At 38.2% G+C, this 288358-nt stretch overlaps 7 protein-coding genes across 19 annotated transcripts in view; 4 read left to right on the forward strand and 3 right to left on the reverse strand.

The window, feature by feature from the left end:
* The first annotated feature begins 3490 nt into the window (after positions 1 to 3490).
* ARGFX (arginine-fifty homeobox) lies at positions 3491 to 7504 on the forward strand. The gene is given in 6 exon segments (XM_070508530.1): positions 3491 to 3976; positions 5869 to 5942; positions 5944 to 6016; positions 6800 to 6934; positions 6936 to 6993; positions 6996 to 7504. Coding segments are annotated over 6 exon segments (1089 nt in total). The 5' UTR covers positions 3491 to 3613; the 3' UTR covers positions 7382 to 7504.
* A 4115-nt stretch (positions 7505 to 11619) lies between these two features.
* FBXO40 (F-box protein 40) lies at positions 11620 to 30661 on the forward strand. The gene is made up of 5 exons (XM_014829538.3): positions 11620 to 11900; positions 12011 to 12121; positions 22018 to 22050; positions 22940 to 24853; positions 27316 to 30661. Exons 3-5 carry the CDS (start codon positions 22048 to 22050, stop codon positions 27529 to 27531), a joined length of 2133 nt encoding a protein of 710 aa, XP_014685024.1. The 5' UTR covers positions 11620 to 11900; positions 12011 to 12121; positions 22018 to 22047; the 3' UTR covers positions 27532 to 30661.
* Positions 30662 to 31726: 1065 nt separating this feature from the next.
* On the reverse strand, positions 31727 to 55584 carry HCLS1 (hematopoietic cell-specific Lyn substrate 1). The gene is made up of 14 exons (XM_014829540.3): positions 55397 to 55584; positions 52849 to 52932; positions 52203 to 52276; positions 45695 to 45824; positions 43963 to 44073; positions 42117 to 42171; positions 36236 to 36346; positions 35537 to 35592; positions 34851 to 34920; positions 34021 to 34232; positions 33498 to 33602; positions 32735 to 32987; positions 32521 to 32589; positions 31727 to 32321 (listed from the first exon to the last, which is right to left on the reverse strand). The coding sequence occupies exons 2-14, from the start codon at positions 52930 to 52932 to the stop codon at positions 32185 to 32187; spliced, it is 1467 nt and encodes a 488-aa protein (XP_014685026.3). The 5' UTR covers positions 55397 to 55584; the 3' UTR covers positions 31727 to 32184.
* A 2108-nt stretch (positions 55585 to 57692) lies between these two features.
* GOLGB1 (golgin B1) lies at positions 57693 to 135948 on the reverse strand. Of its 8 annotated transcripts, XR_011503176.1 has the most exons (23): positions 135724 to 135948; positions 117563 to 117657; positions 116989 to 117141; positions 116650 to 116802; positions 114201 to 114329; positions 109725 to 109850; positions 107470 to 107592; positions 106237 to 106350; positions 104344 to 104746; positions 103190 to 103305; positions 92367 to 92481; positions 88983 to 89056; positions 81760 to 86957; positions 78727 to 80638; positions 72968 to 73014; positions 71785 to 71963; positions 65570 to 65735; positions 65231 to 65368; positions 62774 to 62917; positions 61929 to 62026; positions 61294 to 61422; positions 59358 to 59463; positions 57693 to 59088 (listed from the first exon to the last, which is right to left on the reverse strand). XR_011503176.1 is itself a non-coding variant. In XM_070508945.1 (22 exons), exons 2-22 carry the CDS (start codon positions 117653 to 117655, stop codon positions 58954 to 58956), a joined length of 9804 nt encoding a protein of 3267 aa, XP_070365046.1. In that variant the 5' UTR covers positions 117656 to 117657; positions 135724 to 135948; the 3' UTR covers positions 57693 to 58953. The 8 variants fall into 8 exon arrangements, 6 of the variants coding, with proteins under 6 accessions (XP_070365046.1, XP_070365047.1, XP_014685020.3 ...); XM_070508945.1 differs by lacking the exon at positions 72968 to 73014; XM_070508946.1 differs by lacking the exon at positions 72968 to 73014 and having other exon boundaries at positions 117535 to 117657; positions 135724 to 135856.
* Positions 135949 to 156142: 20194 nt separating this feature from the next.
* On the reverse strand, positions 156143 to 201173 carry IQCB1 (IQ motif containing B1). 4 transcript variants are annotated; one of them, XM_044771502.2, is made up of 16 exons: positions 201047 to 201168; positions 200485 to 200566; positions 197343 to 197404; positions 195820 to 195931; positions 195423 to 195585; positions 193243 to 193372; positions 189934 to 190027; positions 185988 to 186087; positions 177239 to 177417; positions 176077 to 176186; positions 175368 to 175477; positions 169237 to 169379; positions 167455 to 167603; positions 159866 to 159997; positions 157955 to 158111; positions 156143 to 157088 (listed from the first exon to the last, which is right to left on the reverse strand). In XM_044771502.2, the coding sequence occupies exons 4-16, from the start codon at positions 195917 to 195919 to the stop codon at positions 156859 to 156861; spliced, it is 1797 nt and encodes a 598-aa protein (XP_044627437.1). In that variant the 5' UTR covers positions 195920 to 195931; positions 197343 to 197404; positions 200485 to 200566; positions 201047 to 201168; the 3' UTR covers positions 156143 to 156858. The 4 variants fall into 4 exon arrangements, with proteins under 4 accessions (XP_044627437.1, XP_044627439.1, XP_044627436.1 ...); XM_044771504.2 differs by having other exon boundaries at positions 201099 to 201160; XM_044771501.2 differs by lacking the exon at positions 197343 to 197404 and having other exon boundaries at positions 201099 to 201173.
* A 68-nt stretch (positions 201174 to 201241) lies between these two features.
* On the forward strand, positions 201242 to 243176 carry EAF2 (ELL associated factor 2). Of its 2 annotated transcripts, XM_014829529.3 has the most exons (6): positions 201246 to 201472; positions 208297 to 208391; positions 214974 to 215110; positions 217096 to 217241; positions 233973 to 234233; positions 242471 to 243170. In XM_014829529.3, exons 1-6 carry the CDS (start codon positions 201364 to 201366, stop codon positions 242515 to 242517), a joined length of 795 nt encoding a protein of 264 aa, XP_014685015.1. In that variant the 5' UTR covers positions 201246 to 201363; the 3' UTR covers positions 242518 to 243170. The 2 variants fall into 2 exon arrangements, with proteins under 2 accessions (XP_044627440.1, XP_014685015.1); XM_044771505.2 differs by lacking the exon at positions 214974 to 215110 and having other exon boundaries at positions 201242 to 201472; positions 242471 to 243176.
* Positions 243177 to 252948: 9772 nt separating this feature from the next.
* SLC15A2 (solute carrier family 15 member 2) overlaps positions 252949 to 288358 on the forward strand; it is a 35625-nt gene continuing 215 nt past the window's right edge. Inside the window, exons 1-24 of one of the 2 annotated variants that reach the window (XM_014829590.3) lie at positions 252949 to 253015; positions 253227 to 253336; positions 254706 to 254893; positions 256739 to 256826; positions 257428 to 257569; positions 265459 to 265551; positions 266662 to 266761; positions 268579 to 268669; positions 268941 to 269018; positions 271668 to 271750; positions 272178 to 272264; positions 272437 to 272526; positions 272618 to 272662; positions 273704 to 273736; positions 274458 to 274546; positions 275685 to 275766; positions 276351 to 276485; positions 277436 to 277600; positions 277758 to 277816; positions 279354 to 279464; positions 280141 to 280237; positions 285586 to 285732; positions 286338 to 286442; positions 286730 to 288358. The exon at positions 286730 to 288358 is cut by the window's right edge and continues 215 nt beyond it. In XM_014829590.3, the coding sequence (XP_014685076.2) occupies positions 253294 to 253336; positions 254706 to 254893; positions 256739 to 256826; positions 257428 to 257569; positions 265459 to 265551; positions 266662 to 266761; positions 268579 to 268669; positions 268941 to 269018; positions 271668 to 271750; positions 272178 to 272264; positions 272437 to 272526; positions 272618 to 272662; positions 273704 to 273736; positions 274458 to 274546; positions 275685 to 275766; positions 276351 to 276485; positions 277436 to 277600; positions 277758 to 277816; positions 279354 to 279464; positions 280141 to 280237; positions 285586 to 285732; positions 286338 to 286442; positions 286730 to 286906 (2328 nt within the window). In that variant the 5' untranslated portion in view covers positions 252949 to 253015; positions 253227 to 253293 and the 3' untranslated portion in view covers positions 286907 to 288358. Of the gene's footprint in view, positions 253016 to 253226; positions 253337 to 254705; positions 254894 to 256738; positions 256827 to 257427; positions 257570 to 265458; positions 265552 to 266661; positions 266762 to 268578; positions 268670 to 268940; positions 269019 to 271667; positions 271751 to 272177; positions 272265 to 272436; positions 272527 to 272617; positions 272663 to 273703; positions 273737 to 274457; positions 274547 to 275684; positions 275767 to 276350; positions 276486 to 277435; positions 277601 to 277757; positions 277817 to 279353; positions 279465 to 280140; positions 280238 to 285585; positions 285733 to 286337; positions 286443 to 286729 lie in introns of those variants that run through there. The other variant, XM_070508950.1, reaches the window with a different exon arrangement.

The following is a 288358-nucleotide window of genomic DNA, read 5'->3' on the forward strand; positions in this document are numbered from 1 at the left end:
ATGTCATTGTTTTACATTATAGTAACTTTGTCTGGCTTAATAGTCAACGGAATTCTCTTCTGCTTTTACATGTATCTTTTGTGATATATTGTTTTTGTTGAAAGTGGCCTCATGCAGATTATGTTGAAATCTGGCCTTATGCAGATACGGTGTTAGAAAAGAAAAAAGTATTCTAATAGCCTTTGTGATAATTGTGGATATTCTCTGAAACTACAAAACAACCTCAACAAGCAGTAATTTCTTAAAGATTAACTGCTATGTGAAATTTGAAATTATATCAGTGAACTTTTCATAATGTGTCACATTAAAACCCATTCTGAGTGGATCTTTTACCCATGCGTGGTTTTGTAACATCATACACTGGTCATTTGCAAAATATTGGTTTACTGAGTTATGAAGCTCTTCTAACTGTATTCCACTGTACGTTCATGATAGAAAGAGAGTTAAAAACTATAATAACATCTTAATAGTATTATGAAAACAACTTGACCTCAGGAAACTCCTGAAAAGATTTCAGGGATATCCAAGGCCTCCAGAGCACTCTTTGAGAACTTACCCTATGTCATCCAAACTTTCAGAGTAATTGCCGCTCTTTGTCTCTCTCTCTCTTTTGCCCCACCATTTCTGACCCATTCTCCCTTCCTCTCTCCTCTCTCTCATAAACTCTTTTCTAATCTATATTCTCCTCCCACTGACACATCAACTCCTCATAGCCAATTGTTTCCAAAGGTGAAATAAAGGAACAGTAACTGGAGCAAATAAATGAGTGGGTAAATAAAATTGCTTTTAGAAGGAAAAGAACATGGTGCTAAGAAAGAGATAAGAGAACATGGAACATGGTGAAGTGGGGAAGAGAAGGATAACTTCTGCAAGTTAGTGCTGTTTAAACTGAGAAAAGACAGGCGAGTAGGTGTTGACTAGGTGTTAAGTGGGAGATAAATAGGGGGGATGAGCACATGCAAACACCGAGAAACAGGAGGCTCATGATTTGTTCAAAGAATTGAAGGAAGTCTAGTGTGGCCAGAGCACAGAGAGCCAAGAAGAAGAGGGGAGAGCTCAACAGGTGCCTACATTTCCGTGGCCTAGACAAGAATACAAATAGAGGCCCACTGCCATATATCTTAAGTATTTAAAAGTTGTAAATCAAGCTAGCAAACTCTTAAGTAAAATATGTTCTACCTGCCCATCTTGACAAATATATCTTCCTAGAAGTTGAAATTCAAATTTCAAATTCATAGGTTTTTGAAGTTCCACAGCAGAATGCAGCAATGGAGGGAGAGCTAGCCCCAGCCCTTCCACCCTCATTCTCACTCCTGTCTGCCTCCATAAGGTCAAGGCTCTGTTGACATCCCTTGACCAACAGTCACCCCTTGGGCCAGGGTGGGTGCACACTGACAGTATGTTCTCCCCTCAGGAGGATGAATTCAGGGAAGAGTCTATGCAGGCTTGGGGCCATTTGGCAAAAAATCCTGTGTTCTCTGGTACAGGGAGTATGATTTAGAGGTGGGCAAATAGTTCAGGTGGTCATGACACTTTTGTCCTGCAGACTCCATGCCCAGAGGGGAGTGGCACATACAGAGAGAGCTGAGAGAGGCCCTTTTAAGGTCTTGTTACTCAAAGTCTTATTTGCAGATCAGTAATATCAGCATCACCTGGGAGCTTGTTAGAACTGCAGGATCTCAAGCCTTACCCCAGACCCACTGAATCAGAATATGCATTTTAACGAGATCCCTAGGTGATTGTATACCAATTAAAGTTTAAGAGGTGCAGAACTCCGTGAAGGGACTTAAGACAAGGGCTGCTTTTGCCAAGGTCTAAGGGCAGCACTGCCTGTTCCTATAAGGCTCCCTAGGCCAGGGTCCGTGAGAATGTGGGATTTATCCCACCTGCACTGGAGAGTCATGGAAGGGTTCTCAGCAGTACAGTTACATGGTCTGAATTACTTTTCTAAATAACAAGAGTCTCCATCCCTTGAGAGTTACATTGCAACAGGCTTTGTGATTTACTGTTAGTTACCAATAGGCTCTTAGTGAATCCTCACTATAGCCTTGTAAAGTAGAAATTATAATTATTTTGCAGCAGGAATAACAGGCTTATAGAGGTCAAGTCACTTTTTCTTTAAATTCACAGAGGTACTATTTGAGTGACCTGGGATTCAAACCCAGTGGCCTTGAGTACTTTGCATTCACAGAAATGAATGAGCTCATCACTCTCCACACACAACGCCCCCACCAATCTATTCCACAGACCTACCAATGCAGCTCTCTGGTGCCCAGATGAACAGAGGCACCCCTGGGACTCCCCAGACCCACTCTCATATCCACATGAGTGATTATAGCATTGACACGATACAACAAGACCAAGTTGATCACAGTGAGTATAACGACCGTCTGCCTGCCCTCTAGTCTGACCCCCATCTCTGGGGCACCCACAGCCGTCCTCAAAGGAGGGACAGTTACAACATTCAAATGAATCCCAAGTGCCTTTGGCTTAGACTGAATCCCATTTCCCAGGATGAATTAACTGGCAACACAAAAAATAGGGTGCGTTAGTCTGGGTCCTCTAAGAAGAAAATGTCAAGATAGGATTAAACCTGCAAGGATTTTATTAAGGGAAATGCCTGAGAGAGAAAATGCAGAGGGAGTCAGAGGAGGCTGGGAGAGCTATCAGACCATGACACAAATCTGACCCCTAGTGAAGAAGAGAAGGTCGAGCAGAAGTATCCTAGACCACCCACCATCCAGTCTAAGCTGGGCAATGCTGTTGGTGAAATCTGAATAAGCTTTATGGATTGTACCAATGTCATTTTCCTGGCTTTGATAGGGTACTACAGTTATGCAAGATGTTGCCACTGGGGGAGGCGGGGTGAAGGGTGAACAGGACCTCCCTATACATTTTTTTTTTGTAACTTCCTGTGAATCTGTAATTATTTCAAAAGAAAAAGAAAAAACACACCCACTAGATGATGTGATAATTTTTATTTTTAATATTCATATATATTTCAAATAACTTAAGAGAAAATTAGTCTATTATATTTAACCAGACATTTACTATTCCTGTGGCTCTTCTTTCATTTCCAAAGTTCCAGTTTTCCATCTTATATCATTTCCCTTCAGTCTGAAAAACTTCCTTTAACGTTTCTATAGAACATGATTACTGGCCATGGATTCTCATAGTTTCCCTTCATCTGAGAATGTCATCATTTCACCTTCACTTTTGAAGGATATTTTCTCAGGATATAGAATTCTGAATTAACAGTCTTTTCCCAACACTTTAAAGATTTTGTTCCACTGTCTTCCTTAGTTTCTGATGAGAAATCTAGGGTCACTTGATCTAGTCTAATTGTCTAATTTATCCATCTTTTCATGTATAGACTGTTTCAACAATCTCATAAAGAAATACCTCCTACTCTGAGTCACAAAGATATTTACATGCAATCTCTTTTAATATTCCCAAAATTTCATTTTTGCCTAAGATATCTGGAATGTTTTCCTACGGTACAAAGTGTGAAGCGTTTTTCAGCTGAGGTAGAGGCTCCAGAGGTTAACTTCATTTGCCTGAGGTCCTTAGAGCAAGACCATGCCCCTTGAAAAGATTGCTTTCCAGTGAATGAATGACTCCATCAGTTTCCCCTTTTCTCATAGGCTTTCCATCTCAGATTTCAGAATCCCTGATGAATGGAATGGCCCCAGATAATCCCCAGCCAGACCTTTTTATCAACTTGGATGATTCCAGCATGAACTTGATACCACAGGATCCAGCTGATCCCAGTAAGTATAACTCTCCTTTGCCCTCCCTACTCCACTGTTGCCCTCTTCTCATGGGCCCTATAATTATATTTTGCATTTGTTTTAAATCAGCTATTGATTGTTCTATCTTCTTTTCAAAAATCTATTCAAAACATGTTCCCATTATAAAAGGGGAAGTTATAAATTTCATATCAAGGTCAAGTGACTTTGGCCCATGCTTGACAAAATTATTATAGATAAGCTGAGGACAGAAGATATGGGGCAAGTGAGAACATTTTTCTAGGAGAAAAGGACTGAAGCATAGGGAGATAGAAATATAGAAAACCTCTTTTCCAAGGTAGGATATGATTCTGACGCCAATTTCGATGTTCGGGTTTTTTCCCCACACCAAGCAGTTCTCCAACACCAGCTGGGTGTCCTACAATTCAGCTCAATTCTGACACTACCTACCTGGAGATAGCATCAGATTCCACAGCTTAAGGGCTCAATCCCACAAGACTGCCCCCGCTTCAGATGCCAATGGCAAGTCTAGGTTGTCACCTGTGCTTCTGATTGACTGGCTATAAATCAGAGGTTCCCATGACCCCCTCTTCGGGTTTAATTAATTTGCTAGAGTGGCTCACAGAACTCAGGAAACCAGTTTGCTCACTAGATTACCAGTTTATTACCAAGGATATTAAAAGATATGAATCAACAGCCAGATGAAGAGATACGAAGGGTGAGGTACCGAACAAAGGAGCTTCTGTCTGTGAGAAGTGTGGTGCCAAGCATGGTGCCACGGGGGTGTGTTCTGGTTCACCAACCTGGAAGCTCCCTGAACCCCCTCATTCTGGGTTTTTATGGAGACATCATTACACAGGCACGATTGATTAAATCATTGCCCATTGATGATTGACTCAACTGCTCCAGCCCCACTTCCCTCCCAGGAAATCCGACGATGGGACTGAAAGTTCCAACCTTCTAATCAGGGTTGGTTCCTCTGGCAACCAGTCCCCCATCTTTAGGGGATTTCCAAAAGTCACTTGGTTAACATAAACCCAGCTGTGGTGGAAAGGGGCTCGTTAGGAATAACAAGACACCTATTTCACCTTTATGGCTCTGAAGCGATTTCAGGAACTAAGGACAAGAAACCAAATATTATAACAAAAGATGCTCCCATTGCTCTTATCACTTAAGAAATTCCAAGGGCATGGGGAGCTGTGAGCCCAGAGCCATGGATGAAGACCAAAATATACATTTATTATAAATCACAATACCACGCGGAAATATTGTGGTCCAATATGTGGGTAAATGGGGAAAAGACCCTTCCTCCTTTTATTGAAATGAGCATATAACAGGAAAATTGACACAGCATTGCCTTGAATTCTATAACTTACCTATATTTTTGTGTTGTTATTAGTCTTTTCAGGTCTGCAGTTCTTCTTTAGCAAATTTTAGTAATTGTATTTTCTTGGAAATTTTCGTATTTCTCTACATTGCCATTTTTTTAAATGTTCTATAAATTTTCAAGTCATCTCCACATATTTAGTTACGCCTCATTTCTTATGAACGTTTTCCCAGAGGAGTGAACAGAGCTTCAGAAAGTCTGGAAAAGGAAAAACCCATTTGCCAGACAAGATAGACCAGGTTCCTGAATAAATAAGTGAAGAGAGGAAACCCATTTTGAAGAGTGTGCTCTATTCAGGTTCAGGAATATGGGGTTTCTTCCCATTTTCTAAAAGAAACAAAGTGTGAAAAAGAAGAGCAAAGCTACTGTCCACTGTCCTGAGGTGAGGTAGGGTAGGTAGGCTGAGCACCAGAGAAAAGGGTTTGCACTGAGGGTCAGTGCAGGGCAAACTGAAACTCAGGGGAGCTAGTTTCCAGAGTGAAGAGATTGAGTACGGAGAAAAGTGAAGAGGTAACATTTCTGAGCAGGGACAAACTAAATCTCAGAAAACAGAGGACAGAGCACTGTTACATAGGGCTTAGCCTCCCAGAGTCAAGACCTAGGATCTTGTTGTTCCTGGATTCCGAACCTGGTTGGAGAAAAGTCAAAGAAGATTCACAGCTGTGGTGTTTTGGGGTGTTTGGGTAGAGGGTAGTGTTAGTGTAACCACCTCCCCACTATCTCTGCTCTACAGCAACATGGAAGAAGCATCAAGAATGCACCTCATTCACTCACAGACAGCATGAAGAGTTGGAGGCTCTGTTTAGCCACCATGTTTCCAGATAAAAATCTCCAGAAGGAATTCGCTTTGAAACTCAACCTACCGGGGTCTACAGTAAATGTCCATCTAATCCCCTGAGAGAAGTGCTTGGTATGCCATCCAAACCACATTCTACTATTCAGCCTGGAAATTCCCTCCATAACACAATAATAACATTTCATTTATTGAGTACTCACTGTGTGCTAGTACTGAACTGGGCATATATTGGCCTCACTATCATCTAGTTTAAAAGATGTGGAAAACTGAGGTTCAGGGGCAAAGTGACTGGGTCACAGAGATAACAACTAGTATAACTGGAATTAGAATTCTAGAGGTCTTGTACTATAGAGCCCAAATAGAGGAAGGACTGTCATCCAGACAGACTCCTTGTTTAGGGTCCTCTCAAGGAAAACCCTGCAGTCTGTTATTCACAGCACTACCAACAGACAAATAACTCTCCCCAACCTCTGAGTCTGCTAAGGCCCCAAATGTTTTGTTGGAGTATTCTCCCCTGTAGCGGGCTTCTAAAATAATCTTGAAAAGCCTTCACTTCAAATTCCCGACCTTTCCCTAGATCCTGGAACTAGCTTCTCTTTAGAATTCCGGACCCTTTCTCTGAATCCCCAGCACAACCTCTGAAACATCCCCCTTTCTTTCCTTGTTCCTTCTCTGTGGTCCCAGTGCCAATCCCTCACTGTCCCTCCTACTAACTCCATTCGTGCCTATCTCTGCGCTCTCAAAACTCAGTGTCATGGTGACTTAAAGAGGGCATGAGGGTTATAATCTGGCTTTTTTCACCCGGCAGAAGCCTCAAACTCCTTATCCATTAACAAACCATAATCTCCCCTCCTCCTCTACTCCCAGACTTGGTTCAGGAACCAGCAATTCAAACTGAGGAAGCAGCAGCAGCAACAACAGCAATCACTAAAGCAACAAAACCAGATCCTTCCAGCCAAGACGGTGCCCAACTCACCCACAGCATCAAGCAGTCCTTGTTCTTTTTTTTCCTGCAGTTTCCGATTTCTATAGCTCCCTTCCACCTCAGCCCTTAGGCCCTTCCCTTGGCCCTGGGACTCGATCATTACTGAGAGTCCCACAAGAGATGTCCAAATGCAGGATCTTCAGTTGGAGAGACTAGTGGCCTCAGTTCCTGCCTTGTACTCTGATGCCTATGACATAGCCCAAATCATGAAACTATATAGTTTTCCTGATGAAGATGAGATATCCAGCTCTTCTTTTCAGTATCTGTATTGGTATCTCTTGCCCACAAGGCCCCAGCTGGAAGAACAGAGTTCCTCTCTTAGCATCTTTGCTGGTCTAGGAGTAGGTCTATCCCCTGGGCAAACCTGGTCCAGTATGACAAGCCAGCGTTTTGCAATCAACAGTCTAAGAGGGGTTCTAGAATTCCAGAACCCTTCCAGTATGGTGGACTTTGGAGTTCTTTGATTAAAATACTAATAAATACCAGATTGTATAGAAAAAGGATCTTCTTGCCTCTTGTATATGCCTCTTTTCTTTCCTTTATCTGCTTCTTAACCTGAATATCTGGGTTGGTGTCACTTTGATTTCCATGGAAATGTAAAAACTAAAGTTTTTTCCAAGTATAACTCAGTACTACACAATCAGGCCCACAACTATCCCTGGGGAGAGGGCTTCTTAGTCCTTTAGTGGCCAATGAGACTCCAAAATCCCATCTTCCCAAAAATATCTTAGATTTTTTTAAAGTGTCAAAAGCCTTTAAGGGTCATTCAGTTTTAATGTGAGAAGGCTATAAACTTACATTTTATTTCCAATCTTTAGGTCCGTGGCTTTCTAAAGGGTATTTTCAGTCAAAATGCAAGGGGAAATCTCTATCACCATTAGTTTTAATACAGTATGAGTCCATATGTAGTAAGAAATACAAAAACTGGCATAGGAAGAGATGAAACAGATTTTTAAAGATGAGATGATCACCTAGGAAAACTGACAAAATCATTAGTCAAACATTAGAATGACAGTTTAGCAAATTTTCCAGCTATATGTTAACCCACAAAATTAACAGCATTTCTCAAAACCGATATTAAACACATAAAATAAGTACCTCCCAATGAAAAATATAAAGTTTTTGGAATTAACTAAGAAAATTAAGACCTCTGTAGGGGAAACTTCAAAACTTGAATAAAGGACATAGGAAATACTTTGAATAAAAGGCATTTGAGGCCACAAAATAATGAATTTAAAAGGATTGAAATTATATAAAGTTTGTTCTCCAAACACAATGGAACAAAATTAGAAATCAATAGCAGAAGAAAATTCAGGAAATTTGTGAAATTTACAAATATACAGACACGCCTAAATAACAATAACAAATGGAAATACAAATAACAAAAAGAAATCTCAAGGAAAATTAGGAAATAGAGGTGAATGACAACAAAAACACAACATGCGAAAACTTATTGGATGAAGTTAAATCAGTGCTTCAAGGAAAATTTATAGCTGCAAAAGTCTGTGTTTAAAAAATAAGACCTCAAATCCATAACTTTTTTTTTTCACTAAGGAAGATTCACCCTAAGCTAACATCTGTGCCAATCTTTCTCTATTTTGTATGTGGGTTGCCACCACTGCATGGCCACCAATGAGTGGTATATGTCCGCACCTGGGAACCAAACCTGGGCCACGAAAGAAGAGAGTGCTGAACTTAACCACTAGGCCATGGGGACAGCTGCTCAAAAACCTTTTTTTAAACAGGAAGGAAGCTGGCATAGTTATATTAATATCTGTCAAATTAAACTTTAAGGCAAAACACTTTGTTGGAAGTAAAAGTATACTAGATAAGGACAAAAGGAACAATTAAACCTGAAAGATGTAATTCTGAGTTTGTATACATTTAACAACATATTCCCAAAAGGTACAAAGTAAAAATTGACAAAATTCTTGGGGAAACTTAACAAATACATAATCATAATGGAAGATTTTAATACAATACTCAATAACTGATAGGTCAAATGGATAAAAATTTGTTACAGGTAGAGAAGATCTTAACTACACAGTCAATGAGTTTGATCCAGTGGAAGTATACAGATTTCTGCATCCAGCTGGTAGAGAATACACATTCTTTTCAAGCACATAATGACCACGTAGCAAATCTTAACAAACTCTGAATCAACAACACACAAACAGCATTCTTTGAGCATACGGCAATTTAATTAGAAGAAACTCCAACCTCTCCATTTAGAAATTAAAAAGTACATTTCTAAGTCATTAACCAATCATGGAAGAAATGATAATGTGAATAATCTGGTATTGTATCTTACATAATAACAACTGGTTCAGGATTTACTGGGGGACACTAACAGAGACAGTAGCAGTAGCAGGTTTGCAGGTCCCTGTTACTCATCACATGCTGGGTCATCACAGAGGGATCTTGTAGGGCAAGACTGCAGACCTAGAAAGTGACATTGGGCCTCAGGCTGTGAGGATTTTTTGTTTACTGGGGTTTTTTTTCACTTTTGATTTTTTAATAGCCTTTCTTTTTTAGAGAAGTTTCAGGTTCACAGCAAAATTAGAAAGTACAAGCGATTTCCTGTATACCCTTTGTTTTCACATACACACAGCTTCCCCCACTGTTAACAACTCACACCAGAGTGGTACATTTGTTACAACTGATGAACCTACATTGATACATCATTGTTACCTAAAGTCAGTAGTTTACATTAGGGTTCACTATCGGTGTTGTACATTATATGGATTTTGACAAATGTATAATGACATGTAGCCACTATTATAGTATCATACAGAACAGTTTCACAGCCCTAAAACCCCTTTGAGCTCCAGCTATTCACTCCTCCCTCTCCCCTACCTCCCAGCAACCACTGACACTTTTACTGTCTCCATAGTTCTTCCTTCAAATCAATAACTTTTCACCTTATGAAAGATAAAATAATGAGAAACAAAATAAAAGAGGAACATTAAAAAGGACATAAAGAAACATGTAGTACATATCTGGACTACACGTAAATGTTCTATCGCGTGCCCAGGCCTTATATTTCACCAAATCATCTAAGCCAGATTCTGTGCCAAATACCAAAATTCTGTCCACATCGTGTTGTCCACTATCAAATAGAAAAAATGTTCACCATTGTCAAGAAACATACTCATCAGAAATCACGTAACCATTTCTCTTTTGGGGAGCTGGGGGAATAGGAGGAGAAGCTTGATTCTTCTTTTGCCTCCAACTTCTAATATTGCATGATAAATTTGGGAAAGATGACATTGGAGAACAAGCTGTTGTATCTAAATTAACTAAAGAATCCATAATTAATGCTCTCAAAGACAGTTGTGAAGGACTAGCCACCTCTTTTATATTTGCCATAGCTTGGTAAACTTTTGGTTTTGAGGGGTGGGAGGGATGACTGTGCACACCGAAGAATTTGCAAACTGATAGGTTACCATTTTCTAGTACAGTACGCAGTCTCTCATTTCACACTTCCAGTAAGTTTTGTCACCATACTTCCTACCTGAAACCAAACTGTCAACCAGTTATTTTATCTTTTATGGCAAAATTGCCTTACATCCTATTACAGCTATGAGTCACTTGATGGGGATACATTCTGAGAAATGTGTCATTAGGTGATTTCGTTGTTGTGCGAACATCGTACAGTGTACTTACACAAACCTAGATGGTATAGCCTACTACACACCTAGGCTATATGGAACTAATTTTACGTGACCACCGTCGTATATGCAGTCCGTCATTGACTGAAACGTCATGCAGTGCATGACTGTAGTTATGTGGCAAAAATCCCTGTGGCAAAGATATCTATGGCAAAGATGCTTAAGGCGAAAATACTGGACATAGGCATGATCTTATATATAGAAAATCCTAAGGAATTCATAAGAAAATTATTAGAACTAATAAACAAGTTCAGCAAAGTTCCAGGATACAAGATCACTATACAAAATTTTTACAATTTTCAACTGCTAATTCCTCACCCCAAATACATTTACCTACATGGACATATATGCATGGAAGAATCCAGGGGAAAAAGGAATTCAGTGTCTGTTAATTACAGCAGAATTTAGCACATCTGTTGTTAGCCCGTACATTCAGATAACTGCATTCTTGAGTAGTTGTTATGTGCTAGACATCATACAGGTGCTTTATCTAGATTACTACATTAATGTGTTAACATATTAACACATGGTCACACCCAAAATTGTCATCTCCATTTCACGATTGGGAAAATTGAGATAGACAGTGGTTAAGGAACCTGGTCAGAGCCATATACCTAGAAATTAGCAAAGCCAGGATTATGTATTTTCTCTCCTCAGAAGCTAGCTGAATGGATTTCTTTGAAGAAGATAAAAAAGAGCACCAGACTGAGAGTTAGAATAACTGAGTCTTTCCTCTGGCTCTTCCACTAGCAAGCTGTGTGACCTTGGACAAACGATTTAACTTCTCGAAACCACTGTCCCCTCATCTGTAAAAAGAGGAAACTGCACTAAGGGATAGCTAAGCCTCCCACCACACCTAATTCTCTCACACCCCTAATTCTATGCCTGATTTCTGAATTCCAAACTCCCCCTTTCCCAACCACCAGGGAAAGAAGAGGGCCAGGAGAGGACAGCCACTTACGTGACAGGACAAGAAATAGGAGATTCAGAAACAGGACCTCACGTCACTTGCACAAGCTGCTGCTTCAGCCAGTGATGAGTTTAGGTGAAAAGCATGGTTATAATTAGAGCAGCAGCCTGTCCTGAATGCTCCACCGGCCACCGTGAGCACAGCTGGATCTGCCGACTACACGCACAGAAGTCTGAGAGGCTGCTCTGGCCTTGAAAATGGTCCCTCTGAAAGGGATTTTCCTCCTTCCTCAAGGGAAAGAAAACCCATTGATATAAAACCCTACTTCCCTTCTGGCTTCCCCTGCTAGATGCCACTCCAGCAGAGACCAAGTGTTGATAAATGCAGGAGAAAGAAAAGATGGTAAGCTGAGCCCGGTCACATTGCCTCTTGTGATATAGTTTTATTTTTAACTTCGAAACACTTGAACTATTTCTGTTGAAGTTTTCTCTCCTTTCCCTGCCTCTCAACAGAACTCTGTCTTCTGCTGCTGCTGAATGAACCCCCAGCCACCTTCTGCGATCTGCTTGCTCACAATCAAGGGACACAGGTGCAGCAGATGCTGACTCAGCCGTGCCATTAAGGTAAGCTTTTCAAACACGAGCAGGTGCACCAGGGGAACATTTGGAGTGGTGAACACGGAGACAGGCTGAGCTGCACTTCACCTTTTTGCTCTGAGCAAGACAAGAGGGTTGTCAAGCAAATTAAGTTATACGTGGAGGGAAAAGATTGGCGCTTTTATAGCCATATGTAATCTCCTGTTTTGAACCAAACATCTTAGAGCAAGAAGAGACTACCTGCTTTCTAACTTAGGTTCTTTCTTCAACAATCAACCAGACTGGTTGTATGACATCTCTAAAGTTGCACGGTGGTGATGGCAGATCAGGGTGCAGGGGGAGGAGATGGTGAGGAAATAGGCAGAAGACCCAGAATCCAGGATTTCTATTTTCTAAAGTCTGAATGCTGTGATCTTTTCACCAGTCAGCATTTGCAATGTTAATTGCAAGTCATTCTCAGGTACCTTAAATTCCATCCCCTGTGTCACACTACCGGTAAATGTGGCACAACCATACTTACCACATACACTATTTAAACTCTGCTGCAGAGTTTAAAACCTTTTTTCTCTAAAAATATCCCCTAAATATGGTTCTCTCTTCCTCGGTTCTCTTCAATCCAAAATACATCTGTGGAATAGAAGTGAAAGTATTTTACAAGTTGAAAAACTTATACAGGCTTTTGCATGCAAATCAAAAATTATTACAAACTTGAAACTTGTACATCCAGAGGGACAAAGTAAGATGATTAAAGATACTTGAGGTATCAAAAGCTTTAAAATATAGGTAGATCATTTCTAGATTTTGGAATAAATGCATAGTGTTGCATGCACAAAAAAATTGGCAGAGATAAGGGAACTGTTTATTTTCTTGTTTTCCTCTGGGCCTCGCTTTAGTGTTATATAGTTCAAAGTTCAGCTAAGGACATCCTGGGAAGTGGCCTATGCAGCAAAAGAGATTCTGTACACTCTGAACTTTGCAGTGTACAGACTAATGCCACCAATGCCAAGTAAAAGGAGATCTACCCAGACACCCTAAGTCCTGGTTCCTTCCTGCCTGCCTCTGTAACCTCCAGACACATCCCATAACTCTACTATAGGTGTCTGGGTTATAATCATGCCTGTTTGCTGGGCACAGTCAAATGCACTGTGTATAATTGCCTAACTTCATTTAGTTTTGTCAGGGTCTCCATGGCACCAAGGTCTTCACGGTGTGTGCTGGGGTGCGGTCCTAGCAAGACTGGGGTGTGTTGGCCTAGGAGTGACCAAGCAGGCAGGCTGACTCACAGCTACCCCTAGATAATTCGGCCAGTTGGCACTTTCTTGCCCAATACAAAACAGTAATTTAAAACACTGATACTAATAATATAATTACGATATGAGCATTAACTAGCTAATTAAATGACTAGAAAGTTTAAAAGTAGAGAGATTTCTAGCATAAGTGGAGAATCGCACATGGCGAGGTTGAAGAGCTTTGGCGAAGGATGGTTATGTTTTTAGGGTATAGTGAAAGTGCGGAAATCATAGCCCGGAAGCCCAGGATTATGGAAGCAGATGTGGGAACTATCCTCAGCCAACAGGTGGTTTTAAAATCTCAAGAGGCAAAGGAACTACTTTAATATTTAACTTTATACATTTTCTTTCCCTGGAATTAAACATCTCCATAGCAGGGAAACAGGTTAGCAATGTATAATTAAGGTAACTAATTAATTGGTTGGTTAATAAGTTAAGAATTAAAGACTGTCTCTGATCTTTAACTTTTGACCTTGTCACTTCCCCTGAGGTTAAAGCTCAGGAATAAATAATTATTGCCGGGGCTAGCCGCAGGAGGAGGTAAAATAGTTAGTGGCTGACATCATGTGAGGGGTACTGGGAAGGCCCCTTGCCTAAAAATATCGCCCTGACCTCACCCCTGTTTGCCTGCTACCTTTAAAATGATAGTAAAGAATGTTAAAGCTATTGTCTGTTAATCCCATTCTCTTTCGCTTGAGTCAGTGATTTAAATATACCTGCTATCTGCCTTCTCATGACCTCGCTGGCCAGCAACACTTAGTCATCACCTCTCTTCTCTTTTGCCCTCGGTACCATTTAAGCTGCCGAATGCCCTTGGCCACCACCACACAGGTAGCTCTGTGTGGCCCTGTGGTTTCTGCAGAGTCTCTCCACAAAACATCAAGGTCAAGTAGAAAAAAAGAAAAGCATATGATGAGAGCCAGAGACTCTTTTTCCATTCAGCTAAGGCTACATTAACCTAAAAAAATGGAAAACATTTATTTTTCTTCCTTAAATAAAAAACCTAATTAGCATACATCTGACATCATTACACTTTTCTCCTAAATCTGTTTCAAGTTGCTCTCACAGCTCTTTCAAAATGCTGCCTTCTTTAGGGTTCTATTCAGTTTCATTCAATTCAATCCTATTCAATAAATGTTGAATGAGTGCTGTGAGCGGTGTTGGCTGTACCCACTCTCTCAGTCCCTTAGAGGGGCATCCCCGCTCTTCCTTGGTATTCAAGTCAGAGCTCCTTTCCCCTCCTGAACACACTCCACTGGTCACAGCACCTCTACTCCATCCACACTCTTCATCAGACTCTCTCTCACCACTCACACATCACAGCAACGTCCCTCAGGTGGTACAGACTCCGGCAGCCAGCTGCCAAAGCGAAGCTGAGCCTCAGTGGACACCTTCCTTTTTTCTTAATGAACAGAATAATATATGTAAACAATACGTGGGCCTAGGAAACAAAGACGCCCTTAGGTTGCCTTTGTGGTGTCTAAGAGCTCCTCCAGGCTTGGTGAAGTACTATTTGAATTCCTAAGAGTTAAGGAATAAATACTTTGTGGTGATTACAAGGGGCCAAAAAGGGGAGAAATTAGGGAAATTCACATTCTTAAAGGAGTGAGGTAAGGTTTTTTTTTTAATGGGCTTTGAAGATGATTAAGCTGGTAGTGGTATATAAGATACATTGGAGGGGCTGGCCCAGTGGCGCAGCAGTTAAGTTCGCAAGTTCCGCTTTGGCGGCCCGGGGTTCACTGGTTCAGATCCCGGGTGTGGACATGGCACTGCTTGGCAAGCCATGCTGTGGTAGGCGTCCCATATATAAAGTAGCGGAAGAAGGGCACGGATGTTAGCTCAGGGCCAGTCTTCCTCAGCAAAAAAAGAGAAGAAGAAGAAGAAGAGGATTGGCAGTAGATGTTAGTTAAGAGCTAATCTTCCTCAAAAAAAAAAAAAAAGATACATTGGAATGAGGAAGAACTGAAAATTGAAAGGCCAGCCAAGGGCTGTGGGAATGATGCAATAGGAAGAAATAAAAGCCTGGACAAGGGAGGTGACCATGAGAATGACCTTCCTGATAAAGGAAGGCTAACAATTGAGTGACTCATGTATTAGACACTTTCTCTACTTTATCTCATTTGATTCTCACACAATCCTGTGGGTTATTAGGAGCTCCATTTTATGGATGAATAAATTAGCTTTAGGGAGATTAAATAATTTGCCAAGAATTACTTAGCTAATACATGAGAGTGCTCATTAATTTACTTAATATTGAGGGTGTCAGGTAAGGCCTCTTTGTGGAAGTTAACACGTAAGCTGAAATTTTAATGGCAAGAAGGAGTCCATGATGCAGATGAGGAGCAAGGGGAGAATTTTGGTGAGAAGAGAAAGTACAAAGGCCCTACACAGGAATAAGCAGCAAGCCTGGAGCTAAGTGCTCAAGGGAGTGAGACGAGACAAAAGGGGCAAGGAGGGGACACTCATGCAGGGGCTTCTGGGCCAAGATAAGGACATCAGAGTTTATTCCTGTGATGGGAGTCCACTGGAGATTTTAAGCAGGGGAGTAACGACCTAATGTTAAAAGCTGTTAAAATCGCTCTTTCTGCTTGTGAATATGGGTTATGGGGCACAAGATGGGAGAAGTGAGGCTGCTACAAAGCTACGGCACCAGACCAGACGAGAGATGATGGTGCCTGGACCTGGCGGTGGTGGCAGAGATGGAAAGAGGTGGATAGCATTGCCTGCCGCCCTTTCAGACCTTCTCCAAGGCTTCCTACCTAACTGGGCAGTAGTTCCTTTGTGATTGAGAGTACACAATATCAAGCTTCTTCTAGCTCAGTGGTTCTCAAACTTGAGCTTACAACAGAATCGGCGGGCTTCAGGAGGTCTGATTCAGCAAGTCTGATTAGGTAGGGCCCGATAATTTACATTTCTAACCAGTTCCCATGGAATGCCAATGTTGTTGGTCTGGGTACCACGCGGTGACGACTACTGTTCTAGCTGACTTGCCTTTGCTTATTAACTTACTGCTATCTGAGCGGGCCACACAGCGCCACAAACCTACATCAGATAAAGTTTCTGCTCTCTTGCCAGGTTCTGAACTCTCCCCTCTTTCTTTAAAGAAATATCCATTCCTCAAACGCATGCACCTAGTCTTTCCATCTACTCATATTCCATTTAAACTGCCTCCAGTACATCCAATAAAAAAAAATCAGTAAGGTCTTTGAACTGTTTAATTCTAAATTATATGATTTTGACTGCTGTCTCCTCTAGACAGGGAAACTTTAAAATTCATATTTCGAGGAAATTATTTTGGCCATAGACTTGGATGAGGTTCTTTTCTTTTTTTCCTCCCCAAAACCCCAGTACGTAGCTGTAAATTCTAGTTGTAGGTCCTTCTAGTTCTTCTATGTGAGCCACTGCAACAGTGTGACTACTGACAGATGAGTGGTGTGATTCTGTGCTTGGGAACCAAACCCAGGGCACCAAAATGGAGCGTGCTAAACTTTAACCACTAGGCCATCAGGGCTGGCTCTGAGGTTCACTTTTAAGAGGATGGAATGTATTGCCTTTTCAGACAGGAAACAAGAATTTAGAGGTGAACACAGGAGCATAGAAACTGGAGGAGGAAATGACAGTTAGATAACCATACTCTGTTTCGGGCATAGAATTGCCAGTTTTTTCACAATGAAGAGTTTATATAATCTACATGCTTTGATTTAGTCTGTTTCACTTTAAATCTCAAAATTCATATTGCAGTGCAGATTTTTAACCCTAAAAAGCTTCCCTTTTTACATTTGTATTCCCTGAAATGCAAAGCCATGGGACCTAGGTATTCTTCTTGTTTCTACTCTTCAGATGGGGCATAGTATGGAATGTGGTCAAGAGGAGGACAAAAAAAAAAAAATCATCATAGAGATGGAAGTGCTTCCTAATGAAGAGCATCTGGCTCCTCTACAACCCAGAAAGATTATACATATAGACACCTTTCTGTGCCCCATCTGGGGGAAGAGAGGCTCTCCCCTGATAGACTCAAGCCATGGGCCTGCATTCTCCCCAAATCTTGGGGATAGACCACATATGTCTCTGTGGGTCTCTGAGGAACCAGTGTGATAGAGCAAAGAGTACAGAATTTGAAGCCAGACAAACTTAGGTCTCTTTGTGCCTCAATATCCTTACCTGCAAGCTGGAAACAGTAATATCCACCTCACATGGTTATTGGGAAAATTAAAGGACATATAATGTAAAACACCTTAGGCTCTAATATCTTATTTTCCTTCCTCTGTGACATCCAAAATACAGAGAAACCATTCAACCCAGGAAAGTCAGACAAACCCCATGGAGAATAAGGATCCAGTCACTCATTGCACTGGAACAGAAATTAGGAGAACAGGGCATCTTATGTCACAAGACAACCAATGATATATCTAATTTGATTAACTTGGAAACACCACTTGGCTCCAACCTAAGGTGATCAATCACCTGTTCAAGTTTGCCTGTGACTAAGAGGTTTCCTGTGACCTTGGACTTGCAGTGCGAAAACCAGGAGAGTCTCAGACGGACCAGGATGATCAGTCACCCTGCTTACCCAGCAATAATTAGACTATCAAGAATTTTGGATTGTCCTTTATCTCATTGGGAACAATTTCCCCCAGATACACAACAAAAGGTTCAGATGTGATTTTTTTATGCCCTTAGGCTGTATTTGTCTTTCTCCTTCCCTCTACAGTCAAACTTCTCCAAAGTGTGGTCCTCACTCACTGTGTCTTTCTGCTCAGCACATGTCCTTTCTCAAAGTCACTCACCTGGTGTAGCTCCAGAGCCTGGCAGAAGATCTTTAAATAGCAGTATGAAAAAAACAACAACAGCATCTTTTTTGCCTGCATGAATTGTTTTCCTTTTCTCCTAAAGGGATATTTTCAAATAACTTCAAAGAGATGTTGAGCAATAAGGCTCCACCACAAATGTTTCCAGCTTCAATAACACTGTTGCTAAGAACCACACTTTCTAACGCTGAAGGGTAAGAAATGATCGGGCTTAAAGTTCGTCACCACTCTCCCTCCAGCAATACACATCCCTGCTACTGGGGCAGAGGTCTCACTACACACGTCTTTTATGAATAGAAAGCAGATGGTCACATTCTCCCAGCCAGGGCACAGGCCCTTCCAATGTTGGAGTGCGTGCTTAATAGCTTTCCCCTGCCCTCCAAGCAAACACCACATTTTGAATGGCCAAGGGTCCCACTGCACAGCTAAAATGCCACATTTGCTCTGGCAAGAGCTCTTTGGGGAACTGCCATGAGCAGTGGCCTCGTCTTCATTGTTCTTAACCTCACAGCAGCATTTGAGGCTATCGCTCACCCTTTCCTTTACATCTGGGCAACATAGTTCTGACTCTCTTAGCTTTCTGGTCTCTCCTTCTCTGGCTCTACTTCTTCCTAATGTCCCCAAAGTGATAATTCTCAGCTATGTACTTCACGGCTCAAATTTCTATTCTGTGTTCTCATCTCCCCAGTTATGGCTCCTCTCTCACTTTTAAGTGGCTAATTCCCAAGTCTGCATCTCTGTATTCTAACCCCTCGTCTTCCCATCCACATGATCTGTCACCACCTCAAGCAACTTGTTTTACACTTGTTGGACCCATCTTTCCTCCCAAAACAGTTCCCCCATCAGATCTCTATTTTTCTCAGAATTATACCCAATATTCTTTCTTCTTGGTTCAAATTCTTGGCATCTCCTTTGACTCTGCTTTTTCCCCCATCTCCAGCAAGAATCAAAAATGTTAACTTATTGCCCTTGTAATGTCTTCTATCTTTCTCATCTTGCCTATTTTTACTGTCATCAGTCTTAACTATTCAAGCCTCCATCACGTTCTCTACATAGCAGTTTCTAAGTCTAGGTCCTCCCATTCCATCCCTCCACCACTACTAGTTAACACCCCAATTACAATGTTAAATCTTTCCTTATTGAGTACTAAATAATTCCAGATGCTTGAGCCTAATACTTAAGAATTTCCAAAATAAATCCACAATGGATGTTTTTCCCCCAGGAGTGATCTGGAATATGGCAGGAGCCTACCTGAATGTTGATTTGTATGTTCAAAGATCCAGTAGGTGGACTCTTACATCCAAAAGATGCGCTCCTTGCCCAATCCTATTCTGTTCCCTTTCAGTCCAACCCTCAGAGCCTTTCCATTCTGCTCAGCGCCCTCTCTGGCTTTAACACCTTGACTTATCTTCTACTGGGTCCTGAACCTGTTGATGCTCTGGCTTGCAGCTTCTCATCTATCTCCTGATTCAGGCAGACTATTAGGGGTATAGGGCACTCTGGTATGATCCCTCTTTCAACTCTAGTCTCAGTGCATAAGAATCTGATGGGGAATGTGTTAACAGTGTAAATTCCAGGACACACCCCTCACTCAGGTTTGGGGTGCAGCCAGTGTCCATCCATAGCAGTGTCGTTCAATAGAACTTTCCATGAAGTTGGAAATGTTCTATTCTGTTGTCTAATAGAGTAACTAACAACCATATGTGGCTACTGAGCACTTGAAATGTAGCTGGTATGACTGAGGAACTGAATTATTAACTTTATTTCATTTTGATTAATTGAGCCACATGTGGCCAGTGGCTACCATACAGAACAGTGCACAGCTATAGATTTAACAAGCATCACAACTGCTTCTAATGAACTGTAGTGTTTAAGAACCACTTTAACAAGCAGCCAGGTGACCCTTATGCTCACTTCTTGGCACATAGCAGGTAATCAACAAATATTTGTTGAATGAATGGATGAACAAATGAATACATAAATGAACAACAATTTCTTTGAGATTTAAGGCTCTCTCTTCTGAAAAAGAAAAGTTGAGGGGGCTTTTCCATATTAAAAGAGGCTAAAAAGACTTACCAACCAAATGTAATAAACTGACCTTAAAGGGATCCTCATTCAAAAACTAAAAATAAAATAAAATAAAAGTATAGAAGACATTTTGGGGACAATTGGGGAAATTTGAATATAAACAGCATGTTACATAATATTAGAAAATTATTTTTAGTTTTCTGAGGTGAGAGAATGTTACTGCAGTTACAAAGGAAAATGTCCTTATTCTTAGGAAATAGATGCTAAATTACTTATGGATGAAGTGTCATGATATCAGCAACTTATTTTCAAGTAGCTTGGCCAAAAATGTGTGCGTGTGTGTGTATTGAGAAAGAAAGAGAGAGAGAGAAAGCAAAAGTGGCAAAATGTTAATTGTCAAATCTTGGTAAAGTATATTTGGGTGTTCCATTACATATAGGAACACCTTCACCTTTCCTGTATATTTGAAATTTTTTAAAAGTTGGAGGAAAATTCACCCACAATGAATTGGCAAATCCTAAAGAAAAATAAAATAAAATTTAAAAAGACTGCATCTTCTGACTTTCAGATGCTAACCCCACCTGCACGCCACCCCACCCCATTCCAGAATAACAGTGCTGAAATTATGCTACAAGTTCTCTAGACCAGGTATTGCAAACAGGGAACTACAGAGCCTATCTAGCCTGCACACACATTTTCCTTGGCCCAAATAGAGGTTTTTCAAAAAAATTAAATTAGTTGCCAACATTTAAAATTCCAAGGATTTTTATCTTGATATATTATGTAATAAAATATTTTGCATTACAATGAAATATAAAACACCTGTTTGATAAGAACAACCATGTATAGATCACTTCCTACAAGACAAGTACTGTTCTTAGAGTTTCAGGTATGTTTAACTCATTTCCTCCTCACAACAGCACGATGAGACAAGGACTGCTACCAGCCTCCCTGTACAGATGGGGAAACTCATGGACAAAGAGGTTAAGGAACTTTCCCCAAGTCTCACAGCTACTGACTCGTAGTTCCAGGGTTGAATCCCATGCAGTCTGCCTTCTAACCACTGCACTGTACTACCACTCACAAAAATATGCATCCCCAGTTTCTCTGAAAAACCAGAAGATCTGGCAACACGTTCCCACATGGGACCAATAGATCAGAGCTGAGGAGCTGTATTCCCCTGAAGGCAGGGCATCTCCTCTTCTGCTTGCCCGAGTCCCCACTCAGCCTGCTTCTGGGGCCTCTGGGGTTGAGCCCTGCTTTAGCCACGGCACAGCTGAATACACCAGGGTGAATGACACGTGATAGATATTTCCCAGACACCTGTCCACTGCCCCAGACCAAGCTAGATATAAGGCTGACCTCTAAGTAGAGATGAAACCCCAGTGGGAGAGAAGGCCAGAAGGGTAATTTGGCCCAGATTGGAGGGAGGTTTGGAATGTCAGGATAATTGTTGGTGGACAATGGAGAAAAGCTACAGGAAGCATAAATTACACATCCCATGGCTGGTAAGATGCCCCATCTGAAGCCAGTGTGGTCAGTGAAAAGAACATGGGCTAGCGTGGCCTGGCTTGGAATCTGATTCCATCACTTAGCAGCTGTATAACCTTGGACAAGTCATTTAACTTCAGCTTCCATCTCCTTGGCTATAAAACGGAGGCAATGGCATTTACCTCCAGGGTGGTGGAAGGAATTAAGTGAGAGAGCATGTGAAGTCTCTTCGGTCCCTGCTAATTGAGATAACCAAAATTCTTTTCTTACTAATCATTGATGTACATACTTTCCTATTTTTCCCTAGAATTACAAAGCACGAAGAAACTGGGAAGCTATGGTAAGTACCAGAGGCTTACTGGATCTTCACCTTTCAGAGTTCCGGTTCTGGCTTCATTTAGCCTATAGCCCAAGCAGCTGGCAGACTTGTCCTTATGGTTTGATGGTATTTATTGGCTTTTTGCCAAACCAGAGATGCTAGGGAAGAACCTAGAAGAAATTGACACGGAGAAGGGGGAAAGCAGAGAGCTGAGAAAGATTTGTAAGGAAAGGTTTTTAGTAAAACTTCAAAAATGAAAAAGCAAAAAATGCAGCAATAATCTAAATGGCTAACAATTCCTTCAATCAGCAAATATTGTTGAGTACCCACAGTGGTCCAGGACCTGTGACAGGTGCTGGGGCTGCAGATGTGAACACAACCAGACATGGCCCCCGTCCTCCTAGCACACCCCTTGGTGGTAGTTGGTTAAATGAACGACAGCACACTCATTCTGGAATGTTACACTGCCATTATGAAGCAAGTTTGCAAAGAATAACTAATGATACAGTCCAGTCTCACGTAATAATAGCAAGTTAAAAAGCAGGCTGCAAAATTGTATGCATAGGATTAACTATGTAATATAAATCACCCATAATCCACAACTCAAAAACAACAATTATCAACACTGTAGTCCATTACATTCAACTTTTTTTTCTATTCTAACCATGTCTACTACATACATAGAATAAAACTATTGAAAAATAAAGAAAAGAGTTGATGTTATTTCTGGATTGTGGGACTATGAGTGATTTTTGCTTTCTTCACTATGATTTTCTGTATTTTCCAAGGTTCCTATAATAAGCATGTACAGACAGGAAATAAGTCAGTTAAAACATGGTCACAGACATACATAAAGCTTCTCTTCCAGCAGTCATTTGTTTTCTCTTTGCCCCTCCTCTGGTGTCTCCAGGGCAGGACACGCAGGCCTCCACCAGGGCAGCACAGGCATTGTGAGAGATGCTTCAACCGTCACTGCCATGTTCCTGTGGAGCCCAATGTCTCCTGCCTGGTGATAAACTGCCACCTGTCCTGTGGCGCTACCTTCCACATGTGCAAAGAGGCAGAACATGAGCTTCTCTGTCCCTTAGAGCAGGTTCCGTGTCTCAACTCTGAATATGGCTGCCCCCTTTCCATGTCCCGCCACAAGCTGGCCAAGCACCTGCAAGTGTGCCCCGCCAGTGTGGTCTGCTGCTCCATGGAGTGGAACCGCTGGCCAAACGTGGACTCTGAAACAACCCTTCATGAGAACATCATGAAAGAGACCCCCAGTGAGGAGTGTTTAGACACAGCCCTGGCCCTCCAGGACCAGAAGGTCCTTTTCAGATCTCTGAAAATGGTAGAACTTTTCCCAGAAACCAGAGAGCCCACTGAGGAGGAACCTATTATGAATGGTGAAGCCAGTTGGGAGGAAATGGGAGGAGCAGTGGGTGGAGCAGATGCCAGGTTGGTATCAAACGACTCTCTGTCAGCAACTAACGGAGAGATGGTAGAGCTGAGTCAAGAAGAACGAGAGGTGTTAGCCAAAACCAAAGAAGGGATGGACCTGGCCAAGTTTGACAAGTGGGAAAATATGTTCAGCAAAGAGCATGCAGCTTCTGCTTTAACAGACTCATCAACGAGCTGTGAGAGCAAGAGCAGGAAAGGCCCAGGGAAAGAACAGATTTCCAATGGCAATAACATGGTAAAAGAAGATACTGCCAATGAGAAAGAACCGCAGGAAAACCAGAAGCAGCAGGACTCTCATGGAGCCATGGAAACGACAGGGCTTGCCCCTTGGCAGGATGGTGTTCTGGAAAGACTGAAAACGGCAGTGGATGCAAAGGACTATAATATGTATCTGGTGCACAATGGGAGGATGCTTATTCACTTTGGTCAGATGGCTGCTTGTACACCTAAGGAAAGAGACTTTGTTTATGGCAATCTGGAAGCTCAGGAAGTGAAGACTGTTTACACCTTCAAAGTTCCTGTGAGCTACTGTGGGAAGCGGGCTCGCCTTGGAGACGCCATGTTGAGTTGTAGGCCAGGTGAACACAAGGCAGTAGATACTTCAGATTTGGGGATCACTGTGGAGGACCTGCCCAAATCAGATCTCATCAAGACCACCCTCCTGTGTGCTTTGGAAAGAGAACTCAAAGGTCATGTCATCTCTGAATCCAGGAGCATTGACGGGCTGTTTATGGATTTTGCTACACAGACATACAATTTTGAGCCGGAACAGTTTTCCTCTGGGACGGTGCTGGCTGACCTCCTAACCACTGCCGAACCGGGTGGGCTCCATGTGGAGCTCCACAGTGAGTCTGTGACCAGGAGGCACAACAAGAGCAGCTCTGCCTTCACTTTCACTTGCAACAAATTCTTCAGGAGGGATGAATTCCCCCTACACTTCAAGAACGTCCACACAGACATTCAGTCATGTCTCAACGGCTGGTTCCAGCATCGATGCCCCCTCGCCTACTTGGGATGTACATTTATTCAAAACCATTTCCGTCCCCCAGGGCAAAAGGCAAAAGTCATCTATAGTCAGGAGCTTAAGACCTTTGCCATCAAGCCGGAGGTTGCTTCAGAGCTCAGTGAGGGAAGGAAGAACAACCACCTCTCAAGCCATGGAGGAAAAAACCAGAATTCTCTAACCAGCCTGCCCCTGGAGGTTTTGCAGTACATTGCTGGGTTCTTGGACAGCATCAGCCTGTCCCAGCTCTCCCAGGTGTCTGTGCTGATGAGGAATATCTGTGCCACTTTGTTACAAGAGAGGGGGATGGTCCTCCTGCAGTGGAAGAAGAAAAGATATTCCCATGGAGGCACCTCCTGGAAAGTCCACAGAGAGGCAAGTAAACACTCATTCATTCAACAAATATTTATTAAGAGCCTCGTACGTGCCAAGCACTGTTCTAGGCACTAAGATTGTACTAGGCTACTGGGAATAAGACATAGTCCCTGAACTCAAGGAGATTAGTCTAGTAGGGGAGATAGACCCATAAACTATACATGACAATACAGATAGCAGTGCCTGTTTATCCATATGTATGTGTGCTGGATATCTTCTGTTTGCTCACATGATCCATTCTCCAACCTTCTCTACTGTGATCTGTCCCCCAGGAGGCTGAGTTCTACAGATGGCCTTAACCAGCTCCCTTGCCCTCCAGCTTCCAGTTGGGCTAATCTAATGGGAGTGTCAGTGGGAGATGGGAGGGAGGGAGAAGGGTGAGGTTGACATATCTATTCTTCTGGCTTCCTCCCTGCATCATTCTCCCTCCGTGACACTTTGCACTGGCTTTTCTCTCCGCTGAAGGTGGCTCTATCAGTATTCACACAATTACTCATTCTGTATTCCAATGACCTCCGTTCTTCTTCACTTTCAGGCCCAGGGCAGTAATATTCTAGATTGTTGCTAGCCCAGGTGCTATACTACATCTTGTGTCTTTCCTACACCCTCCCCGCACATTTACATATCATTCCTTTTTAAAATTCTCTTCAAATTACCCAGTTTAAGGGTGCCATCTGTTTCCTGCCTGGATTCTGATTGACATAGTATGCCAATAAATTCTCCTCAGTCCCATGTCAACTAATTTTTTTAAAATGGGTTTTGTCTTTATTAAAGGCATTTTGAAATTCTAAAATAATTTGATCCACTGATTTCCCCTAGTTCAAAGCCTATTTAATTTTTCAAATGACTCTGCTGTATAAATCAAAGAATCTTTCCCTTTGGAAAAACCTTATTCCTTTTCCTTAGTCAGGTTATGGTTGTTTATCTATATTATAACTTCTATCAGCTTGTACCACACAGAAGTGAGACTCCTAATTCATCGTGTCCAAGGTGCTCTTAGCATCCAGTCTCATGGTAAATTTGTGGGTAATATAAACCACAAATTTATGATGGCCATTTAGGTCAATAATTCCATAATCTCACTGTTGACTTTTTTCCCAATATGTGGGTATATGTAAACTGGCGTTGGGAAGTTAGAGTTGTTCGCATCTATTTTTATTGGTTATGTCTAAAACATCTTGTGTATTTTCCATTATTTATTCCCTGAGCAGTCTCCTCAACAAAGAATTATGAGACTCTCCCTCATGTATCCATGCCTGCATCCACGTGTTAAATAGACACTGACTGCCGGCTAACCACTTGTTGGGGATAAACATGAGTGAAACCAAGACCGTGCCCTGGGAAACTGCATAGTCTGGAACAGCTTCATATCTTCCGCTGTAAAATCAGATGCAAATAATTTAATTTTCATACTAGAAATTCCATTATTTTTTGGCTCACTTTGGTCCCCAATTCAGTGATTGGTGACCACTCTTAACTATCATTTGGGACAAACTAATTTCCTTGCAGAAAGGAAGAAAGAGAATTTTGTTGGAGTTGAAGGATGCTCGTATTAAAATGGCTTTTTAAAGTAAAAAGGGAAATAGTTCCAAGATCTCAGGAAATACTTTTCTTACATAAGAACAATGACAGGAAACTAAGGGTGAAGTGGTCAAGTTGAAAAGGTATCAGATTATGCCCACCCTTGTAGCCAAATTTTAAAACTAGTGACTTTGCCACCATATCCTAGGCGGAAAGGCCAGAGGGAATTTGAGTAACAGACTCCTAGAGTTTTCCTGAGGTTTCTGTTCTAGTAAGACTCTTATTAGTTAGAATGATTCTAGTTTCAAGCAATAGAAAACCAACTTAAAATGGCATAAACAAAAAAGGTAATTTATTGACCCATATAACTAGAAAGTTCAAAGTAATGGCTACAGGTAAGGCTTGATCTAGAAGCTCAAAATGCCCCCAAATTACCTTTTTCTTTCTATTTCTTATCTCTACTTCTTCACTAGTGGTTCCATTCTTTCTCCCTTGGTGGTCCCTGATGGCTGCCTGCAACTCCTAAGGCAGCAACTTCCCAGTTCAAGTACAGAGGGAAAAAGAGAATCTGCTTCTTGACATCTCAAACAAAATTTCGGGAGTAGAGTCTCATTGCCACTAATTGTCCTGATTTGAACGATGTGTCTATTCTAGAACTAATCACTATTGCTGGGGATAGGAGATGAGTGTGTGTCAATACGCAGATGGTGTTAGTCATGCCCACACAACTACCTGGCTGGCTGGGAAGATTACCAATTGGAAGGGGGAACTAGGAAATGGATGCTTCAGAAGGAACTAACAAATGTCCACAGCAGCCACAAAATTCTCTCTGGAAGCAAAGAACAGAAAAACAGAAAGGCCTTTCCTTATACTATTCAAATAAAGCTAGCCTGAGGGTATTGCCCCAATGTTGACGTCTGAGCTTCTATCTTTCCTAACAGATCTGGCAGTTCAGCAGCCTGTTCTCCAAAATCAAGAGCTGGGAGTTTAATGAAGTTGCTTCCATGTCTGAGCACCTGAAGGCCTGTCCTTTCAACATTGTAGAGCACAAGACTGACCCGATTCTTTTGACCAGCATGTGTCAGCCCCGCGAGCAGGCCCGAGAGAGCTTAGTCACCACCTTTAGAGCCAGAGCACGAGGCAGACACGCCTACTAAAGATTCAGATGCCGCCGTTCTTGGTTCCCCCTCAGAGTTTCTAACACTAGGACGGAGTGTGATTTTGGGAACTTTCCTCTATAAACTGCATATGTGCTTACCTGGGTGTATTGCAACACGCAATGTCCTTCAAAACCTGAGCAGTTGCACAAGGGCTAAGAATTTCCTAAGCCGTGGCTTGTACAATTGCTATAGTGCCTTATTGATAACTTTTTTTTTTCTAAAATAAATCAGTTTGAGGAGAAGATAAATAACTTGAGGCTATTTGGAAGATGAGCCCAAGTGCTTAGGAGAAGAGAGAGCAGTGAAATCCCATAACCAGCACAGGCCTGTGCTTTTGTGGAGAGCTTTTCAGTTTACAGCACTTTCAAATTTATGGGGCAGGAAATGCAGGGATGGGGACTGAGGTGCCTCCCAGGGCACCCAGCATGAAGGGCACACAGTTTGAAGGTTGTGGAGCGGGGGTTTTCTTGACAGTCAAGTCCAGGGCTTCCTTTAGTCGCCCCACTGCCTCTAAAATAGTCCAGACACAGCCCGAAAGAATAGAGATCTTGGCTGCGCACAGCAGCCTTGAGGATACCACAGGCCAAAGGATGAGAGGCAGAAATGAGGACACAGAGTTTCTTGTGTAGAATCTTGGCAACGCATAGAAGGACGGCCTTGAAAAATGAAGAAGAGTCCGAAGGAGGCCCTATATTTTTGGAGAAAATTAGGACAAAAATCCACAAGCCTACTTTTAAGCATTTAATAATGACTTAAGAGTCCAGGTCCTTTTCTTCTGAAAATTATATTCTTGGTCTGGGTTAGGGAGAGCATAGGCATATCCCAGCACCACCCTAGGCTATCTGAAATGACCACAAGACACTAACACCAACTCAGTGTTATGCCAGAACCACAGGGTAGCCCAAGGAGGCCACACATTTAGCAAAGTTCAGACAAGGCCCACTGTAGTTCCTGTGGCACGAGTCGCCATGTCCTGGAGACCACTTGAGTACCCCGTGGGGGATCTTGGGAAGACAGACATACTAACGTAGTGGCTCCCTGTAATTGCTCCTGCTTATTCCTGGTCACTACTCCAGTCTATCGAAAATGGGTGATACTGCTTTTTGGTAACAAACAGTGAATACTCATGAGAACAAAAGTAAAATAACAATATACAATAGGAAATAGCATCCCCTAAAGCAGGGTTTCTGGGAACTAATGACATTTTGAGCTGGATAATTCCTTGTCGTAAGGGCCTGTCCTGTGTGTTATAGGATATTTAGCAGCATCCTTGGCCTCTATCCAATAGATACCAGTAGCACCCCTACTGCTGTAGCAACCAAAAATGTCTCCAGACATTGCTAACTACCCACTGGGAGCAAAATCGCTCCCAGTTGAGAAGCACTGCTCTAAAGGATGACATACCAGTGGCAGAAAGTTAGGATCAGCTTTTTAGTACAGCAAAATCTTATCTCGCGGGGTTATCTACAATGGTTACGATTTCATGCAGCTCTTCTTTATTTACTAAATAGATTTTAGACACATGGTGATTTTAAGTTGGGAACCAGATGGAGCTGATTTGTTTGATGTGGCTTCATGTCCTTGGGTCATGTGCAAAAGTACATCCTTTCAGCTCTCTCCAAGTGTAGCTGGAGCCAGGAAAGTTGAGCTATTTATCTTGTGTTTATCTCTCTCTCTCGCCTTAAGTGGTGCCATTTTCCCGGCAGTCCTAGCTGTCCTCAGGCAGGTGAGAAAGAAGAGAAAAGGAAGACAGCATTGTGGGGAAGCAGAGAACAAAGACCTTAGCCCACAAAAAAGTCTAGTCAATCTGGATGCTTGTTATTGCCTGGGTCTCTCTGAACATGGTCCAGAGCTGGTGTAGATGGAGTAGACGACACCTCTGAGAAGAGTCAAGAAGGCATTAGAGCAAGTCACAGAGTAGAAATTTGCTCATCTTTTCATTATTATGTGCCGCTTGGTACTATTTGGTAATGTGACTCTATTTTTCCTAATCCTTACTTTTTGGTTTATATTTTACATTTGTATATAAGGCACCATTTTCTAAAAATATAACGAGTGTGAGCTAAGATTTTATTCAGTGAAGATGAGTAACTGGAAACAACCAAACACTGAAGTTGGGGAAGAGGAAGAGTTCGCCAGGTGTCAGTTTCATGTGTTTTGAATCTAATCCCTCCTGTATGGAGAAAGAAAACCCCTAAAGTCCACTCTGGGTTTCTTATTTTACTAGAAAAAGAGAGAAAGGGGAGCTGTAGACCAAGGGAGATGAGAATCAAGGGCTACTGTTAGATGGATGAGAAGAACAGAGAAAGGCAGAGCACAGACGGCTTTTCCTTCACAGTCTGGGCAGCCCAGGCTCGGGAGAGCAGTCAGGAGAGTGCTGCAACGCTCAGTGGGCTGCACACGTCCAGTCACACTTGCCTTTCCCAGTGGCTGCCTTCAGAGCAATATTGAATTGATCAACATCCTCAAACGTGTTTGATAAGATATCGAATTATATATGTTGCGGTAAACCAGAATACTACAGATGTCCACTGGTCTTCCCACAAGCACATTTCATGGTGAAAGGGCAGTGGGAGCAAAGGGAAGCCTTTTAGAGAGACTGTGGATTAGACAGAAGAGGATTTGATTAGTGAGATGAGGCTGTATTGGGCAGTATGAGCAGCAAGCATTATCTGACAGAGGCAAGACAGCTAGAAATGGCTTCAGATTAAGAAGCAGCTGAGGGGAATGAAAAAGGACCGTGTACTCAGGAATAGGAGCCTGGATGGGGAGATGTCTCTGAGCAGAGCTCTTGATGAGTATCAGCACCAGGAAAGCCAGTCTAGAGAAGAGATCAGCTGAATACAGAGGGTGAGGTCTGTGGAACCGAGGCAGAAAGGACCTTGCTACCTTAATAGCATAGGGATCTGGAAAGGAAGTTTCTGTCTTATAATGAAGGGAAAAGTGATAATCAACGTGGGACTTGGAGATGTACTAGGGAAATCATGTAAAAGTCTGATCTATGTGTGATGTCAAATCAAACTGAAGTGAAGAATGAGATTGTGTATATCTACGGTCACTTACCTCTGTATACTGGAAATCCCAATGTATCTATAAGTGGAAATAAAAGCCGCTTTGCACTCTGGAAGGCTAACTGAGTGACTCTTGTAAGTTAGCTCTAAAGACAGATTTGTGATTCACTGGCATAGAAGTCATTGTGAAAACAAAGGAGGGTATATCTTAAAGAAAAGCCAGGGAACAAGCCTGAGGAATGCAGTGGTCTAGGCAGGTGGGCAGCTCACCATTTTATGAAGTCCTAGAGCAACTATGGATCTCACTTGATCCCACTGTCTTCTCCATCATTGAAAGCTAGACCCAACTTCAGACACAGGTTACAGTACAGACTTCTATGTCCTATGAACCAAAGATCCCTTACACCAAATCTCTGACTTTTGTTTAGATTTTATTTGATTTTTCCTAGAATCTCCTATCTCAGACCTTGCTGAGCCCAAAGGGCTGGGGCTGGAATAAACTCACCACGCCCTGGCCTCTCATTCTCCTTCATCTCCATGCTTTACCTGGTGATTCTCTTTTTACCCATCAGTGGTTGTTCAAATATCCTCTCCTCTTTTCCTATCAGCTTTGGCCCTGGATAACACAGAAGTTTCATGAGCTTCCTCTATCTACCCTCTTTGTTGGCCATCAATTTCAGTCATCCAGTTACAAGGAAGCCTGGACTTTCCCTAGTAGAGGCCACTCTTTCTGACTCTAAATCCTCTTAACATCTGATTGGAGCCTCTTAGCTTTAGTCTTTTTTTTGTTGGCCAAATCTCCCTTTTCTTCCCTCCTATCCCCTAATTTGTGCTTCTTCCTCAAAAATCATCATGTCCTAAAAGAGTGTAGTCATTACTCCCAGGCAGAAAGTGGTTGGCCTCTCACAACTGCAGAAGCCAGTAGAAGTTGAACTGCTTCAATGTAGACACTTCCTGGGCCCCTGTTGCCCCACCTTACTGCCATTCCCCAGGACAATCTGTTTTGGACTGGGTTTAAGTACAGTCTAAGGAAAAGGCTCAGCCCTTGACATCCAGGGTGAAGGGCAATGGATAGTGGTAGGAGGGAGACTTTTGGATACGCCTGAAAGAGGGAAGGAGAATTGGAGCCATGAGATTCAGAGTCATTGAGGGCTGTGTAAAAAGTACTGTTTACCTCAACGTAGAGGTGAACCACAGTCTCACTTTATTTCAAATTTAGCACTGAGCAGAGAGAAGATTCAGAGATATCTCTGCAGAGACGGAAATGGGCAAACAGCACAACTAAGAAAACCAGGCAATCTAGACGTACCTTTCCAGGTAAACAAACTGGGAAGCTCAGAGCTCACAAAACAGAGGAAGGCAGAGCTTGGGGTGTTGAGGGGTGCATTCATGGGGAAGGATGCAGGAACAAAAGATAAACATCCACGAGCTCATCCAGGGTAGGGAGGACACGGAGGGGAAGGAGATCCCCTTCCTCATGCTGTCTCTGCCCCGAGCTCTAATGGACAGGGAGAGGGAAGTCTGTCTAGAATCTCAGGCAATTCATGACATCCTATTAGACACTTGCAGCAGGAATGGGGATGTGGTGGAGGCAGAGCCACTTTGGACATGGGAAGTCACAGTGCAGAAGACACGGACATTACTGGAGGAGCTTGACATAATTTGCAGGGAAGAGTCCAAAGTGTCCGTGGCAACGTCCCCGCCACCAGCCTTCATCCACCATCTCAATGTCAGTGATGATGTCATCTGGATCAAAGGAGATCTCATCACTTCCCTCTGGAGGAAATGGACAGTGTATTAGGATGGTCAGCTAGGAATCCCTCCAACCCTGTGCCCACTCTAAACCTCAGGGAGGGAAATAGGCCTTTTCTTCTTGATGCCAAGCCCAGGACCTTCCCTGACCCCAAGAATTCATCCTCCTCTCATGTATCAAGGGCCTCCAGGCACCAGACTTCTCAGGCCCCTCCCAACCTACCTCCTTGGTAATCATACAGGGCTACAGCTGAGATCCCAGCCCCAGCCCCTGCTGGGCCGCCTGATGATCCTGCAATATGAGAAATATAAACATGATCTCACCAACATGGAACAGGAAAACCCAGGTTCTTCCGGGTAATGAGGGGATTGTTCTTCCTCCTACCCTCCCCTAGACCTGACCAAATTCGGGAGCTGCTTCTCCCCCCACCACTCACCAGCCAGAGTGGAGGGAAAAGAGGGATCCTCAGGCTCAAGCACATCCTCATAGTCGCCCTCATCCTGCTCATATCTGTCCATCTCTCCAACATCCTCGTAGTCATTCTCAGTCTCGGGCTCAGGTTCAGGCTCGGGCTCAGGCTTGGGCTCGTGCTTGGGGTCGGGCTCAGGCTCTAGTTCATATACTGGCTCTTCCTCTACCTGCAGGCCTTCCAGAGTCCTGGGGGGCAGAGCTGGGGGCTCCTCATTGTCCTGAGAAGAGACAGCATGGAGCAGAGAGACTTTCACTCACCAGGAGCTACCTCTCCCAATGGAGGACTGCTAAGACCCCACCCATCACCATCCTACCACTTCTACCCTCCATCCTTGCCTCCATCTAACAGCCTCTCCTAGGGAACACAGTTGTTCCATCCATCTTCATTCTTCAGCCTCCTCCCATCCCTACTCACTCAAAATACCTACCAAGAGATGATAGAAGAATGTAAAAGTTATGAGGAGAGGGAAGTAGAAAGCAAGTCAGACTCCTTGGAAGACCAGGAAAACACTGAAGCAAAAACACATTGCTGGAAGTATATACCACAGTTAGGATGACCAACTGATCTAGTCTGCCCAGGACTGAGCGGTTTCCCAAATACAAGACTTTCAGTGCAAACACCAGAACAGTCCCAGACAAACCAGGATGGTTGATTACCCTGTATAGCCCCCCTTCCTAGGACATGAGGATATAGAGAAGGGGCAGAAAATCTTTGGGGCTCTGCTTACCTCTGGGGGATTCTGCCTAGAGGGCAGGGCGGGCACTGGGTGTTCCCTACTGGTTCTCACAGGCTCAGGCTCTGACGGTGGACAACTCCCCGCTGGGGGCCAGGCCTGTGGAGAATGAAGCATCTTTCCAGTAGGCAGGCAAACCTCCACCTTCTCTCTTACTCTGGCCTGGAACACTCCCTCCTATCTTTGCCAACCCAAATCAATCATCCCTCAAGATGGGCTCCAACCTCAAGTGATGGTTCCTTCTTCTTGCTCCAGCATTAGTGACTGACTGCATTGGCTGGTGACCTCTCTTCTGTTATACTATGTAAACATTGGGGGTTTTCCCTATAACATTCTGGTATATGTGAGACCCATTTACATAGCCAGGCTGAAATCTTCCTGAAGACAGGGACAGCAGTTATAGACTTTGCCTAACACAGGGAAGACCTGTGTCTCATTTTCAACCAATGATTTGGACCCCATGTTCCTGTCTAGGCAAGATGTCCTGGATGTGGATCCCAGAGGGCTAAGCACTCACCTCTGAGGAGATTTTCTTGGGCAATGGGGCTGGCACCACTGGCTCTTCCACAGTGGCGGCCGGCTGCTGAGCCTCATGGCTCATCTTTACCAGGGCCTTTCTTTCCTGTTGCTGCCTGGCCATCTGCTGTGCCTTCTCTTCTTCCTCCCGCTTCCTCTTCTCCTCAGCCATGGACTCAAATTTTGCCTTCAGTCCACGGGCACCGCTAGAAGCTACAGACACAGGCAAGAAGAATTAGGGCTGTCTTGGGTGGTGGTGGGGGTGGGGAGGTGATGCTTGAAGGAAGAAGAAGAATCAGTTAAATATCCAGGAAGAAAGCAAATGCAGAGAGACTCATGGGAGGGAAGGTAAAGAGGTATTGATAGAGAAACAAGGGGATTATAGGAGGATGGCGTAGCCCTCAATCCTAGACTTCCATATAGCCAGGCCATGCGATCTCAGACTCTTGTCCTTTCTAAATGATAAGCCTTGGTCCTCTAACCTGCATCTCTCCCTGTTCACATTCCTTAAATCTGTATGCCCTCTGGACTACCACCCACATCTACCCCTCATCCCAAGCTCCTATCCGTATGTATTCTCCCCAAATGGCTTTTCCTCCCTGCCTCCCTGTGTTCTTTGCTCACAGTTCCTTCCTCAATGTCACTCTTTCTTTCTATCCGCTTAACCCAGTTTTTCTGGGAGAAAGAATCTGGGAATATGAGGGTAGGGATCAAGTCTACCTCAGCTAATCTAGGTAGTTGAAGGCATGGAGGAGGTAGTCTAGGAAGAAGAAAGAGTGAGAAAGAAGAGACGGTTGAGGAGCACAGAGAGAGGGAATGGTCAAGACTCACCAGCCTCTATGGGTGTCGTCTTCTTATAAGCTGTGGTTGGGGCCTCCATTTCATTGAAGCCAACAGCACTCTGCAGGTAGAACAGTATGTATAGTGTGGGGGAGGGAAAGGGAATGGGAATGACCCAGAAGGCAGTATTGGGGATTGGGGCTACTGTAGGAGGTATCCTTATCCATCTGACGCTCAATAGCTGAACAGGGTATTCCAATACTGTCGGTTTGCAGCAGAGAGGGGTAAAGAAGTTCTAAACTGGTGAGCTCAGCTCCTCTTTTTGAAAGCTCAGTGCACCTAGAATCTCACATCTCTAAGTCCAGTTGCCTGGAACGCAGTAGGGCCCCTGGTCAACGCATAAAGAGGAACTGGTGTAGGGGAGGACAGTAAATGGAGTGGAGAGAGATTATGGATTGGGTTAATCAATGCCAAGCAATCAATGAAATTTCAAACATCACCTTTCCCTGGAATTTATCTGTCTCTCTGTCTCTTTCTGCCTCCTTACACTCTCCTTAGTTAAAGCTCAGGCTTTAGAAGACATGCCCATTAGATGCTGAGGGCAGTCAGTGAGGAGTGCAGCCCAGGGCACCTAGTTTTTCCCATTGTTTTTCCGGCTTGGCCTCTCATTCTTCTCTCTGTACTTCAGATGCAGTTTAGGGAACTCTTCTTAAGACATTGGTGTTCTGGAGCTTTACCTTATCTACTCGGTCCTTCTGGATTCCATATTGACCACCAAAGCCCTTGGCATAATCTGCAGGATGAAAAAGTCTGAGAGTCATAAGAGGAGTTAAAATGCTGGAAATATGTGGGAGGAGGGAGCAGTAGGGAGAAAGATGGAAGACTGAAATGTGGAAAACAGAGATTAATGAGGAAGTGTGCCTCAGAGGACACAGAGGCATGGATGGGAAGAGATGGAAAAGGATGGGGAGAAAAACAGTTGGGAGAGAATGGAAAGGAGAGAGATGGGAAGAAGGAAACACAAAAAGAGAGAAGTGACAGAAAAGGGGAAAATATAAAGAAAGAACAGGAAAAATAAGGAGAGCCCTCCAGCCATCTCCTATGTGTCTCAGGGAAGAAGGAGGTCTCTCTGTCCTTTGTGGAGCAGAGGTGGCTCTAAGACTCATAGCCAAATCACCCTCTTGCCATCACCTAGACTGTCTTCACCCCTTTCTCAATGATCGCTTCTCTTTGGCCTCCTTCCTCTGTCTTACTCCTAATCTTGCTGTTTCCTCTCCGCCCTTCTTGGTTTCCCCCATACACACCCACATACATACACTTACTCTTAACCCCCCACCTCCACTGTACCTCTGGGTCCTCTGTGTCAGCTTCCAGAAAGGAAGGCAGGAGGGCTGTATGCTATTCTGTGACCGCCCTCCTCCCCAACTCCAGCTTACCTCTCTGAGACTCGTGCTTCTCTGTCTCTCCCTTGTAGTCATATCCCATAGCTGCCTTGTCTCGTTTATCCTTCTCGATCCCATAACGGCCACCAAAACCATGCGAGTAATCTATGGTGGAAGGAGCAGTCATGAGTGCCCACTCTCAGCCCACAGGGAAGTGCTGTGGGAGAGAGAAGTCAGGAGGAATGGGTGCAGGGTGATAGGGGCCTGGAAAGAGAGCAAGGATCAAATATAGGTGAATTAAAGAGAAAGGGTGTTCTAAGCCATCTTTTGCATGCTTTAATTCAATCTTGCTCATTCTTTCCTCTTTTCCTTTCCTCTCTTACTTTCATCCCAAGATGAGAAGATCATTTCAGGAGGAAAGTATAGAGAGTATAGGGACAGACTTCCAGGAAAAAAAGGGCAAATATACATGAAATGTTTGCCTTTCCCTACTCCTATGTAAACACAGAAATCTCAGCTAAAATATCACAATTGCTTTTTTCTTTTTAATACTGAAGCTCAAAAGAAAAGAAGAAAAAAATTCCTGGCTCCCAAAACAAATAGATGGATCAAAGCAGTAGATATGAGGGTAATCATGAGCTGACGCCACAGAAAACCCAAGGGTGTGTGAAATCCCCAAAGTCGGTGCCTAGGGATTAGGGTCTAGGGTCTGGGGTTCTAATTTCTTTCTTTCTTTTTTTTTTTTTTCCTAAAGATTGGCACCTGAGCTAACAACTGTTGCCAATCTTCTTTTTTCTTTCTTTTTTTCTTTCTTTTTGCTTTTTCTCCCCAAATCCCCCCAGTACATAGTTGTATATTTTAGTTGTGGGTCCTCCTAGTTGTGGCACGTGGGACGCCGCCTCAACGTGGGCTGATGCGCAGTGCCATGTCCACGCCCGGGATCCAAACCAGTGAAACCCTGGACCGCTGTAGTGGAGCACGGGAACTTAACCACGTGGCCACGGGGCCGGCCCCTGGGGCTCTAATTTCTGTGCAAGAACATGGGACTGGGGAGCAGGAAATGAGGCTCTGCCCGTCCTATAAAAGAGCTCTAGGGGGGCTGGCCCCGTGGCCGAGTGGTTAAGTTCCCGCGCTCCGCTGCAGGCGGCCCAGTGTTTCGTTGGTTCGGATCCTGGGCGCGGACGTGACACTGCTCATCAAGCCACGCTGAGGCGGCGTCCCACATGCCACAACTAGAAGGACCCACAACGAAGAATATACAACTATGTACCGGGGGGGCTTTGGGGAGAAAAAGGAAAAAATAAAATCTTTAAAAAAAAAAAAAAAAAAAGAGCTCTAGAAAAATTCACTTGTAGTTTGTTCAATATTTGGTAGGGGAAAAATTTACCTACAAGATTTGGAAACCCCAGGCCTACACCCAAGTGCAGGGAATACAAACATCCAATTTTATACTTCTAATATTATACAGGAATTCTAAACTGAGAAATTTATTTAATACTGATCTAGGAAAATATATCCACAGAAGAAGTAAACATCAGAAAGATGGCAAGAATATGAGACAAAGTATACCTCAAGACAAAATGCACTGTAAGAGACAAGAGAGACATAACACAGTGATAAGAAAACAATTCTTTCACCAGGAACATGTATGCTGGTATAAACCTATTAACAGAATCAACATTCATGAAGCAAAAACTGACAGAAGCAGAAACAGAAATAGATAAATTCATGATCACAGTTGAAAATATCAACATCCTTCTCTCATTAATTGATAGAAAATTTAGACAAAAGAATCTAAAATTATAGATGGCCTGAACAATAGTATCAACTAAGACACCTAATTGACACTTACAGAACATTACACTTAAACACTGCAGAATACACATTTTTTTTTCATGCACATAGGACTTTCACCAAGATAGACCATATGCTGATCCATATAATAAGTTTCAATACATTTCGAAAGATTGAAATAGTCTGTGATCACAATAGAATTAAATTAGAAGTTAATGAAAATAAAATTATCTAGAAAATGTCCCCAATACTTGGAAAATAAATAACATACTTCTAAATAACCCATGGGTCAAAGAAGAAATCATAAGGGAAATAGAAAATATTTTAAACTGAATAAAACTTAAAACACACATGACATTGTGGACTGCAGCAAATGCAGTGTTTAGAGGGAAATATACAGGTTTTAGTGCCTACACAGGTGATAAAGGATTGCAATCAAATTTAAGTTTCTACATTTAGTAGCTAAAAAAGAACAAACCAAATTCACATTAAAATGAAAGGAAAAAATAATAAAGAGCAGAAATCAACAAAATTTAAAAAACAAGTGAACAGAGAAAACGAACAAAGTCAAAAGTTAGTTCTTTGAAAATAATAATAAAATTGATAAACTTCTAGCAAGAATAATCAATTAAAAAGAGAAAGAAACACAAATTAACAATATCAGAAATGAAAGTGAATATATCAGTACAGATCTTACAAAGGTTAAAAAGAAAATAAGGGCACGTATAAATAAATTTACGCTAATAAATTTGACAACATAGAATGAAAAAATTCCTTGAAAACACAACATATCACAACCGACTTAAGAAAAAAAATGAAAGATTGAATAGACCTATATCTATTTAAGAAACTGAATTCATAATGGAAAAAAAAAAAGAAAGAAAAAATGGTTCATTACTATTAAGAGTCCTAACTCAGCCAGACACAAAGGCAAAATTTCTCTGCATGGGAGACTTACTCAACCCAGGGCACATGAAACTCCCGTAAAACAAACATCCATCTCCCCCACTGAAAGACGTTCACAAACAAAAATTACAACCATAAAAGAAAGAAATAACCGTGAGGGAAAGCAGATTAATCAAACAGAAGAATTAGCATCTCCAAACTGCAAATAATATAATAATATGAAAGACGCTATAAAATAAATATTTTCAAAATAATTAAAGAGCATAAAGAAGGGGGAAAAAACATAATGAAAGCAACAAGACATCATGAAAAAAGAATGCGCAGACTTGCAACAGAACCAAAGGCAACTTCCAGATATGAAAATATCTGAAAGAAAGTTCAAGATTTAACGGACCACTTAAACAATAATTAAATACAGCTGAAGGGAGAATAGCAAACTTAATATAGAGCCAAGTGAGTTACCCAGAATGCAGCACCGGGAGATGAAGAGAATGAAATAGAGAAGAGAAATTAAGAGACATCGAGAAAATAACTTCTCAAAATTTGGGGGAATACTGTGAAAGCAGTGCTTAAGAGGAGATTTATAGCATTGAATGCATATGCTAGAAAAGAAGAAAAAAAGAAATCAATCAAATCAAAAGTAAGAATCAATAGTCTAAATTTCCAACTCAGGAAACCAGAAAAAGAAGAACAAATTAAATCCAAAGTAAGCAGAAGAAAAGAAATAAGAATTAGAGCAAAACTCAATGAAATTGAAAACAGGAAATCAACAGAGAAAATTAATGAGAAAAAGCTGGTTCTTTGAAAAGATCAATAAAATTGACAAGCCTCTAGCGAGGCTAACTAAGGAAAAAAGAGGGAAAACACAAATTACTAATATCATAAATGAAAGATAGGACATTGCTACAGATCTCATGAAAGTTAAAAGGATAATAAAAGAATACTATGAACAACTCTATGGCCACAAATTTGATAACCTAGACGAAATGGATTAATTCCTTAAAGGAAACAATCTGCCGAAACTCATACAAGAAGAAATAGATGATCTGAATAGGCCTATATCTGCTAAAGAAATTGAATCAATAATTCATAATCTTCCAAAACAGAAAGCACCAGGCCCAGATGGATTCACTGGAGAATTCTACCAAACACTTAAAGAAGAAGTTATATCAATTCTCTACAATCTCTTTCAGGATAAAAGCAGAGGGAATATTTCCTAACTCATTCTGTGAGGCCAGCACTGCTCTAACACCAAAACCAGATGAAGACATTACCCGAAAAGAAAACTACAGACCAATATCTCTCATAAACATAGATTTAAAAATCCTCAACAAAATATTAGAAAATTGAATCCAACAATGTATAAAAACAATTAAAGACCATGACCAAGTAGGATTTAGCCAAAGTATGCAAAGCTGGTTCAACATTTGAAAATCAACTAATGTAATCCATCACATCAACAGTCTAAAAAAGAAAAATCACATGATCACATCAATAGATGCAGAAAAAGCATTTGAAAAAACCTAACACCTATTCATGACAAAAACTCTCAGTAAACTAGGAATGGAAGGAAATTTTTCCCAACTTGATAAAGACTAGCTACAAAAACCCAACAGCTAACATCATACTTAACGGTGAGAAACTTGAAGCTTTCCCATAAGATCAGGTAAGGACTGGTACATCCAGACAGTGCAACATTATTCAGCACTAGAAAGAAATGAGCTATCAAGCTATGAAAAGACGTGGAGGAACATTAAATGCATATTACTAAGTGAAAGAAGCCAAACTGAAAAGCCTAAAACTATATGATTCCAACTATATGACATTCTGGAAAAAGCAAAACTATGGAAACAGTGAAAAGGTCAGTGGTTCCCAGAGAGGGCGGGGAGTGAAGGATGGATGAATAGGCAGACACAGAGGATTTTTAGGGCAATGAAAATACTTTGTATGATATTATAATGATGGATATATGTCACTATACATTTGTCCAAACCCATAGAATGTACAACACCAGGAGTCAACCCTAAGGTAAACTATGGACTTTGAGTGATTATGATGTGTCAATGTAGGTTCATCTTCGGTAAAACATGCACCATTCTGGTGAGAGATGTTGATCATAGGAAAGGCTATGCATGTGTACGGGTATGAGTGAATAGGAAATCTCTCTACCTCCCTCTCAATTTTGTTGTAAACCTAAAATCGCTCTAAAAAAATGTCTTAGAAAAAACATTGAGAAGAGAATGAAAAGTTTTAATATACATCTGAGTTCCAGAAGAAAGAATAAAAGAGAAGAGAGGAGAATACTATCCAGAGAAAATGCCTAACTTCCCATAATGAAAGTCATTTCTCAAGTTGAAGAGGAGCGATAAATCTCATGTAGGATAATAAAAATAGATCCAGCACCCAGACATATCCTGATGATATTTCAGAATATCAGTGACAAAAAGAAAACCTTTGACAATAAAACAAAACAAAGACAAGACGTATCACCTACAAAGCAATGATGATTAGACTGACACCAGAGAGACGCCAGAGATGATGAAGTAAGATCTTCAAAGTGATGAAGGGAAAATAACAATGAAGAATGAAGCAAAATAAAGACACTTTTCTGACAAAACCTGGGAATTCTTTCCTAGAGTCTCACTGAAAGAATTATCAAAGGATATACTTTAGCAAGAAGGAAATAGGAGAAACAAAGAGGAAACAATAAAATACAGTAAACAATGATGAGCTAAGAAGTTGGTAAACATGTCGGTCACTTTAAATAAGCATTCACTAAGTAATAATAATGACTAATTTTTGTGGAGTTTAAAAACACATGGAACCAATATACTGGATAACAACAACTGTCCATTTGGTACAAAGAATGTAGAATGCAGAAGGAATGCAATTAAACTATTCTACATTTCCTGTATTATTCAGGAAGAGATAGTGATTAACTTTAAATTTAACTCGAAGATGTATGTTAAAATTTAGGAATAACTTCCTAAAATAAAGGAGTAGAATACCTTTTTTTCAATCCACGAGAGGGAAAAGGGGACTAAAGAAAACGATCAGTCTCACAGAAAGCAATGAAAGAGGAAGAGAGAAGCAAGTACACACTTGAATTTAAAGATAAAATAGTGGGGAACTGGGTCATGGAACAAAAGGGAGTTGATGACAGTTGTTGGGAGGTGAAGTCTGAGCAGAACAGCAGGGCAGTCAGGTTGCTAAGGATGCAGGGCAGGGTCCTTGCCTTTCTGAGATGTGTGTTTCTCCACTTCTCCTTTGTAATCAAAGCCAACCGCTGACTACAGAGAAAAGGAGAGAGAACTGGTTAGAGTCAGAGCTGACAGTTTTTCCCCTCCCTCACTTACCTTTACTCCTAGCTCAGCCCAGAGGCTAGTTTATAGGGGCTCAGGGCTGAGTATGGGGTTTAATGTAGAAACAGACCGTAGCCTGACAGGCTGGTGTAGACGCAGTGTGCTACACAGCAACAAACACGAGCTCTGGACACAGATAGCTCTAGATTCAAACCTAACCCCACCTTCCCTATTTAGAGTTGTTTAACTTTAGGTATGTCCTTTGATATTACTGAGCCTCGGTCTCTTCAAATATGAAATGAAAATAGGTATACCTGCCTTATTAACTTCAACTATAAAATGGGAGAAACGATACTCTTTATTTGGGATATTGTGAGAACTAAACATGGCAAGGTATAGAAAGTGTCTGCATTGGGTCACTCAGTAAACAAGTGCTTTTCTTCTTAACTCTCGTGAAGCTAAAATGAGATAATAGCTAGAATAGTGCCTCGTAAACTATAAAGTACTATGTACATGTAAGAGATATTACCCTATTCCTAATTGATTATACTGCGCCTCTTCTCTTTCCCTATGCAAAAGTGGAAACCCAGATGTTGATTTTGGTGGGAGGGGAGGCAACCAGGGGAGTCTGGATCCTAGCTTCCCTGGGACTGGATATATTGGCCTAAGATAGGCCAATTCCTATCTTCCCCATCTGGCTCAGTAACTATGAGTCTCTCTAAGCAAGTCTAGATTTTGCTTCTTAAGAGCTATTCACATGTATTGTTTCTTGATTTTCATGGTACACTGATTGTTTAGGTGATTTAGTTTGTGACTCTTGAGGCAGAAGATGAAAGAAAGAACAATGAAAGATTAGGCAAAGGCAGGAGGGGGGCCAAGATGAAAAGGAAAGTCCATCCTGATTAGAAAAGAACATGACATGCTCCATATTCATTACTGTCTTTAAAAATGACCTTCTGAGTCTTTCCTTTCCCTTACAATACGTTTTGAACTTTTCCGGTTTTTCCCCCTACACTGCAAGTAACATTCTAACACTTAACTTTAAGGATTCGGGACCACCTAATTAACAACTGCAGGTAAAAAAAAAAATCTCAGCTAGTTGTGCAGGAGCTGTCCTCTCTATGTGCAGCTGCAGAGGAAGTGATAAAACGTGAGATCAAAGAATCTGATCTACTAAGATGTGAAAATGAGAACATCAACGAGTTATCAATCATCCTCTCCTGACCACTCTCTCATCAGTAATCATACTGTCCTTTTTTTTCCTCTTTAAAACTACTTTTTTGTACAAAGAAGTCTTTAAAACACCTGGACTTCAAGGATTTGATGCTAAGTCCTGTGAAAAGTAACTTTCACCTTCTAAAAACATTGCAATCCCAAATAGTTGTTTTACTTGATTATTTGCTGCATCGTAATAATATTTAAGCCGATATCTATGCATTCTTAAAAGGCATAAATATTTATAAGGTTTGGATGTTTGATCAAAAGAGGAGCTTTGGAATTTCCCTCTTCCCATGTGTACAGGTATAATAAAAACCAATAGAGTTTGAGAGTCTTTGTCTCATTTAAAGCAACGCCTCTTAGCTCAGCATATGGCCTCCAGCAATGGCACGAAGGAACTTGCTGAGGGTGGTCATGGGAGCTATCCTGCTCGTGATGGACCCTCCTGGAGTTCACTGGCCTGTCTTTCCACAGGAAAAGCATAGACCTTCATTGAAGGGTGAGTGTTGTTAAGCCCACATGATTTGAGTTGGGTGGTGTGAGGAGAGAGTTGTCACTTACCTTGTCTGCCCTGTCCTTCTCAACTCCAAATTTGCCCCCAAAGCCTCTGGCAGCATCAGTCTGAGAAGAGTGCTTCTCCACCTCCGCAACATACTCATGGCCCACAGCACTCTGAGAAAAATCAACGGTGGATTGAGTGACAAGATAAAAGTGACCATGAAAAGAAAAATGACGTAGAGATGGGATGGGATATAAGAATACAAGAAATTCCATTCTGGGTCAGACTCATAGCCTCTGACAGTGGTGCCAAGGAATATGTGATGGGAGAGCAAGGTGACTTTTTTTGAGCCTTGCACATCCTGATTCTTCTACAACACTATCAAGAACCCTTCATTCAGGAAACTCCCCTTGAATGGCCGGGAACCAGAAAGATAGAGACTGGACAGAGCAGTGTTAATACAGAAACAAAAGGAGAGCTAAAACAAAGGCTTTGTGCACTAGAAGAGAAATGAGAGTATTTATTGGGAAGAGACCAAAGGGGACTGACTGGAGGCACCAGCCAGGATCGCATATTTCACTAAAACAGCCAGGTGCTTTGTTCTGGATCTTTGCTCCTGTATGAGCATCAAAGTTCAGAAGGGCCACCTGAGCCCTGATGTTTAAAAGTGACTGACTCTTTATGCCAAAGGAGTTGGTAGACAATACTGTGAGTAGTCCAAGATGGCACGTAGCTTAAATCTTTCCTGTTCTATCTACTGTTGTATCTTCTATTTGGTTTTGAATGGGATGTCTCTTCTAACATTTAGATTTGGATGCTTTAATAATCTTGGAATTGAGTAATATATCAAACCAAATAACGATACCTTGCAGAGTCTCAGCGGAGAAGAAATCAGAAAGCTTCTCCTTCCTCCTTTATTTCCAATCCCATGCTGGGATAAACAACATCAGTACAGAGACTGGCGTGAAGCACTGCCCTATGTGAGCTCCTGGGAACTCATTTTGTAGTAATTTTGGGTCTGTGTGGGTCAACTTTGCTTGTTGAATTTAAGAATGAATGACTGCTTATCTATTTTACTTTTTTCCTAGGAATTTTGTGGGAGAATACAAAGCCTCCACAGCACTTTACACAATGACAAAACAAAACACTTCTTGAGGGCAAACTAAAGGCTTTCATTGGATTATTTTTTTCTCCTTGGAGATAAAATCTTTCTTCTTATAGAAATATATCTCTATCTTTGAGGTTAGGGAAGTCAACAAAAAATATGATTCAATATACCAGCCTTCTTTTATCATACTTTTAGAGTATCTAATGGATAAAGGAAAAATAATATTCATGTTTGAGGACATCTAATGGATAAATTCACATCGATATTTCTCACATCTGTGTGCACATAATGTAAGTAATGTATAATATATATACAAAAAGAATACCAAAATCACAGTATAGAAAATAATAAGAGAAGTTGCAACATAAACAAAAAACAAAAACATTTAAAGCAGTAAATGATTTTAAAGCACATTTTTCCTTTCTCAGCTTCTGCTCTTGTCTCTACAGTCTAGGACTTAGCTGGGCCTACAATAAACCAGCCCTTCTAAATTCTTGGCTCCCATTTTCTGCCATCTATGTTTCATGTGTTGAGATCAGGAAAAAAAATGATACAAATAGTATGTGGACATTCTATTTTAAAGGCCAAATAAATATTGTACTTTTGAACAAATTTTAAACCATAAAACCAACAGATGAATCAATCTATCTTTTTTTTTTTAAGCAAATATCTCCCTTTCAACTCACCTTGTCCATTCGGTCTCTTTCCACTCCAAATCGACCTCCGTAGCCATGGGATGCTTTGGGCCCTGATTCCATCTCCTTCTTCTTGAGAATATCATGCTCTTCTGACACTTTGTTCCTCAGCTGGTGGATGCTGGAAGTAACCGCATGACAGAGACCCATCTAGCACAGAGAAGTCAACGAACACTCCTTCCCAGGAAAACAGAAATCTTGAGATGTGTTCTGTTTATTTTTAGGAATAACCTGAGTCCCCAAGGGATGACAATGCTGAGTCTGGGAGTAAGATATGTGTGGCCTGTTATACATGGCCTGATTTAAACTCTCCATAAGCCAATAGTATTTCCTCTAGTCCATTATTTTGCTCACTAAATAGCCTTCTAATATTTAGTCCCACTTTTCATATTCCTCAATATTAGAGGAAAGTGACACCTATGTTCTAGTAACTGGGAAGTTATTTTCCTCTCTGAATGGATTTGCTTTCTAGAAATTACATGTTCTATCTCAAGAAGTACAAAAATATTCATATACCCTTTTACTCATACATTCTAGTCCTGGGAGTCTACCCCAAGGAAAGAATTCAAAATATGGCAAAGCTTAAGGTCTAATGATACTCACTGAAACATTGTATATCATAACGAGAACCAAGAAACAATTAATATGGCCAATAACTTGAGAATAGTTAAGTAAATTGCAATAATATCTCTCAATGACATCCTAGGAAGTCATTAAAAATGATGGTTATGAAAAACGTAGCATTAGGGAATTTATCTATACATTATTTCAAATTTTCTTGTCAAAAATGAATGCCCTTCACCCCCACCCCCAAATATGATAATTCCTGAGAGAACTAACAACTAATAAAAACTAACTAATAAAATTCACTTTTATTACTACTTGTTAGAACACTTTAAGGCTCAAATAACTTGATTTGGGGCACCCCTATCCCTAAGAGAACGTAACACTAAAAGGAGGCGTTCTCTTTTTTCCTTCACTTTCATCTTTACCGTGAGGGTAGAGAGCACCTTTGCACATCTCTTTGGCCTGAGCATATGAAGTGATAGCTTAGTACCAGCACCAATAAGTGACAATCAGAACAGATACTTGGACACAGATAAGGAGCCCTGGGGATTCTTATAAACATTTGGGCAAGAGAACCCCAAACAAAATATTTGACTTCTTGCAGCAAGAAATGAAGGTTGAGGGAATTGAGATAGCGATGTTCCTGAGACTCCAGTAGCTCGAGAAACCAGATCCATCGGTTACAGGTAGAATGACCATCTCAACGTGGCAATGGTCCTCTTGCATGGAAGAATAGATCCACCTCGTGGCCTTGTAGTGTAAATCCACCAAAGGTCTTTTTAAAAAGCCTTCTCAGCTTTAGTTACAGTTAATTTTAGAAAGCTGGCCTTGAACCAGATGAAATTAAGCTAAGTGCTGGAAGAACCCTCTGTTCTGTGCATGCTCTAAACCCTCTGGCAGCAGCGAAGGAGAGAGCCTACGTTGCTAGTTCAACACCACCAACACTTTAGTACAGTCTGTGTCAAAAAAGCTTTTGGTTCCAAAAACAAGTAAGTAACTGATATTTCCCAACGAAAGTATTCAGATGAAGAATGAAGAAAATGGGTCTAAACATTACTTTCAAATGGGAAAAATCTGCGAAGTTTTAATGAGTCTGATGATTGCTTCATGGGTCATAACTATCTTATAGGTGAAATAAGTTTATACATATATATTTTTGGGGGGGGTGGGGAGGACTTTGACAATTGTTATTTATTTTTTTATTGAGGTAACTGGTTTATAACATTATATAAATTTCAGATGTACATCATTATATTTTGATTTCTGTGTAGACTACATCTTGTTATTATCCAAAGACTAATTACCATCCATCATGGTACACATGTGCCCTGTCACATCTTTTGCCCTCCTCCCTCCTCTCTTGAAACAAGTTTTTAAAAGGGATTAGAAAGTGAGATTCAGGAATATCCACCTAATGGATGACAGCAAGGCTAGGCAGAGGATCATGCCAATAAATAATATACTTTGAATGAAAATGTTGGGGCCAAGAAGACCAACTTCTTATTAAATCATTTAGAATATAGCTGAAGCCATTCTAAATACATCTTAGTATATCATCTCTTCACTCAATAAACATTAATTAAACTTTTGGGTGTGAGGTACTGTTAGGTTCTGAGGACACAAAGATGATTAACATATGGAGATAGTGGTCAGGTGGAAGAGACAGGAAGGAAAACAAAAATTACAATTCAATGTGCTAAGTGGCATACCTAAGAAACTTCTGACACATTAACTCTTGGATACCTATATTAAATTTTAAAAAATCCTGGAATTGATAAAGCAATGCAGTTTATGGGAACCAAGCGAAATCCAGGACCTCAAAGATGAGCTAAAAGAAGGAACAGATCTTTTCATTTTTATTACAAAAATAAAAGCACAAAGGTGAGTAACTCAGACCATAAGATTTTATTCACAAACAACATGATCATAAGTGTATAAAATCCTAAAGAGTCTACAAAAAAAGCACTACTAGAACTACTAAGAACTATTCAAATTTGGCAAGGTCACAGGACACAAGGTCACTATCAAAATTAATTTTATTTCTACACACTAGCCATGAACATTTGGAAACTGAAAGTTAAAAATAAATACTACTTACCATCACATGAAATATCTTAGCCTAAATTTAATAAAATATGTGCAAGACCTGAACACTTAAAAACATTTCTGAAGAAATTAAAGAAGACCTAAATAAATGGGGAGAGATTCCATGTTCATGGATTGGAAACCTCAAGATCATTAAGGTGTCAGTTCTCTCCAAAATGATCTATAGATTCAATACAATTCCAATCAAAATGCCAACAGACATTTTTGTAGGTAGGGGTCAAGGTAGACATATAGATCAATAAAATAGTCTAGAAATAGATCCAAATGTATATGGTCAAAGATGTCAAGTAAGTCAATGGGGAAAAAAATATTCTTTTAATGGTGTTGCGTAATGAAATACCCATATAAGAAAAAAGCTAATTTGAAATAGATCATAGACTTTAATATAAAAGCTAAAACTATAAATCCTTTAGAACAAAACATAGGAGAAAGTCTTCACAATTTTGAGGTAGCTAAAAATTTCTCAGACACATAATGCACTAACCATATGAAAATTTCGATAAATTAGACTTCATAAGAATTATTATCTTCTGATCTTCAAAAAATGCCATTAATAAAGTAAAAAGATGAGTTACACTCTGGAAGGAAATATTTGTAAAACACATAGCTCACAAAAGACTTGTATCCAGAGTATATAAAGAACTCTTCAAACTCAATAAGAATACAAACAATCCACTTTAAAAGTGAGAAAAAGATTTGGACACTCCAAAGTGAAGATATATGAAGCTACATGAATGACACATGAAAAGATGCTCAATAAAGTTAGTCATGAGAAAAATCACACACATCCACAAGAGTGGTTAAAATTAAAAATACTAACAGTACCAAATGTAGACAATGATGTGGAAAAATTGAAACCCATACATTATTGGTAGGAATGAAAAATGGTAAATTCCTTTAAGAAAACAGTTTGGCAGCTTCTTAGAAAGTTAAGCACACTATTATTATATGACTTGGCAATTCTACTTGTAGGTATTTCCCAAGAGAAATAAAAATATATGTCAACAAAGATTTGGACGCAAATGTTCATGATAGCTTTATTTGTAATAGCCCCAAATTGTCAACAACCCAAATGTCCATCAACAGAGTAATGGATAAACCAAACTGTGGTATATCCATACAAAGGGATACTAGTTGACAATAAAAAGGAACAAAAGACTGATACACACAAGACCACGGGCAGATCGCAAAAACATTATGCTGAGCAAAAGAAGACAGATAGATGCAAAAGAATTCTATATTACTCCATTTACATGAAATTCTAGGACAAGCAAAACTAATCTATAGTGACTAGAAGCAGATCAGTGTTTACATCCAGCCAGGGGTGGGGATGGGGTATATGGCCTGTAAAGAGGCATGAGAGCATGAGTGGGCAAGAGTGGTGAGAAGAAGATGCAGGAAAGGACAGCAGCCCTTGGAAACCAGGCAGTTCCTAGGAAACACTAGGCTGCTTGCAGCTGCCTGGGCCAGGACTCCTCCATACAATAGAGGAGGGAGAAGTAGGATCATTTTTTTTACCAAATTACCAAACCACTCCCCAAACTAAATTTATTTTAGGCAGACCTAAAAAAGAAAGATCACAGCGTGGGGGTAGACAGTGAGATTAGTGAGAACCACAATCACTTCCTTTTCCTGCTTTGAGTCACGTGAGCTCTGCAGCTACTGTTCTCTTCTCTAACTTCCCCCTCCTTCCTAAGGACCTCAGCGATTCCCATCTGACCTTAAAGATTGTCTTAGCCCACACTAGCCAGAGAGAATCTCAGAACATTAGAGACTAACTACCGGGAAGTCCTCCAGAGGTCTTTTGGATCCTGATGGGAAAACTGAGAATCGGAGATGAAAAGTGACTTGCCCAAGATCACCTGCCTAGTTACTAGCAAAGACCAGGCTTTTACACCTCGGTAGCTTGGGTAAAAGGGAGGGAGTGGGGTTTTGTGTAAATGTCCCCACCATTTATTCTCTCAGATGTAGATCCAGTTAGGCTAATAAGGAAACATCCAGGTCATCACATTTTACGACTCCAGGGGCACCAGTCAGAGTAATGTACGTAGTGGATTGTGCAACACAGCAGTCCCCGTAACACCACGTAGGAAGAAGGAAGGTTGTCATCTGTTTACATGTTTGTTAGGTTTTTAGGAAGAAAATCTGATTAATCTATGTTAACAAGAAAGAGAAATCACATTATTGAGCTGCTAAGAGGTGCTTAAGCGCTGCACTAGACATTGATATGTGCTGGCCCGTTGAGTTCTAACCATACATCTGCAGGGCAGCTATCATTATCCCCATTTGATAAATAAATAAGCTGGGATTCAGAAAGGTTATATGTCTGAATTCACATTGCTAGTAATGACAGAGCTGTGAATTGAATCTAAATCTATCTGATATCCATACTCAAGCTCTGTCCATAAGATCATGGCAGGGATTTAGGAGTCTTCCTTAAAATGTTCTGCTCTTAGGATGCGTGAGACAGGCACTGGGAGAGGAAAGGTACAAGGAGAGTTTGCATCCTCATCTTAACAGTTCTCAGGACACTAGGGCTGAGTGGCCTTTACTCAGAAAAGGAAAAGGGGTCTTAATTTTTTTGAAACCTACAGAGGAATGTCAAGAAGCTTCCTGTATGACATGTTCCATTTTTTCATCTCTCCAACTGCTTCCAGAATTGCTTGGTTTGTTTAAGAATAATATTCATTACAGTTACTTAAGATAACTATTTATGTCTAATTAAATAACAAGGCATAGTACTGATTATTTTCAAATTATATAAATACACGCCAAGTTTTCATAGTGTGTTGTTTGTGCAATGTGGTCATCCACCGACACTTTTTAAATCCAGGGGGAAAAGAGGTAAACACACTGTTGTTAGAGTGTGGGGGGAAAAAGTTAAAATGGAGATTAAAATTGTATTAATTTTGCCAATTTGTGTGTAGTTGTTGCTTTTTGCTTTTTAATTTTTGCTCTTGTTATACTGTTTGTTGTGTCTACCTTGCTACTAAGATTTGACATTCTGATACTCTCCAAAGCAGATAGCCCTGGTTAGAATAATCCATGGAAAAGAAGAGGGGATCCTTCAATCTGAATACACACTATGTCCCACAGAAACTCCGGGTATGTCTGTGAGTTCCTTTTCTCTTATGCTATCAGTTTTTTGTTTGTTTTGCTTTTTTTCCAGTAGAACATTGGGTTATAATCTTTAAGACCCTTGAACACCATTACCAAAATAGTTTTAATCAACGGGATTTCCAAGTGTCACATTTCTTCATTAATATTCATGTCTTCTAAGTTCTGTCAAGTAGCCAAATATACATTTTTATTTTAAAAGTCCTTCAGGCCAGGTGTGGAATCTGATATTGTCCTCTTTTTGCAATATTTATTCTGAGTTCTTTACCTTGACGTTTTACTGAATCCTCCTTGGCCCATCTGAAGTCACCCTATACTCTAGACACACATCTACACTTGTATGGATAGACAGACAGACAGACAGACAGACAGACAGACAGACAGACAGATAGAGTGATACAACCTCAGCATCTGATCCACTTCCTCTCTGAATCCCTTATAATAGTCCCACTTGGGGAAATACCATAGTCGTTAGAAATAAAAGAGAGATAATAGGGTTGAGGGAATAAGTGGAGAGACAAGAAATAGAAATACACAGTGACACACATAGGGACACACAGCAACAGACTCAAGAAAAAAACCACAAAGACACATAGACATGAACTACCTTTTCTTTTTCCCTTCCTCCATCACCTTCCCCTGAGTCTCCGAGTTTTCTTTGGGCTCTTCCCATACCCCGTTCCTGCTCCCCAGTCCTTTTGGCACTTACTTGATATGTTCTGCGCGTCCAGAGCCCTCGATGGTCTTGGCTCCCCACCGCTGTTCCTTCTCAGAGATGTCATTCTGCAAGAGACAGCATTCAGCAATAAGGATGGCAAGAGATGTGCCTCACTGAGAGGCCATACAGCTGACACATATGTCCTCCGTGTCCCCTGCCTCTGCTGCCTCCTCATTCAGGGTTTTCACTTAGACTCCTCTCTATGTTTATCCCACTCTGACCCCCATGTTAAAATTGAACTGGTGAGCTCTGAAACCTCCCTTCCTTCTCCACATCCCTCACAACTTCTGCTTCAGGTCTCCTACAACTTCTCAATCTTCCCAAATTACACACATCCAGCCCAAATCCTGGCTTATAGGCCAAAGGAGACCCAGATTAATGTGCTCCTCACCTCAGCATAGCCTGTCATTGCCCGTCAATCACAATGTCAAACTCCTCTATGCTTGTCTCCTTCCATCCTCAATATCAGCTGTCGTGCAAGCTCCACTCATCATAGATAACTGTCCTACCAGTCAGTCCCACCGTGAAGGCTATCTCAGTCTGTCCTTCCTAAGTCCCCTCAAAGCTTACAGAGTGGCCCATATGCCTCCCCCTCTCCTGCCCTTCGTTGTCCAAGCAAAGCTATTTCCAAACTCACCACAAAGTCAGGGTCTGTGTCCCAGTCATCACCCTGGGTCTCCACGGAAACAGACACATCATGCCCTACTACAGACTTCCACATCTGAGGGTGACAAAAGATGGGAGTAATTTGGGGAAAAAATCAAGAGGACGGAAAACAAGCATGCTGAAGTCGATGATATAGCAGCTCAATGTTTCTTGCCATTTTTTCTTGGAAGAAAATAGAAGCTGAAGCAAAGCAGATGGAAGTTTTAGGAAAGCACTTCTGCTCAGTTAGAGGAGAGGAGGATGGGAGTTTATTTAAGACAAGCTGGCATGGCCCAGACACATCTGAGTCTGGAGAGAAGTCTTCATGGTTGTAGGTAACACCAAGTAACCTCAGTGTCAAAACTCCTGGGATCATTAGCTTGTGTCCAGTGGCCAGCCAGGCAGTGGCTTGAAGCGGTAGTCAATGAGGGGAGCTAGAACATCCCTAGAATTATAGTGCCATTTCACGCTACATATGACTCCTTATATAACTGTCGACATATAAATTGGCCCAGCTCCTGATAAAATGAATGTCTACAGTCCTCTGTACAACCTGCTTAACTCTGTTGAGAATTTTTTCAACCCCAGTGCGAGTGCTATCCTGCCTTTGCTCTGACATCGGCCACTGCACAGCTGCATGACGTCAGTAGGGGCAGTCAGCTGAAACTCTTATACTGAACTACACATGCGGAAGCATTATTTGCTGAGAATAAGTCATTTATTCTTCAATTTTTATTTCAATTATATTTCTAAAGAAGATAGCTGGTTAAAAAATAGCACGTAACAAATCTCTTATTTTGAACATTGAAAGTTATTAGATTTTTATTAACTAAGGAAATGATAAATATTTAGAGAACACTAGTTTGAGGGGGGTACCAAATTATTATTCTACTGAGGCATCCCCCGTGTTTCCGTTGGCCTTGCCAATCGTGTACAAGGAGGAGCTGCGCAGTTGCTCTGCATCTGTGGACTCCTGGATCTTGGTGCGAAGAGGAAACAACGGCCAATGTTCACCAGCTCTGGTGGCCACTGAGCCTTCTTGACCCTGGTACCACTTAGTAGCTGGCAACCCCCCTGCCCATCCTTCCCTGGTCAGACTCCTCACCACAGTGGTGTCTTTCCCCAGGCTCTTCATGGTCTCTTTAAGGAGTCCCTCTTACAACCATTGGCAGGACTCTCCAGTCTCTCCACCCAGACCCTCAGACTCTCTGTTTTCCTTTCCGCTTGAAAATTCCATCATTCTCCATGCTCTTTGAAAAACCCCTTGGAAATCAGCCCAAGGGAAATTTGGGGGTAGATTGATTAAAGAGATGCAAAGAGGACACTGGAGAAGCATTGACTGAGTCAGCTGCCCTGTGGGATGAGTCAGTGCCGGGAGCTGCCCTGCCTTCCCCACTGGCACAACAGTGACGAATGAGGGGTCAGGTAGACGAGACCTATGGTCTTGGCTCCTGGGCTGCTCTGCAACAAAGGGATTTCACACAGAAAACTGGAAAGGAGAAGTTTCTGAAATATTCATGACAATAAGGAAGCAAGGAGGACTGATAGTCCTGTCTTTCCCCTCCGTTCCTCTGAGGCCTCAGCATGACTCTCATAAACCTCCCATCCTCATGTATTTTTGAAACAAGAGGAAGAGTTTCTGACATGGAGACAATCTAGTATCTGGGAGCTACTGGCCAGAAATAGGGAAGCTGAGAGATGCTATCCAGAGCTGGGAGAGCGGAGAGTAACCTGGTGAGGCCTGGTGCCCAGGATTGGAGGCTCAATGAAGGGCCTCATCACGAGGCTGCCTTATAACATCAGTCAAGTACATGACCTTGGAGACAGATCACTCCAGCTCTGTTACTAAGCTCCTGTGGGAACATGAGTAAGGGAATCTTACAGAATGTATACTTATTTGCCAGGTACCAGGCTAGGCAATTCACAAATATTAACTTAAATAATTGAACATCTCTGATAGTTAGTTTTCCCCAATGGAAAATAAATGAAGAGGTTAACCTAGCTAATCCATCAAGTCCCCTCCATTTCTGACATTCTGGGATTCTGCGATCCTACAATCACAGAAACTAGCCCTGGTTGAATCATCACGCCTTCCTTTGGCCTCCATCAGCACTCAGTTCTCAGCACTGGTGTACATATGCAACCACTTCCTGATCTGTTACAATGTCTCCTACGTAGTTTTGTCTCTTTGCTAGACCATATGTTCTCTAGGGGCAGAGACTTTGTCTTCATCTCCAGTGGTCCTCCTCTCAACTCGATGCCTAGAAGCCACAGGACTTAGAGAGGGTTGTAGATTGTTAGCAGAAACCAGGGGTCCTAGATGGCAGCTGAATCATGTTCCCTGGGCTCAAGCCCACTCGTTTCCACCCCTAGATGATCACTATCTACAACCACTCACACCCAGGCCTTCTGGCCATGAAGGGTTAAAAGCCTAGGAACAGTGTCTTTACCTCGCAGCAGGGACCAAGAGCCAGGTAGGACCCTCTTACTTCAACACCTGTCCTGTGCAACCCGACTTTCCCCTCCCTTAGAGTACCCACCTCTAACAGTGCGAGTGTTTGCTCCAAGCTCCCAGCTCCTCGCGTCGATACTCGGCTCCCTCTCTGGCTGCTGCCTCTTTAGAGCAAGAAACTCTGAGCTACTGCTTCGGTTCCGTATTCAGGTTTTCTGTCATTTCCTGCCACCCTGTCCTCACAGCTACTTCCTGAAGTTTGAGTCAGTTCCTTCTGCTTAGGCACTTAAATAAAAAAGGATTAAATGCTTCTGTGCCTCTTCTTTTGCAAGGCTTTGAGAGTCGCTGGTAAGTCATCAAAAAACTCTTACTCTTGAGTTTATAATCTGGTCAGGGAAGCAAAATATGCAACCAGGGAACACACAAAAGAATGCTGTAGGACAGCATTTGTGTCCTAAATAGGTGGGCAGTTGCATCTGTTATAGTCAAAGAATTTAGAGAATTTGGTATGGTCCGAAGTAATCAAAAAAGGCTTAAAGGGAAAAACGATTTTTTTTTTTTTTTTGAGGAAGATTAGCCCTGAGCTAACATCTGCTGCCAATCCTCCTCTTTTTGCTGAGGAAGACTGGCCCTGAGCTAACATCTGTGCCCATCTTCCTCTACTTTCTATGTGGGACTCCTACCACAGCATGGCTTGCCAAGCGGTGCCATGTCCGCACCTGGGATCCAAACTAGTGAACCCTGGGCTGCCAAAGCAGAACACGCACACTTAACCACTGCGCCACCGGGCCGACCCCAAGGGAAAAATGATTTTTATGTGGACTTGGAAAGTTAAGATTTAAAAAGAAACTCATTTCTACATTACCCACAGCACTTAAAACAGAGGTTTGTATATAGGAGATGTTCAAATAAACCTTGATCAATTGAATGACGGAAGGGAATAACTCACAAAGGGAAACGCAAGACACAGAAGGAGAAAGGTTCAGAGATTATTCACGGGACAGTGAGGAGTCTGAGCTAACTGGTAGAAAGATCTGGTTCCAGACAGAAGGAAGAAGTCGGAACAAACCAGGTGGTACCAGATAATGGGAGGTCTTTGTGGTATTCTGTATCACTGTTCATCACGATTTGCTGCCCCTCCCTTCCCGCTTGAAGTCACACTTGCTCAGGGGACTTTGTTTTGCCCAGTGAAACGCAAGAAGTGAAATACATCACCTTCTGGCGGAGACTTTAAGGCCAGCATGAGCTTTGCCATGTTCTCTCGCACATTGCCCACCAAGGCAACCTGCAATTCTCCAGAGTGGCTACTCTGGCAGCCCAAGAAGGTCCCCAGCACAATGTCCCCAGTGACTACAACACATGTAATCCTTTGTTGTTTTAGCTACTGAGAATTTGGGGGTGTTTGCTACTGTGTCTGATTTCTCTACCTTGATTGACAGGGAGTTCTAACTTGATTTGCTCAGTCGTGAGCCCCTCCACGCTTTCAAGCTGAGACTGGATGAATTGGTCCAAGATACATAAGGGATTTCTGCATTAAAGGAATAGTAACACTTTAGTCACTTCCAAATCTAAGGATTCTACCCATGGCGGCAGTTTTATTCATTGAGCTCTCCTACTTCATGACCTCTTTATTATGACAGCACCAGAATTATTTTAAGGAAGAGTAAATTTGTAGAAGGGGAAAAACATCTTTTAGATCATTTCAAATTCTAAGTCAGTGTCAAAAATAGGAATGATCAGATCTGATATTGTGACACACCATCCAGGGACAGTTCTTCAGAGAAACCACATAATTTAATCAGCGATGACAAGAAACCCCATCTCTCCTCAGCAAATGTCCAAGTTTATTCCTGATGAGAGGCAGTGAGGCAGAGCACATAGAAATAGCATCCGCTTTGAAGCCCGATAGACTTGGTCCAACTCACTTATTATACCTTGAGAAAGTGAGTTAGCTTTTCCCAAGCAGCGACTTAACATAAAATCCTAACAACGCCCATCCTGCCTATACTCTGTTAGATTCCCTCCCCCGACTCCCACTCACAGGGATCCCTAGGGGCCTAATATTTTCGAGTTCTCGCAGGCCCAAACAAAAACCTGCATGAATCTCATGCCCGAAGGCCCAGCTTGTTTGGTTCAGTATTAGGACGGAATTTCCTCATTCCACTTCATCATCCTGGGGTCCAGTGGCTAAAGTCAGAAGGACGCATGCAGCCATTACTGACATTGGCCAGTGAGAGGAGGCCTGAACACACAGAGCTTTCTACCCGCATATCCAATCCTGGCTACCCTATCCCTATCTGCCTTCCTCCCCTTCAGCATGTAAACACATGTATGTAAGCACCCGTGTATACATACATTCACACACACGCACACACCACCACAACTTTTCATTCTGAAAATAATTTTATTATTTTACAGTTGTTCAGGAAAGTTCCTGGGTTGCTGTGACCAACATTTGGTCACCACAGAAAAAAGGATTAGAGCAGATCAGTCAGTCCATCAGTTCTCTCTCTTCTTTGGGTGGTGAGAGCAGGCAGGGAACACATCATGTGCATAATGAGAAAACAACCAGCCGTAAGGGATCAGGGGGAGAGGAGGCAGGGAATAAGCACAAATGGAATTCAATCCTGACTGTCATTCTCAGGCCTACATTTAAACGTTTTGTCTCCTCTATATTCTCCCTCCATTTTCCTCAGCTCTCTGTTAACACAGAGGGCAGATGACTTTGGGACTGAGAAACTGGAGTAACTGTCACCAACAGTAAAGTAGCTTCACGAAACTTCAAGAGGCTAGGAGTGGTCATTAGACTAGTCAGATATTCCCAGCCGGGAGTCAAGGCCTCACCTAGGACTGGCTCCTAGTGTACTGTCTTAGGGCCCGCATTCGAGGCATATCCAGTAACAAAGGAATGACAAGAGCCTGAATCACGCTGTGCTGTCCACAGCCAGGTATTCCTGCCTTTCAATGAAACGAAAGGCATGGGCACCTCACTCCCTTTGTATGCGTGTGATCAAGGGCATGAGCAATGGGATCCTATCCTTACAGTCCAGGACCAAGCCTCACTCCAGCTATGTGTGAATAGCCACGGGAGATGCTATCCTCCCCTGGGGTCCAACAGCTGAAACCCCTGGGGAGTTCTTCAGCTCCCACTCTATTCTGCAGGAGACCTAATCAGAGACTATGAGATAACATTCCCCAGAACTTTGTTTATGGCAGGTCCACCTTCCCTCTGAAGGAGGAAATATAAGGAAAACAAAGCAAAGAACTATCAATGAAAATGATACTGTACTTCAGATTATGAGGTTTATTGGAATCATCTTCCTGGCTGAAAGACATTCCTCAGCATCTTTCACAGGACCACGAAAGATCAGGGCCCTGCAAAATCTGAACAAATACTGGGCTCAACAACCAAGTGTGGGCCCTCCTCAGATGATGCAGTGTTCAGTAGGAGAGAGCAGACTCGCTGGTCGCTGCAGCTGTAACCTGTGCTCACATCCACCTCTGTTTTTGCAGGCACTTTCTGTGGAGAGTTGGAGAGGGGACCTGTAAGTGGGAAGACTGTTCCACTGGAATTGATGGTTTTGATGTTAGAGGTGAGGGAATTCCATGTTCTGAGGGGGGTGGTCCAAAAGGTGAGAACTAAGTTTACAGACGGCCCGTGAAGCACAGAATGAGCAGGACATGAACCATCAGAAAGTAGATGGCTGCTAGCAGTGGCACTCGGGTCCGGGAATGACAGAGCGAACGCAGGACCCTCTTCCATCCAGCACCACTCCGGGTCTGAAAGAAAAGTTTGAAAGTCAGAGAGTTTTATCCTCTAGGGATATGTCCCTTTCCCTTCTCCAACCACTATAATAAAGAGGTATCCCGAGACAAAGTCCCCTCAGGGTCAAAAACTCAGCAAATTCTATGAGGTTCCTCCAATCTTCCACACCCTTCCAGGCTAGCGCCTGGACTTCCACATTCCCTCTCCTTGACCACCTGCCCTCAACACAGCCAGCACTGTCTGATAGTACAGTCCCCTCTTTTGATCCTTCTTCCCTGCTTACCCTTCGACAACTGCTGCTTGTAAGATCTATTAACAGTGCCTGCTCCTGAGTGCCACAGGAGCCAATGATAGGAGACCGCGCAGAGTCCCACTCACCGAGCTCCAACCTGAGTGGAGAAAAAAAGAGGCACGGGATGGGTTACAGCACGAGAGACTGAGGAGGCGAAGTCTTCTCAGTCATCTTGCCACATGATATAGCACAAGGGACTTACAGCAAAGGCTACTCCCACAGTCCCTGCCCCCGGGCAAGGAGTGCACAGGCAGAGGGTAAAAGGTGAAGATAACTACCAGGAGCTGACTGCCTACTATGTATCAGGTGCTGGATTGGGTGCTTTACATAGATTTAATCCTCAGGTTTGAGGCTGGGGTTATTATCTTCAAAGTAGCTTAAAGAGGGAAAATTACTTGCCCATGGTGGCACAGCCAGTTAAGAGGCAGAGCCAGAATTCAAAGCCCAGGTTTGTTTCTAAACTTCATGCCCTTTTTCCCTACTACACCACACCCGACTAGAAATTCGTTAATTTTTTTCATTTATTAAAGGCTAATAGGCAAAAGCATCCAGGAAAGATTTTTTTTTTTTTTGAGGAAGACTGGCCCTGAGCTAACATCCGTGCCCATCTTCTTCTACTTTCAATGTGGGACGCCTACCACTGCATGGCTTGCCACGTGGTGCCACGTCCGCACCCGGGATTCGAACCGGTAAACCGCGGGCCGCTTAAGCGGAAGGTGTGCACTTAACCTCTGCGCCACTGGGCTGGCCCCCAGGAAAGATTTTTGTGGGGTTCTTAGAATTAAACTCCACTGGCAGCCTCTACTGCTCTCTGCTTCATTTCTTGCTGATTTGCTTATTTAATACTGGAACTTCTCCATTTAATGAAGAAGCTGCCTTTATCCACTCAATGGTTTCTTGCAAAAACAAGAAGCGTATCAAAGGAGCTGCAGGAAACACAGCACGTTTGATCAAGCATTTGCCTAGAGGCGTGCACTTTTTAACTGTGGTGGGAAGCATGGAACTCTACTGCTGATGCTTCCTCCATAGGAAGGGATGTCTTAATACTTGTGGCCTCTCTTACTTTTCTCCAGAAGAGAAGGGATGCTTTAATCTGATTTGTGAGTCTGGAAAGAGAAACTGAGCATGCACAGCCTAGGTCTATCCTGACTGTCTTCCTCTTGAGAGCCAGGCTGACTGCACAGTACACCTTCTGTGTCTGTTCCTCTATACGATAAGCTTTTCAGGGCAGCTTTGATCCGGAACAGGATGGTCTGGTACTATGTAGGTCAGTCTGTCAACTTTTTTTTTAATAGTATTTTTTTTCTTCCCAAGATTGGCCCTGAGCTAACATTTGTTGCCAATCTTCCTCTTTTTGTTTTTTTCTCCCCAAAGCCCCCCAGTACATAGCTGTATATTCTAGTTCTAAGTCCTTCTGGTTGTGCTGTGTGGGCCGCCTCAGCACGGCTTGATGAACGGTGCTAGGTCTGCGCCCAGGATCCAAACCAGCAAAACCCCAGGCCGCTGAAGCAGAGCGCACGAACTTAACCTCTTGGCCATGGGGCCGGCCGCAGTCTGTCAACTTCTGTAGGCTAGGCTAAGGAAGGGTGAGATGTTTGGAAGGACTGGTGAGCAAAGCAGTACAGGTTGCTTTTGAACTGCAAGTCCCCTGAGTTCCATATGCACTACAGGATGCGGTGAAGCTCTAATGCTAAAATGGCAGGACCAGGCCTAGGCAGGCCGCACTTGATCGGCTGCCTCAGAGAGGGAATCGTAGAGGAGCTCAGCTTGGATTAATGTAGCTTTTCTTGACCCTACACTCACTGCAGCACCCATCTCAAGATGAGAATTAGATGCTAATCATTCCCAAGGCTGGCCACTGAAACACACAAGCGGATGATCAGGAAGGACGAGAATTAAGAAGAGGCTCTCGCCCTCAGCCCTTTACCGCCTGATCTGCTCCTCGGCCACTGAGAGGGCAGTCTCAGCAGCCACTCTTTGGTCTCGTTCTTCTTCCAGCAGCTTCCTCAATTCGTTCATCTCCTGTTTAGTGTTGCACAGCTGGGCTTCAGAAAGGCTTCAAGATGAAAGGAAAACAAACAACGTCATTAGAGGCAGAATACAGTTGCTGATACAAGGGATTCAAAGTCTTCAAAAGGTTACAAAGCAGGAAAATTTACAGAAGCTGCACAAACACAAAGACTATTTTAAAAGCATAGCTGCAGCAAGATTAAATAAAGCCGCAGAAGACACCTTAAGAGCTTTCAGGGATTGACTAAAGAGCTTTCATTTGCATAGCACAAGATTAGAGAGAGAGTGTGTGTGTGTGTGTGTGTGTGTGTGTGCGTGCGTGTGTGTGTGTGTGTTGTGTGGTGGTGGTGGTGGTGGTGTTTTTGCTTTACACACCTTTCGCTCATAATTTGTTCTTATAACTGTTACTATTTAATCCTCACATCAATTCTGTGAGGCCAATAAGATAGGAGGACATATTAAATCCACACAGTGAACTCCAGTTCAATCTAGATGACCGCCCCATTTCTATAGACGTAGTGCCCACTCCAGGGTTGAGAGCTGCTCCCCTACCTGAGCTGTGGCTCCCTCAGTTCTTCAGGATCACTCTTCCTGTGAGCTCCATTCTTCTCCTGGGGAGCTCCTGGAGCAACATCTATATTCAGTGGCCCCTAGAAGAATAAGTTTAGTAATTCAGCAATGAAAGTGCTTAAGAAACTGTACTTGGGCAAAATAAGAACTCATTTAACAGCAGAGAGAATGAGACCTCTTGGAGAGGACTACCTCTGCTCATCATTCTCTTCAAGTGCAGATTTAGAAGTGAGTATCTTCTGCTCTAATAATCTCCTACATAAAACTCTTTAGTAGATTTTCTCCCAGATTCTGATTCTTGAATATCTCCTGTTAAAACTTTAAAGGGTTACCCTGCAGAAATGCGCTTTCTTCTAGTGGTGGCTCATGGATTTTTCAGAAGCTACTCCCAAACCCCTTCTCCACCTTCCACGTCCTACTCATCTCCATACTAATCTCGGTCTCCTCCAACTTCAACGATGCACTCCTCTCCACTGCTGGCAATGGCTCTGCCTACTTTGTTTCTCAGGTCCAAATCTTCCTACAGCTTTCTTATTTCCTGAAGAAAAATCATTCTTAGTTTCAGAGTTCCAAAAGCCTCAGTCATCAGTGACTCCCACTCACTTTTTGATTTCTCTCCCACTCTCTCTCTGATCTTTTTTCTTCTAATCCCTTCACTCTTTAATTTTTCCCAGACCTTATTCCCGTATCTCAGTGGAGACTCTCCTCTTCTCTCTTTCTTCCATCACACCTTAACCTTCAGCCTGAACACATCCACCTCTTCGATGCTGCTCTTTATGCTTTTGTCACTTGCACTCAATTTCCCAGCCTCTGACCTTCTTACTCACCGCTTGCAGCTCTTGAACCTGCTTCTCCAAGACTGCACAGTGGTTAAAAAGGTCACTGTAGTGCTGCTGGTTCTCACGAAGACTCTGACTGGTATCGCAGAGCTGAACTGAAAGGGTATTTTTCTCTTCGAGTAGCTGAGAGAACTGAAATACAGGAGAGGATAAGCACCACCCCACAGGACTGTTTCACTGCAGGGAAACTGTTGCGAGTTTTAAGGATCTAATTTTTTTATGCGACACCATTATTTCAACAATAGCAACAACACCACTGTGTGTTCCTTCAAAGTGAGAAAACTCAGAATTTTTCAACTGAGAAAGGAAAACAGTTCTGGGGGAGTACTAGGAAACCTGACTGAAAAACCAGGAAGCAGAAGCCTACAAACGCTCTAATAGGACAGGCTATCCCGGGGACGTAAGGGGGGAAAGGCTTGGCTTCAAGTTGAAATTACTAACAAATGATTGTAATCCTCAGAGCTCAATATGGCTGGAGATAGAGCTGTCACCTAAAAATTCATACATTAACATTACTAGACAGATTCTTCAGTGCAGTAGAGAGTTACAAGTTGCCAAGAAAGTAGAATAAGAAATTGTAGTATGTTGTAAGAGGGAGAAATAGAATCAATCCTAATATGCCTTTGTACATGTAAGAAACTATACTGGGAACACAGACTCTCACAAGTGGAAACATTTCAGTCACTCAAGGCAAGGCTCTCCTCTACTACATGAGTAACAGGTAGTTACTCAGTCTTTCCTTGAGCATGTCCAGTGTCAGGGGCGCTCACTACCCAACAAATCAGCCCAAGCCAATTTTCACCATGTCAAAACAGGAAATTATTTCTTATATTAAATGAAAAATTAACCCACTGTAGCTTCTACCCAATGATTTGAACTCGTTCGCCTGAAAGTGTAATTCTAATTCTTCACTTGCAGGCTGTCAAGTTTTAAGTTTTAGTTATGATTAACATCCAGATACATTAACAACCACAGAGATGCCTCTCCAAAGTACCTATTGTAGGACTATGTACATTATATGAAAGGAAACTGGTGTGCCTGGCTGCACGTCCAATCTTTTCTTGATTATTCTTTTTTGTATGTATTCTGGGTTCAAGTTTGTGTAAAAAAGTTGAATCAATGTTCAGAGAAGAGAAGATAAACAGTCTTCTAGAGATACTCTGACTTGGAAGGACATTTGACACATACAGAAAACTATAATAAGAAATCCATGGGGTATAACAAAAAAATTTGCCAAATAGACAGAATGAAAAACACAACAAACAACTTTACCTCTGAAGAGCAATTTTCAGTTTACAAGGCATTTTCAAAAGTATCATCTTATTTGAGAAAGGCAGATGAAGGATTTCTGTTCCCATGGACAAATGACCAACAAGCAAAGAGATGAGCAGTGACTTGCCCAAGGTCATGTGGCTAGCAGATGACAGACCAGGACTCAAGTATGGTTCTTTTTTAGGTTAAAGATTGGCACCTGAGCTAACATCTGTTGCCAGTCTTTTCTTTTTTCTTCTTCTTCTCCCCAAATGGCCCCAGGACATAGTTGTATATTCCAGTTGTGATTGCGTCTGGTTGTGCTCAGGTACGGTCCTTGATTCCAAGTCTAGAGCTCTATCTACTACCTAATCGTGTCCCATCTGAGAGTTCACCAAATGAAGTGAAGCAGGTTAGGGGTTTTTCGGCGGGGTGGGAGGAGTTAGTAAAGTCATATAAATGTTTGAGAAGCAACACTAATGTGAAGATAGAAGCAGCTCAGTACAATGACAACTACTGGCTTCTGAGACAGGGAGTAACATGATCCTTTCCTAGCAGAGAAGAAAGTTAATTTTCCTGGTCACGGTGAACAGCACAAACCATTAGAAAAAAATCAAAACAAAGACATCCCTCAGTATTGAAAAAAATTGAACACTTTTTCCTTGGTAGATCTAGAGGAGAAAGGATAGTCTTATAAAACTCATTGGAAGGAAAAACTCCCTTAAGTGGAGAAGTCTAATTGCTTATAAGCTACCCTCATATAAAGCATCATTTATGATGGGTTGGTAAACTACGATTCAGGGCCTACTGCCCCTTTTTTTGGAAATAAGGTTTCACTGGAACATAATCACTTGATGTGTTCATGTATCGCCTATGGCTGCTTTTGTGCTATAACTGCAGAGCTGTGTAGTTGTAACAGAGAAGGCCTACAGACTTAAAATATTTACTACCTGGGCCTCTAAGGAAAAGTCTGCTGACCTCTGGTCTGGCTCATAAGCTACCATATTTCATCATATCTATACTTGTAAAAACAGAATAGGAGGGAATAATCTAGACTACACTATGCCAATTATCATTCTCATGTTATTAAGTTTTAAGTTTCAGGTTTTAAGTTTACATTACATACAAACATCCATCCATGCTTCCAGTCATGGAAACAAGAAGTTGAATTCCAGTCCAGTAGGAAACACTTACCTTGCTGTTCAGTTGTTGAATTCTTAATTCCTTTTGGTGAATTTCCTTTAAGCTGTCATTGAGCTGAGTCCTAAGAAGTTCTGTCTCATAAACTAGGTTTTGTGATCCTTCCGGGGAAGTTGATGTCTCTGGGGATGCCTGCCAGAATACAAGCACTGATGAAATTCTCTCCTAATATTGTTCAAGCTTAATTCCTTCCCTCCAGAAACCCTGTCCACCTCATAGGAAGTCATAAGATGGCCTGCCTATTAGTGGCAGATGGGCACTTAGCTTGCAGGAAACTGATGCTTGCTGAGTAGTGGTTTCCTCTGAGTAGCAATCAGCATTGAAATTACTCACCTGTCTTTGGTACTGCCCTTGGAGGGTCTCAGTCTGGGAGGAAGAAGATCTCAACTCCCTCAGAAGATTCTGCAGATGACTGAGCTGCTGATCTTTATCTGAGATAGCCATAAGGTACTGTTCCTTCATTCTCCTCTCATGAATTTCCCAGGAACTCTTCTCCATCCTAGAAAAAACATGAAATAATCACAGGAAAAAATATACTTGTGAGACAAAGATGGATACTTACATATTCAAAACAGAATAAGGGGCTGTAGAGATGTAGTAAAGAAAATACATAACCAGAGTGAAATTTACATTATAAATAGAACTGTGGAGCAAGATGATGGAGCAGAACTGAAAAAGAATTTCAACAGCAGGACCAGGGAAGACTTCACAGAAAAGCAGGCATTTGGTCTGAACCCTGAATAATGAGTCAGTTTCTCATAATGGAAAAGCATTCCAGGTTCAGGGAACAAACTAACAAAAGGCACAACACAAGAATATAGATAGTGAATTTTGGAATTGTGTAGTAGATGCTGTATAGAGTGGATACGGTAGGAAATGATGATGAGAAGAATGAGGTCAGATCGTGTGGGGCACTGAACAGAATGCTAAATAGAGTTTACTCCGCAGCAATGGGAAACCACTGTGTCCCTTCAGAGAGGCAGTGCCATGATGTGGTACAACAACACGGTTATGAGACTGCAACTGCAGAGTCTGAAGGACCTGGGTTCGAATCCTGGCTCTATCATACACTAGGCATGAGATCCTGAGTAAAAGCTGCTTAATCTCTCTGAGGCTCATTGGTAAAATGGGAAAAAAACTATTTCTTAGGATTATTGTGAGGATTAAATGATATTATATGTCATGCACCAAACATAGAGTCTGACACATCATAATAAACTGATAAATATTAGCTGCTGCTATTTCTACTTATTTATTCTCTAAATTTGGTCAAGAGGGAGGCTTCTATTTGACCTCAGCTAATTTTCTGCAGTGCTAGCAAAAACCGCCTCTCTGCCATATTCTTTAGTCCTACTTCTCTCTATGCCTGAAAAAACACATTAGAATTGTAATCAAATTTCTGCAGCATCTCTTCACTTTGAGTAATACCTATGTCTCTATTTTTCCCCAATAATAAAAGGTTTTGTTTGAATTGAATGTGACTTTTTTGTCTTTCTCTTTAGAAATAAGATAAGATGGTCCTTTCTTTTCTAAATGACATATACCTTTTATGGAATAATCCTACTTTGCTAAGAGGTGACTTGAATTATAGTCAAAATTTTTTTGAAAAGGTAGAGCTAAAACTTAGAAACTAAAACAAATGTTTATTACAAGGTCACTATATGTAAAAGGCACAGGAATTTTCTGAAACGCTTTCTTTGATATTTGTGGAAAAGGAGAGAACAAGAAAGATGGAGTGTAAGAGTGAGAATGCATGAGAAAGATCGCAATCTTCCATAAAAGGATTCTGCCATTTTTTGGAAGGATGGACAAGTGGTTATGGTCCAAAGAGATCCTCAGTGGAGAATAGAGGCTAAGGAACAAACCTGATTCCTTAATAGAATTCAGCCATAAAGGGCCTATGTCTCACTTATCCCTTAACTAAGAGGGCACAGGAACCAGAGCAGAATATGCAAATCAGTAGCCACAAGTGGAAGAGAAGGGTTATGGTATAAATTGAGGCTTTCCTGATAAGCCAACCCCAAGACCAACAAAAGCTTGAACAAGATGTTCCAGCTTTTTCATGTCTGAAAAGCCCACTTCTCCCCAGTATTTCAAGAGCAAAAGAAAGGGAGTCTTGAAGATATTCAGCTAAAGAAGCTGGTCTCAAGTCAATGAATCAAATCTGTGTCCTCATTTTCTTCTTCCTTCTAAAAGCGAAGTAAAATGTCTTCCTTTCCTTCTCTTAATTTACTTGATACATAATTTTAAATTTTCTTCAAAATTGCTCAAATGTGAAAGGTAAAGAGAGAAAGGCTAAGAGAAAGGTGGAAAGGGAGAAAATGAGGGGAAAAAACCCACAATAAACCAGAAATGATTTCTTTCTCTCTCTTTTTCTCTTCCCCAGGGGTCAACTTTATAAGGAAAGTATCCTTTCGGAATGCCCTGTGAGGAAATTTAAATAGGAACAAGCAGCTGCAGAAAATAAGCCTTTAGGGCTTTGCAGCTCTTCTTATGTTTTCATCGGTAACTAGACACTTAAAATTTTTGTAGTTCCATGTGATCTGGAGATAATATGGGAGACATCAAGATGATGCTCCAATGTGGTCTCAATCACCTTTTGAGGGCCCTAAATCCAATGGTCAGCATTAATGTACATGTGGAGGAAGACAGACTGAGTCTGATCTCTTGATGATGAATTGAGATTCTAACAGAATAAAGCTAGGGCAGCTATTCCCTGTGGCGAAAAAAAGATGAGGTTGAAACGGAGCAGTTCATCTTTTCTCTTGAAGTTCAATTCCAGAAAGAAGAAATAGAAGAAATTTGTATTCACAGAGAGCAAAAATTGACAGTTTTTTACCTTCTCTGCCATCACCACCATTTGTTAAAAATGTGTTCCTGTATTATCTGGGGAAGCTGCCAACTCCATGGAATAAGTTTGACATATTTTCACTTACAAGAAAACCCATAAAGACGTTAAATATGAAAAATTTTTGGATGTAACTTTACTTCAAATTTAGTTTTGGACAAAATTTAAATCACCAAATTCTAAAAAGTGTTTTGCTCTATAAACTTTGCTTAAGGTTTATTTGAAATATCATGTCAAGAAAGTGCACGTTATCTAGGATCTGTGAAGGAACAAATCTCCTGTAGAGCTCTCTAAGGGCTGTACCAATAATTATTTTACTCTATTGATATCTGTTATCATGGTAGCCCCACTGCAAGCTGGGTAGGAATCTAGACTCCACCTCGTATTCTCTGTATTCATTCCTTGTGGTTGTCCTGTAGCAACACGTGAGACAAAGCAGGTACTGCTTGATCAGCAGCACTTGCCAACATGGAAATTCTCCTTTTAGTACCAAACCTTGAAAGCTTTGGGTGTGATTTTATTAAAGTGGCATGCACCACCTAAACAGTAATAAAGTCCCAACAATGAGGTTGCAACAACAGGACCTGTTTTTACACACTTTTAAGTGTTTATTCTTTACTTTTTCTCTTTAGATCAAATTTGTTAGAAATAACTGAATTAAAAAACCAACCAGAATTAGTTCCCATCGTAAATTTTTCTGCTCCAATAGTACCATATAGTTATTTATCTTTAAAAGAAAAGGGCTTGGATGTCTGGATCCAGACAAGATGGAGTAGATGCATTTCTCCTTATTCCTCCCACTAAGTGTAGATAAAAACCCTGGGAATTATACATATATATGTATGTATATAAACAAATATAAGAAGTCTTAGAAAGACGGAGAGAAGGTGGAACAGCTAGGGACCCTAGGACTTAAGGAATGACATGGCAGTGAACTTGCTGGTTTGTCTTTTTAATTCTGTATATCCCAAACTGGGTGAAGGGGGATCCACCAACCTGAAAACACTAATGAGTGCCAAGAAAAGTTTGCTCTCTCTTGCCAAAGGACCAGGAAGGGGCAGCCTAGCAAGACAGAAATGTTAATGACAATAACCACCCTACTCCAGGCAAACACTGAAAAAATCACAGTCCCTCCCTACTCTCTTTAACAAAATCCTAGTGGACAGGCTAGACTTACATCCTTGCTGGAGGTAACTAGGTACATCTCACCCTCCCTGCTGGGTGGTATCAGGAGAGGCCAAGTGTGTACCCTGGACCGTCACCACTAGTGATAAAAAGGTGCCTCTCTCTCACACCCCCTCCCCCGACTGTCCTGTCAGTAGATACAACATGGAGGACATCCACCTCCATCCATAACAAAGTATTCCTCCCTGTCACTGCAGAGGTAGTATCAGAAGAGACCAAGAGGGAAGTTTGGACTTCGGGCACTACCCAGTGGTAATGAAGTGCCCCTCCTCAACCACTCCTCCTGCAGTGTCAGTGTCAGTGGAGAGTGAGTGGGTAGCCTGTACTTTCACCATCGCCCAGTGATCATGAGGTGTTCCTCTCCATATCCCCCAGTGGTATCAGTGGAGGCCATATTTGGAGCCTGGACTTCTACTGTCATCTAACAGCATCAAGGCACCACTCTCCACTAACTGTGGTGTCAGTGGAGTCTAAGTGGGGAGCCTGGACTTTCATCTATTCCTAGCAGTATCAGGGCACTCCTTCCCCCTAAGGGTATCAATGAAGGCTGAGTAAGGAGCCTGCTGGACTTCACCCTCCATCCGGCAGTAAAGCGGCAGCATTCCTCTTCCCCTGCTAGCGTGGTATCAGTGGAAGCCTACTAAAACAGAAGACTTAAATTAAGATTGAGAGTTTTGAAATCTCCAAAATGTTCAAGATACAACTGAAAATCACTAATCATACTAAGAACCAGGGAAATCACAACTTCAGAGAAAAGAAAATCAACAGATTACAATACCAAGATGACACAGATGTTGGAATTATATATATGGAATTATATAAGGATTTTATTTTTATTTTTTTTGTGAGGAAAATGAGCCCTGAGCTAACATCTGTGCCAATCTTCCTCTATTTTGTATGTGGAATACCTCCACAGCATGGCTGATGAGTGGAGTAGGTCTGCACCGGGGATCCGAACCTGCAAACCTCGGCAGCCAAAGTGGAGCATGAGGAACCTTAATCATTCGGCCATGGGGCCAGCCCCTAGATGTTTAAGAATTTTAAAGCAGTCATCATAGAAATGCTTCAACAAGCAATTACTAACAAACTGAAAACAAATGAAAATAGAGAAAGCCTCAGCAAAGAAATAGAAGGCATAAAGAAGAACTAAATGGAAATTTTAGAACTGAAAAATACAATATCCAAAATGAAAAGCTACCTCAATGAGCTCAATAGCAGAATGGAGGTGATGAAGGAAAGAATCAGTGAACCTAAAGATAGAACAATAGAAACTACTGAATCTGAATAAAGAGAAAAACAATAAATTGGATTTCATCAAAATTAAAAAGACCTTGTTGAGAAGGATGAAAAGAGAAACTACAGACTGGGAAAAAATATTTGCAAGCCACATATCTGACAAAGAACTTGTATCTAGAATATATAAAGAATTCTGAAAATTCAACAGTAAAAAAAGTAACAACTCAATTAGAAAATGGGACAAAATACATAAACAAACATTTCATCCAAAAGGATACAGGGATGTCAAATAAGCACATAAAAAAAGTTCAACATTATTAGCCATTATGCAAATTACGACCATAAGAGGACAGATTACATACCTATTAAAAACAACTAAAATATAGTTAGAATGTCAAATGCTGATGTGGACGCAGCATTTGATAATTGAAACTTGATCACTCATATAATACTGGTAGGAATATAAAATGGTACAGTCATTCTGGAACATACTCTTGCAGTTTCTTAAAAAACTAAATATACACTTACCATATGACCAGCATCTGCACTCTTGTGCAATTATCTCAGAGAAATAAAACTTATTGTCCACAAAGAAACCTCACACAATGTTTACAGCAGCTTTATTTATAATAGCTAAAAATTAGAAACAATACTCATGCCCTTCAACAGGCGAAGGTTAAAGCAGTACATTGATACCATGGATTACTATTTTTCAATAAAATGAATGAACTATTGATACATGCAATGATGCTGATGGATCTCAAGGGCATTATGATTTGTGATAAAGCTAATTTCAAAAGGTTACATACTATATGATTCCACTTAAAAAACACTCTCAGAATGACAAAATTATAGAGATGGAGAACACATTACTGGTTGCCAGAGGTTAGGGATGCAAGTGTGGGAGGGAGGGGAAGAATGTGACTATAACTAGTAGCACAAGGGATGTATCTGTGGTGGTGGAACAGGTGCATATCTTGATTGTGGTAGCAGTTACATGACTCTACACATATGATAAAGTTGTAAAGAACTATACACACACACATACTTGAGTGGGTGTAAAACTGCTGAAATCTGAATAAGGTCTTTGAATTGCACCAATGTCAATTTCCTGGTTTTGACATCGTACTACAGTTACATAAGATGTTACCATTGGAAGAAACTGGGTGAAGGGTACGCAAGAGCTTTCTGTACTATTTTTGCAACTTCCTATAAATCTGTAATTATTTCATAATATAAAAGAAAAAAGAAAAAAGTTGAGAAGCAGGGATTATCATACCTGAGCTGATGTAGCTCATGCTGCCAGGAGAGATTTTCCTGCCTGAGCTCTTCTTGCATAATCTGAAATGTTTTTGTCTTATCTTGATACTCCTGAAGTTGAGCCTTCAATGGACGTAACTCAGTGATTTCTTGGTTAATCTGTAAGTATTGCTGCTGCAGGTTCTTCAATTCCTTCAGCTTTAACCAAAGGGAAAGTGAAAGGGTGATTCATCACATCTCATTCACCCAGCTCTAAGTCACCAGCAGCTTCCTACTGAGTCAGTCAGACAACACAACAGACCACCAGCACCTAACAGTCCTTTGACCTATCATTGCAGCATGAATCTCTAAAACAGTGAAATACAGGCAGCCAGGCTGGTGGGAATCACCCCAGAGCTGCCACAAAGGCTACAGGGCCTGATCATTCCTGCAACTTCTACCCCACTTTCCTGTCCCTGATGTCCTAAGTTTACTCTAAATCTACAACTCTGACATGGGGCAGACTTAAGGGACCTACAGCTTCTTTGCGGGTGGTAACTCCTTAGAACAAGAAGTACGAAGATGGACCAGCTTTCTACTTAGCCATGTGCCTTAACTCGAGCTTAGCTGATGTTGATTATAAAGATGCAGTGATGCTCAGGCCCATTGGTCAAGAGCACTTAGGCTTTGGAGTCAGATGTCCTGTTCACATGGGTTGTGTGACCCTATGCAACTTCCTCACACTCTCTAAGCCTATAAAATGAAGATAATTACAGTACCTCTCATAAGATTTTGAGAAATGAGAAAATTAATGTACTCCACACATAAAGTTACTGGTGATGATGATGATGATGATGATACAATGATGACGGACTTGCCTTTAATTAGCAAAAGTGCCTATCTACATTCCAGGTATATCTTTATTCCCAATACTCATTAAAAGCTTGGTAGTAAGAAATGATGTCAGGACATCTGGGCAAAGAGGGGGCCTTGAACACACATCTCTTGTTACCCCCTCTGGAAATATCACTAAAGCTACAATAAAAGCATCATTTTTTAAGCATAAAACACAAGAACAGGAAGAACAAGAGAGGAGTCAGCAGCAACAAAATTAATTTTGGAAGCTGAAAAGCAGATACATACATGGTTAACAGACTTAACAGATCTTGGAAAGCCAAATCTTAAGCTGGCAGTAGGGAAAGCCACGAACCAACAAAACTTACTCTGCAGAATCTTCAAAAGGCTCAGGAATTAACAGCATCAGGTACCTCTGGAAAAGATGATGATGGGGGTAGGAAGGGGGTGGTAGCTGAAATAAGCAGGATTAGATGAAAGCTGCTTAAGAAACAATTGCATTCCCTAAATACCCTCCTCAGCTCCACACTTTTTTGTTATCCTGACAGACAACTAGAGTTTTATTCTCTCGAGAAAGTAAAAGAAGTGTCTCTGGACTATGACACTACAGGCACAGTTGAAGGTAAGGGTGCTGCTCTAAAACAAGGGTGATCAAGTGCATGTGTTTTCTGAATGCTTGAAGCCTTTCTCTTACTCAGCTTGGAGAGTGCTGGCACACAGGCCTTTACAGAAAGCCTTTACAGGCTTTTCCATGCAGAAAATGAGAAGTCTTCTCTAGAAAATCTGACCAGCCCAAGAGGAACTAAAGATACCAACGTGGAGGCTACCCACAAAAAGCTCAGCGAGATCACTCTGCAATGACACTCACAGTTGGTAAGCCCCATTCACAAGCTTTTTGGATCATACCCTTAAATATGAAGACTAAACCAAGGATTAACCCTCACCTGAAAAACAGCTAACATTAAGGCAGGGATGAAAAGAAACTAGAAGAAAACTAATTCAGAAGAGACTAGCAAGGGAAAGAAAGTAATACACTCAAAGATTTAAGAGGGAATATTGGAAATTAGAAACATTATAGCAGAAATAAAAAACTAAAAAGAAAAACTCATTATGAGAAAGCTTCAAAGGACAAAACTATCACTACTAGTCTTGAAGAGATAAGATTCTATATCCATGAGACAAGGGGGAAAAAAAATCCTTAGGAATTAGGAAGATGACAGCAAAAACAAAATCTCAATATAGGGTTCAAAAGATGAAGGTGAAAAGATCTTCCCAAAGTATAGCTAAAATAACGGACAGGGTAAGAAAATTATAGAACCAATCCAGAAAGTCCTACATTTAAATAACAGGATTTTCAGAAAAAAAAGACAACAGAGAAAAAGGATAGGGGAAATGGTAATATATAATTCAAAAGAATTTCCCAAAATTGATGAGTATGACTTCTTAGATTCAAAGAATTAGACAGAATGATGAATGAAAATACACTCACACCAAAGTACATTATCATGAAATTTCAGGACACACAGGACCAAAAGATTCTACAAATTTTGAGAGAGAGAGAGAAACAGATCACATACAAAGGATCAGGAATCAGAATAACTTTAGGCTCCTGAACCGCAATGTAAACTAAGGGGCAACAGACCAATGTCTTCACATTTCTGAGGGGAAATTATCTTCAGCCTAGAATTCTATACCCACCCAAATTACCTGTCAAGTATAAGAGATGAAAAGACATTTTCAATAAATTTACCTCCCCTGTTATCTCTTCTTAGGGAACTCCTGAATGATTTATTCTAACAGAATGATGGCACAAAACCAAGACGAGGAAGACATGGAATATGAGAAACAGGAGATCTAATACAGGAGAGAAGTAAAGGGGGATATTCGAGGATGAAAACTGTGTCCCAGGAGTATAGGACAACTAGTTCACATAAAAGCAGGAAAGAGACTCCAGGAAACTTTTCTTCATAAAGACAAAATTGATAGGAATTAACATCTTGAGAGGAGATGTGGATAAATGGCAATAAATCTGGGGTGAAATTACATTGATAAGTACAAAGAAAACTAAGTAACAAAAACATAATTATTAACTCTAGGAAAAACAAAGATGTTGAAGAAAATAAACACATCTCAGCTCCAATAGCATTTATAGTCATAAAAATGTAAACACTGAATATTAATTTAACTAAAATTAAAATTAACACCAGGAGAATGGGGAAGGGGTTGTATATTGATGAATGTGCCTATGTACTATGGAAGCAAAGAGAACTAAACCCTGTTAGCACAAAAGAAAGTCAGCAGCTAATGCAAAGAATGAAAAGCCGAGACGCACTCTGACCGTGACATTTAGAAACATATTTAGAAAGATATTTAGAAAGGAAACATCAAAATAATAAATTAAAAGGGTTGAAAGCAAATTGCCTCGGGAAAAGGAGAAACAGGGTTGGGGGTGCTACTGTTTGTTTTTCTCATCAAACATTGTAGAATTTAGTGACTCACTAAATATGTGTATAACTTTATTTTTTAACTAAAAACATATTTTTGTTTTGTTTCAAAGCAAAAATACATTCTTCATGCAATCCACTCACTCCTCTAGTCTAGATACTGTAAATATAATGCTTGGAACAGACCGGATCATCAGAAAGCTGTGTGTCTGGGACTGCATTTTAGCCACTTGTAGAGGTACCTTTAGTGAATTGTACAGAATTCTTTGGCTATGTACTTACATCAAGGGACAGCTAAATAAAAATCCCATGAAACTACTATATTTACTGTACAGAAGTAAAGGATGTTTCACTTCATAATGTCCTCTCTATGGAAACACGGAAGAAATTTCTTGCAGGCCTCAATACTTAAATAACAACTATTCCTATCTTGAACAAGTTTTCCTTTCTTCCTTTTTCCTAAAATATGGACATTGCAATTCATGCACTTGGTTTTTTTGTTTCCTATTTCTGATGGCTGCCAGAAAGCTCAGAGCAAAATTAGTGGCCCACCTTTCTAACAGAATATTGTGACATCTCCTTAGGATACTAAACTTACTCCTGGTTTAATCTTCTTCTCTCCCATCCTCATTTTCTCTTCCTTCCCAGTTCCTTGTATTAGATTATCTTGAAAAACTGTTCATACCTTTATATGCTACCTCAAGTCATTTTCAGAATGAAGTGAGTATAGATGAATATGGGCACCTCTAGAGATCTGCTCTCCACCCTTACATAGGAATTGTCTAAGTGCTTCATTTGATTATGAGAAAGTCCTAAGGGAGTCTGGACAGATGTGAAAACTCCAGAATGTTTTCACAGTTGTTTGTTATACCCTAGTAGAATTCCCTGGGCTAATTACCTGCCACTTGGACCCTGAGATTTTATATGGGAAAGTTCCCCTTGACTAATTAAGTAAAGAAGAGAACCAAAGTAACCTAAGTCCCTTTTAGACCTAAATCATCTCTGGGGTGGTCCTGAGGGAAAGAGCGTGCTGTAGGCAGAGGTGATAAATGGTTGGTCTATGCTGAATGTTTACACTGACAGTGGTTGAAATAAAATATATTTATTGTACACACAGCCAGTGATTGAGAGACTAGAAACTTCAATGCCCATGAGACAGACTGAAAACAAAATATGTGGAAAAGAAGAGTTGATAGACAGTCAACAATCCATTCAGAAAGTATGCAGAAGGCCTCAGCAGACCAGCAGACCACGTATGCGGTATCACTGAGTCAGACTGTCAGGCCCTCAAGCGATTTATAACCCTGCCCAGGCTTTACGATTCATTCATGGCAGAGGTAACAGCCTCAGGCTCAAAAGTTCCCATAACTCCCCTATGTGACAGTATTATAAAAGGGAGAAAACAGCGTTCTCAGTAACAACCACAAATATAGAGAATGACCACCAATTACTGATTACCTACCATATGATTAATTACCCTGATGCTAAAAACCATGGGAAATACAAACAAGTATGAGACATGACACTTACTTCCCAGGAGCTTGCAACCTAATTGGGGAAATAAAAAATAAGTGTACAGAAATTAAACACACAGACACATATGCGCGTGCACACACCCCAACAAACAGAAGGTAACAGACAATCAAGTGATCTGGAAATGTAACCAGAGGATTTGAGCTCTGGGGTGACCTCTATAGAGTGGGAAATATTTGCCCAAAAAATGAAAATTGGGAGGACATTTTGGTTGAGAGGATGGTACTGCAGATAAGTAGGAGGTACTAGATATGACTATCCCATATTGAGTAGATCAGTTTGGCTGGAATGAAGATGATGAGCAGGGGACAATAAAAGGGAAGGCTGGAAAGAAGGTAAGGACAAATTATAGTCTTAACTGCCAGACTAAGAGGTTTGAATTGGCTTAGGAGCCTATTCTAGAGATAGTACAACTTTTAAAGGTTTTTGAATCATGCAGTAATAAGAAAGAGGAGTTTCAGAAAGATTTATTCAGCAACAAGATATAAAATGTACTGGAGAGGTGACAAACTGGAGCAGCAATATTAAAACCGTTTAAGGGTAAGGTATTCAGAAATTACCCTACCTAAGATATTGATGATGGGAAAAAAAAGAAATTTGAGGCACGTTGTGAATAAAGAAATGTTAGACTTTGGCAATTAAATGAAATAAAATCATAGCCTTATGGAACAGAAGAACATTACTATGAATTAGACAAACATGGAAATAAAAAAATGCTGGCTTGACTTGTAAATATCCAGCAAACAAAAATGTGAAATCGGGGTTGAGATATACAAAGTTTAGTCCCTAGTGTTTACAATAGATAAGAATAGTAAAGCAATTCACTGAAAGAAACATAGTTAATTCAGAATCTATCCTAACAGCTTCCATGAAAAAGATCTTCACTTAGAAGATAACCAACACCTGGGTGCTATAAATTACTGTTTTGAGGTATATACTATCCTGATGAAAACTTTACATTTGCATTCTGAAAGCAATGACAAAAGGTAGGTTCCTAGGACAAAGTCAGATGAACTCAAACTATTTAAAAAATATAACACAAATATGCATAAATTCTATTGACATCAAAACCACAGCTGAAAAGGGGGCTTTGTTAGATTAAAAGAGGGAAAAGATCTGTGTATAAATATTGGATATTAAGAGTAACACGAAAGAACACATCACCTACAAAGAAAAAGAAAAATTTGCACAAAGACTTTATAGCTAGGGGAAATGATCTTTTTACTAGGGCTAATCTTAAAAACTAGAATTTTCATATTCTGGGCACAGGGTCTCTTTTAAAAATGGAAAATCCAGCCTTTTAAAGCTCAGTTTATTTCCTATTTGGCCTAAGTACGTGGCCTTGACAGAGTTAAGAGACTGTCATGAAAGTGAAGATAGGAATGTCACAAAGTAGAATCCCCTGACAACCAGGCTGGGCTCATAGAGTTCCAGTTTTTGCCTCTAAATCTTGATGACCTGAAAGTTTTCAGAACAAAAGACCTAGATTAAACTACTGGACCTTACGAAAAGCAGCAAAAATTTAGCATTAGAGATTCCTCCTTATCTTTCTCTCAGATTGAAAAAAAAGTTGAGTAGGAAGCGAGTAAATGATTCAGTCTGCAAATAAAACTTTACTAAATAGTCATTTAGACTTACTTAAATTAGCCCCTTTTGCATTTAACTTTTTTTTGACAAATCAGGGTTGAATTATACATAAGTATGAGACAAGCTGAGTCCTCCCTACCCTTAATTCTACCAGATGATCTGTTGTTGAACTGTCACTTTAAAAAGGCACTGAGTGATCCCTATATCTTTGTTCAATTAAACTATGACAAATTCTGGAAACATTTACGTGTGTGTGTATAAAATATATAAAACAGCTCTCCATCTCTTGGTCCTTTTATAACCAATGGAGAGTTTTGTGCAAAGGAAATTTGTAGTTTTTTAAAAAATGGTAATGACAGATTTAAAGAAATTTAAGTAATGTTTCTGTGTTTCTCTAAGACCAAACAGAACCTGTGGGATGAATAATATGGTCCTGGAGTGCGCAGATAAGACATATAAGAATTTGTTTATCCTTTTCTATTTTCCATAGAAATGAAAATCAATTTTAAAAAAGGTTCAAAAACTCTCACATGAAGATCAGAAAGAGAAAATGAGACACTCACTAGTCGGTCTCTGTCATTTTGGAGTGACGACATGGCTTTTTTTAAACTCTGTACTTCAGCTGGGCTGGTTGCAGGCTGGGCTGCAGACCTCTGCTTCCCTTCCTCTGACTTGCGGAATTTCTCCAGTTCATTCAACAGGTGATCTCTCTCGTTCTGTAGACTGGCCATAGCCTTGGAAAAGGACTGCACTTGGTTGTAAGAATCTTCTAGTTGTGAGGACAAGTGAAGCAGTTGCTCATCTTTGGATAGAAGCTGTTGGTTAAGTTTCTCAAGGTGAGGCAGGCTATTATCCTCAGTGGAGTTCACTGGAAATGCAGCAGTAGAAACAAGAGCATCTCTCTCTCTGCTTAAGAGGCTTTGTTCTCTCAGCTGTGCCAGCTCCCTCAGACTGGCATCATATTTCCTCTTCAGTTCATCAAGCTCCTCGTTAGCATGGTCTCTACTATTTTGTAGGGAACTCATAGACCTTCCAAAAGATTGGATTTGTGCCGTGAGATCTTTATTTTCTTTGGTGACCATGAGTAACTTCTGCTCCATCTCCACCAGATCTCTTGCTAGCTCCGCCACCCTCTCTTCTGCTGTTTCGGTTTCATTTCGCATTATCCCTGCATCATGATGAAGATGCTTTAATTCTTTCTTCAGTTTATCTTCAATTTCACCCACCTTCTTGGAAGCTTCCTTCTGAACACGAACCAATTCCTCTTCCAGTTCTGTAATCCTCTTCTGAGAGGAGGAAAGGGTAGTATTTAACCTCTGTACCTCTTCTTCTTTTGCTTTTAATTGGGCTTGAAATACTCCTAAGGTACCTTCTTCTTGCAAGGCTGTCAACTGTTTCTTTAGTTGGGATATAGATACTTTCAAGCTCTCAATCTCTTTAGATAAACCTTGTTTCTCCTCCTGTAGGGCAACAGAGGACCTCTGCAGATCCTCCTTCGCTTCCTCAGACTCCTTCAGCTTTTCTTCTAATTTAGCACATTCACTTTTCAGCTCCTTATTCTGCTGAAGTTGAGCTTCAAGAAGTTGCTTTTGCTGATAGTCCTTTCTTGCTATCACTTGGTTCAGGTCTTCTCTATACTGGATCAGTTCTGCATCTAGCTTGGCATTCTCAGAATTGAGATCATCCATATGACTTCTCAAGCATCGAATTTCTTCCTTAAGCTTATTATTCTCAGTAGCAGCATCTTGGATGAGTTGGTCTTTTTCCAAGATTACAGAGAGATGTCGCTCTTCCAGCTGTTGGTAGTCACCTACTATGCGGTCTCGGTCATCCTGGAGAGAAGACATGGATTTAACAAAGGAGTTCAACTGAGCCTTCTGCTGCATGTTTTCCCTTTTGATGGTTTTCAGTGTTTCCATAAGCTGATTAGTTTTGTCAACGGCTTTTTTGTTCTCCTCTTCCAAGACAATATTCTCCTCTTCCTCCTGGGACAGCAGATTTTCCAATTCTTTAATTTGTTTATCATGTTGCTGATGCAGTTCAGCAACAGCTACTTGGATTGCCTGTTCTTTGGCAGAAAGCAGGCTTATAATCTTCTGCTCTTTCAAGTTTATTTCTTCATGTAGCCTACCGGTCAGTTGTCTGGAGGCCTGAAGATCAGTCTCTAGCTGTTCATAACTGAACTTATGATTTTGGATATCAGCCTCTTGCTGCTTTATGATCCCTTCCAAATTTTCTTTATTTTCCTTACATTTTTCTAAAGAGTTATTTAAATCAATCGACTGGTCTCTGAGAATCTTCAGTTCTGATTCCAACTTAGCCAATTCATTTTGAGAATTGTGGTACAGAAGTCGAGTCTCTTCTAGCTGGGACAAAAGTTCTTTGTTTTCTCCCTTTAGAGTATCACACACCTTCTGTTGAAGCTGGACCTCTGTCTGGGCCTTGGACTCCCAAACCTGCTTGTCATGTTCAAGCCTAGAAGAAAAGGAGAGAAGGTCATTAATTACAGATTTCAAGGAAAAAATACTTGATGCTTAAGGAACACATAATACAACATGTACTCAGATCTACAAAATAATCAATATTCATAATTGAAAATATTCATCTTTTTAATGAAGAGATATTAAGGGGGCCAGCCCGGTGGCGTAGCAGTTATGTCCACCTGCTCCGCTTCGGCGGCCCGGGGTTCACTGGTTTGGATCCCGGGTGCGGACCTGCACATCGCTTATCAAGCCACGCTCTGGCAGGTGTCCCACATATGAAGTGGAGGAAGATGGGCACAGATGTTAGCTCAGGGCCAATTTTCCCCTCAGCAAAAAGGAGGATTGGCGGCAGATGTCAGTTCAGGGTTAATCTTTCTCAAAAAAAAAAAAAGCTATTAATTCTATGGAATGCTCTGTATTAAAGATACAGAGCCTAAGGATTCATATATTTAAATCAAAAACTCCAAAGTATGTTGCTTATCTTAGTGACATGGCTTTGGACACTCTAAAAAGTAATACTTTCCCCTATTTTGGTTTACTTTGCTCCAGACAAGCTAATGCCTGGCCCCTTAAAGGAATAATCTTGGTATAAGAGACAATGAGGAAGCCTGTCTCAGAACACAAGGATTCTATTAAAAGTGGAGGAGTAAAAACTGTGGGGGATATTGTAAGTTCTTGAGCTTGAAAAGTGGCATAAAATTGGAGTTTGGAACTCTAACAGGCATATGCAGTATGAAATGATGGGGAATAGAAAAGAGGAGATCATTTAGGAGGCAAAGGCAATAATTTGGGAGTCCCGTGGTAAAAATCCAGACAAGGGTAATGAAAATGAAAATGAAAAGGGAGAAATCTAAGCGATCTGTCAAAAGAAAGATGGGAGGAGAAGCAGACATGAAATTTCCATGTTAATACAAGTTTTAGCAGAAAGTAATTTGCAAAAAAAAAAAAAAAGAGAGAGAGAGAGAGTCAGAAGTGAGAGAAAATAAATCTTCTAGGGGAATTTAAGCCAAAATTAGTCCCACAATATTAAAGGGAATAGAAATAGTTTAAATAGAGACTTTCTTTGCCTTCAATTACCTTCAGAAGAGCAAAAAAAAGTTATTATTCATTTACCTGGAAATGTTGATCTTCAGTTCCTCCATATGGATGGACGTCTGCCTAAGCTGATCCTTGAGAACACTGCAATTCTCGTCTTTGAGTCTAATTTCTTCTTCTTTGGTTTGAATAGCATCACTGAACTTCTTCTCCCATTTCTTGGCTTCATCTATCACCCTGTCCCGATCATCTTGGAGGGAAGACATGCTCTTAGTGAAAGCTGCAAGCTGGGCCACAGTACTATCCAAATTCTCCTGAAGTTGTTTAACTTCCTTGTCTTTCTTGTTCAAAGTAATCTGAACCTCTCCAAACGTCTCTTCTAAGTGGACTTTTTCTCTACGCAAAGCATCCAGTTTCTCTTGCATATTCTTCTTCTCTTTCAGGTGTTTCTCTTCTACCTGCTCCAGTCTTCGCTCAAGATCTTCATCCTTTTGTTTCATCTGGCTTTTAACCGATTCTTTATTTGACTGAAGTTCCTTCTTCAACTTGAGATTGTCTGCCAGGACCCTTGCTGCTTCACTTTGAGTGTCATCTAGCACTACTTTGAAGCTAGCTAATTCGGTTTCGGCCCTCTTGCGGTTTTCATTGGCTTGAGCCAGACTTTCTTTGGTTATTTCCAAATCTTTTTGGGACTCAGTCTGGACAAATTCGAGGGCCTTAACAGTTCTCTCCAGGGCACTGATTTTCTCTTGGTACCTGATGCAGTCCTTCTGCAGCTGCTTGACTTCCTGCTGCTTCTCTTTTAACAGCTCCTGAAGTTCCTTTGCATGGCTCTTATTGCCAGGTCCTTTCTGAGCACCTTGTATTTTCTCCAAATATTCCTTTCGTATTTCTGACTCCACCTTAGTTTTCTCCTTGACTAACTGCTGCTTTTCTTCTTCCAACTCACTCACACACTTTTTAAGGTTCTGCATTTCAGATTCTAGCAGCTCATTTTTCATTTGGGCATCTGTAACATCCTGATAATAATTCCCAATGCTTCCATTAAGTTCTGCTAATTGATTCATAAGCCTCTCTTCCAAATCATCTTTCTCTTCTTCTGCTGTCTCCTTTAGTTTGGTAACTCTGGCAAGTTCTTCTTGGATTTGCTGATTTAACAGGTTTATTTTGGTTACTTCTTCCTGAAGCATTTTTAGTTCGCCATCCTTTGCTGATATTTGACTCAGTAAAGTGTTTCTCTCATTTTCTAAAGTCTGGCCAAATTCCTTTTCTTTCTGCTTCTCCTCCTCTAATTCAGCAATTCTTTCTTTGAGCTGATCAATCTGCAGCAGGTAGTTATTAATTTCATCATGTGAGCTGACATTCGCACTTATGTCAGGCTTGGCACTGTTCTCTGATTGAATAGATTCTGAATATTCAGGCCTTATGCTCATACTTGGAAAGTCTTGCTCATTAGCCTCACCTGGGACAGTTTGTGTCGCCTCTTCAATGACATCCATTTGGTTATTATGTTTCTCAGAGGCCTCTAGTCTAGCTTGTTTAGATATGTTACCTTCTATCTGATGCTTTAAACCTTGAACCTCTTCACTTAGAGAGTCCTTCTCAATCATTAAAGCCTCAAAATCCTTAGAAAGGGTTTTATACTCTGTTTTGACCCTTTCCAGTTCCTCCTTCATGCTGGAATTGGAAGAAAGAAGCTCTTCCATACAGTCTTTAGATGCACCTCCTGCAGGATGTACTTCTGCTCTAAGCCGGTCATTCTCTTCTTCCAACTCTAGGATTTTCTGCTGTTTAGATTTAGCAAACTTTCTCATCTTTTCTTTCATTTCCTCCATTTCCTGTTCAGCTTCCTGCAACTGCTTTTCTGTCTCTTTTTTGTTTGCTTCTACGCTTCTTAACTTGCCATATAGTTCTTGCTTCTCTTGCCTCACAGTTTCCACTACATGCTGAATCCTCTCTGCCTCATTACTGACATTCTCATAGGACTGCAGGAGAATTTCATATTCTTTCTGCAACTCTTTGTGTTTCTCTTGCCACTCAGTGCTTTCTGCAATCTTAGAACATTTCAAAGATTCAATTTCCTTCACTAAGTTGTCCTTGTCTTTAGTAAGACCCTCCAGAGCTAACTTCAGACTTTCACAAGAGCCGCTGAGACTCTGATTCTCCATTAAAGATCTGTCCATTTCTGCAATGAGTTTGTCTCTTTCTTCCTGAAGAAGAGCTAACTTTCCTAAGAGTATATCTTTTTCTTTATTTTGAGCAGAAACTTGGCTTTCCACATCTGCCAGGGACTTGGTGAGATGTTCAATGGTATCTCTAGCCAAAGACAACTCCTCTTGGAGACCTTTGTTTTCTTTTAGTGCCTCTTTTCGGGAAATAAGGGCAGCTTGCAGTTTCCTCTGTATTTGCTGCTTTGCTTTACTTTCTTCGCCAGTCTCTTCTGGTTTTTGCTTCATTTCACAAAGTTCCACCTGCATCTGCTTTATCTTCTCATCATGTTCTTTGGCTTGCATTTCCAGCTGTGTATGCAGAGCCTTAATTAAATCCTCTTGTTCTATTATCTCTGTCTGCACTTTAGTAAGGGCTTTTTCCTTCTCGCTAAGCTGTCCAGAAATGTATCCAATTTCTTCTTCCTTTTTGCCTATGAGTTTTTGCAATTCATCTAGTTCAGGCTGTAATTTTCTTAAATGTTCTAATCCAGCAATTTCTAGTTGACAGCTTTCCAGTTTCTGCCTGAGGCTCTCTGCGTGGGCTTCAGCTTCATGGGATGCTGCCCTCAGACTTTGGATTTCTAAATCCTGTTTACTTCTCTGCTCTTGTAACTGAAACACCTCTTCTGATTTTTTAGTAAGCTCACTTGTTGCAGAACTAAGCTTCAATTCTAACTCCTCTTTCTCAGCCTCTGTTTCTTGCAGCTGGGTCTTAATCTGGGCAATAGAAGTCTTGCCCTGCAGAGCACTTGCATCTTCAGGTTGAGAAGACCAGTCTGGGCACAAGTCAGATTTTGAAACAGGTTGAGCAAGTTGCTGCTCTGTGGCCTTGAATAAAGGTTCTTCTAAACCTTGAGTGGGAGAGACTGGTTCCTGCTGGTCAGTGCCCGGGAGTTTTCTGTCTACAGACTCCCTTATTTGAATCTGGAGTTGCCTTAGCTGGTCTCCAATGTTCTCGTTTTCCTTGCTTTGCTCATCAAACTGTTCTTGCAAGCGATTATAGTCATCTTTCTGTTGCTTTAGCTCCTCCCTAAGATGTCTTTCTTTCTCTTGTGCCTTTTTTAGAACCACCTTGCGAGAGGTTAACACTTCCTGTAGCTTCTTCTGAAGTTGCTCCTTTTCTTTTTCAAGGTCCAATATCTTTTCTTCCAGTTGTGGTTTCCAGTGTTCTCCACCGCCTGCAGTAGGTGGACTGATTGCCACTGTTTCTTTTACAGGTGCTGCTGATTCTCCATCACCTGCATCCTTGTTATTTGTGGTTAACTTTTGGATAATTGCTTGGTTTTCAATGATTTCTGCTTGGAGCAAATCTATTTGGTTTGTCTTCTCTTGCAGGTTCTGATTCATCTGCTTGACCACAGCCTGTAACTGTTCTTCAGCTGCTGCCTTTTCTTCCAAATCCTTCCTCACGTGTTCCAGTTCCACTTCTTTCTCAGATATTGTCTGTTTTAAAGACATTTCTATTTCTTGGCACCTAGAAGTCACACATTTCTCTGAGTCTTCTTTGCTTTCCTTATCTTCCTCCACTTCCCCCCCCTCACTCTCATTGAGCGAGATCTCTTTCCTAGATTCATCTTTTACTTTGGCCAACTCCTCTTCTAATCTACTAACTCGCTGTAGAAGTTCCTTTCTGTTAATAAGAGCTGCCTGGAGCTTTCTCTTTCTCTGTTCACTTTCTTTCTTTACAACATCCAATTCATGCTGAAGTTCTTCTTTACTTATTAGCCCTGCTGAGCTCAACTCATCATAATTCTCTTTAAGGTCAGAAACAACTTCTTTGTCTTCTTCCACTTGCTCTTTTTTTGCTTCTTCAGCTCTGGATAATAAATTCAGCTGTTCTTTAAGAGTCTTAATTTCAACTCCAAGAGAAAACTTCTCTTCATTAAGCTGAACCATTTTCTCAGTCATACTAAAGCTGATTTCTGTCACTTGCTGATCCTTCTCCTCAATGGTTTGTTGAAGAGTTTCCATATCTCTCTTTTTCTCTAGTAAGAGTTGATCCATTTTTGCTATTTCAAGTTCCTTCTGTGAAAGAGCCTGTGAAAGCTCTTCCATCTTATTGGAGATGTCCCTCACACGTTCTGTCCCCTCAAGCACCTCACTTTCCTTTGTCTGCAGCTGGCTTTGCAGGCTTTTTATCAGTGTACTCTGCTCAGAAAACTGAAGATGTACATCATCCAGTTCATTCTGTAGAACTTCAATTTTCACATCTTTAGATTTGGCTTCTATGCTGAGACTGTGGATCTGTTCAGTGAGCAAGCTGTGATGAGCAGTCTGACTTTCATAGTCCAGTCTCCTTTGCCTTTCTGCTTCTGCAAGGTTCACTTCCAGCTGTTGTACCTGAGCCCTCAGTTCTGTTATGACACTAAGCTCCTTCACCTGCAAAAGAAGCTGGTCTCTTTCTTCAGACAAAGCAGCGAATGCACTGTGGGTGTTTTCAGCATTTTTCTTAAACTCTTCAATCAACTGGGTTAGGTTGTTTATTTCCTTAGCTTTGTCATCTAAATTTTTCTCATAGGTTTCTTCTGCTTTACGAAAGCTTATCTCAAGCTCCAAAATTTGACTTTTTAGTCTTTCTAATTCATCCTGGTGACACTGACAAATCTCTGGTACAGCAGAAGTGAGGTTATCAACATCATCCTGCTTTGTTGATTTTGATTCCATTCCACTGTCATTTAGAGATATTTCCTCAGATGTTCTATGTTCATGTGTAGTGCTCATCTGCTCTTCTCTTTCAATTGCTGGTAGCCTGCCCTCTTCTTTTGGCACTGGGGGCAAATGCTGGCCTGTATCTTCAGGCAATTCTGTCATTCTAACTGGAGATATTCCTCCACTCTCTCTCTGCTTCATTTCTTTCCGGTCAAGGACCTCAGTGTCCCCCTCTGCCCTTTTGCCCTGGAGCTGCAACTTAAGAAATGCAATCTCCTCTTGAGCTTCTTTCATTTCCAGCAATAAAACTGATAGTTCTTTATGTTTCTGAGAAAATGTGTTCTCTGGAACATCTTGTCCACTTTCCTCGGCAGAAGAGCTGCTCTTGTTGAGCCTGGTAATATCAACCATGCTGATCTATTTTTTAAAAAAGAAAGAAAAGCCTCAATCAAATGTTTTTTATGAAACAGCCTAACTGAAATCTGGTATTTTGTGCATTTTCCAAAACCTGAAATTTTTCAGTCCAAACCTACTTCCTACCATAAAACTGCCACATACTTTTAAAATCAGTTTTCATTTTCTCAAATTGGACCTTTAAGGGTACCGTGTCAATCCTGCGCTGAGGTCAAGCCAAATTCATACGACCTAAGGAAACATGCAACTCATTTTCTAGACATTCCTTATTTGGGAAACTTTCTTCTTAAGATTAAAACTTCTACTTGTTTCTCCTAAGAGCTGCTTAAAAATAAAAAGAGAAGCACGAAATGAATTAAATTTTTGTTTTATCCCATACCAAAGAGTAAGTTATAGGATTCCTTTTCCTAAACTATCCATTGAAATGAGAAATATTTGACAAGATAGCCAATAACAGACAAGTAGATTATCAAACAAGTAGACTGAGATAAATTACCAGGATCAAATAATTAAAAAGGAGTTCTGCTGGGGCTTGGGTATGAAATTATGGACTTTGACAAAATAATTACCAAGTTATTAATTATTACAAAGATTACTGTGTTAGACTGTTCAATCCATAAAAATTCTTTCTCTAGTTGTTTTCCTGTGAAATGAAATCAGTGACTCTCATAGTAAATTTAACTAGTATCGTATTAAATGAGTTTGGGGGCAGCGTACACAATAAAATCTCCACCTTTGCCGTCAGCACCTTTTTTCCCCCCCCAGAAAAAAATTTCAACTTGATGGGAGAAAAAAAATTCCATAGGATTGTCAAATAATGTAGTGGCCATGAGGACAAGCTCTGAGTTCGACTACCTGTGTCCACATCTTAGCTCTGTCATTACTAGCAGAAGCTGGCACATAGTATGTACTCAGCGAATATTAGCTATTATCTTGGTATCATTCTCAGCCACTGAATAAGAAAAAAATACTATTTTAGAATTATTTATTATTTTAAGAAAAGTTATCTCATCATATTTCATAAGTATTATTTTTTTGTTTTTTGCTGAGGAAGATTAGCCCTAAACTAACATCTGTGCCAATCTTTCTCCACTTTATATGTGGGTCACTGCCATAGCATGGCTGACAAGTGGTGTAGGTCCATGCCTGGAATCCAGAATTGCAAACCTGGACCACAAAAGCAGAGCACACCAAACTTAACCACCACGCCATGGGGCCAGCCCCAGAGTATTATTTTTAATCATTTAAAATTCTTTACTCTCTGTAGTACTTGCATGCAAATTTCTAAAGACCCAAACAGGACAAAGTTCTTTTATAATTTCTTCATGTCACACTCCTATTTATCCATCCCTACATACATTAACAACCCGATATAGTCAAGGCATCACTTCTGCCAGGAGACTTCAATATATCAACTCCGTTTTTGATCTCTCTTACCTAAGTATTCTTATTTCCTCTTTTCTAACTGTCATGCCACTTCACTCACTCTCTTCCTTCCCTTAGTCATGCCCTCTGCTGCTCCCTACAATATCCACCAAGTTCAGTTAACAACAGAACTTATAATAATCTTAAATCAACAGAATATTAAGCAACCACACATCTCTTATAGTAATTTTCTATAAAAGCATTGTTCTCCAAAGATACCCTTTTTAATATAATCCTAAGTGAAACAACGCCAATTGATGGCAGGGAACTAGAGATTTTTATCTAATCTCTTCACTGAGAAACTTCTGAGATGGGCAAATAAATCAAGATAAATGACAACCTAGTGTGAGAAATGGGTTATCAAATCCCAAATAAGTGACTAAGGTACTTGTGTTGATTCAGGACAAATAAAAAAAATCCAAATATTCAAAAACAAATGAGAGTAAACGAAAAATAATAACCATTATGACTCTCTTAAATAAATCTCACTTTCTAGGTAATGTAATTCTGTCAACATTAGAAAAGTGCAGAAATGTTTAGGTTTGAGGCTACCTCTTCTTGATCTAGTTCATATTCTGGTTATTTTAAGAACACATCACTTACCTCACTGACTTCTCCATGTGCCCCTCCAGTTCTACTCTGAGCCTCCAGGAGAGTAATCTGACAAGACAGTTTTTCTGAAAGTCACAAAATAAACATCCTTAGAAGACATACGTAGAGTGTTTGAAAAACCAGAGGCATGCTTGTGTGTGAAGCTATTTGAGATGTCTGAAACACTTAAGAGGAAAGAAACAGACAAAGCAGGTTGGGGGAGATAAAAGGCTTATTTTAGTAAGATAAAGAAATTGCAAGAGAAGATGAAAAGATGAGATATAAGATAGAATGGAAAGACTTGTGGTTACCAGAGGTGCGGGGTGGGGAGGGGGAACAGGAGGAAGGTGATCAAAAGCTACAAACTGCCTTATAAGATAAGTAATAGGGATGGAATGCATCGCATGAGACTACAGCTAACACTGCTGTGTGATACACAGGAAAGCTGTTAACAGAGTAAATCCCAAGAGTTCTCATCACAAGGGGAAATTTTTTTTCCTTTATTCTTTTCTCCTTTCTTTTCTTTTTATTGTATGTATATGAGAAGATGAATGTTAGCTGAACCGATTGTGGTAATCATTTCACAATATATGTAAATTGAACCATCATGATGTATACCTTAAACGTATACAGTGATGTATGTTAATTACTTCTTAATAAAACTGTAAAAAAAAAGAAATAATAATAAAAAAGAATGTTACTGGATGATAGTAACTAACTTGAGTGAAGTATAAATAGTGGAAGGCTTTAAAGGAGAAGGATGACAGAGCACATAATAAGCAGCAGCTATTTCTGTGGCATAATTTGGGACATCTAGGGCAATAAATTTGCCTTAATTTATCCATAACCCCTACTATGTTCACAATATACATCTTACATTAATACAGTACTTATTATGCCTTCAATGTTGTTTTACACATGTTCATAAAGACCCCAAATTTTAGCACCAGAAGGGAGCTATCCAATCTCCTCAATGACCACATGAGGAAATGAAGAGATGACACGACCTACAGCTAGTGCACAGAGAGCTGGGATCAGAATCCAGTCTTCTGAGTTCTACCCCATGTTCTATCACAATGCATATACCCAAAAAGGGTAGTAGTACCTTGGAAAATAAAAATATTGAGTATTAATATGCCCCCAAGGAGTTTATACTCTTTCTGAGATGCTAAGACAGATACACTACAGAAAATGAAAAAGCGTATTTTTTACACTACAGCCAAATGTCTTAGCATGACCTAGATGGGCACTCATGATTTAACCCCACTTATCTTCCAACCTCCTCTTCTTGCACTGACCCATTTTTGTTCACTCCACTCCCAAAACACTGGCCTTCTTTCTGTCCACAAACATCAAGTTTATTCATACCTCAGGATATTTCCACTGTTCTTTTCTCTGCCTGGAATGCACTTTGCTCAGCCTTTTTGCAGGGCTGTCTGCTTTTCATCATTCAGGTTTCAAGTGCTCAGAGAGGCCCAGCTTGAACTCTAATGCTGCTTTCCTCTTCCCCCAGGCACATTTTCAGTAATTTGTTTTATTTTTATCCTAATACTTATCACTCTCTGACATTTTCTTATTAAAATACACATTTATGGCCTGTCTTCCCCTCTAATATGTTCAGAGCAGCATCCTCACCAACTAGATTAGTGTCTGGCACATAGGAAAGGCACCACAGAAATTTATTGAATGAATAAATGAACATTCATGAAACAAATGAATTCAAGACAGTATATAATATGTTAAGACACTTCACAAGATTATTTGAAGAAGAGGAACAGTGGTAGAAATGAAACTACAAAAGGTAAGTTGAATAGAACGCGACATATAAAGCAAAGGTAACCTATGAGACCAGGCACAAAAACTAATACTGAAAACTTTAAGTCCAGTCATCCCCACAGAAAAGAACAAAGAGAATGAAACTCACCTAACACCTGTAAACCATAATGAGCTACAAGACAGTGACAAGCATTGTCTGCAAAATAAGCATCATGGATAAGGTCTCAAAGAAGTGCTTTGAGTGGGTTGAATAATGAGCTGAATTTGTGGTGTTCTTTATGGATTAGCAACGGTGGGAAGAGTCTAAAGGTATATAATCCCCAGTTGAGAGCCAAGTGGAACTGTAAAAGGGTTAAGCCGGAAATATTGGGTTTAGAGTTTAAAAAATGGTACAAACTTTACTTGGTATTCATTCTCACTCTTAGAAGATAAAGCATAGTAGTCAGTTAATCAGGGATGAAACAGATCAGTAAAGCATTATTAACTACATGCTACCAAAATCATAAGGTCCTTGTGAAGCAGGTGACAAATGGAAGGCATGTCTTCATTCTTACTAAGTGTTTACACACAGCTCAATACAATAAAATGCTAAGTTTAGTTTAAACAAACAAAACTTTATTTAGCAGCCACTATTTGCCAGGTGCAATACCAGCTCTTGGCAAAGGTTAATAAAGCAAAGATGAAAAAAAATGGCCCCAGCCCTTGAAGAGCTTACACTTTACCTTTAAAGAGCTTCTGGTATAAAATATAAACATATAAACAAACGATTTTAATACAATGTTAAAAGAATGCAAGGATGGGGCCGGCCCCGTGGCCAAGTGGTTAAGTTCGCACGCCCCGCTGCAGGCGGCCCAGGGTTTCGTATGTTCGAATCCTGGGCGCGGACATGGCACCGCTCATCAAACCACGCTGAGGTGGCGTCCCACATGCTACAGCTAGAAGGACCCACAACTAAGAATATACAACTATGTACTGGGGGGCTTTGGGGAGAAAAAGGAAAAAAATAAAATCTTTAAAAAAAAAAAAAATGAATGCAAGGATGTTACAGAAATACAAAAATGCATTTAACTCAACCTTGGAGGATCAGGGTCAACTTCCTAAAAAGATAATGCCCTACTTGAGGCTTGAAAGATGAATAACAATTAGCCAGGTTAACGGAAAGGGATCGGGTTCTAAGCAGTACACAGCATGAGAAAAAACCAACATGGTTTCTACCTTTGAACCTTTATTGATACTGATCTCTGATACCTCATCCCACAAATGTATTACCGGGAATGTCCCTTCTTTCTTCATTTTACCTATTTAAAAATTCATCATCTTATTAAGAACCTATTCAAGCCATATTTCCTAGAAGATTCCTTGACCACTCCAAAATGAATATAATACAGAAATTCTGCAGCATTTATAGGCCATACTGCAAAAGGTTACACTTATGTAAACATAGATATTGTGCTCGAATTGTTTAATGTGTTTTAACCCTATCTTCGATAACTACCAACTCTGCTAAGATCTTTATTATCAGAGAATCAGAGAATCTACACGTTATATACAAATAGTGATAAAAGTAGAGGTACTCGTGGGTTAAGAAGACAGGGAATTATGGTTTTCATTGATACGTACCATTCTCAGCTTTCAGCTCCTCCAGCTCTATAGAACTAAGGAGCAAGGCTCCCTTTTCATTCTCTAGTTCTACCACTCTCTTCTGCAAAAAGGCAATATTCTCCTCAGTGACTGCCTAAATCGTAGAAAGAAACAAATTAATGATTCTCCAGCGAAAAACTCTCATACTAATGCCCAGATAGCCTCCAGTACTTTTGTCTTCTAAAAGTTCTCCAGCCATGAAAATACTTTAAAATTAGCATCTACTCATCTGCCTTGGCAATCTTTAAAGTAACGCTTTTTATCTGAAGATAGAAAATCTTTCACATAAATTTCTAGTTCATTCATTGGCTTTTGAATTTAAGACTGAAGCCTGGATTACAAAGACAGAAATTCCAAGTCTACTGCATAAGAAAGAACATTTTCAGGTCCACAAACAAATAACATTATAAAATTAGATTAACGCCACCTGGTAACAATATCATTCTCCTGAAGGAGACTAAACATGAAGAGAGGCTCCCAAAGAACAGAGGCAAAAGTAATATGTATTCCTTACCAAGGAAGAAGAGTCATAATTGTTTTTTTTCTCTCACACTTAAATTTCTCTCACACTTAATTTATGCATCCATGATGTTTGGTTTTCCTAATGAAATGCAAATATCTAATTATGCCACATCTTTAGTTTTATGTCTTTTTATATGTTTTCCTTCTCCAAGGGGATTATTCTTTATAGTTTTTCTTAAAACTGTATAGAATTTTTGAGCCTTAAGGGTCTTTACAGCTCACCCACCCCAAACCTTCTCTTGATGATTAAAGAAATGGAAAGGGATGAGTGTAAGGGTTTTATGGTTTCTTTCTTGAGAGAAGTTCCCAGTTTGCATTACACAGGGCAAGTGAAACACCCATAGAAAAGCCACAAGTCTTTCTGGCTTGAAGAATGAGAAGACAGACTTTGGGACAAACACAGCTGCCTGAATGTGAGGGGGGCAATCAGAGAGAAGAGAAAAATATTTCAGCAAGGGGGAGCCCTAAATTCCATGTATAAACTTAGCCCAAATCTCTGGCTGAACAATGAACTATGCATTTGCAGGGCTGACTTGAGGCAGTCCAGTGAAGACAAAAATAATTGAACTGGGTGGGTACCTACCATGGGCCAGAGTTTGTGGTTTGAGTGCAGATTATCGGCTGACAAAATGTGATCAAAACTCTACAGTGCTCTCTGAGAGGTCAGAAAGAAATAAGGTGAGCCAACAACTGACCAAGCTTAAGGCCGTAAGAGAGTTTCCAGGCTGTGGCCCAAGAAGGGGGAACCCAGGCAGAGCCTGGTGGACTCCCTGAGTTGAGGAGGGAGATCAAAGTGGCTAGAGTTCACAGAATAGAGTAGCAGATAGGAGAGATCTGCATAAAGAGAAAACCCTAGTATAGTACAGAGCATAGTACAGAGCAGCACATGAATATGAGGAAATTATCCAAGGCTATCTGAACTACCCAAAACTCTCTGAAGAGATTAGAGAACAATATGTGGTGCTCACACAGGGCTTGGAAGAGTGCCTATTCCCATAGCCAAATGTGAAAAAACTTACACTTTGTAGGGCATTGGGCAGGGCACTCTGCAAGGTCTTGCCTCAGTAGCAAGGAATGACTGAGCACTTACTGAGACCTGCCTAACAAATCAAAGAAGCAGGATCCAAAAGGACCAACTATTTTCAAGTAGCTTAACTGCATCCCATTAAAAAACTCCAAAATATTTACATGAGTACAAAAATATCCAGCAACCACAATGTCTGGCAACCAATAAAAGATTATTAGGCATGCAAAAAATCAGGAAAATATAATCCATAATGAAGAGAATAATCAATTGAAAATGACCCAGTCCTGATACTGATGTTAGATTGAAAAGATAAGGACATTAAAACAGTTATAATTGCATTCTACATATGCAAAAAGCCAAATAAAAACATGGAAGATATTTTTTAAGCCCAAATTAAACCTCTAGAGAACAAAATACAGTGTTTGAGATAAAAAAATACACTAGATGGGATTAACAACAGATTGAACTTTGCAGAAGATTAGTGAACTTGAAGATAATGAAATAGAAACTAACAAAATGAAAGAGAGAAAAAAAGGATCCCAAACAATTAAAAGAGCATCAGTGAGTTCTAGGAAAACTTCAAGTGATCCAATATATGTGTAACTGGAGTCCCCAAAGGAGGGGAGAGGGTCAGAAAAAATATTTGACTAATTAATGGCAGAAAGTTTTCCAAGTTGATGAAAACTATAAACAGAGATTCAAAAGGTTCAAATGAACTCTAAGCGCAAGAAGTATGAAAAAAACTATGCCAAGATACATCATAATCCAAGTGCTTAAAACCAGTGATAAAATCCTAAAAGTGGGGGCCGGCCCCGTGGCGCAGCGGTTAAGTGCACACGTTCCGCTTTGGTGGCCCGGGGTTCGCCAGTTCAGATCCCAGGTACAGACATGGCACTACTTGGCATGCCATGCTGTGGTAGGCATACCACGTATAAAGTGGAGGAAGATGGGCATGGATGTTAGCTCAGGGCCAGTCCTCCTCAGAAAAAAGAGGAGGATTGGCAGCAGTTAGCTCAGGGCTAATCTTCCTCAAAAAAAAAAAAATCCTGGGGCCGGCCTGTGGCCGAGTGGTTAAGTCTGTGCGCTCCACTGCAGGCAGCCCAGTGTTTTGTTGGTTCGAATCCTGGGCGTGGACATGGCACTGCTCATCGAGCCATGCTGAGGCGGCATCCCACATGCCACAACTAGAAGGACCCACAACTAAGAATATACAACTATGTACCAGCGGACTTTGGGGAGAAAAATGAAAAAAATTAAATCTTTAAAAAGAAAAAATCCTAAAAACACCGAGGGCGGGGGGCAGGGGAATGGGGAGGCGGAGACAAAGATGACAGCAGATTTCTTATCAAAAACAAAATGCAAGAAAAAAAGACAGTACAGTAATAGCCTTACAGCACCAGAAGAAAAAAAAAACTATCAATGTAGAATTCGTTAGTCAGCTTGTAAAAATATCTATCAATAACAATGCAGAGACAAAGATGTCTTCAGACATACAAGAGCTTTAAGAACCCATCACCAGCAGAGTTGCACATATACATACACACACACACACACACACACACACACAGGTTAAAGGAAGTCCTCCGGGTAGAAGGAAAGTGATACCAGTTGGAAATATGAAACTTCACCAGAGACTGGCAAACTGTGGAGGTCTTCCGCCTGCTTTTGTAATAAACTTTTAATGGAACACAGCCACAGCACATTTGTTTCCCTCTGTTCTACGTCTGCTCTTACTCTACAATGGCAGAGTTGAGTAGTTACAACAAAGACCATATTGTCCAAAAGCTGAAAATATTTACTATTTGACCCTTTACAGAAAAAGACTGCCAACTTTTTACCCTAAAGAATGAAAAGTACCAGAAATGGTAACTGCCATGGTAGTTAAGATTTATTTTCTTATTATTTGAGTCTCCTTAAAAGTAACTGATTAAACAAAAATAGAATTTTTAATAAAACTTTATGTTTTTTGTTTATAACATATGTATAAGTAAAACAACAATAACATAAATTCCAAGAGCGAAGAAATGCAAGTATATGATTGTAAGGTTCTTATTTGATACATGAAGCATATTATGTGAAGGTAAACTATGATACCCATGTAGACTATAATCCCTAATGCAGCCACTATACAAACAAAACAAAGAATTACGGCTAATAAGCTGAAAAGGAGGAAAAATAGAATCATAAAAAATACTCAGCCAACTTTTTAACAGGAAAGAAAAGTAGAAAAGAATGAGACAACAGTTGGGAAAATAGAAAACAAATAGCAAAGTGAGAATCTTAAAACTATACCAATAACGACACTAATGTAAATGGTCTAAACACTCCAGCTAAAAGGGAGAGATTGACAGATTGGCTAAGAAGTAGGATCAAATTCTATGCTGCATATAAGCAATGTACTTTAAATATAAAGATACAGATAAGTTAAAAATAAAAAATGAAACATCATGCTAACACTAGTCAAAAGAAAAATGGAGTAGCTATATTAATATCAGACAAAAGTACATCTCAGAGCAGAGAATGTCTGCAGGGATAAAGAAAGTCATTTCATAATGATAAATGGGTCACTTAATCAAGACATAAAAATTCTAAATGTTTAAGCCCCCAATAATACAGCTTGAAAATACATGATGCAAAAACTGATAGAACTACAACTAAATCCACAACTATCATCTGAGGCTTCAAAACTCCTCTCAATAATCTGAAAGAACAAGTAGGCAGAAAAGCAGCAAGGATATAGTACACTTCAACAACACTATCAACCAACCTTACACGACTGACATTTATAGAACACTCCAGCCAACAACAGCAGATGACACATTATCTTCAAGTACACATGGAATATTTACCAAAATGGACAATATTGTGGACCATAAAACAGGTCTCAATCAAATCGAAAAGATTCAAGTTTAAAAAGCAGGTGCTCTGACCACAATCGAATTAAATTAAAAATCAGTAACAGAGCCAGCCCCGGTGGTCTAGTGGTTAAGATACAGCTCTCTTACTGCCTGGGCCTGGGTTCGTTTCCTGGTCGTGGAACCAGGCGGCTCACATAGAGAATTAAACTAATAACAAGGATACACAACCAAGCACTGAAGCTTTAAAAAACATCAGTAACAGAAAGACCTCTAGACATATCACACCCACATATCTGGAAACTAAATAACCTAAGGGTCAAAGAAAAAATCAAAAGCAAAATTAGTATTTTGAACTGAGTGAAAATGAAAACACAACAGAATTTGTGGGATGCTGCTAAAGCAGATTTTAGGGGGAAATTTATAGTAAAAATCTCCATATTCGAAATAAGAAAGGTCTCAAAATAATGGCCTTAGCATCCACCTTAAGAAGCTAAGAAAAAGAGGAAATCAAATCCAAAATAAACAGAAGAAAGGAAATAATAAAGATCAAAGTAAAAATCAATAAAATAGAAAACAGAGAACAACAGAAAATCAATGAAGCCAAAGCTGGTTTTTCTGACATCAGTAAGGTTGGCAAACCTCTGGGCAGTCTCACCTGAACAGGAAAGAAAATACAAATTACTAATATCAGGAATGGGGGAGGTGACATCACTAAAGATTCTATACATATTAAAGGGATAATTAGGGATTGTTATGAATAACTTTATGCCTGTAAATTTGACACTTTAGAAGAAATGGACAAATTCCCTAAAACATATAAAATATCAAAGCTCATTCAAGAAGAAATAGGGGGCTGGTCCCGTGGCCGAGAGGTTAAGTTTGTGTGCTCCGCTTCAGTGGCCTAGTTTCACAGGTTCAGATCCTGGGTGCGGACATGGCACCACTCATTAGGCCACACTGAGGCGGCATCCCACATGCCACAACTAGAAGGACCCACAACTAAAATATACAACTATGTACTGGGGGGATTTAGGGAGAAAAAGCAGGGAAAAAAAAAAAAAGAAATATGTAACCTGAATAGACAGATAGCCACTAAACAATAGAATTTGTACAGAAAAATGCTCCGACAAAGAGAACTCCAGGACTAGATGGCTTCACTGGTGAGTTTTCACAAAACATTTAAGGAAGAAATAATATCAAGTTTACAAAAAATCTTTCAAAAAAACTAAAGAGGAAGGAATATTCCCAATTCATTCTAAAAGGCCAGCATTACTCACATAGATAAAAAGAAAATTACGGACAAACATTCTTTATGAACATAGATGCAAAACTTCAAAACAAAATTCTGACAAATTGAGTCCAACAAAATAGAAGGATAGCATATCATTACCAACTGAGTTTTATTCCCGGAACTCTCATACACTGCTGGTGGGAATGCAAAAGGGTAAAACCACTTTAGAAAACAGTCTGGCAGTGTCTTAAATCCTCCCAAATACCTCCCATATGATTCAGGCATTCCACTTCCAGGTATTCACTGATAGTAAAGCAAGCCTAGGTCCAAATAAAGATTTGTAAAAGAATATTCATGGCTTTATTTGTAATAGCCAAAAACTGTCAACAACCCAACTCTGTCCATCAACAAGTAAATGGATAAACAAATGTGGTATTTGGGTAATAGACAGTGCAAACAAGTGCAGCCACTATGGAAAACAGTATGGAGATTTCTCAAAAAGTTAAAAATAGAAATACCATACAACCCAGCTATCCCACTACTGGGCATTTATCCAAAGAACTTGAAATCAACAACTCAAAGAGACTTATGCACCCCTAGGTTCACTGCAGCATTATCTACAATAACCAAGACATGTAAGCAACCCAAGTGCCCATTGACTCATAATCAATAAAGAAGATGTGGTATATATATACAATGGAATACTACTCAGCCATAAAAAAGACAAATTCATCCCATTTGCAAAAACATGGAGGGACTTTGAGTGTATTATGTTAAGTGAAATAAGCCAGACAGAGAAAGACAAACACCATATGGTTTCACTCCTATGTGGAAGATAAACAAACATAGGAATAAAGAGAATAGATAAGTGATTGCCAGAGGGGAAGCGGGGAGGGCAAAAGGGGTAAAGGGGCACATATGTACAGTGATAGATAAAAACTAGACTATTGGTGGTGTGCACGATGCAGTCTATACAGAAAATGTATACCTGAAATTACACAATGTTATAAACCAACATGACCTCAATAAAACAAAAAATTAATTAATTAAAAAAAAAGAAAATGACAACACAAGTTGAGGAGATATTGGTCAAAGGGTACAAGCTTGCAGTTAGAAGATGAATAAATTCTGGAGATCTAATCTAACCAGCATTCTGATTATAGTTAACAATACTGTATATATACTTCAAAGCTGCTAAGAGACTGGATCTTAAATGTTCTCACCACAAAGAAGAAATGATAATTATGTGACCTGATAGAGGTGTTAGCTAATGCTATGGTGGTAATCATACCTCAATATATATATGTATCAAATCAATAAGTTGTACACCTTAAACTTACACAATGTTATATGTCAATTATATCTCAATTTAAAAAAAACAAGAATAGAGATTGGAGTAGGGGGTGGGTACCACTACAGAGCCTATAAGCATTAAAAGGATAAAAAGGGAATATTATAACCAACATATGACAAAAATTTGACATCTTCAGTGAAATGGTCAAAACCTCCAAAAAAATTTAAAAATCCAAACAGACACAAGATGAAAAAGAAAATCTTATTAGCTGTATATCTGTAAAAGAAATTCAATTCATTATCAATTCCTGACCCAGATGGTTCACTAGTAAATTCTTTTAAACACTTAAGAAAGAAATAATACCAATCTTACACAAACTCTTAGAAAATAGAAAAGAACACTTCCCAAGTCATTTTATGAGCCCGGCATAACCCTAACACCAAAATCTGACAAAGATACCACAAAACAAAGAGAAGATTATAGACCAATATATCCTTCATGAATATGGATACAAAATTCTTTCACAAAATAGTAGCAAATCAAATTCATTAATATATAAAAAGGATAATACTTTATGACCAAGTGGGGTTTATTTTAACAATGCAGAGTTGGTTTAACATTAAAAAATTAAAGTACTGTACCATATTAACAGAATAAAGAAGAAAACCCATATAATCACTTCAATCAATTAAAAAAAGCCTTTGACAAAATTCAATACCAATTCTCAACAAACTAGGAATAGAGGGGAATGTCCTCAATCTGATAAAAGACATTTATAGAAAACTTAAAGCTAGTAACAGCTACTGGTAAAATATGGGACATTTTCCTCAAAGATCTGGAACAATGCAAGAAGGCCCAATCCTCCCACTTCTTTTAAATAGTGTAATAGAGATCCTAGCCGTTGCATGAAAAAGAAATAAAGGCGTAAAGATTAGAAAGGAGTAAGTAAAACTTATCTCTATTTGCAGATGTGATTGTTTATATAGAAAATCCTAAGAAATCCACAAAATGAGACTAGAACAAAAGGAATATTTATCAAGTTCACATAATAGAAGGTTAATGAACAAAATTCAATGTATATGTACATATTAGCAGCAAACAGTTGGAAAATGAAATTAGAATAATTCCGTCTACAATAGCATCAAAAGATAAAAAATATTTTGGAATAAATTTTAAAATGTGCACAACTACTCCAAAGAAAACGATAAAACATTGCTGAAAGAAGATCTAAATAAGTGGAGATATATACTATACTCATGGATTGAAAAGTTCAGTAGTGTTAAGAAGTCAATTCTCTCTAAACTCCTCTATAGACTCAACACAACGCCAATTCTAAATCCGATCCAGCTTTTCTTTTTTTAATAGAACTTGAGAAAGTTGATTGCATATTTTCTGTGGAAATGCAAAGGACCTGGAATAATCAAAGCAATCATGAAAAGAAGAACAAAGTAGAGGACTTATATTACCTGACTTCAAGACGAACCAGAAACTACAATAATGAAGACAATGTGATAGTGGCATAAGGAATGACAAATAGATCAATACAACAGAATAGAAAGCTCAGAAATGGATCTATTAATTATTTGATTTTCAACAAGGTACCACAGCAATCCAATGAGGAAAGTAAAATCTTTTCAAGAAATGCTGCTGAAACAATTGGATACACAGGGGAAAAAATAAACCTTGATCCTTATCTTACTCTGCACACAAAAATTTTTTGATGTTCAGAGGTTTGACTGTGAAAGCTAAAACCATAAAGCTTGTGGGAGAAAACAGAGAACATCTTCATGACTTGAGGTTAAGCAAAGGTTTCATAGACAGGGCACAGAAAACTATAACCATAAAAATTGATAAATAATAGGCTTTACCAAACTTTAAAATGTCTGCTAATTAAAAGACATGAAGAAAATGAATAGGAGGCAATCCACAGGATAGGTGAAAATACTCACCAAATATATCTGATAATAAATTGGCATTCAGAATATATAAAGAATTCCTACAACTTGATGACAAAAAGACAAAGAACTCAATTTTTAAAACAGGAGAATAAATGAAAAGATACTTTACCAAAAGAAGATAGACAAATAGCCAAGATTCTCAAGAAAAAATGTTCAACATCATTTGTCATCAGAGAAATGCAAATTGAAACCACAATGAGATACCACTACACACCATTAGAATGGCTAAAATTTTTTAAACTGACAGTATCAAATCTTGTTGAAGATGTGGAGCAACTAGAACTCTCATATATTTTATTTTCAAAATAATACAATCACTTGGGAAAAAAATCTGGCGGTTCCTTATAAAACTAAATATATCCTTATTCCATGGCCCAGAAATTCCTCAACTAGTATTTACTGAAGATAAAATGAAAACATATGTCCAAACAAACACTTGTATGAGATTATTCATAGCAGTTTAATCCATAACAGCCAAAGCATGAAAAAGACCAGGTAACCATCAAAAGGAAATTATAGCACAATCATGCAAAAGGAAAATGGAGTATATTCATAAAATGGAATACTTCTCAGCAATATAAAAGAATAAATTATGATACAGACACCAATATGGATGAATCTCAAAACACGGTGAGTGAAAGAAATTTTACACAAAACAGCACATATTATATGATTATACTTATATGATGTAAAACAGGCAAAATTAATCTATGGTGAAAAAATAGAACATGGGTCGTCTCTGGAGGGAAAGGCTGGGATTGACTGCAAAAGGGCATGAGGATACTTTGTGGGGTGATGGTGATATATAATATATCTTGATAGGGATTTGCGTAACACAGGTGTACACTATTGACAAAACTCAATGAATGGCACACAATATTTGTATATATCACGTTTTGTAAATCTTCAAAAGAAAAAAGGCTGAAATATTTAGAGAAAAATGTACTGAAGTCTACAACTAACTATGAAATGTATAAAAAATTAGGATGAATTGGTGGATGGATAAATGGACGGACATTTGATAAAGTAAATATATTAAAATGTTGATATAATCTAGATAGTGGGTATACAGGTGCTCACTATAAAATTTGTTTAATTTTTTGGAATTGCTGAAAAATGTCTTAAAACATTGGAGGAAAAAGTTGAGAATGGTGGAACAGAAGAGATTGGAAAGCCTAGATGCTAGAAACCAGGTAGCAAAAATTTTTATCAGTGCACAGTCCTGTCCAGGAACCATGGGACTCTGCTGGCCAATGTGTCTGTCAGTTTGGAAGGGTATAATCTTATAACAGAGATGAAAGAATCCAGTTATCCCAGCTTGACACTAACCAATTAAGATCATCTAACTCTCCCTGTTCTGATATTCATGCTTAATAAGCAGACTTCTGGTAATTATAATCCAGCTTCCCACAGAGATTTTTATAGGAGGAAGAGAGAATATACTGGCCAATCAACGGCCACTTAGCAATTAAATTTTTTACTGTTAATTAATTAATAGGAGCACTATGATTTCTCTAATACACTTGTAAGTTTGGTTAGACCAAATTGTACACATTAAACCTGATCAAAATTCAATCTACCAAAAACTAAATTCACTTCTCAAGTGGGAAAACTGATTATAAGAGCAAAAATAATATTTCATCTCCAATACAGATTTCTAAACCTTGGAATCAGAAAGGCTCCCAAAACCATGGTGCTTATTATCTACTTTTTTCTCATTATTTGTTGAAATACTACCTTAATGTCTTTCATAATTCCTTTCAAATGGAATCACCTCAAAAACAGCTTTTTATCAAGCAGAAAGGACAGAAGGCTTATACGGCATTCTGGAATAAACTCTCATTTGAACATCCAAGTATAGATATAGCAAACACAAAGAGATCATATTCATAAGAATTGCACATTTAATTACCTGAGTGCCCTCATTATAAACATCTGGAAAAGAAGTTTGAGATGCTGTTTCATGTTTTTGCAAGGTTGGTTTATTTAGAAATTGGCTAATTTCTTTGGATTTTTGCTGGAGTTGATCTAAGGAAAACAAAATAAGTAAACATAAACGACTTCTGCCTCAAGTCTGAAACTTAGTGACTCACAATCTTCTAGGAATACAGCGTATGCTGTTTACTCTAGTTCAGTTATCTGAATCAAAATTATGATGCCAATGACAACATTTTGTTTTTTAACTGTTTACATGCTCTGAAGGACCAAATGGGATCTCAGTAAGGCACTTCCTTCAAAGGTAAGATAAAACAGGACCCGGCACTTTTTAAAAAGTCATTTTTCCTTCCCCCCTTGAAAATGCCTTTAGCACTTTTTATTTTTTTCACTCTTCACTCAAAAGTTATCCCACCCAGATTCTACAGCACAGTTTTAAACATGAACATGGTCCAGCTGAGAGGACAGCGTGCTCATGTAACACACTGTTCCTTTGTAATGCCCCTCAAGGCTTTCTGGTTAATGTTCAGTTCTTCAGTACAGACCTTCAATTTAATTCTTTCTAAAATCTTTCCTTTAGATAAATGCCAATCTATTAGAACTAAACTAGAGGCATATATTACTTTAATAATAAAACACTTAAAAAAATAAGTTTTCTTTAATTCTTAAAGGATAAAAGTTTTCTTTAAAAAGAAGTTTTCGCTTTTTTTCAATTATGAGAAAAGCATTCAGATCCACCTTTAGAAGTAAGGATGACTCCATGCAACGCAGTCTCCCTACCTATGCGCCTAATCTGGCCTGAGTTTTGCACAAATTAATTCGAGTCCTACTTATTTCAGTCACTGAACCCTTCAGACCAGAGTCATGTTTCACATAGCATTCTTTTAAATATTTGACACACCACTATCAATAGTTTCTGGCACTGTAATGACAATTATAATATTAAGCCATATTATAACTTCAGTCAGAGAAAGGAGAAATACAACAGAGTTCAGAAGAGATGACTTTCTTAATCTTTCTATTGATTCAATTGATTTGAACTAACGATGTCATTAACAGATCCCTGAAATTTTGAAGTAGGAGCCACTCAGGTGCTATACAAGTGGGCTTCAAAAGCATTCCAATACTGACCTTCCAGCTGTTGAATGGCCTCGGCTGAATGAATTGCTTGTTTACTCTTATCTTGGAGAAGCTTTGAATTTTCATCCTTTAGGGAATCACAGACAGAGTGCAGCTCTTGCTCAGTCTTTTGAAGACTCAAAATGTGGGAGGTCTTCTCTTCCATTTCTGCTTTGTGCTTCTGCTCCAAAGCACTGTACCGGGACTGTAGCTCAGCCTGGGCTTGGCCTGCTTGCTCAAGCTGTTCCAGTACATGATGCATTTCTTCCTGCAAGTTATGGAAGGATAATTTCCTCTCTGCCACTTCAAGTTCCATCTTTTCCATCAGAATCTTAGACTCTTGTCTTTCTGTTTCCACAGTGTTCCTTAAAATATTATGCTCAGCTTCTATCTGCTGTAACTGCTGAGAGAGAATCTAAGAAAAAAAGACAAAAGCCTCATGAGCCATAAATTCATTCCTTCATTTCACTAAGCATAGTGAAGTGACTCTTCTGGGTGAAGCATGGGGCTAGACACTCAGGACCAAACCTACAATTGCATAAGACACTCTGTTTTTGCTTCTTGATACATTTGACAGTTTGTATTCATATACATATTTATTTGTGTCATCTTTTAATTTCTGTCTCTCCCATTACATAATATGTTCACTAAGGGAAGGGACTGTGTCTGTTTTATCACATTGTCCTCCAGCACTTAGCACAATATATAGCATATTGAGGTACTCAAAAAATACTAAATGAACGAATGAATGAATGAATGAATCCAGCCCCTGCCCTCAAGGAACTCAGGAGTTCAGTGGGAGAGTCACACTTAAACAGATAATTATAATACAAAATGACAGAGGCCATGAGAGAGACGCTTATAAGGTATCAACAGGCACAGAGAAGAAGGAAAATTTGCCAAAAGACACATAAATGTGACTATCTATATAGTAACTATCCATTAAGTGGCACAACTGGGATTTGAACCTATCTGATGACAGCCAGAGATGGCCCTCAGGGTCAGGGTATGGGTTTTGTTAGGATGGGAGATATGGGAACACGTTTCTATGCAAGAAAGAAAGTCCTTCTCATGGAGAGTTGAAAATTAAAAAGAAAGGATGTGACTTTCTCCAGCAGCACACTGCACCCAGATGAACTAGCAGAGAATGTGGACACCAATTCCACATTAGGATTTGGCTACTTGGATGTGATAGGACAGAGACACAGGGAATCCAAGGTGTGGTAAAAGAGTAGCCCAAACGGTCAAACACAGTTCCACACCACACAGGGAAAGGAGAGAGGCCAAGAAAAAACTAACATACTAGAGGAACAAAGTGAAAAGATCAAGGGATCATAATGAGATTGAAGGTCAGGACAGTCTGAGAAAGGGAATGACAGGATGGGTTACAGACAGGAATGAGATATTTCAGTACAAGATTTTAGAACATCAGTGTCCTGGATTACCTTTAGACTCAAGGGAATACAGCATGGTAGGATTATTTCAATCCAACAGAAAGTCAACCAACAATAACAAGCAAAGAAGGGACAGAACATAAAGAACAAGAACCATTCAAGACAGAGAAGGGGTAAAATGACAGAAAAGAAACTCACCAGAGGAAAATATGACATTCTAAAGAAACTAGGACCCTAGACCTAGAATCACAAAGGGAGAGAGCAACAATGAAAGACGGGACATGTAAGCTTCATGAGGGAAGGACTGTATCTGTTTTGCTCATCATTGTATGACCACTACTTAAGACAGCAAATCTGTTTGACCACTACTTAAGACAGCAAATCTGTTGAAAGGATGAATAAATGGCAGCAATTCTCTGAAGGTTTATAATAGGATTTTATACCCACTGCCTGGCCAACTAAGCGGAAATGAATACTCCCAAGGCAAGCAGTAAAGATCATAAGGCAGTACCTGGTTTCTCTGTTCAGCAGCAGTCAGCTCCTGTTGCAGCAAGTCCACGACCTGAGCACGACCCAGCAAGGCTTCTTCATGCTCTTCAAGCTTCCTCTGCAGCACCCTCAATTTCTGAAAAGAAAATGTTTGAGACACAATGTGCTAACAAATGAGGACCATTATCTGCTTACCTTTCAAAATGTCACGTAGATTTGTGTACTTAAGATTTTTGGATGTTGAGGATGACAGATTAAAGAGGGAAACACCAGCATGCCATGCTCCCCATCCAGCAGCAACAAACAGTCTCCAAAAATGTCTTCTCCAGAGCACTGACAACAACCAAACTGAGCCACAAGCAAGTCCCTGAATTAGGGAGCCTTTTCAAATTAAAGAAAATGACACATACCCACTTTTAAAATTATATAATCAATATCCTGTACCTAAATAACATAGGTACATGTATGTCTCACTCATCAAAGAGAACATTCTCTGCAGGCAAGAACGATTTCTCTTCTAGTGTCATGCACAAGACATGCACTCAATAAACATTTGTTGAATGAATAAATCAATGATACATGTATAGGTTAACATTCTACTTAAAAAAAGTGTTGTATTCTGAAACCTTATTTAGTGGTGTATTCTGAAGGATTGCTTAGAACTTGAAAGAAGTTTTCACTCAAAAACAATTAAATGGATCAACCAGGAAATACCACTGGAGTGCCTTTGGGTACCACACTGCACTACACACTAAATAGAAACAAATACCTTTGAGTTAGTAGATGACAAACTCGAAAACAATGAAGCCACTTTTCAAAATATACTCAATGCATTTTTTTAAAAAGAACTATTGATTTAATAAAAGACTTTATGGCTTCAAAATCACTCCCTTCATCTTTAATTTTCTGAAAGTTTAAAACTGGCTTCATTGATTTGAAGCTTTGGATCACGTTTTTAATGCATCTACGATCAGCAAACTGAAGAAAAACCAATTTCTGACTACCACATACATTTGCCAATTAAACTCAGCTTTTGAGTACCGACAACCTGGTTAGAAGGGTAAGAGGCAAGGTAAGGATAAGAAAAAGTAAATAATTAATATGCAACAGAAGACAAAAACACCAAAAAGAAGCCAATTAAGGAGCACACTAGGACCAAGTGAAGAGCAGTGGGTAAAAGGAGAAAAGTGGCTGTGATCATTTAATTAAACATTAACCAAAATGACAATCATTCTACTAAGTTTTAGCAACACACCTGTTGCATCTCTGTTTCCACATCTGCCTGGGTTACTAACTGAAGAAGCTCATCTTCATGAAGACGAACCTGTGTTTCAAAGCGGGCATCTTTCTCTCGGACCACCTGCTGCATGGAACTCAACTAAAGACACACACCAGAGAAACTATACAAGTTACACTCCCCGAATATTGCACAAACAAAACTCACAGACTATTCTCCAAAGATACACTGAGAATTGATAGACGACAGGTTTTTAAATTAGATTTTGAATATCAAGGATGAGAATGTTGGAAGAAAGATATAGTCAGGCCTGACAGTAGTTTCCAAATGTGAGAGAAAGCCTATTATCAAGTTCAGAAGTCAGCCTAAATATAAATTTTGATTAAAAATTATATTTGCATGGTCACCAGAAATGTTTAAATATACAAGAGGTATATTTTATAAGTTCTAAGGAGATTAGAATATTAAACATACAAAGTGAAGTTATATTTCTAAGTCCTAGACACTTCTTTCAATATCACACTCATGCTCAAAAACTTTTAAGGAAATTCTCATGCCCTCTAAGTCCAACTTCAAACTAATAGATCTTCTATTCAAGATTTTCTACAACAGGAAACATAAATCTTTCTTTCTAGTCTTATTTTCAAAGAATTGCTTCTACCAAAGAACTTGGCATATTCCCAAATCCACACCAGCTCTCCAGACAGCTATTTCCAGCTGCCGTTACTTACGGGCTGCTAGACCACCTTCATTATAACTGGCTCTTAACAGAATGAAATGGAAATCTACTGACTGATTGTGAGCTGCTCAGTCCCAATATTTTTGTTTTGTTTTTAGGTTGTGTGTGTGTGTGCTTATTCATTTCCTTAAGATCTGTGGTTGGGCATGCCAGTCAGCTCTTAGCTTGCCCATTTTGCACTGGTCCTTAACTATTGCTGATTTCTCAATTTCTGACACTGTGAATTGACCTTGGCTATCCTATGTAGGACAAAACAATCTCCATAATTTTTTTATTATTGGAATTCTGACATCACTATGAGTTTGGAATCCTGTGTTTCAAATGTATAGGCATTAGAGGCCTTCATTGGCCAAGCACATCTACACATCTTTTCTCATATATGTACCATATTCTTTTTCCTCTCTGAGTCTGCTCACACCATTCCCCACAGATAGAATATCTTCCCCTACCTTGTCTGGAATACCATCTATCCATCACAGTTTTGCCTAAATTCTAACTTTTCCATATATCCTCCTTGTTGTCACACTCATAGTAACCTCTTTCACCTCTCCAAATACACTCAGTTTGAGTTGCTGTTTGCGATGCACTTATTCTGAATAGCTTGCATTATGATAGATCTAATACATTTATATATCTTGGCTTTCCATGTTTTAAGCCACTTGCAGGTAAAAATCATATTTTGTATTTCTCCATCCTACATTGTATAATAATGCTTGTACATAAAAGGACACGATAAAAGCTAATAGGTAAAATTAAAGATTTCCGGATACATAATTTTAACTGTATAGACAGCAGTAAGCCATCCACAGACAGAAGGCACCACTAATACTACAAGTTATCAATAAAGTAAAAACCAAATACCCGATGGATAAGATTAGCTATTGTGCAAAGGCACTTCAGACAAAAAAACAAAAAACGTTTCATGAGTCAAAAGCATTCCCAAAGGAAAAATATGGGAGTAGGTGGTCAAACTGGAAATTTAGAAAAATAGTCAGATAGAAAGAGTTGAGGATGCCAGTCCAAATAAGTCTGGTCCTGGTAGCAGAAATGAACATGAAGAAGAATGTTACATACTGGTGCCATTTAACATCGAATCATATAATTACACCACCTTCTCATTACATACTTAGTAAGCAATCTTCTGATTATAATTTAACTTCCCAGTAAGACTTTACTATAGGGAAAGAATGGATCTAATCATTTGTATTTCTTTTGGTTTATCTATCAGTCTCTTTTGAACTTAGCATGAGCCCAATGCTAAGAGGCTAAAACTTTGTGTGCTATTAAAACCAAGTTTCTGGGCCTGCAGAACTAAGAAACAGCCATCAATTAAGCTACCACAAATTCATCTAGGTAAATACCACTTCTTCTAATTTCTTCTACTACCACATCCATCTAATTTCTAATGTAATACTCTAGCTATTATACTTTCATCTACTCAGGTTTTAAAAAGTGACTGAATTGACTTATCATGTAATAACCCATTAGACTTTCACGATTCTTTATTCTGATTATGAGGTACCTTCCATCCTACCTGAGCAGCTTGCTCTGCTTGCGTCTGGCTGAGCTGGGCTTGTAAAGTGCTAATGAGTTCCTCTTTCTCTTGGAGCTGTTGCTTCATCATTAAAAATTCTTCCATTTCTTTCGAACTCTTATCAAACTGAAGACACAGAAGGAAAAAAAACATTTAAGCAAAAGAATTGGCACTTTTAATTCTTTGACCTCCCTTTCTCATTTGCCCTAAATATCTGCCAATATGCTTCTAATTTCCACTTAACACAAAAGGGAATTGCATGTACTGCAATTAAAAAGTAATCATGAAAATCTATTTGTCAGAAGAGACAGAAGCAATAGCAGCAGTTTTTCAATTTCTCTGAATCCTCACATATAAAGAGACAGTACAATTAGAAGTAAAACCAAAAACTCATGGATGATATTTACAATAAAATTAGAAAAGTAGTCCCACAAACTCCAAAATACAAGCAGGTAGGACAAGCCACCAAAAGGTATGAGACCTACATGGGATCAGAGTCTGTGGGAGAGGAAACAAGGAGCAACAGAGCAACAGCGGCTGGCCTTGTGAAGAGGAAGATTCCCAAATAGCCAATAAGTACTTATTGGAAAATGCAGTTGCCCAGTCTTAGAACAGTAACTTAAATTGGCAAGACTTTCCCATTCTCCAATACTGGGTATATGTAGGGGGTCCACAGTAAGAAGGACTAAAAGGCTAGAACAATCTAGCCCCTCTGGACTCTCAAAACGGACTTATCAGGGGTTCTTCCAAGATATGGACCTGCAGTAAAAAGAAACATCTAGGAATGAAACAAAAATTAAGCAGAATAGGGATAAATGAAACAGAAGAAAAAGAAGGTCTATACACGTGCTATATAACTCATTATCAACTAGCCACATGTGGCTATAGAGGGCTTGAAATGTGCCTAATATGAATAAGAAATTTAATTATTATTTAATTTTAATTAATTTAAATTTAAAAACTGAAGATATATATTGTTCTTCCATTAAATACAACTATGTTTTGGTATGACTACATTCACTTTGTGGCATTCACGTAAGATACTGTTGAATTGTCTTGCAAGTAACAAGTGTGCATGTTGTTCCTAGTGTTATAATAAACATATCTCCTATCTACAGTTGGTGTCAATGGATTGATTCAGTTTGAATGATATTTTTTCTACATATCTATGTAACATTGTAACGTGTTTATTTGAATGCTCTATGTAGACGGCATGAGTAACGGTTCATACCTTTGTAAATCGTAACTAGTAATTAAATTGACATAAAATGCTTATTATTATTTTAATTATAACTGAATTATTTTTCTAGTTCAAAAACAAGTATAGACACATTTTTAAGTGGAAAATGAAGGCATAGTACTGATGCACACTTCATTCCATTTTCTTTCTAAGTAGTATTCGATTACGTGGATATACTACAGTTTGTTTAAATATTTGCCTTTGACAGACAAGTGAGTTGTTTAAAGTTTTTGGTTATTACAAGTAAAGCTGCTATAAACATTCATATATGAGTCTTTGTATGGACATATGCTTTCATTTCTCACAGACGTAGCTTTGTAGTTGATAAGCTTTTCAAAGTCAAATTAATTCTAAAAATAATGAACCAGTTTCTTAATGTGGATGTAAATATTAAAGTAAAATGATGTTTCGGCACTCAGTTCAGTTGCTGGAAAGCTTTTAGGTATGTTTGGGACAACCTGAGTAAATGAATATATTTTCTCAACTGGAAATTTTATGAAATATAAACGCTGATGAATTATTTCCTAATAACATGCAGCATCCAAATTGAGACCCAATGTAAAATATATACCAAATTTTAGACTTAGTGCAGAAAAAAGTGTAAAATAACACACAAAATTTTTTTTCTTTTCCTTTTCCAGCTTTGAGTTACATTACAAAAACTCTCCAGCCAGGCTTTAGCCTTAACATCCGGGAAAGGAGGTGGGGTCACCACAGAGCTGATGTAAGCGGAATCCGTGTATATTTGACTTAATAAAAGTTTCAAACTTACATCGCACGCACCTACATATATAGGCCTACCACACCTTTTGTTTAAGTCAGTTGCTTGAAAAATCATTGAAATCCACAGGAAAATAATATTAAAAGGGGGATTATGAAGGGTAAGGATCCTCTGCTGTAAGGAAAGGCAGGGTTGGGTTTCCAGAAGCTGGGCTTGAAGAGGCCTACAAGTCTCCAAGAGAGTATATAGTCACAGGGAATTGTTTCAAATAGGGTTTTGAAAACAACAGCAAGTGTTATAAGCAGAATAACTTGCATATAGTAGATGACCAATAACTAGTTGTTGAATGACTGAAAGAATTATTAAAAATATAGTAGGGTTGATGACACATGCCACAATTCAAATGTGCAAGAAAAGGTAATTATTTTCTACAAGGAACCTCATCTTGCTTTTGATCCCACTCAACAGAAAACAACTATCCTCAACTCATCAATGAACATAACTTAAGTCTCTTCCGGTTTTAGCCAATGCTTTTCAGGTATTATCTCAGTTGTTTCAGGATTTACTCTCAGTAAACTACATCTTTTCTCCCTCCTTCTGATGACCTCCTCCCTAGGGACTTTCTAAGTTCTTGCAGATTTGAGGTAGAGATGTTTCGGCATTGACATGCTCTGGTCTAGCTTGTCCCAACTGGCTGGGCATGCTGCTGAAGGGAGGCTCATCCTACCTGCTTCCAACTTGCACCCACTGCTGAAATGGGTAGGCCCTACTCTAGACTCAAGTCACATAGTCACCATATCCTGCAGCCTCCTTGTCCCGACCACATGCTTCTTCCAGTCCTCTTAGCATTGTGCGTGCCCTACAGTGCTACAGGAAATTCTAGACTCCCTTGATGACACACACATGCCATGGGAACCAGAGGTGCTAGCATAGGCTCATTTGCCTAGACCACATCTTCAGACATTTCCAATCAACCACAGCTGGCTGCTTTGCATACTGAATAAAGGGGTTGCAGTTTCCCTAGGCTATGCCCTAAGGAACAAGGACGCCCACCTGCTCCAGGTTTCCTTGAATCTCTCTGGCCCTCCCTACCCTTTACCTACTCCCTAAAGATTTAATTGTGGGGTGGAGGAAAAAAAAATTTATATTAATCTTGAAAATATAATATTTTGAATATACTGAGCTAAATGAAATACACTGTAAAAATTAATTTCACTCATTTCTTCTTTGTCTTTTATAATGTAGCCGCTAAAAAAATTTAAAATTATACACATGGCTCCCTTTATATCACTATTGGACAATGTTGGTATAGATCAAAGTGAAGGGCAAGGGGAAGAAAACCAGGAAACCTCGGAATCTAGCTGCCACATCTTTGAACACAACACAAAAAACAACAGAAGACAGAGGTATGTTAAGTAAAAAAAAGTTTTCCTGAACCAAGCCTCCTTCTAAAAGTTCAGGAAAGTTAATTTAACACAAAAATAAGGAACAGAAAAGAATCAAGGTCAAAGCCCATAAGCCACGATTAAAAAAAACCTAAGAAGCAGAATAATATACTTACAGGTGACAAAAGCATATCAGTGGCATGCTCAAAAAACAAATCAAAATTGCAATCTATTTCAAAAGGTGCTAAAAAAATTAAGAAAATTATATAACACATGAAAGTACAACATAAAACAGAATTAGAAAAACTTAGAAATTAGGTGACAGAACTCAGGAAGAATTTGATAGAAAAGAAAATATCATTTTAAAAAAGAAGATAGGGGCTGGCCCCGTGGCCAAGTGGTTAAGTTTGCGAGCTCTGCTTCGGTGGCCCGGGGTTTCGCCGGTTTGGATCCTGGGCGCAGACATGGTACTGCTCATTAGGCCACATTGAGGCGGTGTCTCACATACCACAACTAGAAGGACCCACAACTAAAATATACAACTATGTACTTGGGGAATTTGGGGAGAAAAAACAGAAAAAAAAAAAGAAGATCGGCAACAGTTGTTAGCTCAGGTGCCAATCTTTAAAAAAAAAAAATAGAAAAGAAGATAAAACAAGAATGAACACAAAAGTAAATAAACACAAAAAAGCCCTTAAGTGAAATAAGAAAAAAAGAGGAACCTTTTAAAAAATGAAGAAAGAGATAAGGAATTGAGAGAAAGTGACAAATACTGAGACAATCAAAGATGGAACATACAGATAACAGAAGTCCCTAACAAAGAAAACAGACCAAATACTGCAAGCTATCTAATTCAAGGAAATTCTTCTGAAATAAAAATACGTGAAACCATATATTGTAAGAGCATACTAGGTGTCTAAAACTATCAACCAAGAATGACAAATATCAACACATAGTCTAGTAAAATTACTAGACTTAGGAAGGAAGAAAGGGAGGAAGGAAGGAAGGAAACTGATAGATAACAGAGATAAATACCCGTTGGGCACCTAGAATAATATATTTGTCATGTAATAATCCACCGGGCTTTAGTGATTTTCTTAATGATTATGAGGTGACTCACACCCCCCTACCTGTGCAGCTTGCTCTGCCTGTGCCTGAGTAAGCTGGGCTTGCAAACTGCTAATTAGTTCCTCCTTCTCCTGGAGTTTATGTTTTATCTTTTCTACTTCCATCTCTTCCTCTGTAGAACTCTTGTCATGCTGAAAATACAAGAGATAAAGTCATTTATTCAAAAGAATTACAATTAATATATATTTGACCTTTTGCTCTAATTTGCCCTATTCAACTATTTGATTATAGTTTTACCAAACTGATGGGAGCAAGAAATAACACCTGACCTAACAACAAGGAAAGAATCTCAGAGTTTTCCAGTTTCAATATGGCCTAGTAGCTCCTATTAGATCTGTCCCTCCTCCGATAATACCTATAAGCTCTGGACAAGACAGAAAAACAGCTATCTGAAAATGCTAGAGAACAACCAAAAGCAGGAGGATAACAGAGGGGAGTTCACTTAGAAGATATGGTACCGAGTTTCCCATTTTTATGGTTTTTAGTCTCAGGGCAAAACCAGTCAGCACCATGCAGGACTAAAACTTAATAGAAAACTCATAGTCTCACTGCCTTGAAGAACCAGAGGACGGAATTCAGGAAACCACAGCCACTGTCAGCGAGGGGCAAAACATCATAAAAGAGCCAGTGAGGGGAAATCCAAATCTTTCAACAGTGTATTTCTTTCCCCAAAAGCTCTTCCTTAGACTGAACCAGATTCCGCCTCCCTACTGAATTCACCACCCCCAAACAAACCTGGTCTGCTTGTTGGAATGACACAAAATAATTTTATACTTTTTTCCACATAATAGTCGGTCAAGTGTCTGAGGATTGCCACCAGTTCTTCAACAATACTTCCTACAGAATACCTAGCTCTGTAATAGGTAGACAACGGTTAAAGGGCTGCTGTGACTGATCGCTGGAACTTCCAAATCATTTAATCCAACCCTTTTATTTAACAGAGGAAGGAAATGAAGCAGCAAGATTGTATTTGTTTAAGGTCTCAGAGGCTTTTTAAAAAGGCAGAGGGGCCAGACCAGTGGCATAGAGGTTAAGCCCATGTGCTCTGCTTCAGTGGCCTGGGGTTCACAGGTTCAGATCCCAGGCGCAGACCAAGACACTGCTCATTAAGCCATGCTGTGGCAGTGTCCCACATACAAAGTAGAGGAAGATTGGCACAGATGTTACCTCAGCGACAACCTTCCTCAAGTAAAAAAAGAAAGATTGGCAACTGATGTTAGCTCAGGACCAATCTTCCTCACCAAAAAAAAGAAGAAAAAAAAGAGTATAAAATAGATAATTTAAAAGTCTAACAACATAGCAGAGGGAAAGTTAGAAGAAACAAAGCAACATGGGGAGAGATAGGTTGGTGTGACAACAGCCAGGGGAGGAAGGAATTATTAGAGGGAAAGCCAAAAAGTAAGAAAAGATGAATCAAGATGAAGAAATTATTTGAGAAAAATAAGAGAAGTGTCTAAAATAAGCTTTGAGAAGTTAAATAAGACTATCAATGCAGGAAAAGTAATGTCTCTGAGCATTAGACCCAGAAAGGAAAGACTAACCAAGGTACCAGAGAGCTAACTGGTGACCCCAAGGGTTGTGCCTAGAGAATCAATTAAAACCTCATTTCCCAAGAACTAAAAATGTTGAGAATAACAATACTAGTGGGTCAAAGGGTAAAACAGGGTGAAATTAAGGAAAAAAAGGTTTCTTATGCAGAGTGAAGTCTAGCCCAACTGTAGTGTGTACATGTGATATGTCAGCCTCCATCTATTCATACCAAACCCTCCACAAAACTACAGTTGCTTGTTCTCTAAATGACTGGCTGAATGTGAATATTTGGGTATAACCGTTGAGCACAGGTAATAAAAATGAGTACTGGGACAATGCTTTCTTCCTCAAAAGGCACCACTTTCCTTACTCCTCTCTCTATCCCCAACCTGAAACTGTTTTGTTGGTGGCAGTCATAAACCTGGAATGCACCCCTTACAGGGAGCCCAAGGCAATCTAGCTGAGTTAGCCCACAACGCAGGAAACTTTAATCCACTACTATGTGGCCACATGAGGACACAGAATATTCTGTATCATGTCACTGAATTAAAGTATTTCAGGGCTGGCAGAAACCTTACAGACCATCTAGTTTAATCTTCTAACCAATGATGGAAACCCCCCAAAAGGTATGTGCCTCTCCTATCTAAACGCCTCACTTCAGTATTTACTTCTTCCTATTAGCCTTTTTAATTCTCTAGAAGTTTAGGCTCACAACTGGCATTTCATTCCCATGTTTCCTGTTAGCCTTTTAGTCTGTGCGTGGCCTGGAGCCAGACTAGACTGCAAGCTCATCAAGAAAAAACAGCCTTTACTTTAGTGCCACACTACTTCAGCATCATAAAGGTTTGTGAGTAGTGAAGATCCGCTATCTTAGGAGGCTTTTCCCACTCAGAAAATACGCGTTATCCTTAGCCACCATACCTTAGAGAGCTGCTCCTCTGACTGAGGTTCCGCAGGCAGAGCAGCCCCTCCTTGTGCCTTCATTTCTTCTAGGTGTTTATTCAAAGAAGTTAATTTGGCCTTAGCATGAAGTTTTAGTTTTTTTATTTTGTTATCAGCAGCTTTTCTTTCTTCCTGTCAGAGAACAATGACAGTAAATGCATAAATGTTTATTCACCACTAATCTAGCACAAACAAAAGTTATTCTCAGTAGGCATCATCTTATAGTACTGGGGAAGTAAGAATCAGAGTCTCTAATAATCTAAGCCAATATTCTGTCTTTTATCAAACGCTCGGCCAGAAAGAACAAAACAACGGTACCTGTAGAACGTCATCCTTCTGCTGCAGCTGAATATCCTTCTGTCTAATGACTTCTTTTAGCTCCACCACCAAATGCTCTGCATAAGCCAGGCGCTCCAGAACATCCTCTTGTGTTCTATCATTAAACTCCATGTCAGATGCTTGGGGTAGTTCCTAATATTTGGACAAAAGGTTGCCAATGCGCCAAGGAAAAGGTATTAGCTTCCAAACAGGAGTTCTTTCATTCCCACGTCATCTATCTTTTGCCCAACTCATACCCTCACTTAAGAAACCTTTCCTATGGAACAGGGATATATACCCGAGGAGGAGTTAAAGCAATCTAGTACTAAACAAGGCTCAGGGGAATAAATAAGAAAGATCTTTAGAATCTCATCTAGGACTTGACTCCCATCACTGTGGCTTTTAGGCTACAAACTTGCAGGAGAAAGACCATTTATAGTCACAATATTTTTCTTAATCCTCTCTTCCACCTAGCACAAGGGAGGCTGCTCACCCCCTTCTATCTTAAATTCCTTTCCTCAGAAGAACATAGAACGGATGTCTCACCAATTTAATTCAGAACAGAGCTACTCACAGGGTCTAAGGAAGCCCTCATATTCTGATCAGTGTCATCTCCCGATAATTCATGCAAAACAACATTTGCTAATCCTGACAATCGGCTCAGCATTTCTACAGGAAAAGAAAACATAAGAATCAGTAAAATGGATATAGGCTTCTCCTATATTGGTAACTATAACAACTATAAGTGAAATAAGAAAACTGTGCTGGTGATATATATTTCACACAGATTGTACATGATGATGTCTTTAAAAAGGCATTTGAGTACACACAGTGTAGTCATACACTATTCTTTTCAGCGGAGACTGCACAGAGATTTTAATTGCCATCACTAAATGAAATACAAATGCATAACTGTTTAGCAGGAAAAAAAAGCACCTTACGGGATATCTTTAATGCCTTTTCTTTCATCATGATTTCACTTACAAACATGAACTTCTTAACTATTCCTTCCCCTGCCAGACTGTTACTTTGTCAAACACCATGATTCGGTAAAATTTTTCTTTTTATGTGCCCCATAAACCCCATTCTTTCATGTGTGGGTTCACTAAATTTAAATATAACCCTTGTTCAAAATGTATAGCATTAAATGCATGTACCAGAAAAGAAGAAAACTCACTCAAGAAGAAACAGAAAACCTGAATATGCTGATATACACACACACACCACTTACTCATTTATTTACATATTCAGATCAGTGTCAATTGGCAGTCCATAAACTCCCTAAAGGTAAGATTATTAATGTTTTCATAGGAAAAATCAAAATAAAACTGGACTGTGCATAGCAGTAATATAAGTGATTACACTGAATTTTATGTTTAGTGATAAAATGTTACCTGACTTTTAAAACCCTGGGGAGGGAGAAATACAAAAGCTGTTGTACAAAATAAGCATGTGAATAAAACTAGTCTCTGCTAGTTTTCTTCTAGTCAGAGTAGTAACAGTGCTTAGGGTAGCCACGGTCTTTAACTAAGAAAGAACTGCGAAGACCTTTGTTTCTAAACGGGTTGTCCTGGTAACCTTAGTAGCATACAGGTTTTGGAAAACACGTGAAAGAGGAAAGGAAAGAGAGAACCACTCCTAGGAGTGCAGCATAGGACCACATATAACTATATATATAACCACTGGAAGGGCAACATAGGGTCATATATAAGTACATAGGACCCTATATAACCACTCATTCAAGCTCTGAGACTTATAACTACAGTGAGTCTAAAAAAGAAATCACAACTCACCAGCAGATTCTAAACTTTCTTTTCAACTCTAGAGATTCAATTTTCTATAGTAACCTTATTAATGAAGGAAATGACCACTATAACTAAAGAGTCTTTATTAAGCATATAGACTTGCACTAATCAAAGAAAGTCATAATAGAACCTAATTTATCAAACAGAATCACTTATCTTCAGATTTTTCAGACCCTGCTGGGAACAAGCCAAAAAAAAAAAAAAATCAAACAATGGGACTCTGAGAAGATGGTAGTAGCAGACAGCATAGATTTGGGATCTTCCTGAGTTCCTACATAAAAACAGACAAAGCAACTAGGTAATAAAATCAAAAACCCATGGACAGCCTTACCAAAAAAACTATGTGACAAAGTTTCCCACAAACTCCAAAATAAACATGGATTAGACAAACTACCAACAGCCATAAGATCTGTGTGTCATTGTTGTCCATGCAGGAGGAAGAAGAGGGAAGTGAAAGGTGGCAGAATGTGCCACCCTATAATATGCCATTTTGGCGTAAGGATTATTTTGAGCTAAAGGCACTTGAAAAACAGCAGGTAGAAGAATGCTCTGACCTCCCCTTTTTCTTCCTGAAAGCAAAAAATAAAATCCCCATAAGGAAGATGTCTTCCCTATACCAGGAAAAAAGTAAAATTCTTATCACCAGGGATGAGGAGTTGAGGCCAAGAGAAATTTGTATAAACAAATCTTATAAGCTAACACTTATCTTCCTAGTCACTTCTCCATGATTAACCAGCCCCTTTTGCCTTGTCTCATTTTCACAATTTACTACCCTTTGTTCAACTCAATATATAAATGTCAGATTCTAACTGCTTCTTTGGGTCTTCATTTCCTTATGAGGGCCTCCACATCACATAAAACTTATATTAAATAAATTTGTATGCTTTTCTCCTGTTAATCTGTCTTATATCGATTTAATTCTTAGGCCCAGCGGAAAACCCTAAGAGGGTAGAGGTAAAATTTTGCCTCCCCTACAGCAGCTGTAAGAGTGCAACAGACGTGATACCAAGAGAACTGCAAAAGGCCAGTGGGTACGCACTGGAAGATGTGCTGAGCAATTAGAGAGCAGAAGCTGAAAGGGAGGATGTATCCCCACTCCAACAGCACATAAGTGCAAGGATCCTACAAGGTCTGAAAGGCTCAAGCCACATGAACTCTCAAAACTGAAGAGTCAGGCCTGTCTTTCAGAACATGGCGTCCCCAGAGGAGAATTCACTGAGAAAAGAATTCAAATTCATCAGGAAAGAATGAAGAGACCAAAGAAAGTCCAGATAAAGACTGAGTGAGGGTGACAGGAAAAAGAGTCAGAAAAATCTCAGAAATCCAGCTGCCATATATCTGAACAATATTGGAAAACAACATAAGGAGTGCTGTGAAGTTAGAAAAGCTATCCAAAATAAGTATCCTTCTAAAAGTTTAGCAACAATAAACATAAAAACAAGCAACTGAAAAGTAGCACAGTCAATTTTCATACAAAGTTATTATAAGGAGAAATAAAAGAATAATATCCATACTGTTTCATAAGAAAGGGAAGCATGTCAAAGAGTCATGATCAAAAACAATTCAGAACTATAACCTACTAAATCTACTAAAAGGAGAGAAAGGCATGGAAAAATGATCTAAGCCATAAAAAACATGCATCAGAAATTGAAAAACCCAAGAAGATAGCAAGAGAAGAAAAAAGGAACAAAGAAACTACGAAATAGTCAGGCAACTGTTAACAAAATGGCAACAGTAAGTCCTTACCTTTCAATAATGACTTTAAACCTAAATAGATTAAATTCTCCAGTCAGAGTGGCTCAAAAAAACAAGAACCAACTATATGCTGCCTAAAAGAGACTCACTTTAGCTCCAAGGATATACATGGGCTGAAAGTGAAGGGATGGAAAAAGATATTCCATGAAAATGGTAACCAAAAGAAAGCAGGGGTAACTATACTTAGATAAAATATAGAATTTAAGTCAAAAACCATCACAAGACAGAAAAGGTCATTATATAATGATAGAGGAGTCAATTCATCAAGAGGATATAACACATATAAATATATATGCACCCAACATCAGAGCACCTAAATATATTAAGCAAATTTTAACATAACTGAAGGGAGAAAAGATAGCAATACACTAATAGTAGGGAACTTCAATACCCCAATTTCAACAATGGATAGATCATCCAGACAGAAAAGCAATAAGAAAACACTGGACTTCAATTACACATTAGATGAAAAGGATCTTACAGATATATACAGAACATTCCATCCAACAGCAGCAGAACACACATCTTTTCAAGCACATATGGAACATTCTCCAGGATAGTTCATATGTTGGGCCTTAACATATTTAAGAAGACAGAAATCATATTAAGTATCATTCCTGACCATAATGGTATGAAATTAGAAATCAATAACAGGAGAAAAACTGAAAAATTCACAAATATGTAGAAATTGACACACTCCTGAACACCAATGAGTCAAAAAGAAATCAAAAAGGAAATCAAAAAACATCTTGAAATAAATGAAAATGGAAGCACAATATACCAAAACTTACAGTATACAGCAAAAGCAGTTCTAAGACAGAAGTTTACAGCAATAAATGCCTACAATAAAAAAGAAAGATCTCAAATATCCCAACTTTACACCTCAAAGACTAGGAACAACAAACTAAGCCAAAAGCAGAAGGAAGGAAACAATGAAGATCAGAGCAGAAATAAAAGAGACTAGAAAAACAATAGAAAGCTGAATAAAACTGAGTTGGTTTTTTTAAAAAGATAATATTGACAAACCTTTAACTAGACTAACAAAGAACAAAAGTGAGAAGACTCAAATAAAATCAGAAATGAAGGAGACATTACAACTGATACCAAAGAAATACAAAGATTTTTAAGATACCACTGTGAACAATTACATGCCAACAAATTGGGTAACCTGGAAGAAAAGGATAAATTCCTAGAAAGATACAACTTACCAAGACTCAATCATGAAGAAACAGAAAATCTGAACAGACCGATAACAAGTTAGGAGATTGGATCAATAATTAAAAACCTCTCAACAAAAAACTGCCCAGGACTTGAAGACTTCACGGGTGAATTCTACCAAATACTTAAGGAACTAATGCCAATCCTTCTCAAACTCTTCCAAAAAATTGAGGAAGGAATACTTTCAGATTCACTTTACAAGGCCAGCATTACCTTGATACCAAATCCAGCCAAGGACACCATAAGAAAAGAAAATTACAGGCCAATATCCCTGATGAACACAGATGCAAAAATCCTCAAAAAATACTAACAAACTGATTTCAGCATCACATTCAAAGGTCAAACACCATGAGCAAGTAGGATTTATTCCTGGGATGCAAGGATGGTTCAGCATCCACAAATCAACCCACATGATATACCACATTAAAAGAATGAAGGATAAGTATTATAAAATCATCTCAATAGATGCATAAAAAGCATTTGACCAAACCCACCATCCTTTCATGATAAAAACTCTCAACAAATTAGGTACAGAAGGGATGTACGTCAACATAATAAAGGCCATACATGATAAGCCCACAGCTAACATCATACTCAATAGTGAAAAGCTGAAAGCTTTTCCTCTGAGATCAGAAACAAGACACGGATGTCCACTCTGGCTACTTCTATTCAACATAGTACTGGAAATCCTAGCCAGAGCAACTAGGTAGGAAAAAGAAATAAAAGACATCCAAATCAGAAAAGAAGTAGTAACATTGTGTCTGTTTGCAGATGACATGATTTCACGTGTAGAAAACTCTAAAGATTCCACCAAAAAACTGTTAGAACTAATAAACAAATTCAGTAAAGTTGCAGGACAAAAAAATCAATATACTTACACATACTAACAATGAACAATCCAAAAAAATTAAGAGAATAATCCCATTTATAATAGCATGGAAAACAAAGTATTTAGGAGGTGAAAGATCTGTACACTGGAAACTATAAAACACCAAGGAAAGAAACTGAAAAAGACACAAATAAAATACCCCATGTTCATAGAAAGAATTAATATTTTTAAAATGTGCATACCACTCGAAGCAATCTACAGACTCAATGCAATCCCTATCAAAATTCCAATGCCTATTTTCACAAAAATGGAAAAAACGATCCTAAAATTGTATGGAACCACAAAAGACCCTGAATAGCCAAAGCAGTCTTGAGTAAGAATAAAGCTGGAAGCATCACATTACTTGATTTCAAAATATACTGCAAAGGTATAGTAATCAAAACGACATGATATTGGCATAAAAACAGATACATAGACCAACAGAACAAAATAAAGAGCTCAGAAATAAATCCACACCTTTACTGTCAATTGATCTTCTTCTTCTTTTTTTCTTTTTTTGCTGAGGAAGATTCTCCCTGAACTAACATCTGTGGCCAATCTTCCTCTATTTTGTATGTGGGTTGCCGCCACAGCATGGCTGATGAGTGGTGTAGGTTCTCACCCAAGACCAAACCTGTGAACCCAGGCTGCTGAGGTGGAGCACACTGAACTTAACCACTAGGCCACTGGGCCTGCCCCAAAAAGGGGCCAAGAATACACACGGAGAAAAGTTTCTTAAATAAATGGTTTTGGAAAAACTGGATATCCACATGAAGAAGAATTAAATTGGACCCCTATTTCACACCATGCACAAAAATCAACTCAAACTGGATTAAAGACTTAAATGTAAGTCTGAAACTGTAAAACTACTAGAAGAAAACATGGGAAAAAGCTTCTTGACATTGGTCTGGGCAATGATTCCTTGGATATGACCCCAAAGGCACAGACAACAAAAGCAAAATTAGACAAATGAGATTGTATCAAACTAAAAAGCTTCTGTACAGCAAAGGAAACAACAGAATGAAGAGAAAACCTACAGAATGGGTGAAATATTTGTAAACCATACATGTGATAAGGATTAATATCCAAAACACACAAGGAACTCAAACAACTCAATAGCAAGAAAACAAATAACTCAATTTTAAAACGGGCAAAGGATTTAGAAAGACATTTCTCAAAAGAAGACATACAAATGGCCAGCAGGTATATGAAAAATGCTCAACATCACTAATCATCAGGGGAATGCAAATCAAAATCACATATCACCTCACACCTGTCAGAATGGCTATTATCAAAAAGATAAAAGATAACAAGTGTTGGTAAGGATGCAGAGAAAAGGGAACCCTTGTACCTTGTTAGTGGGAATGCAAACTGGCACAGCCAATATGGAAAACAGTATGGAGGTTCCTCAAAAAATTGAAAATAGAACTACCATATGATCACCAATCCCACTTCTGGGTATATATTCAAAAGAAATGAAATCAGTATCTTGAAGAGAGATCTGCACCCCCATGTTCACTGCAGCATTATTCATAACAGCTAAAATACAGAATCAACCTAAGTGTCCATCAACAGACCAACAGATAAAGAAAATGTAGTATATACACACAATGGAATATTATTCACCCCTAAAAAATAAGGAAATCCTGTCATTTGTGACAACGTGGATGAACCTGGAGGACATTTTGCTAAGTGAAATAAGCCAGGTACAGAAAGACAAATACTGCATGATCTCACCTATATATGAAATCTAAAAAAGTTAAACTCATAGAAGCTGAGAGTAGGATAGTGGTTAACAGAGCCTAGTGGGTAGGGGAAATGGGGAGATGTTGGTCAAAAGGTACAAAGTTTCAGTTACACAGGATGAATAAGTTCTTGGAATCTAACATACAGCATGGTGACTACAGTTAGTAATACTGCATTGCATACTTGAAATTTGCTAAGAGAGTAGATCCTAAATGTTCTCATCATACCAAAAAAGTAACTATTTGAGGTGATGGACAGATTAATTAGCTTGATTGTGGTAATAATTTAACAATGTATATGTATCAAAACATTGTGTTGTGTATCTTTAATACATACGTTTTTTAATTTGTCAATTATACCTCAAAAAAGCTATAAAAAACCCTAATGTCTACTTTCAATATTAACACCTCCTTGACAAAATCAAAGGCCAGGTCTTAACTGCTAACTGTGTGTGCAGCACCTGCAGCACAGCAGAGCACAAACGGTATACATCATACTTACCTTCACAAAAGAAAAATCAAACTTTGACATTCTCACCATTTTCTATGATGCAAACTTTGCTGAACACATATATATAAGATGTTTTCTTCAAATGACTTAAAACAAATACATTTATCAATTACCCCTCTCCTTCAAAACAGAAAAACCCAGAAATGAAGAAGAAACACAAGAAATAATAGAAAATTTTAAAAACCATTTTGGAAATCAAGGAACAGGAAACAGGAACAGGAAAATGAATAATTACAACAAATAACACCTTAAGAAAAAAAGAAAGTTGAAATGAAGCATAATTTTAAGAATCAAAAAGAAATTAACTAGAAACTAAACATGTAGCTACTTTATGACCCAATAATTTTACTCCTAGGCATTTCTCTCAGAGAAATGAAAACTTAAATTCACACAAAAACCTGTACATGAATGTTCATAGCAGCTTTGGTTGTAAGAGCCCAAAACTGGAATCAGCAAGCATGTCTGTCAACAAGTAAATGGTTAAACAAACTATGGTACATACATACCATGGAATATTACACAGCAATGAAAACAAACCAACCACTGATACATTCAACAGTTTAGATGAATCTCCAGGAAATTGTAAATGAAAAACAACCCAATTCCAAAAGGCTACATACTATTTAATTCCATACTTATATAACATTTTTTAAATGACTCAGGACAGATTAGTGGTTGCCAGCACTCAGGGAGGGGTTGGAAATGAGAGGCGAGGAGGTAGTTGTAGTTATAAAAAGGCAACACAAAGGATCCTTGTGGTGTCGGATCTGTGTAATATCTTAACTGTAATGGTGGATACAGGAGCCTACATAGGTGATAAAACTTAACACACACACACATACACACACACACACGTATACAAATAAAACTGGGGAATATATTAATACCAGTATCCTGGTTGTGATATTATACAATAATTTTGTAAAATGTTATCATTGAGGGAAACTGAACAAACTATACAAGGAATTTCTCTGTATTATTTACTACAACTGCACGTGACTTTACAATTATCTCAATTTTAAAAAGAAAGAAAAAGAAATGAACTAAATGCAATGTGATGTCCTACAATTTGACCCTGCAACAGAAAAAAGACATTAACAGAGAAATTAGTGAAATCCGAATAATGTATGGAGTTTAGTTAATAGTAATGAATTAATGTTAGTTTCTTAGTTTTGACAAATGCACTTTGCTAATGCAACATGTTAACATTAGGGAATAATGGGTGAGCAGTACACTGAACTCTGAACTATCTCTGCAAATTTCTACAGTAAATCTAAAACTATTCCCAATAATTTGTTCATTTAAAAAAATTTTAAAGAAATAAGCAATAAAAAAGAATCAAGAGAAAGTTATAAATAATGAAGATAAGCAATGCAGATAATAGGATTCCCTGAAGAAAAAAACCAAAGCAAAGGTACAGAACGAAAAACCAAAATCCAGAACACTTACCTGAAATTTTAAAAGATTTGAAGCTACATACTGAAAGAGACCACCATGTACCTAAGAATATCAACCCAGAATGACTAACAAGTCATTCTGATAAAATTAATAGACTTAAAAATAATCCTTTGAAAGAAGACAAAAGTGCCCACTCTTACAACTCTTATTGAACATAGTACTGGAGGTTTTGGCCAGAGCAATTAGGCAAGAAAAAGAAATAAAAGGAATTCAAATAGGCAATGAAGAAGTGAAACTCTTGCTGTTTGCCAATGACATAACTTTATGTATAGAAAACCCTAAAGAATCCATCTGAAAACTATTAGAAATAATCAAGAACTACAGCAAAGCTGCAGAGTACAAAATCAACTTCCAAAAATCAGTTGCATTCCTATACTTTAATAACGAACTAACAGAAAGAGAACTCAAGAATACAATCCCATTTACAATCCAACAAAAAGAATATCTAGAAATTAATTTAACCAAAGAGATAAAAAAAACCTATACAATGAAAACTCTATGATATTACTGAAAGAAATTGATGATGACATAAAGGAATGGAACGATATTCCATGCACATGAATTAGAAGAATAAACATAGTTAAAATGTCCCTCCTACCTAAAGCAATCTACAGAATCAATGCAATCCCAATCAGAATTCCAATGACATTCTTCATGGAAATAGAACAAAGAAACCTGAAATTCAGATTTGGCAACAAAAGACCCCAAATAGCTAAAGCAATCCTGAGAAAAAAGAACAAAGCTGGAGGCATCACAATCCCTGACTTCAAAATATATTACAAAGCTATAGTAATCAAAATAGCATGGTACTGGTACAAAAACAGACACAGAGATCAATGGAACAGGACTGACCGCCCAAAATAAAACCACACATCTACAGACAGCTAATCTTCATAAAAGAGCTAAGAATATACAATGGAGAAAGGAAAGTCTCTTAAATAAATGGTGTTGAGAAAACTGGACAGCCACATGCAAAAGAATGAAAGTAGACCAATATCTTCTGCCATACACAAAAATTAACTCAAAATGGATCAAAGAGTTGAAGGTAAGACCTGAAACCATAAAACTCCTAGAAGAAAATATAGGCAGTACACTCCTTTGACATCGGTCTTAGAAGGATCCTTTCAAATACCCTGTCTACTGGGACAAGGGAAACAAAAGAAAAAATAAGTGAGACTTTCTCAGACTAAAGAGCTTCTACAAGGCAAAGGAAATCACGAACAAAATGAAAAGACAACCCACCAACGGGGAGAAAATATTTGCAAATCATATATCCGATAAGGGGTTAATCTCCAAAATATATAAAGAATTCACACAACTCAATAACAAAAAAACAAACAACCTGATCAAAAAATGGGCAGAGGATATGAACATTTTTCCAAAGAAGACAGATGGCCAATAGGCACACGAAAAGATGTTCACCATCAGTAATCATCAGAGACATGCAAATCAAAACTACACTAAGATATCACCTTACACCCTTTAGAATGGCTATAATCTCCAAGACAAAAAACTAACAAATGTTAGAGAGGATGTGGAGAAAAGGGAACCCTCATACACTGCTGGTGGGAGCACAAACTGGTGCAACCACTATGGAAAACAGTATGGAGACTTCTCAAAAAATTATAGAGGGGCCAGCTCAGTGGCACAGTGGTGGAGTTCACAGGTTCCTCTTTGGCGGCCTGGGGTTCACCTGTTCGGATCCCAGGTGCGGAGCTACACACTGCTTGTCAAGTCATGCTGTGGCAGGCATGCCAAATATAAAGTAGAGGAAGATGGGCACGGATGTTAACTCAGGGCCAGTCTTCCTCAGCAAAAAAAGTGGAGAATTGGTGGCAGATGTTAGCTCAGGGCTAATCTCCATCAAAAAAATAAAAATAAAAACTAGAAACACCATACAAACCAGTTATCCCGCTACTGGGTATTTATCCAAAGAACTTGAAATCAAGAATTCAAAGAGATTTATGCACCCCTATGTTCACTGCAGCATTATTCACTATAGCCAAGAAGTGGAAGCAACCCAACTGTCCACTGACTGACGACTGGATAAAGAAGATGTAATACATATATACAATGGACTACTACTCTGCCATTAAAAAAAAAAAGACAAAATCGTCCCATTCGCAACAACATGGATGGACCTTGAGGGTATTATGTTGAGGAAAATAAGCCAGATAGAGAGAGACAAACACCATATGATTTCACTCACATGTGGAAGATAAACTAACACACGGACAAACAGAATAGTTTAGTGGTTACCAGAGGGGATGCGGGTTGGAGGGATAGACACAAGAGATAAAGGGGCACATTTATATGGTGACTGACAAATAATAATGTACAACTGAAATTTCACAATGTTATAAACTATTATGACCTCAATGAGAAAAAAACCAAAACTAAAAAAATTAAAAATAAAATAATCTTTTGATATTTAGGCCAAAAGATCATGCAACTTGTAAGATAAAGAAAATAAGACTATCATCCGACTTTTCAACGGCAATGCCTTTGCCAGGAAAAAAATGGAGTTATAGATGTGTGATATTCAAGGAAAGAAAATGCGAGCCAAGGATTTTATTTTCAGCAAAAATGACCTTCAGATATAAAGAGCACAGACAGTATGTTACGAACATGCAAGAAAATTCATGAAAAATTTTCCTATGAGCCTTTCCTAAGGCAATCATTAGAGGGAAAGCTTGAGACAACCAAAATGACTAAAGAAACATCATCACAAGGACTGGTGGTGAGCATTCAATATATGGTTACTCGTAAAACTAAGCCTGGAATGGAGATAGCATAATATTTAATGTTTATGTGCTCTGACAATACATGGGACTGCCATGAAAAAAAGATGGGGGAGAATGTGAATACCATATGCAAAAGAAACCTTTCAAAATTGTTTTCAATAACCAAAACTGATGGCGGTTGTATCAGTATTATTATTCCTTGACTACTGTATGTGCCACATAGAATTAAAGTAAGTGAGTAATTATGGGCATAGTAATTCTACCATATTTTCAGTAGGAAAAAAGAATACAGACATAATACAGAAGAAATTAAGAACCCCAAAGTAAAAACTGATCTTGAATTTGAATTGAAAGTATCAGCATGCACCTACAAACTATCTTACCTTAGTATATATATTTTCCTATCTCTGTCCACTGAAAAGGCTTAAAAACAATGACAAACTGTAAAGCAATGAGCATTTCTATTGCCTAGACTGGAATCTTTAAATACCCTTTCCCACTTAAAAATATTTTTCTTGGGGCTGGCCCCATGGCCAAGTGGTTAAGTTCGCGCACTCCGCTGCAGGCGGCCCAGTGTTTCCTTGGTTCGAATCCTGGGTGCGGACATGGCACTGCTCATCAAACCACGCTGAGGCAGCGTCCCACATGCCACAACTAGAAGGACCCACAACGAAGAATATACAACTATGTACTGGAGGGCTTTGGGGAGAAAAAGGAAAAAAATAAAATCTTTAAAAAATATATATATATATTTTTCTTAAACAGAAAGGCCTCTTAGAGAAATGGCTGATTTCAGTCCTGAAGTAGGAAATGTACAAAATGAGCCTGAAACATCTTGTCATACAAAATAGCAAGGAAGCTTTCAAAGACTACTAGAGTCATGTCAAAAGGGCCCAGGAGCCAAACTAAAGAGGTTCCCACAGGCCAAAGGAACAATTATGAGTTTCTAATAAGAATATGAATTGCGACAAACTGAAACTCACCAAAAATATTTAAATCCACAAGTTCGTAATAATAATAAACCGGTCATCATCTGAACTAATTATGTTGAAAACCAGTAAGTACAAGGATTTATCTTGTCTTTTCTATTTGAACTTTACCATTTGGGAAGCAAATAGTAGATGAGGGAACACATCTCCTTATAAAATTATTCCAGCTATTAAAGGAAAACAAAATGGTAGAACTGGAATATCTAGTCTAATACTTCACAAGTCTCAATGAATTCATGGATCGAGACATTGAGCATCAACAGCTGATAACAAAGAAGAGCAAAAACCAGACATAATGAACCTCCTGATGAAAGAATATACCACCACCTATAGCCTTGCCAAAGGGATCGAACCTGAGTCCTGTGAAGCCTCTGGATCCAGCTGTTAATTTGCAATAAATGAAGAGGACAGAGGAGTATGTTGAACTGCCCCATGAAAATGCAATTCTCAGAGTGTGGGAAACTCCACAGGTCAAAAGGCCTAATTTCTTCAACAGAAACTATGAAAAATACGTAAGAGACATATGAAGTTATTCTTTAAAAAAAGGAGGGAGACAAGATTCACATTTAAGTGACAAAACCATAAAGAAACCACAAGGAAGTGATTACTTTGGAAGGAAAGAGAGGGCCATAATTGGGATGGGGCACAGGGAGGGTTTTCTTGACGACTAGCAAAGTTATACTGCCAGTCCTGACAATATACCTGGTGGTTGACAAGAATGCTTACCTTATAATAATTCATTAAAGTATACATTTTTTTTGGTGTGTCTTTTTGAACCTGAGTTTTATTTCATAATAAAAAGGTTTTTAAAAAATCAATTAACAGCTAGAGCTGTCCATAGGGGAGTTTCTCCACTTAACTCCTAGCTTTGTCACACACATCTATACATACCTCACTTTCAGTTCAGATTCCCCCAGCAACACCCAACCCACCTCTATCATAGCCCTGCTCTTCGCACCCACACATTCTGCCCTACGTAGCTTGGATCCTACTGCTACTACCTTTAGGGCTAAACAGAAAAGTACTGAGATTTAGACACAGTGATAACGTTTCTCAACCATTTTTAAACCATACACCCTTTAGAGAAAAGTAAAACTACAGTGTGTGAGCAAATATGAGCACACACATACACACCCAAGGTGGTATGCCCTAGATCAAATCTTTTGCATATCACCATTAGCCGAGAAGATTGGGATGGATATGTAATTTCTATTGTGAAAATATGATTTTTTTTCATTTTCCAAATATAAAATGAAAATCCTGAATGTTTTTTTTGAAACTGAAACTCCCCCTCAATCTACCACTACCACACATGAGATTCTGATTCACCCTCCCTACAAGGGTGTGTCTCCATCAGCATCCTAGTGAAAATTATTGCACGTGAAGGACACATACAGATGAACACAGGATAATGATAATATTAATGGTAACAATTACTGAGCAATATGTATCAGACACTTTATATACATTTCTCTCTAATTCTTACGAAAACTGCAAGGTAGGTATTATCATCATCCCTATTTTATAGATGAGGAAAACTGACAGTCAGAGAAGTTAAGACATTTCAAAGTCCCTCAGCTAAATTAACATTATTGAATAAGATTAAAAAGCTCTTTGAATGGAAAATGGGTTACTTTTCTCACATAACCATTTAAAAATATGTACATTTGAAGAAAGGAAAGACCAGTATCAGGGATGTACCATTCTAGGCCAAAGTGAAAGGAGCATCTCATATACTGACTCAACACTCTGAGAGGTACGTGAGAAAGCATATGGCACAGTGGAAAGGGCACCACGTTGGGAGCCAGCAACTGAGCTTTCAGTCCTAGTTCCAACACAAAGAGGTTGTATTATACTGGGTAAGTCACTTTACAGTTTCCTCATCTTAAAATGGAGAAGACTGACAAGGAGCAGTCTAATGCCCAGTGTTATTATGACTCCATGACTCAAGAGTGATTTCTACAGCTGTTGACATGACAGGAATAATAAGGAAATGTAAATGGGAAAGGCTTCTCAGGCACAGTTAAGTGCTTTAGGTAGCTCAAAGGTTGGGAATTTGAGGGCAAGAGAGCCACTAAGTAGCCATGCTTAACCTAAATGAAGAAAGATGGATCTCCCCTTTAGGTTCACTGTAAGACAAAAATGGACAAATGCATATATAAAAATCAGTAAAGGGGAAAAATTCATGTTGATAGTAATAAATTCATGTAAGGAATATATGTGACTGCTGGACAAGCAATGCTCTTGCTATTGTTTTATGTAGCATGAGAATCATGAGTAGCAACTTGGAAAAAGAATAAGGAGCTTCATGCCAAGGCCAGGCTTCAATAAAACACGTAGGCAAATAAATCAGTCTCTCAAAGTCAATGCCGGACACACCCTCCACAAACTCTGCCACAGGATCTCGACACTTGTATGTTGCGGTGGCACACAGAATTCAATAAGGCTTACTTTCTCAAAGTCTCCACCATTATCAATAATTATTTTCTAAATACCTACTTGATGTAGAGTATTACACTGGGAGACATCAAAATGTAAAAAGAAATATAAGGCTAGTCCCCAACTACAGAGAAGCTAGTACAAAATGCGTGGGAAAATGAAATAACTGAAGACAGTGAGTGCATGCCTGTGTGCACATGCCTGTGCACCATTTGCTTTGGAATTTAAATCACATTTTCCCACAGAAACAACAACACAGAAAATGGTTAGACCTCTAGGTCATTCCTCAAACTTATTTAATTCATATTTAGGTAAGCCTCAGCAGTTTTCCTTAATTCTCAAAGTGATTCTCAACCAGTTTGAGGAGGTGACAGGAAATAGTGCTATATAGCTGGGAAAAGCAAATGCAATATTATAATTTTACCGTTAGAAAATTAAAACTCCTTTTCATGACACAAAACTCCACTATTTTCAATAACAAATTTAGAAGTAAATGATAGCTATAATTTATATACACAGTACTATGCACTAAGTACTGCTCCAATTACTTAACATATAATAACTTACTTATTATTTTACTCACTTTATTATTAAAACAACCCCAAGGAGGAGGTGCCTACAATATCCCCAGTTTTAGGGAGAGTAAACCAAGGCATAGGGTGATTAAGTAATTTGCCAGTCACAGAGCTCAACAAAGCTTCCTGGCTGGTCGAGATAGAGAAGATAATCTATTTTCTGAGTAACCTCATCACCCAACATTCTTCACTGGGGCTGAAAATAGGGCTGGAGGCATGAAGGCACACATATCCTTTATATTTACTTACAGTTTTATAAGCACTATTTTTGACCAATACACAGACCAAAATGAAATGATTCAGAGTAGTATGACCCCAAAGAATTCCATATTGTTTATACTACAGATGGGCTCACTTAAGGGCACAAGGATATACAAACATGGACGTTCACTACAGCAGTATTTGTGATGGTTAATGACTGAAAACAACCAAAACCTCCATCAATAGAGGACAGGCTAAATACATTTTGATATTTCTACAAGGGAATGCTGTATAGCCTTTTAAAAGAATGAGGTAGTTTTATACTTATGGGTATAGAAAAATACCTAATATATAGTATTGAGTGGCAAAAGAAAGGTATAAAATAGTATGTGTATTATGATTACACTTGTGTGAGAGAGAAAATGAGGGGGATAAATATATATGTGCTTGAATATGATCAGAAAGTTTCTTAAGAATAAACAAATTATTCACAGTGCCTACTCTTGGGAAGCGGGGAATGGGGAAAAGGGTCAGCAGACAGAGGAGAAAAAGATTTTTTTTTAATATTAAATCCTTTCGTATTGAATTTAATTTTGCCAAAAGCACATATTGCTGATTTTAAAATAGCTTAATTAAAAATAGAGTATTACAGAACCTAACATCCTTTTATATAGTGGTTCCTAACAATAGACTAGTATGTAATGACCAGTGGTGAGATACGTCTCAAATAATTTATTCCTAATAGTAGTGAACCTACATAAGTTTATGACTTACTTTTTATAAACAAGAGTAAAACCTATATCCCTTTAATTAATCCATTAACACAAAGGGTTAAAAAGAGAGGAGGCTTTTAAGAATCAAGCAAAGGAAAAAGGAATTTTCCCTTAAAGATGATTACTTTTAGGAGAGGCTGGATCCCAGGCCTCAGAGAAAAAAAAAAGAATGGAAGTTCCCCCCAGTCTGGAAGTCCTTAGAGATGCAAACAGACTTCTTGAAAAATAAGGAAACACCTTTACGTGATCTCCAAATTGGGTTGAGAGGGTCCCAGGGAATGGGCAAGAATTTCTTCTTTCATCTTTTTAAATGTTTTTGAATATTTTATAATATAAGTAATATATTTACAGGGCTATCATATATTATCCATAATTAAATATACAATATTTGGAGGATGTTTGCTCAAAACTGTTTTAGTCACAGGGTATGCAATTAAAAATATTTGGAAGCTACTAATGTAGTCAAATTTAACGCAGTGAAGAGGAAGGCATTAAACGGTCATTCCATGATCGAGAGATGAAGTAAAAGCTGTGAAACAGTCAGTTGACAATGTCTTGCAATTTTTTAGTTCTCTTCAACTTTTAACTGGACATCTAATTCCATAACTAAATCCTGTCACTTTCCAGAAGAACATTTCCTGATTTTGACCATTCGTAATCATTCTGATCATCCAAATTTAATTACTTCATGCTTCTGGAAAGGCCTCTTGCCTTTTTGCAGAGAATTCACTGCCATCTTGCACAGAAGGGTAAGATTCTTTAAAAGCTCATAAAGTTTCCAACTATCTTCAAAAGTAGTATTTATCTACCCAGCGATCTTAAATATCTCTGTCTCACTCTTAAGTCGTCCTCTCCCCACAGACCAGCTGGAACTCTTTAAATAAGTCAGACAAATATATTCCTCGTTCGTCAAGGGGCTGAACCTTCCCTTCACACTCCTACACACCACTCCCGTTATGCGGAATAAACATCCTGCACACCACCAAATCAAGTTCTTTTTCCTCCAGAACTTTCTTCAGGGCTCCCTTTCCTCTAACAGCCTGCCCACCTTATTCCTGGGATTTTAGTGTTGGTAGGATCGCAAGGATCATCCTTGTCTCCGAATCGCTCCAGAAACTCATTAGCAGAATCGTTCGACAGGCCCTCGTTGGCGTTAACAGCCCCAGTGTTTCTGTGATCTCCGCCCTCACGACCTTTGATTTGTTTGGGTCCCGCCTCCCCTTCCGGACACGAAGTTTGTTCCGGGCCTGAGCGCAGGGGCCCAGCAGGTTCTCTCCTACGTCAGCTGCTGCGAACCCAGGCCGGCACGAACAGGCCGCTCGGGGAGCAGGGCCCCGCGGACAGGACTGACCCGAGCGCCTTTCTCCGTCGCTTCCGGAGAAGAAACGTCCTGGGTGGGGGCCGACAGCACATATGTCCCCAAGGCCGCGCAGGGCGACCCCGAGGCCCTCTTGGAGGGGCGAGCTAGAGTTTGGGCGACTAGAACTAGGCCTGGTAGGTAAAGTGAAGCGGATGAAGGGCCGGATCCCGGACTGAATCAGGGAAAGGCGGGGCAGGGAGAGGACCCGAGTGTGGCTGCTTCGGCAGCCCCCGCGGCCCCTGTGGTGAGGGTGACTCTAGAAGGGAAGGAGTTGGGGAGCGTCCCCTCACTCACCTGGAAGAGGCTGCCACCGGGGGCTTTAGCTGCCCCGCCTCCCAAATTTAAGCCACGTCAGCTCGGGAATCCCAAACGCGACACCTACCGCCGCCGAACCCGGCCAAGGAACTCAACCCCTCGCAGTTGGGACGGAGATGGAATTAGGACAAGGACCAATCAGGGCTGTCGGCAGAGCGTTACCAGGGAGACCAGGCACGCCTTGTTTGTAACTACCCCATCAATAATGACAGAAACCAATCAACGTCAGGAAATGCTCCGCTTCCTCAAAGAAACAGCCAATGGGCTCTAGAGAGTGGTGGAGGGGCGGGGTCAGACGCTAGCGAGCGTTCCGGAAGAAAATCTGGGGGAGAGCCGGAAATGCCGGGAGGGCGGGCATTCTGGCAAAGGTCAGGTGTTTGCAGTGTGAGGTAGGTCGGCTGGCTTCCTCCAGTTCCTCCGCCACGTAGGCGGTGACTGCCCTAGGCTAAGGCTTCGGTTTTTGGGGAGACCCGGTACAGCGGGCACCAGCTACCCTTAGGATTGTTGAATGAGCTGTGAGAAGGGCGTGGGGATGTGGGTTTTGCTCTTAGAGTTATTAAATATTAGAGCCGGGAAGTAGGTCGTCTCATATGACCTTTTAGGGATGAAAAATGAGAACCGGATTAAAGTGACTCCCCCAAAGACAAATAGCGACTTAGTGATGGAACTCAGGCTAGAACCCGGCGTCTATATGAAAGTGGGTCAGAGATGTCTCTAAGGACACGAGCGAGAGATAATAGTAAATACTAGGAAAATGTCTCTCAAGAAGTAGTGGTGCTTGAGCTGGGCCTTAAGCAGACGGTGAAATTTGAGGGCTCCAGTCCTGAAATGGGAGTCAGTGAGGAACTCCAGTAACAGTCGCCGAAATCATGCATTATCTCCGGAAGCCCCTAAGGGAAGGGGCAAAAGCTCCCGTGATTTCAGGCACTCTTGACAAGAAGAGTATTAGTTTGAATTTATTGAGTCTTATTGTGTGCCAGGTATTCAGCTAGCCCACTATATGCATCCTCTCCCTAATGCTTACACACCCCTTTGAGGTTCAAACATCCACTCAGTAAGGCGTTTGCAGGCTACCCGTCTAAAATTGCAGTCCCCTGTGGTTAGTGTACACTGCTTTTGGATCTGGAGATAGAGCTGAGATCAAAAGAGACAAAAACTCCTGCCATTTTGGAGGTAATAATTTAGTAAGGAGAGAGAAAATAAAGATAAATGAAAATTATAATTTGGCAGATGGTGAAATGCTTAGGGAAAAAATAAGCCAAGAAGGGGTATAGTGCACTCAGGGGACAGCATTTTAGAAAAACTGAGACCAGGCCTGATGACTTGTTTCATGCTCTTGAACTTAAAAACTTGGAATGTGCAGGGCAGCCCTTCCAGAGCCCAACATGAGACATGAGCCAGGGCTTGGAACGTATTCTGCAGACTCTCCCATGAGCTTCTAATTGAGGTCGGGGGCAAGGGAATGTTGCTGAATATCAACTGCACCTGTTTAGGGCTGAGGCACCCAGCCCACTGCATCGACAGCTGAAATTGCTCCCTGATTTTGTGCAGACCTCTCACATAGCGGGTCTGAGTTATATTTTAAATATAGTTCTCGTTAAATAAAACACTCATTAGTCAGGATTCCCTAGGGGTGAAGAAAAGTCTAAATTATGAGATTTGGATTTTGTATGAAACTATCTGTGTATACTTGCCCTGCAGAGCTCTGGGTCCTTATCGCTTATATTCCCCTTTATCAGCAAAAGTCCCAGAAGAATCCAGAGTATCAAAAACCCCGTACTCAAAGCCTGAGAAAAGATCATTCTTCTGAACTCCCCAACCCTCATAGGTAGTAAGTCATGGATATCTCCTCTGGAAGCGTGGATACCTGTCTATACTTTGGTGCCCATTTCTTGACTAGAGCCTGCCTGCAGGATGCAGCTGTAGCAGATGGGAACTGGGGTCCCACCTATGCTGAGGACAGAGAGACTGCTGTTCTGTGAATTGTTTGAACCCTGTTCTGGTGTTCCAAGGGGGCCAATATGGCATGGGGTAGATTTCGGACCATTTGTCTCCATATCACAGTTGGTATTCATCCTTCATACCAATTGACTGCTAGAAACAGATGCCAGAGGAGGCTTTCCACAATGATTGGGACTTTTGTTCTCCTGACTTTCCTCCTGGGAATGTTGATACTCCTGAGTAGGCACAGACCCATGGAGAGACTGGGCTGGCTTTAGGAAAACTGAGACTAGGTGTGGTAAAAGGTTTCATCCTTTTGTACTCCTTAAAATTTAGAATGTACCGCAGCCCTTGGTGTGTATTTTGTTGCCCAGCTCCAGGTTCCTGGTCTCCACAGGTCCCTGTATATAGTCTGTCTTTGAGGAGGGAAGAGACTGAGGTTTGGGGACCTAGTCTGTCTATGATGCCTCCTTGCCTCCTGCTGGATGAGTTTTGAGATGGGGATTAGGGGTGGCAGGTTGGTCTTGGGAGGGCTGTAAGTGTGGAATGGGCAGATGCCCTGGTTCCAGCCTTCTCAGAGGCATCAGAGATGCCTGAGGGATGCAGAAGCTTGCCGGTTTCTGCTCCTACTTTGATGTTAAGGCCCCAAGCTTGTCTTTCAGCTCTTGCTGAGCGTCTTCAAGCAGTAGCAGTTTTCCCAAAGGTGGACAGGGCCAAGTAGGGACTGTGGCACATGGGCGAGCAGGAGAGCTAAAGAAACAGACCAGGCATTCTAGCCTGGGGTTGATGGGGTTGTCTGAGAGCTGCTCCTCTGACAGCCAAAGAAGAGATTGCTGTTAAGACTCCCACCGTGCCTGCAGGAGCTAGAGATGCTAGAGCTGTTTGACTCGAAGGCCTGGAATAGGCTAGGCTCCAGGAGAATTGACTGAGGCCTCTTTTAAGTTCAAGAGTCTTCCCCACAGCATCAGCGGGCTCTGGGTACTTCATGGAGCATGTAGAGCCAGGCAGACAACCTTGGAAGCCATGGTAGGCAAAGGGTGGGGAATGGCTCAGACAAGTGGGCTTGTTTTCCACAGGGGATGAAGCCATGGTGTTTTGTAGAGGCTAACAGCATTCATGCCACAATAAATCTGATACTATTTCTATGTGAATCATTATTGAGCATTTATAATATATGAGGAAGTCATATGGGTGCATTAGTGACTTTCTCACCCTGAGGCACCTAGAGCCAAAGGAATGAGGAATCTGAAACCAAAGAGAAGAAAATTCCTAGGATGTGTAACCATAAAGCTCTTATTCAACGTTCATTTAACAAATACTTTCTAAGCACAGACCATGTGCCAGGCACTGGAGTGGCTTATTTTTGATCTAGGCTCTAAGAATAAATCCTAGGCCTCTAAGCAAGATTTGTGATGGGAGCTCCTCCAGCCCATCAGTTTGAAGGGTATTCTTATCATGAATCTTAGGCGATGTGGCAGGTCACTCTTTTGGAGAACTCCCAAGTACTATAAAATTTCCTCAGGATGCAGCTATATTTAATGACTTAATATACTAGCACAAAGAGGCCACTAGAACTCAAAGTATGTATCAAACTGACATCTCTGATATTCTTCATAGGTGCTTTCAAGGACTGCATCACTGAGCCTACCCTCACCGATATTCCTAGCAAAGAGCATCACCAGAATTAACCAAGTCACCCCACCATTGCTGATATAAGTAATAAATTTGGAGATTTGCATATAGAGCACATAATGTGGGCAAGTCTATGGACTTCCTAATTGTCTCTAATTTGTTCTAGGTGTGTCCTACTCAGTAAACTTCCTGTGATCTTTATCAGGAGATTTCTTTAACAATTAAGAGATTTTCTCCATTTACTGCTTTAGAGTGCTAAGCATGCTGTTTAGGAAGGTGTATTCAACCTAGAGTCAAAACCAAGTTATTAATAGGTTTTGTATAACCAGGAGTTAGCCTCCCTTCTGACCCCTGAAGGAAATGCAGCCCTAGCCTCTGTCTCCTGCCTAATCCCTCTCCACCCTCAAGATTAACAACCTTCTCATTCACTTGCTTTACATTTTAATTAGGCTAACAGGCACAAGAAATACAGACTGATTAATGAATGAAGGACTTGGCTGCATAATTTATAGATCTGGTAATAAGACACCTTATTGGACTCCTGTAAGGACATAGGTGTTGAGTCTCTGATCCCTGGAAGTCTCTTTTCCATAAAAATGTGTGACTTCTTTATGCCCGTGTAGTGCTGACGGTTGCACATTCAAGAGCCAGCCATCCAAGACCTTGCCTCAACTCTCTTGTCTTCTCTATGTCTTATGGGCATCCTATGAAGCCAATTTATTCATTCCATATTTATTATTTTATTTGTTTTTATTAATATTTTTATTCTGCTTATTATTTATTCTTGTGAGTGTATTACGTGAAAATCCAGAGCACTAAAAATTGCTTGGATCTCTTAACATCAGGGCAAGCCCACTTTTCCATGTGTGCTAGACAAATCCACACTCAACAAATAGTCGCTAAGTGCCTCTTCATAATAAATTGGTTGAATAGACATAGTACTTTTTTTCATTCCCTCTGACTGGAACACTTCTGCTCCTTCACCTGGTCAGTTCATTCTTCACTTCACTTCCTGGAGGGGCTTCTGTCCATCTCCCAGACTAAGTTAGTGATTCTCATGTATGTATCACTCCTTGCAAAATAACAGTCACAAGACTTTAAATCATTTACTTGTTTAGGGTCCAGCCTGATGGTGCAGCGGTTAAGTTCACACATTCCACTTTGGCAGCCCTTGGTTCGCCGGATTGGATCCCGGGTGCGGACATGGCATGGCTTCTCAAGCCATGGTGTGGCAGGCATCCCACATATAAAGTAGAGGAAGATGGGCACGGATGTTAGCTTAGGGTCAGTCTTCCTCAGCAAAAAGAGGAGGATTGGCAGCAGATGTTAGCTCAGGGCTAATCTTCCTCAAAAAAAAAATCATTTACTTGTTTAATATTTTTTCTTCCGCTGGAATGTAAACTCCATCAGCAGACACCATCTGTCTTCTGCATCTGGCACAGCATCTTTTATGTTATAAATGCTTATAGGTATCCATTGAATGAATAGCTGTATCTTAGAGCTTAACCTCTCTGACATAATAGACACTTGTTCAAATACTGAGAACTCAGTCATTCAACAGTTAATTGCATACCTCAAAGTGCATAATGCGTAATGGAGGGACTAAAAACAAATGTAGGGCATCATCCCAGCCCTCAAGAGGGCTCCCATGAAGCTGATGGACCATTTTCATGCAACTAATTAAATACCTACATAAATCCCGAGTACCAAAAGAGTGAGTCAGTGAATGATTAACTGAAATGAATGAGTAAGTGGTTCATTTTAGAGTTAAACTTGGGCAAGTTAGTAAGTGTCTCTCGGCTTCAGTTTTCACGTCTATAAAATTGAAATAATAAATGTTCCTATCTTGTAGGGTTGTTGTAATGATTAAATTAGATAATGACCATAAAATACTTAGCAGAGATGGGCACATATCACACAATAAATGTTATTATTTAGTGGTGGTAGTAGTAATATTATGTTCCTGAAAGGAGTCAAGGTGGGATGATTTGATGAAGGGTCAATGAATAGCATATCCTTACATTCTCAGATAGATTAGGTAAGGGACCAACTGTTAACGACTAGTGCTGAAATAATCATCCTAGATCAGTAGTTCTTAAACTTTTGGGTTTCAAGACCACTTTATATACTTAAATATTAATGAAGACCCTATATAAGGTTCTCCAGAAAAACAGAACTGATAGGATGTATATAGAGAGACAGAAGATATTTAGTATAGGAATTGGCTCACGCACTTATGAAGGATGAGAAGTCCCACAATCTGCCTTTGGCAAACTAGAGAACCAGGAAAGCCAGTGGTATAATCCAGTCCCAGTTGAAGGCCTGAGAACTGGGAGCTCCTATGTCTGAGGGCAGACATTCTAGCTCAAGAAGAGACAGCAAGAATTCACCATTCCTTCAACTTTCCTGTTCTATTAGGACCCTCAAGAGATTGGGTGATGCCCGCCCACATTGGTGAGGGTGGGTATTCCTTATTCAGTCTGTTAATTCAATGCTAATCTCTTCTAGAAACAGTCTCACAGACACACCCAGAAAAAGTGTTTTACCAGCTATCTGGGCATCCCTTAGCCTAGTCAAGTTGACACGTAAAATTAAGCATCATAAATCCCAAAGAACTTTTTTTTAGGTGGATTATATCCAGTAATGTGCTGGTAAATGTTTAACAACCAGGGGAAATGTTTCTCCAGGGGTGAAATTTTGGATATGTACCACTTACTGATTTCTGTGGTATGGGCACACCTAGCATGACTGATTTCAAGCTACCAGTGTGTCATAACTGAATATGCAGAGATGTTCAGGAACACACACACACGGTATCTTCTATATACAGGTACAGTAGACATATTAATTTTGTTTTAAAAAGGATTTATTTATAAGTTTATATAATTGATTTTTATTAATGCCTTTTTATTAATATTAGTATGTTTTTCAAATATGAATTAATATTAATATATTCAAGAATTGAGGTTTAATAAATTAATTTTTACTGCTTCATCAAGAGGATTTCTTTTTGTGTTGGTGTTTTTTGTTTTTTTTTTTTTTTTTTTTTTGCTGAGGAAGATTAGCCCTGAGCTAACATCTGTGCCAGTCTTCCTCTGTTTTATATGTGAGTTGCTGCCATTGCATGGCCATCAAGTGATGTAGGTCCATGCCTAGGACCCGAACCCATAAATCCAGGCCACTGAAGAGGAGCACACTGAACTTAACAACTAGGCCACAGGGCCAGCCCCAAGAAGATTCTTAAGTGAAAGTCGTCTTTTGGTTTCAATACTGTGACTGTGTGGCTGTGAAGAATACAATGGCTACTACAAGCGTTGGGTGCCCCTGCCTTGATTTGTGCCAGCAGTTTCACCCACCATTGCTTTTGTACTATCAGTGCAAATATCACCACAGTGTAAAAGGCAAATAACATCTTAGTAGTAGTATGAAAATAGTTTTGACCCTTCTATACTGAAAGGGTCCCTGGGACCCCTCTGACAGGGACCTTGGATCACACATTGAGAACCATTGTTCTATACTGTGGACTCTACAGGAAAAGATTGACTTTAATTTTTTTAAAAAAATTATGTTGCTTATGTTACCTAATTTGAAACTCATTTACCCCTCTACAATATGCAGATGAGCAACTCTCCAAGCCTTTCTAGTTTTACAGACGTTAGGTATGCATCAGTTAATTTTTTCCCATAGAACACAAGCTCTTCAGTTACTCCTCTATTTGGCTGACAACAAAACTGTAGAACCCCTCTTCAAAGAACCCTAAAAGTGAAGTAAGTAGAATTTTAAAAATTTTATTAAGAAATAGGGAACATAACTTTTTAGAAGGAAACTTTTTAACTTCTTTAATTCATGAGTACATTAGAACGGCTATATAAATGTAGTTCTGTTGCCATGAATGTCCTTGCCATTTTGGCAAAGAGAAATAGGCCTTTCAGAACATCATGTTTCCCTCATTTCTTTGAGACATTTAGAAACTGAATGTTTGCTTCATCTTGCTAAAATTTATTTCTTTATAATATTATGTTTAGTGAATAGACGCCTAAAAGACATTTAAAAACAAACTGGCCTAATATTTCCATGTGGTTGCTTTTATTTTAAATGTAAATGTGGTCTATGAGAACAATATAGATGCTTCTATTTTGAAGCATCTTATTTGATCTTATTTGAAATGTATAACTTTTTTGGCATCATTTGGGACTTTGAATATCCCCATTACATATGAATTATTTTGCAACAGTCCTAAGTAAGAAATGATTAAGAGGCTACGGAAAAACCACAGCCATGCATCCATATGTACGCTGAATCATCCAAATGGTTGATTCCATCTTCTCAGATGCTATTGTGTTCACTCAGATGCCTGCCACCACCTTTATTGAGATATTTATTTCTTTATATGGCTTTGAGTTACTGTCAAGTATCCTTTCATCTCACCCTATACGACTCCCATGAGCATTTCTTGCAGGGAAGGTCTAGTGGTAACCAACTCCCTCAGCTTTTGTTTATCTGGGAATGTCTTAATTTCTCCCACACTCTTTTGTTTGTTTGTTTGTTTTGAGGAACATTAGCCCTGAGCTAACATCTGCCACCAGTCCTCCTCTTTTTGCTGAGGAAGACTGGCCCTGAGCTAACATCTGTGCCCATCTTCCTCTATTTTATGTGGGATGCCTGCCACAGCATGGCTTGACAAGCAGTGCGTAGGTCTGCACCTGGTATCTGAACCAGTGAACCCCAGGCCGCTGAAGCAGAATGTGCAAACTTAACCACTGTGCCACTGGGCTGGCCCCTCTCCCACACTCTTGAAGGGTAGTTTTGCCGGATACAGGATTTTTGGGTGAGAGTTTTTTTCTTTTAGCACTTTGAATATATTGATCCACTGCCTTCTGGCCTCCAAAGTTTCTGATGACAAATGTGCTGATCTTATTGAGGATCTCTTGTATGTGACAAGTCACTTTTCTCTTGCTGCTTTCGAGATTCTTTATCTTTGGCTTTCAAAAGTTTGATTATAATGTGTCTCAATATGGGTCTCTGAGTTTATCTTACCTAGAATTCATTGAGCTTCTTGGATGTTTATATTTATGTCTTTCATCAAATTTGGAAGTTTCCAGCCATTATTTCTTCAAATATTCTCTCTGCCCGTGTCTCTCTCTTCTTCTGGGACTCCCACAATGTGTGTGTTGTTGGTCCACTTGATGGTGTCCCACAGGTCCCTTGGGCTCTGTTCACTTTTCCTCAATTTTTTTTCTTTCTTCAGACTCAATAATTTCCATACTGACTTTTTTCTGTCTGCTCAAATCTGCCTTTGAATCCCACTAGTGAATTTTTCATTTCAGTTGTTATACTTTTCAGCTGTGTAATTCTTTTTTGGTTTCTTTTTAGGTTTTCTGTCTCTTCACTGATTTTTTCATTTTGTTCATTCATCATTTCCCTGACTTTCTCTGCATCCTTTTTAGTTCTTTGAGCATCTTTAAGGCCATTGTTGTAACGTCTTAGTCTAGTAGATCTTCCGTCAGATCTTTTTCAGGAACTGTTTCTGTTGCTTTGGGTTTTTTCCTTGGTAGGGGCCATTCTTTCCTTTCTTTTATATGCCTTATGATTTTCTGTTGAAAACTGGATATTTGAATCTAATAGTGTGGTATCCCTAGAAATCAGATTCTCCCCCTTCCCCAGTGTTGGCAGTTTTTTGTTATTGTTTTTTTTTGATTGTTGCAGGTTGTCTCTGTGCCAAGGGTCAGCATAAAGTGTAGTAAACGTAAGATCTTCTCTGGTCTTTTCTGAGCCTTTGCCTTTCTCTGGGCATGTGTGGTCACTTTCTAATGTTTTCCATATATGCAGTTGCTTTTGAATGTCCTAGTCTTTTGAATGTCTGGCTCCCAAAAAGGGAAAGGAGAAAAATGAAGGGAGGGGAAAATGGCATACTAGTCCTTTCAATCTCATGTAAGTCACTTCAGCCAGAGGAGGAGTGGCTTGCAACAATGTGAGGAGGTGCAGCAATAACCACACTGTCCTTTGTCTGGACCTCTGTGATCAGAAGCAGCAATCATCCATCAGAGAAGAGATTGCCAGTATTTGGAGGACAGGGTTCTTTTTGTCCACCTTGGCTCCCATAAATTCTGCACAAGGTGCTCCAGGAACATGTGTAGAGCTGCCTGCTGTAGGGTGGGAGTGGGAGCTGCGAGTCAGGGGAATGGTAACTGCTATTGTGCCTAGAGCTGAAATTGAAATTAAATGCAATTTACTGTCCAAGTCTTCCCATGTAAGTTGCAAGCCTTCCATAGACTTCAGAGATCCAAAATAGCTACTTTAGACAGATTCTGCTGGTGCAATTGTTGTCTAAGTAGGGAGACAGATTCCTCGTGCTTCCTACTCCACCATCGTCCCAGAATCTTCTATATATAATTTACTTTTAATAAATAACTAGTTCATAATATTCCCGAAAAATTTAACAATTGGCTTTGGTAAAAACCAGTATGAGAAAACTCTAGCACACCACTACTTATTTGTATCTCTTGATATTTACCGTATTAGAATTAAAACAGAGAAATATTAAAAATATTTATTGATTGGGGCTGGCCCCGTGGCCGAGTGGTTAAGTTCGCGCGCTCCGCTGCAGGCGGCCCAGTGTTTCGTCGGTTCGAATCCTGGGCGCGGACATGGCACTGCTCGTCAGACCACGCTGAGGCAGCGTCCCACATGCCACAACTAGAGGAACCCACAACGAAGAATACACAACTATGTACCGGGGGGCTTTGGGGAGAAAAAGGAAAAAATAAAATCTTTAAAAAAAAAAAAAAAAAAAAGAAAATCTTCAACCTTTAAAAAAAAAAAAATATTTATTGATTAATTTACAAAGTAATAATAAGCTATTATGTGCTAACATAAAAAACATTTTTATGAAAAATAATTATGTTTTCCAAAACAAAAGTTTTAAAGGAAAAAGTGGCACTCTTTTGCATTTTTGCGAAGCTGTTTAGTATCTGGTGTAAGAGAAAAAAACTGGATTCTCATATCTGCTTCTGTATTCAATCTGTCGTGATATGTTGTTTTGTTTCAAGTATTTGAAGAAAATCCATCTTCACACAGCTGGGTGATTAGAAAATAAAGGAAGATTTTAATAGCCTTTTCAGAAAATTGTGGCTATTCTTTCCACACTAAAACTCAGCAAGTTGTAGTTTCTCAACACTGGCTGCAAATTAGAATCGCCTGAGGGGCTTTTAAAATGCACTGATGCTTGGTTCCCACCCTAAAGTAATAAAATTAGATGTAGGGCACAGCAGTTGAGCTTTTAAAAGCACCATAGGTCAGTGCATCTTAAATTTAATGTAAATATGAATCACCAAAGGATCTTATTCAAATGTAGATTCTGAATTAGGAGCGTCTGAGATTTGGCCTTTCCAACAGCCCCCAGGTGATGCTGGCACGGACCATGGACTGCACTTTCACTAGCAAGGCCCTGGAGGTTCTTATGGGCAATCAAAGTTGAGAACCCAAGCAAAGAAGGCCTTGCTAAAAGTTAATTATTGATGGATTAAGATTTGCAGTAGAAAGGTGCAAAATAATCAAGAGAAAAGTAGAGACTAAGAAGAGGAGAAAGCCTTGACAAATCTGGAGCTGTCACTAGTTAGTGCTGAAGAGTGACGGGTTGAGTCTATTTTATAATTAACAATGAGTTAAGAAAAGCAGAGTGTTCTCTCCCAAATTTTTAAATAAGAATTCGGAATCTCTGTCTACAACACTGGGGTGGATGTTCAGCTATGACATATGTGGGCCGATATGATATATGAGGGCAGAACCAGACTTTTGAAGCCAGTGGATCAAATTAAAAATAAGGCTATTTTAGAGGATATGAAGAGATTGGATTGTGTTACAGAATTTAACACTGCAAACATGTGAAGAAATCTTTTTGCCATATTCTGAATTAAACACTAAAGTATTACAAAACTTTTTCAGCCATTGAATTCTCAACTCTGAGTAACTTCTCCTGATCAAACTCTTTGTAGTTCTACAGGCTTTTACCCGGTATAACTTACACTTCCTCCACCATACTCCTATTCACATTCTTAGGCCCAGCCCCCAATTTTCCAATCCCTTTACTGACAGAAAGTTAATCATGCCTCCTCTCTGCTCTCTGAATCCCGAAACACTTCTTTTATACTGTTATCATGCTATGTTATTGTCATTCTCTCAAATCTTGTTCCTGCCTCCAGGCGAAGAGCTCTTGAGAGACCTCTGTTACTTTCTTTGAATCCCCAGCACCTGGCACAGTCACTGGAACATGATAGGTGCTCCAAAATATTTGAGGAATTATACTGAAATTAGGAAATATTGGAAAATCTACAGAGAACAGCCAATAAAAATGAAAACAGTATTCGTGAGAAAAGAAAAAAGAAGAGCTGGCACTTCTTAGCCTAAAGAAGAGAAATTAGTGAGGCATTTAACAGTCTTCAAATAGAGTTTATAATGAATTATAAATGAAAAGGTGCTGGCTCTGAAGGAGTTATTTTTACATATGCAAAAATTCACCCAACTGTGTACTAGTAGTGCACTTTATGCATGCTCTCTTAATCTAAAAGATCAAAGAAAGAAAGAAAGAGGAAGGGAAGGCAAGGAACGGGAGGGAAGGAAGAAAGGAAGGAAGGGGTGAATCAAAATAGTAGGAAATGGGGACATAATGGTAAAAGACTAGTAGTAAGTGTGGAATCTATCTCAATATAAAATGGAGATTGAACAACGTGGAGGGTAAAATAAGAGAACAGAACATGAATGTTATTAGAACAAAAAAATAGAACTAACAAAAACCTAAAGGAAGAAAGGAAGAAACCATGAACGTTTGCTAATTTCCTTATCTTCTATAGCAGAGAGTCAATAGATACTGTCTAAAGTTGGAACATGTAATTTAACAAAGATTCCAGGAAAAAAAAACAGTTGCTGTCCAGTTGTTTCCTCATCTACCCAAAAAATTAAACCAGAGAATGTACTTTGAATGCTATTGAATTCAGTTAGATATTAAGAACTACCTTCCTAAAGTCAAAATTAATTGAGGACTATCCTTTCTGTAAAATTAAGATAGGCAATAATCTCCACATTAGATGTTTTAAAGGTTAAATAACTGTCTGTCCGCAGTTTAGAAATGAGACCAGAGGAACTCTAAGGCTATTATAAGCTGTAAGTTCTTGGTGTGTGTTAGAAAGAAGAAGGGGAGTAACAGAAACCCAGACCCTCTCAGCTCCCCTGCAGCCCACCTCCTAACCTTAGGCTCTGGTGTTTACTGGACTCTGAGAGCAAATTAAATGGAAGACAGCGGAACTGGCCAGCCAGGATAGGCCCAGTGCTCAGGCAAGGGGGCTCAGGAAAGAGCAGGACAATGAGCCCAAACCCATCTTCACACCCAAAGGGTTAAGATCCAGAGAGAGCGGGCCAGCTTATGGCTGAGTGGTTAAGTTTGTGTGCTCCGCTCTGTTGACCTGGGGTTTCGCTGGTTCGGAAACTGGTGGACATAGCGCTGCTCATCAAGCCATGCTGAGGTAGCCTCCCACATGGTACAACCCGAAGGACCTACAACTAGAATATACAACTGTGTACTGTGTAACAGATGTTAGCTCTGTTGCCAATCTTTAAAAAAAAAACAAAGATCCAGAGAGAGAGAGTGACAGAGAGAGACTTTGGGAAAAGGGGATAGTAGTCTTTATAGATAGTAGCCCTACTGATTGAGGAAGAAGGTACAGGTATCCAAACATAAATTTCTGGGTCTACTTGCACATTTTTTGTCCGTCAGCAATAGGGACATTGAACACGATGAAGCAAGATGAAGAAGATGTTAATACATTCTTCCCACATATACACCCGCGATCTCTGCACACACGCAACCTCATGCACAGATAATCTAAGTATCCTAAGCCCTTCTCCTGCACAGAGACCTGCCCTTACCTATCTACCACCTGCCATTCATTCTTCTTCCTCCCTGTTTCTGGTTCTGTTACTCCAGCGTCTCTGCTTAGGCAAGAGCAAGACCCCTCTATCTCTGTCTCTTGACATCAACAGGCAGTCTGTAGCTTTGCTATCACCATAGAAACTTTGGGGCATTGGGAAGGAGGAGGAGGAGGAGAAAGGGTAGGGCAAACTTTGATTGGCTAGTGATTGTCAAGGCTTGAAGCAGAAAACAGCTGGGAAAAGAGTTAGGAGGCAGAGGGCACAAAACAGGAAAAAGGGGAAAGTTCCTGGGCATGTTGCTTTGGCTGGAGAATGTATTAGAAAGAGGGGAAATCTGAGCTTGTCATTGTCACTGCCCTGCTCCCTAGGATGTTGAGTTTAGGCCAAATCTCTGAGCACTTCGCTGTGTCTTTCCATTCGAACATTAATGTAACTGGAGTGACTGGAGCAAAAATCATCATGTCTCAGTGCCCCAGCTTCCTCATGAGTACAAAGGGCATAATCATAACTAGAAGGAGGATATATAAAACCATGGACAAGAATGCCTCTTAAGACATTCTAGAGAGATGCAGAGGACCACAGTATTACATGTGAAGCCCCTTACTTCTCTGAACAGATGAAGAAAATTTTTTTGTGCTATGCCACCAACTCCTCTAGGAATATGAAAGAAATGTGAGATGGAGGATATTTATAGTGCGAGTGTAGGAAATGAAGGAGAAGGCAGAACTTGGGAAAGACCCACCATGACCTGGATTATGATATTAAACTGTGGCAATCATTGGGTTTACATTATTTGTTTCCTGTAGAGACTTTCCCTCAGTGCTCAAAGTTCAGTGTCCTCAAACCTGTTGTTTCTATATTATTTGTTTGTTTTTGTGTTTTTCAGGTGGGAGGGTCAATATGGTTCCCATTATTCTATCTTGGATGAAATGGTTGTTTTAAATTACCAAGTTTTGGGGTAGTTTGTGATACAGTGATAAATGATACTGAAATTGATAGTTGGATATGATATGCTGCCATGAAAAATCTTGTAATATGTGGCACTAGCTTTGTGACCAGGCAGCGGGCATAGGCTAAAAAATTGCAAGGAAAGTGGAAAACTGGCAACTCATATTATGTAGTGGTGAAACTATTTGTAAACCTGCAGAAAATTGGCAGAGTGAAAATTTATCTGATGAACTTTTGCATATGACCAATGAAACTTTGGGGGAAAAAAATATCTTACTAGATGAGTATGGTAAGAAACTACAAGAAAATGAGCTAATGAAAGAATAGACCAGTTGGCAAGCATAATTTATGGGGAGCATGCAGGGGCCAGGTCAGGATTAGAAAACATAGCATGGCTCCCATCTCATGCCCCACCCTTTCTCCTCCTCTTCCTACTTGTTAGAAGATTCTTAAAGTCAAAATTTGGATGATTTATGTTTAATGTATCATTGATATAGGTGGGTTTGAATTTACCATTTTGCTAGTTGCCTTATGATTCCATTTTATCTGCACTGTCTTATAAGTTATACCTCTTCTTTTATTATTTCAGTGGTTGCTGTAGGATTTACAATGCACATGCACAACTCATCATAGTCTACCTAAAAATATCATACTTCTTCAGTTATAATTGAAAAACTTTAATAGTTCCATTTCCTTCTTTCAATTTTTTGGTCTATTGCTTCTACATATGTTATAAAACACAAATATGTTGTTACTACTTTGACACAACTTTTAAATTGATTAAAAATAAGAAAAAATCTTTTATATTTATTTTTATCATTTCCCTCACTCTTTATTTCTTTGTGTAGACCTAATTTCTATCTTGTATCCTACTCCTTCTGTCTGCAAAACTTCCTTTAGCATTTCTTATAATGCAGGTCAATGAATCTGATCACCTTCATTTTTCTTGAAAAATCTTTATTTTGCCTTCATTTTCTGAAAGATATTCTTGCTGTACATGGAATTCTGGTTTGATAATTTTTCATTTCAACATTGTAAAGATGTCATTCCATTGTCTTCTGGCTTGTATAGTTTCTGATGAAAAGTCTATTGAAATTCTGATCTTTGTTCCTTGGTATGTAATTTTTCTTTTTTCTCTGCTTTCACAATTTTCTCTTTATCTTTGATTTGAAGCAATGTGATCATGATGTTTTTAGGTGTGTTTTAAAATTTTTGGTATTATTTTCTGTTATTTATCCTGCTTGAGGTTCTCTGGGATTCTTGGATCTGTGGTTTCATTAATTTTCAAAAACCCTTGGCCACTTTTACTTCACATAGTTCTACCTCATTTCTCTTTCTTCCATTTCTGGGACTCAAATTACATGCATGTTATACTGTTTGATATTCTTTACTATTGTCTTACAGCTCATGGAGGCTCCATTGTACCCTCCTCCCTCCCCCCAATTCTTTTTCTTTTCTCTTAGTGTTTCCATTTGGAAAATTTCTATTGATCTACTGTCAAATTCACCTATTCTTTATTCAATTAAAGTCTGCTAATGCACTTGTCAAAGAAATTCTTAATCTCTGATATTGTGCCTTTTTTTTTTTAGCATTTCCACTGATCTCTTTTTTTTTTTATAGTTTCCATCCCTGTGAAATTCCCCATCTGTTTATGCATGTTGTCAACTTTTACATCATATCTTTTAACATATTAATCACAGTTATTAGAGTCTTTGTGAGTGCCAATATCTGAGTCATCTCTGAATCTAATTTTATTTATCTCCTGACAAAAGTTGGATTTTTCCCCCTAGCTTTTTTCTCTCAATTTTTCAAAGATTGGCACCTGAGCTAACATCTGTTGCCAATCTTTTCTTCTTCTTTCCCCAAAGCCCCCTAGAACATAGTTTTATATTATACTTGTAGGTCCTTCTGGTTGTGCTATGTGGGACACCACCTCAGCATGGCCTGATGAATGATGCCATGTCTGCACCGAGGATCTGAACCAGCGAAAACCCAGGCCACTGAAGTGGAGCACGCAAACCCAACCACTCGGCCACTGGGCCAGTGCCTGTGTGTCTCGATTTTTGACTAAATGTCAGACATGTAGAACAGAAAGACTGAGGTAGATGCTACTTATGCCCAGATATGGGTACACCTCTTTTTCTGTTAGACAGTTAGTGTTGAAGTGTTGTGTAGAACTTTTTTTATTTTGCCCCAAGTTCCTGGGATGGGAACTTCTAAATCCTTGGAATTTGCTGAGTGATAGGAGTGTCTTTGTTCTTAGTAGTGGGCTCTTGGACCACATCTGAGTTTATACTAAGGAGATGACTCAAGATGGGGGTGAGTCACATCAGAAAGATCAACTATGTGATTAGAGGTTGAGGCTTTGACCACCCAACCTCTGGGGAGGGAAGGGGGGCTGGAGATTGAGTTCAGCCACATGGCCAGTGATTCAATCAGTCATGCCTATGTAATGAAACTCCAATAAAAACTAAACATTAAGCCTCAGTGGAGCTTCCCAGTTGGTGAGCACATTGATGTGCCAGGAGGGTGATGCATCCTGATTCTATGGAGAGAGGGCATGGAGGCTCCATGTTTAGGACCCTCCAAGACCTTGCACTGGGTATTCTTTATTTGGCTGGTTCTGATTTGTATCTTTATTATAAAACTAATCAAAAGTATAGTGCTTTCCTGAGTTCTGTGGTTTGTTCTAGTGAATTATCAAACCTGATGGGGTTGTGGGAACTCCCAAATATGTAGTCAGTTTCTCAGAAGTGTGGGTGGCCTGGGGACATCTGAATTTATGGCTGGCATCTGAAGTAAGGGCAGTTTTGTTGTGGACTGTGCCCTTAACTTGTGGAATTTTCATTCACTTCAGTGGATAGCATCATATGCCAATGTAACTTGGCACAAATGGCCAATGAGTACATGAAAAGGTGCTCAGCATCACTAATCATCAGGGAAATGCAAATCAAAACCACAATGAGATATCACCTCACATCTGTTAGGATGGCTTTTATAAAAAAGACAAAAAAGATAAGCGTTGGCAAGGATGTGGACAAAAGGGAACACTTGTACAGCTTTGGTGGGAATGTAAATTGGTACAGCCATTATGGAACAGTATGGATTTCCTCACAAAGTTAAAAATAAAACTACCATATGATTCAGAAATCCTGTTTTCTGGGTATATATCTGAAGGAAATTAAATCAGTATCTCAAAGAGACATCTGCAGTCCCATGTTCATTGCAGCATTATTCACAATAGCCAACAAACATATGGAAACAACCTAAGTGTTTGTCAATGGATGAATGGATAAAGAAGATGCAAGATATATATATAGATATAATAGAATATTATTCAGCCACAAGAAAGTAGGAAATCCTGCCACTTGTGATGACATGGATGAACCTGGAGGACATAAGGCTAAGAGAAATAAACCAGACAGAGAAAAAAGTAAGAGCTCACTTATATGTGGAATCTAAGGAAAAAAAAAAAGGCACACTCATAGAAACAGAGTAGAATTGTGGTTACCAGGGAGGTGGGGGAAATGGGGAGAAGCTGGTCAAAGGATACAGACTTTCAGTTATAAGAATAAGTTTTGTGGATCTAATGTACAACATGGTGATTATAGTTAATAACACTGGATTGTATACTTGAAATTTGCTAAGAGTAGGTCCTAAGCATTCTCACCACACACACAAAAATGTAACTATGCGAGGTGATGGATGTGTTAATTAATCTGATTGTGGTAATCATTTCACAATGCATACATATATGAAATCATCACTTTATACACTTTATAAAGTTTTGTCAACTATCCTCAATAAAGCTGGGGAAAATTAAGTCTTCAAAATTTAATCCTTAAATTTCAGTCTAACAATCGTGCATTTGAATTCTTTTTTGCCGTAATTTGAAATTGACCAATGGATATGGAGATTCCCAAAATGAAAATTATATGGTAGAGAATGGCTTTTCTACAGAATTTCTATTAACTACAGAATTTTGTATTTCTAGGCAATCTATATGTTCATAACAATGAAATGTTAAGTGTTGTGCTTCTCATATTTGTATTATACCCTTTCCAGTATTTTATTCTCTACAGAAAAATGAGCTTTGATAATGTGAACAAGTCATCCAACAAAATTGTGACAAATTGATGAAATAATTGATAAAATCACTTTTTCCATGTCTTATTTTTCACTCTTATCTGAGTAAATGCAGAATTATGTTAATATAGTAAATATAACAGCATTTTAAGTCAGAAAGTAAGACAGCATTAAGTTAAAAATTAAAAGAAAAAAAGTGTATTGCAGTATTGCAAAGGGGTTGAGTTAAACTAGTCAGGAGTTTAGCTTTTTATCTTCAATGTAGACTTCAAGTTCTTTTATTTTTAGCTGCTCTTACCTTGTGCTTCGAGTGAAGTCTGGAAAGCTTGAAGGTTTTTCTGTGTTCCTACTCCACCCTCCACTTTCAGCCATCCCTGTATGTCTTTGGCACAGAGAGGGTCTCTCCATGCACTTTCTCCTAACCCAGTGGTCAACTGCTATTGCTTATTACTTGGTTCTAGCTAGCTGTTGGAACATGGTCGGTCTGTTGTCCTGATCTAGCCTGAATTTTAGGCTAGGTCTCTTCTTCCCGGGATTGGGGATGGGGCTTTCTCAGGGGTCCTATCCTTCTACCCTACAGCAGTCAAACTGCCTCATATCTGTGGTTGGTCTCTAGCGGGAAGTTCCCTCCCCAGCAACAGCAGACCTCTGTTTTGAATTGGTGTAGGATTTCTGGGCCCAAGATTTCCTGCCCCTCTTCAAGGAGTGGAAAGCGTTTGTTTCTATCCCTCCCTCAGCAATGCTGGATCTCCACTTGTGTCTGGGGCTAGAGTGTTTCCCATCCCTCCCCAGGGACCGATAAATTTTGTTTCTACTCCCTCCTCACACAAGATGGAATTTTGTCTCCACCTTTGAGGTAAGAGGGCTTTCCACCCCTGCTCTAGCAGCTTAAGGCTTTTAAGAGAAGGGTTTGGGAAAGCGGGTGAGGCTTTGGGCATGCCACCCAGTAGCAGCCTATCACTCATGTTTGCTTGTACCAGTAAGGGTGGCTGGCTCTTCAGGCCTCCTGTCTTGCTCAATGACAGGGATACATTCTGAGAAATGTGTCATTAGGTGATTTCATCATACAGAGTGTACTTACACAAACCTAGACCGTATAGCCTACTACACACCTAGGCTATATGGTATTGATCTTACGGGACCACCATCATACATGCAGTCTGTTGTCAACCGAAATGTCATTATGTGGCACAAGACTGTAACTGGTAGAATTCTAAATTCTCCCATCTGGGGCTCCTACGTATTCTAAACTGACGTGCTACCCCACACTTGGCCTTTAACAATTTAAACTTCTAGTTAATTTCTTCTTATCCAGCCACCTTTGTCTCTTGTGTTCTACTAAAGATGAAATAGTTCATTTCACAGATACTGAGTCCCATCTCAACTTACTTGGTTGTCCTGGGGCCTCAACTATCTGATAGGCTTGAGAAAAATTATTTTTGTAGATTACCTAGCATTTTTTTTGTTAAGCTGGGAGCAACAGTCTCCTGTAGCTTTCCACATTCTTAGTGAAACCAGAACTCTCATCTACTTATTCTTACAGATGAATACGTCTCTTTTCCAATTTTGAATAAAAATTACATTAGAATTTTCCTAAACTTAACTTTGGAGGAATGGACAACATTATACTATTTGGTCTTCCCATCTAGAAATACTGGTATTCCCACTCATTTATACAAAATGCATACTCCAGGTTCCTTATGATATAGAGTCCATGATTTGTTAGTTGACTTTAACTTAAATTCTATATTGTTACAAACACAAATAGAGGTGGCTTCTGGTATTAAAACACAATTAAAGATAAATAGGGAAATCAGAAATTATTAGGTTGGAACCAAATAATCATACAGGTATCTACAATCAAAACAGATATTAAGCATTATATTTAGCTCTGAGATTCCTAGGAGACAAGATAAAAAGGGAAACAGTGGATTATATAGGTCTCATAGTTTAACAGAAAGACTGCACTTTTATCTGGAGAAATATTTCTTGCATTGAACCCTAGGAAGATTTTTTAACGCAGTTCCTTTTAGAAATAACAAGATAGAAACTGAGTTCAAACACTGTTTTATAGAAAATAGTCAAATGTCCTTCAAATGACCATTTCTTTTCCTCACCTTAATAAAGGCCAGGAGCAAGCACATTTCCTATATTAACAGAAAAACAGGAATTCTAAATAATAAATGTGAAAAGTTGAAGAAATTCTGACAAGTTTTTCAGAACAATTGTTGAAAATATTTATTTAGAAAACATTTTTAGTTGGAAAATAGCAGAAGTGAAAAAAAAAGAAAGAAAATAAATATCACATTTCATATAAACAATGGAATGCCATGCTGAGTTTAGTTCCACACTAAAAGGCCCACCAATATGTGTGTGTGGCCAGGGATGGATGTGTGGAAAAAATAAAAGAGAACTAAGATAGAGGTAGAAGATAACTCTTTGCTTACTGCCTGCAAGTCTTGTTCAGAGAGGAACCTCTGGAAAACCATGAGTTAAGATAGCTCTAGTTTACCAGCAAGCCAGAGGCAGAACCAATATAATCTCCTAAAATACAGGCTATGTGTAACTTCTCAGGGTAACTTCTTAAGGGGGTTTGGTTCCACCAATGAATAAAGTTCCTAATTCCACACTAAGCTCATCCTTTGGGACATCGCTCTCATCTCCTGCTTCTTCCCCAAGCTTCTTCCACCAGGGTGCTTGTATATGCTTCAGGGTGGTGAGATGGGCCTGCTTGGCCTTGGCTGCCACAGGCCTGGATCTACTCAGGAAGAGCTCAGGTTCTTTCCCTTCTGCCTCCTTCAGACTTGGTGCCTCTGCAGTAAACAGAAAATAAAGAAGTGAGTGGAAGAGTTCTATACCAACAAGTAGGGACTTGGAAACTATAGAGTTGGACCTCTGCAATAGCAGGCAAGGACAGGGTTCCAACTCTGAATTTGTTATCACTGCTAGCTAAAGACGGCATGTGACTACTCACAAGTTGTAGCTGTGACTGGCATCAACTGCCCCTTCCCCCCAATTCTGTGTTTAAAAGAAAAGATGTAGATTTTCTTAGATGGTTTATTTTAAAAAAAGGGAATTTTAAAATAACAGGAGAACCCCATCTTATAGACGAGATGCTCAGTTATAGCCAGCTGTCCATTCAAAAATACAAAATTTGCAACTAATGGCATTAAAGAGAGAACCATGGCCCTTCTGTACTCCACATATACTGAAATTGTTTCAGAGGCTGACTGATGCACTGTGGCTTCATGGATGGAATCTGTCATTAAATGCACCAGAGGTTGTCAGGAGCAGATGAATTAATTTTTGTGAAAGCACTTCATTAAAAATTATAAAATGGCACTGTAACTACTGTCATCATCTACTTCTAAAATATGATCAAAAGCTTCTGAGACTACATAATAGAATATGGTTAGTAGGGCTCAGCATCTTTAAAATTAATAACTTTCAGTTGATAGATACGAATGATAGCAAGACTGGGGGAAGCAGTGGAGGAGGTTATGGGATCTGCATCATTGGAAAACATTGTGTGCTAGTATGATCTAGATGTAGAAATTTCCAACGACAGAAGATGGGCTAATAGACCATTAAAGGGTGTTTTCCTTCTGAAGATTCTGGATGTCACAAAATCTTGCATAGGTTGTTCCTTTTAGGAAACAAAAATGGAATGAGCACATACTCAGTAACTGTTCAATGTTGGTGCTGATCTGAGCCATCAGCGCCTCCCTGTGCTGCTGGGCTCTCTCCTCCAGGACCCTGCCCATGAAGTAGTGCTGCAGTCGTTCTTGTGCTTGGGCGTGAAGCTCCCTGCTGGTCACATCTAACATCGGAGAGCCCTGGGAATAGAGGACAGAAAAAACTGTCACAGGAAGTACATACATATCAAAGTTTGTTTCACCCAACCACTTGGCATAGAGGCTCCAGAATGCTTAGCTGTCTTTCATCTTTTCAACTGAATATTATGACTGATGTCTACTTTGTACTCTCATGCAAGCAATAAACAGCCTCTTAAATGCAGCTTTAGATGAAAATGCAGGTGGGGAAGTTTCTTTTTGGTGTGCTCCCATACCTCACTTCCCCACAGTATGGTATTCTGGGAGAAGAGATAAGATTGAGAGATCATAGTGAAAACTACAAATGGTTTGGTAAAGACTCTGGCCTGGAAGAGGAGTAACAAGGCCAACTCTTTTGTTCTGGACTCCATCTGATAGAGTATCTTACTTCTCATTCTATCCCTGCTCTCAAACTTATCTAATGTTATATGTTATCTAATGTTTATAATGTTTTAACTGCTTCTGATTTCATAGAACAAGGGGAAAAAATCAGCCAAAGGATCATCTTCTTTTGGCCAGTCAGCTACTTTAAAGGGAACTTAAGAAATTAGTTCGGACAAAGGATGAAATAATCTAAACTTTGAAGCTGATAAAGCTTCTGACACCACAGCTTTCTCAAATATTCCACTTCCTAGATCTTGCAGACAGACCTATTCCAGCTAACACCTTACTTTTCAGCCACAGAATTTTAAACAGCTGCACTAGAGTATGGCTGAAGCAACACTTCTTTTATTTTTGGTGAGGAGGATTGGCCCTGAGCTAACATCTGTTGCCAATCATCTTCTTTTTGCTTGAGGAAGATGGTTCCTGAGCTAACATCTGTGCCAATCTTCCTCTATTTTGTATATGGGATGCTGCCACAACATGGCTTGATCAGTGGTGCATAGGTCTGCACCCAGGATCTGAACCCATGAACTCCAGGCCACTGAAATAGAGCATGTGAATTTAACCACTACGCCACTGAGCCAGCCCCAAGCACTTCTTTATTAAATATGCATCAGAATAACACATAATGCATTAGAAAAAAATAGAGATCAAACATCTAAATGTTAAGAGCTAAAACTATAAAACCCTTAGAAGAAAAGATAGAGGGAAAAACTTCATGACATTGGATTTGACAATGATTTCTTGGATATGACACTGAAAGCACAGGCAACAAAAGAAAGAACAACTTGGATTTCATCAAATTAAAAACTTTTGTGCATCAAAGGACACTATCAATAGAGTAAACAGGCGGCCCACAGAATGGGAGAAAATATTTGCAAATCATATATCTGATAAGGGATTAATATCCAGAATACATAAAGAACCCTTAAAACTCAACAACAAAAAACAAACAACCTGATTTAAAAATGGGCAAAGGACTAGACTAGATGTTTCTCCAGAAAAGATATATAACCGGCCAATAAACACAGGGAAAGATGCTCAAAATCAGTAATCATTAGGGAAATGCAAATCCAAATCACACCACCACTTCACACCCATTAGGACGTAAAAATAAAAAATGCTGGTGAGGATGTGAAGACAGTCTTGCTGATGCAGTAGGGAAAATAACTGACTTGAAGCAAAGTCTTTACTACTGACTATATTTCTATGGCCCATGTAATTATAAGAAGACTCCAAATCCATGAACTCTATGGTAAAGCAACTGCATCGCCTTATACCAACAATAAATGTACATATACATCTGAGACACTGCTTTGTTGGTGAATATCATGCACTGAAATAATGTGACACTGATATCATGGCCCACATACTGGATGTCTTCTGACATAGTCATCTACTTGTTGCTTCAGCTCAACTCTGCGTGCATCCGTGAGTTCTCTGAGTCCTTGCCAAGGAGCAAATACTTTCTTTTTCTTACGGCACTTTGCCAGGAATTTAAGAGCCTGAAAAAAAAAGAGAAGATTAGTGATTTTTCTTCCCTAATAGAACTATTTTCTTCTTACAACAACATATGGTAGCAACAACACTGTAACAGTTAACTCTGAGTGTGTATGGGGAGAGGGATGAGATTGCCCAGGGGTGAGGGAGGACAATGACTTTTTTGTTTTGGTGAGGAAGACTGGCCCTGAGGTAACGTCTGTTGCCAATCTTCCTCTTTTTGCTTGACGAAGATTGTTACTGAGCTAATATCTGTGCCAATCTTCCTCTATTTTTTGTATGTGGGACACCACCACAGCATGGCTTAATGAATGGTGTGTAGGTCCACACCCAGGATCCAAACCTGTGAACCCCAGGCCACCAAAGTGGAGTGTGCAAACTTAACCACTATGCCACTGGGCCAGCCCTGATAAAGACTTTTTAATTATATTCTTCTGTAGTGTTTTAATATTTTACAGGGGTATAGTCATGTACTATTTGTACAGTAAGCAGTAAAGAGGAAAAAGTAAGAAGTAAGCATTGGAGTCTAGTCTCTTATAAACTGTATGATTTTGGGCAAGTCATTTGATATCTATAGGACAGGTTCTACGTCTACAGACAACAGGGACCCTAATGCTACTTAGCCTACAGGATTGCAAAGATCAAACAGACAGTATATAAGAAAAAGCTTGGTAAATGACTGTTCTTCCTCATGTCCCTCAGAATGGACTTGGTAAAACAAGAAATTTTGTAACAGGCAATATTTGAGACAAATTTGAAATTATTCTGCCAACTTTTTTCCATTCTTCTCCCTTGGTAGTTTTTATTTTTATCAAAGTTTCATGCTCACATTATTTAAGGCAAGGGCTGGCAAATTATGGCCCACGAGCCAAATCTGCCTACTGCATGTTTTTGAATGACCTGAGAGTTAAGAATGGTTTTTTACATTTTATATGGTTACTAAGTTCAAAAGGAAAAGAATATTTTATGATGTGTAAATTATATGAAATTTAAAATTCAGTGTCTACAAATAACGTTTTATAGAAACACAGTCATGCTCATTTGTTTACGCATCGTCTACAGCTTCCTTTGTGCTACAACTGTAGAGCTGAATAGTTGCAATAGACCGCATGGCCTGCAAAGCCTAAAGCATTTCATTGTTGAACACCTTCCGAAAAAGTTTGTTGATGTAATTCTATTGTTTAAAGTGTCAGTTTTACAAGAATTCTTAACAAAGAAGCTATACAGTTCTCTGCCGACTTATCCTATCCCCTCCCCCAAAGAAAACAACTTTTAATTCTTTAGGTTTTTCTTTTGATGCTTATCTCCATCTACTTTTCTGTAATTTTTCAGATTATAGTTATTTTCTATTGACTTTCTTGTATGGAAGGTAAGCATTTAGCTCTCTTTCACCACTAGCACTCTTACATACTTGCCATATCTTCAAACACCCAATATTATATCACAATTTTAGTTAATGTTATGTTTACATAATTATGGCTACATAAAGGCCATTCATTTTTGAACCATATAGTATACGATGATTACTTTTCCTTCCTTGTACATTTTTTATTTTCACTTCAATTAATAAATCTATTGTTTTCCTGTGCTTAGTTTTCTATGTACTTATCACTGATTATATATCACAAACGCTGCCCTAATTGTCAATACATTAAAACACATCAGGCATTCTATCAAATTAATTTTCCTGAACACACATTTTCTAGAGCTTTCTGACCTCTCCAATCTGGATTGACTGTTCTCTATGACTGGTGCATAGGTGTCATCCTGAGATCTCCATTCACCATCATCTTGATGACTCCTTTTCATCTTTCCTTTCTGTTTCCTGGATTCCATGTTGTCTCTTTCTTGGGTTATTCCTTTGTTTCAGTGACTTTGTGATGCATAAAAATCTCTTTAGTTTATCTTTACTTTTAACTGATGGTTTGGTTGGGTACAGAATTCCAGCTGGAAATCATTTTCCCCTCAAACATGTGACAGCCTTACTCCAAAACCTTTTAGTTTCCAATGATGATATTGAGAAGTACTTTTGTCCCCAGTTTATTTCACAGTAATGTGAAGTAAATGTGGGTGTGTTTCTGTCATTGTATTGGACACATAGTCAGTCCTTTTCTTTTTTTTTTTTTGAGGAAGATTAGCCCTGAACTAACATCCGTGCCCATCTTACTCTACTTTATATGTGGGACGCCCGCCAAAGCATGGCTTGATAAGCAGTATGTAGGTCTGCACCCAGGATCCAAACTGGCAAACCCTGGGCTGCCGAAGCAGAGCACATGAATTTAACCCCTTAACCACCAGCTATCCCCTGGTCGGTCCTTTTAATCTACAACTCATGACATTCAGTTCCGGGAAATCTTGAATTATTTGATTTCCTTTCCTCAGGTTTTTTGTTGCTGTTCTTTGTTTCAAACGTTTGGATGTTTGACCTCCTGGACTGGTTATCTTTTCTTTTCCTAGGAGATTTCCCAACCCTTCTTTCCTAGCCCTTTTATTATGTCTTTTATTTTTTCTGTTAAATTTTATTCTATTTGTTACCTCTTATGTAGCATCTTAGTTTTGTTTCATGTATTATTTTCTCTTAAGTCTGTAAGGAATTAATAGACTTTTAAAAGTTTTCTCATTCCTACAATGAATTTCTACCAAGTAGTTTGTTGGTTTTGGCCTTAACTTTCCTCAGATGTCCAGTGATACTTTCAGCTGATATTTAAGAGTAGGCACTAAAAAGCTGTTTAGAAATTCTGAGCAGGTGTGTAGAGTTTAGCTACTGTGTACTTCAATGTAGGGCTGCTGAACGGGGCTGTGTCGTTGGGGTGCCCCATCGTGAGTATACTTATGACTTTTCTCTTGGGCTGTTCAGATTTCTCAGAGAAAACGCTTTCAGTCTACTGTTTGCAGGATATAAGCCTCACTGACAGCACTCTGTGAGCTGAGAAGAAAAAAGGGCTGGAGGTCTTCACATTCAGTATATAAAATTTCCCTAATACTCTTGTTTTCAGTATGGTACCTGAGCTTTCAATTATGCCTGCATCCTCCTGTTGATAGACCCTCTCCTTTCCTTCTCTTCTTCTCTTTACTTGATTTTTCTTCCTTGCTTCTCCTCTCTTCTCTACCTCCTATTTTTATTATCACCCTAGGCTTATGATGTTATGCTGGGAACTTCAGAGTAAAAGTTCCAGAACAGAGGAATCTCTGCTCCTATATCAGAAAATCTTAGCTTGAATTCTCTCTCTTTTCCTCATTCTTTGTCATTTCAGGATTCTCTGAAATTGTATTTATCTGCCAGGTTCTTTTTTGTTTTTTCTATTTTATTTTTTTATTGAGGTTATGATAGTTTACAACCTTGTGAAATTTCAGATGTACATTATTGTCAGTAATATTGTAGGTGCACCACTTCACCCTTTATGCCAACCACCGCACTCCTCCTTTCCCCTGGTAACCACTAATCTGTTCTCTTTGTCTACAGGTTTAACTTCCACATATGAGTAGAGTCATACAGAGATTGTCTTTCTCTATCTGGCTTATTTCACTTAACATAATACCCTCAAGGTCCATCCATGTTGTTGTGAATGGGACGATTTTTATCCTTTTTTATGGCTGAGTAGTATTTCATTGTATATATATACCATATCTTCTTTATCCAATCATCAGTTGATGGGCACTTAGGTTGCTTCCACGCCTTGGCTATTGTGAATAATGCTGCAATGAACATAGGTGTGCATGGGACTTCCGGAATTGCTGATTTCAAGTTCTACGGATAGATACCCAGTAGTGGGATGGCTGGGTCACGCAGTGTTTCTATTTTTAATTTTTTGAGAAATCTCCATACTGTTTTCCATAGTGGCTGCACCAGTCTGCACTCCTACCAGCAGAGCATGAGGGTTCCTTTTTCTCCACAACCTCCAACATTTGTTATTTTTTGTTTTGGTTATTTTAGCCATTCTAACAGGTGTAAGATGATATCTTAGTATAGTTTTAATTTGCATTTCCCTGATGATCAGTGATGATGAGCATCTTTTCATGTGCCTATTGGCCATCCATATATCTTTTTCGGAGAAATGTCTATTCATGTCCCCTGCCCATTTTTTGATCGGGTTGTTTTTTGTTGTTGAGTTGTGTGAGTTCTTTATATAGTATAGAGATTAATGCTTTGTTGGATATATGACTTGCAAATATTTTTTCCCAATTGTTGAGTCATGTTTTTGTTTGAATACTGTTTTCCCTTGCCTTGTAGACGCTCTATAGTCTGAAGAAGTCCCATTTGTTTTTTCTTTCTGTTTCCATTTTCTGAGAAGATATGGTGTCCAAAAAGATCCTTTTAAGACTGATGTCAAAGAGTATACTGTCTATATTTTCTTCTAGAAATCTCAGGGTTTCAGATCTTACCTTTAAGTCTTTGATCCATTTTGAGTTTATTTTTGTGAAGGGTGCAAAAGAATGGTCAATTTTCATTCTTTTACATGTGGCTTTCCAGTTTTCCCAACACCATTTGATGAAGAGACTTTCTTTTCTCCATTGTATTTCTCAGCTCCTTTGTCAAAGATTAGCTTTCCACAGATGTGTGGTTTTATTTCTGCGCTTTCAATTCTGTTCCATTGATCTGTGCATCTGTTTTTGTACCAGTACCATGCTGTTTTGATTGCTATAGCTTTGTAGTATATTTTGAAGTCAGGGATTGTGATGCCTCCAGCTTTGTCCTTTTTTCTCAGGATTGCTTTAGCAATTCAGGGTCTTTTGTTGCCCCATATGAATTTTAGGATTCTCTGTTCTATTTCTGCGAAGATTGTCACTGGGATTCTGATTGGGATTGCACTGAATCTGTAGATTGCTTTAGGCAGTATGGACATTTTAATGATGTTTATTCTTCCAATCCGTGTGCATGGAATGTCTTACCATCTCTTTATGTCGTCATCAATTTCTTTCAGGAAAGTCTTATAGTTTTCATTGTATAGGTTATCTCCCAGTTTTTATTTATTTTCTCAACTGCCAATGGTTTGTTTCACTAAGTGCTTTTGTGGCTGGCTGTGATGGATATGTATAATAGTGCAATAGTACTTTTCTTCTAGAATCAAATAGCAAGAATTAGCCATCATTCTGGTTCTAGAGACCAGACACTGGCAACCATCAGCTTCCTTCTGAGCTTCTTAAGAGATGAGGAAGCAAGAGAAGAAAATCCTGGAGCATTAAAAGGGAAAAGGCAGCTAACTTTTACTTCAAATTTAATTCCAACACTAAATCAGCTACAGAGAACTCCAACTTGTCTATGTGAGTAAGGATGTGTAATTTGAAATTAGCAAGTTTACATAAGATTTTCTCTGTTCTTAGCTATCTGAGAAACAGTGCCTCTGCTTTTGCAAAAAGTAAGGGAGAGACAGAAGGTAAACAGTTCTGGCCTTTCTCTACCACGGACATTAATAACCAGTTCCTCCTGAGGGGACAAGCTCATTGAAATGATATTCCTATTCCTTTCTGTTAAACTGATGAATTAGTATTTCCTTTTCTCTCTTACCAAGGTCAAGTACAGTGTTAATAGAAATATAATGCAAGTCACATATGCAATTTTAAACTTTCTAGCAGGCACATTAAAAAAATCTTAGAAATAGGTGAAATTAATATTTTGCATATACTGAGTTATGTAAATATATTATAACTCAACATATGTAAAATATTAGCATTTCAACATGCTGATATAAAAAATTGTTAATGAGATATTTCACACCTTTTTTCCATGCTAAGTCTTCAAAATCTGGTGGGTATTTTACATTTACAACACATCTCAATTTGGACTAGCTTACGAGTCAATTACTCAACAGCCACATGTGGTTAGTGACTCATGTATCAGACAGTGCAAGTCTATAGGACATCTTAGAAATGGATGCTTCAAAAATGTGGTAGAATGTGTCCTTACTGACCATTGCCCTGTTCTAATTTTCTCTACTACACTCTTTTTTCTCCTCTCTGTACTTTGTCATTTTTCTTTTTCCTCTTTGAAAGTAATCCTCTTCTTTCTTTTTCTATTTTCTATATTTCTACTTTTGACGTCTAGCTTTGCTTTGATTTCAATGTTAGTTTTAGTAGTGAGCTGCAAAGACTATAAACGTGATCTTGACCCATCTCTTTTTATTCTTACTTCAACGGAGACCCCATATTCCTTTTTTTGGGTAGGGAAGCCATGAGGCAGATGTGACTTCTTTTCCTCTTATGCCAAGGGAAAGCATGAAAGCCCAACAACTATGCCTTCAAGTCCCTCAGATATCATCCTAGGATGACCCCTGCTTCTCTCTCTAGGGAATGGTGGACAAATTGGGGTATCTCACTTTAGAGTAGAGGACCCTTTTACAAACTAGTGGGCTTATCTAAATCAGGCAAGGTAGTAAGTCAACTTCATAAGGGCCCAGGTGATTCTCTGACAGGGAAGAGTTTAAAAAGCCATGAGGTACAAGTCTTAGAAAAGACCCAAGGTTCCTCTAATGGAAGTGTCTCCAACTGATAGCCATGCCTTAATCCTTAGACTGTCTAGCAGGGGGTAAACAGCAGGTGTGGGTGTGATTCAGTGATGGTGCAGGACTGTTGCAGATACAGCCTGAGATCCCTAGAAAAGTTTGAGGCAAAAGGAGGTGGCAGACATCTCCTTCTATTTCCCTAGTACTTACTCTACTCTATTTTTAAATCACTTGAAAGAAATCTTTGTAAAACGTTAATCACAGAAAATTCAACAGATTGTTCAAAATCTATTACTGTGAAAAACTGAAAGTGACCTGAAGTTCAACAATAAGGAATTGTAAAACTAAATGCTATAGGAACTGAAGTCCTAATATGAAAGTTAACCATGTGTAAGTGAATAACTGGATATTAGGAAAACTGGCCATTAAATGAAATAAACAGTTGGTGCTATACTCTTCCAAGGCAATAAAATATTACTATGTTCCAGATAAATCCTAGGAAAATTATCATTTAAGAACTAGATTCTATAATTCAGGAATTATAATGATCTAATTATATCTAATGTATTAGCTGTGCATTAAAAAAACATCAAATATGATATGCTGCACTTGCATAGGACTTAGCAATTTACATAAATTAGATCACCTGAGCCACATAACAACTGAGTGAAAAAGGTAGGGCAGACATCCATTCACACATCAAGCACATGCTGAGAGCTGGCAACAATAAATACGACTTAGTTCCTTATCCTTGAGATGCTCACCGCACAAGTAAGAAAGAAAAAACATTAACAACATTGCACTATGGTAAATGTCCAAGAGTCTACGGAAGTGCTCAGGACTAAGTGTCTAAATCAGTTTGGTCAGTGGTAAGGAGGTTCTTATTTTATAGAGGAAGAAACAATAGCTCAAGAAAGCGAAGTGACCTGACGAAGACTTCACAGCAGGTAAATAGCAAAGTCAGGTTTGAACCCATGTTTTTGCCTCCTAATCCAGTACTCTTTTTACTACATCAGACTCACTGCTCTCTGAAGTGTGACAGCTGCTTTATGCTCCGTGAGAGATGGCTTCTGTTGGTGAAAATTTTTCCTTTCCCTGTACCCTCTCCAATGTTTCTGGATAATTAATGCTGATTTATCTTCTATTTCCCGATTATATTTTTCCACCTGACCTAAAAAGATGACAGACACTATTACAACATATTCACTTCTATGCTTTCTCAAGTTCTGGAACCAGGACAATGATAGTAACAATCTCACAGAATTTTTATTTTTTTCAATATTGTTCACTGATTTTCCCAATTCTATTATTTTACAATGGTTCTACATTTTAGCAACAAAGAGCTCCAAAAAATTTATCAGATTATGGAGCTTCTTTAGAGCAAAGACTCATACAATTTTTTGTGTCAGAGGAATGAAAAAGGGCCAAAAGTACAATAGCAAGAACACTTAGAAAAAAGAATCACAAGAACATGGTTAGGAAGTCATTCAGTACCATCAGAAGGAAAGGGCAAAACACGTGTATGTCTTATCTACTCTGTGTGCTTCTAAACTTCTCTTCGGTCACTCACTCAGTTCTACAGATGACTTTTTTTATTACTTTCTAGGCGTTGGTCAGCATACAGCCCAGGGTTCACAGTAGCTAAGTGATAAAATAAGGAAGTGGAAGGTAATAATAAAAAGGGATGTATTTGAGAGAAAGTACAAAAAACTGATAGGATTTAATGATCAACTGGATGTGAAGGTGAGAGAGGGAAGAATTTTAGGATGTCTCAAAGATGGGAAACTGAGTAGACTGTTGGTGCAATCATCTGAGATGAAGAAGACAGGGATAGGAAATTCTGACGGGGAGATAATGACTAGTTCCTGGGATGCCTGTGGATATCTAAGTAAAGCTACCCAATAGGCAGCTGGCTACCAAGCTATGTTGTCCAATACACTAGAAACTAGCCACAAATGGCTACTTAAATTTAAATAAAGTAAAATTAAAAATTCAGGTCCTCAAGTGCACTAGCCACATTTCAAGTACTCAACAGTCACTCTAGACAGTGGCTACCGTATTGGACAGTGCAAATAAAGAACATTTCGTTTTGTAGAAAGTTCTATCAGGCAGCGCTGGTCTAGAGCTTAGGAGAGAGTATGAGGATGCAGACAAGATTTCAGAGTGCTAAGCACTCAGTTGGTAGCTAAAGCTACAGTTATGGATGGGATACCCTAGGAAAAGCAACATGAGAATAATGGGTGAGAATGGAACCCTTGGGAACATCTCTATTTAAGGGAAAGAGAAATAAGAGGCTAGTAAAGGACACTGGGAATAAGGAGTAGCAGAGGAAGGGGAAGAATGAAAAAAGAATCTTGAAACCATGCAGATTTCCCAGACCACACTTTAAATTCAGCTAGTGTCAAAGGTGGCACGAAGGCGTTACAAGGTTTGTGCTGCAGTATAAGTAAAGTTCTGATGGCAGAATGTAGCAATATTCTAACTCCTTACTTAAGTTCAAGGGGATTCTTTATGTCACTGACAGCTATCTTTAGGCATAAATTTTTATGTTCACTAATTTCTCTGAAAGGTAAGAAAAGAAAAACCAGTATAGAGATTGCTCATCATCAATTAATAGACCTTAATCAGAAAAAATAGTAACTTTGATTTTGACTTGAGATTTAATAAGGTTTATCTGAAAAAGGAGAAACAGAGAAAAGGTCCAAATTAAAAAAAATAAATAATCAGGCAGCTGGACAATTTAGTTTATTAAATGATATCCTAAACATTCTTATTACATTTATAAAATTGATACTGCCATCTACCTGGATGAACTATTTCAAGCATATTCAGCTGTAATTCTCGTGAAAGTCTCATGGCTCTCCGTCTTTGAAGTTGCAATTGTAATCTCTGGTCCTCTTCTTCCTTCTGCCTATTTAGCTTCAGTAGCATCTTTGTTCGTTTAGATCTGTGATGGAAACATTAAAAACCTTACACACAATTTTTATAAATATGTCCACTCAAGAAGTATATGAAAAAATGCTTAACCTCACTAATAATCACATAAATACGACAAATAAAAAGTTTTTTTAAGATAATTCCTACTGTTGTTAGAGTATGATAAAGTAGGTTTTCATGTGCTGCTGCTGTACAACTCTTCTGGAGAAATACTTGGAGATATGCATTACAAGTCTGAGAAATATTTAACAAATGAATCAAAAGCCTTAAAAATGTCAACCAATAATTCCATTTCTACTAATTTTCTTAAAAACATCTGATATGTATGTAAAACTTTATGTTCATGGATGTTCTCTATAGCATTACAACAGTAACAAGTTGACAACAAACCGTATGTCCTACGATAGTGAAGTGGATAAATAAATACTGGTTCATTCACTGGATGAGATGCTATGAACTATGAAAAAATAATTTCAAAGAATATTTAGTAAGATGAGAATATACTCCCAATCTAATGTCAAGTGAAAATAAAATCAGGACATAGAACAGATCCAAATTGTGTAAAAATATATGTATTTACTTATATTGAAAAATAAGGGGCCAGCCTGGTGGCACAGCGGTTAAGTGCGCACGTTCTGCTTTGGTGGCCCGGGGTTCACCGGTTCGGATCCTGGATGTAGACACGGCACTGCTTGGCAAGCCATACTGTGGTAGGCGTCCCACATATAAAGTAGAGGAAGATGGGCACGGATGTTAGCTCAGGGCCAGTCCTCCTCAGCAAAAAGAGGAGGATTGGCAGCAGATGTTAGCTCAGGGCTAATCTTCCTCAAAAAAAAAAGAAAAGAAATTATGAAAAAAACCTAAAATTTCAATAGAGATTTTCATTGCATAGTATGATTATGGATGATCTTAATTTTATTCATATGTTTATCTACTTCTCAACTATTGACTAATAAATATTGTTTTTATAACTGATTATAAAAATTTTCATGTGGCCACAAAAATTTTATTTAACTAGCATTTCTGTATTATCTGCTTTTATTCACAAAAATTTTCCTTAGCCATTTCTACCCATTTTTGCTTCCTACATCACTATATAAGGAGATCATAAGTGTGTCTATAGTAAATATACTCAAAATGCCTGCAGATACACATAGAAAAAGAAACCAAAGAGGATAAGAAGAAAAGCAGAATGCATTATTTATTTTCTCTCTATGGACTTACTTTGCATGTGTCTCACTCAAGAGCATTTGCTTTCTCTTATATTCTTTTCTTAAAATTAAACTGCCAGCAAATGTGGTACCTTAGCTACAGCTTTGTAGTGTTAACAGGCAGGCTTCATAATTGTGTAGTTAGAGAGGGTTATAACAACTTTTAACTCAATTTCTTTGAAAAAGCAAAAACAATTAAGCATAAGACAACTTTGAAAGGAAATATTTTAAAGCAGAGAAGGAAAACTCACAAAATTATTTTGATAAAATTTTGTGTAGGTGTGTGTGAGCAGTTTTTGTTTCTTTTCTTACAATTTCTTAACTGCTACCAATTACAATTTAAGTTTTCTTTGGATTTCCATGTAGGCCAGAGTTGAGGATTTCATAGTTTCAAAACATCTTTCTTAACCCTATTTTCATAGGTAGAGAAGACCTCAAGTATATGTAAGTGCCAAAAGGAGAAGGGGTTTGAGAGAGGATGTGCAGTGAGTTGAATAGTTTCTAAGTATCTCTTGCTCCTCCTGAGACAGAGATGAAGTAAGTAAGGGCCTTTCTCTTCCCAAAGAATGACTGGTGGAAACTTGCCTCACCTACAGAACTCCCCCTCCAAAACTTTTGGGATGTACAGCATGTTGATAAGAACGTTTTGCCATTTACCTACTTATGGAGGATAAAAGAGAACGTATCCTAAACAGAATCTCCTTTCAAATTGACTAACAAGAAAACAAGACAAAAAAACCACCTCTGTTTCTAACTTCTGTTTGATCACAGATTAACATCTAATTACCAATATTTTTAATATACTATTAGTATGAGAAACATAGTAATCATTACAACTACACTGCTAGGACCTTTAATCTGTCAGAAAACTGGGCTTGGGAAACAGCTTAGGCATGCAAGCTCTAATATGTGGCAAAACTGCGAAGACTTATGGAGCATGCATGTGGAAGTAAAATACAAACCAGGAAGACAGTAGATAAGTGAGGTTCAGTAACTGAAATGACCACTACAAAGTGGAAATACACATGTTTCTGGATTCATATGCTTTAATTTCATGTTTGAAAACAATAGGAATTAATGTGACTTTAAATGCTTTTCCCCTTCCTTAGGAACATTCTAGTTATTCTGTGGATAAAAGTTCCTATAATCATCAAAAATTAAAAGATTATTTATTTTCACTGGTTTCTTTGTAAGAAAGAGTAGGCATTTGGCCATCTGGCATTTGTACTGCACTTCTGAAAAGGAAAAGACTGATCAGATATCATCGTCTCAAAATACCTTACATAAGTACATTCCTGAGTTACATTTAATTAATGTGAATCTTTACCATCAAAGGGGGAGTTAACCAAACTATCTGCTGCCAAGACATCAAGAATTCTCCAGGAATGCCTCTGTTGTAGAATAATAAGTATGAACAGGGATAGTCCCATGAGTTCATGGTCAAAGTTGTTGACAGGCTCTGTTCCTTAACTTAACAAACACTTATCTGAGTGATTGCTGCCTGCTTGGTACTGTCCCTCAGACAAACATTTATCATTAACTCAACAAACATTTATTTGAGTAACTGCTGCCTGCTTGCTACTGTCCCTCAGGCAACAGAGAAGAGATCCAGTTCTGCCCTTAAGGAGCCGTTTTAAGGGGAAGTTGAAGAGTAGCGGAATATGCTACTTTGGCATAAAGATTATTCTGAGCTGGAGGGAAGTAAGAATCAACAAATGCAGAAAGCCTTCATGGGAGCTTCTCTTATCTAACTAAAAACAGAAATGTCTGAGAAATGAGGAGTGCCATAAATCCCCCCTCCCAAGGAAGTTTTGATGAAGAAGATAGAAAAGTTGGTGTCAAGATGAACCTGCACAAATAACCCATATCTTCCATTAGTTTCCCCAACATATTTGCCTTCCTACAATTTGCTACCCTTGGAAGCCTAAAAGCCTTTTCTTTTCACTTGTCACTTCTCTACAAATTTATTATTCTTTGCTAAGATCTATACAAATATAAGCCCAAGTTCTAACCACCTCTTTGAGTTAACTCATCACATGAAGTTTCTTCTGCATGATGTGTGCTGCACACATTAATAAATTGTTTTTCTCTTGTTAATCTGATCTTTTTGTCAGTCTAATTTTCAGGGCCCCAGCCAATGAACCTAAGGTGGGTAGAGGAAAAAACGGTTTTCTTCTACAAAGTCAAGCCAAGTATAATTACAACACCTAAACATCAACACCATGCTAGAGGCAAATAATTTGTGAGGTTTCCCAAAGATAATTGGAGCAGCTGATAGCTGCTACAGAAAACCTTGCTGAGGTAAAGAGTACTTAACAGAAAATAAAGTTTCTGACCATGAAAAATAATTAAATAAAAAAGAAACTCCCAAGAAAGTGCTTTAGCAAGGGTGTGACTATAAAAGACTGCCTCTTGCTGAATCTAAAGAGCACTGATGAATCTGAGCCCATAATTATGAGTGATGCAGTCCTTCCCCCAAAAAAACATGGGAGGGGGAAATTACTCTGAGAGAATTATCTGACCACAAAGAGACAGAAATAACCTTTGCAGAAAGCCCAGCTATAAAGGAAGCAAGAGAAATTTGCATAAACTGTCGCAACTAATAGTAGACGAAAGGTGCTGAAGCCTGGAACAAACTTGAAATTAAAAAAATTAAATAGAACCTAAAGGTTAAAGACATACTTCAGTCTGTCCTGAAACTTCAAACTCAAAATATTGAAAAGGAAACAAACTCATTCTAATGTGAGGTTTAAATCAGTTTGTCTTCACAGCTAATCTCTTTTAATAGAAATATTTATAATAGATCTGGTTTTGTTACATAAAGCAATGGAATTTCTATTTTAAAATAGTAGAATATTAGTTAGATTCCATAGATATACTTCTAAGTGGACAAAATCTGTAATCCTGGGATACTTTTTTTTTTTTGGCGAGGAAGATTGGCCCTGAGCTAACATCTGTTGCCAATCTTCCTTTTTGCTTGAGGAAGACTGTCCCTAAGCTAATGTCTATGCCAATCTTCTATTTTGCATGTGGAATGCCTCCACAGCATGGCTTGATGAGTAGTGTGTAGATCTGTGCCCAGGATCCAAACCTGTGAACCCCAGGCCACCAAAGTAGAGCACATAATCTTAACCACTACACCACCAGGCTGGCCCCCTGGGATTCTTTTAAATAAAGATTTACATATTGCAAGAGAAAGTAAACTGACAAATTTGACAACTGTTGTGAGACTAAACATTAAAGGTCTGAATCCACAGGATAGGAGTACCTTTTAATGTAAGACGACAGACAGCTGAGAATGACAGCAAGTAGAATCCATAAGTAGTAACTACTCTGAGTTCACAACAGAAGGCAAGGCTATCCCAAGAACATCTCACACTCTTGAATAGAAGAATGTATACTGTGACTCTCAAAGTATTCATTTCCCAAATTTATTTGACCAAAGGAATCCTTTTTTAATGTTTTTTAAGAAATAGCTTGTAGGATAGACAATAAACTTTTGAGCAATGCTGGAATGGATTATACTTACCTCTCATGTCAGATCTAACTAGATTTGTAAATCAAAGGCAAAAAATGTGCCATATGCATTTCACCTCACCATGTTCTAAGTGCCAGGTAATATGCTAAAAAGCTTTATACTATTTTAATCTTGTGAGGTACATAGAAAACTATCCCCATTTTATATAGACGGGAAATCTGAGGCTGAGAGAGGTAGGGCAACTTGTCCAAGGTCATTCAGCCCATAAATTGCTGAGGTGGGATACAAACTCAAGTCTGTTCAACTCTCCCAGTGCAGAGCATAGCGTCTGGCATATATCAGCCACTTGAAACATGTTTAAAAAATTAATGCTTTTTTTGCTACCAACAAAACTCATTCCAAATAATATTAATAACCTATCCTTAAGTCTTCTCTGAAGGAAACTTTCATCAATGAAAAGGATGTCCATTAAGGGACATAGTTAGCCAGAGGGGCTCAATATCCACCACTAACCCATCCAGATTCTTAGAGGCAATGGAAAGCAACACACACACTCACACACACATGACTTAGCTCTTAGGTCATTTATAATAGAGTAGAGCCATCTCAGAGGTGAGTTCTCATGCAGTCCAACTTAAAGCTAAATTTTAGTCCACTACTTTAAAACATTCTTATAACTGAGAAATGCAGCTGCAGTTATTAAAATAGTTTCAGTTTTTGTAAAAAAAGCAACACTGACTTCTGAAATAAGCAAGTTTCACTTTAGTGAACTAAAATCAGTCATATCAAAAACTGGGCCATGTCTTTAGTATTTCATTTTTAGTCTACTTGAAATAGAGATGAATGATAAACTATGTTGTATCTCAAAGACCGTATCTATCCATGCCATATTTACTGAGGAAAATCAGGTTAATATACTTAAACTTTTACATATTCATACATGTTTTTACCATAACTACATATGAACAATTACGGCAATTTTTTGTTTTAAGGGTTTAATAAGATAATTACTATCACTGGCTCCCTCTGAAGGTTTGGCCCACAAGAAAATCCTATTAAATGAATAGAACTGTGTATTTCTTACAGTAGATTCCTGTCTTACTTTATCTCCTTTGCTGTGAAAGTGCATCTGGTTACTGGAGTGCTGGTACTCAGAAATGTATGGAATAAGAATGAAAGAGTAACAAAAACTGATTAAAAAATTGGAAAAAAACCCCAAAACAAAAACCTTAAGTTTTCACTCAGCTGTACTCTAGTAAGACATATCTAGCCCTCTCTGATCATCATTCCTCTCACTAAAATTTTTTACCTGAAACTCCTCTGCAAAGTAATCACAGCGGATGGAAGCTTCTTTAGTCTCTTTCTAGTTTGGAAACCCTTCCAATAAGCTTGAATCAAGCAAGCTGCTTGATGTAGTTTCTGAAATTAAAAGCCAGAATTAATTTAGAGACATCACTAGGAAAGTCTTTTTTAGAAGTTTACCTCTTAAAATATCAAGACTGGGCAAGTATTAATCTCCATCTCTAATAAGTCAGGCAAGAGGCAACATTTTCATAGTCCTAGGACACAGAAGGCCTAAGGATGTTAAACCTGACCTCCCAGAGGAGGCACACTAGTTAGGCAACATCTAGAACATATCCAAGATATAGTTTGGTTATCTCCAAATTCTCCCTGACTAATCTTTTACTCCCTTTACAAGACTTTTATAGTTCTGCTTATTTAATGCTTTAAATGCTTGACTTCTTATGCCTGGCCTCACTTCTTCAAGGATTCAAACTTATGAAGAACTCTTTGTGCCAGCTGAAAAAAAAAAGGCTCTGGAGTTAAAAATTCAGTCCATAAACAACGCCTTCCCCCATCAAACTATGGCTGCTCTGGATCTTAGGGGGAAGTAAGTAAAGACAGGGGGAGAGAGAGCAAATAAGATTCAACAGACTACCACTCTCCAATATTTTGAAACTAAAATGTTTACTGAACTGTTAGCAAATACTGTGCAAATTATTTTTGTAATTTAATACCTGCTCTTCTACTTCCTGATAGACCTTAGGGCTTAAAAGGCCAATGAGCTGTCTAAGTTCTTGACTAAACTCTGTCCCAGGCTCTTGTTTATTTAGTAGACTTCTGAGACCTGAAATGGAATAACAAAAGTATAACTATTAATAAAAAAATATGATTTTGTTATCTAATCAGTATTAATTTGAGGTTAAAATGTCTGGTTTAGAAACAAATGAACACAACAAGATTAATCATATGATTTTTCTTTTTCCTATTCTCAAAGACTTCTGCATTGAGGTCTTTAAGACATTCCCTTGTCCTAAGAGTTCTTATGTGCCTACTTGTAAGATCTGATGCAAAATCTCTAGTCAATCACTTTAATTAAGAAAAGGGGAGTAGAGTCATTATGGTAAGTCAAAGAGCAGAGATACATAATTTTTTTTCTGTTTGAACATAAACACCTTAAACCAAAACATTTTTAAAAAGGTAATGAATACATACTGAGTAAATGCCTACCCTGTAGAAGCACTGAAGCAGGTTATCATTAGTCATTATTCATTAAAGAAAGTTATTATTAAATTAAAATATACAGTAATATATGTAATCTTGGGTAAATCAATAGTGTTATAACATTAAAATACTGCATTTTCATCCCAAAACAAAACAGTAGCAGGATAAGGTATAAAGTAAGTACTATTTCCAGGGCATGTTGGAATGATGTATTATAATGTATGTATGCAATACAAATAAGTAAAGTCAAATAGCCTTGGAGTGTACAACTGGGGAAGCCACTATCTGGATCTTTCTGTGCCTTATACGCTCTTCAAGACTCAAGTTCTCAGCTGTATTAATAACTGTAAAGCTAGTCTTGGTAAGGTCACCAATCTTTTTGGCCATTATTTTTAACATACTATATGGTATATTCAAGACACAACCTTTCTGTCAGAGAGGGAGTAAATATTCATTGTAACCTCATCAACAAAGTACCATATGCCATCTGCTGGGACATGAGGATAGCTTGATTACCTAAAAACTTTTTCCTGAATTGGTATCTGTTATGATCAGGTTTTATCTACACACTTCAGTTACTGACTTTTTCAAAACACAGAAATTCTGTTTTCCATAAACTATCAACAAAAATGTCCTTTTTGAGAATCTCAAGAAAAGAAGGAATACATGTACTACCTTTGTAGCAGGCACTTAGTCTCAGTAAAATCAAAATTTCCTGATGCGATTCAGCCATCAACAGTAGCAGCTTCGTAGCAGTGTGTCTTATGACTGGACTAGGAGTTGATAAAAGCTTGAAAACAACTTCATCTAAAATTGAATGCAGGGTTTTTCCTTCTATTCTCAGTAAATCACCACTAACAGAACAAAAAAAAAATTAAATAATTAAAAATGTACCATTACTAATTGATGCATAGGTATCACAACAAATTAAACATAAAAGGTTCAGCAACTTGATGCCTGACTGTGGCCTGATCCAAGAAGATAACCAATTTTTTAAACCCATAGCTTAGTTCCAAGAATACATCACATTAAATCAATTTATTGAATTCTTACTGTACGTAAAGCACCATGTTGGGTAAAATAGCAAATACAAAGTATCCAGAGGCCCTCTCCTCAGAGAAACTGCAATCAAATTGTAGCGGAAAGACAAATGCGCAAAATACTAAACAGATGATTCAAAAGCTTCAAGGCAACATTAAGAGGGAAATCACAAGACAGAACATGTTTCATTGCTTAATGATGTACAAAGACAAAAATGCTATAGGAATTCAATTATTGTGTACTTAACATAGGAGGAACTTTCTCTTTCCTTTGGTATTTCCTTCATTATAACTAACAAGCTCATCTTAACTTATGTCATAAAAAATTATCTGAAACTTACAAATAACTAAAAAGAGATTACTGGGTGTCCTTTTACTCACCCCACTTAAGGAGTATGTGATTTTCTAGGGGTGTGTACCTTTGTTTGACTATTTCCTATTGATTAGGATATTTTGCAATTCTGTAAAAGTAGAGGTTGTCTTGCAGAAAATGAGTAACAGCAATGACTCAGAGCAATGCAAATAGATTCTTATTTGACAACAATATAAACGACTTTTGTCCAGTAAAAAAAGTAACTGTAAAAGTTGTACCTGATACTCTCTACCTGAATTATTCAGCTTCTGAGATACTATGTTCATCTGGTCCCCCTCAACCCTCCACCTACAGATTTCTGACCATTCTTTCTCAGTCTTCTTCATTAGCTCCTCTTTTCCAGCATACCCCTTTAAAGGTTATTCCTCAGGATTCCATTTCAGCCCACTTCCTTTCTCACTCGTATTTCCCACTGAGCTCATCTTCTCTCATATTTTTAACTATCATTTCTAGGCTGACGATTCATAAATCTCTAACTCTAGTCAAGATCTCTTCTAGAAATAATAGTTTATCTATTCATCTGTTGATGGACACTTGAGGCACCTTGTCTTTAGCTATTAAAAATAAAGCTGCTTATGAATATTTATGTACAAGTCTTTGCATGGACTCTTATTTCACTGCCTGCTGAATATATCCACCTATGTTCAACATAACCAACACTGAATTCATCATCTGTCTCCCCAACAAAGTAATTCTATATGCTTTATTTTGGTTATACCACTGTCTATCTAATTACCCAATATTGATCACTTGGTGTCATGCCTGAATGCATCCTTTATCCTATCCCATATCAAAATGCTCACCAAGGCCTGATGATTTTTTATTTTTAATAGATTCATTAAAATATAATTTATACAAAACAAATACACATATTTAATGTGTACAATTTGATAAGTTTTGATGTTTCACCACTACAATCAAGATAATGAACATATCCACCACTCCACAAAGTTTCCTTGTGCTTCAGCGTAGTCCCTCCCTCCTTGCTCTCCTTGGCACCCAGGGAACCACTGATCTGCTTTCTCTAACTATAAATTAGTTTACATTTTCTAGAATGTTATACAAACGGAATCATACAGTATGTCCTTTTTTTTGCCTGCCTTCTTTCACTCAGCACAATTATCTTGATTTTATCTGTGTTGCTACATGTATGAGTAGTTCATTCCTGTTTACTGCTGAGTAGTACTCTATTATATTTACCACAGTTTATCCATCAGTTGATGGACATTTGAGTTGTTTCTAGTCTTCGGCTATTACTAATAAAAGCTGGTATGAATACTTGTGCACAAGTCTTTGTAAGAACATATGCTTTCACTTTCCTTGGGCAAATACCTAGGAGTAGAATGGATGGATAACATGGTAGGTGTATGTTTGCTTGTTAAGAAACTGCCAAACTATTTTTCAAAGTGATTGTACTATTTACCACTCCAACCAGCAGTGTATGAGTTTCTCCATATCCTTGTCAACATTTGGGTCAGTCAGTGTTTTAAATCTTAGCCTTTTAACAAGTGTGTAGCAGTATCTCCCTAATGACTCATGGCGCTCAACATCTTTTCATGTGCTTGTCCACCATCTATATATCTTCTTTCACAAAGTGTCTGTTCAGATCTTGTGCCCATTTTTCAAACTGAGGTTTTTTTTATTTTTAAATTTTGACAGTTCTTTATTCATTCTGGATACAAATACTTAAGATATGTGCTTTGCAAATATTTTCTGCCAGTCTGTGCCTCGTCTTTTTCATTTTCTTAAACAGTATCTTTTGAACAGCAGACTTAAAATTTTGATCAAGTCTAATTTATCAATTTCTTCTTTTCTGGATTTTCCCTTGGTGTTAATCTAAGAATCTAAGCAATTTTGCACAATCCAAGGTCATAATGGTTTTCTACTATTTTTTTATAAGTTTTATAGTTTAGGTTTTACATTTAGGTCTATTATCCATTTTGAATTAATTTTTGTATATGGTAAGCGTTACAGATCAAAGATAAGAGTTACAGATCAAAATCCTTTTATTTACATATTGAAAGCCAATTGTTCCATGATCCTTTCCTCCTGAATGACCTTTACATTTTCTCTTGAAAATCAACTGTTCATATATGTATGAGTCTATTTCTGGATTCCATTCTGTTCCATTGATATATTTGTATATCTTTGCACCAAAATCTCATTGTCTTAATTATGTTAGCTTTATTAAAAAAAGGTCTTAAAATTAGGTAGTGTTAGCTCTCCAACTTTATTCTTCATTTTCAAAGCTAGTTAGGCTATTTTATATTTTAGGTCCTTTGATTTTCATAGAATTATAGAAATGGGCTTGTCAATTTCTGCAAAAATGGTATTTTGATTAGGATTGTGTTTAAGGTATGTATCAATTTGGAAAGAACTGAGATCTTAACAATATTGCATCATTGATCAACACGGTTTACCTTTCCATTTATTTACCTATTCTTTAATTCCTCTCAGCAATATATAGTTTTAAGTAAATACATCTTTCACATCTTTCATCAGATTTAACCCTACGCATTTCATATTTTTTGTGCTGTTGTAAATTGCAATATTTTCAATTTCAGAGTATTAATTGATGGATATAAGAATTCAATTTATATTTTTATATTGATTTTGTATCCTACTACCCTTGCTATACTCACTTATAATTTTAGTGGCTTTGCACATTCTGTTGGATTTTATGTATAGATTACAGTGTCATCTCCAAACACAGAAAGTTTTAGTTCTTCCTTTCTGTATGGATCACTTTTCTTTTTCTTGCTTGACTGTACTGTAGGCAAGAAAGTCCAATGTAACGTTGAATAAAAGTGATCAGAGTGGACATTCTTATCTTATTCATGATCTTATAGGGAAAATATTTATTATTTTACCATTAAGTATCTTAGCTGTAGGTTTTTCATAGATGTTCTTCATCAGGCTGAGGAAGTTCTACCTTCTATTAATACTCTGTTGGGAGTTTTTTTTTAAACCAGAAATGGATGTTGAATTTTGTCAAATGCCTTTTCTGCATCTATTGATATGATGATATGTTTTTCCTTTTTTGGTTTGTTAATATGATGAATCGTATTGATTGACTAGAATATTACACCATTTGTGTATTTCTGGGATAAACCCAACTTATTCAAGATGTATTAACTAGCATTTTTGCATCTACGTTCATTAGTATATTACTGAGTAGTTTTCTTATAATGTCTTTGTCTAGTTTTGGTATCAGGGTAATGCTGACCCCATCAATGAGTGGGGAAGTAATTCCTTCTCCTCAATTTTCTGGAGGAGTTTGTTTAGGATTATTTCTTCCTCAAATGTTTAGTAGAATTTATCAGTGAAGAAGTTGTCTGGTCCTGGAGTTTTCTTTGTGGGAAGTGTTTTAACTACAAATTCAATTTATAGTTATAGGGCTATTCAGGTTATCTATTGCTTCTTGAATGAGTTTTGGTAGTTTGTGTCTTTCAAAGAACTTACCCATTTAATCTAGACAAACATAAAGTTGTTCATATTATTCTCTTATGATATTTTAAATTTCGATAGACTCTATTGTGTTGTCTCCTTTCTAATTCCTGATATTGGCAGTTTTCACTCTCTTTTTTTCCTGATCAGTCTTGTTATAGGTTTAATTTCATCAGTCTTCTCAAAGAACCAGCTTATGGTTTCACTGATTTTTCTTTATTGTTTTTGTATACTATTTTATTGATCTCTGCTTTGATCTTTATGATTTCTTCTGCTTAGTTTAATTCTCTCTTCTTAGTTTCTTAAAGTGGATGCTGATGTCAATGATTTTTTTCTTTTCTAATATAGGCATTTAGTGATGTAAATTTTCCTATAAGTACTGCTTTAATTTAGATGTATCCCAGAAATATGGATATGTTGTCATTTCCATTCACTTAAAAATAATTTATAACTTAATTTTTTATTTCTTCTTCATCCTTTGGGTTAGATACGCATTACTATTTGCCAGATATCTGGAGATTCTTCAGAGATCTTCTTGGTATTAATTTCCAGTTTAACTTCACTGAGGCCAGAGAACATACTTTGTATGACAAAATCCTTCTAAGTTTATTCAGACTTGTTATACGGCCCAGAAAATGGTCTCTTCGTAAATATTCCATTTGCATTTGGAAAGAATGTGCATTCTGCCATTGTTTGATAGATCGTTCTAAAAATGTCAATCAGATCAAACTGATATTGCTGTTCAAATCTTCTGTAGTCATACTAATTTTTTGCCTACCTATTCTATCAATTATCAAGCAAGGGATATTGACATCTTTCACTTTAATTGCAGATTCGTCTATTTCTCCTTGTAGTTCTATCAATTTTTGAAGCTCTGCTATTGGGTCAATAAACATGTTTTCTTGGTGAATTGACTTCTTTATTATTATGAAATAACTTTATCACTGGTAATATTCTTTGCTCTGAAGTTTACTTTTTCTGATATTAATATAGGCACTCCAGCTTTCTTTTGACTAGTGTTAGCATGGCATATCTTTTTTCATGCTTTTACTTTTAAGCATACAATAGTATGCTTCCATTTCTCTCCTCCCAGTCTTTATACTATTGTTGTAATACATTTTACTAATACACGTTTTAAAACCCCCTTATCTTTGTATAAGCAAATGTTATATTACATATAATACTGTCATAATAAGAAAAATAATTTTATACAGTTACCTATATAATTATCATTTCTAATCATCATTCCTTTGTGTAGATCTACTTTCCTTCTGGCTAAAGAACTTCCTTAAACATTTCTTGTAGTGTGGCTCTGCTGGTGATTTCTGAAAAAGTTATTTTGCCTTTGTTTTTCCAACATATTTCTGCTAGGTATAAAATTCTAGTTTGACAGTTGTTTTCTTTCAGTATTTTAAGGATATTGCTCAACTATCTTTTTGCTTGTGTTGTTTCTGATGAGAAAGTTGCTGTCATCCTTATCTTCATCCTCTGTATGTATATAATGTCTTTTCTCCCCCTTGGCTGCTTTTAAGATTTTCTCTTTATCACTGGTTTGAGCACTTTGATTACAACGTGCCTTGGTGTAGAATTTTCTTCATATTTATTGTCCTTGGGGTTTAATGAGCTTTTTTAATCTGTAAGATTATAGTTTTTATCAAATTTGGGGGAGCCGGCTCCGTGGCCGAGTGGTTAAGTTCGCGGGCTCCGCTGTGGTGGCCCAGGGTTCGGATCCTGGGCATGGACATGGCACCGCTCATCAGGCCATGTTGAGGCAGTGTCCCATATCCCACAACTAGAAGGACCTGCAACTAAGATATACAACTGTGTATGGGGGGGGTGGGGGTGGGGGGAGGTTGGGGAAATAAAGCAGGAAAAAAAAATTTGGAAAATTTTCAGCCACTATTTCTTCAAATATTTTCTTCTGATTTTACTACCTCTTTTAGATACTCTGATTATACCTATATAAAGCTGTTTGAAACAGTTATCCAGATCACTGATTCACTGATGTGCTTTTCTTTCTTTCTCTCTTCCCTCTCTCTCTCTTTTTCATTCCTTTTCTCTGTTCATTTCATTTTGGATAGTTTCTATTGCTATGTCTTCAAGTTGACTAATCTTCTGCAATATTAATCCTGCCCGGTGTATTTTTCATCTCAGAGATTGTAGTTTACATGTCTACATGAAAGTTCAGTTTGAGTCTTATGTCATATATGCCTCTATTCAACTTTTCGAACATATGAAATAATAACTGTCCTAATGTTGTTGTCTATTAATTCTAACATACTTGATCTTGATCAACTGATTCTTCTCATTATGGGTCCTGTTTTCCTGCTTGTTTGCATGCTTAGCACTTGCATGAATTTTATCTCGTTGGGTGCTGGATATTTTTGTATTCCTAAAAACATTTTTGAGTTTTCTTCTGGCTAGAGATTTTCAAGTGCCATATACAAATCATGTGCAACCAAGGCTTTAGCAAAACTGGTATCAAATTGATAATGCTTCTAAGCAAAAGTAGTAACATTTTGTAAAACCAAGTCGATCTGCAGAATGTTCTATAGCATAGTTATGATTGTAGATTCTATCTGAACACTGTCAGTTTGTAGTAACTGCAAGAAATGATCACTTTGTATTACTAAAGGAAGAGAAAAAAGAGATCAAAGCAAAGATTCTTTGATGGCACAAGTGGGATTTTCTCATCCTTTTAAAGCCAAATCAAAGCATGACCATTTCTGCTAAACTTCCTGCCTGTGTATACTTTATAACAAAGATTTTAAGATGTAGGCAGTTTCAATAACTAGATGCAGTTAAGTTACTCAGATATAACTTGATCCTCTCAGGTCTTGCTTTTATTTTGTTTGGATGGTCCAGAATAGTGCTCAGTTTAGTGCTAATTATCCCCTCGTTACCAAGGAGAAACCTTCCTGAATACTATACGCAATGTGCCACTATTCATGAGGCTTTCCAGTTTGGCTGTTGGAATCAGGCAGTATTCTTGGCTCTGTGTGAGGTTCCGGTACTCTTCCTTTTAATTCTTTGGACTACTGTCTGGGTGGTTTCCTCACACGTATGTGTTGATGAGTACTCTACTGAATACTTGAAGGGGACCCTCTGCAGATCTCTGGCGTTCTGCATGTACCTCTTTCTTCTGTGGTATTCTATCTTGCGAACTCTTGCCATTTGTTCTCCCCAGACTCTCAGCAATATCTCTTCAACTCAGTCTCGCTAGGTTACCCCTAACACAGCTTGAAAACTCTCTCAATGCTATAAGTTAGGAAAACTGTTAGGTTCACCCTGTTCATTCCTTTTTCTCAGGACTCATGTTCTTTCATTGACTGAAGTCCAGTTTCATGTTTTGCCTGGTGTTTATTTTTTTCAGGTGGTAGGGTAAATCCATTTCTATTATTCTATCTCAATCACAAGTGGAACTGAAGTCCTGATGATTTTAATTCACTATTTTATAAAATCCATTCTCCTGGAACCAATGCCCAAGGCTAAGATTTTATTACTTCACTTGGATAACTATGGTTGCCAGCATCCTCTAACTGCCTTCTTTGTCTAGAGTTTTGTCCCCCTTAAATCTTTCCTCCATGCAGTGACCAGGGTGACATAAGTGAAATGTAATCTGACCATTTTCATCCACTTTAAAAATCTTTCAATGGCCCCCAATGCCTATGGGATAAGACTTAGTTTCCTTAACACAGCACATAAACTCTTCATAACTAAGTCTCTGCAAACCTTGCTAGCCACCTCCACATACCAAACTTTAAACACTAGCAACAACAAATTGTATCTACTTTTCACCCTCAGCATGTTGTTTCTTATGTCTGTGCATTTGTTCATGTTGTTACCTCTCCCTAGAAATACTGCCTCCTTCTTCCCTGGCTAATTTCTCATCCTTAAAGTTTCATTTCAGCTGTTAACTTCTCCAGGAAGTGTTCCTTGTAAGTTTGAGGTACTCTTGCACACACCTTTAACATCCTAAGTTAATATACTATAACAGAATTATGTTCGTGTGTCATTGTCTTCCATTATACGCTAAGCTATTTAAAGACAAGGTTTATATCTTAACTTTGTAAACTGAGTGACAGACACATACTTGGCATATAGTAGATGCTTAATAAATCCATATTGAACTGAAAAAATCAATTATTTCAACTGTTTGTACTCTGCCCTTCCATTTTAACCTGGGGAAACTTCCTATTACTACTTTTATGCCCTTCTACAGCACCTGGCACGACAGTGAGTTTGCTAAATAAATATATGATTAAGCATTTTTTACTGTGATCCCAATGGTTTTCTTGAGATGTCACAGTAATTTTTCTTCTCTAAGCCTGAGATTTGGTCTAAAATCTTCTTAAGCTCTCAGATAAGATAGGAACCAGATAATAAATTTCCAGTCTTTTGTGGTGTTTTATATTCTTTTTTTCCCTTAAAGACAAAGTTAATAATAGAGCTTTGTAAGTGTCACATACAACCATATGCAATTGATGATGTCAGCAAAACTGGAATAAAATTGGTAATGCTTCTGATCAAAAATTAAAAATTATATTTTGTAAAACCAAGTCACCTGTTGATCTGTAGTATGCTCTGTAGCATAGTCATGACTGTAGATCCTATTTGAACATTGTCAGTTTGCAGTAAGTGCAAGAAATGATCACTTTGTAGTACTAAAGGAAGAGGAAAAAAAAGAAAGATTAAAACAAAGATTCTATGATGATACAATTGGGATTCATTTGTGCTTTCAAACCCAAATCAAAGCATGACAATTTCTGCTAAACTTCCTGCCTTTGTATACTTTACAATAAATGATTTTATTATAAATACAATGCACAAAAAAAATGATTTTAGGATAGGCAGTTTCAATAACCATAAATAGGCATTCCATTTTTATAAACAGTTATAAATGGAAAGCATCCACAAATACCAACCTAAGAAAATCTATTATCTCCCCTTAAATTAAAAATAAAATATAACATATGCTAAATCTGAAACTCTTTTTCTAGCAGTGAATTTAGTAAATAAAATCAAATTTCCTGTGAAGAAGAGAGAATATAAAGGAATGGAAATGGTACAGATGACTGTAATCAGTGGCCTATGTCCTTAGAAAACTTGCTATATATCATGTTTGCTAATATCTTAAATAATAATGAAATCATTAACTATAGAACATTTGTTTTCACTGGTTTATAATTTTTAGGCTCTGAGCAGCCAGTTATAAAGACTTGGCATTGGATGCTTATGCAAGTTGCTTAACCTCTCAGAACATCCATTTCTTCATCTGTAAAACCATAAATAATAGCTCTGTCACAGGCTACTACTGCACAATGTCCTAGAACAGAGCAGGTTCCCAGTAAATGTCGGTTTCTATTCCCTGCTCTGCTAACTGACCAGAATTTTAATTAAAGTGGGCTCAGGTATGCTGGCATGGCAGCTGTATGAACACTACCCTAGCTTCTACAGAACAACTTCACTATTCTCCTCTTTCTATCTCCCGAGGGAACATATTTGATTTCTTTCACATACTAACTATTGTTCTTCATTTCTATCTACATAGTCCAATATTTCAGTATTTTGCCAGACACCAATTCTTTTAAAATGTTTAACAACTTCAAAAACAATTCCACGGGCTGGCCCCGTGGCTAAGTGGTTAAAGTTCCGTGTGCTCTGCTTCAGCAGCCCCAGGTTTGTGGGTTCAGACCCGTGTGCAGACCTACTCTACTCATCAGCCATGCTGTGGAGGCATCCCACATACAAAGTAGAGAAAGACTGGCACAGATGTTAGCTCAGGGCAAATCTTCCTTGCAAAAAAAAACCAATTCAACTACTATTAAATATTTCTATGGCTTATTTTTTATTAACTCAATATTAAAAACTTCTCTCCTGTAGCTGGGATAAGTATATTATTCCATTTTGTCCATTTCCATTCATTAATAACTATTTCATTAACTTTGAATTCACTGAAATCATGTAATAAGTAGTGTGTTTATAAGTTTATCTTTTTTCCACATTGAAAAAATTAATAATTTATTAAATAGTCATTCCATTTTATTTTTATACTCTTTGTCTTGTATTATTATATAATTTATTTTTGGAGCCCTATTCTATTTTTCAAGTGTAGTCAGATAATTATGTGGTTCTCCAAATAAGAACTGAGACTTTTACCCATTTCTTTGTTTAAACTTTTTATAGTAAAAATTTCAAACCTACATAAGAGCAGAGAGAAGAGTATAATGACTCTGTATGTACCAGTCATTCAACTTTAACAACGATCAACTTTTATAGCCAATTTTGTTTCACCTATTCCATCCACTTCGTGCCTATTTTATTTTGAGGCAAATCCAAGACATCAAGTCATTTTACCCGCAAATATTTCAATATATATTCCCAAAAGATATGAATAATTGAAAAATAAAACATAACCAATATCTAACCTAAATAATCATGATTCCTTAATTTTATCAAATATCCAGTACATGTTCCAATTTCCAACTGTTCTGAGAATTTTCAAAAGTTAGTTTTGAGTCAAGATCCAAATACGACTCACACAGTGTAATTGGTTATCTTTCAAATTTCTTTTAATCTATGGATTCCTCTTCTACTTTTTTTTTCCCTCTTGCAATTTATCTGTTGACGAAACTATGTCAATTGTCCTATAAGCTTCCCACAGTCTCGTTTTGCTAACTGCATTCCTGGAGTGTAATTTAATATGTTTCTCTGACCTTTTATAAATTGGCAGTTGGAGCTAGAGGATCAAAATGGCTTGGGTCTGAATTTTTGGCACATAAATTTCATATGTGAGGTTATGATGAGCCATTAGGAGGCACTTAACATCTGGTTGTCTCTCTTTTTGATATGTTGACAGTGATGGATGATTAATTCCTAAATCTGTTAATTCATTCACTAAGGGATGCAAAATGTAACTATTTTATCATACCTTTTTCACATACTAGTTGGAATATTTTTATAAAAAGAAATTTCTCCTCATCAATATGTAAGAAAAGAGAGGATAAATGCTGGATCCTTCATTTACCAGTTTTCAAAATGAAGTGGTTCTCTAGCAGACTCTAATGATAATTTTTTAAGAGTCTCACTATATTTGAGATGTTTCAATCCACTATATTTATTATCTTTATTACTGTTCCAGCTTCCCAGTTTTGGCTGGAAGAAGCCTCCTTATGTTGCCTTTTGAGTCCTTTTCACAGAATCCTAATAGACTTTGATTGCTTCCCTCATATCTGGTATTCAAGATTTCTCCAAGGAGCTAATTCTTTTAGAGAGAAAAAAGGTTGTTGGAGAACCCAATTTTGTACCCATTTATTTTTTGCATATGGATTTTAAAATTGTTTAACTTAGTTTTAATATCTACTTTATTGACATTTTAAATCTCAGATTGACCTGAGGAACATTGTCATTTGTTATAGTTACTATTTTCGAAAAGGAATATGACATATTTTTAAAATTATTCAAGTATTCTCTCTCTTGCTGTCTCTCTCTTTACTAGGCCTTTTACATCCCACTACAGTGAGACTAAGTACTTCATATTTTTTGTAAAACAGTTCTTTAAATTGGGAACTTTATAATATTTGTCCCATAATGGGAAATGAATAGACAATGCTTAAAAAGAAAAGGGAAGGATCTAAGCATGTTACTTAGCTCTATATGGATATAGTTGCCAAAAGTATTAGTTGTCCTAATTGAAAGTAGCTGCCTTTGGAAAATGGGAAATGGAGTGAGGCAGCCAGGGATTGTGGTTTGTTAAAAACAATCCTTACAGAACTATTTGACTTTTTATGTGCATGCATAATCCTGAGAGAAAAAAATTAAGTAAAAAATAAAAATTCAGTTCAACTTTTATTTTCTAAAAAAAAAATCAAACACTGTTCTTATATTGTTCTTATATAGTTACATTTATGTTAGATTAAATCTTTCAAGAGGATAGGAATGTTGCCATGATTATCATTAAGGATTACTTTATGAGTCTTAAAAAAACATAATATAAAACTAACATATATTTATACTTCTCAATCTAAGTGTAGAAATACCCAAAAAATCACTTTTAAGTTCAGTAAGATGTCATTATATAAAAGCTTACTCTTACATGAATACTTACACTAGGAGTTAAATCATATCTACTCTGTACATAGAGATTTCTCTCACACTGTCTAAAATACAACTTTAATCATTGAAACTTAAAAATTTTTTTCCATAGACTAAATTGTTAAAATTATCAACTATTATCTTGGATTTGCTAAATAGAAAAAGCTAAGGACAAAGTTATATCTTAGCAATTTTCCTCTAAAAAATAATATTCACACTGCCAATGTTGGCTATTTAAAGCTAGAACATCCAAATGGGCTTTTATTTTTTAGTTTGGGGGGGTTATTTCAAGGTGGTTTCATTTAACTATGGTTATCTGTATAGTCAAGAAGGTATTTATTTTTAGGAAAAAAGATGAAACTGTTAGAAGTGACTCTACAATGACTATCAGTTACATTAAAAATCTTATCTCTTACCACTTTGGATGAGTTGAACATGGTCTCCCAAAAGCCAGAAGAGAGAATCAGTCACAATTTGGAAAAAGTGTAGTAATTCATCTTTTTCTTCACCCTTCACACACACACAAAAATTCAATTTACTTTTCTGTAATTGTTTGATTGAAAAAAAAGAGACTTCTTTCTGGGGAGTCAGAGGACCTGGTTTCTGGATCTAATTTAGCTACTTATGAGGTGCATGATCTTGTAGCCTTCAGTTTCTTAATTTATAAAAAATTAATGTGTCGTTATAGGCTAGTAATACTCTACTTATTAGAAATGGTTGTTATCCAGAGGTCAAATGAGACAATATAAGTAGTATAAGACCTACCAGCTGATGCACTAGCATTTCTCAACACTGGCCATGCATCAGAATCACCTGAGAAGCTTTTTATAAAATACCCATGCACAGGCTTTAGTCCAAACATAAGGACTCTGAATCTCCAAAGTTAAAGTCTGGACATGCGTATTTTTACAAAGTTAGGTGGGTGATTTGGTTACGCAGCCAGGGTTGAAAATCACTGCACTATGGAAAAGTAGGTATCAGTATGTAAAGCACTACTATTAGTGCACTTCCGTTGCAGCTTCTACTCCATGACTCCATGAGACCTAAAAGGCCATGTCATTTAGCTCTCCACCATACACTCAGTGTCTAAAACAGCTCTGACACACAGTAAATGTTCAATAAATATTTATTCAATAAATAAATGACAATTTTTTCTGCTTCCTCCTTTCTGGAAAGTAGGGTGAGAAATTATTCTAGATTAGGGTACGTACCACAATGAGAAATAAGAAACAGATTCCATTCACATTCTGTCATTTACTGGCCATGAAACTTAAGCAAAAAGTTGTATAAAGGCCACTAATCTTATCCATGCCCTGAATGTTTGTACTGTAGCACAAAAGTAACGATGGCAACAGCAAAAACATTATGATCACTATGATTATTCTCCACAACAATGAATGTATTTTCTATTATTCTAGCATAGATTTAGATAGGTGCCTAAATAGATATGTGCTAACTTAAATATAATAATCAAAAACAAAAAACAGAATTGTCACATTAGATCAAGAATCTTTTTAGTCCAATAAACTGCCTTTGCCAGTTTCACCAAAAGACACAGCAGAAAGGGCATGATAATCCTCATTACTGTCAATCTCAAAGGAAAGTGCTGGGCTCCTATACTTCCTACTTTCCTTAAAAACTCACTAGATAATGTCACCCATAAATTCATAGCTCCCAAGACTGATTAATAAAATTCACCCTTAAATCACTTCAAAATTCTTGCATAGGTGATTTTCTATTCTTTTTTTTTTTTTTAAAGATTGGCACCTGAGCTAACAACTGTTGCCAATCTTTTTTCCCCCAAATCTCCCCAGTATATAGTTGTACATTTTTTTAGTTGTGGGTCCTTCTAGTTGTGGCATGGTGTTTTTCTATTCTTATATATAAAACATATATATATGTATGTGCATACATACATATGTATGTGTATATATGTCTATGTGTGTGTATATTTTAACCAGTTTGCAGTTTAGGCCAGACCATCCTGTGTATGTCCCGCTATGTGATCTACTACCTATATGCTGGCTAATTAAAAAAAAAAAATTGATTGGGAATCACCTAGGTAGATAGAACTATTAAATAAATTCAGTTTTCTTGTTGTCTCCTTTTTATCCCATTTTAACTTTGCCCTGTGATCAAATGGCCCTCTTTTTCTATAGATGATTTATTTCTCTTGACATATGTACTAAAGAATTTTTTATCTCTATACAAACCCCATTATAAAGAATAGGAAAGTATTATGAAAAGTATTAAAGTATTTAAACAGAAAGAATACATTATTGCCCTTAAAGGAGGAATATTAAAGCACTTTGAAGAAAATGCAAAGCTTTCATAATGGTCTGAGCTATTCATGAGATAGAAATCACTTTACAAAGGAAGAAACTGAGTAGAATGAAATCAAGTGATTTGCCTAAGAACCCAGAGTAAGTCTGCAGCAGAGCCTGAAGAAGAAATCAAGTCCAACACAATTTCCATAGTTCATGCCACTTTAACTGACCTGAATTAAATTAAATCTAGCAAATATACAAATATTTATTTAGTGCTAGCATCCCTCAAAATGCCACTGGAAATGCTACAAGTAGAATTTGTGACCTATTACACAGAAAGCATATACTCCACCACTTAAATTCTCTGCCAACAATGCCTCTTATATCCAAACCACTATGCTGTCCATATTATTGTACATCTCATTCAATCTCACTCATAATTTTTTTATTTATTGTTTTTTTGAATTAAAAATACATCTGTCAGTTTTCTATAAGAAGCAGCTAAAACTGCTGTCTACTTTATTAGCCTGGGAGTTCTTTAAGTGCAAGACTGTGTCTATTCCTTATATACTCAAAGCATCTCAAATGGAAGTGAACATCCCATGGTGACTTAGTTATACACAACTGCAGACTTCACATTCAAGTATACAGAGTCCTTGCTTTTGCATGGTACCATGTTAAATGAAACTTGTGCATATCAAAACCTTTACATGGTTCTGATATGTGTGAGTTTCAGTTAAGACAGCACTGCACAAAGCAAGGACTGCTTGTAGTGAAACATTCACCAAGATAAAACACACAGAGGGCCATGAAACAAGTCTGAAAATATTTCAAAGGATTGAAATGATACTGAGTATGCTACCTCACCACGATAGAATTAAATTAGAAATCCCTAATAAAACATGAAGAGAATCCTCAAACATTTGGAAATTAAACATCATACTTCTAAACAACCCATGTGTCCAAAAAAGAAAGAGTATATACAGCATGTAACACAATTCACCCAAGAAATATTGTTGTATTGAAATGACCCTTACGTTTGAGTTGAAATATTTTGGTTAGAGAAGATTTAAAAGATCAAACAGAAAGTTCACCTTTATTCTTCACCACTGGAGCTACCGGGAAAAGCCTTGGGCCTAGAGAACAATACTTGACTGTTCGTTTAAGTAAAAGGTATGTTTTAGGAAGATGCTATGAAAATAAATGTCTGTGAGTGCACCTCAAAGTTGAGTAGTAAGGCAAATCCTTCAAAATGTCATACAGTATGCTTCAGCCAGCACTTTAAAATTTTCAAAACCAGAGATTTTTTGGGGACGAGGGGAGTTGTAACTAAAAATGTTTGAATCCACTACTCTAATTGTACTTTCAGCCAAATACTGCAACATTTGAAAAAAATATGGAACATCTTCTCAAGAATTAAACTGTTTTGGCTAAAAAACACTAATGAAACACATATACCTTAGCTGCATTGATGAAGCATGTTTGCAATCGCCTCCCCAAAACCAGAAAATTTTCTGCAGCTGAGGGAAGTAATTCACTGTAAAATTCCTCTGCATCTTCTCCTGGCTCCAAGCCCACACAGCAATGGCTGAAATAAGAGCACAAGTTTGTGACTCAGTTTGTGTTAATTATAAATTTCAGTTGAATGCTAAAGCTTCTACAGACACTGTACCTTTAATGAGAACTTTTAGTATCTTTCTTTTGTTCCCAAGACAATAAGAACTTCTGCTGGAAAATTAGTATAACAACTTTCTCGAAAAGTAAACAGTGGTGTGGGCTTTACCAGGACTCATATGTCCTAACAACCTATTTGTCAACCCTTCAGGAAACAAAATACACTTGGCTCATAATAAAGAAAAATGAGGCAAGTTTTCAGTGAATGAGCTACACTCTAAAAGCAATACGATATCTTGAGCCCATAATTCATTTGTGTTAACTGATACATTTGAGACATCTGATAGCTGAAAAATACCCAGGGTAGCATTAGTCTGCAAGGGACAGATTAGGAAATCAAACATTCTAATTTTATATCAATTCTACTTTCCAATAAATCTACTTTCCTAAAATCTACAAAGTATCTGACTGCATATTCCTTACATCAGAAGGAGAAAGAGCAAAAACCTAACTCTAGGAGGAACACTTTACAAGAAGAGAAAGTCATTTAGAGAAACGGACCCTCTTGAAACTGCAAATAAAAGTCACTCTCTGGAAATAAAATGAGTAATTCAGAAGTCTCAATAATAAAAGGTATTTATGTAGACTAATACCATAAAAAGGCTCCAATCCAAAATGGTCTCTATGTGTATATTCTAATAAGTAAGTACTGCTGTTTGAGGCTTCTCCACAAAATGTGCAGACACTGATAAGCAATAGTAACTACCTACTGAGTATGCTAAAAATTTAACTGGCTAATGCTCAGTGTATCACGTTTTGGTTTTTTTTTTCACATCAATTCCTAAAGTTAATGGACTAATGCTCACATCTATTAGTTTCTCTTTTCTCTTTGGTTCCTAAAGTTAACTATTTAAGAGTACCGATTTTTTTTTTGCTGAGGAAGATTCACCCTGAGCTAACATCTGTGCCAATCTTCCTCTATTCTGTATGTGGTTCGCTGCCACAGCATGGCCATCAACAAGTGGTGTAGGTCTGCACCTGGGAACTGAACCTGGGCCACTGAAGTGGAGAGCACCAAACTTAATCACTAGGCCACAGGGCCAGCCCCAAGAGTACCTATTCTGATTGAGATCATTAATAAATGAAATGTTTTTTGTGCATTCACAATCACGGGGATTTCTTAAGACTTGGATTCCACCCCCCGAGACCTTATCTCAAGCAATATTTTCAAGAGCTAACATATTTAATCAAAACAAAGACACAAGATTTTATTTACTTAAGGTAAAATAATCTTGAAAATTAAAGTATAAAAAAGAATATTATGTACATTTGTTGTTTTTTCTACTGTATACCTTGAATCTGGCCTTTATCAGGAGTAAGTAGTTTTGAAAGCTAAGATCTAATTAATAATGCACGCTTTCTGTTACTTAATTAGGAAGTGGCTTCTGAGACACTGAGAACATCTGGTTTATTTTATTGCCTCCTTTAAAAAAAAGATTCTGATCTCTTTTCTCTTAATTTCTACCACAGCAGTAGATCAGTAAATGCTACTTCTAAATTTTATATATATATATAGTTGAGATATATATATAGTTGAGATAGCTAAACCAATACAAAATGAAACAAACTGTTTCTGTTCTCCTATAGTACTTTGCTACGCTTTTCATTTCAGCACCTAGTTCATTCTGCCTTGTATGATATCTTCATTTCTATCTTAATATCTTCATTTCTTCATATATTCCTTAGTCAATAAAGAGTCTGTTAGGTACTTGGGATTTCGTAGTGAGCAAAGACATGATCACTATCTTCATAGAGCTTATGGAGTGAAATTTTAGATAGTGAAATATTCACAAATACAGAGTTATGAATAATAATATATAGTATGAAGGAAAAGTACAACCATAAACCTACCACAGGATGTTGCCACTGCTTGTTAGGCAGATGAATAAAAAGGAGCAAATGTTGAAAGTAAGAATCTACTACTACATTCCTCAAGAACAAGCTCACTTACTGCTTCATTTTACCTTAATATCTGTGTAAGCTGGGAAATTGTAGTCCAACCACCCTGGATCCGAGAACAATCTTGACTGAGGACCAAGAGGCAATATTGAATGAGGTCATAACAATATATATCTTGTTTGATTTTCTTCAACTCTGAGCTTCCTAAAGGTGTGTTGTTTATTATTTCTAAGGCAAAAGGAAATAAGATATACTTACTTTTGTTCAATAATCCAAGAGCTATCTGTATTTCTGTAGGTTGAATAATAACTAAAAATTTGTTAAAAAAGAAAAAGAATCACTGTTTTATCACAATCCTAAGACTTCTCTGTACAAATCAGAAACAAATGCTAAAATTGTACCCATGATGGAACTGTTTTGTTACTTAAATAGTGTTAGCCAATCACTAAAAGATTTTCTTACCTTTTAACTTCAACAGTATAACAGGGACATTCTGCTCAGGACTTTTTGCAACTTCAGCAGCTAGAGATAAGATCCTTGGGTCTGTACCTATTGGCTTCATTTCTCATATCACCTATATTTTAACAGATTCAGAAAAATAAAGGTCAAACGGCCCTAAAATATTCATTCCCTAGGTAATGTTTGAAGTATAGTTTCAACATAAATGAAAACTTAGCTTTGCCTGCTTTGTTTGAGAAGTTAAGGATAGATTTTTCCATTTCTTCCTTATAGAAAACTCTGGTTTTTCTAATTAGTGTACCTCTAAAAGAGCTAGAGACCCTTATACCTTACTATAACAGCTACTGTGGGTGTTGTTTATTGTGCACTAAGAGTCAGGAACTGTGCTTGGTGCTTCACATTCACTCTGTAATCTGCACAACAATCCTAGAATAGGAATTTTCTTTTATCATAAAAGAGAAACTGTGCAGAAAAGAGCTAACACAAGCCTGAGACTGCTATCCTTTCAAAGGCTGGCCCTTGGCTGGTGTCTAGGAAATTGGATTTCAGGAGGGTTTCCACCGTTCTCTAATAAGAGTGGTTTACTGTGCTTAAACTGTTTGTAAAAACAATGTGGTTTAAGCTGAATACCTGCTTTCCTTCCTAAAATTTGGAATTCTGGTACGTAACAGCAGAGGATGACTACATGGCTATCTTCCAATAAAGACTCTGGTCACTGAGTCTCCAGTGCACTTCCCTGGTAGACAACACTTCAATGTTGTCATAACTCACTGCAGGAGGAATTAAGTATGTCTTAAGTGATCCCATGGGGAGAGGACCCTTGGAAGTTGCACCTCCTTTCCTCTGGATTTCACCCAATGTGCGACATCCCTTTGCTGATTTTGCTTTGTATTCTTTCACTATAATAAATCATAGCCATGAATATGACTATACATCCTGAAAACTGTGAGCCCTCCTAGCAAATCACTGAAACTGGAGTTGATCTTGGGGATCCCCAACATGCAACTCAGAAATGTTAAGTAATTATAAGATAACCAAAGATTGTTAATAAACAGCACAGTGAATAAAATCAATTATGTTAAAATTTTTAAAAATTCCATATCCCAATTCAATTTGTTTCTAAAACTTTTCTTTATAAAAAGTTTTAATTTAAGGCATTCAAAGCTCAAAGATATCATCATTTAAAAAAAGCATAATGTTTATTACAATTAATAAAAGCTAACATATATTAAGTGTTTACTATGAGCTAAGCACTGTGCTAAGTGCTTTTATGTGCATTATCTTATTTAATCCTAACAGGACTGTGAGGTAGAGCCTGCAGTCATCTCCATTTAACAGGTAAGAAAAATAAAGCTTGAAGAAGAAATTTGTCATGGTTACACCAGCATGTGGTGGAGTCAGTATTCAAACTCAGATCAGTCTGACTTCAAAGTCTGTGGTTTTAATTACAATGTTCATTATATTCTCTCCCAAGTAAAACAGTAAAAATACAAAACATATTCCCAAATAACCTACTTCTCACTCACTTTTTTAGCTATTACTCTTCATAACTGGCACCACAATCTATCCTTTATATTGAAGATTTGGCCTAAAACAAAAATCATCCCTTATTAGGTAAAATATAAATCACGAAAAAACAAGTTTTCTGGGGGCTGGCCCAGGGCCAACCAGTTACGTTCACACGCTCCGCTTTGGTGGCCCAGGGTTCACTGGTTTGGATCTGGGCGCAGACCTGCATACGGCTTATCAGCCATGCTGTGGCAGGCGTCCTACATATAAAGTAGAGGAAGATGGGCACATATGTTAGCTCAGGGCCAATATTTCTCAACAAAAAGAGGAGGACTGGCAGCAGACATTAAAAAAAACGTTTCATGGAAATATTTTAAAGAAAGCCCAGAACAAGTCCTGGCACAGAGTAGGCATACAACTTTCTAAGAGAGTAAACATAGAGTTATCTCATTCTTTCCAATGGCTGCATTATGTTATGCTTCCTTTGTAAGTGTACATCAAAGTATATTTAAACATCCTGTCTACTGGAAGTTATTCAGAGTGTATGCTATTACAAGCAATGCTGCAATGAATATCGACGTACATGTCTTTATGCACTCATGCTAGTACTTTTAGGGTGAATTTCCCTTGAAGTTGGATGACTGGGTTGCAGGACACATATTTTTTAAATTTTGATTAGGTGGGGGCCGGCCCGGTGGCACAGCGGTTAAGTTTGCACATTCTGCTTCTCAGTGGCCCGGGGTTCACCAGTTTGGATCCCGGGTGTGGACATGGCACCACTTGGCACACCATGCTGTGGTAGGCATCCCACATATAAAGTAGAGGCAGATAGGCACAGATGCTAGCTCAGGGCCAGGCTTCCTAAGCAAAAAGAGGAGGACTGGCAGTAGTTGGCTCAGGGCTAATCTTCCTCAAAAACAAAAAAATTTTGATTAGATGCCAAATTTTTCTCCAAAATGGGTGTTCTAACTTATACTTCCACCAACAACATATGCAGGTGCTCATTTTACTATGCCTTTAACTAATACATAATGTTCTCATTTACATTTTTGCTAACCTGTTAGATGAAAAATGGCATCTTGTTTTAATTTGTATTTCTCTGATTATTAGGGAGGTTAGGTACATTTCATGTTCACTGGCCATTTCTTCTCTTATATATTTTCTATTCATATCCGTTAACAATTTTTCTACTGGCTTGTCTTATTCTTTCGTGGAAGCTTTAAGCTTTTCATACATGGATATGAACCTTTATCCTTTATATTTGCTGTAAACACTTTCTCCTTGTCTGCCATTTATTATTTTAAGTTTGATTATGGTGTCTTTACCATAGTTTTACAATTTTTATATAGTCAAGTATAACAATCTTTATCCCTATGGCTTCTGCTTTTGTGTCATGCTTAGAAGGGTTCTACCTACCCTAAGTGGTAACATAGATTCTCCTAATTTTTTCTAGTGTTTTTATAGTTTTATTTTACTTATCTTCATCTACTTATATCTTTATTTATATCTTCAGTACACATGTAAGTTATTTTTGTGAATGGTGTAAGAAAGGAATCTAAATTTTATTTATTTATTGTTGTTGAGGAAGACTGGCCCTGAGCTAACATCTCTGCCATCTTGCTCTATTTCGTATGTGGGTTACCACCACAGCATGGCTTGATAGCGGTGTGTGGGTCCATGTCCAGGATCCAAACCAGCAAATCACAGGCCACCAAGTAGAGCACACGAACTTAATCACCACACCACCAGGCTAGCCCAAAATCTAAATTTTTTAAGTTAGATGACATCACAGATTGGTGAAAAAAGAACAAATGCACATAGCTGTCATAAATTCCTGAGGCAACCTGTCATGAAGAGATATAACAGAAGCAGTCTGAAACGTCACTTGGATATATTTTTAGAATCTATTTAGTTCATTAATCTACTTATTTATTTCTGGGCTAGTACAACAGAATTCACTTTAATCTATGTTTGGAGAAAATTCACAATAGAAAGTAAGCTTCACGAGGGCAATACTCATACCATCCTTGGTGGCTGCCTTCTTATCTCTCTGGTTCCCCACTACGTTCCCGGAGGCTAGACTAGCGCCTGGCATGTGGCAGGTACTTAAATACATGTTGGAAGAATGAATAAATGCACAAACTTTGGGCATTCCAGAACACCATTTCTTGACCCTGTGCTTTTCTCCTTGTCACAAAATGGAAACTCAGACTTCTGATTGGAAGTCTTTTTTAGGTAAAACAGGCTTAAAACACTGTTCTTGCTCTCTGGTTAACATAATAAAACATCACTGAAACGTTACTATTATCACCAAATGTGTGTAGGGCACTATGTTAGATGAAAGGGTCACAAAAATTTTATACAGGACAGATTCCCTGCTCATGTTCTGGGTGGGAAAGAAAAGTATACACACACACACACACACACACACAAGCACGTAAAATAATTATATATAAGTGCCAAATAGATGATACAGACGATAATAATACAGACCACAGTCAGAAGACAAGTTTCCCTATCTGTAAAGAAAACAGCAATTCCTACCTCCTAGAGTAATTCACGATTTAGAAGAGAAGGCAGCCACCAAGGATGCTCCTAAAACATTGCATGATAGCAGAGTTAAGCCTCAATAAAAACAACCTTTTGGACAACTTTTACTATATGCCGCGAATTCTTTTAAATGCTTTCATGTATTAACTCATTTAACCCTCTCAACAACTCTAAGGTCTAAGTACTATTATTTTTTCCCCAGTTTTAGCGAGGAGCACACATAACTTCGGTTTGCACAAAGTCACACTGTAGAGTTCGAAGCTGGGGTTCCAACCCAAAATTTCTTGGCTCCAGAACCTGAGCACTTTCCCACATGAAACAGACTTACAGGCCTTAAGAGAGTAGAATTTAGACAGACAGACAGGCTGAGGAAGACGCGTTCATCTACGCGCCTGGAACAATAAACGGGCAGATTTGGCTGATGCAGAAGTGAAGGCGTAGAGTTTGATTATGTAATTACCCTGAACGACCACCACCTCACAGGGCAACGATTTGTAAACTTTCACGTAGGTACTTCTCCTCGAATACCGTGCTTCTCTCATCTTTCCCATTAAACTCACGAACTTTTGACAGAGAAAACAATTATTTTTCAACTATTTATGCTCTTACTCTGAGCCAGAGCAGGAGCTCGGGCCTGGATCCTCTGGGAACCGCGTCTTGCCGGCCGCGCCGTCACTGCCTCCACCGATCACTGTGGAGGAAATCAATGAAAACAGGCCGACCGATGCAATCGAGTTGCAACCGATCCTAAACATGCGCAGTTCCTAATTCCCAAGCTTTTTCCCTCTCCCTCCACGTCCCCTGTGCCGGTCCTAACACCACCGGGAACTTCCTCTGGGACAGAAGGTCAGAAAACGATTGCCGAGGTAACGGCGTCGCCGCCAGGCAGGGCCAGGCACCGAGCCTCTGAGGCCGCGGACTCTCTACTCCGGATTCTAGACCAAGCTACGGTGGCGTTACCACGCCTGGGGCAAGACGCCCGGCCTTGTGCCCAGACTCCGCCCCCCCCCCCCCCCCCCCGGGCCTCAGTTTCCACACCAGACCTCCACATAAAAGAGCGTGGAGCAGGCCGAGTCTCCCCTGAAGAGTCCCTACGCGCTGGGTCTGTTGGCCCAGAAGCCTGGGGTGCTGGGGCTCTCTCCTTCCCCAGCCGCCACCTTGGGACGGTTACCTCATCCTCGCCTGCCGTTCCTCCAGCAAAGGACCCCGCTCCCACCACGCACCTCACTTGCGCGGCTTCCCGGGGCGCCCTGCGTCGCAACACTGCAAGAAGCCTGGAGGCGGGACCAGGATCCTCCGAGCCAAGGGGCGGGGCGCCCCTCGCCAGGCAACCAATCAGCATGCAAGAGACGCCCGGTGGGGCGGTGCGCGTCGGGCGCGGGGCGGAGTCTGAGGTGGCTGCGCCGGCCGCAACAAGTGCAGCTGATTCGGGCTGAGGTGGCAGATGTTAGCGAGCGCCGCGAGCAGAGGTGAAGTCGGAGCCCGAGGATGATGAATGGAGCAGCGGGACGCTCGCACAATGACAGACGCGAGCGGGTCCTCAAGTTAGGCGAGAGTTTCGAGAAACATCCGCGCTGCGCCTTCCACACTGTGCGCTGTGAGTGAGGATGACCCCGGGGAAAACGGGGAGCTCTGGGTATGGGGGTGTGTGGAGGCGCAAACCTCTCCAAGTTGTGTTCCCACAGACCCCCTTACTCTGCGGGAGAATGGGGTGCCCAGCGCGAGCCGCTGCCCTCCCTGGAGTCCTTGGGGTCAGTGGAAGGAGCCGGAGTCGAGCAGATGTGGGTAAACCCTGGGCAGAGAGATATAAGTGAGACGAGCGGGCAAAAGGGGAAACTTTGTGGACCAGGTCTGCAGGGGTGACTCTGGAGACAGATGTGACTGGTGGATGATGCAGAAGTGGAAAGAAAAATAAAGTGGCAAATGGAAGAGAGCAAAGTACAAAACTACTACACAGGGGGAAGGGAATGCCTTGAGGCTCATGGGGAAATAATCTCTCTTTTTTTCTCTTTTTCTGTGTCTGGCTGATGAGGGTTCTTATTTAATGTGTACCTTGGGAGAAATTTTGAACCATTCTCATGATCTGTATCTCCTTTGGACCTCCGATTTCGTTCATTCAGTTATCTAATACTGATTATTAAAGTTTTGGAGGGTGTGTTATTAATTTCTTTATTAGAAAGATATTTACTCCCCTATGATTTCTTTTGATTTCCTTTTGCTTGTCCTCTGGAAGTAGTTTTGATAAATTTTTCTTTTTTCATGTTGTTGAGGTGGAAAAGGCAGCTCTTTTGCTTTGATATGTTGGATGCTGTTGATTCCAGGAGGGAAAATATAGCATATTATGATTTGGTATGTAAAACATTCATTCTTTGCATAATAGCCGTCACACAACTATAGAGCGGAAAGGAAACTTTGAGGTCATTGAATCATAACCTCTTATTTTTCTGTGGCAAAATTGTGAAGTAGGTAGTTTTTCACTTCCTTCCCCCAACCCTGGCCTTCCTTAGTGTCTCATCATTCCATCTTCCTCAGTCACGCTGCCCTTAGACTGTCCAGAGACCTCTGTGGTTTTTACTCTGGAGTGTTCCATGTCTCAATTAAAACACCCAGTTAAAACTCACATTCTCCAAAAGTTTACTTATGTTGTAGGCAATCTGATGGTAGTAACTCACAGTAAAGGTATGAAGAACCAATAGGTCAAACTCTCCAAGGATATATTTATATTTTATAAAAGGGTTTTATTAAGCAAAATTAATATCTAGTTGGTAGAATAAATGGAGGAGGTATTTGCAGAAGACCTTCAACAGTGTCTCTGGTTTATTCTTCTTTATCATACTCTGTTGTCAAAGGCTCCCCACAGTGGGACAGCTAGTGCTGGCTGTGCAGATTCTCTCCTTTGTCAGTCCCATTTTTCAAAAGTATGACATAGTTCTTGTCTGGTTTCTCCATGCCTTTCTCTCAAATAGTATCTCCTCTCTCCTTTCCTCTTCTTTCTCAGGTATGCAGTAGTCTTAGAATTAATTTTTCAAATCACAAAGTTTAGGATTATAAAAATTTTCTCAAGAATATATTTTCATATAACTTGGATATAGATATTCTCTTTTTAAGGGCGTGAACCCCAAATTCAGTGAATAAAAAATAGCCTTTGAAAAACTCTTTGCAGGTACTTAAAAACCTTTCATTTGTGGAAGTTCTCAAAATGCTGGAATTGTGTCTTCAGAGTCAGAGAATCAGATGATCCAGCTACAAGAATGAAAATAAACAAAAATAAGCAAAACAACAACAGTAATAACAACCACAATAAACCCAGATGTTTGAATACACTCTTAGTCCTGTGGAAGACATTAGGAAGGTTTTCAGCCGTTAGTTTTATTCTTCTTGAAGCAGAGAGACTCTTGCTAGATTTATTTAAATAAAACCAGTCATTATCCTTGAGGATAGGTTAATTTTCCATATGATCCTCACTCTTAAGGACTCAGAGTGAGGGATAGAAACTGTAGAATAGGAAATCTGACTTTCATCCAGGGCAGATGGACCTAATTTATCACAAACACTGAAGTCACTGTAATGTGGGAGAAAGTAAAATTCTATCTTTATGTACAGAGCTAATTATGCCGGTCCAGTATGCTGAGGCTTTGGAAAAACCTGGGTGTGTATTCTGGCCTCCACCACCTATATATCTAATGTAACTTTGGAAACATTCTCTAAGCTCTCAACCTCAGTTTTCTTATATGTAAAACGGTAATAATAATATGTACATTTCAGAGTTTTTAAGGATTAAATAACATAGCATAAACAATTTAGCACAGTATTTGGTGCATGGTAGACAATAAGTAGTAGTTACCATTATTCTCAAAGGGTTATAGTCATGTGTATATGAGGAATGCCCATGAATGTAATTTACTTAGACTTTCAGAAAGCACTTATCAGGGCTCGGCAATAAAACCTATCAAAAGATAGACTGGCATGTGGTAGGGAAGACATGGGATGTTCTATACTTGATAAGCTAAATGCTTAGCAGCAAATGCTTCACTTCATAGAAGAGTTTGAGTAACGGGATCCACTAGAATAAATTTTGGATTTGGGCTAGTGCTAGTTTCACAATTTATATCCAGATAAAGGAATAAATATTGAAATCCCAAGTTTGTAAATGACACCACTTTTTGCTGTCATGAAATGATGAGCTTATGGGCAGTGACAACAGGAAGACTGTCTGAGGCATCAAGTGGCGCCACTCCCAAAAGGGTGGTTATTAAACTTTGGTGTGAGCAAATATTGGAAAGTACACAAATGAAAAATAGAATTGAAATTGTATTTACAGTTAATATAGTCTGATCAGTGTAGTATATGGGTAAGGGTGTGGGTTTTGGAGTTAGTTGAATTAGTTTAAATCCCAGGAAGTAAATTTATGATAGTAACTTTGGATTCTTTTATGAAGATATTGACATTATGTGATGCTACAGCCAAAATAGTCAGAAAAGTGATCAACATTGACAGAAAAAGTATTAAGTACAAAATACGAAATGTTTTTCTACTCTTCATGTAATATAAGTAATTGTACTATAAACATGAAGAAAATAACATAGATGAAGGATATCCAGAGAGAATAAGTGAGTGGTAAAACTGGTGATGAGGTTTCCAAACCAAGGATAACCAAAAGAAAGAAGCTACAGTAGTCCCTCTTTATCAGAGATTTCACCTTCCTCAGTTTTAGTTACCTGCACTCAACCATGGCCTGAAAATATTAATTGGAAAATTCTAGAAATAAAGAATTTGTAAGTTTTAAATTGTGTACCTTTCTGAGTAGCATGATGAAATCTCACCCTGTCCAACTGCATCCTGCCTGGGACGTGAATCATCCCTTTGCCCTGCGTATACATTGCTGTATATGCTACCCGCCTATTAGTCACTTAGTAGCCCTCGTGATTATGAGATCGACTGTCGCAGGATAGCAGTGTTTAGGTAACCCTTATTTTACTTAGCAATGGCCCCAAAGCACAGGAGTAGTGATGCTGGCAATTCAGATATGTCAAAGAGAAGCCATAAAGTGTTTGCTTTAAGGGAAAAGGTGAAAGTTCTGGACTTAATTAGGGGAGGAAAAAAATCGTATGCTGAGGTTGCTAAGATCTACAGTAATTTTTATTATAGTATGTTGTTATAATTGTTCTATATTATTATTATTGTTGTTAATCTCGTACTGTGCCTAATTTATAAATTAAACTATATCACAGTGGTATGTGTGTATGGATAAAAACATAGTATGTATAAGGTTTGGTACTATCTGAGGTTTCAGGCATCCACTAGGGGTCTAGGAATGTATCTGCCAGATAAGGGGAAAAGACTGTATTTAGCCTGGAATCGTAACACCTTAGAAAAGAATACATTTGATATTTGGAAGCATATAGAAAGCATGAACATGAAATTATTCAGCAGATTCTATAATTCTAGAACTAGGCATAACCCTTTGAAACTCAAACACTTTATACTTTAAAAAAAACTTGTTTGAAGGTAAATAAAACACTGTTTAATAAAATAAGTAATAAAAAGGTGGAATTTATTAATTTTATCAGTAGAATAATTAGAAATGTAAATAAGATCAGAATAGTTTTGATAGACTTATTGATTATAAATTAATGCTTATCATTAAGTAAAGCTACAGATATTTTGAGTACATTTCTGTCCCTTATAGTTATCTCATATGCTGTAGGCATGGATCAGCTTCAGGGGCTTGTGAATCCCTTGCAATTATACAGTATTTGATATGTATCCTCATGTATGCATTTTTCTGTGGAGAGGATCTATGGCTGGTCTGTGATTTTCATCAGATTCCCATAGAGGCTTATTGCTATTCCTCATCTCCTAATACTCCCCCCTCCCCCGACATACACAGAAGTTAGGAACTGTGGCTATAAGGCAAGGAAGCTATATAATATGAGTGGATAGAGTATGTGACTTGAATTCCTGACTTCATCTTTTATTGGCTTAATTACTTTAGAGGAGTTCCTCATTGGTAAAATATGTATGAGAATATTCAGTTCAAACAGTTGTTGTAGAGATCAAAAGTGATGATATAAAGAAAAAGAATCAGCTTTTAAATACTGAAACAGATTAGCTGTAGATTAACAGCATACTGGCTGAGTTTGACTTTAGTGATGCTTTGTTTGACCCACACAGTTGTAGTTTTAACATGAGTCAGTTGTAAATACCTAAAAATCAAGATCTTTTATACAAAAATCTGGATTACCAGTTTCTCTTTAAAAAATCAGAAGATAACCTGGCAATACTGAGCCATATAATTCATGGCAGAAGTTGGCTGAAGCTGATTTGTGGTTGTCCTCTTGAGATTGGGTTTATTCATTCTTTAGGTCACTGTGGTTCCTGCTGGTCAGCTTCACTGCCTTGGGTTACCTGTCTGGCCTCTCTTCTAAAGCATTATTTAGTTGTCATTAAATGACAGTCATATCTCTGAATATTGTCCTTTGTGTCACTGTCAGAAAAATATGGGAGGTCAGAGAGCCATGGTTTTACTCTAGTATGTCATTTATAATGTTTTACCTATTTATCTTAGGAACTCTTTATTGTCAAATATTAAGTGATGGGTGCCCTCTATGAGAAGAGAAGTGTACTAGTGAAAAGTACAAAAGGAATATGGCAATATCCACCCTAAAGAAATCAGAGTCTTGAAGTAGAGATGAATCTGGTCTTCAGGAAACAATTAGAAAACAAGGCTTTTACACATAATTTAGCTTAAGTTTATACTTAAAATAAGTTTAGAAGTGGTTCAGGGAAGGGTAAACAATATGAACTTTTTATCAATTGATGTCAACACTTATTTCCCTAAGTCCAAAACCTCTTTCAAGCATCTAAAACTTAACACCTTAATTATCTTTTATCTTTCTCATTACCTTGTGATACTAACAAACTCCCCAATTTATTTTCAGTGTAGTCTTTATCCTCAGTTGTACTACCTAGGGATACGTTATGAATCAAACTCTTTCACATTTTTCATATTGCTTATGTTATTTTTTCATGTTTCTTAAAATCTGGGAATAAGCATCAAGATTTTAAGAGACAGTTATTGCATGTATTCAGTTTTGAATTAAAGTAGCATGAAGAATAAACCATATTATAAAGAATATTTTGTGTGAATTGTTTATATTCATATGTGTTTAAGGAATAGAGGGATGGATTTCATTTATTTCCATAGAACTGTTATGAAAATGAACTATGAAATGTTAAGCAAGGTGCCTGGCACATTGTAAGTGTTCCGTGTTAGCTGTTATAATTGTCTTGAGAAGCAGGGCCAGCCTTTGTTTATTGACAGAGTGATGGTTTGATGAGCACTGGAAGATTCTCTCCCAAGATCTGCCTATTACAGTTCCCTAAATTCCACTAATAAATATTCATTGCTTTGGATTTAGACTTTTTGCCTTTGGGGCTTCCCTGTTAATATAAAGATAAATCTCTTGGGGTAGGGGTAATTGGGAGGGGACTCTCAGGAGCTGTTAATGTTCTATTTCTTGATCTAGTTGCTGATTACACACGTGTCGCTTTGTGAAAATGCATCAGGCTTATGATTTATGTTCCATTTTGCATGTATGCTATGTTTTAATAAAGAGTTAACCTAGAAAAAATAAATATAACTGGAGGAATTCTATATATCAGTTCTAATATCAGAATTATCATCAGTCATTGATACATATTTATGTGAATTCTTTTTCAGTGACTTTCATATCTTAGAGGTTTTTAAGTTTATTCAGCAATATCTTAGCACCGTAATAAATTCCTTCTAGGTAATATATTTTAATGACATCATTTGAATTATGATTTAACTCAAAATGAAAATTGATTTTGAGTTCTTCTGAAGTGGCAGATCTGGGTAAATTTGCACATTCTTTAGTGGTACATATCCATGAAAAATTCAAGCTTTAAACTAAATAAGATTGCTTTCTCTTAAATTTTTCCATGAATATGTATTTGGTGTGTATTCATTCATTTTGTTTTTCTAGGACAGCAGACAAGTGGTAGTAGGCACCCAAGGTGGTTTAAGAAAAATTCGTGGGAGCAAGAGACTGAAAATTGAAGATATTCTACTGATAATGGTTTTTAGCAAATTGTGAAAACACTGACATTATTTAGTTTTTAGCAGTGGAACATCTTAGTCTAGTTAACCTTGATCTAAATAGGATTCTGAGGGAGCATGGTTTGAGGAATACTATTTTAGTTTTTTCTTTCCTCAGAATTATACACACAGCAACCAACTGGATTATGTTTCGTTTGTTTTTTTGTAATATGAAGACTCTTCTAATTACTGGCTGTTGAAAAATGATTTATCACTCTGAAACATGCTCAAACTTTTGATATACAGGTATCCAGGTATTGTTCCATTTTATGAAAATCCACATCTGTGTCTATTTTTAGATGACTTCAAACCCGCTTCTATTGACACCTCTTGTGAAGGAGAGCTTGAGGTCGGCAAAGGTGAACAGGTGACAATAACTCTGCCAAATATAGAAGTGAGTATTTTTATATATTTAGACTAAAGGCATCTTTTTGCAGGATTTCCACTAAATTTAAATGAAAATAATTGCACAATTTATGTAGTGGTAATAGTCAGGTAAAATAATTAATAAACATATCAAAGCAGAAAAAACCTTGTTTTAAACTATTTTTGGTAAAATAATCTTAAAATACTTTATTTAATAAATTTCAAGAACTATCATATCAAATGATTTGAAACAATTGGACGTCTAAACAAATATTTGTTAAATTACCATTATGAGCTGGATTTTGTACTTCGAACTAGGAGTAATAACGTATCCCATGTCTTCTAGTCCTAGTCTGTTACAGCAGATAGACATGTAAAGATCTAGTGCTATAAGTTAGAGCATGTATAAAATTCTGTGCAAGCACGTAAGTGGAATCAAATAATCTTCCTGGTGGAGTCTTGAAAGGCTTCCCAAAGCAGATGCTTTTTGAGCTGAGCCTTAAAGGACAAGTAGAATTTCATCTAGTAGAAATGGAGTAGAATATTCTAGGCAGAAGGAACAGTGTATGAAAGGCGCTAATGGAGAAAGAACAAGAATTTGTGGAATAAATGAGTTAGTGTAGTAAATTACAGAATAATGAAAAATGATTGATAGAAATAGAGACTGGAAAGGTAGATTGGGATCAGATTATGAAGAATCTTTTATGTTGTAATGTAGAATTTGGACTTTATCTCATAGGTATTAGAGAACCATTAGAATGTTTAAGCAGAGAGCTAACATTGTTAGATTTGTGCTTTTGGAGTGGTTTGGGGAATGGATGGGAAAAGAAAGAGACTAGGTCAGGGAGGCCTTAACCAAAAGTTTTGTCCATCTTTTAAATTTCCAGGTGTATCCAAGTAACACTGTCAACTACTATTTACATAAATATACAAGTTCTTTGTTCTATTCTCTAGTTTTTTTCCTTGAGTTAGAAATTTCTTAGCATTCAACTTTTATTTTTTTTCTTTTATATTGGCTTGATGGAAGAGAACACCAAGACTGTAAATTTATACTTTAATATATAAAGAAAACACTGGAGTTGTTGAGATTTTTTTGTTTAATTTTTATAATAGGAATGGTTTTGTGCTGGTTCATCCATGTTCTCTTGTATGCATTTATGAGATGGCTTGTCATGGTTAGAGGTGTAGCAAGCAAGCTGTCTATCCTCTAGTCTTCTATCTTTTTCTTATTTTTATCAGTCAACACTATTTATTAAGATCCCACTGTTATGTTAGACTGTATTTGTTGCTGCCTCTGAAGGTTTTCCTAAAGTTAAGTAAATTTGTGGGGGCTTTTTATTGTATATTTCTCATTTCTTCCCTTAGAAACTGAAGGAAATGAAAAATCAATTCAGTATGAGAAGTTGTAGATAAGTAAAACTTTGTATTACTCTGTTATGAAAAGATGTTCAGATTCTGGCATCTCTAAAATAGTTCGGAAATGTAGTACCCAATAACCTAAGGCTTTCTTACTTTATGATATTAAAGAAACCTGAACCATCTACTTAATTTTAAAAGTTGTTGAAAAGATATAAATTGATGACAAGCATCATTAGCCTGGTCTCAGATTGTAATATTATCGATGCATGATGATTGGTTTGCAGAAAAACTTTAGTTCAGTTCTTCTTTGCCATGTAGAATGTTTTCTCAAATTGCACTCTTCCCATCCTCATTCTTCACATTGCTTTTCTACTCCAAGCAGATGGGGATTCTTATAGTTATTAATAAACCTTTTTCATTCATACATACCCTGCTTTAATCAAGAATTACAATCCACCATGTGTTTGGTTATGGTCTCAATTGAAATACCTCTTGAAGGAATGACAGCTATAGGAGGAAATTTTCAAACAGCAAAGAAATCCTGTGGGAAAAAGTAACTCCCTCCACCAGGCCACCAGAAATATATCCATAAAGAGTATGCCTCAGTGTTTTTGTGTGTGTATATGTGGGCATGAGAAACAGGGAGACAGATGGACAAATGAACAGACTGACCATATAAATATGTACCTTCTGTGTGGTAAGTCCTGTTTTAGGTGGTTAATGGGAATACAGAGGTAGACTAGATGTGGTCACTATTCTAAAAAATACTGCCATTTAGTGAGGAAGACAGAAAATAACTGATTAAAATGTAAAGACTATCGTACAGGTATACACAGAATATTATGGGAGTATAAAAGAGAGGTAACTCAGCCAGGGGAGGGAGAGGAGACATCAGGACACGCTATCTTGAAGATGAGTTGAAGTTACCCAGGTGAAGGAAAGAGGGAAGGACATTTAGGCAGAGAAAAGAGAAAGACATGTTAGATTTGGCGAACTACATGTAAGCCACTGTGGCGAAGTCAGAAGGGGTGAAGATGGGGACGTATGGGAAGGTAGAAGGGTATTTAGGATCAGATAATAAAGGGCCTAATGTGTAATGAGAAAGAATTTGAACTCTATCCTGTAACCCTTTTAGACATCTGGAATGAAAGAGAATTGTTAAAATTACCACCTGTCGAGAGCATATTTTTTTTCTGCTGGGCATACAGTCCTGGAACAATTGTGAATAAGAATAGAAATTACATTCTCAAATAAACTTTGTGGGTTTTTCCCCCTTTGTTAAAGAACTTCTTTATACCAGTAAGAGGTTTATGGTTCTTCAGAGTTTGTGTGTATTTTGTGGAAATGTAATGATTATTAGTTTGAGGCATTTAGATTCTCTGATTTTCTTTATAAACTTGCTTTCATCAACCTGGTAAAAATGCCTAGAAGCTTGGAGCCATCCCATAAAATAGAATTTTTATTGTACTGTACTTTGAGGAGTGCCTTCAGGTTCTGGTGGTTCTTTGATAGGTTAGATTTTCTAATTCCATTCCTGGAAGTTTTCTTTGGTAGTATCACACAGAAGAAACTAATAAAATAAAGACTTAGGCTGGTTAATATTGGGCATTGACCAATCTCTTTTCCTTACAAACAGTTCTCTATGACTGACTGCTATAAAATTTCAAAATGTTGACTTTTGAAAGGAAAAGACTTACTTGTCTATTATGATTTGTCATTGATGCTGTCCAAGTTTAGCATATTTTTAGTGCTGACTCTTTATCTTATGGGGTACTTTTGTGGGCCTTGATGAAATAGCCCACTGGAAACTTCAACTAGACTTTCTGTTATGCAGGAAATACATCTCTGTTGGTTACTTATGATGTTAGCCCTCAAACCCAGGACTTAGGAGAGTTCTGTATGTCTGATAGGCTACTCTGTCACCCCGGATGACTCTTGTGGGCAAAGTCCCTTCCAGAATGAACCTGATCTGATTACTTCCCTTGAGTTTACTTAGCTCACATGGGAAAATAGCCCATCACGTTCTTGGGACCTCAGCCTGTTTTAGGACCAGAGTCCTATTTTAACATCATATTACACTTATATTTTTAAATGAATTCTATCTTTTAACATTACAAAGCAAACCTTTTTTATACTGTTTTTGTGGTTTTAAGCTTAAATACCACCTTGTCTAATATTAATAATACCACGTTTTCTTTTTTTAAATTTGTATGTTCATGGAATCTTGGCGTCCCTTACTTTTATTTAGCTGACATTTTAAGTATATCTTTTATTAACAGAATATTCTGTGTTTGATTTTTAAACCCAGTTTGACAGTTCCTATTTTTATTAGGGAATTCTATCCATATTTAGTTCCAAGTTGATATACTTGATTTTTATTTCTATCATTTTATATTATGTTTATTAGTTATTTTAATTTGTTTCCCTTTTTTCACTCTTTACTAGTTTCGTGAAGTATCTCTTCTTTCTTTTCTTTTTCTTTTCCCTTGTGTTACTTTGGGAGCACTATTGTACTTTCCCATTCCATTACTGATTACTTTCCTTTCCTGGTATTCATAATCAGGCATGATCAGATTTGCCTGTCAGAAGAATGGGGAACAAAACTTGAAGGGAAAATAGGGAGGAGGAAAGCAGTAATCTAAGTGAGATGATGATTGGGTTCTGAAGTTGGATAAGAACAGTAAACATGGAGATGGTATCACGTATTCAGTAGTTATTTAGAGGCAAGGATAGTTCATAGGCTTAGGATTTTCCTAGTACTTTAATACCCCTTTCTTGGGGTATGAAATAAGGGACTGGGCAGAAATTAAAGTTTAAAATAGGAAATGTGCTCAATTTAATGAGGAAAAGTTTAATTTTAAAAAACTTGCTCAAAGTGTAGAAGGCAGATATAGATATTATGAAAAACTTGTTACTTGTGATCAAAAAATGTTCATATTGTTTGTATTCGACATTCACTGAGTATCTGTGAAGGGCTTGGTACTTTAGGTACCAGGAGCCAGAAAAAAATATTAATGATCTAGTGCTTATTTTTCAGGAACTCAGAGTACAATAATGTAATGTAATTTTAAGATGTATTCTGTTCTAAGTAAGAATGCAAGTATCTTTAAGAAGAATATATTGCACAAATCTCTGATCAACTGTAATTTGAAGTCCTTGGGTTGCTATTTTGGGGTATCTTACTCTGTTGTTTTCAACCGGAACATCTGAAAAATATACTTATGAGCCACGTAGTCCCAGTTTGTTTTGTCACGATTATGCTCCTGGCTCTGCACCTTACCAGGGCTTCAGCTAAGTGCTCTCCATCTCATCCCTCTAGGTCCACTGCAGACATGTCCGCATTTGTGTGCTTTGCATGCTTGATTTCCTGTAGATCACATTAGTTTTAGAGGTGAGGTAAAAAGCTGGTCCTTTCTTTTGGTTTCATCATTTTCTTGCCCTACCTCTTGGAAGTCTCTAACCTACTCCCCTTTTATGGCATCCTCAGTCACAAAATTTATCTCCTACTCCTCCTTGTGGTCATGTGTTAAATCTCTGATGATTGTTAACTTTTTAAATATGATAATGCCCTTTATTCTTTTTAGTAGTCACTCTTTTCTTCTAAGCTGATCTAATGTTATTGTACTTGACAAGATTATTATAATCAGTGCTTTAAAAGTTTAATAGACTTTTATAAAGTTCAAAAACAAGCAAATATTGCACTGTATTATTTAAGTATACATATATATGAGATAAAGTAAGAGAATGATAAAATTCCTTCAGGGTTGAGGGAGGCGGGGACAAAGGATACAGGAGGAGCTTGTAGGTAGTTGTAGGTTACTAGTAATGATCTAGGTTTAACCTTTTATTATAGAAAATAGGATAGTATAATGAACCCCTCTGTACATATTACTGAGCTTCAACACTTACAGTGTTGTGCTAATCTTTTTTATATATTCCCCTACCACTTTTTTTTCTTGGCATATTTGAAAGCAATCTCAGACATTATACCAGTTTATAAATGCTTATGTATGCATCTCTAACTGATAAGGATATTTTTATTTTTACCTAACTACCATGCTATTATCACATGTAGCAGAATTAATTATAATACCTGGTCCATATTCACATTTTCATGATGGCCTCAAAAATGTCTTTTTACAGTTTTTTCACCTAGGAATCCAAATAAGATTCTTATATTGTATTTTGGTATTATGTTAATCTTAAGTCTCTTTTGTTCTACAGAAGTCTTTTCCCCTTTTTATGCCATTAGCTTGTTGGAGAAACCAGGTGATTTGTCCTAAAGAATATACCCATATTCCGGGTTTCAAATTACTTCTGCCTGGTATTGTTTAACTTGTTCCTCTATTCCTCGTATTTCCTGTAAACTGGTAGTTATATCTAAAGGCTTGATGAGAGTTAGATTCTTTGTGGGCTTTTCTTTTTAAGGCAAGAGTACTTTATAGGTGATGCTGCATACTTGCTTTTTTATCATATCATGAAGCAATTAATGTCTAGTTGTCCCACTTTTTTTTTTTTGTAGGAAAAGATTCGCCCTGAGCTAACATCTGTTGCCAATCTTCCTCTTTTTTTTTCTACCCAAAGCCCCAGTGCATGGTTGTATATCCTAGTTGTAAGTCCTTCTAGTTCTTCTTTGTGAGCCGCTGCCGCAGCATGGCAGCTGACAGACAGGTGGTGTGGTTCTGCCACCAGGAAATGAACCTAGGCCGCTGAAGTCGTGAGAGCACTGTACTTTAACCACTAGGTCATCAGGGCTAGCTCAGTCCCACTTTTAATGCTAAAATTAATCAGTAGATTTAGTGTGATATTGTTCCTCAATACATTCGTTTTCTTTAATCTGCGTAGGGAAGCACCACTTTAAGAGAATACCAGATTTAAAAAACTAAACTTACGAAGGAAGAAGAAGAGGGTAGTAAATATGATTTGGAACTTCTGTTCCCTTATCTGTAAACTATACTGGTTGTGTTAGAATTGAATCCCCATCGCCTGTTGTAGACCAAGGAAACAAATCTTCACTGGCTCAGGGCAAGCATTTTCTCTATTCTTTCCTCAATGATAGAAGCTTTGAGATCACAGCCTCTGTTCATCTCTATCGTTTTTCTACTACTCTCCTTGTTGTTAGAGTAGTAAATTTAGGTGGTTAGGTGACTTGAAGTGTAACATAGATTGAGAAACACAGAGGATCTCAGAAGCCCTCCTAACTGAATTTCTATGATAAATTTCAAGTAATGATAATTAACTTTTTAAACAGGGTTCCACTCCACCAGTAACTGTTTTCAAAGGTTCAAAGAAACCTTACTTAAAAGAATGTATTTTGATTATTAACCATGACACTGGAGAATGTCGACTAGAAAAACTCAGCAGCAACATCACTGTAAAAAAAACAAGGTATGTGGTTAATGAAATAAATTACTTTATTGACACAAAAATTGCTAAGGAAATGCCAGTGGGAAAAAAGTTACTGGATTAAGTCACATTATATAAGGGTTATTTCTCTGTGGTATAAAAATGTTTTAAGCTTTTTCCAAGTTTAAATTTGGTGGAGATCCTTAGCCAAAAGCTTTCACCATTTCTCCCTATGTTGTATTTCTGAATGTCTTTTATATATGTAGGTATACATTTTTTTTTATTGTAGATGCTTTCGTAGAACTGGACTGAAAGGAGCCATTATACACTCTACAAAATAATTTCATCTTTATTAGTAAAAATTTATTGAGCACCTAGAATATGTAAAGCACTAGAAAAAGGAAAGTTTCCTATACAAATACCAACCTCAAAACTAATGCATTTTAGTTGGATTAACAGATAATTCTATTTAAAAAGTCGGTAAGAGAATACAGCCATCCCAAATTCTTTTTTGGAAATAGGTGGTACATTAAAATATAAGGGACTTTCTCTAAAGGCCATACAAATAGTATAGACAGAAATTGTTCCAGGAATTAAAGGAAAGGGGAGGTTATGGTTGATTGGAGCATTCAGGGAGCCCTATTGATGTACCTTGAGAGGAGGTTAAGATTTAGGGCTTTTTTTTCCCCAATAATACTTGATGATAAGAATTACCTTGGGTGCTTGTTAAATATATGAGTTCCCAAATCCAACTTCAGATGAGGAAGGGGCCTAGGAAGCTCTATTTTTCGTCCCCTCCCTGCTGATGATTTTTATTACTAGGAAAGTTGGGAAAACACTGATTTAACTTTTTTTTTTTGAGGAAGATTAGCCCTCAGCTAACTTCTGCAGCAAATCCTCTTCTTTTTGCTGAGGAAGACTGGCCCTGAGCTAACATCTGTGCCCATCTTCTTCTACTTTGTATGTGGGACGCCTACCACAGCGTGGCTTGACAAGCAGTGTGTAGGTCCATACCCAGGATCCGAACTGGTGAACCCTGGGCCACTGAAGCAGAACATGTGAACTTAACTGCTGCACCACCGCACTGGCACCAAAAATACTGATTTAATTGATCAGAGAACACATGAGGATGTAAGCAAGGCTTGAAGGCAGGAATATATCTGATTTATGTTGAGCCAATGAAAAAGACCCATTTGAATAGAGCAGAGATTTGTCTCTGTGCCTGTGTATAAGCATTGGAAAGTGTGGAGTGAGGTGGATAGTGGATTAGAGGTAAGGTTGTAAAGGTAGATTGAGGCTAATGCCTTCAGTATTAGCTATGAAATTAGGATGTCGTCTTAATGGCAGTGGTTACATATTAATGTTTTTTTAACCAGGGATTGACATGCTTACGTTTTTGTTTTGAAACATTAGTCCACCAAACAGTAAAATGAAACAATGTAAGAAACAGAAAAGTACATTAACCGCGGTTTTTGAGAGTCAGGATGAAGAGAAAAATGAGGTTCTAAATACTTTTGTGAAGGAAGAACTGAGTATTTGGTGACGAAATGGGAGAGGCAGAAGTCAAGCATAATTGTGTTATATACTCTTCTTAAAAGTATTGAAAGGAAAATATATGAATCTCCTTTGTAACGTCTTAAAGTTATGAATGAAAAATGTAGAAGTGATTTAGTTTTAACAGAAATGATAATTTTAGAATTCAGGGAATACATTGTGCCTGTTATATACATGCATAATTTCATTTTATTTTAGTCATTTGTGTATGTCTTATCTCTTCAGTTTTGAGCAGTGATTTTGTTTTTATTCGCATTTGTATCCCTCAGTGGACCTGTATGTATGCCATGCATATAGCAGGGCTCAATAAATATTTGTTATATAATGAATTAAATTAGTATTTTTATTCTTGAATATCATTTTAAAGATCTCTAGGGAAAAGAGTAAGTGGTCAATTTTAGTAACTTTGTAAGTTGAAATTGTTGTCACATTGCTGTCATACTTGTTTTGACCTTTGATATTCTTAATTGCAGAGTTGAAGGAAGCAGTAAAATTCACTATCGTATAGAGCAACAGCAGCAACAAATGCGGAATTTGCCTAGGACTCCCAATCTTGTGAAACAGTCTCCATCCGAAGACAAGCTGTCCCCAGCATCTCCGATGGATGATATTGAGCGAGGTAAAATTGAAGTGTATATACTGTCCCTTTACAAGAAATTATTAAGAAACAGTAAGTGAAAATTTTCATTTTAAGTAACAAGGGAACTAACTATAAACTTTTATTGAAAGTTTGTATATATATATATGTTGTTATGGGTTTTTCTAGGGGAGAGAGTGTAGTTTGTGATTTAGGGTATTATGTAATTAAAACTATATAAGAGAATTTTTTTTATTATTCAGGGGAAAACATTGATCGTTAGATTGTGACTGGAGTTTTCTTTCTGACAGTTGTAATGATTCTAATTCAGTTCTTTTTCTTTTTTTTAAAGATTGGCACCTGAGCTAACATCTGTTGCTAATCTTTTTTTTTTCCTTCTTATTCTTCTCTCCAAAGCCCCCCAGTACGTAGTTGTATATTCTAGTTGTGAGTGCATCTGGTTGTGCTATGTGGGATGCCACCTCAGCATGGCCTGATGAGTGGTGCCATGTCCGTGCCTGGGATCCTAACCGGTGAAACCCTGGGCTCCAAAGCGGAGCATGAACACTTAACCACTCAGCCACGGGGCCAGCCCCTCAAATTCAATTCTTCACAGCATCTTCCTGTCGAAGTTCTTTATGTATAGCCAGACTATAGATGTGTAAGATGTCACCAAACTAAAAGCGAAGTGAGGCTATGTAGTAAGCCCAAGCAGCAGGCGAGTTCTGAATTGCTGCTCACTTCTCAGCAGGAAGGTATTTCTAGGGAGGCACAGTTCTTTTGAAAGTAAGGAAACTTAAATCTCCATTTTTTTCTAGCTGCAATTCGGATGTTGGTATTATAGTAATTGTGGTAGGAATAAGTCCCTGATCACCAAAGTGTATTTGCTTCCACACTTTTCCTTCATAACTTGCATGTAGCGCTCCAATGCCACTTGCTGCCTTTTAAGCCCGGTATAGTATTAGTTTCCTAACATATTAGCATTCCCTTTACAAATAGTAAGGAAGATATAAGCTCAGAACCCTTGTTGCTACAAGAGATCTTGAATTTTATTTTATTATTATGTCATATCCGCTTCCAAAATGTATTTGAATCATGATGTCATTATATACATGTACACAAAATACTGGAACAGAAAATCAAAATATTGAAGGGGAAGAGGAAGCAAATTTGTTAATTATTAAAATATTAAATTTAGATCTGAACTTCCTAGCCACTAAGACAAAAAGGAAAACCTAAGTATCATATTTTGTATTATCTAAGAGAGGTTCCAAAGAATCACTCTTTCCTTTTACTAAATTCTAAAAGGAATTCATCATATGGAACCTGTTCTTTTTGTTGTTAGTGCCATTGAGTCGATTCCAACTCCTAGCGACCCTCTGTACAGCAGAGCAGAACCCTGCCTAGTCTTTTTGTGAGCCATCCTCTCACCTCCTGGCACTGTATCAGACAATGCTCTGTTGTTATTCATAGGGTTTTCATGGCCAATTGTTTCAGAAGTGGGTGGCCAGGTCCTTCTTCCTAGTCTGTCTTAGTCTGGAAGCTCTGCTGACACCTGTCCACCACGGAAGACCCTACTGGTATTTGAAATGCTGGTGGCATAGCTTTCAGCATCACAGCAACATGCAGCCACCATAGTATGACAACTGACAGATGGGTGATGTGATTTCCTAACTGGGAAACAAACCTGGGCTGCAGTGGTGAGAGTGCTGAATCTTAACCCCTAGCCCACCAGGTACCTGTTCTAGGGAGCATTAAATTATATAGTATCATCAAGAATAATTTTACAGTACAAGAAGTTCCTCTATGTGGCAGTTTTTTAGCAGAGACCTTAATAAAAGCATTGTATTGAAGCATTATATTGTAGAGGGTAAGTTAACATGATCCAAGCATAAGCTCTAACTTTATATACGAATTTACTTTGAGATGTTTATATAGCATGTTCCTTAGACTGTCTTCCCTTAGATATTTTCTTGACCCTACTATGCCAATGCCTACTGTTATGGCTGAATCATCTTTTCAAATTTGTGGCTAGGTGTCTGGCAGTTGTATTAGTGTTTCTGTTGTTCAATTTTTACATTTACATCTTTGAACCATCTGGAATTTTAGTTTAAGTAAGATAAGAATCCAAATTTCCCTCCTTCCCAGTGGTATTGACAGAGAATTGACAAATATGGTATTGATAGAGAGTATATATCAATATCTATATATTGAATAAGCCATCATTTCTTCTACTGATGTGAAGAGCCATTTTTATCACATGCAGGATTTCTATAAATATATATATATAAATATATAAATACATGAAAAATTGATCAGATTTCACTAGTGTTTTTAAAATGCATATTTTAAGATTAAGAGATACTTTTTCATTTATAAGCTTGGCAGTAGCTAAAACATTTGTCAACATTCAGTACTAGAAGTATATAAAGGGAAGCAATATGTTCATACATTTTCAAAGGAAGTATAAATTGGCACATGTTTATTTTTTGTAGAGAAGTTTTTTCTGCTTTGCAGTGTCAAACAGTGTCAAGTACATAGGAAGTACTTATATAAGGGTTTGTTATCATTATCATCATCCTTATTTGCTAATTACATTTAAAATAAAGATGCACATATTCCTTACCTAGAAATTTTAGTAATTTCTTCTATAGCGAAACTTGTACAAGTAGGTATCTACATAGATATATCTATGTCAGTTATATAAGAATGATCCATGCAGTAATTTTCATACTTAGGGGAAAATGGAAAAACCCCAAGTGCCCATCAAGAAGGGATTACAATACTACACATCCATTTAAAAAAAAGAGACCACATTTTGGTAACAAAGAAGGCTATACAGATACATTCCTAAGCAAAAAAGCACATTTTTACATATCGTCTAATGTACATATCTATGTATGTGTGTGAACCATTTCTGAAAACAAAATTTGTATGTTTATAGATGCATAGAAGAACTTGGAAAAATTATACTAAAATGTGAACGTTATCTTTGGGAGTTTGGATTATAGGAGCCTTTCACTTCCTATGGTACAAACAGTTATTTGAAGTTTTACAATGAACTTGTCATTTTTCAGATAATGATTATTTATTGAGAAGACAATATAATGTTGAAGAATAATGTTAATATAAAACCACTGATAATTGCCCCACCCTAAAGCAGCCGTGTCAATTTCTGCTTATACTGTATATTTTTTCGATTATATTTTTATAGGTAACTACTATGTGCCAAGTCTTTCCACACATTATTTTAATTAATCTTAAAATTTTCTTATGAAATATTTCAAGCATATAGAAAATACAGAGAATAATATAACAGATCATATACCTACACCTGAGGTTTAATATTTTACCACCTTGGCTTTAGGCTTTAAAAAAAATTACAGAGGTCTCTTTCCTTTCCAACACATTCTTCTTTTCCTGTCTGTCACATGTTTGAATGTACTCTAAAGGATTTGTATACTTTTCTATTCTTTGAAACACTTTGTATATGATAGATTTTTCTGATTCTTGATAGTTCGGGTAAATTAATGACTATAGGTTTATTCACGTTTTCTATTTCTTCTTAATCAATTTTGGTAATTCATATTTGTCTTGAAAATTATCAGTTTAATCCTCATTTTCAAATTGCTGGCATAATTTATCCATATAGATTTCTACACTGTCTGTAGTTATGCACCTTTTTTTTTATTTCTAACACTGATTATTTGTGCCCTTTCTCTCTTTTTCTTGACCCAACTTGCTAGAATTTGATAAGTTTTCTTTGTCTTCAAAGAACCAGCTTTTGGTCTTAGTGAGATGTGGTATATGGGTGACTAGGAGTGACCTCTTTGGAATCAGACTGCTTGCATTCAAATCCCAGCTCCATCACTTATCAGATGTATGGCCTAGGGAAAGTTACCATACTTATTCTATGTTTGTTTCCTTTTTTGTAAAATAGAGGTAATAATTAGGATTGTTAAGAGAATTAAATGTAGTAGTACCTATAAAGTGTCTAAAGTAATTCCTGCCACTAGGAAGTGATCAAATATTAGCTATTATTTAAATTTTTATTATTGGATTTTTTTCTTGTTCCTTTGTTTATTCTTTCATTAATATATGCTCTTTAAAAAATTATTTGCTTCTTTGACTTGCTTTGCATTTTCTCTGTTCTTATAATTGGGTGCTTAGCTCATCTATGTTGAGTTTATTTTTTGTATGCATTTAAGAGTACAAATATCTTTCTAGGTATCACTCTAACTGCATCCGCTAAATGAGTAATGCTTCCATTGTAGTTAAACTCTAAATATTTTTGTAATTTCCGTATTTGACAATAAATCATTTGTTGAATGTTTTGTGGTTTTCAAATACTGTATGAAATTTAAGGAAAATTTGGGTGGGCTTAAAACAATGACAACATATTTTCTGCTTATAAATCTTCAATTTTTGTAGGGCTCAGTGGGGGTAGTTCATGGCTATTATACTTGGTGTCAGCTGGAATGACTTGAAGTCTAGCAGCTGGAATCATTTGAAGGCTCACTTATTCACATGTCTGCCAGTCCATGCTGGCTTTTGGCTGAGACCTTTCTAGGAGTTGTTAGCTGGGAAACCTGCACATAGCCTCTCCAGGTGGCCTGGGCTTCCTCACAACGTGGTAGCTGGGTTCCAAGAGTAAGTGTCAGGAGAGGGAGAAAGGAGGAGCAAAGATAGAGGGAGAGAGGTGAAAACTTTATCTTTTTAATTACATAGGCTCAGAAGTCATGTAGCATCATTTGTGCATGTGTGTTTGTGTGTGTTTTAACAGCTTTATTGAGGTGTATCTGACACAAAAATCTTCACATATTTAAAGTACAATTTCCTGGGTTTTAACATAGGTATACATCCTTGAAACTATAACCACAACCACAATCAGGATAATGAACATATTTATCACCCCAAAAAGTTTCCTACTGCCCCATTGTAATCCCTCTCTCCCACTCCTCCCCACCCTACCTGTTCCTAGGGAACCACTGATCTGCTGTATGTCACTATGATTAGTTTGCATTTTCTAGAAGTTTATATAGATGGAATCATACAGTATGTCCTCTTTTTTGTCTGGGTTTTTGCACTAAGCATAATTATTTTGAGAATCTAGTGTGCATCCATAGTTCATTGCTTTTTATTGCTGAGTAGTAATGTATTTTATGGATATACAACAATTTGTTTATCTGTTCACCTGAAGATGGACATTTGCATTGTTTCCAGTTTTTGGCTGTCACAAATAAAGCTACTGTGAACATCACATACAAGTCTTTGAAAAGACAAATATTTTCTTTTCTCTATAGTAAATATATAGGAGTGAAATGGCTAGATCTTATGGTAGGTATATACTTAACTTTTTAAGAAACTTTCAAACTGTTTTCCAAAATGGTTGTATTATTCTACATTCCTACCAGCAGTGCGCGAGAGGTCCAGTTCCTCTACGTGTTTGTCAATGCTCTGGTCAGGTGCGCAGTGTTATTTCATTGTGGCTTTAATTTGCATTTCCCTGATGACTAATAATGTTGGATATCTTCTCATGTACTTATTTGCCATCATTATATTTTCTTTGGGTAAAATGTCTATTTAAATCTTTTGCCCATTTTTAAGAATTGGATTATTTATTTTCTTATTAGAGTTTTAGGAATTATTTTTATGTTCTGAATACAAGTTCTTTATCAGATATATGCCTGGTAAATATTTTCTCAGTCTTTCATTCTTTTCATTCTCTTAACAGTGTCATTTGAAGAGCCAAAGTTTTTAATTTTGACAACATCCATTTTATCAATTTTTTTCTGGATTGTTCTTTTCGTGTCATATCAAAAAAATTTTTGCCTAAACCAAAGATGTGGTAACAAAGGTTTTCTCCTATGTTTTCTTTTAGAAGTTTTATAGTTTTATATTAGGTCAAGGCTCCTTTTTGAGTTAATTTTTGTATGTGGTACTTGGTGTGTATCAAAGTTTTTTTTTTTTTGCACATGGATATTGAATTATTCCAGCACCATTTGTTGAAAAGACTATCTTTTGTCCAATGGATTACATTTGCACTTTTGTAAAAAGTCGGTTGTCCATATATGTGTGGATCTATTTCTGGACTCTTTATTTTGTTACATTGATTTCTTTGTTTATTTTTATACCAACACTACACTATCCTAATAACTGTGGCTTTATAATAAGTGTTGAAATCAGGTAGTTTTATTACAACTTTGTTTTTCTGTTAATGAAGTTGTTTTGAGTATTCTAGGACTTTCCCATATTCACATGAATTTTAGAAAAAGCTTCTCAATTTCTTAAAAAGTCTGTTGAAATTTTGATTAGGATTGCATTGAATCCATAGATCAATTTGAGGAAAACTGACTTCTTAACAATTGAGTCTTCTGATCCATGAACACAGTCTCTCTCTCCATTTGTTTAGATCTTTAATTTCTCTCAGCAATGCTTTATAATTTTCAGTATACAGGTCCTTAACATATTTTGTCAGATTTATCTATAATTATTTAACTTTTTGGAAGCTATTATAAATGCTCTTGTTTTTATAATTTTGATTTCTAATTGCTCATTGCTAATATATAGAAATACAATTGATTTTTGTATATTGTTGCTGTATCCTTTAACCTTGCTAAACTCACTATTTCTAGTAGCTTTTTTATAGATATCGTTATATTTTTTTGTAGATATCATATCGTCATATTGACAGAGACAATCGTGTCATCTGAGAATAATGACAGTTTTACCACTTCCTTTCCAATGCAGATGCCTTTTATTTCTTGTGCTTGACTTATTGTACCAGTTAGAACCTCCAATACAATGTTGAATAGAGGTGGTCAGAGTGGAAAATGTCCTCTTATTCCTGAACCTAGAGAGAAAACTTTCAGTCTCTCACAATCATGTGTGATTTCAGCTGTAGGATTTTCATGGATGTCCTAACTTCCCTTCTTTTTCTATTTTGTTGAGAGTTTTTGTCAAAAATGACTGTTGAAATTTGTCAAATGCTCTTTCTGCTGTTTTGAGATGGCTTTTATTTTTTGGTTTTTAATATGGTGAACTATATTAATGGATTTTTGAAATTTTGTATTCCTGAGAAAACCCCTCTTGGTCATGATATATTGTTCTTTTAATATATTAGCATTTCTCAACCTGAGCAATATTGGCATTTGGGATTGGGTAATTCTTTGTCAGGGGCTCTCCTGTGTATTGTAGAATGTTTAGCAGCATCCCTAGCTTTCTACCCACTAGATGCCACATAGCACCACTCCCCCCCAAATTGTGACAACCAAAAATGTCTCCAGGCATTTCCAGATGTCCCCCTGGGGGTAGAATCATCACTGGTTGAGAACCATTGTTATATATTGTTAAATTCGATTTGCTAAAATTTTGTTTATTTTTGCATTTATGTTCATAAGCAATATTGGTTTGTAGTTTGGTTTTTCTTTTCTTGTAATGTCTTTGTTGGGTTTAGATATCAGTAATTCTGTCCTTAAGGAATGCATTGGAAAGTATTCCTTCCTTTTTAATTATACAGAAGAGTTTGTATCAAACTGATATTATTTCTTATTTAAATGATTGGTAGAATTCACTAGTGAAGCCATCTAAGCCTGGAGATTTGTGTGTGTGGGGTGAGGTGGGATTAACTAAAACTCAATTTCTGTAGCAGATTTAGGTATATTCAGGTTATCTCTTTCTTCTTGAGTAAAATTTAGTAGTTTATGCCTTTCAAAGAATTGGTCCATTTCATCTAATTTATCAAATTTATGGGCATAAAGTGGTTCATAATATTCCTTCCTATTCATTTGATGTCTGTAGGATCTGTAGTGCTGTCATTATTTCATTCCCAATATTAGTAATTTATGTCTAATGTCTTTTTTTATATGTATAAACTTGGTTGAGTTTTATCAATATTATGTATGTTCTCAAACAATCAACTTTTAGTTTCATTTATTTTCATTATTTTTTTCTGTTCTTTTTTTTGGCTTTTGCTTTTACTATTTTTTTCTTTCTGCTTACTTTGGTTTTAATTTGCTCTTCTTTCTCTAGCTTCTTAAGGTATGAGTTTAGTTCATTTAATTAAGACCTCTTTTTCCCCCCAATATAGTCATTTAATGTTTTCAATTTCTCTCTAAGCTGTACTTTAAAGTTTTTATCGTAAATGGCTGTTGGATCTTGTCAGATGCTTTCTCTGCATCTGTTGAGATGATCATGTGGTTTTTATTCCTCAGTTTGTTGATGTGGTGTATCACGTTGATTGATTTGCAGATGTTGAACCATCCCTGTGTCCCTGGTATGCATCCCACTTGATCATGATGTATGACCCTTTTGATGTATTACTGAATTCAGGTTGCCAAAATTTTGTTGAGAATTTTTGCATCTATGTTCATCAGCGATATTAGCCTGTAGTTTGCCTTTTTCATGCTCTCCTTGTCAGGCTTTGGTGTCAGAGTGATGTTGGCCTCGTAGAATGTGTTAGGAAGTGTTCCATCCTCCCTAACTTTTTGGAATAGCTTGAAAAGTACAGGTATTAAATCCTCTTTGACAGTTTGGTAGAATTCCCCGGGAAAGCCATCTGGTCCTGGGGTTTTATTCTTTGGGATGCTTTTGATTGCTGTTTCAATCTCTTTCCTTGTGATTGGTCTGTTCAGATTGTCTGCTGCTTCTTGACTTAGCTTTGGGAGATTGTAAGAGTCTAAGAATTTATCCATTTCCTCTAGGTTATCCATTTTGTTGGCATATAATTTTTCATAATATTCTCTTATAATCCACTGTATTTTTTATTTCTTCCATTGTATTTTTCATCTCTAGTGTTTCAGATTGATTCTTCTTTACAGTTTCAAGCTCGTTTGTGAAGCAGCTCCAGAACTTGTTGGATTGTTTCTCTATATTTTCTTTTACCTCATTGAGTTTTTTGATGATAGCTATTCTGATTTATTGTTGTTTGGTTTACTTATTTCTGAGTCTTCAGGACATAATTCTGTGCAGTTATTGCTTTCCCTCTGGTCTTGAGCTTTTATGAACTGCCTGATGCTGAAATTGCGATTTTTCCGAATTGTGATATTCTTTGGTTGCAGTTACAGCCTATTGCCACTAGATGGGGGTCTAGAGCCACGTATTCTGAACCCTCCACCTTCAACAGAGATGGCACAGCATGGCTTGGGTTGTGGGGGGCACTTTCTCTTGCGCGCAGACTGGGGTTTCTGATCAGCTCTCGCTATCTGGTCTCCTGGGATCTTGGTTTGATGAGGTCACCCCACATGAAAGCTTTTGCCCTGTTGGAGGGCTTTCCTCTAGGCTGCAAGGGTGCTAGGGAGTCCTGGGTGATTCTGCAGAGCGTGACCCCTTCCCTACTCCTTCCTTTGTGGAGCCTCCCGCACAGTGATCCCAGTCTTTAGGGGAGGGAGTGAAGTTCTCTCTTACCTGCTTCCAGCTCCTCTGAGGGGGGCTCCAGCCTCTCCACCCTCCGTTGTTTGGCTGCTATGGGTCTCCGAGGGTTCCTGTGCTATTAGGATATTTTTTTTTGGAATATGGTTGCTCTTTTTTGTTGTATGTTGGAAGGGAGAGAGTCCCGGGCAAGCTCACTATGCCATGACACTGACATCACTCCCCCTCTAAGCTGTACTTTAGCTGCATTCTACAAATTTTAATAAGCTGTGTTTTCATTTTCACTTAATTTGAAGTATTTTCTAATATATCTTTTATTTTTTTCTTTGACCCATGGGTCTTTTAGAAGTGTGTTTACTTCTCAAATATTTGGAGGCTATCTAGGTTCTACTTATAAATTTTTTATTTTATTTTGTTTTGGTAGAGAATATACTCTGTATAACTTCAATCTTTTGAAATTTATTGTGGGACAAGATGGCGTAGACTTATCTCTCTGTGCTTCTCCCCACTAAATAAAACTGTAAATCCTGGAAATAAGGCAAAAAACAACCAAAGGGGAACTCTGAAAGATGGAAAAAGGAAGGTAATCTCCCTGCCCACCCAACCTAGAGACACCATACAATGAGGGGCACTGACAAAGCGATCATACCACAGTGAGTGGCTCCAGTCTTGGAAGTACTCTCCTTCCCTTCCTGACCTGAGACTTCCCTCCCCAATCAGAGATACTGCATGTCCAGAAGGCACCCACAAGTGGAAACTCATTATGATAAGCACTCAGCCCAGGAAGCCTGTTCATTATCCCCCACTGCCCCAAGCACTCTCCTTGCCCTGTCACCCTAAGATTTGTCTGTTTCCTCTGAAGACATCCTGAGGCTAGGTGGCACTGACAAAGGGGATCTAACCACAATAGGCACCCTGCTAGGAAGCATGGTTATTCTCCCCACTGCATGCAGTGGGTAGCCAGCCACAAAAAATCTGCATGGCCCAGGAACCGTTCTGCATCCTAGCAGGCTAGAGACTCACTTTTTCCACCTACAGGCACCAGCCTTCCCCACCTATAGGTATCAGCCTTTTCCATCTGGTGAAGTCCCTTTCTTCCTTCAAATAGCACCCGCAGTGACCAGTGGAAATTCCAGATGCTAGAGATTTACTACAAAGAACAAGATAATACTACAAAGGCTCTGAAAATTAGGTTGTCATTTGAACCAAAGCCCACAAAAGTAAGCAAGGATCTGCACGCTAAAATAAAATTTGAAAAATAATAACAAGAGGAGATACCTACTGCTTTTTATCTACTGAATATTTACAATGAAAGTTATAATGGGAGCTGGATTTTCCAAAATACTTAGAATATTTCAGGTCCCCATTAAGGGGGAGAGGGAACCTAAGTAAAAATACTTCATCAAAATGTTTTCTAGGACAACCAGGAAAAGAATGAAATTCATCTGGATGAGGTGATGTTGGTCAGATGGCAGAGTAGGAAATAGCAACCTTCATCCCCGCCCCGCCCCCGCAAAAACAAAAAATTAGACAGCTATCCATGAATGAAAATAGCCCTGGAAGGGCTCAAGAGTCCAAATAAGAACCTACAGCAATAGACCCTCATTCCACACTCCAGCTCTGTGGTGGCTCTGTAGGCATCTGCACATCAGACACCAGTGCCACCACCACTATGAGGGCACTCAAGAGCCCAACCCAGTGCCAAGAAGGATCCCCTCAGCCACAGGATCCCCATGGGAGAAAAAGAAATCAGGAGGACCCCCAATAGGCTTCAGCTGTGAAGACTCCAAAAGCCCTCTCTGCTGCTGTGGACACTTTCAGCCTTGGCTACTGAGGACATGTGCAGTCTTTGCTGACATTGACTTCAGCTGATGGGGCTGCACAGACTACACTTCTGGGCCTTTCCTGGAGCCAGAAATGCCACAGCCCACCAAGCCAGCACCCTTGCACCCACCCACAGGTGAAGGTCTTTTTCTGTCAAGACCAGTCCATAATGTTTGGAAGAAGTGACTGCTTCATCAAATGCACAGACATCAGCACAAAGCTACAAGAAACATGAGACATGAGGGAAAAATGACACCACTAAAGAAACACAGTAATTTTCCAGTAATGGACCCCAAAGAAAGGGAGATCTGTGAATTGCTGGACAAATAATTCAAAATAATTGTTTTAAGGAAGCTCTGTGAGAGCTGCGAGAGAAGACAGACAACAAAATCAGGAAAACAATATATAAACAAAATTAGAAGTTCAATGGAAAGATAGTAAAAAAGAACCAAACAAATTCTGGAACTAAAGAACTACAAGAATGAAATAAAAAGTGCAATAGAGAGCATCAGTAACAGACTTGATCAGGCAGAAGAAAGAATTTGTGAACTTGAAGATAAGTCATTTAAAATTAACCCGTCAGAGGAAAAAAAAGATAAAAGAATGAAAAAGAATGTAGAGAGCCTACGTGAATTAGGGGATAGCATCAAGCAAAATGATGTGTAAATTATAAGAATCCCAGAAGGAGAAGAGAGAGAGAAAGGGACAGAAAGCTTATTTGAAGAAATAATGGCTGAAAACTTCCCAAATGGGGACATCTGGATATGGATATCCAGGTATATGAAGGTCAAAAGACTCCAAGCAATTTCAACGCAAAGAGGTCTTTACCAGGATGTATTAGAATAAAACTATTCAAAATCAAAGACAAAGAGAGAATTTTTTTTTAGGAAGATTAGCCCTGAGCTAACATCTGCCACCAACCTTCCTCTTTTTGTTGAGGAAGATTGGCCCTGAGCTAACATCTGTGCACATCTTCCTCTACTTTATATGTGGGATGCCTGCCACAGCATGACTTGATAAGCGGTGCGTAGGTTGGCACCCAGGATCCAAACCAGTGAACCCCGGGCTGCCAAAGCAGAACGTGCAAACTTAACTGCTGTGCCACCAGGCTGGCCTCAAACAAAGAGAGAATTTTGAAAACAGCAAGAGAAAGGAAACTCCTCAAATACAAGGGAAGCTTGATGGATTTTTCAGCAGAAACCTTGCAGGCCAAGAGAGAATGGGATGAACTTTCAAAGTGCTAAAAAAAAAACAAGAAAACCCCTGCCACCCAGGAATACTTTAACTGGCCAAACTGTCCTTCAGAAATGAAGGAATTGTAAAGACTTTCCCAGATAAACAAAAGCTGAAGGACTTCATCATCACCAGATGTGCCTTATAAGAAATGCTAAAGAGAGTTCTTCAAGCTGAAATGGGAGGATGCTAATTAGTAACATGAAAACAAATGAAAGTATAAAACTTACTGGTAAAGTTAAATAATATTGTCAAATTTAGAATACTCTACTGTAATGGTAGTATAAATTGCTTAACTCTAGTTTAAAAGTTAAAAGACAAAAGTATTAAAAATAGCTATAGCTACAATAATTTGTTAATGGATATACAATTTAAAAAGATGTAAACATAAAATGTGGGGAGGGGAATAAAAGGGTTGAGTTTTTGTATGCAATAGAAGTTAAGTTATTATCAGCTTAAAAGAGACTTAGAACTGTAAGAGATTTTATGTAGCCTCATGGTAACCACAAAGCAAAAACCTCTAGTAGATGCACAAAAGATAAAGAGAAAGGAATCAAAGCATACCACTATGGAAATTCATCAAATCACAAAGGAAGACATCAAAAGGAACAAAGGAACTACAAAATGGCAGAAAACAATTAACAAAGTGGCAATAGTAAGTCCTTACCTATCAATAATTACTTTAAGTTGAAATGGATTAAATTCTCCCATCAAAAGACATAGAGTGACTGAATGGATAAAAAATAAGATCCAGCCATATGCTACCTACAAGAGACTCACTTCAGCCTTAAGGACACATGTAGGCTGAAAGTGAAGGGATAGAAAAAGATATTCCATTCAAATAGAAACCAAAAGAGAGCAGGGGTAGCTTTACTTATATCAGACAAAATAGACTAAATTAAAAACTGTCACAAGAGACAAAGAAGGTCATTATATAATGATAAAGGGATCAATTCATCAAGAGAATATAACAGTTATAAATGTATATGCACCCAACAATGGAGCACCTAAATATATTAAACAAATATTAATAGATGTGAAGGGAGAAGTAGAGACAGCAATGCAATACTAGCAGGGAACTTCAACATTCCACTTTGAACAATGGATAAACTATACAGACAGAAAATCAATAAGGAAATATTGGATTTGAATTATACTTTAGACCAAATAGACCTAACAGACTTATATAAAACATTCCATCCAACAGCAACAGAATACACATTCCTCTCACGCAGATGTGGAACATTCTCCATGATAGATCATTTGCTAGGTCATAGAACAAATCTCAAATTTAAGCAGATTGAAATCATAGTAAGTATCTTTTCCCACAACAATGGTATGAAAATAGAATCAATAACAGGAGGAAAACTTGAAATTTGACAAATATGTGGCAATTAAACAACACACTCCTGAACACCAATGGATCGAAGAAGAAATAAAAAAAAATCTTGAAACAAATGTAAATGGAGATATAATATACCAAAACTTATGGTATGCAGCAAAAGCAGTTCTCAGACAGAAGTTTATAGCAATAAATGCCTAAAATAAAAAAGATAGATCTCAAATATTCTAACTTTACATCTCAAGGAACTAGAAAGAAAAAACTAAGCCCAAAGTTAGCAGAAGGAAGGAAACAATAAAGATCAGAGCAGAAATAAAAGAGACTAGAAAAACGATAGAAAGCTGAACAAAACTGAGTTGGTCTTTTTGAAAAGATAAAATTGACAGACCTTTAACTAGACTAACAAGGAACAAAAGTGAGAAGACTCAAATAAAATCAGAAATGAAAGAGACATTACAACTGATACCATAGAAATACAAAGATTCTTAAGAGACTACTGTGAACAATTATATGCCAACAAATTGGATAACCTAGAAGAAATGGATAAATTCCTAGAAACAACCTACCAAGACTCAATCATGAAGAAATAGAAAATCTGAACAGACCCAATCAATAAGGAGACTGAATTAGTAATCAAAAAACTCCTGGCAAAGAAAAGCCTAGGACCAGATGGCTTCGTTGGTGAATTCCAATGTGTAAAGAAGAATTAACACCAATCCTTCTCAAACTATTCCAACAAGTTGAAGAGGAGGGAACGTTTTCAGATTCATTTTATGAGGCCAGCATTACCCTGATTTCAAAGCCAGATGAGGACACTTTAAGAAAATTACAGGCCAGTATGTCTGATGAATATAGATGCTTATATGTTCCTCAACAAAATACTGATCAATCAAATTCAATAGCAGATTAACAGGATTATACACCATAACCAATGGGATTTATGCCTGGGATGCAAGGATGTTTCAACATATGCAAATCAATAAACGTGATACACCACATTAACAGAATGAAGGATAAAAATCGTATGATCATCTCAATGAAAACAGAAAAACCATTTGACAAAATTCAACATACTTTCACAATAAAACCTCTCAACATGTTAGATATAGAAGAAATATATTTCAACATAATAAAGACCATGTATGACAAGCCTACCCCTAACATCATGCTCAACAATGAAAGGCTGAAATCTTTTCCTCTAGGATCAGGAACAAGACAAGGGTGCTTACTCTCATCACTTCTATTCAACATAGTACTGGAAATCCTAGCTAGAGCAATTAGGCAAGAAAAAGAATTAAACAGCCTCCAAATCAGAAAGAAGAAATAAATTTGTGTCCGTTTGCAGATGACATGATTTTCTGTATAGAAAACCCTAAAGACATCACTAAAAAACTATTAGAACTAATAAATCAGTTCAGTAAAGTGCAGGATACAAAATTAGCATACAAAAATCAGTTACATTTCTATATACTGACAATAAACTATTGAAAAGAGAAATATGTGAAATAAGGTACACAGGCAAATACTGTATGATCTCACTTATATGTGGGATCCAAAATAAAAAAAGTCAAACTCGTAGAAACAGTGTAGAAGGTTGGTTGCCACAGGATGGAAGAAAGGGTAAAAAAGGAGATACAGGTCAAGGGGTATGAACTTTTAGTTTATAAGATGAAAAAGTTCTGGGAATCTAATGTACAGTATGGTATCTATAGTTAATAATGCAGTATTGTATATTTGAAATCTGCTAAGAGAGCAGATCTTATGTTCCCACCACACACAGACACACACAAAAAGAGTAACTATGTAAGGTGATGAATGTGTTAATTACTTTGATTGTGGTAATCATTTCACAAAGTATATGTATATCAAAGCATCACATTGTACACTTTAAATATATACAATTTTATTTGTCAATTATACCTCAATAAAAATGAAAAAAAGAAGAAATTCGTCTGTCTGGATTGCATTGCATGATATGTATTGGGGGAATAAGAAAAGAATTGGAGGATGGTTTCTGCTGAAATAGATTTTAATTTTTACAGTTTTAATTTTTCAAATTCTTTATTGTGTGTTATTTGAATTACTTGTATTTTTTTTTAAGATTAGCACCTGAGCTAACAACTGTTGCCAATCTTTTTTTTTCTTCTTTTTCTTCTCCCCAAAGCCCCCCAGTACATAGCCATATATTCTAGTTGTGAGTTGTGCCTCTGGCTGTGCTATGTGGGATGCCACCTCAGCATGGCCTGATGAGCGGTGCCATGTCCACGCCCAGGATCCCAACCTGTGAAACCCTGGGCCACCGAAGCGGAGCACACAAACTTAACCACTCGGCCATGGGGCCGGCCCCCAAATTACTTGTATATTTAAGTATAGTGGTATAAATAAATGCAGTGTTTAGATTTAGACATTACCTATGTCTTAATTTTCATAATCCCAGCATTGAAGTGTGGTTTGGATTGATAGCAGAGGAGCTTTTTATTTTGGGTGGAGGATGTCCTTGGACTGTGTGTGTATGTTGTCCAGAAATGGAACAGAGAGGAAGAGGTGCTATCAGACAAGAGCCAGAAAGGAAAAGTTTGGGTCTAAGGGTACAGTTTTTGCTGGAAAAATTGCTTTTTTTTTTTTTAACTCTTGGTTGGATGGTAACAACGAGTGTACTCAAGCTCTAACAATAGATGAATTTGGTGTTAAATCTAAAATTCCAGTTTCCAAGCGGAATTTAAAATCATATATGGTCACAAGAAAGTGTTAGCAGTGATTATTCCTGAGGAGTAGGATTAAAGGAATTTGAGGAGGAGGTAGGAAGAGGCATGTTACTTTTCATTTTGTACTAGTAGAGGAGCTTTTTAAATAAAATGGTTGAAGTGCTGTAAATGTGTGTTTAGTCTTATTTATTCCTTATCAACAATTTCTTAGAAACTAATACATTCAAATTTTATTTTATTTAATATTTATATTTAATAGTATTTATTCTACCTATCTATTAACTTCTGTTTTATTTTCAGAACTGAAGGCAGAAGCTAGTCTAATGGACCAGATGAGTAGTTGTGATAGTTCATCGGATTCCAAAAGTTCATCATCTTCAAGCAGTGAGAATAGTTCCAGTGACTCAGAAGATGAAGAGTGCAGATCTTCTCCTTCTGATCCAGGGAATTATGTCTCAGGACATTCCACCATGTCTGCCATGCCACAGAGCAGGATTCCTGATATAGATGCCGGTCATAATAGATACCATGACAACAGTGGCCTTATGATGAATACTCTAAGTAAGTATACATAAGCATAAGTAGTTGGAAAAGTAAGAATTCACAGTGGAGCCATACTGATTATGATCTAAAATTTGGATAAAGACTCCTATTTTATTCATTTGTTGCTTTTAACCATTGCCTTATTGAATTATTTATTTTCTTTTGACTCCATGACATAATGCCTAATTGGTTTTTCTCTTATCTTTCCAGATACTTTTCTCTCTCCTTTCCTAGTTTATAATCTTCTACCCAGTCATTAGAGCTGAAGTTCCGCAAGGCTTTTATCCTAGGTCCTTTTTACTTTTTATTCCGTACTCTTATCCTAGATAATCTCCTCCATATTTCTGTTTCAATCAATATAGTTATGTATAGATAACTTGTAACTTTGCATCTCAGACCTCTGACCTCTAGATACATAAGTCCAACATCATCTCTTAGTCAAAGATATTTCAAATTTACTTTGTCCAAAACCAATTTATAATCTTTGGCTGACCTTGTTTCCTCTTAGTAAAAGGCAAGATTCATCTAATTATGCAAACAAGAAACCTAATTGTATTCAAGGATTGACTTCCTCTCCCTCTTAACAGTATAGTCAATCCTTCACCAAGTCCTGTTTATTTAGCCTCCTTAATATTTCTCAAATTCATCTACTTCTTTGCATCCTTACTACCATCACTCTAGTTAAACTCACCATTATTTCTTGCTCTACCTATGCAATGGCTTCCTAACTGGTTCACCCCTTATCTACTCAAACCCATTTTTTATCCATAATGTACATTGCAGCCATATTGATCTTTTCATAATTCAGATATAATTTGTCACCTCTCCTGCTTTAAACTTTTCAATAGCTTATAATTTCTTTTAGGATAGAGACAGAACACCTTAACATTATGGTCTTGCTGTTTCTATTCTAGCAACGTTTGCCTTCTTTTTGCCACTATACTCAAATACTTTCACCTACCTCAGAGCCCTTATGCATGCTGTCCATTCAGCCATAAACACTTCCTTCTTTTCATGTCGTTAACCTTTTCTCCTTTAGATTACAGTTCAAGGTTTACTATATTAAGGAAGTCTTCCTTGACCATCTTGACAAGATCAGCTCCCTTTTTTTAATAGACCTTCAGAAAAATATCTTCTTTATGTCAGTTGTCACAATTATAAATTTATATTTATTTGTATGATTTTCTCTCTTCTTCTAAAATACAAGCTCCAGGAGGACAGCAATCTTGTTTATTTTTACTTATCATTGAATACTAGCACCTGGCACAGTACCTGATACATAGTAGATGCTCAGTAAATACTTTTTCATGAAGGAATGCAGATTGATACTCTCTGGGAGAGAATGGAACTTTCTGTATGTTTAAAACTAGTCTCACTGTGTTAATTAATAATGATAAAGTAAGCAGCTAGGAAATACTGACTAGTTCTAGCCTGATAAGAGAACGAAACAAAGAAGGAGCCAGGACTGGGTGGCAGGGAGTTAGAAAACTATCAGTAGTTAGTTAGGGACCAGGAAAGGTCTTTTGACCTTCCAATCACTTGTGTCTTTAGTGCTATTATTTCTAACTTGAGAGGTAAAATTGGAGCGTCTGATTTCTTGAATGGCCAAATAGTGACAAAAGTTTCAGTTCACCAGGAGGATAAACAATTATGAATTTGTATGCCCATAATATGTCTTCACAATGTGTCTACATATATACAAGCGTACCTCAGAGATATTTCAGATTTGGTTGCAGACCACTGCAGTAAAGCAAGTATCAATAAAACAAGTCATGTGAATTTTTTGGTTTCCCAGTGCATATAAAAGTTATGTTTACACTATGCTGTAGTCTGTTAACTGTGAAATAGCATTATGTCTAAAAAAACAATGTACATACCTTAATTAAAAAATACTTTAGGGGCAAGCCCCATGCCCTAGTGGTTAACTTCAGCGGACTCCACTTCAGAGGCCCAGATTTGATTCCCAGGAGTGGACCTACACCACTCACCAGTGGCCATGCTGTGGGGGTGACCCACATACAAAAAAGAGGAAGGTTGGCATGAATGTTAGGCAAATCTTCCTCAAGCAAAAAGAGGAAAATTGACAACAGATGTTAGCTCAGGGCCAATCTTCCTCAAAAAATACTTTATTGCTAAAAAATGCTAGCCATTATCAGAGCCTTCAGTAAGTCATAATCATTTTGCTGGTGGAGGGTCTTGCCTTCATGTTGATTGCTGCTGACTGATCAAGACTGGCCCAGAGCTAACATCCATGCACATCTTCCTCTACTGTGTATGTGGGACGTCTGCCACAGTATGGCTTGACAAGTGGTGTGTAGGTCTGCACGTGGGATCTTAACCAGTGAACCCCAGGCCACCAAGGCACAGTGTGCCAACTTAACCGCTGCACCATTGGGCTAGCCCCCACTGGAGTAGCACTTTTAATTTCTTTCAAGAACTTTTCCTTTACATTTGCAACTTAGATAACTGTTTGGCACAAGAGGCCTAGCCTTGCTGCTCATCTTGGCTTTTGACATGCCTTCCTCACTAAGCTTAATCATTTCTAGCTTTTGATTTAAAGTGAGAGATGTGTAACACTTCTTTTCACTTGAACACTTAGAGGCCATTGTAGGGTTATTAATTGGCCTACTTGCAATATTGTTGTGTCTCAGGGAATAGGGAGACTCGAGGAGAGGGAGAGAGACAGGGAATAGCCATTTAGTGGAGCAGTCAGAACACACACAATGTTTATCAATTAAGTGCACCGTCTTACAGTGGCATGGGTCGTGGCACCCCAAAACAACTATAATAGTAATATCAAAGATAACTGATCATAGACCACCATAACAAATATAGTAAAAGTGAAAAAGTTTGAACTATTGAGAATTACCAAAACGTGACCCAGAGCCATGAAATGAGTAAATGCTGTGGGAAAAATGCACCAATAGACTTGCTCCATGCAGGGTTCCCACAAACCTTCAATTTGTAAAAAATGCAATGATTGTGAAGCTCAGTAAAGCCAAGTGCAAGTAAAACGAGGTATGCTTGTATTAAAATATGTAGTTATATATGTGTGTGTATATATAAAACAAAAATTGACAGAAATAGGAGAAATTGACAAGTCTGTTATAATGGGAGATTTAAAGCATCTGTATTCAATCAGACACAATTTAGTAAGAGTGTAAAATCTTTGAAAACATAATTAACGTGCTTGTTCTAATAGTAAATACATAGAATCCTACAATCCAAAAATGTGAAGTGGGCTTTTTTTTTTTCCTGCTTTTTCTCCCCAAATCCCCCCAGTACATAGTTGTATATTTTAGTTGTCATTCCTTCTAGTTGTGGCATGTGGGACACCACCTCAGCATGGGCTAATGAGCGATGCCATGTCCACACCCAGGACCTGAACCGGCAAAACCCTGGACTGCTGAAGCGGAGCACGCAAACTTAACCACTTGGACACAGGGCCGGCCCCTGAAGTGGGCTTTTTTTAAAGATATATACAAAACACTTAGAGAAATTACTTTCTGCTAGGACAAAGGAAATAATGTTTTCCAAAGAAGTTATATTTTATTGATCATGTTATGACTATAATACAATGAAAATATAAATAAATAACAAATTAGTTTAAAATACCTACCTAGAAACTTCAAAGCACATGCTTAATAACTTACCTGTTAAAAAGAAACTACAATGGGGGCTGGCCCTGTGGCCGAGTGGTTAAGTTTGCGCGCTCCGCTGCAGGCGGCCCAGTGTTTCATTGGTTCGAATCCTGGGCGCAGACATGGCACTGCTCATCAAACCATGCTGAGGCAGTGTCCCACATACCACAACTAGAAGGACCCACAACGAAGAATATACAACTATGTACCGGGGGGCTTTGGGGAGAAAAAGGAAAAAATTTTAAAAATCTTAAAAAAAAAAGAAACTACAATGAAATTACAAAATATTCATAATTAAGCAATATCAAAAGTAATATATCTCAGCACTTTTGGGATACAGCTAACATGATACTTATAGGGAAATTTATATCTTCAAAATGTTCTTTTTTAAAAAAACATTTAAAATAAATGAGTGAAAGTTCACCTTGAAGAACTAGAATAATAACATCTTAAAGCAGAGAAAGAAAGTAATATAGATTAGAATCTAAATTAATGTAATAGACAACAAAGAAACGTTAGAAGATCAACAAAAGTGAAAGTTATTTCCTTGAAAACTAATAAAACAGACCGACCTCAAACAAGGGCTGATGAAGAAAAAATGAAAAAGCACAAATAAGCAATATTAGGAATGAAAAAGTGCTTAAAATTATAGCTATATATACTTTTATGTTTTAAATTATGAGAATTTTATTTCAGTAAATTTGGCATAGAAATGGGTGTTTTTCTAGAAAAAGTATAATTTACCAAATCTGACTGAAAGAGAAATGGAAAGCCTGAAGAAACCAGTAAGAATTAATGTCTCTTATTCCTCCATCCTATCTCCATATCCTCAAGATGCTGAAAAACTGAAGATAGTTTTATGGCTGAATTTTAACAAATCTCAAGAAACAAGTAATTCTTATCTTTTACAAACTGTTTCAGAGAATAGAAAAGTAGGGAAAGCAACCCAATTTTTTTTTAAGAATTCTAGGATAATCTTAATATCACAACTGAACAGGAACAAGACAAAAAGCGTCATAGACCAATTTCACTTAAGAACGTGCATGCAAAATTACTAAATAAGATATTAGCAAATTGAATAACTAGTATACTTAAACAAGCAAGCTAAATCATGACTAAATAAGGGTCTTCACAGAAATATAAGCAATGTTCAGTATCTGAAATGATATCAATATATACATTAACAGATTATAGGAATAAAACCATATGATCATTTCAACAAATTTGAATTTGATAAAATTCAATATTTATTAATTTAAAAACTTTTACCAAAAGAATATAATGGGATTTCATTATCTTCATAAAAGTTAATTACAAAAAACAAAACTACTGCCAACATTGTACTAATAGAGACTCTAGAAGCATTCCCAGTAAAGTCAGGAAGAAGACAAGGAGGACTAATATCATGATTTCTATTCAACATTGTACTGAAGGTTCTTGCAAATGCAATAAAACAAGTGAAAGACATGAAATAGAAGAATTGGAAACAAGAAATAAAATGCTCCTTAATTGTAGACAATGTAATTGCCTACACAGAAAATCCAAGAGAGTCAACAAACTATAGAAAGAAAGAATGAAAGAATTTGGAAAGATTGTGGATGCAAAATTATATGCAAAAGTCAGTAGTAATCTTGTTATACCAGTAGTAACCACTTAGAATTTGTTTAAAGAAAAATAGTGAATTTCTTTTCCTGACATATTCTATCCAAACTAGAAGTTTCCTACTAAGAGGAAATAAACTCTCTTACTCTAATTATCCTATTTCTCAACCTTATCAGAAGCAATACCCTCTTTTATAACAGATATTTTTAAATCCCCTTTATTGTTTTGAAATGAATTTTATAGCTTAATATCACCTAGGTACATACATCTTTGAAAATAATTAATGTAATATTGAGACAAAATAAAAATAATTTATAGTAAAGTAATATATATTTTACTTTGTAAGTGTTCAGACATGGCTATACCAGAAGACATAATGAAGTAGCCATCTGTTGGCACTTACTTTTAATGAATAAATTTGGAATTAGGAAATGCAAGATAACATTCAACTCATATGTCAACAATTTTTCTTTTTATTTAACTTGTTGAAATAAGGACTGGAAGAGTGTATACATATATATTCGTAGAATTGCATATACAGACAAGTATTGAGGTCCTGTATTGCTGACACAAATAGTGAGCAGCATTGATATTACTAATGTTTCCAAAATGATTAAAAAAAGAAAATCTTTGTAAAGTTCTGAAAACAACAAAGTAGAGTCTTCTTTCAGTTTACACGATAGTTGCATACTTGTAAATTTCAGTGAATTTTAAATCTCTGCAAAAGAATACTTTTAGTTTATAAAAATGCAATTAGGTTCTGACCTTAAAATTATAAACAGGTCTTCCAAGTACATTAATATCCTACAGAACTTTGGAAAGTTTTTCAGAATGTAGAAGAGTTCTTTATTGTGTATGACTGATTCCTAAATTGCAAGACATATAGCATTCCTAAATTCCCCTCCCACTATGCCTCTAGCAATCTGCTAATCACTGGGACGAGCAACCCCTCATGTAATTGTCTGTAACGTCTCCTGGGGGTAGTATTACTCTCCTTGAGAACCATTGGTTTAGATGTCTGCATTTGCTTTGGGTAAACTCTCTTTTTTCCACGTCGTAATTACCATTTTGATTGAAAACATATTTCCTTTACTAAGCATCTCATATTCATATCTTATATCTCATATCTTCAAAACTGACTGAACATTTCAACTAACAGTATGGTGATACTGTGCGTATAACCTCCATAGCATGAAGTCTGTTAAGGAAAGTGGAACTCAGAACGTTTGGGTTGTGTCACTTGAGAATCTCATATTACAGGCATCATATCAAATTAAACATTCTTATGCCATACAATAGTTGTATAACGAGTGGAAACTTAAGCTTGAAAATGATAAAATAGTTATGGGAGCCAGATGCACAAAAGAAACTTTAGCGTGTTTCTTTATCAAATGATGTAATCAGTTCTGGAGTTCATGGACTGAGATATCTTACAACTTATATGTGGCCTACAAACTAGTCCTCTTAAATTGGTATTAACTTCAAAATATGCCGTCTTTTGTTGATTGTGGAGTAGTTAAAAAATATAAGAATTATTTAACCATTGTAATTTACTACCCAAATGATTTTATCCCATAGTTTCAAATAAACCTGCATAATCCATGACTCCCAATTCTTTATTTCCAGCTTCAGTCTCTACCGTGAGCTCCAGACTTGTATATCCAGTTGCCTATACTATATATACTTAAATATTTACAAGGTATCTCAAATATACCATTCAAAAATTGAACATGTGATTTTTTCTCACACAATCTTAGTCCTCAGGTGTTTCTCATCTCAGTACATGATACCGCCATTTATCCAGTTGTTTGGACCAGAGACCTGGGTGTCATTCTTCACTTTTCTCTTTCTCTCATGCCCTAAATCCAATGCTTTGATAATCCTGTAAGCTCTATCTTAAAAGTATATTATAAATCTGACCAATTAGCACCACCTTTCCCTGAACCACCTGAGTCAAAGCCAATATTATTTCTTATGTGAGAAACTACATAGACTCATAACTCTCCCTGATTCCATGTTTCTTTCACACCATTATAGTCTATTCCCTGATATACAATAGTGTTCAAGCCATTTGCTTGCTTAAAATTTTCCAATGAATTCCCATTATATTTCAAACAAAATCCAAAGTTTTTACCTTGACCTAGAAACCATCATCTTCTGGATATCTTTCTGACCTCACTTCCTACCATTCTATTCCTCATTCATTCCAATCCAGCCACAGTGGTCTTCTTGCAGTCAGAGAACATAACAAACATGCTTCTGCCTTGGGGCAATTGTATTTGCTGTTCCCTGAGCCTGGACACTTCCCTTACCCTTCATATTTTCATGACTTTCTCTCTATATTTGGATCTCTATTCAAATTTCACCCCTCAAGGAGGCCTTCCTAACTGCCCTACCTAAAATAGCACCTCCCGCCACTCTCCCCATACTCATCTTCATTTTTTCATAGTATTTATCCCTACTTGGCATTATGTTATATATTTGTGTATTGTCTCTCTCCCCCACTGGAATGTAAGTTCCATGACTGTAAGCACATGGGTGAATTACAAAAGTGATCAATGATGAGTTACTCTTAACAACACTATTTAATGATTTTGACTGAATTTTAAGTAAAAAAACTATATAACATTTTTTTTCACTCTTCAAAATGATATAGTCTAATCTTCTAAACCACATTTTCTCTCATTTCCTGATGTAATTAAATCAGTGGTGTAAAAAGAGGGGTGATGTTGGTCTGTGAAAGAAGACTAAAATGGATGCCGGGTAATACAAAAACTAAGCTGAAGATTGGTGGTTTATTTTTTCTTTACAGGCAGTATTAACTGTATGAGTTACTAATGATGTGACTAAGTTAGAGGATAAGCAATTTTATTATTAATGACAAAATGCTGGCTAAAAGGATCACTTTTGGGTTATATTTTGCATAATATTTATGTTATCCAAAAATAAATCTATTAAATAGTAAAATATTAAATATTTAATTGCTACAGTTTTGCTATTTTTCTATTTTAGGAAATGATTTGCAGCTGAGCGAATCAGGAAGTGACAGTGATGACTGAAGAAACATTCAACTATAAATATAAAATTTACAAGACGTGTGATTATTTTATGTTAAGAATAAATATTCCTAAGACTGAGGAAAGTGTATCTTAACTTTTGATGATAAAAGAAATTAAATTTGATTCAGAATTTTCAGTTGTTATATTTTTGATCTTCTGTGAGTACCAGCATTTTCATGTGTTTTTCATTTAATTTTAACAAGACTTTTTTGAAGTTTTACAGAGAAGAAAAGAGACTCAGAGGTTAGGTAACTTGCCCACGTACTGTTAGTCAACAAGTGGTAGATCAGGTGTCCTAGGGTTCAAGTTCAGTGCTCTGTTCTGTACTACCCTGATGTCTCCAATTGTGAAATGTCAACACTGTTGGTTTATAATAAATGTCCATGGTTGTAATTAAATCTCTGAGCCTTTTCTATCTAATAGTCCTTAAATTTTGGTTGAGATATTTAAATTCTTGACAAAATTAAGCTATACTTTAGGGCAAAACTAAATAATTGTTTTAATGAAACACCTGTTCTCTTATCTCTTACAATGTTTTTTATTATTTTCTTATGTCACTTTTGAGAGAAAAATAAGCAGTTAAGGGGATAAATAATATTTACATGTATAATATTTTTGAGTTTGGGGAAAATAATAAATATTAGATTATAGTCGAAAGCCACTGACCAGTAGCAAATTTTTTTTAATTAGTAAACTTCATTTTTTGGAGCAGTTTTAGGTTCACAGCAGAATTGAGCAGAAAGTACAGAGAATTCTCACACACTCTTTGTCCCCACATGTGCACAACCTCCCCCGCTATAAACATCCTGCACCAGAGTGGTGCATTTTTTACAATTGGTGAACCTACATGGACACGTCATTACCCAAAGTCCATAGTTTACATTAGGATTCTCTCTTTGTCTTGTACATTCCGTGGGTTTTGACAAAATGTATAATGACATGTATCCACATTGTAGTATCGTACAGAATAGTTTCACTGCCCTAAAAATCCTCTGCTCTGCCTGTTCATTCCCCGCCGCCCTCAACCCCTGGCAACCACTGATCTTTTTACTGTCTCATTAGTGTTTCCTTTTCTAGCCTGTCATATAGTTGGAATCATACAGTATGCAGTCTTTTCAGATTGGCTTCTTTCACTTAGTAATATGCACTTATGTTGCTTCATGCACTTGTCATTTTTGTGGCTTGATAGCTCATTTCTTTTTAGCACTAAATAATATTATGTTGTCTGGATGTACCACAGTTTGTGCATCTACCCACCTGCTGAAAGAATCTTGATTCCTTCCAAGTTTGGGGAATTATGAAAAAGTTTTTTATTCAATTTCACCTGTTACCATAGGAATTTCTGGAGTTATGGTGTTTAAACAAAAAAATCCCTAAATTTTGGTTTTAGTCTCTCCCACTTTCTTCTTTCTCCTTTCTCTCTCTTGCCTACCTTCAGCTAATCTATTTTTGTCTTCACCTTTATTTCTGTTTTATTCATCAGTGTTTATCTGAGTATCACAACTATGTTGTTTATTATTTAACTAAAGCAAGCTCAAATATTGAACGTAGCTAGTAATACATGCTTATCGTTTTAATGTAGGAATACAAATTATAATGTTTTTACTGAAAGTTGTTATGCTGAGATTTCTATTATTAGTGTTTACCTTACCAGAAATTAATACATGGTAATATGAGCTGATAATGCTGGCTATGTCATACCCAGTATGTTCACAAACCATACCTCCTACAATCTAAACAGTTCATCCTTCTCTTCTTCCTATTTCCCCCATAAATGAAACATGTTCTTATGGATTTTTTAATGTTTTTTATGGATTGAATACCTGGTATACCATTCTCTATACCCCTTAAGGGTAAATATAAGTACCTTAAAAAGGAATGAAATACTATCTCCTGTGCTTTCTTGTATCTCTTTTTGTTTTTTTTTCCTTAAAGATTGGCACCTGAGCTGACATCTGTTGCCAGTCTTTTCCTCCTCCTCCCCCTCCCCTCTCTTCCTCTCCCTCCTCCTCCTTTCTTCTTCACCTTCTTCTCCCCGAAGCCCCCCAGTACATGGTTGTATATTCTAGTTGTACATCCTTCTTCTTGTACTATGTGGGATGCCACCTCAGCATGGCTTGATGAGCAGTGACGTGTCCTCACCCAGGATCCAAACTGGCGAAACCCTGGGCAGCTGAAGCTGGGTGCGTGAACTTAACCACTTGGCCACATGGCCAGCCCTTGTATCCCTGTATCTCCTTATTTGATGCATTTCCAGACATTGAAATGTAGGGAGTTGTGGATGAGACAAGTTCTCAGATAAGAGGTTCTCTGCCAGAACCATCTGATGATGATCCTGACATGATTCTAAGCACATATCTTTTTTTCTCTCAGCTTTATTGAGATATAATTGACATATAACATTGTATAAGTTTAAGATGTATAACATGATGATTTGATACATGTATACATTACAAAATGATTGCTACAATAAGGTTGGTTAACATAAGCACATATCCTTTTAGTTTGACTTGAGTGGTTTGATGAAATTGATGATGGTATAAGCATGAAACTAGGAAAAGTAAGTTAGCTACAAAGGAACAAAAATTAGTGGGCATTGAACTATTCCATAACACTACATTAAAACTCTAAAGTTAGTAAAGTTGCATCTGCATAAGGGTGTGAGTATCAGTGTGACCTATGAATTATATATTCATCAAATGTCATCCATAATTTGGTAAGAAGGCATTCTTAGACATGTCAGAATTCAGGAATTATTTATGTACCATTCTTATAATAATTACTTTAGTAATTTCCAATTTATTAATAATAAAAATTAAGAACTCAAGAATGGAAACCAGAAACCTGTAATAAATTCACAAAAAATTAAGAGAAAGGAATCCAAACATAATACTAAAGAAAGACATCAAACCACAAGGGAAGAGAGCAAGAGAAGAAAGGAACAGAGAAGAACTACTGAAACACCCAGAAAAAAAGTAACAAAATGGTAGTAAGTACACACTTATAGTAGTTACTTTAAATGTCAATGGACTAAATGGGTCAATAAAAAGGCATAGGGTGGCTGGTTGGATTAAAAAAACATGACCCATATATAAGCTGCATACAAGACACACACCTCAGACCTAAAGACACTCACAAACTGAAAGTGAAGGGATGGAAAAAGATAGTCCATGCAAATAGCAATGAAAAGAAAGCTGGGTAGCAGTACCTATATATCAGACAAAATAGACTTTAAAACAAAAACAAACAAGAGACAAGGGCACTACATAATGATAAAGGGAACAATCCAACAAGAGGATATAATACTTGCAAATATATGTGCACCTAACACAGGAACACCTAAACATATAAAGCAATTATTAACAGACATAGAAGGAGAAATAGACAGTAACACAATAATAGCAGGGGACTTGAAGACTCCACCTACACTAGTGGATAGACCATCAAAACAGAAAATGAATAAGGAAACATTGGTCTTAACTGACACATTAGACTAGATGGACTTAGTAGATATATACAGAACATTCCATCCCCAAACTGCAGAGTACATATTCTTTTCAAATGCACATGGAATATTCTCCAGGATTGATCACATATTAGGCCACAAAACAAGTCTCAACAAATTTAGGAAGATTGAAATAATACCAAGCTTCTTTTCTGAGCACAACAGTATGAAACTAGAAATCAACTACAGGAAGAAAATCAGAAAAGCCACAAAGATGTGAGATTAAACAGAATGCTACTGAACAACAATTGAGTCAATGAAAAAATAAAAAAATACCTAGAGACAAATGAAAATGAAAATAGGACATACCAAAATTGATGGGATACAGCAAAAGCGGTTCTAAGAGGGAAGTTTATAGCAATACAGGCCTATCTCAACAAACAAGAAAAATCTCAAACAATCAATAGTGCACCTAAAGGAATGAGAAAAAGAACAAAGCCTAAACTCAGTAGAAGGGAAGAACTGATAAAAATCAGAGAAGAAATAAATGACATAGAGACTTAAAAAACAATGGAAAAGAATCAAAAAACCAAGACCCGGTTCTTTGAAAAGATAAACAAAATTGAGAAACCTTTAGTTAGACTCACCAAGAAAAAAAGAGAAGGCTCAAATAAAATCAGAAATGAAAGAAGAGAAATTACAACAGACACCTCAGAAATCCAAATATTATAAGAGAATACTATGAAAAGCTATACACCAACAAATTGGGTAACCTAGAAGAAATGGATAAATTCTTAGAATCATACAACCTTCCAAAACTGAATTAAGAAGAAATAGAGAATTTGAATAGAGCAATCATCAGTAAGGAGATCGAAATAGTAATCAAAAATTTCCCAAAAAGTAAAAGTCCAGAACCAGAGGGCTTCCCTGGTGACTTTTACCAAACATTCAAAGAGGACATAATACCTATCCTTCTCGAACTCTTCCAAAAAATTGAAGAGGAAGGGAAAGTTCCTAACTCATTCTATGAAACCAACATTACCCTGATACTAAAACCAGACAAAGACAACACAAAAAGAGAAAACCACAGGCCGATATCACTGATGAACATCAATGCAAAAATCCTCAACAAAATGCTAGCAAATTGAATACAACCATGCATTAAAAAGATCATACATCATGATCAAGTGGGATTTATACCAGGGATGCAGTGATGGTTCAACATCAGCAGATCAATCAACATGATACACCACATTAACAAAATGAAGACTAAAAATCACATGATCATCTCAATAGATGCAGAGAAAGCATTTGACAAGATACAGCATCCATTTATGATAAAAACTCTAAATAAAATGGGTATAGAAGGAAAGAACTTCAACATAATAAAAGCCATATGTGACAAACCCACAGCTAATTTCGTTCTCAATGGAGAAAAACTGAAAGCTATCCCTCTAAGAACAGGAACCAGGCAAGGATGCCCACTTTCACCACTCTTATTTAATGTAGTATTGGAAGTCCTAGCCAGAGCAATCAGGCAAGAAAAAGAAACAAAAGGGATCCAAATTAGAAAGGAAAAAGTGAAACTATCACTGTTTGCAGATGACATGATTTTATACACAGAAAACCCTAAAGAATCCACCAAAAAAACTTTTAGAAATAATAAATGAATATGGTAAAGTTGCAAGATACAAAATCAACATACAAAAATCAGTTCTGTTTCTATACACTAATAACTAAGTAGCAGAAAGAGAAATTAAGAATACAATCCCATTTACAATTGCAACAAAAAGAATAAAATACCTAGGAGAAAACTTAACCATAGAGTGAGAGATCTATACACCGAGAACTTTAAAACATTACTTAAAGAAATAGAAGACACAAAGGAATGGAAAGATATTCCTTACCCATGGACTGGAAGAATTAACATAGTCGAAAGTCCATACTTCCTAAAGCAATCTACAGATTCAATGCAATCCCTATCAAAGTTCCAATGACACTTTTCACAGAAATAGAACAAACAATCCTAAAATTTATATGGAACAACAAAAGACCCTGAATAGCCAAAGGAATCCTGAGAAAAAAGAACAAAGCTGGACATATCACATTCCCTGATTTCAAAATATACTACCAAGCCATAGTAAACAAAATAGCATGTACTGGCACAAAAACAGACACACAAATCAATGGAACAGAATCAAGATCCCAGAAATAAACCCACACACCTATGGACAACTAATTTTCGACAAGGGAGCCAAGAACATACAATGGAGAAAGGAAAGTCTCTTCAATAAATGGTGTTGGGAAAACTGGACAGCCACATACATGCAAAAGAATGAAAGTAGACCATTATCTTACACTGTATGCAAAAATTAACTTAAAATGGATTAAAGACTTGAATGGAAGACCTGAAACCATGAAACTTCTAGAAGAAAACATAGGCAGTACGCTCTTCAACATCAGTCTTAGCAGCATATTTTCAAGTACTATGTCTGACCAGGCAAGGGAAACAATAGAAAAAATAAACAAATGGAATTACATCAAACTAAAAAGCTTCTGCACAGCAAAGGAAACGATCAATAAAATGAAATGACAACATAACAATTGGGAGAAGATATTTGCAAACCATGTATCTAATAAGGGGTTAATATCCAAAATATATAAAGAACTCATGCATCTCAACAACCAAAAAACTAACAACCCAATTAAAAACTGGGCAAAAGATCTGAACAGACATTTCTCCAGAGAAGATATACAGATGGCCAACAGGCATATGAAAAGATGCTCAGCATCATTAACTATCAGGGAAATGCAAATCAAAACTGCAATGAGATATCATCTCACTCAGGTCAGAATGGCTGTAATTAACAAGGCAGGAAACAAGAAGCATTGGAAAGGATGTGGAGAGAAGGGAACCCCCATACACTGCTGGTGGGAGTGCAAACTGGTGCAGCCACTGTGGGAAACAGTATGGAGATTCCTCACAAAGTTAAGAATAGATCTACCATATGATCCAGCTATTCCACTGCTGGGTACTTATCCAAAGAACATGAAAACACGAGTGCATAAAGATATATGCACCCCTATGTTCATTGCAGCATTACTCACAATAGCCAAGATGTGGAAATAACCTAGGTGCCCATCAATGGACAAATGGATAAAGAAGATGTGGTATGTATACACAATGGAATATGACTCAGCCATAAGAAACGATGAAATTCAGCCATTTGTGTCAACATGGATGGACCTTGAGGGCATTATGCTAAGTGAAATAAGGCAGAGGGAGAAGGTCAAATACCGTATGATCTCACTAATAAGTAGAAGATATAAGCAACAACAATGACATAAAGACAGAGATTGGATTGGTGGTTAACAGAGGGGAATGGGGGAGGGAGGAGGTCGAAAAGGGTGTTTAGGCACATGTGTGTGGTGATGGATTGTAATCAGTCTTTGGTGGTGAACATGATGTAATCTACACAGAAATCAAAATATAATGATGTACACCTGAAGCTTATATAATGTTATAAACCAATGTTACTGCAATAATTAAAAAAAAGAATGGAAAATACTGGCCAATGGGGGAGGGCCAAGAATATAGTGTTTCTAGCCTGAAGGTGCAATACTAGTTGGAGCAATGCTATTTTGGGTTGAGGCTGTGTACATGTGCAGCTGAGACCAGAGTTGCCCCAAGCATAACACATTCTTCATCAACCCTGAGGCCACATGCATTTGCACAGGACACTGAAAAAGGCCTGATAAAGATTAAATCTGGGAAGATTTGAAAACAGCCTGAGGTTTGAATGGACTCCCCTACACATACCGACCCATCAGCAAAGGAGAAAGCCTCATTGGCTCAAGGCATTTGACCACGATCTCTGTCCAGTCTTTGACCACTCAGAGTAATACCTCCTGCTTCACTTCGACCTCCCAAATCTCTCTCAAGGTTTTCTGGCCTACAACCATACAGAGAAGGTGATTCTGGGAAGCATAGTTCCTAGCTTAAACTAAGTTGACAATAGCTAACCCTGAAATTGGAAACAACCCAAATGTCCATCAACAAAAGAATGAGGAAACAGATTGTGGCATATTTGTATAGTAAATCCTACAAAACAAAGGGGGGAAAAAAAACCTTGTTACAGGCAATAACACACATGAATCCCACAGATGTAGTGTTGAGTAACAGAAGTCAAACACAGAATATAAATAGTTTTATTCTATTTATGTGAAATTCAAAACAGGCAAAACAAAGCTATGGTGACAGAAGGTAGAAGAGTGACTACCTTGGGGGAGGAGGGTTTGACTGGGAGGCAGAAGGGAAGCGGTGAGTATTACTCTCTGAAGGACTTCCAGCACTGCGGTGCCAGAAACGTGTATACATACTTTTTATCTTATTTGGGTGGTGGTTGTGTGAGTTACATATATGTAAAAAAAATGGAGTTTTTAAGATTGTGCATTTTAAGTTTAATTTTAAAAGTCCACAAACAAAATCAACAGAAAAAATATTTGCAACATAGAGGATGGCAGAGCATTAATATCAATAATATATAAATAGCTCTTACAAACTTATGAGAAGGTGACAAACAATTCAACAGAAAAATGGGCAAAGGAAATGAACAGCAGCTCCTCAAATTATAAATACATATACTTTTGTCTCAACAATCTCACTTCTGGAAATTTATCCTACAGATACATGTCACTTACATGCAAGATGATTATTGCAGTATTATTTATAACGGCAAAAGACTCAAAACAACCTGAATATGCATCTTCTTGTTACTGATTTTTGGAGTTATTGATAAAGTCTATACACAAATCCTTTGACAGATAGCTATAATATGAATATTTTCTCCCACTCTGTGAGTTTTTTCATTCTTTTTTTTTTTTGGAAGATTAACCCTGAGCTAACATCTGCCACCAATTCTCCTCTTTTTGCTTAGGAAGACTGGCCCTGAGCTAACATTGTGCCCATCTTCCTCTACTTTATATGTGGGACTCCTGCCACAGCATGGCTTGACAAGCAGTGCCGTGTCCACACCCGGGATCCGAACCAGCGAACCCTGGTCCACCAAAGTGGAACGTGGGAACTTAACCGCGCTGCACCACCAGGCCGGCCCCTCTTTTCATTCTTAATGGTGTCTTTTGGTGAACAAAAGTTATTAATTTTAATATTGTCCAACATATCAATTGTTTTTCTTTTATGGTTACCATATTTTATGTCTCATTTTAGAAATTATGGCTTACTCCACAGTCATAAAGATATTCTATGTTTCCCTCTAAAAGCTTTATTTTTTTTAACTTTAACACATCTGCAATCTATGTAGACTTGAATTTTATGTGTGGTGTAAGAAGAGGGCTAAAATAAATTTTTTTCCGTATGGATATCCAGATGGTGTTTATTTATTGAAAATACCGTCATTTCCCCCACTGCACTGCAGTGTCACCTTTGTCACAAAAGATGCCTCAGCGTGTGTGGATCTTTTCCTGTACTCTGTTCTGTTCCATTGGTTGTCTTATCTGTCTTTAGGTTGATTCCACTCTGTTATAATTTTTATGGCTTTATAATAGGTCTTACATTGGGTAGTGCAAGTTCTCCACTGTTGTTCTTCAAGACTGCCTTTGTTATGCTTGGCTTTTGGCATTTCCATATGAATTTTAAAAATCAACTTATCATTTTCTACACTGACAAAACCAGCTGGGATTTTGTTTTGAAGCACAGGTTGATTTAGGGAACATTGACACCTTTACCTTATGAGCTTTCCAAATCATGATCTTGGTATGTCTCTCTATTTATTTAGATATTCTTTAATTTCTTTTAATAACGTTTATGGTGTTTAGTGTTGAGGTCTTAAACATCATTCAGTAGACTTATTCCTAGGTATTTTTTATGCAATTATAGTTGGTATCATTTTTAAAATTCCCTTTTCTATTTGTTTTTGCTGATATTTAAATACAATTTATTTCTGTATGCTGATTTTATGTTTATACACCTTACTAAACACGTTCTCTTTTAATTTCATATTTACCTCTTCTCTCTGATTTTTTTATCTATTTGTATATATCATTTTAGAACTTCAGTCTCCTTTCTGTATATGACTGTAAAATATCAATTTCTGCTGTCATAATCACTGAAGACACAAATACTTTTTACTCATACACTGATATTTTAGATTCTTCCACTTTTATCATCTATTTTGTCTCTGAAGAGTTTGTGCTCATTTCTATCTAGGAGTTGCTCTTCCATCTTTTCCCTTTCATCTTTTTATCTGATTTCAACTTAGCAAAAATGGTAAAGTATAAGAGGCATCTTTATGTGATAGAAAGGGTTCTAGAATAGGCCTTGGGAGTCCGGGTTCTTGTCCTTGCTCTGTCCCTTCTGAGAGCTTCCGTAATAGTCTTCAGACTAGACTAGGAGAGGGATTTCAAACCAGTTTCAAACCCTGTCATAAGAACCACCACAAGTGCTTGTTAAAAACACAGGTTCTTAGATCCCTACTGAGATCTATTGAATAAGCATTTTCAAGGGAAAGGCCTGTAAATTTATGTGTGTGTGTGAATTGCTCTGGAAATTTATTTATATATATATATATATACACATATGTATATACGTATGTATGTATGTCATCCCAGAGGAAGATTGACACAGATGTTAGCTCAGTGACAACTTTCCTCAGGCGAAAAGAGGAGGATTGGCAACAGATGTTAGCATAGGGCCAATCTTCCTCACACACAAAAAAAGAAGAAGAGTTTCATCTAAACAAGAGTATCAGAGAACCAATGCCAATATGCTAAAGTTTAGTATTTGGGGTGCCTATGAGCACAAATGAACTGGTGCATTGCATGCAGCTGCTATTCCATCTGCTCTGCCAGATCAAATGCTATCCTACAGGTACGAGGCCAGAGTAAGGGTAGCCACTGACAATTAGATCTTCAAGCCAGGGGCTGGCCTGGTGGCACAGTGGTTAAGTTCACAAGTTCCACTTCCCGGCAGCCCAGGGTTTGCCGGTTCAGATTCCAGATGCGGACATGGCACCTCTTGGCAAAAGCCATGCTGTGGTAGGCGTCCCACGTATAACGTAAAGGAAGATGGGCATGGATGTTAGCTGAGGGCCAATCTTTCTCAACAAAAAGAGGAGGTTTGGCAGTAGTTAGCTCAGAGCTAATCTTCCTCAAAAAAACCCAAAAACATTTAGATCTACAAGCCATCTGTGCCTCTAGTGGTTAACTTGACTAGTAACTTTTGACTGTTCATTTGTTTTGCATCCAGAGTCGCTAACCAAACCGGATCAGAAAGGACACTACCTCCTGAAAGAATAACTACTGCTTAATCATTAATGTCACAGCCAGGAATGAAGCTGGACTCTTCTCTGGATAAAGGTTGGTGGGAGAGAGGGGGGCTGAGGAGTGTAACAGAAGCTGAGAAGACATGGTCAAAGTCTGAGGGAGAGTTTAGGGAAGAAAGGTTTGAGTTTATGCTGGCCTTATTTGTCAATAAATTACTCAAATAGGTAATGTAAGAATTTTGTGAGGGATAGAGTCGTACATTCTCTCTCATATTCTCAAATAAAAGAATTCGTTCTCCTGTTTTCTGGCTTCCCTGTTTTAGTCCTCATTTTTCTACAGTTCTCTGGCCATCCTTTTCCTGTTTCTTCTGACTGACAACTAGAAGGGCACCATGCTCTTGCGTTCTTCTTTTGCCTCTGACTCAGAGAAAACAGTACTGTATAAAATCCATCTGTCGTCGTCATGCGTATTCTCATTCCTCCTCTGACAAGGGCTAGGTATACTTCTGGAGTCACTTGGGAGTGTATCCACTGAAAACTAAGGAAATGGATGTTTTCAATAGTACCTAGAAAGTAACTGGCTCATAATTTTTGTTCAAGTTAAATTTTATTTATTAATGAAATGATGGATTCATCTTGAAGTGAGAAAGTGAAAACACAGGGAATGAATTTATCAAAGAAGAATGATTCTCGAATGTACATCCCCAACTCTTTCTCTCATTTTCTTTAGCCCAACCCCTTAATTGCTTATAACGTATTTCTAGTTGAACTTTATTATGTTGAAAACCAAAATTACCATCTTTTCTATCTCTCCAAATTAAATTTTGTGATGACTTTCCCTCTTCTATGCATTTCAATTCCCCTACATTCCTGCATTTCTCTTGCCATAGCCTCCATACCTGAATAATGACCATAGGCGTTACTTATACTAATCTCTCCCATCTGTTACAGCATAGCAAAAATTCCAGGTCTGCCATTTTCTGGCCATGTGACTTTGGACAATTTACTTAACCGCTTGGGACATTAGTTCCTGTAAAATGGGGATAGTAGGAAGAATTAGAACATATATACACACACATATATATATATACACACGCACGTATATCTATACAGAGATATATATGTAATGCATATATATTAACTTGCCCATAATAGGTGTTGAATAATTGGCTACAACTGTTACCCTGAAATTAATTTTTTAATCTATTCTCCAGGCATTATATTCTTAAATGGTCTCTGTTCATTTGCAGTCGTCCAGCATTGTGTGGTCCCATCTTGTGATGTGTCGTTCTCACTTCCCCATGCTCTACCTTTTACATAATCCTTCTTTTGAACTAGTCTCTAAGACCCAACCCTTTCTTTTCCTACAGCTTTCTGCTTTGCTCTGGGCTAGGCAGTTGCTGAAGCCTGACACCCACAGGGTTAAACCTAATTGCTGAAGCCACCCCCTCTTCCCCTCCCAGTCCCCCTTTTCACAGTAGGCTGGCAGCTGTCCCAACTGCCTACCGAAGCCAAATGCTTGAGGAGAGAGAGTAAGGAGCCAGCCATGAATCCCTTCCAGAAAAATGAGTCCAAGGAAACTCTTTTTTCACCTGTCTCCACTGAAGAGGTACCACCTCGACCCCCCAGCCTTCCAAAGAAACCACCTCCGGTGAGTCCTCAGGTTCAGTTCTGCCTCTGACAGTAACAGACTTGCTCTTTGGGTTCCCCTGCTTGGCCTCTGGAGCTTCAGGCTGTTCCGTATAAGGGTGTTAAAAACTATTCTTGCTTGGAGTTAGGATTAACCTGATAACCACATCTGAATAGAAGTTTCCTTTGCTTAGGAGAGGAAGCAACAGGAGGAGGCAGAATTCTTCCACTGGGATCCAGGACTTTGCTGCATTTCATTGTATATTCTGAGATTCTCTGGGGTAAAAGAAAAAGCAATTTGAATGTCCAGGGAAACTTGGCAAGCACTCCTGTCTGGAGAACTGTGTGCGATTGTTCCTTCTTTACCAATCTAAAAACTCAGCCCTTAGTTCCTCCTGTGTGCAGAGTCTTTGCTGGACACCAAGAGAAGTTTTAGAATAGATGCAGTCTCTGCTACTATGTATCTAGTTTACGGTAGGAGACAGGACAGAGAAACAAAGTAATAATAATGTTTTATATTATATACTTGTTAAAACACTTGCAAATTCCTTATCTCATTCAATCTTCATGTCAAAATCCTGTAAGTGGAGAGGATATAGTAGTAATGGCCAGTCTTTACTGACTTCTTCCTATGGGCAAAGAGGTGGTAGTATTCTAGAGAGAGTAGTTTCTTTGGAATAACAGAACTGAAGCATAAAGACAGGTGTAGTGACATGGCTCGGGTCAGTATGTTAACACAGCCAGTGATACTGTTACATAACTAGTCAAAGTGTGTTAACTAAACTCCAGGTTGCATAATTCTCAAGCTGTGAGCTGGGAAGGTAAAAAGCCCAGTTAATTGTGTCTTTCAAGCAAGTTTTTAACACATTAACATATATTAATATTTAGGAAGGTTGTTTATATATATCCATACTGGTAAAAGAATGAATACATTAAATTATTACTCTATTTCTTTGTCTGTCTGTTTATTTATATCTCTTCTGGTCCTGAAGAATTTAAGACAGCTTACAAAGATGTATATACTTCTTTTGAATGAGAGGCAATAAAAATCTCATGATAAGACTTGACTGTCCCAGGACAGACATCTCTCTCTCTCTCTTTCATGTTAGCTGAGCTATCGTAATGGGTAGAGATTTGGAATAAAATATGATATTCCTTATATTCTGACTGATATTGTTCATGAAATAGCATTGTCCTTTTAATGTCCAAGAGAATTAGCATGAAAATGTTATAGAATCTCTTTCATAGGAACAGTGGACATTTAATTTTACAAGATTTAAGAACTCTCTGCCCAAGGTCAAGGTGATCAATTAGCTTCCCTTTAGGAGTCTGTACCAGGCTCTGTGCCTGGCTCCAGCAGCCTCTGAATGGGAAGCCTTCATATTGCCAGGATTCTTCCCAGCATGGTGAACAGGGCAGATGGGGACAAGAGAGGTTAGTCCCACACGGTGAAGCTAAGCAGGATGCTGGCATCTGAATGTGACTGCTTGGATATCAAATCCTCCAGAGGCCAACTCTTTGTTCTGTTCCCAGAAATAAGTATGCCTATTCTACCCAGAACCCCAGGCTTTTCATTTAGTAGTTGTAGGAAGACGAGGAGGTCCTGGTGTCTCCAATCGAGGAATGTCTGAGCAGTTCCATGTTAAACAAATGAAGAACAAAGTAATATTAAAAATAGCTTCTATTATTCCTAAATCAGCATTGCAAGCACTTTTAGTGTGATAATAGCTGTTTCATGACAAATAGGTGCATTGCTTCACATTATTTATCATCGTAATTTAAAGTGAATGGTTTTTTTCTGTTGTGGAGTGATCTACTAGTTTAAATAAGGGAAAAGAGCTCACGCTTGAACATTTTTGTTTCACAGAAAATCTGTGGCTCCAACTATCCCCTGAGCATTGCCTTCATTGTGGTGAATGAATTTTGTGAGCGCTTTTCCTATTATGGCATGAAAGGTAATTTTGTATCCCAGAGTCCTACTCTTCTCCGCTCACCCTCAGCCTGTGTTTGTAACAACCTGTTTACACTTATTTCCCTTACTCACTCTTTCTGCCTTCATTCAAATTGATCCTTTCCTTTGGCCAAGACTGCCAATAAATGCCTCATGGGATTTCACCTAGTAACTCATACAGGCCAAGAGCAGAAAGGCCTACCAGAAACCAGAACACAGCCTGTGAGAATATAAGTGGGAAAACTCTCATCACTTGAGTTCCATTCTTCATATCTCTTCCTCAGGTCTATGAACTATATTGTTGATGGGAAAGAGAAGGAAGGGATATTGGAAGCACCATGTTATCTTCATGATTGGGCTAAATGATGTTATGGGTACACATAGCCTAAGGGAAGAGTATTGCATTTGTACATTAAGCATAGCCCCATTCACTCCCACAATTCCCATGGGCCCTGCTTCTACTGCCCAGCAGCCACCCCTCAGTCACTTTGCTGATAGGAGAGTTGAAGGTCAAGATCACCTTGAAAGACCAGACATCAAATATACTTCTCCTCCATAAGTCATTTTCATGCATCATCTTATTTTGTCTCCTTTTTTCTCCTCAGCTGTGCTGACCCTGTATTTCCTGTATTTCCTGCACTGGAATGCAGACACCTCCACATCCGTATACCATGCCTTCAGCAGCCTCTGTTATTTCACTCCTATCCTGGGAGCAACCATTGCTGACTCATGGTTGGGAAGATTCAAGTAAGGAAGATGGGAGGTCATATACACAGAAGTTTCACAGAGTAATTGTGCAGAGGTTATCACTTCTAGCTTCTTGCTTCCAAGAAAGAACATACTTACTCATCCATGGCAAATAAGAATCTCTCTAAGACTGACAACACAGAAAGGTTATGTCTCTTCATCGTCAATTTTTCCAATATTTTTACATCCTTTTAAGTCAGGAGTTTTGGGGGTTTTTCCCCTTAAATCTAATTTTAATCTTCCATTCTGTAATTTAAGACCAATTCTTGTTCTAATCTCAGGGGCAATATATTGCTACCCACCAGAAGATTATAATTTTAGAGACCTCAGTGTAGTTGTTTGATATATTGTCCATCTCTTCTCCAGACTGAGTCATCCCAACTCCTTAAGTATCTTCTTGAGTTTCCCTTTTCAGCTCTTTTCCCATCTCTGTTTCATTTCTCTAACCACTTTCTCTGGTTTCCTTCTTAAGAATATCATAAATATTTTCATGAGTTAGACTAATGGTCTATCCAGTTCAGTATCTTTTAAGTCTCTGAAAATAACACCAAGAGACATTTATGGGATAATGTTATAGTTGTCCCCTATAACATTATTCTTAGAGGCCAGAGATGGATCTTGGATCTTCATCACCCAATTATTTTCTACAGACTTGTCATCTATGAATTTGTCTAAACTAGCATTTCTCAGAGTGCATTCTGTTGAAAATCAGTTATATAGGATATAATGAATGTTATGTAGAAAGATAAAGCTCTCATGGTCAAATAAGTTTGGGAAATGCTCAACTGAACAAAGCTAAAAAGTTTTCTTTACTGCTTGGCTTTTTTTTTAGTTTGAATTTATTTATTGAGGCGACATTGATTTATAATATTGTATAAATTTCAGGAGTACATCATTATATTTCGCCTTCTGTATAGCCTACATCGTGTTCCCCAGCAAAAGCCTAGCTGCCATCTGTCACCATACACATGTGCCCCTTTACCCCTTTTGCTCTCCCCTCATCCTCCTTTCCCCCGGTAACCACCAATCTGTTTTCTGTATCTATGTGTTTGTTTATTTTCCACATATGAATGAAATTATGTAGTATTTGGCTTTCTCTGTATGACTTATTTCCCTTAGCATAATACCCTCAAGGTCCATGCAGGTTGTTGCAAATGGCAAGATTTCATCTTTTTTATGGGTAAGTAGTATTCCAGTGTGTGTGTGTGTGTGTGTGTGTGTGTGTATTATCTTTATCCATTCATCCATCAATGAGCACTTAGGTTGTTTCCAAATCTTGGTATGAATAATGCTGCAATGAACATAGGGGTGCATATATCTTTTTGAATTAGTGTTTTTGTGTTCTTTGGATAAATACCCGGAAGTGGAATTGCCGGATCATATGGTACTTCTATTTTTAATTTTTTGAGAAATCTCCTTACTATTTCCATAGAGGCTGTACCAATTTACATTCCCATGAGCAGTGTACGAGTGTTCCCTTTTATCCACATCCTCTCCAACATTTGTTATTTCTTATCTTTTCAATAATAGCCATTCTGATGGGTGTGAAGTGATACCTCATTGTGGTTTTGATTTGCATTTCCCTAATAATTACTGATATTGAACATCTTTTCATGTACCTATTGACTGTCTGTATATCTTTTTTGGAAAAATGTCTGTTTAGATCCTCTTCCCTGTTTTTAATGGAGTTGTTTGTTTTTTTGTTGTTGAGTTGTATGAGTTCTTTATATATATTAGATATTAACCCCTTATCATATATATGATTTTCAGATATCTTCTCCCAATTGGCAGGTTGTCTTTTTGTTTTGCTGATGATTTCCTTTGCTGTACTATGCTTTTTAGTTTAATGTAATACCATTTGTTTCCCTTGCTTGAGGAGACACATTCAAAAGGATACTGCTAAGACTGATGTCAAAGAGCATACTGCCTGTGTTTTCTTCTAGGGGTTTTATGGTTTCAAGTCCTACATTCAAGTCTTTAATCCATTTTGAGTTAATTTTTGTGAATAGTGTAAGATAACGGTCTACTTTCATTCTTTTGCATTGGCTGTCCAGTTATCCCAGCATCATTTACTGAAGAGACTTTCCTTCCTCTAGTGTATGTTCTTGATTCCTTTGTGAAAAATGAGCTATCCGTAGATGTGTGCATTTATTTCTGGGCTCTCAATTTTGTTCCATTGATCTCTGTGTCTGTTTTTGTGTCAGTACCATGTTGTTTTGATCACTACAGCTTGTAGTATATTTTGAAGTCAGGGATTGTGATGCCTCCAGCTTTGTTCTTTTTTCTCAGGATTGCTTTGGCTATTTGGGGTCTTTTGTTGTTCCACACAAAATTTAGGATTCTTTGTTCTATTTCCATGAAAAATGTCACTGGGATTTCGATAGGGATTGCATTGAATTTATAAATTGCTTTAGGTAATATGGACATTATAACTATGTTAATTCTTGAAATTCATGAGCATAGAATATATTTCCATTTCTTTGTGACTTCTTCTATTTCCTTCAACAATGTCTTATTGTTTTCAACATACAGGTCTTTTACGTCTTTGGTTAAGTTTATTCCTAGGTATTTTACTCTTTTGTTGTGATTGTAAGTGGAGTCATATTCTTGATTTCTCTTTCTGCTATTTCACTATTAGAGTACACAAATGTGACTGATTTTTGCTTGTTGATTTTATACTCTGCAACTTTACTGTATTTTTTAATTATTTCTGATAGTTTTTTTGGTGGATTCTTTAGAGTTTTCTATATATATAAAATCATGTCGTCCATAAATAGTGACAGTTTTACTTCTTCCTTTCCAATTTAGACCCCTTTTATTTCTTTTTCTTGCCTAATTGCTCTGGCAAGGACCATATATAAAAAGTATAAGCCATGGTCTTTATTCCGTTATAGAATAAAAGACTCACATACATGACAAGTACTTTCATTTATTTTTTAAATGACTTTCTTTAAAATTGAGGATGTGTAGTTCTGGGATTTGGTGAACAATAGCTTCCTGCCTGTTTCAGAGGAAATTTAAAAACTTCCCCTTGTGCCCTCAATCTCAATCCTTTTTGAGGTATTTTTAAATTTATTTTTATTGAGGTGCAACTTACATAAAGCAAAGTATACAAATCCAAAAGTCTTAAGTGTACAGCTTGATGAAGTTTCACATATGTATCCCCATCACCTGGATCACTCTCCCTAGGCTCTTTATACCCTTAATATTCCCCTCTCTTGCTTTCAAATTCTCCTTGAGAGACAGTCTTTTCCTGTACCTAGAAGCAGGTGCAAGTCTCTGATAGCCTTAAACAAACAAACAAAACTATTGTTAACCCTTCTTGTCCTATCTTCTTTGTCTTATTACCAGTATCTCCAAATTTTAAAAAGAATCATCTATAATTGTTGCCTTCCTTTCTCACTCTTCATTATCACTCTTTAGGGCAGAGTAATATAATGCAATGCAATAGAATCCAATCCAATTCAATTTAATCTGATCGAATTTAATTCAATAAATGTTTATTGAGTACTTTCTTTTTGTCCAAAGAAGATGGGAGATAAAGAGATGAATTAAGACATAAATACGTGCTTCACATTGTTCATGTTCAACTAGCTTTAATAAGAGCAGATTGTGGTGAGTACAATAAAATGTAGTATAAGTAGTCTTTTATCCTATTGAAATTCCTCTCTCCCAAGATCACTGATAATGATCTCTTTGTTAACAAATTCCAGTTGTCTTTTCTAAATTCTTGTTCACTTTGAACTTGTTTTAACATTTCAGGCTGTTTATCACTCCTGTACTCTCTAACCTTCCTGGGCTTCTCCGTCACTCCTATCCTCTTGAAACTTACTGGGCTTCTCTAACCAGTATTTTCTCGTTCTTTTTCCCTTGCTTTTTTGGCTTCTTTCTTATTTGGCTTCTCTTTTGTCTTTTGTTTACTTCACTCTTCACTCTTTCCTGAATGTAGGCATTTCCCCCAGGGTATATCTTTTACTCTCTTCTCTTTCTCCAGATTCTCCCTTAGCAAGCCCAATGGTGTTAATATTAGCTAGATACAGACAGCTCCTCAAACTCCGTAATCTTAACCTGTCACTCAAGCTCCAATATGCATTATGACTGCATATCGGCATTCGTCTCCCGGATGTTCCACCTCATCCTCACTCACCAAACCTGTTCTTTCTCCTGGCATCCCTCTCCCACCTCCAAACGGTTAATGAAATTCCACCAGTTCTATTTCTATAATATCTCTCACATTTATCCCTCTTCAACACTGAATGCTACTGCCATTAATTGCCACTACCCTAGTTTTGGTCTTCATTGCCTCTATTGAAATGGACACCTAAAATATTTTCACTGCTTCTTATATCCTTTTCTTACAATTGAATCTATACCCTACTGCCCAATTAATCTTCTTAAAAGAAATCTCTGTTCACATTACTATTCTGCTCAAAAATTTCTACTGACTAACTCATTGTCTACTAACCTCATCCCAATTTACTGTTCTGCTCTTATTGTCATACTTACTCCCTTTCAAGAATGTCCACTAGAGAAAAACTGAATACTAGTATTTCCCCAACAATAGCCAGTGGCATCTCTTTTCCACGTCTGCTTGCACTGTTTCTGCTTCACGGAATCTCCTTCCTCTCCATCCTTCCACGTCCAAACCTTTTAAGGCTCAGTTCAAATGCTACCTACGCTATGGAGTATTCTTTGCCCCTCACTTTTTACTACTCGCCAGAAGTAATCTAATCTTCTCTGAACTCCTTATTTTTTACCCTCTTATGGCATTTACCAAACTCTGTCTTATTATACTTATTTGTGTATAAATCTAATATCTTCTTTCAAATACGGAGAGGAGAAAGTCTCATTTATATTTTTATCTACAGCACCTAGAACAGTGCATGGTAAGTGTTTCAATTAATAAATTTATTTACCTTCAGATACACAAATGTAAGCACAAGACTGAGCATAGATGTGGGCAGGCATGAAAACGATTTTGCTTTTGTTGTGGGTATTGTGGTTGCTTCTTAAATAACAAAACTCTTTTGAGGATGTATTGGTATCTCCTTCAGAAAAGAAGTGAGTTGGAGAAAGCATAGATACTCGTTCTCCTGTTGTTTGTGTGTGTGTGTCTATGAGTCCACATGTACAAAGAGAATAACAGCATCCTAAGAAAATAGCATTTGAAACTGCCTTCTCACCATACGTCACCCCTGCTTTCCTTAGGTTGGAAAATCAGGAAAAGAGCAGGTTTTTCTCTTCACTCTCTTCTCTTAACAAAGAAAATGAGCACCCAGGATCCCTGGCTCTTGCACCGTGTGAGGAACTCCCCATGCCAGGAGAGAAGGGAAGCTTCCTTCTGGGCTACACAAGAAAGAGTAGCCAATAGGCACACAATGGAAAACAAAAGTTATTAAGCATGGATATTGGCTTTTCATGATTTCCATAAACGTCTACTGACAGGATGCTAGGATGCTATTTTTGATGTCAAGTTTCTTTTAAGAGAGAAAAACATTTTTAGTTGATTTTTATACCCTGTCACCCAAAGCCTATCAGTCTGGACTCTTGACCTTGGCAATCACTTACAACCACTCTCTTAAATGTGTTTATTGCCAAATATTCTTTTGGATGCCCTCCCTACACTTCTCCTTTCTCTTTCTCTGAGTGAGTCTATAGCGTATCCTTTCCCTCTCCCACCTTTTTTGTCATGTAAGAGCTGACCCTCTTTGTGCTAACTCTCTTCCTCTGCCACCACTGCGCGTACTCCTTAGTTCCTAAACTCTAAATAAAAATGGCTCTTGTGGTAAAATAAAATTTAAAACTTCTTCCCCTTCCCTTTCCTTTTTCCACGTTAACTTCTTCATGATAAAACTGAAGGAACACTGGGCTATGAGTCAGAAAGTAGAAATTCTAGACCTAACCCTAATACTAATTAGAATGCCACTTTAGGAATTACCTTTGACCTCCCTGGATTTCACTTTCCTCATCTGTAAATGGAAGATTGGTCAAATCTATCTAACACAATTCTATGTCTTATTGTTGGGATTACAATGACCCCAATGACCCCATTTCAAAGGCAGAATCTTGAAGTCTCTCTTGATTTTTTTTTTCTTTTCTTGAGGAAGATTAGCCCTGAGATAACTTCTACCACCAATCCTCCTCTTTTTGCTGAGGAAGACTGGCCCTGAGCTAACATCAGTGCCCATTTTCCTCTGCTTTGTATGTGGGACACCTGCCACAGCATGATTTAGCATGGCTTGACAAGCAGTGAGTAGGTCTGCACCCAGGATCTGAATGGGGGAACCCTGGGCTGCCGAAGCAGATGTGTAAACTTAACTGCCATGCCACCAGGCTGGCCTCCTTGATTTCTTTCTCCTTCTGTTGAAGTTTCCTGCCATTAGTGTCCTCTCTCATGTTTATTTCCTAGACTAATTCCCTGAGTCTTTTACCTAGAAGATTGCTTATTTTCCTTCTAAGCCACTTACACTCTCTCATTCATTTAGTCCAACTATATGATATTGCTCTGATCTCTACTCAGTCTCTATTTCTCTAGCTCAGACTTCTTTTGTTTTTTCTCTATGACGATCTAGCGTAGATCATCTCTTTTGGGTTCATGACGGCTGGACTTGTTTCAGTCCTTTTTCATTCTCTTCTTTCTATTTATTCTTTTTATTCCACTGAACAGAACTTTTCTCTAGAAGACACTACAAAGCCTTTTGTGAAAGGCCCCCTCCCCCTGATATTAATTAACCTTTGATTAGTCACCCAAATTCTTATTCCCTACTTGCCATTATAAACCCTCTAATGTCCTTTCCCTGGAGAGCCAGATTAGAAAGATTAGGCATTTAGAATGAGAAATCCACATCCTGAGATTTCTGGCATCTCCAGCCTCTCTCTGATACCTTCATTCATAGTATATATCACTACATATGTTCTTATTGGAATTCTTCACTTTCCTACTACCTATTTGCCATTCAGGTTTTTTGGAAAAAACAACACAAAAGGAAATCCTGAACAACTGCATGATCTCTTTTTAAAATTTCTTTGCTGAGGAAGATTTGCCCTGAGATAACATCTATGCCAAGCTTCCTCTATTTTTTAGTACACGGGCCACCAGCACAGCATGGCTGCTAACAGAGCAGTGTAGGTCCATGCCTGGAAACCAAACCTGGGCTGCTGAAGCAGAGCATGCTGAAATTAACCACTAGGCCACCAGGGCTGACCCCCAACTGCATGATCTTTGTCACTGGACAGTCTATCCAAAGTCCCTGGCTGCTTTCTTACGCTTGGTAACTTATCCATGAAGAAACTGCAGTGGGGATTACAATTAACCCAAGTGTTCAAGTGACCAGGCTGAACCTGGGAGCCCTTTACCTCTGTATATACCCAGTGGTTGGGTTTAGAGAAAGTTTTTTGTGTTAGCCATTCCTTTTTCCTGTTTACTTAGAGTTATTCTTTGACTCCTGTCGATTCCTAGAGCCGAAGACATTCCTTGAGAAGACACCTCAGGTCAAAACATCCTGTTCTTCTTGTTCTCCTAACTTAAAACACCATCACTTGTTACAAATCCATCCCGGTCTTAACTTATCTGTACAAGAGCCGGGATGCTCTGTGTGTGTGTGGGCTGAGTGGGGGGAAAGGAGAGGTCAGGTATAAGAAAGGAGCTTGAAGGGAATGTCCATTACCTCTGACACTACCGGGTAAAGAGTTGCTTTCTCTTTCTTTAATTAGTTCACTTCATTCACCATTATTATTTCTATTTGCATTTCTCAGGTACTTCTTTCCTCCTCCACCCCTTCTTCCTCCAATTCCATTTATCCTGGCACTGAGAACAGTATGAACTCTGTCTGTACTTCTCAAGTTTCTGAATTCTATTTATAGACTGACTGAGTTAATTCTCTCAACAGGACCATCGTCTATCTCTCCTTGGTGTATGTGCTTGGCCATGTGATCAAGTCCTTGGGTGCCTTACCAATACTGGGGGGACAAATGGTACACACGTGAGTAAAATCATGGAATAAACTGAACTTTTCTTCCATTAGACAGGTAAATGTCTCATGCATTCATTACAGATGATTTTCTGTTTTCTTACCAAAGATGTCCCTTTATTTTCCAACTTACAGTTTTATTACCAAATTGGTTAAGAAAAACAATTTTTTTATGACCAGTTTAACTCTTTCCTACTTTATCCGAGCTCATTTGTTTTTACTAAACATTTGGGGACTTGTAGAATGCCTGGTTAGTATCCTCTTCGTAAAAACTCTTCATATGTTCGAAGACGATCGATAAAATCTATACGCCCTCCATATTCCCTCACCTGTTCACCCACCCATACATCTGTACTTTACCAGGGTTAAAAAAAGTCTGTAATATTTCCTTATAATACATTGTAGAAATTATATTCAAAGCTTGGATTATTTCCATTTGTGTGTAGTTCCATATATTCCAATTGCTCTATCCCTCTTTACCTAAACTATGATGTTTAAGGGACCAGAGACATTTGATAGATTCTGATATCTGTCTGTTCAGTCAGTAGAGAGGATTACAGTTGTTCAAGAGGCAGGTCATACACATTCATGCTTATAATGTGCCTATACATGTATTTATCCTTTCAGTTAAGAATTTTGTTTGAAATCTAATAAATATAAGATACCTCCTTACTGGTGTACCACCAAAAATCAGTGACACTTCTATTAATTAAGATGAATTTTAACATTTTATTTTGTGTTAGTAAGGATATGTGGTATAAGAATTCATAATGTCTTTCTATTGAAGTGTCCCTTTGACTAAGATAAGATTGAGAACCAGTGTTTACCTTCAGAGTTCCTTCAGTATCTGTTTTTCTCTGTGGCACACAAGGGATAAATGGAGCCATCAGGGACAAAATCTTTCCATGCAATGCATACTTTCTGGCACAGGCTCAAGGGTCATAAAGACCAAAAGTCTTCCTAGGTCTCTCCTAGGAATGAAGGCAAGTGGAAAGTGCCTGCAGGGTAGAAATGTGAGGCGGGTGGTGGTGGTCCTTGTTTTTTTCTCCTTTAGCTCTATATTCCATTTCTACAGCTGTGTTTAGTATCAAAATGGTTAGTATCCTCACCTCTCCATTTCAGAGTCTTATCATTGATTGGCCTGAGTCTAATAGCTCTGGGAACAGGAGGTATCAAACCTTGCGTGGCAGCCTTTGGTGGAGACCAGTTTGAAGAAAAACATGTAAGAGTCCTGTTATTTCTGTATATTCAAAAATGTAGAGCAGACATTAAAAGAGACACCTGGCAGGTAGCCATTTGCCAGGATTGAAATAATCCACTGGTCAGACCATATCTGAGGAGTCATGTTCAATGCTTGCTCTTGTCATTAATAGAGAGAAAAACACGTTTAAAGGAAAGTGACCCGGTTGGTGGATGGACAAAAAGATGCATTTTATGAAGAAAGGTTGAAGGAAATGGAGATGTTTAGCCTAGATAAGATAAGAATTAAAGAGAATATTATAGCTTTCTATAGATATTGGGAGGATGTCAGTAATTTAACTGGAGGACAATGAGTGAAAGCTATAGGAAATCAGCTTTCTGCCTGATGGAAAGAAACACTTCAAATAATCAGTTTGACGTAGTGAAACTCTCACTTGAGGTATTTAAGAACAAATGTGGTAAGCACTTCGGGAATGGGAGGTGATGAGGAGTGGAGAGATGATTTAAGCTTCTCTAGCTTTGAGAGTCTATGAAAGGGGAAAATGACAATTTAGAATAAAACAGGGTGAGTCTCTATAGATGAACTTGTCTGGATAGTCATTCCCTTTTCCACTGTCAATGGGAAAAGCAACAAAAAAACCCACATGAATAAGGTAAAAATGGGCTCATATAGGGATGCAGTGACAAATAGGCAAGGGAAATAGTCTATTTTTAGGTTAGCCAACATTTCTGGTTTCCCCTCTTTTGCTCTCAGTTTTCTTTTTTGGCTGTCTTCATGTATCTATTCCCTCTTCTATAGCTATTTATCATGTTTCTGGTTTTGCTCTCTCTCTTCTTGCTTTCTGTGTTTCTCTTACCCTTCAGACCTTTTGAGTTATCATTTTCTATTCTTTATCTTTCTGGGAGCCCATAGATCACAATTGCTTGCTGACTTTGGAGAAATAGCCAAATTTGGAAAGTGCAATTCTATACACAATGAACTATACAAATAGATGAGTGGAATAAGGTTTAATTAGATGAGAAGAGGAAGCAAAACACACTGTACATAGAAAATGGGGAAGGAGAGATTGTGCTAATGTGTCAGGAAAAGATCTGAGGTGCCAGAAAGAAGCAGTCATTTTCAATGAATAAAGCATCAGCAACTCTACTCAAAAGTTACTTTACTTGATAACTACTCCACAAAGATATTTCAGTAATAGGACAAACCCACTTCCAAGTTTCCACCACTCAGTCTAAGCCCACAGACTTCCTTTTACATTCTGTGGCAGACTTCCCATGAGCACTCGGTGAACTACCCTGCTTGAGCAATAGTTTACTCCCCTGTCCTATGTTCTAGTCCTATTCCTACCACACATTCTACAAAATCTATTATGTAACTCAATCAATCACTTAATTAATTCAGTCAATAAACATTTATTGAGTCTGTAATGTATGTCAGGTGCTATGCTAGGTACTGAGGATTATAGTAATGAATAAGATATGATTTCTTCCCTAAAGGAACTCTCAACCTACTGAAAGAAACGGACATTTAATGCAAAGAAATTAATATTAGAATAGATATGTATAGGACACAGTAGTGGCATAGTGTACAGGATGATCATTTCGCCCAGGGAAAGGGGTAAAAGAATATTAAAGATGCTTGTACTGGGGTTTGGAAGATGGGTAAATGTTGTCTGGGCCCAGCCAGGTGTGTGTTAAAATATCTGGTATGATACTCAGACACCGTGGAGGCAATATCTGAATCTGTCTCTGTGTATGTACCTCCAGCTTAGTCTGAATGTAAGGTGGGGATGGAGCTTTGAGGCACATCGCACTGATGATTTGTCCTGTTTGTTTCAGGCAGAAGAACGGAGTAGATACTTCTCAGTCTTCTACCTCGCCATCAATGCAGGGAGCTTGATTTCTACCTTTATCACACCCATGCTTAGAGGTTAGGATCTTTCCTGAGGGGCCCTGTTTAAGGCTTTACTCTGGCCAGCCAAAAATCTGTTCAAGGCTTCCTCTATCCATCCTCTCCTTTTATAAAGCCTTGAAAGTCTGAGAGAATTTCTTATAATCTTGATTTGTCTGGTCCAAAAGAAGGATTGTGAATTAGATGATGGGAGGAAAGAGGGTGGCTATGTCTACAAGCTCAGAAGCTGAGCTTGCAGAATAGAACATCAAAGACTCAAGATTCAGGGTTACTGCTTTTTTTTCTTTAGGAGACGTGCAATGTTTTGGGGAAGACTGCTACGCGCTGGCTTTTGGAGTTCCAGGATTGCTTATGGTGATAGCTCTTGGTAAGTGCAGTGGGGCAGAGGAAACTAAGAACCACTGATGCCTGCCACACGTAAAGCATCATGTAAGCTCTTCACACAAACTATTTCATTCAGTTCTCTCACACTAACCCTATTAGGTAAGTCTTATTGTAAGAATTTTCCCTAGACATTGGAGATAAATTAACTGAATGAAGTCAGAAACCTTAAAAAAAAGGTCTTATTACATAACTAATAAGAAGTTTCCTGGAGAGCTTTAAAAAAGACTGATCCCTGGGCCTCATGTAGGACCAGTTAACTCAGGATCTCTGCAGGATAGGCCCTGAGCATCTATAATTTTTTAAATGTCTAGGTGATTCTAATGTGTAATCAAGGCTGAAATCCACTGCTCTACACTGTAATATGTCAGGAAGCACAGAAAATACTCCTTCTCTCAAATTAGCTTATGTCATCTGATAGTTATTTATCTGGTCATTGGAAGACATTTTTAATTCTTTGGGCCTTTTAAAGTAGCTTTGCTCTTGAGAAAAGAGAATAAGAGGAGGTGGAGAAGTAGGTGGAAACTGATGCAACTTCGATCGTGCGGCATTCTCTTTACCACCAAGAACCCAGTAATGGAAGAGGAAGGGTGATGTGTGTGTTAGTTTGTGCAGTCTAAGGGGAAACTTGGACATGATTGTTTCTAATCATTGACCTGGAAACCTGTTCTCACTCTGAGCCTTTGGGCGACACCCCCGTGGAAGATATCCAGTCCAAACACATAAAAAGCTCAATGGAGGAAAAAGAGCCCAGAAACACAATATTCAGTCTGATTTTTTTCTACCGGGGGAGGGGTGGGGCTAATAGTAATATTCAGATTCCAATTCCAATTCCAAGGAAATTTATGTGTTGTTCCCAGAGAGCTATGATAATACATTCCTTGCTTCCTTCTTCCTTTGAAGCCAAACATTTCCCCAAATATTTTCCTGGTTTCCCACTGATTAGTATTATGGATCATTAGTATCTCTGAATCATTGCACAATAATAATGTTTACATAGCAGAGTAATTATGAAGATCAAGAGAGATGCTATAAGTGAAATGTTTTATAAATTACAAAATGCTAAACAAGTGTTAGCTGTCATTATTAGCTGCTTCAGTTTTTTGGATACTAATAAATAACTCAATCCCCTTGCCTTTCACTGTAATTTAATTTATTCGTTTATTTTTTTCATTCATTCATTCAACAAAGATTTATTTAATGAGCTTAATATGTGTCAGGTTCTGTGCTAGGTATTGGGGTCACACTGGTGAATTAGACAGCTACAGAATTCATGCTTTCAAAAAACTTATATAGTCCAGACAAGTAAAGACAATTTTACAACATAGCATGATCAGTGTCACAACTGGGAAGTACAGAGAAAGCTATAGGAACACATAGAAGGGATGTCTGACTAAGACTCTGAGGTCAGAAAAGGTTGGCCTAAAGAAATGGTATCCAAAGGATTAACAGCAATTGATCAAAGAAGAGATTGGAAGTGAAACAAAAATAGCTCGCGGGATCTGTAAGGCTAGGAGGTGAAAGAGCATGACATATTCGAGGGCCTTAAAGGAATTCAGATCACCTGGAGCAAAAATGAGAAAGATAAACAGAAGAAACTGACAGAAATCAGATAAAGAAGGGCCTTTTAAGTCACCACAGAATTAGAATTTTATCAGGAGGACACTGGGGAGCTACAAAAGGATTTCGAACAGAGGAATGATTGTTAGATTTTTATTTTTCGGTGGTGTCTCTGACTGTAATGTGGAGAAAGGATGGGTTAAAAGTGAGGCAAGGATACTATTTATCCCGATTACTGAATTTTTGGCACTCTCTTAAAGTTTGTGCTCAAGGGGAGTGTCTCACTCAGCTCACCCCAGTCCCAGCCCTGGTAGAGCATAGATTTTTGAGTCAGACAGGGCTCAGGTCAAAAATGCAGTTTCTGGCACTTTCTAGCTATGTGATCTTGTACAAATTGCTTAATTTCTTTAATCTTCAGTTTCTTCGTGTGTAAAATGGAGAGAGCAGTACATATTTTGTCAGGTTAAATCCGTTAATGTACATAAAATGCCTAACACTTTACATGTGATAATAAACCTTCGACAGATAATAATAACTACAGAATAATAATGGATTTGGGAAGGCCTTTCATGCCAGGAGTTTGAGCTTATTAGGTAGATCCTGGAAACAAGGGTTTAATTTGGCATCATATAAAAGAAGAAAGACAGCAGGGACTGAGGAACTGATTGGTGCCCATTTTGATATTCCAGGGTAGAAGCTGTGAGGTTCTAAACAAGATCCATAGTGGTGGCAATACAAGAGGGGGCAGATGGGAAATACATTGAAGAAAGGATCAATACAGTTGGTAATACATCAGATGTAGAGATGGAGAAAGAAGCGTGAGAATTTAGAGATGACTTACATTTCTGTGAATACAGGAAGGTCTCAGCGGATATCTATCTATCTTAACAATTGACCATTTCATTCTGCTCTTGGCTCCCATAAGTTTATAACTCCAAAGTCAGGAAGTGAAGTCAGTTTCCTCCTTTTACGAGATTTGCCAGTCACTCCTATGCTTCAGCAGTCTGTCCTTAGCGTGGATGTACTGAATATGCTAAATGAGAAGCTAAGAACCTTGTTTTTGTATCAACTGCAGTTGTGTTTTTAATGGGAAGCAAAATATACAGAAAACCACCTCCTGAAGGAAACATAGCAACTCAAGTTGTCAAATGTATCCGGGTAAGTCCATAAACTGTTTACCTGCCTTTTCAATCAAAGGGAAAGAGAGGCAATGCTGAGATACAGGCCTTCAAACATGGATACACATTTTTCTCAATGACCTCTGTTCTACTTCTGTGCCTTTTGGCAAACTGAGATTGGTCAGTCTTCCTCTGTGCCTCTACATAAACATTAGGTAAAAAAAAATAATATAACCACTTTTCTAAATTGGCAAAAATCTTCTGAAATGTAATTATATATGTTGCCAACAGAAAATAAGGCTAGATAAAATTATATGTGAAATATTCTGAAATTCAGTGTCTCATGAAATCAAAAAGTTGGAGTAAGTGGCTTAAAGTATGTGTGCTTGAGGGAAGGGATAATGAGTTGGAAAAGGCAGGGGATGGTTTCGTCTTGTCTCTTCTCTGATGTCTATGCTCTTTCCTAGTTTGCTATTTCCAACCGTTTCAAGAACCGTTCTGGGGACCTTCCAAAGCAACAGCACTGGCTGGACTGGGCAGCTGAGAAATACCCAGTAAGTTGGAACTGCAAAAACACCTTATGCCTCCATGGCACCTTTCCCAATGTCCAAACTGATCCATCCTGCTGCATTTGACCTCTTCTCTTACTGTTCTGGGGCATTTCTACTCTGAGCAAAGAAACCACATCTAGCAATTCAGTCTGCTCCTTCTTCCCCTTTGTTGCAGAAGCAGCTTATTATGGATGTGAAGGCACTGACCAGGATACTTTTCCTTTATATCCCATTGCCCATGTTCTGGGCTCTTTTGGATCAGCAGGTAATAATAGTTCTTTTGAAAGCTAACTCTTCTTCCAGCCCCTTCCTTCTCACAGAAAGGGATTTCTCATAATAGCATCTGTCTGCCCTAGGGCTCACGATGGACCTTGCAAGCCACCAGGATGAATGGGAATTTGGTGAGTAGAAGAGATTTTCCATAGAAGTCTATTTTTTCTTTGTAATCCATATTAAGGAAAAGTTAATTTCTTTGTGTTTTTCCCTGATAACTGACTTAAGATCATGAGAGAGGTGGCTTTAACATGAAGGTACTGAGAAGGCAAAGTAAAGAAAGCTGGTCTAGAAATAAAAAACAGAATCTTATCTTTAGAAATCAAGAACATAAGGAGGGGAAAGGTTTAAAGGTATACAAAGAAGTGTCGAGAGGATGGCTAGGGGATTGTTTTCTTCCATCCGAGCCTGCCTGGGGCACAGCAGGGACAGGTTTGATTGCTGCTACCACATACTTGGCCCCGTCTCTCAGGCAGGGGTCACAGCAGAGGAACTGGAAGTGGGATATTTCGTACATAGATATGGAAAGAATGAGAAAGGTGTAAACATTGTTATGTCTTTTTCCAATCTCCATTCTTTGGCAAACTCAAAGTTGCATCTCTGCTCTCAATTGTTCCACTTCCTAGATTATTGTACTGTTTTTCTACCATCTCAGTTGTGAAGAGGGCAGGGTAGAATGATGCCAGGGTCTTATTAGCCGGTCTATTTGGAGCCTGCCAAATAGAATTTTACCTTTTCCCTTCCTCTGGTTGTCCAGGCTTACCATGGTTGTTCTCTTGTTGACCCCTCGGAGAACAACTTTAGAAAGACTGTGCGTCAGTGGGAATGTTCACTCCAACCATGATGTCTTGTACTTCACCTTATAACCACCTATAACTGCAGTTACTGAGATTAATAAAAACACACTGACTCTGTTCTCTCTCAAGATAATGAAAGCATAGTACACAGAAAAGAATCTTCTCCCTAGGCACACCTGCCTTCAGCAAGCATATCCTGACACCATTCTCAGTCTGTTCCCCCACATACTCTTACAAGCATGACAGGGGTCCTGAACCAAAGGCCTGATGGATTTTGTCTTATGCTTCTCACCTGCTAATTAGCAAGATTGTTGATCTTGGCTTTTCTCGTCTTTCGCCACCATCTAAATGTAATTTGTTATAATGTTGCAGGGGTCTTTTGTGCTTCAGCCCGACCAGATGCAGGTAGGAGACCGCTGTAGTCGTGGGGGCTTATTCTTTGCTCAGCTATACCCCTACCTGTACTACTGGATTACCAGTCACAATTTTCTGTTTTCCATGCTGAGGAGAGAAAAACATAGGGATGGAAATATTCTCCTTAAACCCCACACTTCTCTTTCACATTCTCTGTTAAGTGAGTAACTCCTGCCCAACTCCAGGGAGAGTGTTTTGAGCTCACAGGAAAAGTGTAAGCATTGGATGTTTTTTCCATGTTAAGGTAGTATTTTGGAATTATTGTCGAAGAAAAGTGTGAGACTTTGTTGTGAGGAGTGAAGTCAGAATTTCTGTTTATTGGTTAACTCCTAGTTCTTTTTTTAACCCCTTATTCAACAATCCCCAATGCTTCCTTCTCTCCTTCCTTTCTCCTCGCTATGATATTTTTCCTGGGGCTGTGGAACTGGGGAAGGTAAGTGAAAATGGGAAAGAAGAGCTCCCAACTGATTGACAGAAAAACGGTTCCAGAATGAGACTGGTTCCTTGGGATATTTGGAAGCTAAGGTGCTATGCGAGGGAAATAGAGTCTTGGCGGTGTAAAGGGTTCGAGAGACATGGAATCATTCTGTACTTAGTATGATGAAAGTGAGTCTGGATGTGAGAGAGAGTGCACACGAGCAAATGAGAGCACATGGTCACACTCATGATACAAGAATGCTTGTAACTAATCCTTTTTACCATGGTATTACAGGTACTAAATCCCTTTCTGGTTCTTATCTTCATCCCGTTGTTTGACCTTGTCATTTACCGTCTGATCTCCAAATGTGGAATTAAGTTCTCGTAAGTGCTCACTACGCCTCTGTTGCTCCAAACTGACTCAGGCTTTGCCCAGGTTGATAAAGATTCAGTGTCAGCACTTTTCTATTTAGTGATGATTTGTTTTGATATATCAATTTCTGCTTCTGTTTATCCATATTAGACTAAATGCCTATTGACACTGGCGGATGGAAATTAGATCTAATTAATTCTTATTGCAGAGAGTACAAGCCATTACTGGAGACTTAACTGTGTGATGTTGAAGGGGTAGGTCTAAGTTTCACGGAAAGTCAAAACTATGCGAGAATAGGCTCCTAAATCGACTTGTTGCTTTCTTCTTGAAAGTTGCCCCTTCAAAGAAGTCTAAAGCCTTTGACAACAACTAAGCCCTTTAAATCTCCTGTTGTTCATATGAAACAAATGGGGGACCTGGAAAGTCTGGGAATAGAACTGTCCTAATTACTACTTTTCCCGCATTCTAAATAGAAGTGTTATTCTTTGTAAATTTAACAGAGGAGGGTTTCAAGCCTCCTCTAATTCCTGATTGAATAGCAGTTTCCTTTTGATGATCACTTTACCATATTCAAATGGCCTTTTGTCATTTACTCATTTATTGAGCAGATATTATTGAGTTTAGCATCAAGTACAATACAAATGTAACAGCACAAATCTTGCCCTCAAGGAGTTTACTGTTTAGTTAGGGAGCTAGAACACATACAAGGTGAAATATGTTAAGTGCCCTAAGAAGGGAAACAAAGTGCCAAGGAAGTGTAGAGCAAGAAGTGAGTCCTTCCTGCCACCAGGTTCAAGAAAGACTTCTGAAGAAGAGAAAAATGAGGTGATAATGTATAGTGCCTGGCATATGGTAAATGTTCAATGAATCTGGCTGTATTACTATTACTTTGTTATTATGACATAATGGATAGAAAGACCATTACAAACAAAAGTAGAGGTGGGAAAATGTGGTGCATTACAGAGAACAGTTCAACGTGACTTAAGTAAAGGGAGAAAGAAGGCTGTGTGAAGGGGAGTTCTAGGAAATAGTTTGAAAAGTAATTGGGACCAAATTAGGAAAGGTCTTTAATAGTAGGTTTAGGAGTTTTAGCTTTTATCCTTTAGAGTCCAAAGTTGAGATATATTCGTCTCTCCCTTTCCTCTGCAGATCGCTTAGGAAAATGGCTGTTGGAATGATCCTAGCATGCCTGGCATTTGCAGTTGCAGCAGTTGTAGAAATAAAAATTAATGTGAGTTCAATAAATCTTAAGCTCCATCAGGGAAGATTCATATCTATTGTTCACTGTTCTGAGTTGTTTGATCGTGATTCCCTGGTACCTAACACAGTACCTGTTTTAAAGAAGGTGCGTAATTAGTATTTGTGACAAATGAGTAGATACAAGGGCAGAGTGGCAATGTAAACTGAGGCCCACCTCCCACCTGAGTGATTCAGAGTATATTGTCAAGGAATTCCCAAAGAGAGGTATCTAGCCATCTCTTTGGGAACACAGGCTTATATGATACTTTACCAGATACTCAAAAAAATACTTTCTGGCAGATTGCATAGCCACTCTTGGGGAATGATGTATGAGGTCACAGCCAAGTCAAAAAGCATGGAGTTTGTTACGTGGCATCAGTGTTTGCTACACTGAGTTAGTGTTTCACCCTCCAAACTGCCTTCTGAGTTTTCTAAGCCAACTGCTCTTCAGAGGGAGAAAGCTATGTCCTCCCGACTAGACAGGCTAGGCTGTCAGAGATAGGGCTGTGATATGCATTCTCATTCTATCTGAAGGGTTATTTGTTGGTGATTCTGACATATGTTCTCCATCTCAAGGAAATGGCCCCACCCCAGCCAGGTCCCCAAGAGATTTTCCTGCAAGTCTTAAATCTGGCAGATGATGAGGTGAAGGTAACGGTGCTGGGAGATGAAAACAATTCTTTGTTGGTGGAGTCCATCAAATCCTTTCAGGTGAGGTATGGACTGGAATGAATTAGAAATACATTCAGATTATGCACCAAAGCAGCAGCATAATGTAGTGGTTAAGAGCAGGCATGTGTGGAGTCAAATGGCCCTGGTGTAATTCCTGGTTCTGCCACTCCTTTGCTATAAAGACCCTGAACAACTTGTTTTATCTCTAAACTTCAGTTTCAGCATCTGCAAAATGGCGATAATTTTTATGTCATAAGCTGTTGTAAGGTTAAGTATTATATGTAAAGTGTTTAGCGTAGTGTCTGGGACATTGTAAGCTCTCAATAGGTTGTAATTTGTATTATTATTTCAAACTGCCTCCTAATCATGCACATCCTCTGGAAGAGTGTGGCTTGTGTATTTTCATTACTGTTACTGTACCTATTCTTAAAAATTTATTTTAAAATATTATTTTTAAAGAATAAAAGTAATATACATTTACTGTTGAAAGTTGGGGAATATGTAGAAAGACATAAAAATCATCTATAATTCCATCACCCTGAGATAATCACAGTGAGCATTTTTGTATAAATGAATAAATAAACTATTTCTTTGAAAGAGCTCAAACTCTATATTCTGCATTTACCTTGATTTTTTTCTTAACATTAATTGCATTCTAAGCATTTTTCCATGTCCTTAGATAATCTTTAAGAACATGATTTTAATGGACATATAATGTTCCATTCTATGGATATATCATAGTTTATTTGAATATTTCCTTATAGGTATTTAAGGTTTTTTGTTATTATATATAATCCTATAATGAACATCCTTACTCGTAATCTTTATGCATGCCTCTGATTACTCCTAGTCTATTCCTAGAAGTGGAATTACTAGGTTAAAGGATAATGCTGAAAGTATCTGATGAGGTCATCTGCCCTGGGGTGCTATGAGATAATGATGTCCAAGATGGGGTGGAAGGTGAGTGTGATAGGTTTTTCATTCTACAGAAAATGCCACGCTACTCCAAACTCCACCTGAAGACAAAAAGTCAGGATTTCCACTTCAACCTGAAGTATCACAATTTGTCTGTCTACACGAAGCATTCTGTGGAGGAGAGGAACTGGTACAGTCTGATCATTCGAGAATCTGGGAAAAGTATTTCCAGCATGATGGTAAGTTGAGGAATGGCCTAGGTTCCAAGTTGTTATCTTAGAGTATGATGACTGGCTTAGATCAATATCTTACCAAGGATATGCCTGATGATCAAATTTTCTGATTATCAGTTCTCTGTTGTCAGCTGTAACTGATTTTTACTTTCTTCTGTTGTAGGTGAAGGATGCAGAAAACAAACCACAAACATCCCACAAAGCTGGGACGACAGCTGTGAGGTTTGGATGTCAAGGAGACACAGTTCTCTTGGATTTGGGGTCTCTTCTGATCTATGGGGCTTCAGATGAAGAGGCCTCATATTCTGCTTGTCTTGTACAAAGATTCTCTCTCCTAGAATGTCAGGGGCATGGGTGTCAGATGGCGTTTTCCAGGACTGAGAGGCAGATAGGCTTGCTTTCCCATGTGGTATTCAATGATGACCTATATCTGTGTATGCCCCCTTGTGCTCTGATGCCTCGATCCCTTCTGCTGAATTTTATCCATGTATCTTGCTCTCAGGAAAGTAGCTGAGTACTTTCCTCTGTGATCAACAGGGAGAAATTTAGAAGAGAGCAAATAATCTTTCCTTCATTGTTGGTAGTTGAATATTTCTTACTGTTTCTGTGCTTTAAAAGTGTAGTTTTTATTTTAAACCTGTAGAGGCATCATGGTGTAGTACGGGTACACATTTGGAGTCTAAAGACTTGGTTTTGAATCCAGATGAGTCTGAAGGTCTTCTCAGACAGCCTGGAGGTGGAGCACCAAAGAGGCCACCTGTTCTCTGTGGCAGGAATCTGAGATGAAACCGACAGATGCACATGCCTATGACCAACAAGATTACATGGTTGCTGCTGAGAATAGTACTTTAGAGGAGAACTTTTAATGAAAAGCCTGAATCGTGGAACAGTCATAATAATTTGCTTTTGAATATGCTTCAGAGAAAGTAAAGAGCTCAAAATAAGTCAGACAGCAGTGAGGATAGGATTTCCCTGGGTCAGAGAGGCATAAAAACCTCCGGAAGGGCTGAAAGGGGAAATTTCTAGATCCATGCAGGATTATCTAAAGTCCAGGAATCAACATTAAGGATTCTAGAGGGAACTGCCCTTCTTGTCCCATGGGCCAGAGACCAACACAAAAGCTATCCAAATAGAAATGTACCCCAAACCCATATTGAGAGGACAATTAGGGGCCTAGTTTCAGAAGACCAGGAAGATTGTTCTGGAAGGGTCCAAGATTGTCTGAGAACTCCAAAACAATGATAACTCAACCTACCATGGGTTGGGAGTCTGGGTTTTACATAAGTAAAATCAGATTTCATTTATAGGAGGATAAAGTATCAGTTTTATGTAAATACTGGTATATGTTTATATATATGATAATTTTTCTTAATAGAGTCTCAGTTGATGAATCCTACCACTATAAGAGGGAAAGAAACTGGGTGCACCTCAGCTAGATTAGTGAGGAAACTCAGACTGCCATGGGTGATCATGATAGCGTCCATCCCAGCTAGAGGTCAGGTGAGGGTGTGGTAGATAGAAAGCTAATTCCTCAGGAAGGAGAAAGTTAGGGACAGTTAAGACTACTGATTACTTCTTACATGTGAGTTCATTCATTCATCCAGTTAACACTGTATTATCATGTACCTTTTCTGTGCCAGCCACTGTTCTAGGCACTGAGGATATAGTGGTAAACAAAACAGAAGAGGCCTCTATCCTTTTATCAGGTCTCCCTGTTTGGGACGGTTTGTCTGATCTGTAACACTGTCTCTACCCTTAGGTTCGTTAACACTTTGCATAAAGAGGTCAACATCTCCCTGGGTGCGGATATCTCCCTCAGTGTTGGTGAAGACTATGGTGTGTCTGCTTATAGAACTGTGCAAAGAGGAGAGTAAGAGCATTACCCTTGTGGACATTTTACTTTTATCAACAATTGTTTTTTAAATGTCTTTTTTTGCATAGAGGTAGGGGGATTAAGTATATCTTGGCTCATTTTGAGTATATACAGACTCCTGCTCTTTTCAACCCTTGCCTCCTTCCCTCAGTCTCACCTTTTTCCACACAGGTATATTGAAATCATGATTGCTGTGAAGGCCATGCTGTGTAGTTACCAAAGCCCATCTCTGGGAATTTTGCAAAGTTTATTATTAGCTCCCACTCCTACCCTTTGGTACCTCCTGTTGGCACCTCATCACTTCAAGCTTATCCTTTCAGTTTCACTGTTTTATGCTGTTCTGCTGATTTGTAAGACTTAGATGAAAAAAATTCCTAAGACTTAGATAAGAAGATATAGGGCCTGAGGTCCACAAAAGAAGGTGATTTGTGCCTTCCTTATTCATATTTAAGGTTAAAAGAAAATACCCAACAAGAAATGAAGAGCTCAGATCAGGGGCAGAAAAACCTGGCATGAAAATAATTCACTTCTAGAGACTTCTCTCTTTCAAAAGAAATGGCGGCTTTGCTGCTGAACTCACCATGAGTAGACGTGAGATCACTCTTTCCCCTGGAGAGAGGAGTGCTTTACTAAGCTGTGATGTTTATTCTAATCTAAACTCCTCCTATTCCAGATACCCCGCGATGCGTTGTCAAACAAAAGATAAGGACTTTTCACTGAATTTGGGTCTACTAGACTTTGGTGCAGCTTATCTGTTTGTTATTGCTAATGTAAGTAGCTCATGGCCACCTCTACTCTCTCCTTCCATAGATCTGTATCTATATCTGTATCTGTATCTACATCTGTATCTGTATCTATCCTGGGATCCAAAGTAGACTCTGTTGCAAGACAGGATCACATACTTATGTTTAGTGTAATGTGATAGATTCTATAGTGACTTTAGAAGGCCCACTATAGTCTCCATAGGGCACATTAAAAGAGATAACACTGGCAGCAGGCACAGGGTCTTGGGTCATGGGAAACATAATTTATCTTGAGCCATTGTTATAAGATTACGTGGTCTACTCCAGTCTCTTTACGTCCCCAAGAAAGCAAAGATCATTTATGTCTTCTTGACTGACTCCACATGCGAGTCTCATAGCTCCCTGGAAATTGATCTGCCAGCATGTCATAGTCTAAAATACCAAGACTGGTAGCAAATGTCAATCTCTACACAAAGTTAGGGGGATCAGTTAACGGTGATCCCTCAAAAGCAATTGTCTCAGCAATTAGGGCAGGGCAGGGTACCTCTGAATTTTAATTTTGATGTCAATCTTGATTCTAATTTTATCTCATTACTTTTGGCATTGTATTAAATATAAGAAAAAGGTACTGAATAAGAAATGATGGAACATTTCCAGACCTATGATGAGAATAATCTGTAAAGTTTTACTTATTTTAATTAATTTAATAACCTGGTATCTTTGGTATGCCATTTTTTTATTACAGCTTAATTGAGACATAATTCATATACCAGATAATTCACCCATTTAAAGAGTACAAAGATTTTAAATATACTAACATTCAATACAGAGAGAATTTCTTTTTTTTTTTTTTTTAAAGATTGGCACCTGGGCTAACAACTGTTGCCAATCTTCCTTTTTTTTTTTAAGGATTGGCACCTAGACTAAGAACTGTTGCCAATCTTTTTTTTTTTTTCCTGCTTTATCTCCCCAAACCCCACCTGTACACAGTTGTATATCCTAGTTGCACGTCCTTCTAGTTGTGGGATGTGGGATGCCGCCTCAACGTGGCCTGATGAGCGGTGCCATGACCGCACCCAGGATCCAAACCCTGGGCCACCACAGTGGAGCGCGCGAACTTAACCACTCGGCCACGGAGCCAGCCCATATATTTTCAATAATATGTATTCAATGGTTTTTATTATATTCACAGAGTTGTGTAATTTAGAACGTTTTCATCCTTCCAAAAAGAAGCTCGATACCCTTTAGCAGTCACTTCTCGTTTTCTTCCAAACCCCCTAAACCTGGACAAGCACTTGTCTACTTCCTGTCTCCATAAATTTGCCTATTCTGGACATTTCATATAAATGGAAAGATACAACGTGTGGCCTTTTGTGTCAAGATTCTTTTATTTAGCATATTTTCAAGGTTCATCCATGTTATAGCATGTATCAGTACTTCATTTCTTTTTATTGCCAAATAATATTCTATAGTATGGATATAACACATTTTATTTATCTATTCATCAGTGGATGGGCATTTGGTTTTTTCCCACCTTTTGACTATTAAAAATAATGTTGTCATGAACATACATATATAAGTTTTTGTGTAGACATATGTTTTCACTTCTCTTGGATATCCACCTAGGAGTGGAATTCTTGGGTCACGTGGTGAGTCTATGTTCAACCATCTGAGGAAGTGCTAGACTTCCCCAAAGTGAATGCACTATTTTACATTCTCACCAATAGTGTATAAGGGTTGCAATTTCTCCACATCCTCACCAACACTTGTTTTTCTGTCTTTATAATTATAGCTCATCCTTGTAGGTGTTAAATGGTATCTTATTGTGGTTTTGATTTGTATTTTCCTGATGGCTAATTATGTTGAGCATCTTTTCATGTACTTATTGGCTATTTGTATATCTGACTTGGAGAAATGTCTTTTCAGATCCTTTGCCCAGTTTCTAACTGAGTTGTCTCTTTATTATTGAGTTGTAAGCATTCCTTATATATTTTGGATATAAGTCCACTTGTCAAGTATGATTTGCAAATAATCTTTCCCATTCAATAGGTTGTCTTTTTAACTTCCTTGATGGTGTCCATTGAAGCACAAACATTTTTAATTTTTGTGATGTTCAATTTATCTATTTTTTCTTGGGTTGCTTATGCTTTTGGTATCTAAGAAACCATGGTCTAATCCAAGATCTTAAGCATTTATGCCTATGTTTTCTTCTAAGAGTTTTACAGTTTTAGCTCTTATATTTAGGTCTTTGGTCCAGTTTGAGTTAATTTTTGTGTATGGTTTGAGATAGGGGGTTAACTTCATTCTTTTGTTTGTGAATATCTAGTTGTCCCAGCATAATTTGTAGAAATGACTGTTCTTTCCCCCATTAAATGGTGCTGGCACTCTCGTCAAATATCAATTGACCATAAATGTGTGGACTGATTTCTGACTTCTCAATTCTATTCTATTGATCCACATGACTATCCTTGTGCCAGTACCACACTGTCTTGATTACTGTTACTTTGTAGTAAATTTCAAAATCCAGAAGTATGAGTCCTTCAATGCTATTCTTCCTTTTCAAAATTGGTTTGGCAATTCTGGGTCCCATGAATTTCCAAATAAATTTTCAGATCAGCTTAGGATCAGGAGCTAGCTGGGCTTTTGATAGGGATTGCATTGAATCTGTAGGTGATTTTGAGCAATATTGCTATCTTAACAGTGTAAGTCTTCTGATCAGTGAACATGAGATGTCTTTCCATTCATGTAGGTCTTCTTTAAGACCTAAATTTTTTTAAACAATGTTTTACAGTTTTTAGAATATAAGTTTTAAATTTACTTTGTTAAATTTATTCCTAAGCATTTTATCCCTTTGATGCTATTGTTAATGGAATCATTTTCCTAATTTTATTTTCAGATTGTTCATTGCAAGTGTGTAGAAATACAATTGATTTTGTATATTGATCTTGCATCCTGCAACCTTATTGAACTAATTTATTAGTTCTAATAGTTTTTTTAGTGGATCCCTTAGGATTTTCTACATACGAGATCATGTCATCTGCATAGAGATAGCTTTACTAATTCCTTTTCAATATGGATGCCTTTTATTTCTTTTTCTTGACTAATTGTCCTGGCTTAAACTTTCAGTACAATGTTGAATAGATGTGGTAAGAGCAGATATCCTCTTACGACTCATAGATGTAATTTATCAGGTTAGGTTCCCTTCTATTCCTAGTTTGTTGAATTGTTTGTTTGTTTGTTTGTTTGTTTTACCATAAAGGGGGATTGTATTTTGTCAAATGCTTTTTCTGTGTCTATTGAGATAGTCATGTGATTTTTGTCCTTTATTCTATTGATATGGCATAAATTCATTTTCACATATTAAAGCAACCTCGCTATATTAGTTTCTAGGGCTGTTGTAACAAAGTACCACAAGCTGAGTGGCTTAAACAACAGAAATTTACTATCTTACGGTCGTGAAGGCTAGAAGTCCAAGATCAAGGTATTGGTAGGGTTGGTTCCTTCTGAGGGCTGTGAGGAAGAATCCGTTCCATGCCTTTCTTCTAGCTTCTAGAAGTTTTCTGGCAATATTTGGTGTTCCTTGGTGTGTAGAAGAATCACCCCAATCTCTGCCTTCATCTTCACATAGAGATCTCCCTGTAGACTTGTCTAAGGCCGCATTTCTCCTTTCTTATGAGGACACTAGTCATATTGGATTAGGGTCCCCCCAGTGACCTCATTTTAACTTAAGTAATTATATCTACAACAAACCTATTTCAAAATAAGCTCACATTCTCAGATACTTGGGGTTAGGACTTAAAATATGACGTTTGGGGGACAAAATCCAACCAATAACACTTGCATTCCTGGTGTTATTCCATTTTTCATTTGTTCTGTCTCTCGTATGTGGCTCAAGATAGAGGTCATATATATTGTTTCTGAATGCCAGACTCTAATAAGCGTCTAGAGTAGAGATGGTAAATTGGAGGCCTGGGGGCCCAGTTCCTTCCATGGCCTTGTTTTGTTTGGCCTGCAAAGTATTGACAAAAATAATAATTATTATTATTAATTGACAATATTTAAAATTCAAGAGATTTCACATAAGAGGCTAGATTCCTAACATTTCTTAAAAACAAAAATCCAAAGATTTTTGTAACAGGTATTACCATGTCAATTGTCTGGTGCTGTGGTGGCTGTACCTTTAGCTGGGGCCTATGCTGTCCAGTTCACCGTAGTCTCCATCATTCCCATTCAGCCTGCTTTGTTTACTTAATTACCTGCCTATGGGTATTTGAGTATGTGATCTTGATTTAGAAACTCAGGTCATAGTCTTCTCTTAGGCTGAGAAACCCAAACATATGCCCAGATATTAGTCACAATATCAACTAAAGCAAAATTTACTTCAGTATTTTGAAACTAATGGCCCTTTGACTCAGAGAATCGAGGGCATTTGGACATCAAAGACTTTTGATTTTAAGGATTTTTGACCTTGACATTTTAACTCTGCCATTTTTATCTCATTGCCTATCCAGATATTATACTAGATATTATACTACCACCAAATAACGATTTTACTCCAAGAAATATATGCAATTAAAAAAATTTCATTCCACTTATAATAACAAATATTAGTGGACACGATCTGTATAAAACCAACCATAGCTAAAAACCTGCATATAGTAAAAGTAGTTTTAAACAAACAAAAAAAAAGATTGTAGAATCACATATATTTGGTAACATTAATAACAAGAAATTCTTTTTGACCAGACTTTTAAAGAAAAATGGCATCTTGTTGACAAAATTAGAATGTATAAGATTTAAGTTAAAAAATAATGACCAGTAAAAAGAATTCAAAATAGCAGGTGGTATTTGATATGGATTTTAAAAAATTGATCAACAAGATCTTCAATGTAAGGGTTACCAAGAAAATAATTTATTCCGATAAAAGTAATTTTAGTAAAAAAAAATTTTAATGGAAACTATTAAAAATGGTTTAATTGTACTTACATAGAAAATTGGATGATGAATTAAACTTTTCTCAAGAACATGCTTTCTGAAAATTCATTGTGTTTGTATAACTCAGATGCCATTTTATTCGTAAAATGTTGGCCAGGATCAAAATACACAATAGGTCAAAATGGTGGGAGTCCAAACTACATTATCAAAATATTCTGCCCTTTAAGGACACTGTCGGTAATGGTATCTGATTGACTGAATCCAGGCAAATGGGTGCAATGTTACCAAAAGGAATTTTTTTAAAAACTGAAATTGTGTAGAAATTCCTTAACCTCTTGAGGGTAAAAAAGAGGGGGTGGATATAAGATCACAGAATGCTGTAGGTCAAGAATGTTTACTTGAGACTGCTGACATGCCCTTTTCTTCTTTTCTTCACTAAGCGCACCAATCAAGGTCCTCAGGCCTGGAAGATGGAAGACATTCCAGCCAACAAAATGTCCGTTGCATGGCAGCTACCACAATATGCCCTGGTTACAGCTGGGGAGGTCATGTTCTCTGTCACCGGACTCGAGTTTTCTTATTCTCAGGTAGGTTTTTGCAAATAGAGCATGGAGGTGGAGACATTGCTTAGAAGATGGTGAGTTTTAATCCTGGCACTGCCGTGAAGAGGCATGTAACCCTGGGCAAGACCTCCATATTTTTTGGCCTTAGATTTCTTATCTATGACCCTGAACAGAGAATCATCTTGACTCCCAGGATCATGGCAGAGCCGCATAGTAGCCTATGCTGTTTGGGATCTAGAAAAGGATATTTACAGATTGAGAAGAACGGCAATGGAATCAAACTGCCCATGTTCAAATTTTGGCTGCATAACCTATTGTGTAACCTTGAGCAAGTGAATTATCATCTCTCTAATGCTATTTTTCTTTATGTATAAAATAAGAATATTAATAGAACTTATCTCTTAGGGTTGTAATGAAGATTTTATGATATAATGAATTAAAATATTTAGTTAAGAACTCTATCTTATTATTACTGTTAACATTATTACCACCCCCTGAATCGGTGTGATAGTTGAACTTTGTGGGGGAAGTTTGAATCTGGAAGCTTTTGTGAGAGAAGTTTTCTGAATAGATGCACTGGGCATGAGAGTGGCGTAGGGAGTTCACTCACAAACTTTTGTCCCCTCTAGGCTCCCTCCAGCATGAAATCTGTACTCCAGGCAGCCTGGTTGTTGACAGTGGCAGTTGGCAATATCATCGTGCTTGTTGTGGCACAGTTCGGTGGCCTGGTACAGGTATGCGTCTAAGGGAAGCAGGAGCTTGTGTCTATCCAAGGTTTCCCCACTCAGTGCTGTCACATGAGGTGGGTTAGATATATACAGATTTTGCCATGAAAATAGACACACAAAGTGGCAAAAATGGCCACCATAGGCCCATGTGAGGAGAGGCCAGTGAACCCAGTCTTCTTCTAGCAAACCTCTTCTTAAACTGGTGACCCTGGGTCAATCTGCTCCCCAGTCCTCATCCTACGAAGATCCGTTTCGTTTCAGGTTTCTCCATATTCTTCTATTTCTTCCTGCAGTGGGCCGAATTCATTTTGTTTTCCTGCCTCCTGCTGGTGGTCTGCCTGATCTTCTCCATCATGGGCTACTACTATGTTCCTCTAAAGCCAGAGGATATTCAGGGACCGGCAGATAAGCAGATTCCCCATACCCAAGGGAACATGATCAACCTGGAGACGAAGAAGACAAGGCTCTAATGGCTTCCCGGACTCTGCCCAGACTCCAGTTCTTGGCTTTGATCTTGGCCATCACCCATCATCAACCATTTTTTTCTCCTGCTTGGTTAGTGGGGAGAAGTAGCAGCATGTCTGAGCTGATCTCCTCCACTTTTCTCCCATGACAGAGGCAGTTCTAGGCCTGGGTTTTCCAGTACATTAGAGAGCAAGACCCTGAGACTCTATGTCTTCCCACCTATCAGTGAACTCAGTTGACATTGTGTAGTGTTGCTGAAGCTGGCCTACTGCCTGCAAATGGCCATGAAAAACACAAATGTATAATTGAGATTGGTCTCTGTGGGTAAGCAAAGGTTTGTGAGAATTCTTTTATCTGCTGTTTAGAACTGATGATCCTACTTTTTGAGGTGCTGATTTAGGGACAGAATTGCAGAATAACAGAGAAACAGTATTTGAAGTTTCTTCATAAGCGTTGTAATTGTACTATTCACAGGACCTTAAAAATTGGTACATCTGGTGTCATCTGGTCTGGGGACTGGCTTGTCAGCTATCCAGGTTTGATAAGACCTGAGGAAATTTTTCAGTATGGATGGTAGGAGACAGAATGACATTTTATTAATACACAGGAGAAGATATATCTTTCTAATAATTACAGTATTTTATCTACTAACCCAAACACCACTTTCTCAGTACTGATGGATCTTTGGAAATCAAATTAAAGATAGTAAACATTGGTAAACAAACATGGTTCTGGAAAACAGGAACAGGTAGCAATTGCAGAAATCTTGATGAACCATTCCTCTGTGGTGCCTGTTCTTCTTAGGAAACAATGCTTCAGCCTTGGATTTTGCCTTCCTGGGGACAGTTGTATAGAGACTAATTGTAATTTTCCAGCCCTGCCTTTTCAATAGCGTCAGGCCAGTTTTTTCTTATTATTACATCATGTCTTGCTTATTGCAGCAAATATTTAATAACAATATTTTTATGAATCCATCTTCCTTTTTTATTATTACTCCCTTCAGCCTCAAAGTAGTTGCTCATTTTGATAATTTTTCTTGTTTCCCTTCTCCCATAATTTTTAAATGCCATTTCTTCATTAAGGCCTGGGAAGCCCCTGTTTATTCAAAAAAAGTTACATTAATACTCTAGATTTGAGCTTCTAAAATGGCAGTGCTCAATGGGGGGGCGTTGTCCCATACGAGAATCCTATCAAAATCTGTGGGGGAGGGGAGGAGTGGTAGAACATGAAGGGTTTTTGTGTTAATGAAAAGGTGAGAAACATTCCCTTGCACACAACGAATGAGTCAATGGACAGACACAGGAATGTCATTATGGTGTATTGCTAAGGAAAAAAGTTCAGGACCACCATAGTAGAGAGCCTCATTTCCATTGGTTTTACCCCGTTATTCTCATCTACAACTGTATTGAATCTCACATTGTAAACGTAACAAGTAAGAGAAGTTGCTCCAGTTTCCC

The sequence above is a fragment of the Equus asinus genome, chromosome 5 (genome assembly GCF_041296235.1).
Source record: "Equus asinus isolate D_3611 breed Donkey chromosome 5, EquAss-T2T_v2, whole genome shotgun sequence".
Lineage (NCBI taxonomy): Eukaryota > Metazoa > Chordata > Mammalia > Perissodactyla > Equidae > Equus > Equus asinus.

Coding starts and splice junctions, on each gene's coding strand:
- IQCB1 (XM_044771501.2), bottom strand. CDS start 195,919: ATGAAGCCAATAGGTACAGACCCAAGGATCTTATCTCTAGCTGCTGAA. Junction 176,187..177,238: donor ACTAAGTGCCTGCTACAAAG/GTAGTACATGTA, acceptor ATTCCATTTCAG/GTCTCAGAAGTCTACTAAAT. Junction 159,998..167,454: donor CTGTCACACTTCAGAGAGCA/GTGAGTCTGATG, acceptor TTTTTTTTTCAG/GCTCTTAAATTCCTGGCAAA.
- GOLGB1 (XM_070508945.1), bottom strand. CDS start 117,655: ATGCTGAGCCGATTGTCAGGATTAGCAAATGTTGTTTTGCATGAATTA. Junction 114,330..116,649: donor CAGAGGAGCAGCTCTCTAAG/GTATGGTGGCTA, acceptor TTGTATTTTCAG/CATGACAAGAGTTCTACAGA. Junction 109,851..114,200: donor AGGCAGAGCAAGCTGCACAG/GTAGGGGGGTGT, acceptor CTGTGTCTTCAG/TTTGATAAGAGTTCGAAAGA.
- FBXO40 (XM_014829538.3), top strand. Junction 24,854..27,315: donor CCTGGAAAGTCCACAGAGAG/GCAAGTAAACAC, acceptor CTTTCCTAACAG/ATCTGGCAGTTCAGCAGCCT.
- EAF2 (XM_014829529.3), top strand. CDS start 201,364: ATGATGAATGGAGCAGCGGGACGCTCGCACAATGACAGACGCGAGCGG. Junction 201,473..208,296: donor CGCCTTCCACACTGTGCGCT/GTGAGTGAGGAT, acceptor GTCTATTTTTAG/ATGACTTCAAACCCGCTTCT. Junction 217,242..233,972: donor GATGGATGATATTGAGCGAG/GTAAAATTGAAG, acceptor TTTTATTTTCAG/AACTGAAGGCAGAAGCTAGT.
- HCLS1 (XM_014829540.3), bottom strand. CDS start 52,932: ATGTGGAAGTCTGTAGTAGGGCATGATGTGTCTGTTTCCGTGGAGACC. Junction 44,074..45,694: donor AAAGAGACCGAATGGACAAG/GTGAGTTGAAAG, acceptor GATTTTTCTCAG/AGTGCTGTGGGCCATGAGTA. Junction 36,347..42,116: donor GAAACACACATCTCAGAAAG/GCAAGGACCCTG, acceptor CTTCCACCATAG/ATTACTCGCATGGTTTTGGT.